General features: G+C 46.5%; 9 protein-coding genes, 1 long non-coding RNA gene, 1 other non-coding gene and 2 pseudogenes across 32 annotated transcripts; 8 read left to right on the top strand and 5 right to left on the bottom strand.

Moving 5' to 3' along the window:
• Positions 1–83,157: 83,157 nt before the first annotated feature.
• On the top strand, positions 83,158–101,856 carry ADAMTS10 (ADAM metallopeptidase with thrombospondin type 1 motif 10). 3 transcript variants are annotated; one of them, XM_036240174.1, is made up of 26 exons: positions 83,158–83,203; positions 85,250–85,328; positions 86,549–86,735; positions 86,989–87,335; positions 87,684–87,840; positions 89,078–89,295; positions 90,731–90,814; positions 90,908–91,053; positions 91,451–91,494; positions 91,643–91,748; positions 91,836–91,982; positions 92,180–92,321; positions 95,617–95,724; positions 96,104–96,249; positions 96,335–96,398; positions 97,260–97,362; positions 97,620–97,753; positions 97,839–97,962; positions 98,752–98,832; positions 98,906–99,069; positions 99,162–99,288; positions 99,379–99,508; positions 99,881–100,085; positions 100,359–100,535; positions 100,611–100,770; positions 101,416–101,856. In XM_036240174.1, the coding sequence occupies exons 3-26, from the start codon at positions 86,648–86,650 to the stop codon at positions 101,523–101,525; spliced, it is 3,312 nt and encodes a 1,103-aa protein (XP_036096067.1). In that variant the 5' UTR covers positions 83,158–83,203; positions 85,250–85,328; positions 86,549–86,647; the 3' UTR covers positions 101,526–101,856. The 3 variants fall into 3 exon arrangements, with proteins under 3 accessions (XP_036096067.1, XP_036096066.1, XP_036096068.1); XM_036240173.1 differs by lacking the exons at positions 83,158–83,203; positions 85,250–85,328 and having other exon boundaries at positions 86,533–86,735; XM_036240175.1 differs by lacking the exons at positions 83,158–83,203; positions 85,250–85,328; positions 86,549–86,735; ... (5 more) ...; positions 91,451–91,494; positions 91,643–91,748 and having other exon boundaries at positions 91,876–91,982; positions 97,631–97,753.
• Positions 101,857–103,209: 1,353 nt separating this feature from the next.
• On the top strand, positions 103,210–140,313 carry MYO1F (myosin IF). Of its 3 annotated transcripts, XM_036281761.1 has the most exons (28): positions 103,210–103,316; positions 113,136–113,273; positions 113,739–113,828; positions 113,912–114,006; positions 114,414–114,501; positions 114,613–114,702; positions 118,502–118,633; positions 118,751–118,885; positions 119,123–119,255; positions 119,439–119,635; positions 120,486–120,566; positions 120,664–120,750; positions 122,724–122,810; positions 123,300–123,467; positions 124,680–124,765; positions 127,972–128,053; positions 129,266–129,372; positions 129,823–129,921; positions 130,019–130,139; positions 135,341–135,455; positions 135,549–135,718; positions 136,321–136,466; positions 136,842–136,988; positions 137,165–137,313; positions 137,726–137,809; positions 138,647–138,842; positions 138,928–139,097; positions 139,751–140,313. In XM_036281761.1, exons 1-28 carry the CDS (start codon positions 103,314–103,316, stop codon positions 139,825–139,827), a joined length of 3,273 nt encoding a protein of 1,090 aa, XP_036137654.1. In that variant the 5' UTR covers positions 103,210–103,313; the 3' UTR covers positions 139,828–140,313. The 3 variants fall into 3 exon arrangements, with proteins under 3 accessions (XP_036137654.1, XP_036137655.1, XP_036137656.1); XM_036281762.1 differs by lacking the exon at positions 120,664–120,750 and having other exon boundaries at positions 130,019–130,163; XM_036281763.1 differs by lacking the exon at positions 103,210–103,316 and having other exon boundaries at positions 113,256–113,273; positions 113,739–114,006; positions 130,019–130,163; positions 139,751–140,311.
• Positions 122,206–122,609, bottom strand: LOC118643604 (annotated as a pseudogene).
• A 4,192-nt stretch (positions 140,314–144,505) lies between the features above and the next one.
• ZNF414 (zinc finger protein 414) lies at positions 144,506–148,098 on the top strand. The gene is made up of 8 exons (XM_036240332.1): positions 144,506–144,624; positions 145,349–145,661; positions 145,960–146,067; positions 146,165–146,270; positions 146,769–147,112; positions 147,193–147,243; positions 147,648–147,813; positions 147,914–148,098. The coding sequence occupies exons 1-8, from the start codon at positions 144,622–144,624 to the stop codon at positions 147,984–147,986; spliced, it is 1,164 nt and encodes a 387-aa protein (XP_036096225.1). The 5' UTR covers positions 144,506–144,621; the 3' UTR covers positions 147,987–148,098.
• A 4,350-nt stretch (positions 148,099–152,448) lies between these two features.
• On the top strand, positions 152,449–159,592 carry PRAM1 (PML-RARA regulated adaptor molecule 1). The gene is given in 10 exon segments (XM_036241462.1): positions 152,449–152,996; positions 152,998–153,048; positions 154,445–155,717; positions 155,804–155,870; positions 155,947–156,017; positions 158,442–158,499; positions 158,608–158,716; positions 158,829–158,991; positions 159,078–159,111; positions 159,197–159,592. Coding segments are annotated over 10 exon segments (2,037 nt in total). The 5' UTR covers positions 152,449–152,828; the 3' UTR covers positions 159,240–159,592.
• Positions 159,593–160,847: 1,255 nt separating this feature from the next.
• Positions 160,848–209,476, bottom strand: HNRNPM (heterogeneous nuclear ribonucleoprotein M). Of its 10 annotated transcripts, XM_036240205.1 has the most exons (18): positions 209,196–209,312; positions 197,839–198,008; positions 190,211–190,263; positions 189,276–189,283; positions 189,098–189,191; positions 186,573–186,611; positions 186,420–186,455; positions 185,600–185,753; positions 184,709–184,758; positions 182,763–182,823; positions 178,176–178,277; positions 176,873–176,917; positions 176,094–176,171; positions 171,323–171,421; positions 167,679–167,732; positions 164,892–165,694; positions 164,192–164,243; positions 160,848–161,269 (listed from the first exon to the last, which is right to left on the bottom strand). In XM_036240205.1, exons 1-18 carry the CDS (start codon positions 209,306–209,308, stop codon positions 161,106–161,108), a joined length of 2,175 nt encoding a protein of 724 aa, XP_036096098.1. In that variant the 5' UTR covers positions 209,309–209,312; the 3' UTR covers positions 160,848–161,105. The 10 variants fall into 10 exon arrangements, with proteins under 10 accessions (XP_036096098.1, XP_036096102.1, XP_036096095.1 ...); XM_036240209.1 differs by lacking the exon at positions 171,323–171,421 and having other exon boundaries at positions 209,196–209,476; XM_036240202.1 differs by having other exon boundaries at positions 186,420–186,611.
• Positions 208,306–211,168, top strand: LOC118615338. Its single transcript, XR_004956422.1, has 3 exons — positions 208,306–208,392; positions 208,493–208,566; positions 210,822–211,168. It is a non-coding gene; the product is annotated as an uncharacterized LOC118615338 (long non-coding RNA).
• Positions 210,895–235,734, bottom strand: MARCHF2 (membrane associated ring-CH-type finger 2). 8 transcript variants are annotated; one of them, XM_036240217.1, is made up of 6 exons: positions 234,979–235,306; positions 234,812–234,845; positions 231,170–231,397; positions 221,571–221,766; positions 219,957–220,166; positions 215,822–216,435 (listed from the first exon to the last, which is right to left on the bottom strand). In XM_036240217.1, exons 3-6 carry the CDS (start codon positions 231,343–231,345, stop codon positions 216,277–216,279), a joined length of 741 nt encoding a protein of 246 aa, XP_036096110.1. In that variant the 5' UTR covers positions 231,346–231,397; positions 234,812–234,845; positions 234,979–235,306; the 3' UTR covers positions 215,822–216,276. The 8 variants fall into 8 exon arrangements, with proteins under 8 accessions (XP_036096112.1, XP_036096110.1, XP_036096108.1 ...); XM_036240215.1 differs by lacking the exons at positions 234,812–234,845; positions 234,979–235,306 and adding an exon at positions 235,601–235,734; XM_036240214.1 differs by lacking the exons at positions 234,812–234,845; positions 234,979–235,306 and adding an exon at positions 235,336–235,521.
• Positions 235,735–241,510: 5,776 nt separating this feature from the next.
• On the top strand, positions 241,511–242,770 carry LOC118615838 (annotated as a pseudogene).
• A 6,019-nt stretch (positions 242,771–248,789) lies between these two features.
• Positions 248,790–261,812, bottom strand: RAB11B (RAB11B, member RAS oncogene family). 2 transcript variants are annotated; one of them, XM_036240115.1, is made up of 5 exons: positions 261,686–261,812; positions 253,397–253,589; positions 252,069–252,262; positions 251,673–251,753; positions 248,790–251,106 (listed from the first exon to the last, which is right to left on the bottom strand). In XM_036240115.1, the coding sequence occupies exons 1-5, from the start codon at positions 261,723–261,725 to the stop codon at positions 250,961–250,963; spliced, it is 654 nt and encodes a 217-aa protein (XP_036096008.1). In that variant the 5' UTR covers positions 261,726–261,812; the 3' UTR covers positions 248,790–250,960. The 2 variants fall into 2 exon arrangements, with proteins under 2 accessions (XP_036096008.1, XP_036096007.1); XM_036240114.1 differs by having other exon boundaries at positions 248,792–251,106; positions 253,397–253,592.
• On the top strand, positions 259,772–260,655 carry LOC118616398 (uridine-cytidine kinase 2-like). The gene is given in 2 exon segments (XM_036241979.1): positions 259,772–260,467; positions 260,470–260,655. Coding segments are annotated over 2 exon segments (882 nt in total).
• On the top strand, positions 260,863–260,968 carry LOC118616573. Its single transcript, XR_004956570.1, has one exon. It is a non-coding gene; the product is annotated as a U6 spliceosomal RNA (small nuclear RNA).
• Positions 261,813–269,766: 7,954 nt separating the features above from the next.
• On the bottom strand, positions 269,767–277,127 carry ANGPTL4 (angiopoietin like 4). Its single transcript, XM_036240784.1, has 7 exons — positions 276,638–277,127; positions 276,336–276,446; positions 276,116–276,233; positions 273,507–273,620; positions 273,108–273,203; positions 272,740–273,021; positions 269,767–270,407 (listed from the first exon to the last, which is right to left on the bottom strand). Exons 1-7 carry the CDS (start codon positions 276,971–276,973, stop codon positions 270,226–270,228), a joined length of 1,239 nt encoding a protein of 412 aa, XP_036096677.1. The 5' UTR covers positions 276,974–277,127; the 3' UTR covers positions 269,767–270,225.
• Between the last annotated feature and the right edge of the window lie 8,499 nt (positions 277,128–285,626).

Raw genomic sequence — 285,626 nt, 5'->3', positions numbered from 1 at the left:
CGTATGATGTCCGAAATTTTGTTGCCTACATTTTCTTCTAGAATTTTTATGGATTCACGGGTCACATTTAAGTCTTTTATCCATTTTGAGTTTATTTTTGTGTATGGTGTAAGTTGATGGTCTAGTTTCATTTTTTTGCATGTAGCTGTCCAATTTTCCCAACACCATTTATTAAAGAGGCTGTTCTTACTCCACTGTATGCTCTTGCCACCTTTGTCAAATATTAATTGAGCGTATTGCCTTGGGTCCATTTCTGGGTTTTCAGTTCTGTTCCACTGGTCTATATGCCTGTTCTTGTGCCAGTACCAGGCTGTTTTGGTTACAGTCGCTTTGTAGTATAACCTGATATCTGGTATTGTGATCCCACCTACTTTGTTCTTCTTTTTCAAGATTGCTGTGGCTATTCGGGGTCTTTTTTGGTTCCATATGAACTTTTGAAGTATTTGTTCTAGTTCTATGAAATATGTCGTTGGTATTTTGATGGGGATTGCATTGAATCTATAGATTGCTTTGGGTAGTATGGACATTTTAATGATGTTAATTCTTCCAATCCATGAACAGGGTATGTGCTTCCACTTTTTTATATCTTCCTCTATTTCTTTTTTCAATGACCTGTAGTTTTCTGCAAATAGGTCTTTTACTTCTTTGGTTAAGTTTATTCCTAGGTATCATAATTTTTTTGGCACGATGGTGAATGGGATTGTTTTTTCAGTTTCTCTTTCTGTGAGTTCATCATTGGTGTACAAGAATGCCGTCGATTTCTTGATGTTAATTTTGTATCCTGCTACTTTGCCAAATTCATTTATTAAGTCTAGTAGATTTTTGATGGAGTCTTCAGGGTTTTCTATGTATAATATCATGTCATCTGCAAATAATGACAGTTTCACTTCCTCCTTTCCAATTTGGATCCCTTTTATTTTTTCTTCATGTCTGATTGCTGTGGCTAAGACTTCCAGTACAATGTTAAATAAGAGTGGCGAAAGTGGACATCCCTGTCTTGTTTCTGTTCTTAATGGAAATGTTTTTAGTTTCTGTCCATTGAGTATGATGTTGGCTGTAGGTCTTTCATATATGGCTTTTATTATGTCGAGATATGATCCCTCTATTTCTACATTGCTGAGCGTTTTTATCAGAAATGGATGCTGGATTTTGTCGAATGCTTTTTCAGCATCTATTGATATGATCATGTGGTTTTTATTCTTCATTTTGTTTATGTGGTGTATCACGTTTATTGATTTGCGAATATTGTACCAGCCTTGCATCCCTGGAATGAATCCCACTTGGTCATGGTGAATAATTTTTTTGATGTATTTCTGGATCCGATTTGCTAATATTTTGTTCAGGATTTTGGCGTCTATGTTCATCAGGGATATTGGCCTGTAGTTTTCTTTCTTCGTATTGTCTTTTTCTGGTTTTGGAATTAGAATTATGCTGGCCTCATAGAACATGTTTGGAAGTCTTCCTTCTTGAACTTTTTGAAATAGTTTGAGGAGAATGGGTGTTAGTTCTTTTTTGAATGTTCGGTAAAACTCCCCCGTGAAGCCATCTGGGCCTGGGCTTTTGTTTGCTGGGAGAGTCTTGATTACCTCTTCAATTTCCTTAGTTGTTATTGGTCTGTTCAAGTTTTCTATCTCTTCCGGGAATAGTTTTGGGAGACTGTGTTTCTAGAAATTTGTCCATTTCACTTAGATTCTTGAATTTGTTGCCATATAGTTGTTCGTAGTAGTTGTTAACGATCTGTTGTATTTCCGTGGTGTTGGTTGTTACTTCTCCTCTTTCATTTCTGATTTTGTGTATTTGGGTTCTCTCTCTTTGTTTCTTGGTGAGTCTAGCTAAGGGTCCATCAATCTTGTTTATCTTTTCGAAAAACCAGCTCTTTGTTTCATTGATCCTTTGAATTGTTTTTTTGGTCTCTATGTCATTTATTTCTGCTCTGATCTTTACTATTTCCTTCCTTCTACTTGCTCTGGGGTTTTCTTTTTGTTTGCTTTCTAATTCTTTAAGTTGTGAGGTTAGACAGTCAATTAGAAATTTTTCTTGTTTTTTGAGGTAGGCCTGTAGTGCTATGAACTTCCCTCTCAGAACTGCTTTCGCTGCATCCCATAGATTTTGTGTTGTTGTGTGTTCATTTTCATTGGTTTCCAGGAAGTTTTTAATTTCTTCCTTGATCTCCTCAGTGACCCATTCATTGTTTAATAACATGCTATTTAGGCTCCATGTGTTGAAATGTCTTTGCATGTTCTTGTTGCAATTGATTTCTAGTTTCATGCCATTGTGATCTGAGAAGATGCTTGATATGATTTCAATCTTCTTGAACTTGTAGAGATTTAGTTTGTGTCCTATCATGTGGTCTATCTTTGAGAATGTCCCATGTGCACTTGAGAAGAATGTGTATTCTGTAGTTTTCGGGTGTAATTCTCTGTAGATATCTATTAAATCTATTTGGTCTAGTGTTTCATTTAGAGTCTCTGTTTCCTTGCTAATTTTTTGCCTAGAGGATCTATCCAGTGCTGTCAACGGGGTGTTGAAGTCCCCTGCTATGATTGTATTGTTGTCGATTTCTCCTTGGAAGTCCTCCAGAAGATTTTTAATATATTTTGGTGCTCCTATATTGGGTGCATATATGTTTATCAAGGTTATATCTTCCTGTTGGATAGATCCTTTCAATATTATGTAGTGGCCGTCTTTGTCTCTAGTTATGGTCTTCATTTTGAAATCTATTTTATCAGATATGAGAATTGCTACCCCAGCTTTTTTTGCTTTCCATTTGCTTGGAAAATTTTTTTCCATCCCTTCACTTTCAACCTATGTGAGTCTTTTGTTGAGAGGTGGGTCTCTTGTAAACAACATATAGATGAGTCATGCTTTCTTATCCAATCAGCTACTCTGTGTCTCTTTATGGGAGCATTCAATCCATTTATGTTTAAGGTGATTATTGATATGTACTTATTTATTGCCATTTTTGTTTAGTGTGGTTCTATTTTTCTTCCCATTTCTCCTGGTAATTACAGCAGTCCTTTTAACATTTCTTGCAGTGCTGGATTGGTGCTAATGTATTCCCTTAGCCTTTTTTTGTCTGGGAAGCTCTTTATTTGATCTTTTATTTTGAATGATAGCCTTGCTGGGTAGAGTAGTCTTGGATTCAGATTCTTGTTTTTCATGACTTTGATTACTTCATGCCATTCTCTTCTGGCCTGTAGTGTTTCTTGTGAGAAGTCAGCTGAGAGCCTTATGGGGTTCCCTTTGTAGGTAACCTGTTGCTTATCTCTTGCTGCTTTTAGGATTCTCTCTTTGTCTTTAACTTGTGGCATTTTAATTACTATGTGTCTTGGTGTGGGCCTGTTTGGGTTCTTCTTACTTGGGACTCTCTGTGCTTCTTGAACTTGAATGCCTTCTTCCTTCACCAAATTAGGGAAGTTTTCTCTCACTATTTTTTTGAATATATTCTCTATCCCTTGCTCATTTTCTTCTTCTTCGGGGACTCCTATGATGCGAATATTATTACGTTTCCAGTTGTCCCATAGTTCTCTTAAGCTGTCTTCCTGTTTTTTAATCGTTTTTTCCTTTTGTTTTTCTGATTGGTTGATTTTTTCTACCCTGTCTTCTAATTCACTGATCCGGTCCTCAGCTTCCCCTACTCTGCTTTTTAAACCTTCCAATGTGTTTTTCATTTCTGATATGTCATTTTTTATCTCTTCTTGTTGGTTTTTAATTTCCAATTGGCTTATTTTCAGTGCCTCTATGTCCTTACTCATGCTGTTCAGCTTCCTTAAGATCATGGCTCTGAATTCTAGCTCTGTTAACATGCCTAATTGCTCCACATTGATCTCATCTTCGGTGGAGGTGTCTTGCTCTTTCATTTGGCTTCTCTTTCTGTGTTTCACCATTTTGGCTATCACTGTGGGCTTTGGAGCCTGTCAAGTTCTCCCTGTGGGTGTTGGTGTTCTGCTGTTTGTGGCTCCCTCTCCTGTGTTTAGATGAGCGAGGGAGGACCCACGTTGAACACCACTGTCAAGTCTTACTTTCCTGGTTAAAGTTGCCAGCCCAGGAAAGGTACTGTTATCCTCTAGCTTTTTGCCTGGAGGCTAGCAGTCTAGGTTACTTGATGAGTTTTGGGTTGTCAGTTGATTGAAAAACTCCCTCTGGTGCTCAGCCAAGGGGCTTTCACGAGGGTGGGGCAGATTCTGGTTGTTAGTGAGCCTCAATTAGCACTTCAATGGCCCACAGGGTGGGGTTGGATCTCCGAGGGAGGGGCTGCTGCCTCTCCTCAGAGCCCTGGGAAGGAGCAATGTGGCCACCGTCCTGAGTGGCTGCACTCAGCCAAAGCTCTGAGCACCCTCCAAACCCCGAGTGTCCCGACACAGTTCCAGTCCAGTCCGCCCTCCCTCCGCTGGAGCCCAAGGTGAGTGGCTGTGGCTGTTTCAGCCTCTGTCCGGGCTCTGCGCTGTGGAGCCGCCTGGGAGTGTAACCAGAGGGCGCCGCTTACAGCTTAGGTCGCTGCCGAGCTGCCGACCGTGGGCTCCCAGCCCCGTCTCGCGCCTTCGCAAGAGGCTTCCCAATTTAAAACAGTAACCCCCTTTCCACATGCACACACATAAAACTTACCACCATCTGACATACTGTATACCTTATTTCCTCATCTTTACTGTCAGCCTACCCCACCAGAGCAGGGATTTGTGTCTGGTTGGTTCATTGTGGTGACCTGCAGTGTCTAGGACAGCGCCTAGCACACAGTAGGTGTTCAGTAAATGTTTGCAGAATGAATTAATCCACAATGAAAGAAGAGCCAGGAAAAAGTTGGGCAAAAGGCCAAGCTCTGCAGTCCTTAAGTGGCAGAAGCCAGATTCTAACATAGACTGTCCAACTTCACAGGCTTCCTAACCACTATACTCCTATCCCTTAACACATCTTTTTGCACACTCACAAAGGCACACAACAGCTAACACAAACATACTCATAAACTCACAGAACTCTTTGCACTCAGGAGCATCCATGAGGACTGACCCACTGGTACACCCCCTTACTCAGGCCCATCCTTAGCACCCAGGCTCCTGGTTTCAAGCCCTCACCTCATCAAGGGCCCAGGCCCAACACCTCAGGCAGCAGCTAACCCTTGGTCTGCATCCTGTGATAATTTACATTCCATTTCCTGGGGCAGCCAGGCTGTTGTGGCACTAAGACATCTGCTAGTAGGCCACTACAAATACTGGCCATCCACCTTGGGTCCAGGCTAGTAATGGCCAGGTCCAGTGCTTTGCACTGGAAAGACAAGGTTGGGGAGAGTTGCTGACATAGCCAAGGGTGCAGCCACCCAAACCCTCTTGCCCCTCCTGGGCCCTCTCAATGAGCGGCATCTCCATAGCACCCCAAACCTGGTGCACCTGGGGAGTGTGGTGCAGGACTGTTGAGAACACTCCCCACTGTCTAGGTGACCCTTCCCCACACCCAGGTCCTGACCCCAGCCTGACCCCGGAGTTCTCCAGCTTCTAAGTCTGATACAGGTCTGATACAGGTAGTCACGCACATTGGCAGAGGACAGGCTGTAGAAGAAAAGATTCCTCCCACTATCTTCCCCCTTCTTTACCTCACATGCCCTCCTTGGAACCCCAGATCCTCTCAGACTCTTCTCACAGCTCCACTTCCAGGCCCGCTCCTGACCCCGACTGCAACAAGGTGGGTGCACAGTTAGGGTCAAGGCACAGCTCAGGATGTGGGATAAGAGCTCTACCTTGAAGAACATACCCCCTAGGCCTCCTCCCAGGCCCCACCCCAACCAGGGACCCCCCACTCTCCAAAAAGGACAAGCCACACCCCTATGCCCCCACCCTAGTCTCCTGCGTTCTGTCCTTGCCCCTGTACCTCCAACTTCCAAGTGCAAAGCTGGCCAAGACACCCAAGTTACCTAGCCATCATTGTCCCTTCAGCCCCCATGAGTCTCTTCTGCTCCTCAGCTGCTTCCGGACTCTCCCAAACCCAGCCCCAGCCAAGCTCCCGCATTCTCCCTGGCAGCTTCCACCTAAGGAGCACACATCATGTGCACAGCACCTACCATTTGCACAATGACCTGTGTCCCACCACCTCTTCAAAGGACCCTGCAGGGTAAGAGGAACAAGAAAGCCAATAGGATTTGGAGTAGAACACCAGCCTGCTGGACTCAGATCCAGGACCTCTAACCCCACCTCTGGCTTTCTGAGTGTTGAGCTCACAGACACCTTCTGTGGTCACCATGCCTCAGCACCTAAACCATGCATTCCTTGCACAGAGATAAGAAGGGAGTGTGATGAACAAGGAAGAGCCAAAACTAACAATAACAGATTGAGGTAAGTGCTACAAAGGAAACAAGCAAAGAATAGTGAGAGAAAGGCCTTTTTAACTGGGATGGTCACCTTCTCTGAGGACGGTGCAGATGGCCATTCAAAAAGCCAGGGGATAGAACACCAGGCAGGTGCAAGAGCACACCACTGCAAGTGCTAAGGCCATGAGGCTGAAACAAGCTTTGCCTATCAGAGGACTTGCTCCACAGTCTTGTTTCCTTCCTCTCCACTGTCTTTTTCCCTTCAGCCTTTAATTCTCCTCTATAAATTCTCCTCTATTATCCTGAAAATCTCTTCCTTGCCCTGCCTGGCCCCCACCATGGACAAGTTTCTAAAAAGCATAAGCTAACTTGAATGTTTATCAATAAGGGGTGGGAATGAGATATGTGACTGAGGGTTGGAATGGAAACAAGTACACATGTACTTGTAGAGGAAAAATAGGACATTTGTATGATCCTATTTGAAGGTGGGTGATTAAAGGTACTTGTATATCTAAATAGATATCTAGCAAGGCACATAACTTAAAACTATCTACCCTCCACTTCCTAGGTTAATGGTAATGTTCTATATATTGATCTAGGTTGTTACACAGGTGTCTGTATTTCTCAAAATTTAGGTAATGTATACATGTCAGTTTCTTGTATGTAAATTTTACCCCCTCCTTAATAAGCATGAAACATAAAATATTGAACTTTAGGTTATAATGTGCATGCTTAAGTGTTTGGGGTAATGGCTTCTAGTTATGCATCCAGAAAATAACATAGATTGGGGGAGGGGTGGAAAGTTAGGTGATAAAGTGAATATAGCAACATGTTAATTGTAGAATCTAAGTGTGGGCAGGCCAGTGTATAATTCTTTCCATTTTTCTGTATATTTGAAAGGTTTTATAATGTTGATAAAATTTGTCTTCCCACAGCAGTTACCAGTCAATCTTCTATTAAAGTGGGACCAGCATGACCTGTGTTGGGGAAGGGTCCTTCTTAGTTCTGCAAGTGTTAGGAGAGTGTGAGGATTTGCAGATTGAGATGCACTGCTGGTCTCCTGGGTGATGAGGAACATTCAGGGATGGAGCTGGGGCTGAGGGGAAGCTACAAGAGTGAGAATTAGGTGAGAATCGGAGTCAGGGTGGCTAAAGGGGAAGCCAGAATCTTCATTCTAACTAAATACACCAATTGAAAAATGGGCAAAGGATCTGAATAGACATTTCTCCAAAGAAGATATACAAACAGCCAACGTGAAAAGATGGTCAACATCACTAACCATTAGGGAAATGAAAACCAAAACCACAATGAGACATCATTTCACACACACTAGGATGGCTAGGATCAAAATGTCAAATAATAATAAGGGTTGGAGAGGATATGGAGAAATCAGAACCCTCACACACTGCTGATGGGAATGTAAAATGATACAGTCACCATGGAAAACAGTTTGGCAGTTCTTCAAAATGTTAAAGATGGAGTTTCTATATGACTTGGAAATTCTACTCCTAGGTCTATAGTAGAACCACTGTCTCAATCAATATACAGAATAGTCTCCCTTCCCCAGCCTCTGGCAACCACTGATCTTCTCTCTCAAAAAATAAAGAAAAAAAATGTTTAAATAAAAATAAAATAGATGAACTTTACTACATGTAAATTATGCCTTTTTAGTTTTATGTTTACCATGGCTGAACATAAAGAAAGGGCTGCCTATTCTCTCCTATCCTCTCATCCGGTCTCAAAGTCTGTTTAGGCTGAGACCCTACTCTATTGACTGGCTGAGTACCAGACAGATGTTTAGGAACCCTTCACCCCATTCATTTCCTTTGTGCTCCTTGTCACTAAGACCAATGAGCCGTGGACACTGGTGAGCCCTTTCTCCCACTTGAGACTCACAGTTCTCTCTGTCAGGTCCTTATGTCACATCTGTAGCTTGCCTTCTCTGTCTCTCATAACTCCTGCTCTGTCTCCTTCCCCAAATCCTGAACTCTCTACCTGGATCATCCTGTCAGTGACTTCATGGGCTGCCAAAATTTCCACCCATCTGCCCAGGTCTCCTTCTAGAGGCCAATTAGTGATGATATCACCTCCTTGAATCTCCACAAGCTATTTCTTTTTTTTTTTTTTTTTAATCCTCACCTGAGGATATTTTTTCCATTGATTTTTAGAGAGAGTGGAAGGGGGGGTGGGGAGAGAGAGAGAAACATCAATGCGAAAGAGACACAAACATCAATGCGAAAGAGACACATTGATTGATTGCCTCTCGCATGCACCCTATCCAGAGCCAGGGATAGAACCTGCGACCCTTTGGTGTGAGATACAACACTCTAATCACTAAACCACACTGGCCAGGGCTCCACAAGCTATTTCTATTAACACAGCCTGGAATCAAGATCTTACTCACAATGTGCCTGTGATTGGCTAAACCTCCAATTTGTTTCCCACATGAGCTCTGCTATGGGGTCTCAAGATACTGCTTGGCAAGTCTTCCCTGATCTTTCCTTGTTCAAGAACCTACCATGGTTTTAAAGACCTTAACTTAAGAGCTAAAATTATAAAGCTCTTAGAAGTAAACATTGGGGAAAATCTTCATGACACTGAATTTGGCAATGATTCCATGTATATGACATTAGAAGCACAAGCAACAAAAAACAAAATACAGTGATACCTCGGTTCTCGAACATAATTCGTTCCAGGAGGACGGTCGAGAACCAAATTGTTCGAGAACCGAAGCAATGAAACCCAATAGGAAATAATGGAAACTGGATTAATTCGTTCCAAGCCCCAGAAAATGCCTATTTACTGGCCTAATTTGTATATAATATGTAGAAAAACATAAGTCTCAACAAGAAATAAAAGTGTACAGTATGTCTAAGGGTTAAATTCAGTGTAAAGCGTGACTCTCTCCACAAAGCGTGACTCTCTCTCTGCACTCACACTGATGACGCAAGCAAGGCGCGCTGGGCCGAATGAACGCCATTCGGCTCAACTCGGCTCATCTCGGAAGTTCGAGTTCCAAATATTTGTTCGGATTCCAAGACAAAAGTTTCTCGAATCTCCTGGTCGAATACCGATTTGGTCGAAATCCGAGGCGTTCGAGAACCGAGGTATCACTGTAGATAAATTGAACTTCATCCAAATTAAGAACTTTTCTGCATCAAAATACATTTATTAAGAAAGCAAAAAGTCCTGGCTGATGTGGCTCAGTAGGTTGAAGCATCATCCCATATACCAAAAGGGGAAGGGTTCAATTTCCAGTCGGGGCACATACTCAGGTTGTGTGTTTTAACTCCTATCAGAGAGCATGCAGGAAGCAACTAATAGACGTTTCTCTCTCTCTCTCTCTCTCTCTCTCTCTCTCTCTCTCCACCCCTTTCTTCTCTCTAAAAATCAATATAAATTGTTTAAAAATTAAAAAACACATAATATGAGTAACATCATTAGTCATTAGGGAAATCAAAAGCACAATGAGCCCTGGCCGGTTTGGCTCAGTGGTTAGAGCGTCAGCCTGCGGTCCAGAGAGACCTGGGTTTGGTTCCTGCTAAGGGCATGTACCTTGGTTGCAGTTTGACCCTAGCCCTGGTTGGGTCGTACGGGTGGCAACCACTTCATGTGTCCCTTTCATGTCGATGTTTCTCTCTCTCTCACCCCCTCCCACTCTATATAAACAAAATATGGAAAAATGTCCTCGAGTGAGGATTAAAAAAAAAAAAAAAAGCACAATGTGAAATTTCCAATCAAGATGGCGGCATAAGTTAACATGATACTCGCCTCCTCCCACAACCACATCAAAATTACAACTAAACTACAGAACAAACATCCTTCAGAACCGCCTGAAATCAAACTAAATGGAAGTTCTACAACTACGAAATTAAAGAAAAAGCCACATCAAGACTGGTTGGAGGTGCGGTAGAGCTGATCCCACACCCATGTGTGGCGGATAACAATCAAGAGGGATACCTCAGCTGTGAAGGTCCACCCTGAGGAGCAAGGGGTCCCTGTCCCACATCAGGCACCCAGCTCTAGGTTCAAGTGCCAGAAAGAGAAGTCCCCATAACTTCTGGCTGTAAAAACCAGTGGGAACTGAGGTTGAGGGTGGCTGAAGTTCCTGTAGCCCCAGGCAGCCCCTCTTAAAGGGCCTGCACATGGACTTACTCAGACCCACTCCCTCTGAGCCCCAGCACAGAAGAGAGGCAGCTTGAAAGGCACCAGAGACATACAGAAAAGAACTGAGTTTGTTTGGCATCAGGGCGAGGACTGGGGAGGCAGCTTTCTCCTGGACAGACATGCTGGTGGAGGCTGTTGTTTCTTTGGTGAGCCCTTCCCCCACAAGGTAGGCAGACAGCTGCCATATCTGAGACTTTAGCAACCTGGCTCATACTGTTTACCCTGCACTGATGATTTCCTGAGGCCCTGCCCCACCCAACTTTCAGGCCCACCCAAGCTGTTTCCAGTGGCTTTACCATAGGATTGGCCTGTTTTGGCTCCTGCTTTCAAGTTTCCTCAATTGTCTCAAATAAATAGCATCTGGACACAGTGAGCCCTATACCTCTCACAAAGTGGCCAAAGCCCCAGCACTAGAAGCAGTCACCCTTGGTTCACAGCTGGGCTTTGCCTGGGCACCTCCAAGCCCGGAACAAGAAGTCCTTGGCAGATTACTTTGTAGCTTATGCCTGGTGGCTCTGAGTAGAACACAGGCAGTGGCTGACCTTGCCCCAGAGCCAGCACACCCAGTGGACTGCTTCAGACCACATCAAAGCACCACCACTCAACCACCTCCACAAGTGACACACTCAAGGAATGGACTCAGGGGGCACCAGAGCAATGCTGAAGTAAGTCTTGCTCTGTATGGTGGGCCCCTGCACAGCTGATCATCCAAGGTAGTCAGAGGTTGGTGGTTAGAGGGCAGAGCCAGTCCTTGCAGATGATCAGCCTGAGTAAATCCCTCCCACTGACATGCCAACAGACTCAATTACAACTGAAGAGTGTAAAGTCTACACTAGGGGTGCACCTCAAGGGCCCAGCTGAGTGATCACGAAGGCTGTGCCACTGAACCACCCTACAGGATACCTACTACAACAGGCCACCCTAGAAAGCCTAGGAGACATAGCAACTCTACCTAATACATAGAAACAAACACAGGGAGGCAGCCAAATGAGGGACAAAGAAACATGTCCCAAATGAAAAAACAGAACAGAACTCCAGGAAAAAAAAACTAAATGAAATGGAGATAGGCAATCTAACAGATGCAGAGTTCAAAACACTGCTTATAAGGATGCTCAATGAACACCATGAGGGCCTCGAGAGCATAATAAAGGACCAGTCTTAAATGAAGGATGCATTAACTGAAATAAAGAGTAATTTACAGGAAGAGGAAAAAAGATGGCGGTGGGTAGAACCAGAGCGAGGGTGTGTGTGAGAGGGTGAATGAGTGTGAGAGAGAGTGTGAGTGGATGTGAATGTGGACAAGCAACCTTGAGCAGTTCTGAAACGTGGGGCAGAGGGTTCCTGTGCTGTGGACAGGGAGCAGCTGGTACCATGGTAAGCTGTTGTCAGTGCGCTTCTCGCTGTGCAGCCAGTAGGCCCTGCCATTTTGAAAGATCCCTGGTTTTCTCTGGAAGGAGGCGGTAGGGAGTGGCTAAGGCCCAGCAACCTGAGTCCGCCAGGGTGCCTTGCACCATCAAACCAGTGGATCTCGTTGTGTCAAAGTGGACCAGTGCTCAGTAGTGACACTATCAAGGTGCCTGTTGTGGTAGCTGTAACCAGCCGGGAGCTGAGCACCATCCACCACCGCAGCAGCCTGATCAAAGCTGAGCACCATCCCCAGCTTGGGAGCCCAGCACCTTCCCCTACAGCAGCAGTGACTGGGCAGGAGTGCAGCCCCACCCCCGACAGATGCTGAGGCTCAAGAGCCAATCACACCCCCAGCAGCAGTAGCACCAGTGTAAGAGCCCATCACCTTCACCCACAGCAGCAGTGACTGGGCAGGAGTGTAGCCCCACACCCAAGAGCATCTGAGCCTCCAGAAACCAGACACACCCCCAGCAGCAGAGGCTCCGGAGTGGACATCCATCCCCAGGCAGCAGCAGCACAGATTCAAAGCTGAGACCCATCCCCAGCAGCATCAGCAAAGGCTAATAAAAAGTGGTGCCCCAGCCCAAGCAGCAGCAAGGCTCCATCAGCAAAGACACACCCCTGACAACTGCAGCAGAGGATTTTGAGTGGAGCCCCTTCCCCAGCAGCAGCAAAGTCCTTGGAGGTGAGAATCCACAGCCCCCAACAGCAGCAGAGGATTAGGAGCTGAGATCACCCCCTGGCAACAGCAGCAGCAGTAGCAGCACAGACTGGGAGATGACACTTGCCCCTAGCAGTGTTAGCAGTGATTGATCAGGAGCTGAGCCCCACCAGGCAGCACACCCCAGAAGTGAACCAGCAGGACCCACAAACCCCAGCAGCACACCAATTGGACCCACGCATCCCAGCAGGGCACCAGCTGGACACAAGCACCCCAGGAGCACCTACCACAACAGACCAATACCAGCTGCCAGTTGTCAGTCCTCCAGGACCCACAGCAGGCAAGAGGCACCACACACCAAAACAGTCTGAAAAACACAGCAGCCTTATTTGATACACACCGACCTGCCTACACATTCTAACTTCCCTCACCGGGCCTAGAAACACCAGACTGCTAAAATGGTGAGTCAGAGGATGGCGGAAAGGGAGAAGGGAAAGCAGGGAGGGCGAAGGTGGTACCGTTGAGCCTGCGGAGGAGGGCGCGCTAGAGTCTGAGGGTTAGGGCGGCTCGAGGCTGCCCAGACCTGGAACAGTTCTCCCGCGGAGGTCCGCCCGTGGTTCGGCCCGCCTGGCCGGCACGACCCGCGGAGCTCCGTCCGCCGAGGCCCCGCTGCGCTCCGGGCGCCGCCTCCTTCCGCGGCCGTGCGGCGCGGCGCGGCGCTCCTGGGGGTGGGGGCAGGCGGGCCTGACGCCGAGTGAGTGCGGGACGGGGCCGCGGCTCCTGCGGGGAGCCCGGGGAATGGGGCGGCTGCGCTGGGCCGGGCAGGGGCACGTTGCTAGGAGACGCGCCTGTGTGACCCCAGCCCTGGGAGGGCGGCCCGGGCTCGCGCCTCTGGCCTGGGGGACCGGCCCGAGGAAGCGGCCCGAGGCGCGGGAAGGGGGCCTGGTTTCGGGCCGCGGGGAGGCTGGTGTGCAGCCCGTCGGAGACCGTCCTGACTCCTTCGTATCTCCGAGTGCAGATGGGAAGCTGGTGGGGGCAGTTCCGGGGGGCACGTTGACCCAAACGGAGCCGCGACAGGGGACGAGACTTTCTGGGAGAGTGGGAGCCGGCGTCGTCGTCCCCTGGTCCCGCAGAGGAGGCGTGGCCCCGCCACTGTGTGTTCGAGTCCGGGGAAAGATAAAAAGTAATCGGTAAGCAGAGGGTCAGCAAGTGAGACATGCCCCCAAGGACAAGGACATCTGGGGAACTGTAGACGACGGGGCAGCGCCACTCTGCCCCGAGGAGGCCAGGGTTTGCGGAGATGGAGGAGAGGGAACTGGCCAAAGCACTTTCTAGGTGGAGACGAGCCGACTGGAAGGGTCCCGCAAGGCGGCCGGTGGCTGGGACAGAATGCCCCGGGGCCTTCCGTTGGAAAGGGGCCAGAGTGGGCTGCGGTGGCTCGGTGGCGCAGTGGCGGGGCCTGGTCAAACAGCCTTTAGCCCAAGGTAAGGGTTTGTCTGTTACGTAACCAGATGGTTTTAAGGAGGAAAGTGACATGATCTGGTTTACATTTTTTTTAAAACGTCATTCGTGGCTGCTGGATAGAGAAGGGTGGTGAAGGCAGTGTTGCGGTTGCAGTGGAAATGAGAGAATTAAAATCACAGTGTATTTTTAAAAAAAATAAAAATAAAAAAAATAAATAAAATGGTGAGTCAAAAAAAAACACCCAAATGAAAGAAAAAGTAATAACCAGAAAAGGAACTACATGAAATGGAAGCAAGCAATTTGTCATATAAATAATTCAAAGAAATGATTATAAGGGTGCTCAAACAATTTAGTGAGAACTACAAGGAACTTAATGAGAATTATGAAGAGCTCAGTGGGAACTACATCAGCATAAAAAAAGAGGTTGATGCTATGAATAAAAATCAAGTAGAAATAAAGAATGACATAGCTGATATGAAAAATGCCTTAGAAGATCTCCATAGTAGATTAGAAGAAGCCAAAGAATGAATCAGTGAGTTAGAAGACAAGGTAGGAAAAAACACCCAAATAAAGCAGCAAATGGGGGAAAAAAACTAAAAAGAGGGGGGAGAGTTTAAGGGAGCTTTGGAACAGTACAAAATGTAACAACATTCGGATCATAGAGGTACAAGAACAAGAAGAATAAGGGAAAGGAAAAGAAAATCCCTGTGAAGAAATAATGACAGAAAACTTCCCTAATTTGGTGGGGGGAAAAAAAAGTCACACAAGTCCAGGAAACACAGAGTCTCAAGCAAGATAACCCACAGCTAGATACATTATAATTAAAATGACAAACATTAAAGACAGAGAAAGAATCTTTTTTTTTTTTTCTCCTCACCCGAGGACATCCTTCCATTTTTTTTTTTTGTTCAGGTAGAGTGGGAGGGAGAGAGAGGAACAGAGAGAGAGAGAGAAAGATCGACGTGAAGGGATACATCGAGTGGTCGCCACCCGCACAACTGACCAGGGCCGGGGACAAACTGCAACCGAGGTACATGCCCTTAGCGGGAACCGAACCCGGGTCTCTCAGGACCGCAGGCCGACGCTCTAACCGCTGAGCCAAACCAGCCAGGGCCAGAGAAAGAATCTTAAAGGAAGCAAAAGAGAAACAGAAAGTTACCTACAAGGGAGCTCTCATTAGACTGTGAGCTGATTTGTCAACAGAAACACTGCAGGCCAGAAGAAAGTGGCATGAAGTATACAAAGTAATGAAAAGCAAGGGTCTGAATCCAGCAAGGCTATCATTCAAAATTAAAGGTGAAATAAAGAGCTTCACGGACCAAATAAGTTAAAGGAATTTACCACCACCAAACCAGCACTGCAAGAAGAGCTAAAGGGATTGTTGTAAGAAGAATAAGAAATAAAGAAAGAGAGAGAGAGAGAGAGAGAGGAACATAGGCATAAAGTAAAAATGGCAACTAATAAGTGTCTATCAATAATAACCTTAGCCCTGGCCAGTTTGGCTCAGTGGTTAGAGCATCAGCCTGTGGTCCAGAGAGACCCGGGTTTGGTTCCCACTAAGGGCACATACCTCAGTTGCAGTTTGTCCCTGGCCCCGGTTGGGGTCATGTGGGTGGCAGTCAGTCAATGTGTCTCTCTCGTGTCAATGTTTCACTCTCTTCTTCCCTCTTTACCTCCTTCTCTATCTGAAGATGAATGCAAAAAAAAAAAAAATGTCCTTGGGTGAGGATAAAAAAAAATTATAACCTTAAATGTAAATGGCTTCAATGCTCCAATAAAAAGACATAAAGTAGATGATTGAATAAGAAAACACAACCCATATTTATGCTGTCTACAAGAAACTCACCTCACCACAAAAGACACACAGGATGAAAGTGAAGGGATGGAAAAAATTTTTTCCAAGCAAATGGAAATTTTAAAAAAGCTGGTGTAGCACTACTCATATCTGATAAAATAGACTTCAAAATAAAGGCCATAAAAAGAGACAAAGAAGGTCACTACATAATATTAAAAATATCAATCCAACAAGAGGATATAACCCTGGTAAACATATACAGACCAAATACAGGAGCACCAAAATATATTTTAAAACTTTTGGACAACTTTAAGGGAGAAATCAATAGCAATACAATCATACTGGGTTACTGTAATATCCCACTGACACCACAGGATAGATCTTCTAGACAAAAAAATTAACATGGACACAGAGTCCTTAAATGGCAAACTAGATCAGTTGGACTTAATTGATATTTACTAAACATTTTACTCCAAAGCTGCAGAATATACATTCTTTTTGAATGCACATGGGACATTCTCAAAAATAGACCACATGTTAGGACATCAAGTAAGTCTCTACAAATTCAAAATAATTGAAATTATATCAAGCATCTACTCAGGTCACAGTGGCATGAAACTAGGAATCAATTACAACAAAAACACTCAAAAATATTCAAACACATGGAGGATAAATAACATGTTATTAAACAGTGAATGGGTTACCAATAAGATTATGTAAGAAATCAAAAACTTCCTAGAAAGTAATGAAAATGAACACACAACAATACAAAATTTATGGAACACAGCAAAAGCAGTCTTGAGAAGGAAATTAATAGCAATACAGGATTGCCTCAAGAAAGAAAAAAAATTCTAATAAATTATCTAACCCTACAAATTAAAGATTTACAAAGAGAACAAAGATGAAAAACCCAGAGTTAGTAGAAAAAAGGAAATAATAAAATCCAGAGAAGAAATAAAAGATATAGAGACTAAAAAAAATAACACAGAGGATTCCAAAATGGCAGTGGAGTGAATGGAAGCTACACAGACCATGTCCCAGGACCAAACTGAAATTACAAAGAAAATAAAGACAAAACGTCAGGAAAAAGCAACAGAAAAGAAGCTTGGAGGACGATATAACCAGAGACACTGACTCAATCCTGGTAAACTTGCAGAGACGCAAGAGGGGGGCTGGGAGCCAATGGTCGGCAGCAGCCTTAGCTGTGAGCAGTGGCCTTAGCTGTGAGCAGCGGTCTTAGCTGTGAGCAGTGCCTTCAGGTTAAACTTCCAAGCGGCTCCACAGTGCAGAGCCTGGACAGAGGCTAAAATAGCCATAGTAACTTATCTTGACTGGACTGGAACTGTGTGGTGACACTCGGGATTTGGAGGCTGCTCAGAGCTGTTGCTGAGTTGTGGCTATGCAAGACGGTGGTCATCTTACTCCCTCCCAAAGCTCTGGGGAGAGGTGGTGGCCCCTCCCTCAGAGATTCAACCCCACCCAGGTGGGCCATTGAAATGCAAATTGAGGCCCATTAACAACAAGCATCTACCTTACCCTTGGGAAATTCCCTTACCCTGAGCACTTGAGGGAGTTTTTCATTCAACTGAGAAGCCAAAGCTCTTCAGGTAACCGCAACTCATAGCCTCCAGGCAAAAAACTAAAGGATAACTGTACCATCCCTGGGCTAGCATCTCTAACCAGGAAAGTAAGACTTGATGGTGATGTTTAATGTGGGTCCTCCCTGGCTCAATCAAACCCAGGAGAGGGAGCCACAAGCACCAGAACACCGGCACTGACAAAATAATTTGACAGGCTCCAAAGCCTACTGAGATAGCCAAAATAGTGAAACACAGAAACAAAAGCCAAATGAAAGAACAAGAGGCCTCTACCAAAGATGAGATAAACGAGGTGCAGTTAAGCAAGTTGACAGAACTAGAATTCGGAGCCATGATCTTGAGGAAGCTCAACAACATGTGTAAGTACATGAGCACCATGAGTAAAGACATAAAAATGTTGAAAATCAACTAGTTGGGAAGTAAAAACCATCTAAAAGAAATGAAGAATGATAGAGCAGAAATAAAGAACACATTGGAAAGTCTAAATAGCAGAGTAGAGGAAGCTGAGGACTGGATCAGTGAATTAGAAGATAGAATAGAAAAAATCAACCAATCAGAAAACCAAACTCTTAAGATGTCTTCCTGTTTTTTAATTATTATTATTATTATTTTTTTTTTTTTGGTTTTCTGATTGGTTGATTTTTTCTATTCTATCTTAATAATTAAAAAACAGGAAGACATCTTAAGAGAACTGTGGGACAACTGTAAACATGATAACATTAGCATCATAGGAGTCCCCGAAAAAAATGAAAATGAGCAATGATTAGAAAATATATTTGAAGAAGTAGAGACAGAAAAATTCCCTAATTTGGTGAAGGAAGAAGGCATTCAACTTCAAGCACAGGGAGCCTCAAGTAAGAAGAACCCAAACAGGCCCACACCAAGACACATAGTAATCAAAATGCCAAAAATTAAAGACAAAGAGAGAATCCTAAAAGCAGCAAGAGATAAGCAACAGGTTACCTATGCAGGAAACCCCATAAGGCTCTCAGCAGTCTTCTCACAAAAAACACTACAGGCCAGAAGGGAATGGCATGACATAATCAAGGTCATGAAAAACAAAAATCGGAATCCAAGACTACTCATCCAAGCAAGATTATCATTCAAAATAGAAGGTCAAATAAAGAGCTTACCAGACCAAAAAAAAAAAAAAAAAAAAAGGCTAAGGGAATGCATTAACAACAAACCAGCATTGCAAGAAATGTTAAAAGGAATGCTGTAATTAGCAGGAAGAAAAATGTAACCATACTAAACAAAAATGGCAATGAATAAGTACATATCAATAATCATCTTGGATGCAAATGGATTGCATGCTTTGATAAAAAGACACAGAGTAGCTGATGGGATAAGAAACTAAGACTCATCTACATGTTGTTTACAAGAGACCCACCTCACAACAAAAGACTCACATGGGTTGAAAGTAAAGGGATGGAAAAAAATCTTCCAAGCAAACACAAAGCAAAAAAAGCTGGGGTAGCAAAACTCTTATCTCATACAATAAAGTTCAAAACCAGTATATAACATTGAAAGCCAGTATATAATATTGAAAGGATCTATCCAACAAAAAAAATATAACCTTGATAAACATATATGCACCCAATAGAGGAGCACCGAAATATATAAAAAATCTTCTGGAAGACTTCAAAGGAGAAATTGATAGCAATACAATCATAGCAGGGGACTTCCACACCCCACTGACATCACTGAATAGATCCTCTAGATGAAATATTAGCAAGGAAACAGAGACTCTAAATGAAGCACTAGATTGAAAGGATTTAATAGATATCTACAGAGAATTAAACCACAAAACTACAAAATTCACATTCTTCTCCATTACACATGGGACATTCTCAAAGATAAACCACATGTTAGGACACAAACTAAGTCTCTACAAGTTCAAGAAGATTGAAATCATAACAAGCATCTTCTCAGATTACAATGGCATACAACTAGAAATCAATTGCAACAACACATGCAAAGACATTTGAACACATAGAAGCTAAATAGCATGTTATTAAACAACAAATGAGTTACCAATGAGATCAAGGAAGACATTAAAAACTGTCTGGAAACCAATGAAAATGAACACAAAGAAACACAAAATCTATGGGATGCAGCAAAAGCACTTCTGAGAGGGAAGTTCATAGCACTATAGGCCTACCTCAAGACACAAGAAAAATCTCTAACAGACTATCTAACCTCACAACTTAAAGAACTAGAGAGCAAACAAAAAGAAAACCCCAGAGCAAATAGAAGGAAGGAAATAGTAAGGATCAGAGCAGAAATAAATGATATAGACACCAAAAAAACAATTCAAAGGGTCAATAAAACAAAGAGCTAGTTTTTGGAAAAGATAAACAAGATCGATGGACCCTTAGCTAGACTCACCAAGAAACAAAGAGAGAGAACCCAAATACACAAAATCAGAAATGAAAGAGGAGAGATAACAACTGATACCACAGAAATACAAAAGATCGTTAGCAACTACTATGAACATTTATATGGCAACAAATTCGACAATCTAAGCAAAATGCACAAATTTCTAGAAACACATAGTCTCCCAAAACTAGATCAGGAAGAGATAGAAAACTTGAACAGACCAATAACAACATAAGAAATTGAAGATGTAATCAAGACTCTCCCAGCAATCAAAAGCCCAGGCCTGGATGGCTTCACGGGGGAGTTTTACCGAACATTCAAACAACAAATAATACCCATTCTTCTCAAACTATTTCAAAAAATTCAAGAAGAAGGAAGACTTCCAAACTCGTTTTATGAAGCCAGCATAATTCTAATTCCAAAACCAGAAGAAAAAAAAAAAACACAACAAAGAAAGAAAACTACAGGCCAATATCCCTAATGAACATAGATGCCAAAATCCTGAACAAAATACTAGCAAATCAGATCCAGCAATACACCATAAAAATTATCCACCATGACAAAGTGGGATTCATCCCAGGGATGCAAGGCTGGTACAATATTCGCAAATCCATAAATGTGATACAGCACATAAATAAAATGAAGAATAAAAACCACATGATCATATCAATAGATGCCGAAAAAGGCTTCGACAAAATCCAGCATCCATTTCTGATAAAAACGCTCAACAGTATGGGAATAGAGGGATCATATCTAGACATAATAAAGGCCATATATGAAAGACCTACAGCCAACATCATACTCAATGGGCAACAACTAAAAGCATTTCCCTTAAGAACAGGAACAAGGCAAGGATGCCCACTTTTGCCACTCCTATTTAACATAGTACTGGAAGTCTTAGCCACAGCAATCAGACTGGAAGAAAAAATAAAATAGATCCAAATTGGAAAGGAGGAAGTGAAATTGTAATTATTTGCAAATGACATGATACAATACATAGAAAATCCCAAAGACTCCATCAAAAGATTACTAGACTTAATAAATGAATTTAGGAAAGTAGTAAGATACAAAATTAACGTCAAGAAATTGATGGCATTCTTATTCACCAATGATGAACTCACAGAAAGAGAAACTTCTAGCAAACAATCCCATTTACCATTTACCATTGCGGCAAAAAAATTAAGATACCTAGGAATAAACTTAACCAAAGAAATAAAGGACCTATTCGCAGAAAACTACAGATCATTGAAAAAAGAAATAGAGGAAGATATAAAAAAGTGGAAGCACATACCCTGTTCATTGGGAGAATTAACATCATTAAAATGTCCATATTACCCAAAGCAATCTATAGATTCAACGCAATCCCCATCAAAATACCAACGGAATACTTCACAGAATTAGAACAATTACTTCAAAAGTTCATATGGAACCAAAAAAGGCCTCGAATAGCCACAGCAATCTTGAAAAGGAAGAACAAATTTGGAGGGATCACATTACCAGATTTCAGGTTATACTACAAAGCCACTGTAATCAAAACAGCCTGGTACTGGCACAAGAACAGGCAGATAGACCAGTGGAAGAGAACAGAGAACCCATAAATGGACCCAAGACAATATGCTCAATTAATATTTGACAAAGGTGGCAAGAGCATACAGTGGAGTAAGGACAGCCTCTTTAATAAATGGTGCTGGAAAAATTGGACAGCTACATGCAGAAAAATGAAACTAGACCATCAACTTACACCCTACGTGGAATAAACTCAAAATAGATAAAAGACTTAAATGTAACTCATGAATCCATAAAAATACTAGAAGAGACTGTAGGCAACAAAATTTCAGACATCATACGCAGCAGAATTTTTATTGACACATCACCTAAGGCAATAGAAACAAAGGAGAAAATGAACACATGGGACTACATCAAACTCAAAAGCTTCTGCACAGCAAAAGATACAATCATAAAAACGGAAAGGCTACCCACTGTATGGGAGAGCATAATTGCCAATTATATATCAGATAAGGGGTTAATTTCCAATACATATAGAGTGCTCATACAACTCCACAAAAGGAAGACAAAGAATCCAATTAAAAAATGGGCAGAGGAACTAAATAGACATCTCTCCAAACAGGACATACAAATGGCTAAGAAACATATGAAGAAATGCTCATCATCACTAATCATCAGAGAGATGCAAATTAAAACAACAATGAGGTATCACCTCACACCTGTCAGAATGGCAGCCATCAACTAATCATCAAACAACAAGTATTGGCGTGGGTGTGGAGAAAAGAGGACTCTAGTGCACTGCTGGTGGGAATGCAGACTGGTGCAGCCACTATGGAAAACAATATGGTGTTACCTCAAAAAATTAGAAATTGGACTTCCATTTGACCCAGTGATCCCACTTCTAGGAATATACCCTAAGAAGCCTGAAACACCAATCAGAAAGAATATATGTACCCCCATGTTTGTAGCAGCACTATTTACAATAGCTAAGATCTGGAAACAGCTCAAGTGTCCATCAGTAGACGAATGGATAAAAAAGCTGTGGTACATATACACAATGGAGTACTACGCAGCTGTAAGAAAGAAAGATCTCTTATCCTTTGAGACTACATGGAGGGACCTGGAAAGTATCATCCTAAGTGAAACAAGCCAAACAGGGAAAGTCAAGATTCATATGATCTCACTTATTTGTGGAATGTAATGAACATAACAGTCTGAGGAATGGGGTAGTACCAGAGACACGGAAGTGGGGTACAGACTGACAATCCCTAAAGAGGGGGGTGGTGGGGGAGAGATAAACCACAGAACTTATATGCATGTATACATGAACAGTGGACATGGACAACAAACTGGGGAAAGGGCAGGGAGGGAGGGGGAAAAGGGAATCAGTGTGGGGAAAAGAAGAAACATCTGTAACAAAAATTAATTAATGAAAAATAAATAAATTTAAAAATTTTAAAAAAGAAAGGCAAAAAAAAAAACTGTGATACAAAATTACGGCTTACTCAGCTAATTCTCATTACTAGGTTCAATCGTCACTGTGGCTTTCTCTGTTCTACCCAGAAATAGAAGGCCAAGAGCCATCCCTCAGCCTGGTCCTGGGCAGATCGGATGGATTTCTGAAACGGCAAAGCTAGCGCTGCCTTTGGATTTGATATCGCCTCCTCAGGGGCCCGGAGTCATGTTCTTCCTGAACGTATCTGACAGAAATTATATAACTTTTATGTATTTACTTATGTGACTGTTGACTTCTCAAATCCCCCCAAATTAAAGATCTTTGAGGACTGCAAAAAAACAAAAAACAAAAAACAATGAGGTATCATCTCACACCTGTCAGAATGGCCGCCATCAACAAATCATCAAACAACAAGTGTTGGCAAGGGTGTGGAGAGAAGGGGACTCTAGTACACTGCTGGTGGGAATGCAGACTGGTGCAGCCACTATAGAAAACAATATGGTGTTACCTCAAAAAATTAAAAATTGAACTGCCATTTGACCCAGTGATCCCACTTCCAGGAATATATCCTAAGAAGCCTGAAACACCAATCAGAAAGAATATATGTACCCCTTGTTTGTAGCAGCACTATTTAAAATAGCTAAGATCTGGAAACAGCTCAAGTGTCCATCAGTTGAAGAATGGATAAAAAAAAAAGCTGTGGTACATATACAGAATGCAATATTACGCAGCTGTATGAAAGAAAGATCTCTTATCCTTTGAGACTACATGGAGGGACCTGGAAAGTATCATCCTAAGTGAAACAAGCCAAACAGAAAAAGATAAGTATCATATGATCTCACTTATTTGTGGAATATAATGAACATAACAGTCTGAGGAATGGGGTAGTCCCAGAGATGTAGAAGTGGGGTACAAACTGACAATCCCCAGAAGAGGGGTGTTGGGGGAGAGATAAACCACAGAATTTATATGCATGTATGCATGAACAGTAGACATGGACAACAAAGCTGGGGACAGGGCAGGGAGGGAGGGGGAGGAGGGAATCAGTGGGAGGAAAAAAAGAAACATCTGTAACAAAAATTAATTAATAATAAAAAAAAGAAAAAAAAAAACAGGAACAAGACTTTCATCACTCCTATTTCACATACTACTGGAAGTTTTAGACACAGCAATCAGACATGAAGAAAAAATAAAATAAATCCAAATTGGAAAGGAGGAAGTGAAACTTTCATTATTTGCAGATGACATAATATTATATGTAGAAAACCTTAACGACTCCATCAAAAATCTACTAGACTTAATAAATGCATTTGGCAAAGTAGCAGGATGTAAAATAAACATCAAGAAATCAATGGCATTCATATACACCAATGATGAACTCACAGAAAGAGAAACTAAGAAAACAATTCCATTTACCACGGTGGCAAAAAAAATTTAGATACCCAGGAATAAAATTAACCAAAGAAGTAAAGGGCCTATTTGCAGAAACTACAGGACATTGAAAAAGAAATAGAGGAAGATATAAAAAAGTGGAAGCACATACCTTGTTCAAGGATTGGAAGAATTAACATCATTAAAATATCCATGCTACCCAAAGCAATCTATAGATTCAATGCGATCCCCATCAAAATACCAACGACATATTTCACAGAACTAGAACGAACACTTCAAAAGTTCATATGGAACAAAAAAAGTCCCCAAATAGCCACAGGAATTTTGAAAAAGAAGGACACAGTAGGTGGGATCAGATATCAGGTTGTACTACAAAACAGCCTGGTACTGGCACAAGAACAGGCATATAGAGCAGTGGAACAGAACAGAAAACCCAGAAATGGACCCAAGGCAATACGCTCAATCAATATTTGACAAAAGTGACAAGAGCATACAGTGAAGTAAAGACAGCCTCGTTAATAAATGGTGTTGGGAAAATTGGACAGCTACATGCAAACAAATGAAATTAGACCATCAACATACACCATACACAAAAATAAACTCAAAATGGATAAAATACTTAAATGTAACTTGTGAATCCATAAAAATTCTAGAAGAAACTGTAGACATCAAAATTTCAGACATTATACGCAGCAGAATTTTCACTGATACATCACCTAAGGCAACAGAAACAAAGGAAAAAATGAACACATGGGACTACATCAAACTCAAAAGCTTATTCACAGCAAAAGAAACAACCATCAAAATGGAAAGGCAACTTACTGTACGAGAGAACATCATTGCCAATGATACATCAGATAAGGGGTTAATTTCCAATATATATAGAGTACTCATAAAACTCAACAAAAGAAAGACAAAGAACCAATAAAAATGGGCAGAGGAGCCCTGGCCGGTTTGGTTCAGCGGTTAGAGCGTCCGCCTGCGGTCCGGAGAGGCCCGGGTTCGGTTCCCGCTAAGGGCATGTACCTCGGTTGCAGTTTGTCCCCGGCCCTGGTTGGTCGTGCGGGTGGCAGCCACTCGATGTGTCCCTTTCACATCGATGTTTCCCTCTCTCTCTCTTCCTCTCTCTCCCTCCCACTCTGTCTGTACACAAAAATGGAAAAATGTCCTCGGATGAGGATTAAAAAAATAATAATAAAACTAACCTTTAAAAAAAAAAAAAAAATGGGCAGAGGCACTGAATAGACACCTCTCCAAACAGGACATACAAATGGTCAAGAGACATATGAAGAAATGCTCAACATCACTAATCATCAGAGAGATGCAAATTAAAACAACTATGAGGTATCACCTCACATCTGTCAGAATGGCCACCATCAACAAATTATCAAACAATAAATGATGGCAAGGGTGTGGAGAAAAGGGGACTCTAATACACTGCTGGTGGGAATGCAGATTGGTGCAGCCACTATGGAAAACAATATGGTGTTACCTCAAAAAATTAAAAATTGAATTTCCATTTGACCCATTGATCCCACTTCTAGGAATATACCCTAAGAAGCCTGAAACACCAATCAGGAAAAATATATGTACCCCCATGATTATAGTAGCACTATTTACAATAGCTAATATCTGGAAACAGCTCAAGTGTCCATCAGTAGACGAATGGATAAAAAAGCAGTGGTATATATACACAATGGAGTACTATACAGCTGTAAGAAAGAAAGATATCTTATTCTTTGACATGACATGGAGGGACCTGGAAAGTATTATCCTAAGTGAAACAAGCCAAACAGAAAAAGACAAATACCACATGATCTCACTTATTTGTGGAATATAATGAACATAACAGTCTGAGGAATACGGTTGACCCAGAAACATAGAAGTAGGGTACAGACTGACAACCCTCAGAAGACAGGGTGGTGGGGATGGGAAGAGATAAACCACAAAACTTATATGCATGTATGCATAACCAATGGACATGGACAAGAAAGCTGGGGACAGGGCAGGGGCGATGGGGAGAAGGGTGCCAATGGCATAAAAAACGAGAAACTTCTGTAACAAAAATAAAATAAATAAATAAATAAAATTGCAAAAAAAAAAAAATCGAGAAGAAGGAAAACTTCCAAACTCGTTCTATGAGGGCAGCAAAATTCTAATTCCAAAACCAGAAAAAGACATTACAAAGAAAGAAAACTACAGGCCAATATCCCTGATGAACATAGATGCCAAAATCCTGAACAAAATACTAGCAAATCTAATCCAGCAATACATCAATAAAATTATTCACAATGACCAAGTGGGATTCATCCCAGGGATGCAAGGCTGGTACAACATTCACAAATCAATAAATATGATACACCACATAAATAAAATGATTAATAAAAAACATATGATTATATCAATAGATGCCGAAAAAACCTTTGACAAAATCCAGCATCCATTTCTGATAAAAATGCTCAACAATGTGTGAATAGAGGCATCATATCTCAACATAATAAAGGCCATATATGAAAGACCTACAGCCAACATCATACTCAATGGGCAAAAACTAAAAGCATTTCCCTTAAGAACAGGAACAAGATAAGGATGCCCACTTTTGAGACTCTTATTTAACATAGTACTGGAAAACTTAGCCACAGCAATCAGAGATGAAGAAAAAATAAATGGGATCGAAATTGGAAAGGAGGAAGTGAAACTGCCATTATTTGCAGATAACATGATACTATACGTAGGAAAACCCCAAAGACTCCATCAAAAATTTACAAGACCTAATAAATGAATTTGGCAAAATAGCAGGATGCAAGATTAATGTTAAGAAATTGATGGTATTCTTATACACCAATGATGAACTCACAGAAAGAGAAACTAAGAAAACAATTCCATTTACCACTGTGGCAAAAAAAAAATTAAGATACCTAGGAATAAACTTAACCAAAGAAACAAAGGACCTATTCGCAGAAAACTACAGGTCACTGAAAAAAGAAATAGAGGAAGATATAAGAAAGGGGAAGCACATACCCTGTTCATGGATTGAGAGAATTAACATCATTAAAATGTCCATACTACCCAAAGCAATCTATAGATTCAATGCAATCCCCATCAAAATACCAACGACATATTTCACAGAACTAGAACGAACACTTCAAAAGTTCATATGGGACCAAAAATGGCGTCGATTAGCCACAGCAATCTTGAAAAAGAAGAACAAAGTTGGAGGGATCACATTACCAGATTTCAGGTTATACTACAAAGCCACTGTAATCAAAACAGCCTGGTACTGGCACAAGAACAGGCAGATAGACCAGTGGAACAGAACAGAAAACCCAGAAATGGACCCAAGGCAATACGCTCAATTAATATTTGACAAAGGTGGCAAGAACATACAGTGGAGTAAAGACAGCCTCGTTAATAAATGGTGTTGGGAAAATTGGACAGCTACAAGCAAAAAAATGAAACTAGATTGTCAACTTACACCATACACAAAAATAAACTCAAAATGGATAAAAGACTTTAAATGTGACATGAATCCATAAAAATTCTAGAATAAACTGTAGGCAACAAAATTTCAGACATCATACACAGCAGAATTTTCACTGATACATACCATAAGGCAACAGAAACAAAGAAGAAAATTAACACATGGGACTACATCAAACTCAAAAGCTTCTGCACAGCAAAAGATACAATCATTAAAATGGATATAGAGAGAAGCAATGCAGCGGCAGCATCTTCAGCAGTTCAGTGACCTAACCAAAGAAGTAAAGGACCTGTTTTCAGAAAACTACAAGACATAGTAAAAGAAATAGAGAAAGCTATTAAAAAGTGGAAGCATATACCTTGTTCATGGATTGGAAGAATTAACATCATTAAAATGTCCATACTACCCAAGGCAATTTATGGATTCAATGCAATCCCCATGAAAATACCAATGAGATATTTCAAAAAATCTAGAACTAATACTCCAAAAGTTTATATGGAACCAAAAATGACCCCAAATAGTTATATCAATCTTGAAAAAGAAGAACAAAGTAGGAGAGATCACAATACTGGATATCAGGTTGTACTGCAAAGCCACTGAAATCAAAACAGCCTGGTACTAACACAAGAACAGGCATATAGATCAATGGAACAAAAGAGAGACCCCAGAAATGGACCCAAACATTATGCTCAATTAATATTTGACAAAGGTGGCAAGAGCATACAGTGGAGTAAGGACAGCCTCTTTAATAAATGGTGTTGAGAAAATTGGACAGCTAAAAGCAAAAAAATAAAACTAGACCATCAACTTACACCATACACAAGAATAAGCTCAAAATGGATAAAAGACTTAAATGTGACTTGTGAATTCATACAAATCCTAAAAGAAAATGTAGGCAACAACATTTCAGACATCAGATGCAGCAGAATTTTCACTGATACAATGCCTAAGGCAAGAGAAACAAAGGAAAAGATTAATACATGGGACTACATCAAACTAAAAAGCTTCTGCACAGCAAAAGAAACAAGCATCAAAATGGATAGAGAGAAGCGATGCAGCGGCAGCATCTCCAGCAGTTCAGTGACTTGTTGTCTGACTGGAGGAGAAAAAAGTAGTTCACGTGACAACTCTGCCCAACGAGATGTGAGTCAAAGTGATGGTAGACTGAGAGATACCAAATAGGCCACAGAGTGAATGGATGCTACACAGACTACCTCCCAGGACCAAACAGGAATTACAACAAAAATAAAGATAAATTATCAGAAAAAAATCCAACAGAAATGCAGCTGGAGAGGACCTGTATAACCACGGTCAGAAAGAGGAAACTAAATTGAACCTGCTAGAAACTCCAAAGGCAGGCGAAGATGGGCTGGGAACCTACAAACAATAGCTGTTTTATTTTTATTTTTTATTTTATTCTATTAATTTATTTATTTTTGTTACAGATGTTTCTCCTTTTTGCCCCACTGATATCTTCTTCCCAGCCCTCCCTGCCCTGTCCCCAGCTTTGTTGTCCATGTCCATTGTTCATGCATAAACCATAAGTTCTATGGTTTATCTCTTCTCTCCACCTTCTCTTTTGGAGATTGTCAGTCTATACCCCAATTCCACGTCTCTGGGACTACCCCATTCCTCAGACTGTTATGTTCATTATATTCCACAGATAAGTGAAATCATGTAATATTTGTCTTTCTCTGCTTGCCTTGTTTTTCCTAGGATGATATCCTCCGGGTCCCTCCATGTCGTCTCAAAGGATAAGAGATCTTACTCTCTTACAGCTGCACAGTATTCCATTGTGTATTTTTACCACAGTTTTTTTTTATCCATTTGTCTACTGATGGACATTTGGGCTGTTTCCAGATTTTAGCTATTGTAAGTAGTGCTGCTATGAACATGGGGGGACATATATTCTTTCTGATTGGTGTTTCAGGATTCTTAGGGTATATTCCTAGAAGTGGGATCACTGGGTCAAATGGCAGTTCAATTTTTAATTTTTTGAGGTAACACCATATTGTTTTCCATAGTGGCTGCACCAGTCTGCATTCCCATCAGCAATATACTAGAGTCCCGTTTTCTCCACAACCTCGCCAACACTTGTTTTTTGATTTGTTGACGGCGGCTATTCTGACAAGTGTGAAGTGATACCTCATAGTTGTTTAAATTTGCATCTCTCTGATGATTAGTGATGTTGAGCATTTCTTCATATGTCTCTTAGCCATTTGTATGTCGTGTTTGGAGAGGTGTCTACTCAGCTCCTCTGCCCATTTTTTAGTTGGGTTCTTTGTCTTTCTTTTGTTGAGCTGTATGAGCACTCTATATATATTGGAAATTAACCCCTTATCTGATGTATCATTGACAATTATGCTCTCCCATAGAGTGGGTTGCCTTTCCATTTTGGTCGTTGTTTCTTTTGCTGTGCAGAAGCCTTTGAGTTTGGTGTAGTCCCATGTGTTCAATTTTTTCTTTGTTTCTGTTGCCTTAGGTGATGTATCAGTGAAAATTCTGCTGCGTATGATGTCTGAAATTTTGTTGCCTACAGTTTCTTCTAGTATTTTTATGATTTCATGAGTCACATTTAAGTCTTTTATCCTTTTTGAGTTTATTCTTCTGTAGGGTGTAAGTTGATGGTCTAGTTTCATTTTTCTGCAAGTAGCTGTCCAATTTTTCCAGCACCATTTATTAAAGAGTCTGTCCTTACTCCACTATATGCTCTTGCCACCATTGTCAAATATTAATTGAGCATATTGCTTTAGGTCCATTTCTGGGTTTTCTGTTCTGTTCCACTGGTCTATCTGCCTGTTCTTGTGCCAGTACCAGGCGGTTTTGATTACAGTGACTTTGTAGTAACCAGAAATCCGGTAATGTGATCCCTCCAAATTTGTTCTTCCTTTTCAAGATTGCTGTGGCTATTCGAGGCCTTTTTTGGTTCCATATGAACTTTTGAAGTAATTGTTCTAATTCTGTGAAGTATGCCATTGGTATTTTGATGGGGATTGCGTTGAATCTATAGATTGCTTTGGGTAATATGGACATTTTAATGATGTTAATTCTCCCAATCCATGAACAGGGTATGTGCTTCCACTTTTTTATATCTTCCTCTATTTCTTTTTCAATGACCTGTAGTTTTCTGTGAATAGGTCCTTTATTTCTTTGGTTAAGTTTATTCCTAGGTATCTTAAATTTTTTTGCCACAATGGTAAATGGAATTTTTTTTAGTTTCTCTTTTTGTATCCTGCTACTTTGCCAAATTTATTTATTAAGTCTAGTAAAATTTTGATGGAGTCTTTGGGGTTTTCTATGTATAGTATCATGTCATCTGCAAATAACGACAATTCACTTCCTCCTTTCCAATTTGGATCCCTTTTATTTTTTCTTCCTGTCTGATTGCTGTAGCTAAGACTTCCAGTACTTTGTTAAATAAGAGTGGCAAAAGTGGGCATCCTTGCCTTCTTCCTGTTCTTATGGGAAATGCTTATAGTTTTTGCCCATTGAGTATGACGTTGGCTGTAGGTCTTTCGTATATGGCCTTTATTATGTCTAGATATGATCCCTCTATTCCCACACGGCTGAGCGTTTTTATCAGAAATGGATGCTGGATTTTGTCGAAGGCTTTTTCAGCATCTATTGATATGATCATGTGGTTTTTATTCTTCATTTTATTTATGTGCTGTATCACATTTATGGATTTGCAAATATTGTACCAGCCTTGCATCCCTGGGATGAATCCCACTTGGTCATGGTGGATAATTTTTTTGTATTGCTGGATCTGATTTGCTAGTATTTTGTTCAGGATTTTGGCATCTATGTTCATTAGGGATATTGGCCTGTAGTTTTCTTTCTTTGTTGTGTTTTTTTTTCTTCTGGTTTTGGAATTAGAATTATGCTGGCTTCATAAAACGAGTTTGGAAGTCTTCCTTCTTCTTGAATTTTTTGAAATAGTTTGAGGAGAATGGGTATTAGTTCTTCTTTGACTGTTCGGTAAATCACCCCCGTGAAGCCATCTGGGCCTGGGCTTTTGTTTGCTGGGAGAGTCTTGATTACATCTTTAATTTCTTTTGTTTTTATTGGTCTGTTAAAGTTTTCTATCTCTTCCTGATTCAGTTTTAGGAGACTATGTGTTTCTAGAAATTTGTCCATTTCGCTTAGATTGTTGAGTTTATTACCATATAATTGTTCATAGTAGTTGTTAACGATCTTTTGTATTTCTGTGGTGTCAGTTGTTACCTCTCTTCTTTCATTTCTGATTTTGTGTATTTGGGTTCTCTCTCTGTTTCTTGGTGAATCTAGCTAAGCGTCCATTAATCTTGTTCATCTTTTCGAAAAACCAGCTCATTGTTTCATTGATCCATTGAATTGTTTTTTGGTCTCTATGTCATTTATTTCTGCTGTGATCTTTACTATTTCCTTCCTTCTACTTGCCCTGGGGTTTTCTTTTTTTTTGCTCTCTAGTTCTTTAAGTTGTGAGGTTAGATCATTTATTAGAGATTTTTCTTGTTTTTTGAGGTAGGCCTGTAGTGCTATGAACTTCCCTCTCAGAACTGCTTTCGCTGCATCCCATAGATTTTGTGGTGTTGTGTCTTCATTTTCATTGGTTTCCATGAAGTTTTTTATTTCTTCCTTGATCTCCTCACTGACCTATTCATTGTTTAATAACATGCTATTTAGCTTCCATGTGTTCAAATATCTTTGTATGTTCTTCTTGTAAATGATTTCTACTTTCATGCCATTGTGATCTGAGAAGATGCTTGATATGATTTCAGTCTTCTTGAACTTGTAGAGACTTAGTTTGTGCCCTAACATGTGGTCTCTCTTTGAGAATGTTCCATGTGCACTGAGAAGAATGTGAATTCTGTAGTTTTGGGGTGTAGTTCTCTGTAGATATCTATTATAACCATTTGGTCTAGTGCTTCATTTAGAGTCTCTGTTTCCTTGCTAATTTTTTGTCTAGAGGATCTATCCAGTGATATCAGCGGGGTGTTGAAGTCCCCTGCTATGATGTATTGCTATTGATTTCTCCTTTGAAGTCCTCCAGAAGATTTTTAATATATTTTGGTGCTCCTATATAGGGTGCATATATGTTTATCAAGGTTATATCTTCCTGTTGGATAGATCCTTTCAATATAATGTAGTGGCCTTCTTTGTCTCTAGTTATGGCTTTCATTTTAAATTTTATTTTATCAGATATGAGTATTGCTACCCCAGCTTTTTTTTTCCTTTCCGTTTGCTTGGGAGATATTTTTCCATCCCTTCACTTTCAATCTATTTGAGCCTTTTTGTGAGGTGGGTCTCTTGTAAAAAACATATAGATGAGTCATGCTTTCTTTTTTTTTTTATCCTCACCCAAGGACATTTTTCCATTTTTTGTTCAGATAGAGCAGGAGGGAGAGAGAGGAAGAGACAGAGAGAGAAACATCGATGTGAAGGGACGCATCGAGGGGCTGCCAAATGCACAACCAACCAGGGCCGGGGACAAACTGCAACCGAGGTACATGCCCTTAGCGGGAACCGAACCCGGGTCTCTCTGTACCGCAGGCCGATGCTCCAACCGCTGAGCCAAACCGGCCAGGGCGAGTCATGCTTTCTTATCCAATCAGCTACTCTCTTTTTATGGGAGTGTTCAGTTCATTTACATTTAAGGTGATTAATTATATGTACTTATTTATTACCATTTTTGTTTAGTGTGGTTCTATTTTTCTTCCCATTTCTCCTACTAATTACAGCAGTCCTTTTAACATTTCTTGCAGTGCTGGTTTGGTGCTAATGTATTCCCTTAGCCTTTTTTTTGCCTGGGAACCTCTTTATTTGACCCTCTATTTTGAATGATAGCCTTGCTGGGTAGAATACTCTTGGACTCAGATCCTTGTTTTTCATGACCTTGATTACTTTATGCCATTCCCTTCTGGCCTGTAGTGTTTCTTGTGGGAAGTCAGCTGAGAGCCTTAGGTGTTTTCTTTGTAGGTAACCTGTTGCTTCTCTCTTGCTGCTTTTAGGATTCTCTCTTTGTCTTTAATTTTTGGCATTTTAATTACTATGTGTCTTGGTGTGGGCCTGTTTGGGTTCTTCTTACTTGGGGATCTTTGTGCTTCTTGAACTTGAATGCCTTCTTTCTTCACCAAATTAGGAAAGTTTTCTGTCACTATTTCTTTGAATATATTCTCTAACCCTTGCTTATTTTCTTCTTCTTCAGGGACTCCTATGATGTGAATATTATTCCGTTTCCAGTTGTCCCACAGTTGTCTTAAGCTGTCTTCCTGTTTTTTAATCGTTTTTTCCTTTTTGTTTTATGATTGGTTGATTTTTTTCTACCCTGTCTTTTAATTCACTGATCCTGTCCTCAGCTTTCCCTACTCTGCTTTTTAGACCTTCCAATGTGTTTTTCATTTCTGATATGTCATTCTTCATTTCTTCTTGGTGGTTTTTAATTTCCAACTGGTTGATTTTCAACAATTCTATGTCTTTACTCATGATGCTCATGTCCTTACACATGCTGTTGAGCTTCCTCAACATCATGGCTCTAAATTCTAGTTCTGTTAACTTGCTTAACTGCACCTCGTTTATCTCATCTTCTGTAGAGGTCTCTTGTTCTTTCATTTGGCTTTTGTTTCTGTTTTTCACCATTATGGCTATCACAGTGGGCTTTGGCGTCTGCCAAATTTTCTCTGTGGATGTTGGTGTTCTGCTGCTTGTGGCTCCCTCTCCTGGGTTTGGATGAGCCAGGGAGGACCCACTTTAAACACCACTGTCAAGTCTTAGCTTTTCTGGTTAGTGTTGCTAGCCCAGGGAATGGTAATTATCCTCTAGCTTTTTTTGCCTGGAGGCTATTAGTAGAGGTCACCTGAAGCCCCTTGGTTTCTGAGTTGCCTGAAAAACTCCCTCAGGTGCTCAGTGTAAGAGGATTTCCTGACAGTGGAGCTGCTGCTGGTTGTTAATTGGCCTCAATTAGCATTTCAATGGCCACCAAGTGGGGTTGAATCTCCGAGGGAGGGGCCGCCACCTCTCCCCAGGGCCCTGGGAAGGAGTAAGATGACCGCAGTCCTGCATGGCTGCACTCAGCAAACACTATGAGCACCCTCCAAAACCTGAGTGTCCCCACACAGTTCCAGTCCAGTCTGCCTTCCCTCTGCTGGAGCCCAAGGTGAGTGGCTGCTGCCAATTTAGCCTCTATCCGGGCTCTCCACCATGGAGCCACCTGAGACTTTTAACCCTAGGGTGCTGCTTCCAGCCAAGGGTGGCCACAGCTGTGGCACCAGCCGAGGGCATCGCACTCAGCAGAAGCCACAGGACTTAGCCACAGTGAACACTGCCGAGGTGGCAGCAGCTTCCAGCAGAGTCCCCTGGTCCCAGTGTTCCTGCAGCACCAGCCGATGGCTTAGCATGCAGCAGAGTTCGCAGGACTCAGGCGGGGCGCAGTCGAGGCAGCAGGAGCAGCCTCCCGCCAAGTCTGCTGGTCCCAGCCCAGGCCACTGCAGACCATTGGCTCCCAGCCCCCTCTCACGTCCTCGCAAGCCTACCAGGATTGAGTCAGTGTCCCTGGTTATGTGGTCCTCCAAGGTGTCTTTCGGTTGCTCCTTCCTGATGATTTGTCTTTATTTTTGTCGTAAATCCAGTTTGGTCCTGGGAGATGGTCTGTGTAGCTCCATTCACTCCGCCGCCATTTTTCGAGTCCAAGTAATTTCTGTTTCTCTTGTTTCTTGAGGTAGGGCTGTAGTGCTAAGAACTTCCCTCTCAGAACTGCTATCGCTGCATCTCATAGATTTTGTGTTGTTGTGTGTTCATTTTCATTGGTTTCCAGGAAGTTATTAATTTCTTCCTTGATCTCCATGGTAACCCATTCATTGTTCAATAACATGCTATTTAGCCTCCATGTTTTCAAATGTCTTTGCATGTTTTTGTTGCAATTGATTTCTAGTTTCATGCCATCGTGATCTGAGAAGATGCTTGATATGATTTCAGTCTTCTTGAACTTATAGAGACTTAGTGCCATAACTTGTGGTCTATCTTTGAGAATGTCCCATGTGCACTTGAGAAGAATGTGAATTCTGCAGTTTGGGGGTGTATTTCTCTGTAGATATCTATTAAATCTATTTGATCTAGTGCTTCATTTAGAGTCTGTGTTTCTTTCTCTAATTATGTGTCTAGATGATCTATCCAGTGATGTCAGCGGGTTGTTGAGGTCCCCTGCTATGATTGCATTGTTGTTGATTTCTCTTTTGAAGTCCTCCAGAAGATTTTTAATATATTTTGGTGCTTCTCTATTGTGTGCATATATGTTTACCAAGGTTATATCTTCCTGTTGGATAGATCCTTTCAATATTATATAGTGGCCTTCTTTGTCTCTAGTTATGGTCTTTATTTTGAAATATACTTTATCAGATATGAGTATTGCTACCCCAGCTTTTTTGTCCTTTCCGCTTCCTTGAAAGATTTTTTTCCATCCCTTCACTTTCAACCTATGTGAGTGTTTTGTTTTAAGGTGGGTCTCTTGCAAACAACATATATGTGAGTCATGCTTTCTTATCCCGTTAGCTACTCTGTGTCTTTTTATGAGAGCAGTCTAACAATTCACATTTAAGGTGATAATTTATATGTACTTATTTATTGCCTTTTTGTTTAGTTCTATTTTTTTTTCCTATTTCTTCTACTAATGCTGCAGTCCTTTATCTACTAATATCTTGCAGTGCTGGTTTGATGTTCATATATTTCCTTAGCCTTTTTTGTCTGGTAAGCTATTTACTTGACCTTCTATTTTGAATTATATCCTTGCTTAATAGAGTAGTCTTGGATTCAGATTCTTGTTTTTCAGACCTTCATTATTTCATGCCACTTCCTTCTGGCCTGTAGTGTTTCTGTTGAGAGGTCAGCTGAGAACCTTATGGGTTTCCTTTGTAGGTAACCTGTTGCTTATCTCTTGCTGCTTTTAGGGTTCTCTCTTTGTCTTAAATTTCTGGCATTTTGATTACTATTTGTCTTGGTGTGGGCCTGTTTGGGTTCTTCTTACTTGGGGCTTTCTGTGCTTCTTGAACTTGAATGCCTTTCTTCCTTCACCAAGTAGGAAAGTTTTCTGTCACTATTTCTTCAAATATATTCTCTAACCCTTGCCCATTTTCTTCCTCTTTGGGGACTCCTGTGATGCGAATGTTATTACATTTCTTGTTGTCCCACAGTCCTCTTAAGCTATCTTCCTGCTTTTTAATTGATTTTTTTTCTGGTTTTCTGATTGGATGATTTTATCTACCCTGCCTTCTAATTCACTGATCTGGTCCTCAGCTTCCTCTACTCTGCTGGTTAGTCCTTCCAATGTGTTTTTTATTTCTGCTATGTCATTCTTCATTTCCACTTGGTTGGTTTTCAATGTTCCTATATCTTTACTCATGGTGCTGATTTTCTTACTCATGCTGTTGAGCTTCCCCAAGATCATGGCTCTGATAATTTGCTTAACTGCATTTTATTTATCTCACCTTCGATAGTGTTCTCTTGTTCTTTCATTTGGGATTTGTTTCTTTGTTTCACCATTTTAGCTATCTCAGTGGGTTTTGGAGCCTGCCAAATTTTCCCTGTGGGTGATGATGTTCTGCTGTTTGTGGCTCCCTCTACTGTGTTTGGATGAGCCTGGGCACACCCACATTAAACACCACTGTCAAGTCTTTCTTTTCTGGGTAGATTTGCCAGCCCAGGAAAGGTTCACTTATCCTCTAGCTTTTTCCTAGAGGCTAGTAATCGCAGTTACTCAGTGCCTTGGAATGTAGCCCTGGTGTTCTGCATAAGAGGATTTCCAGAGGGTGGAATAGATGCTGGTTGTTAATGAGCCTCAATTTGCATTTCTTTGCTTCACCTGGAAAAGGCTGAATCTCTGAGGGGGGTGGGGCTGCTGCTTTTTTCCGCATCTCTGGGAAGGAGCATACTGGCCATTGTCCTTTGTGGACGCAACTCAGCAAAAACTTTGAGTGCCCTCCAAATCCCGGTTTTCCTCACAGAGTTCAAGCCCAGTCTGCCCTCCCTCTATGGTAGCCCCCAGGTGAGTGGCTGTGGCTATTTTAGCGCTCTGTCCCAGCTCTCTGCGCTGTGCAGCAGGCTTGGTTTTTATTCCCCAAGGGCACTGCTCACAGCTAAGACTGCTGCTGTCCGTGGGCTTCCAGCCCACCACCCTCTCACGCCTCTACAGATTCTACCAGTGTCCCTGGTTGTATAGTTCTGTATTGCTGATTTTCTGTTGCTTTTTTCTGAGGATATGTCTTTATTCTAGTTGTAATTCCCCTTTGGTCCTGGGAGATCTTCTGTGTAGCTTCTATTTACTCCACCTCCATTTTCACATCCTCTACACCTATCTTGTGTGCAGCTGGGTCACACAGGTCTCTCTGGTGCCCCTGCACCCTGCAGGTTCTGTGGGTAACTGGATCGCACAGTCCCTTTGGAAACCTGGCTGTATGTCTCTGTTATGGGCTGCTGGGTCGCACAGGCCTCTCTGGAGCTTCAGCACCCTGCAGGTGTTATGGGTAACTAGAATGCACAGCCCCTGCTGGGCCACACAGGCTTCTCTGGTGTTTCAGCACCCCACCGGTCCCATGAGTAACTAGATTGCACAGTCCCTGCTTGGTCACACAGACCTCTCTGGTGTCCCTGCACCCTGCAGGTCCCACATGTGGGCAGCTAGATCCTATCAATCTCTCTCAGGCTCCAGCTTCCCACTGTTTTTGTGGTCTACTGGACCTCACAGGCCTCTGTGAAGCCCCAGGTCCCACTGCTGGTGGCTGGGGAGTGCTGCTGCCTCATGGGGCTCAACTCCTGCTCAGCTTTTGCTATAGTTTTTGGAGATGGGTCTTAGCTGCTGGTCTGTGCTTCTGTTGCCTGGGATCAATGTCTGCTCCCCAGCCTCTGTTGCTGGGGGTATATCTCGGCTCTGATTGGGCTGATACTGTGGGGAATGGTGCTGGGCTCCTGGCTGTTGGTGGCTTCTGTGACCAACACCTTGGGATCTCCACTACTGTGCACCAGGCTGTGTTGACACAGAGACAACACTGGTCCTATGGTGCCAGGTGCACTGGTGGGCTCAGGTTTCTGGGCCCTATCTGCTCCCACTGCCTCCTCCCAGGGAAGACCCGGAATCTTCCAAAATGGTGAGACCTCCTTGTGGTGCAATGAGAATGTCCCTGAAGAACCACCTACCATGGTAGCCAGCTACTCCAGTTCACAGTACAGAAACCTTCTGCTCCATGTCTCTACACTGCAGGAGTTTGGTCATCCACCTTCACCTCCATTCACACTCTCTCACACACTCACCCTCCCTCTAGTCATGCCTGCCACCATCTTCTCCAACAATAGCTTTGTGCAGTTCCCTCAGGGTTAAAATTTTAAACACTAAATTAGCTACAGCCACTCACTGTGGGCTCTGACAGAAGGAGGGCAGACTGGACTGGAACTATATGGAGACTCAGGAGCTTGGAGAGCTGAAACAGCAATGGAAGGTTTTTGCTGAATCACTCCCTCACAGGACAGTAGCCATCTTACTCAAAGAGCCCCTTTCCAGAGCCCCAGGGAGAAGCAACAGCCCCTCCCTCAGGAATTTAACACCACCTTGTCAGGCCAGAGAAATGTAAATTGAAGCTCATTAACAGCCAGAAAGCATCTGCCCCACCTTCTGAAAATTCTCTTATCCTGAACACCTGAGGAGTTGTTTTTTTTTAATTCAGTTCAGGGCTACAACCCAAGGTTCATCAAATAACTGACACTAATAGCCTCCAGGCATAAAGCTAGAGGATAACTGAACCTTTCCTGGGCTTGCAAATCTACCCAGGAAATTAAGACTTGACAGTGGTGTTTAACATGGGTCCTCCCACACTTATCCAAACCCAGTAGAGAGAACCACAACCAGCCAAATACCAACACCCACAGGGAAAGTCTGGCAGGCTCCAAAATCCACTGAGACAGCCAAAATCGTGAAACTAAGAAACAAGTCTCAAATGAAAGAACAAGATAATTTGACGGAAGATGAAATAAATAAAAGGGAACTGAGCAAGATACCAGAGGAAGAGTTCAGAATAATAATCATTAGGAAGTTCAACAGTGTGAGTAAAGATATAAAAGCACTGAAAACCAACCACTTGGAAATAAAAAATGACATAGCAGAAATGAAGAACATATTGAAGGCATAACAAGCAGAGTAGAAGAGGCTAAGGATTGGATCAGTGAATTAGAAAACAGTAGAAAAAATCAACCAATCAGAAAACCAAAAAGAAAAAAACAATTCAAAAACAGAAAGACAGCCTAAAAGAACTTTGGGACGATATAAAATGTAACAACATCTGCATCATAGGAGTTCCAGAAGAAGAAAATGAGCAAAGGTAACAGAATATATTTGAAGAAATCATGACAGAAAACTTCCCTAATTTGATGAAATAAAAAGACATACAAGTATAAGAAGCACAAAGAGCCTCATGTAAGAAGAATCCAAACAGGCCCACACCAAGATACAATAATTAAAATGCCAAAAGTTAAAGGCAAAGAGAGAATTCTAAAGGCAGCAAGAGATAAGCAACAGGTTACATATAAAGGAACTTTCATAAGGCTATCAGCTGACTTCTCAACAGAAACACTACAGGCCAGAAGGGAATGGCATGAAGTAATCAAGGTCATAAAAAATAAGGATCTGAATCCAAGACTACTCTATCCAGCAAAGCAGCAAGGCTATCATTCAAAATAGAAGATGAAATAAAGAGCTTCCCATACCGAAAAAAAAAAGTAAGGAGAAATATTAACACCAAACCTGCACTGCAAAAAAAAATGTTAAAAGGACTGCTGTAATTAGTAGAAGAAATAGGAAGAAAAATATAACTACAATAAACAAAAATTGCAATAAATAAGTTCATATCAATAATAACTTTAAATAGATTAAACTCTCCTATCAAAAGACACAGAGTAGCTGATTGGATATGAAAACAAGACTCATATGTTATTTACAAGAGATGCATCTCACAACAAAAGACTCACATACTTGAAAGTAAAGGGGTGGAAAAAATCTCCCAAGTGTTGTGGCACAACAAAGTCAAAGAAAGACCAGTAGAGAATTGAAGTCTGAATAAGAGCCATTTATTAGCCAGCCAGCATCTGATTCTGAACACCCCTTTGACAGAGTCTTCAGAATCAGCCCTGATATGCTTTATTACATGTCTTTTACACCTTACAGCAAAAGTTTAATGAGAGTGGGAAGGAGGGAGGGAGGGGGAGAGAGAGAGAGAGAGAGAGAGAGAGAGAGAGAGAGACATAGATGTGAAAGGGACACATCGAGTGGCTGCCACCTGCACAACCAACCAGGGCCAGAGACAAACTGCAACCAAGGTACACACCCTTAGCGGGAACCAAACCCAGGTCTCTCAGGACTGCAGGCCAATGCTCTAACTGCTGAGCCAAACCAGCCAGGGCAAAACAATAGTATCTTTTTGATACAATGCCCAGGGCTACAACAATGCTGTATAGAATTAGTTTGCCTTTCAGATAACAGGAACACCCAGGAGCACCCAGGTATTTCAGGTATTTCAAGGTCACACTTAGCCTTGAGCTGCACAAACACAATGCAAGCCCAATTCCTTGAGATTGTGGGGAAAGTCGAGTCTCTGACTCAAGACCTCCAGGCTCTGTGGACTCTGTCAGACATGTGGCCAGCTCCCAACAATTTCTTGGTTCAAGGAGTATTCCAATTTACTGAGGTTATTTTGACTAAACAGGTTCAGCTAGAGAGCATACAGTGACTTTCCCAATCAATTATGGAGCAGCGCAATAATTTACCAATCATCAATTATGGGGTTATAAACATGCCAGCACACAAGCAAATTGGGGGGGAAAAGGAGCTGGGGTAATAATACTCATATCTGATATAATAGACTTCAAAATGAAGGGCATAACTAGAGACAAAGAAGGCAACTACATAATATTGAAAGGGTCTATCCAAAAGGAAGATATAATCTTGTTAAACATATATGCACTCAACATAGCTGTCATCAACAAATCAAACAACAAGTGCTGGTGAGGGTGTGGAGAAAAGGGGTCTCTAGCATACTGCTGGTGGGAATGCAGACTGGTGCAGCCACTATGGAAAACAATATTGTGTTTCCTCAAAAATTTAAAAATTGATCTGCCATTTGACCCAGTGAACCCACTTCTAGGAATATATCCTAAGAAGCCTGAAACACCAATCAGAAAGAATATATGTACCCCTATGTTCATAGCAGCACTATTTACAATTGCTAAGATGTGGAAACAGCCCAATGCCCATCAATAGATGAGTGGATAAAAAAGTGGTGGTACAAATACACAATGGAATACTATGCAACTGTAAGAAAGAACAGTCTCTTATCCTTTGAGATGACATGGAGGGACCTGGAAAGTATTATCCTAAGCAAAACAAGCCAAGCAGAGAAAGACAAATATCATATGACCTCACTTATTTGTGTAATATAATAAACATAACAGTCTGAGGAACAGGGTAGACCCAGAGACGTGGAAGTAGAGTACAGACTGACAATCCTCAGTAGAGGTGGGGGGGAGAGGAAAGAGATAAACCACAGAACTTATATGCATGTATGCATGACCAATGTACATGGACAACAGAGCTGGGGACAGGGAGGGGAGAGAGGGGGAGGAGGGTGTCAATGGGGGGAAAAGGAAAAACATCTGTAACAAAGAAAAAATAAAATATAAACAATAAATAAATAAATAAGCCAATCAAATTTTATAACTTCTAGTGTCACCTTAAATGAAGGAATCATTTATAAACAATGTAGTCATCAAATTGGTGAAACATTTCATCAGCAAAAAACTTGGATTTGGAAATCTACTTGAAAAGTTTTAAGTAGAATTGTAACTGAATGCAGGTTCAGCTCCTGCTGCAACAAAAGCCACTCGTGAGACAGGTGCTGGTGAGAAGGAAAGTAGTTTATTCAAGTGCCAGCCACCTGAAAAGATAGGAACTCTCATCCCAAAGTCCATCTTAACATCTCAGTGCAGGCAAGGATTGTATCAGAAGGGAGAGGGAAAGCAGAACAAAAAAATCTGGGGGAGGGGTGTTGAAAGTTCTCTACATGTAGACATAGAAAGAAGTATAATTCAGACTGATAAACCTCAGTGGAGGAGGGTGTGAGGGAGGAGTGAGATAAACCAAAGAAATTATATGCATGTATGTGTAACCCATGGACATAGACAACAATGCTTGGGGGTGAGGGTGGGATAGAGATGAGGGTGTCTGCAAAGGAAAAAGGAGAAACATCTGTGACAAAAATTAAATAATTAATTTAAAAAATGGATAGAGAACCCACTATATGGGACAGCATAACTGCCAATGATACATCAGATAAGGGGTTAATTTCCAAAATATATAGAGTACTCATACAACTCAACAAAAAGAAGACAAAGAATCCAATTAAAAAATGGGCAGAGGACTTAAGTAGACACCTCTCCAAAAAGGAACATATGGTCAAGAGACAGCCCTGGCCAGTTTCGCTCAGTGGTTAGAGCATCAGCCCTTGGACCAAAGAGTCCCGGGTTCGATTCTGGCCAAGGGTATGTACCTTGGCTGCAGTTCATCCTCAGCCCCAGTTGGGGTCATGCGGGAGGCAACCAATGTGTCTCTCTCACATCGATGTTTCTCTCTCTCTCTCTCTCTCTCTCTCTCTCTCTCTCTCTCTCCCTCTCCCCCCCCTTCCTGCCTCCCTCCCTCCCTCTCTCCCTTCTGCTCTATCTGAAGATAAGCAGAAAAATATCCTCAGGTGAGGGTTAAAAAACAAATGGTCAAGAGACATATGAAAAAATGCTCAATGTCACTAATCATCAGACAGATGAAATCAAAGATATCATTCTTCTGTACTCAGTACATTATTCAAGACATCAATACCCTCATTAAGAAAGTGCTTCCTAATGGTTTGTGTGTTAAGTTTCACATTTTATAAGGTACTTGGGAATTCAGATTTTTAAAAATAAATATTGAGCCACTTTGATAGGGGAAAAAATTTGAAGTTCTGCTACATGCTACAACATGGATAAACCTTGAAAACATGTAAAGTGAAATAAGTGACACAAAAAGCAAATACTGTGTTGTTCCAGTCATAAGAGGTTCCTAGAGGCATCAGGTTTATACAGACAGGAAGTAGATGATGGTCACCAGGGGCTGGGGGAGGGGAATGGGGACTTGGTATTTAATAGGGATAGAGTGTCAATTTGAGAAGATAGAGTTCTGGAGACAGATGGTGAAGATGATTGCACAACATTGTGAGTGCACCTAATGCCACTGAACTGGACACTTAAAAATGGTTTGAATGTAAATTTTATGTTATGCAACTTATCACAATAAGAAAGAAACAAGAACCAGCCATGGTTCCTTCTTGCCTGGTTCACTGAATCTAAACTCCTCAGCCCTCTGCTCCAGCTGACCTGGGCTCTTGCCTTCCTTCTAACACACCTCCAGACTTTCATTCATGCTGGGCCCTCCACTGGGTACACTGTCTCCACTCTACTCTGTCCTCCTAAATCCACCAGCCCTGTCTTGCAGACTCATAGAGCTGCTCCACACCTCACCCCCATCCCATCCCACCCCCAGCAGAGAAGCAGGGCCAAGGCAGTGAGGTGGGGTCTTGTCCTGGGATAAGAGAGGTTTGCAACCTCACTGGGCCACCCTAAGAGAGCTGTGAAATGTATTCTTGCTAATGTTAACTTTAACTTTCATATTACTACTCCCAGCCTCTTATTGTTTAACCTTGCCCCAAGCCCCTTATTCCAGGAAACCAAAGCTTATCACTCCGGCCAGGCAGAACAGTATCCTGAAACCCCCACCCAAACCTAAACAGCTGCTCAACGAGAACAACTCTTGGAAAGACCCCAGCCTCGACCAATCAAGGACGACCTTGACTCCTTGGAGGGGCAACCACTCACCACAGCCCTAAGTTTAAAAACCCTTAGTCTGTACGAACCGGCTGCTGCACTGTACTTGGAGGCAACCTGGCAGGTATTTCTCTCAAGAAACCTGCACTTCCTGGTTACTCAGCACCACCCGGTTCTTATAGCTAACATTATTCCACAGGTTTATTTCTTCTCTGTTTAGCCTTAGGAGAAACCTGTTGCTTTTATGCTAACCACTCTGGTGTTATTAGGGAAAGCTTAAGCCTGGTCAGAAAGCAGCTGAACAAATGAGAAAAAGCTCAGTCAGCCTCCAAGAATTGGTAGGAGAACTTATTCGGTTGGTCCCCATGGCTCACTACCCTTATCACTGGCCTTGCGGGCCCCTTAATCCTCCTCCTATTAATATTAGTTTGTGGCCCAATCCTGATTAATTGCTTGATGCAATTTTTTAGAGAAAGAATACAAGCTATTAAGCTCATGGTCCTTAGCACTCCCTATCAAAGGCTAACCACAATAGAAGGAATTGAAGACACTTTAGAATCAAGGATTTGATTTAACCCTAAGACCAGTGGGGAATGTAAAGGACAAACACATGCTATGTGAACATACAGTACATATTTTTCCCATTAGGCGACCTTATCCCCTAGACTTTAAGAGAATAGCAAGAACTAGCAGCCAGAGTTAATAGATAACCATTATATTGTATAGATAACCATTGTGCAAACCGAAACTGCTTGCTCCCTCAGGCATAACAGCTAACTGTAGATATCTGCTTCTGTACATGCTTGCTTGCTTGCAAACCTTTAGCCCAAATTCTTTAACAGGGGCTAAGACAACTATATTAGCAAACCCACTCCCTGAGCTCGGGTCTGCTCTCTCCTCTGCATAGGATGGGACAGCCGCCGCACAGCTAATAGAGCTCTTTTAATTTGAACCCAGTTTGGAGTCTGAGTCTGTCTGTCACATTGGTCTACAACAACACTTGCTGTTCCTTCTGCCTAAAATGCTCTTTCCCCAATAACCCTCATTTCAATCAAGTCTCTGTTCCAATGTTACTTTTTCCAAGAGGCCTTCCATGACCTTCCTTTTTTTCCTTTCTCTTTTTTTTTTTTTTTTTTTTTTTAGTGAGAGGGAGAGAGAAAGAAAGAGAGAGAAACATCAATGTGAGAGAGACATCACACAACCCCAACCAGGGCTGGGGACAAACACAACTGAGCTGTGTGCCCTCAGCAGAAACCAAACCCAGGACTCTTTGGTCCACAGGCTGATGCTCTAACCACTGAGTAAAACCAGCCAGGGCTATTTTTTTTTTTTTTTTATGTTTTCATTGAGATTTTAGTCAAGATACCTCCTTAGGCAAACATGGTACTCGCCTCCTCCCACAACCACATCAAAATTACAACTAAACTACAGAACAACCATCATTCAGAACCACCTGAAATCGAGCTGAATGGAAGCCCTACAACTATAAAATTAAAGAAAAAACCACACCAAAACTGGTAGGAGGGGTGGAGGCACAGACGCGTTGGTCCCACACCCATGTGTGGCAGATAAAAATCAGGAGGGATACCTCTGTTGTGAAGGTCCTCCCTGAGGAAGGAAGGGTTTCCATCCCACATCAGGCTCCACAGTTAAGGATTCCAGTTCCAGGAAGAGAAGTCTCCCTAACTTCTGGCTGTTAAAACCCAGTGGGAATTGAGGCTGAGGGAGACTGAGGCTTCTGGAGCTCACGGCAGTTCCTCTTAAAGAGCTCAGGGCAGTGACTTACTTGGGGCCCACCCCCTCCAGGCTCCAGTGTGGGGGAGGCAGCTTGAAAAACACCAGAGACATATGGGAAGGAACAGAGTTGTTTGGCATTGGGACAAAAGCCTGAGAGTCAGCTTTCTCCCAGACAGAGATGCTGGTGAAGGCCATTGTTCTTTTGGTGAGCCCTTCCCTCATGGGGAAGGATGATGGGAGCAATATCTGGGACTCCAGAAAACCTGGCTCATACTTTCTGCTCCACCCTCATGATTCCCTGAGGTACTGCCCCACCCAACTTTCAGGCTCATCCAAGCTGTTTCCATTGGCTTTACTATAGGATTAGCCTGTCTTGGCTTCTTCAGATTTTTCTAAATTTTCTTATACAAACAGCATCTGACCTCAGCAAGCCACATACCTCTCATTAAGTAGCCCCAGGCCTGGCACTAAAAGCAGCCAGCCTTGGTTCACAACTTGGCTCTGCCTGAACACCCCCAAGCTCAGCACAAGAAGCAGCCATCTGTAAGTCCCTTTGTAGCTTATGCCTGGTGGCCCCAGGTAGAACACAGGAAGAGACTGACTTGCTCCAGAGACAGCACACCCAGTGGACTGCTTCAGACCATGGAAAAGCAACACCACTCCACCACCTCTACAAGTGATACACTCAAAGAGTGGATTCAGTGAGTACCAGACCCCTGCTGATGTAAGTCTTGCTCTGTGTGGTGAGCCCCCATATAGCTGGTCCTCCAAGGTAGTCAGAGGTCAGTGTTGGTGGGCACAGCCAGTCCTTGCAGCTGATCAGTCTGAGTAAATTCCTCCCATTAATGGGCCAACAGTAATCAAGACTCAAATATGACAGAAAGGTGTACAGTCCATAAGAGGGGTGCACCTCAAAATGGGGTGATTAGAGAGGCTGTGCCACTGGACCCTACAGAACACCTATTACAAATACTACAATAGGCCACCCTAGGAAGCCTAGGAGACATAACAACTCTACCTAATACATAAAAACAAACACAGGGAGGTAACCAACATGAGAGACAAAGAAACATGTCCCAAATAAAAGAACTAAATAAAACTCCAGGAAAACAACTAAACAAAATGGAAATAAGCAATCTCACAGATGCAGAGTTCAAAACACTGGTTTCAAGGATGTTCGATGTGTTTAGTGAGGGCCTCAAGAGCATAAAAAAGAACCAGTCAGAAATGCAGGATGCACAGTCAGAAATGAAGGAGGCACTAACTAAAATTTTTTTAAAAATTTACAGCCCTGGCCAGTTTGGCTCAGCGGTTAGAGCATTGGCCTGCAGTCTGGAAAAACCCGGGTTCAGTTCCCGCTAAGGGCACGTGCCTCGGTTGCAGTTTGTCCCCAGCCCTGGTTGGGTCATGTGGGTCACAACCACTTGATGTGTCCCTTTCACATCGATGCTTCTCTCTCTCTCTCTCTCTCCCCCTCCCACTCTATCTGAACAAAATGTCAAAAAATGTCCTCGGGTGAGGATAAAAAAAAAAGAACAATTTACAGAGAATCAATAGTAGAGTAGGTGAAGCCAAGAAGCAAAGAATCAATTTGGAATATAAGGAAGCAAAAAACACCCAATCAGAACACCAAAAACTAAAAATAAATAAAAAATAAATGAGAATAGCATAAGGAGCCTCTGGGACAACTTCTAGTGTACCAACATTCATATCATGGGGGTGCCAGCAGGGGAAGAGAGAGAGCAAAAAATTGAAAACCTATTTGAAAAAATAATGACAGAAAACTTTCCTAACTTGGTGAAGGAAATAGACATACAAGTCCGGGAAGTATAGAGAGTCCCAAACAAGATGAATCCTAAGAGGCCCACACCAAGACACATTGTCATCAAAATGCAAAAAGTTAAAGACAAGAAGTTAAAGACAAAGAGAGAATCTCAAAAGCCGCAAGAGAAAAGCAGTTAATTACCTACAAAGGAGCTCCCATAAGATTGTCAGTAGATTTCTCAAAAGGAGCTTTGCAGGCCAGAAGGGAGTGGCAAGACATATTCAAAGTGATGAAAAGCAAGAACCTACAACCAAGGTTACTCTATCTTGCAAAGCTGTCAATTAGAATCAATAGACATATAAAGAGTTTCCCAGACAATAAAAAGCTAAAAGAGTTCATCACCACCAAACCAGTGTTATATTAAATGTTGACGAGTCTTCTTAAAGAAGAGGAAGAAGAACAAAAATATTAACAATGAAATGGCAATAAATACATATCTATCAACAATTGAATCTACAAACAAAATGGACAAGCAGAACAGAAAGAGACTTGACTCATAGATACATAGAAATTGTTGTTGGCTGCCAGATGGGAGGGGGTTGGAGGAAGGGGTATAAAAGGTGAATGGATTAAGTAAAAATTGGTTGTTAGATTGACTAACCTCAAAGGGAAGGGTTGGGGGAGAGAAACCAAAGAACTTTTATGCATATCTGCATAACCAATGAACACAGACAATAGAGTGAGAAAGGCTGAAGGAGGGCAGGAGCTGGAAGGAGGGGGTCAATGGGGGGAAAACTAGGGATATCTGTATTACCTTCAACAATAAATGTAAGTTTAAATTAAATAAAAAATAAATAAATGTGTTTATTGACTTTTTTTTCTTTTTATTCATTTATTTATTTATTTTTGCATTTATCTTCAGATAGAGCAGGAGGGAGAGAGAGAAACATCAATGTGAGAAAGACACATTGAGTGATAGCCACCCACACGACCCCAACTGGTGCCAGGGACAAACTGCAACTGAGGTACGTGCCCCTAGCAGGAACCAAACCCAGGTCTCTTTAGTTCACAGGCTGGCACTCTAATCACTGAGCCCAACCGGCCAGGGCTATTTTTTTATTTTTAAACTTATCTTTATTGTTGAATGTTTTACAAATATCTCCTTTTTTCCCCCCCATTAACCTTCTTCTCTCCACCCCTGCCCCCCTCCTGCTTTCCCCACACTATTGTCTATTTCCATTGCTTATCCATATATACATATAAGTTCTTTGGTTTATCTCTTCCCATCCTCCCTTCCCCCTTCCCTTTGATGTTCATCAGTCTAACAACTAATTTGTACTTCTGAATTCCTTCACCTTTTTTACCCATTCCCCCAACCCCCTTCCATCGGCAACCAACAAAAAGTTCTATGTATCTATGAATCTGTTTCTGTTCTTGTTTTTCATTTTGTTTGTAGACTCAATTGTTTATAGATATGTATTTATTGCCATTTTACTGTTCATATTTTGTTCTTCCTCTTCTTCCAAGAAGACCCATCAACATTTAATATAATACTTGTTTGGTGGTGATGAACTCCTTTAGCTTTTTCTTGTCTGGGAAACTCTTTATATGGTCATCTATTCTAAATGACAGCTTTGCAGGATAGAGTAATCTTGATTATAGGTCTTTGCTTTTCATCATTTTAAATATGTCTTGCCACTCTCTCATGGCCTGCAAAGTTTCTTTTTTTTTTTTTTTTTTTTTTTTAGGTATGTGCCCCTAGTGGGAACCGAACCTGGGACTCCTGGTCTGCAGTTCAACGCTCCATCCGCTGAGCCAAACCCACCAGGGCCAAAGTTTCTTTTGAGAAATCAATTGACGGTCTTATGAGAGCTCTTTTGTAGGAAACTAACTACTTTTCTCTTGCTGCTTTTGAGATTCTCTCTTTGTCTTTAACCTTTTGCATTTTGATGATGATGTGTCTTGGTGCAGGCTTCTTGGGATTCATCTTGCTTGGGACTCTCTGTGCTTCCTGGACTTGTATGGCTGTATCCTTCACCAAGTTAGGAAAGTTTTCTGTCATTATTTTTTCAAATAGGTTTTCAATTTCTTGCTCTCTCTCTTCTCCTTCTGGCACCCCCCATAATGCAAATGTTGGCACACTTGAAGTTGTCCCAGAGGTTCCTTACACTATCTTCATTTGGGGGTGGTGTTCTTTGTTCTGATCGGGTGTTTTGTTTTTTGTGGGGTTTTTTTGCTTCCTTATATTCAAAATCAATAGTTTGCTTCTTACTACTCTACTATTGATTTCCTATAATTTTTTTTTATTTCAGTTAGTGCATCCTTCAATTCTGATTTGTCCTTTTTTATGCTCTTGAGGTTCTTACAAAGTCTCTTGACATTCTCGCTAAGTTCTTTGAAATTTTCACTAAGTTCCTTGAGAATCCCTATAACCAGTGTTTTGAACTCTGCATCTGTTAGATTGCTTATCTCCATTTCATTTAGTTTTTTTCCTGGAGTTTTGTTTTGTTCTTTTATTTGGGACATGTTTCTTTGTCTGTCATTTGACTGCCTCCCTGTGTTTGTTTCTATGTATCAGGTAGAGTTACTATGTCTCCTAGGCTTCCTAGGGTGGCCTATTATAGTAGGTGTCCTGTAGGGTCCAGTGGCACAGCCTCCCTGATTACCCCAGCTGGGACTTCAAGGTGCACTTTCATGTGGACTGTCCAACCTTCTGTTGTAATTGAGTCTTGATTGCTGTTGGCACATCAATGGAAGGGAATTACTCAGGCTGATCAGCTGCAAGAACTGGCTATGCCCACTGACCACTTACCTCTGACTACCTTGGAGGGCCAGAGCAAGACTTACTTTAGCAGGACTCTAGTACCCACTGAATCCACTCCTTGAGTGTGTCGCTTGTGAAGGTGGTGCTTTGCCATGGTCTGAAGCAGTCCACTGGGTGTGCTGGATCTGAGGCAAGTTTAGCCTCTGACTGTGTTCTACCTGGGACCATCAAGCATAAGCTACAATGCAATCTACAGATGTATGCTTTTTGTGCTGGTCTTGGAGGTGCCAAGGCAAAGCCAAGCTAAGCCAACACTGGTTGCTTCTAGTGCCAGGCCTTGGGGCCAGTTAGCTAGCGGTATGGGGTTTGTTGAGGCCAGGTGCTATTTGTTTGAGAAAATTTAGTAAAATCTGAAGCAAAAGCCAAGACAGGACAATTCTATAATAAAGCCACTAAAAACAGCTTAGGGGGGCCTGAAAGTTGGGTGGGGCAGGGCCTCAGGGAATCACCAGGGTGGGCCAAACAGTGTGGGCCAGATTGCTGGAGTCCTAGATATGGCGCATGCCTGCCTGCTCTGTGGAAGAAGGGCTTACCAAAGGAACAACGACCTTCACCAGCACATCTGTGTAAGAGAAAGCTGTCTCTCTAGCTCTCGCCCCAATGCCAAACAACTCAGTTCTTTACTGTATGTCTCTGGTTCTTTTCAAGCTGCTTCCCCAACTCTAAAGCTCAGAGGGAGTGAATCCAAGTTTTAAGGTATCTCATTAAGGAAGAAAGAGAAACAAAGCCACAAAAGCAGGCAAGAAAGTTTTATTGAAGTGTTCCCAGGCTAGGTTCACTGGTCCACGTGGTGGGGGCCAGGGAAGTTGCACTGCTACTTTCACCCGGGGAAGATTTATGGGGACATTAGGGGCCTGGGTGGGGTGATTAGGTGTGGAGTCAGGTGACTGGCTAGCTGCTGGGGAGATTCAGATGTGGTGTATGTTGATTGTCTGGGAAGGGTGGTGGGACATGACGAGAAGTGTCATGTCAGGCGCATGCGGGTAAGGTGGAGCATCCCAAGTTAGGTTTTGATTTCTCCTCTGGCCACCCATTTCCTCGGTCATGTGACTCCCAGGAGCCCACTGACCTTACACAAGTAAGTCTGTGTGTAGTCCCTGTAGGAGGAGCTGCCTGGGCCTCTAGAGCTTCAGCCCCCCACAGCCTCCACTCCCACTGTTTTTTACAGCCAAAAGTTATGCGGACTTCTCTTCCTGGCACTGGAACCCTGATCTGGGAGCCTGATGTGGGATGAGGACCCCTTGCTTCTCAGGGAGGACCTTCACAGCTGAGGTATGCCTTCTGATTTTTATCTACCACACATGGGTGTGAAACCAGCCGGTACTTGCCTCTGCCCCTCCTACCAGTCTTGATGTGGCTTCTTATTTAATTTCAGAGTTGTAGGATTTCCATTCATCTCAATATCAGGCAGTTCTGAATGATGGTTATTCTATAGTTTAGTTGTAATTTTGATGTGGTTGTGAGAGGAGGTGAGTACCATGTTTACCTATGCTGCCATCTTGACTGGAAGTCTGTTTTTATTGATTTTAGAGAGAGAAGAAGGTATAGGGGGAAGACAGAGAGAGACAGAATCAACTGTCTCCCTGACCAGGGACTGAACCCACTACCTGGGCATTTGGCCTGACCAGGAATCAATCCAGCAACCTTTTGGTGTGCAGGACAATGCTCAACCAATGGAGCCATGCCAGCCAGAACAATGAGCTTCCTCTTTAAAATAACCACTTGGACTGGGTTGAGTAGGGTCTCCCCAAAAATTCATGTTCACTTTGAACCTTACATGAGACCTAAAAGGTCTGAGCCAGTGGGAGATCACATCCACAACACAAGGCCAATGTAAAGCAAAACAATTTTGTTTCATATGCCTGGGTGCAGGCAGGCTGAGCCTAAAAGGGGTCAGCCTCAAATAACAGTTGAAGTGTAGGTTATATACTCTACTTCTAGCTTTTGGCAGTTCCTGCTGATGTACTCTGCATGGCTCATTGTCCACTTTGCCATTGGACTGGTCTAGATGATTCCTTGTCTTGTAGATAATCCAGATAATCCATACTCAACAGAAGGCTGAGTAAAGGTCACGCAAGCAACACCTTTTTCACAGTTTCTGCCTTTTGCAAGTTTTTACCTTTACCCTTTAAAATGTTACTAACCCTTTTTTTCCCATCTTATAATGATGATAAAAAGGAAAAAGGGGCGAAGTTTCTCTTTGTCTAATTTCTGCAAGTGTGAGGTCCTCGTGGACTCCTAAAAAGAATTTGTTAGATAACTTCTTGGGAAATGGGGCAATAGGGTCTTTTACCTGTGCTAGAATAAATTGTCCAACTGTCTGGTTGACTAAAAGTTGCCATCAATTTGTACAAACCTAGTAATTAGGAGCAAAAGGCAGGGTCCAAAAAGCAATAATAAGAAGACTAATACTAGGGGCCCTATAAAGGGGAGTAGCCAGGTTAGTTTAGGCAAGGCTGTTTCTATACTTGTCCTGATAGATTGGGCTAGGTGATTCTCACTGAATTCTTTTAGGCACTGCACATTATCTAGAATTGGTTTTGTCCTTTCCTCGACCTGGCTGGTTGAATTAACATAGAAGTTACAAGATGTATTTGCTATCGTGCATGCACCTCCTTCTTTGGCTAGTAAATAGTCTAGTGCAGTGGTTCTCAACCTTTCTAATGCTGCAACCCTTTAATACAGTTCCTCATGTTGTATGTGGGTGTATCTGCATGTGGGTGGACCTGCCTGGAGATGGATAGAGGAGCAGTGTCTCGGTTCCTAAGACCATCAGAAATATGTGTTTTCTGATGGTCTTAGGCGACCCCTGTGAAAGGGTCATTCGACCCCCAAAGGGGTCATAACCCACAGGTTGAGAACCACTGGTCTAGTGCAATGTGGTTATCTATTACCATGCAGCAAGAGAGTCAAGAAATTTTTTTTAAAGTTTGAAATTTTCACCTGTATCTCTACCTATATTTTCCATGGTTGCAGTTATGTCTTTTGCTGTTATGGCATTATAAGTAATTCCTCCCATGAGGGTCGCAGTGGTAATTGCAGCTATGACTCCTGCTACAAGGAGTCTGATTCCCCTTTTTGCCCTTTGATGGCTTCTGGGCTCAGGGCTTGATGAGGTTGAATTAGGTATGAAGATTAAGGTATTGGCTGAGGTGACATATTCTACTGCCAATAAGAACTCTGTTTTTCTGGGTTTAGGCATTGAATAGCAGTTCCTCCCCTGAGGGCAGAAATTTTTAGTGAACCTAAAAACATCATCCCGCTGGTAAGCAAAGTAGTCCAGTCATATTTGGGCCTATGGAGATATTTTTTTATTCTCACCCAAAAACATTTTTGCATTTATTTTCAGATAGAGCAGAAGGGAGAGAGGAAGGAAGAGAAAGAGAGAAACATCAATGTGAGAGAGACACATTGAGTGACTGCCACCTGCACGATCCCACCGGGGCCAGTGACAAACTGCAACCAAGGTATGTGCCCTTAGCAGGAAATAAACCTGGGTCTCCCTGGACCACAGGCCAATGCTCTAACTGCTGGGCAAAGCTAGACAGGGCTATGGAGATGTTTGACAGACCCACAGTAAGGCCTGAATAATTAAACCATGATAGAGGGAGGACAGGGCTAACACCACTGGAAGAACTGCATCCTGGATAGCGACTAATTTCCCTGGTATGATTTTCTTGGTATTGCATAAAGTCCCTCTGATCTTGCACATATAAACTCACATTTCAGAGGTTAGACACATCAAGAATAGTTAGCCCTCATAAGGTTATAGTGAGAGATATTATAGATGGTGCCCACTTTCATGGTCTTTAGGTCTGTAATAATATTGAGAATCAAAATCAAGGGAGCTTTTGCCCTTGTGCTCCATGGGAAGTTTCTTTCTTCCTGCATTACTGATTGACAGGTATACCATCCCAGTCAAATCCACCACCACCCCTGCCCCCGGCATTGTTCCCAGAGCAGGTCACACCTGGCTGGCACAACTGAGCACTTGGCACCAGAAGAAAGAGCCTCTTAGGGCTCACCCTCCCTCCTTGTCAGTTAAAAAATAAATAAAAGTAGTGGTGTTTCACCATAGGCCAGCAAGGCCAGGAGACCCTGCCTCACCCCCTCAAAGGGACTGAGGGGTGCCAGGGGTTTATGTTAAGAGAAAAAGCAAAAATTCCAAAATGGCGGCAAAGTAAATGGAAGCTACAAATACCATCTCCCAGACCAAACTGGAATTACAACTAAAATAAAGACAAGCCCTGGCTGGTTTGGCTCAGCGGTTAGAGCGTCAGCCCACAGGCCAGAGTCCCGGGTTTGATTCCGACCAGTTGTGCTTCATTCCCAGCCCTGGTTGAAATCATGCAGGTGGCAACCAATCAATGTGTCTCTCTCACATAGATCTTTCTCTCTCCACCCCCCGACTCTGTCTGAAGATAAATGTAAAAATATCCTCAGGCGAGGATATATATATATATATATATATATATATATATATATGTATGATAAAGGCAATCAGGAAACAGAAAAGCAGCTGGAGAGGACCCATATAACCAGGGACAGAAAAAAAGGACAATGAATCGAGCCTGGTAGGTCTGTGGAGGTACAAGAGGGCAAGCTGGGAGTTTATTGACAGAAGCTGTTTTAGCCATGAAAAGCTCCCTTGGGGTTAAAATCCCAAGTGCAGAGGGCCAGAACAGAGCACTAAATTAGCTACAGCCACTCACCTTGGGCTCTAGCCGAGGGAGAGCAGACTGGACTGAAACTGTGTGGGGAGACTCAGAATTTTCAGGGCACTGAGAGTTTTTTCTGAGTCACACCCTCACAGGACAGAAGCCATATAGCTCAGGAAGCCCCTTCCCAGAGCCCTGGGAAGAAGCAGCAGTCCCTCCCTCAGAGATTTAACCACACCCAGCTGGGCCAGAGAAATACAAATTGAGGCTTATTAACAACTAGCATCTGCCCCACCCTCTGAAAGTCTTCTTACCCTGAACACCTTAGGGAGTTTTTCATTCAGTTGAGGGCTACAACCTAAGGCTCACCAAGTAACAGAGATTAATAGCCTCCAGGCAAAAAGCTAAAGGATAACTGAATCTCTTCTGGGCTTGCAAATCTACCCAGGAAAATAAGACTTGACAGTGGTGTTTAATGTGGGTCCTCTCACACTCATCCAAACCCAATAGAGGGAGCCACAAACAGCAGAACATCAATACCCACAGAAAAATTTGGCAGGCTCCAAGACCCACTGAGATAGCCAGAATGATGAAACAAAAAAACAAATCCCAAATGAAAGAACAAGAGAACTCTACTGAAGATGAAATAAATAAAATGCACTTAAGCAAATTATCAAAGGTAGAGTTCAGAACGATCATCTTCAGGAAGCTCAACAGCATAAGTAAGGAGCTCAACACCATGATTAAAGATATAGAAAAATTGTAAACCAAGTGGAAATGAAGAATGACACAGCAGAAATAAAGAACACATTGGAAAAAATAACCAGCAGAGTAGACAAAGCTGAGGACTGGATCAGTGAATTAGAAGACAGGGTAGAAAAAAAAAATCAATCAATCAGAAAACCAAAGAGAAAAACAATTTAAAACAGGAAGACAGCTTAACAGAACTGTGTGACAACTGGAAATGTAACAACATTTACATCATAGGAGTTCCAGAAGAAGAAGAAAATGAGCAAGGGTTAGAGAATATAGTTGAAGAAATAGTGACAGAAAACTTCCCTAACTTGGTGAAGAAGAAGGCTTTCAAGTTCAAGAAGCACAAAGAGCCCTGGCCGGTTTGGTTCAGCGGTTAGAGCGTCAGCCTGTGGTCCTGAGAGACCTGGGTTCGGTTCCCACTAAGGGCACGTACCTCGGTTGCAGTTTGTCCCCGGCCCTGGTTGGTTGTGTGGGTGGCAGCCACTCGATGTGTTCCTTTCACATCGATGTTTCTCTCTCTCTCTCTCTCTGTTCCTCTCTCTCCCTCCCACTCTACCTGAACAAAAAATGGAAAAATGTCCTCGGGTGAGGATAAAAAAAAAAAAAAAAGAAGCACAAAGAGCCCCAAGTAAGAAGAACCCAAACAGGCCCACACCAAGACACACAATAATTAAAATGCCAAAAAATAAGACAAAGAAAGAATCCTAAAGGCAGGAAGAGATAAGCAACAGGTTATCTGTAAAGGAACCCCCATAAGGCTATAAGCTGACTTCTCAACAGAAACTCTACAAGCCAGAAGGGAATGGCATGAAGTAATCAAGGTCATGAAAAACAAGGATCTGAATCCAAGAATACTCTATCCAGCAAGGCTATCTTTCAAAGAAGAAGGTTAAATAAAGAGCTTCACACACACACACACACACACACACACACACACAGGTTAAGGGAATATATTAGCACCAAACCAGCACTGCAAAAAAATGTTAAAAGGACTCCTGTAATTGCCAGAAAAAAGAAAAAGAAAAATATTACAATAAACAAAAATGGCAATAAATAATACATATCAATAATAACCCTAAACGTAAATGGACTGAACACTCCAATCAAAAGACACAAAGTAGCTGATTGGATGAGAAAGCATTACTCATACATATGTAGTTTACAAGAGACCCACCTCATAACAAAATACTCACATAGGTTGAAAGTGAAGAGATGGAAAAAAATCTTCCAAGCAAACAGAAAGGAAAAAAAGGCTGGGGTAGCAATTCTCATATCTGATAAAATAGATTTCAAAATGAAGGTCATAACTAGAGACAAAGAAGGCCACTACATAATATTGAAAGGACCTATCGAACAGGAAGATATAACCTTGGTAAACATATATTCACACAATATAGAAGCACCAAAATATATTAAAAATCTTCTGGAAGACTTCAAAAAAGAAATCAACAGCAACACAATCATAGCAGAGGACCTCAACACCCCACTGACATCACTGGATAAATCCTCTACACAAAAAATTAACAAGGAATTAGAGACTCTAAATGAAGCACTAGATCAAATGGATTTAATAGATATCCACAGAGAATTACACTCCAAAACTGCAGAATTCACATTCTTCTCAAGTGCACATGGGACATTCTCAAAGACACACACATGTTAGGACACAAACTAAGTCTCTACAAGTTCAAGAAGATTGAAATCATATCAAGCATCTTCTCAGATCACAATGTCATGAAACTAGAAATCAATTACAACAAAAACATCTAAAGATATTTGAACACATAGAGGCTAAATAGCATGTTATCAAACAATACATGGGTTACCAAGAAGATCAAGGAAGAAATTAAAAACTTCCTGGAAACCAATGAAAATGAACACACAACAACATAAAATCTATGGGATGCAGCGAAAGCAGTCCTGAGAGGGAAGTTTATAGCACTACAGGCCTATCTCAAGAAAAAAAAAAATTCTAATTGACTATTTAATCTCACAACTTAAAGAACAAGAAAGCAAACAAAAAGAAAACCCCAGAGCAAGTAAAACAAAATAAATAGTAAAAATGAGAGCAGAAATAAAAGACATAGAGACAAAAAAAAAAAAATTCAAAAGATCAATAAAACAAAGAGCTGGTTCTTTGAAAGGATAAAAAAGATTGATAAACCCTTGGCTAGACTCTCCAAGAAACAAAGAGAGAAGACCCAAATAAACAAAATCAGAAACAAAAGAGAAGTAACTACTGACACCACAGAAATATAAAAAATCATTAACAAATACTATGAACAATTATACAGCAACAAATTGGACAATCTAAGTGAAATGGACAAATATCTAGAAACACATAGTCTTCCAAAACTGAACTGGGAAGAGATAGAAAACTAGAACAGATCAATAACAGCTAAGCAAATTGAAGATGTAATAAAGCCTTTCCCAGCAAACAAAAGCCCAGGTCTGGACGTCTTCACAAGGGAGTTTAATCAAACATTTAAAAAAGAACTAACATCCATTCTCCTCAAACTAGTAAAAAAAATTTCAAGAAGGAAGACTTCCAAACTTGTTTTATAAAGCCAGCATAATTCTAATTTCAAAACCAGATAAAGACACTACAAAGAGAAAATTACAGGCCAATATCCCTGATGAACATAGATGCCAAAATCCTTAACAAAATATTAACAAATTGGATCCAGCAATATATTAAAAAAATTATTCACTGTGACCAAGTGGGATTCATCCCAGGGATGCAAGGCTGGTACAGTATTTGCAAATCAATACATGTGATACAACACAGAAACAAAATGACATATAAAAACCATATGATCTTATCAATAGATGCTTAAAAAGCATTTGACAAAATCTAGCACCCATTTCTGATAAAAATGCTCAGCAATATGGGAATAGAGGGATCATATCTCAATATAATAGAGGCCATATATAAAAAATTTACAGCCAACATTATACTCAATGGGCAAAAACTACAAGCATTTCCCTTAAGAACAGGAACAAGACAGGAATGCCCATATTCACCACTCTTATTTACCATAGTTACTTAGTGGGCTACATTCTACTGGCCTCAGACATGAAGAAAAAAATAAAATGATCCAAATTGGAAAGGAGGAAGTGGAACTGTCATTATTCACAGATGACATGATATTGTACATAGAAAACCCTAAAGACTTCATCAAAAATCTACTAGACTTAAAGAAATTTGGCAAGATAGCAGGACACAAAATTAACATCAAGAAATGAATGACATTCTTATACACCAATAATGAACTTACAGAAAGAGAAACTAAAAAAAAAAAATCCCATTTACCATCACGGCAAAAAAAAATTTAGATACCTAGGGATAAACTTAACCAAAGAAGTAAAGGACCTATTTGCATAAAACTATAGGACATTGAAAAACAAATAAAGGAAGATATAAAAAAGTGGAAGCACATACCTTGTTCGTGAACTGGAAGAATTAACATCATTAAAATGTCCATACTACCCAAAGCAATCTATAGATTCAATGCAATCCCCATCAATATACCAATGACAGTCCGGCTGGTGTGGCTCAGTGGTTGAGTAATGACCCATGCACCAAGAGGTCACCGGTTTGATTCCTGGTTGGGACATGCCCAAGTTGTGGGCCTGATCCCCAGTGGGGGGCATGTAGGAGGCGGCCAATCAATGTTCTCTCTCATCAATGTTTTTATTTCTCTGTCTTTCTCCCTTTCTCTTTGTTTAAAAATCAATTTTTAAAAAAGGGAAAAAAATACCAACAACATATTTCACAGAACTAGAACAAATACTTCAAAAGTTCATATGGAACCAAAAAAGACCCCGAATAGCCTCCGCAATCTTGAAGAACAAGAAGGACAAAGTAGGTGGGATCACAATATCAAATATCAGGTTATACTACAAAGCCACTGTAATCAAAACAGCCTGGTACTGGCACAAGAACAGGCATATAGATCAATGGAATAGAAGAGAGAACCTAGAAATTGACCCAAGTCATTATACTCAAGTAATATTTGACAAAGATGGCAAGAGCATACAATGGAGTAAAGACAGCCTCTTTAATAAGTGGTTTTGGGAAAATTGGACAGCTACATGCAGACAAATGAAACTAGACCATCAACTTACACCATACACAAGAATAAACTAAAAATAAATAAGACTTAAATGTCACTCATGAATCCATAAAAATCCTAGAAGAAAATGTAGGCAACAACAAAATTTTGGACATCATATGCAGCAGAATTTTCATTGATATATCACCTAAGGCAACAAAAACAAAGGAAAAAATAAACACATGTGACTACATCAAACTAAGAAGCTTCTGCCAGCAAAAGAAATAACCATCAATATGGAAAGGGAATCCACTATATGGGAGAGCATAATCGCCAATGATACATCAGATAAGGGGTTAATTTCCAAAATATATAGAGTGCTCATACAACTCAACAAAAGGAAGAACCCAATTAAAAAATGGGCAGAGCCCTGGCCGGTTTGGCTCAGCGGTTAGAGCATCAGCCTGCAGTCCAGAGAGGCCCAGGTTTGGTTCCTGATAAGGGCATGTACCTCAGTTATAGTTTGTCCCTGGCCCTGATTGGGTTGTGCAAGTGGCAACCACTCGATGTATCCCTTTCACATCGATGTTTCTCTCTCTCTTCCTCTCTCTCCCTCCCACTCTATCTGAACAAAAAATTTAAAAAAGTCCTTGGATGAGAATAAAAAATAATAATAATAAATAAAATAAATACAAAATAAAAAATGGGCAGAGGACCTAAATAGACACCTCTCCAAACAGGACATACAAATGGCCAAGAGGCATATGAAGAAATACTCAAGATCACTAATCATCAGAGAGATGCAAATTAAAACATCTATGAGGTATCACCTCACACCTGTCAGAATGGTTGCCATCAACAAATCATCAAACAACAAGTGTTGGGGAGGGTGCGGAGAAAAGGGGACTCTAGCACACTGCTGGTGGGAATGCAGATTGGTGCAGCCACTATGGAAAACAATATGGTGTTACCTCAAAAAGTTATAAATTGAACTGCTATTTGACCCAGTGATCTCACTTCTAGGAATATGCCCTAAGAAGCCTGAAATACCAATCAGAAAGAATATATGTACACCTATGTCATAGCAGCACTATTTATAATCACTAAGATCTGGAAACAGCCCAAGTGTCCATCAATAAATGAGTGGATAAAAAGCTGTGATACATATACACCATGGAATATTATGCAGTGTAAAAAAGAGAGATCTCTTATCCTTTGAGACAACACGGAGGGATCTCGAGAGTATTATGCTAAGTGAAATAAGCCAATTAGAGAAAGACAAATACCACATGATCTCACTTATTTGTGGAATATAATGAACAAGGTGAGCTGATGAACAAAATAGACCCAGAGACATAGAAAGGAGTATGGTTCAGACTGACAAACCTCAGAGGAAGGGGGTGAGGGATGGATCATATGAACCAAAAAACATATGCATGTATGCATAACCAATGGACATAAACAACAATACTGGGGAGGGGGTGTCTAGAGAGGAAAAAGGAGAAACATCTGTAACAAAAATAAATTAATAAAAATAAAAAAGAGGCCCTGGCCAGTTTGGCTCAGCAGTTAGAGCATCGACCCAGGGACCAGAGTCCCGGTTCAGTTCCCGCTAAGGGCACGTACCTTGGTTGCACTTTGTCCCTGGCCCTAGGTCATGTGGGTGGCAACCAGTTGATGTGTCTCTCTCACATTGATGTTTCTGTCTCTTTTCCTCCCTCTCTTTCTCCCACTCTATCTGAAGATAAATGCAAAAATGTCCTCGGGTGAGGGGAAAAAAAGAGAGAGAGAGGAAGCAAATTCTTTGAAGAGACAAAGTAAAGAATAAGAGGGGTTGATGGGGAGGGTAGACGTAAAGGTTAAAGTAGCATGGAGTTTAGATAGAATGCCCCACCCTAACAAGGGAGTAGGTCAGGCTGGTAACACTAAAAATGAGTGGGGAAAGATATAAGGGCCTAAAGAACAAGTGAGTGTCTGGGTTGCCCTGGGTTGCAATATTTGGTCATCAATTTTCACAACTGAAACCCTAGAGTGTTGAAGAGGTCTCTCGAACTTGGGGAAGGCAAAGTAGGTTGTCCCAGTATCAGTTAAAAATGAAATTGGCCTACCTGCTACCATGAGAGTTACCCAAGGTTCAGAGTTCAAGATGACAGTTGGGGCATCCATTTCTGGGCACCTTCAGTCTTCAGCCACCAGGCCAATCAGATCAAGGCCTGGATTGCCCATTATGCTAGCCCAAGGAAGGGATGAGGACTGATTCTGTCCAGTCTGTCTACAGTCTGACTTCCAGTGGGATCTTCCACATTGAGGACATGGCTTAGGTGGTGGTCGAGGATTGGGGCATTGCCTCAATGGTCAGTTTGATTGCATTTAAAGCAGGGACCTGAGGGTCCACTCTGCTGATTCTGGTGGGTGCCCTTCTTCTGTCCCCTGAAGGGGGTTTGCTGACCCTTTGATTAGTGGGACCTCTGATGGCAGAGGCAAGCATTTGGAATTCTGCTATTTTTTGCTGTTTGGCCTCTTCATCATGATTATTAAAAACTTTAAAGGTGTCCTGGCCGGTTTGGCTCAGCAGTTGGAGCATCAGCATGCAGACCAGAGAGTCCTGGGTTCAGTTCCCCCTGGGGGCATGTACAAAAAAAAAAAAAAAAAACCCTTAAAGGCTAGATTTAGAAGTTCCCATTGAGGGGTTTGAGTTGCCAACTTCAAGTTTTTATAACTTTCTCCTAATGTCTGGGGCCAACTTAGAGATAAATCTCAGGGTTAAAATGACAGTCCCTTCTAGGCTAGTGGGATCTACATTAGTACATCTTCTCATAGCCTGTGTAAGGCAGGATCGAAATGTTTCAGGGTTTTTATTCCCTTCCTGGATTATTTCAGACAGTTTTTCATAGTTAACTGCCTTGTGTGAGGCTTTTTTAAGTCCCTCAAATGAGATATATTGCCATATGGTCCCTGGCTTTTGTACCTGCCCCATTGCCCTGATCATTCCACCTGGGGTCCTGGCTAGGGACAGCTTCATCCCCTACCAGGTTTGTGGGGGCCTGTCATCTCCAGTTATCGGCATGGTGTGGGCGTAAACTCAGACTCGATTTTTACCTTCTAGATTAAGGGTGCAAGAGAGAATAACATGAATATCATTCCAAGTTAGATCATAGAACTGGGTAAAGTACTCGAATTCCTGAGTATAATTGGTGGGATCCTCAGTAAAGGATCCTAATCTTTTATTTATTTGGCACAAATCTGAAAGAGAAAAGGGAACATGAACTCTAACAATCCCTTCAGCTCCTGCTGCTTTCCTCAGGGGGCAATTTAAAATGGGGGCTGAGGTAGGGAATGGATGGAGACCAAAGATGGTTCCAGATCATGTGTGGGAGGGAGTCATTTACTGTGGTAGAAGAGTCAGAGCCAAAGTAAGAGGTTCAGGACAGGGTGGGGGCCTATAGAAGGGGCTGGAGGAGGAGGCTCTGACAGAGGGGCTGAGGGAGGAGTTGGTGGAGCAAGATCAGCTGGGTCAAAGGAGGAAACAGAAGTTAGTGCATCATCTTCAGAGGGAGGTTTGGGAGGATTAGAGTGGAAGAAGATTTGAGAGGGAGAGCAAAAATCACATAAAGATGGGGGTGATCTGAGTGAAAAGAGGCCTAGATGTACGGAATCTCAGACCATATTCCTTGCCTTTGACAGAAATTGTCTAGGTTGGTGAGAATGTTGAAAATGCCATTCTCAGGCTATTGTGACCCATCGTCTAATTTGAATTGAGGCCACACAGTGTTGCAGTAAAAAAAAATGAGTCACTTGGGACGTAAGTCCTGAGCAAGCCCTAGGGTCTGTAGATTTTTTAGGGTGTTGTCCCATGTTGCAGTGTGAGATGTCATGGCCTAGCAGTCTAACAAATACACTAGTGGAAGAAGGCATCCCCTCTTCTCCCCTAGAGTAGAGACATGCAAATCACCTATATCAGGTGTCCCTAGATATATGGTGAGATGAGGGAACCTGGTTCCCGAGGAGCATGTCCCAACCAGCTCTGGATTTCAGAAGGGACAATCACACAGATGTGAGACAGTGAGACCTGGCTCTCTTATGTCTCAAATGGGGCATAACAGGATAATCCAGAGAATCAGACCGGTAGAAAAAAACACTTACCAGCAAATTAGTGTCTGGTGTTGATGCTCAATCAGCAGGAAAGGTTGGAAGTCCAGTATCAGGCTGAGGATATGATCGATCCTGGTTCTAAAGGAGGCCTGGAGGATTCCAGGGGCCTGCAGTTGCTCCCTATGTGGGATCCTTACAGATCTCCCAGGTTTTTGCACCAAATAAAAGGTATGAGCCAAACGAGAGATCACATCCACAACATAAAGCCAATGTACAGCAAAACAATTTTATTGCGTGTGTCTGGGTACAGGCAGGCTGAGCCAAAAAGGGGTCAGCCTCGAATAACAGTTGGGGTGTAGGTTATATACTCTACTTTTAGCTTCCAGCAGTTCCTGTGGACGTACTCTGCATGGCCGGCCCATTGTCCATTTTGCAGGTGGACTGGTCTGGTATCTTGTCCTGCATCTGCTGGGTGATTCATTGTCTTGCAGATAATCCAGATAATTCTTACTTAACAGAAGGCTAAGCAAAGGTCATGGAAGCAACACATTTTTCACAGTTTCCACCTTTTGCAAGTTTTTACCTTTACCCTTTAAAACATTACTAACCCATTTGGAAATAGGGTCTTTGCAGATGTAATCATGTTAAGATGAGGTTATACTGGATTAATGTGAGCCCTAAATCCAATATGACTTGTGTCCTTATAAGAAGAGAGAAATTGGGTACAAGGATGCAGACACACAGAAAGAAGGCCATGTGACAACAGAGGCAGAGATTGGAGTGGTGCATCTATAAACCAAGGAACACTATTGATTGGTGGCCACTACCAGAAGCTAGAAAGAAGCCAGGGAGGATTCTTCCCTGGAGACTTCAGAGGGAACACAGCCCTGCCAACACCTTAATTTTGGACTTCTGGCCTCCTGAAATGTGAGAAAATGCATTTCTTTTGCTTTAAGTCACCCAGTTTGTGGTATTCTGTTATGATACCCCCTATCTTGTCTCTATCTCCAGTTCAGCTTTTTCATTTCACCTCAGCACTCATTACCACTTAAAAGATACAAGTGATCCTCATTATTTGTGGATCCAAAATTGTAAATTTGCTTACTCATAAAATGTATCTGCAACCCCAAAATCAATACTGGTGGGACTTCCACAATCACTCACAGACATGCACAGAGTACACTGAGGCACACATTTCCAGCTGAGGTCAACATGGCAACACTCTGCCTTCTTCAGCTCTTGTACTGTAAACCTGTGTCCCTTTCACAGTCTATAATGCCACACTTTGTACATTATTGTGTTTTGTGTGTGTGTGATTTTATTGTTGTAAATGGTCCCGAACATAGTGCTAAAGCTCTGTCTAGCATTCCTGAGCACAAGAAGGCTGGGGGGCACCTGACAGAGAAAACTCGTGTGTTAGACGAGCTTTGTTCAGGCCTCAGTTGACCATCAGTTCAGTGTTAATGAATAAACAATGTATATTAAATGAGGCATCTTTCTATCAAAACACACATAACACAAGGTGATGTACTGACCAGTTGATAAAAGTGTTGTGACCAGAGGCTCATGGGAACCTAACCCTGGATTCCTTCTAGGAGCAGTGACTTGGTATTCACTAATTCAGTGTTCACAGTGATTTTATAGAAGGTAAGAACCTTATATAACAAGAATCAACTGTGTGTGTATTTAAAAAGCAAGGGAATCCCTGACTAGTGTGGCTCAGTTGGTTGTAGTGTCATCCCATACCCTGAAAGGTCATCGTTTCCACATGCCCAGAGTGTATACAGGAGGCAACTGATCCATATTTCTCTCTCACATTGATATTTCTCTCTGTCTCTGTCTCTGTCTCTGTCTCTCTCTCTCCCTCTCTCACTCCCTCCTTCCCTCCCTCCCTCCTTCCTCTTTCTCTAAAATCAATAAAAACGTATCTTCCAGTGAGGATTAAAAAATAAAGGGACAGATTGACAGAAGATGGTGGCCATATAGGCAGACCCTTCTTACACCTCCCAGGGCCAGACTGGAAATAAAACTAAATTAGGAAACATTCACTCGGTGTTACCAACTGATATCCAGCTAAAGAAGAGACATAGCAAGAAAGGACAGAAACCACCTGGACTCTAGTAGAAAGGGTGAGATCACATGAGAGGGTCTGGCCTGCTTTCACAGACAGCAGCCCAAAAGGGATGAGGAATCTTTTGGCTGCAAGCTGAGGGTGGGGGAAGTTGTTCCCTTAGAGGACGGAGGCCCAGTCCCCAGGCTGGACTTCCTAGTCCGGAGCACCAGAGCCAAAAACAACCACCCATGTAACATCCAGCCATGAAGGACAACAGGGCTTCATGCTGCTGAGAAGTGTGGGAGACTGTTTGCATGGCATCCATTTTGCTAAAATCTGCTCTACCATCTCCTGCCCCAAGGCAGGATATCTCTGTATACAATGTTTCTGCATTCCTTTAAGTAACCATTTACTCAGCCAGTTATGCTCTGTTTATCTTTTGTTCCACCCCTGATATTTATGTGATATTTACCTGAAATTGCTTCAGGGTGGTTACTACAAACTTATCGCTTGGCAACAAATGTTCTTATTTTTCTGCTTCTTGTCCTATATATAGTGTGGATCTCCCCAGAATAAAGGAGACTTGATCAGAGCCCAGTCTTGTCTCCATTCCTGTGTCTCTTGTCCCTCCTCATCCTCACTCCCCCTCTAGAGTCCTCGTTGCTCCACCTGCGGGACGGGTCAGAGAAGACCACAGCCAGGCAAAGATAAAACCACAGGGTTTCTCTCTCTCTCTCTCTCTCTCTCTCTCTCTCTCTCTCTCTCTTGTGTGTGTGTGTGTGTGTGTGACATCTACTCACCTAAGGCTACAGTGGAGAGAGGGCAGTGCATTCTGGAGGTGCCTGAGGAGACGCTGGGATGGGAAGTATTGAGGAAGGATGAGGTAAGTTGGCCACCAGGTCCAGTCATGCCTCCTCCTAACTAAAACAGCCCTTTCTCCTGAGATGTGCTGGCCCCTTCCAGAAGCCATAGTTCAGGTAAAGGGGGGAAAAAACACCCTAGGGTATACAGCTCGCCCCATCCTCAGGAATACTGCCTGACACCCTGCATCTCGACCCTTGCAGAGGAGACAGCACTAGGGGGACAAGCCTATGGATTTGAACAGGGTCATGGCATGTCAGTGATTGGCTTGGGGGTAGGACCACCTGCCCCACTGCCCCAGGAACCTGATTGGTACTTTCCCTTCATAGGAGAGCTGATAGAGACTCATTTTCCAGTTGATCCCACTGGATATATACAAGGATCTCTGCCCAGCCCAGAGAGGGAAAATATTCTGGATCATTCTCAGAGGAGCTCTAGCTCTGGGGCAAAAAAACACACACACCACATACCTTGAAAACTAAACAGCACCTCTTCCTCATGGGAGACCAAGAGGTTTTATATCCTCTATTCTGCCTAAAGCCCTTTCAGAAACAGACTTTTCAGTAAGATTGACAGCTGGCCGGCAGGTGAAGGTAGACAGAGGCACAGCCCAGGGAATCCAGGGAAGTTTGCTGACCCACTCCTGGGCCTCAAACTGCAGACAAACTGGCTTTAGAATGCAGCTTGGTCCCTCCCTCATGCAGCCAAATTCTGTGGAGACAGACACAAACTGTGAATCGCTTGAAACTCCAAGCAGGTTGCTAAGAGCCAAAGGAGAACACTTTCTGACTGTAGCTGGCACCTAAGTAGAGCAGGATCCAAAGGGAGTTCCCAGGAGGCACTAAAACTCTGCTGAGACCAACCCCTCTTATTTATTTATTTATTTATTTATTTATTTATTTATCTTCCATCATCTTCTTTATCTTTTTTGTTGATTTGATATTATTTAGTCACTGTTTTCTTTCTCTTTTCTTATTCAAAATTTCCTTCTTTCTCCTGCTTAAGCTTTTTTCCTTTTCTACTTTTCTGCCTTTTTGCTTTCTCCTCTATTTTCCTTTCATAATTTGTTTTTTTCTTTTCTTTTATACTATTTTCATTCCCCTATTCTCTGTTATTATTTTATTTCTATCACCTCTGCTCTTTTATAATACTTTTCCCTTTTTCTCTCTTAGCATATTTTTTCTTTTCTTCTATTATTCTTGTCTCTTCTCTCTTTCCTAAATCTCTCTTCTTTTCTGGTCACCTTTGTTGTGGTTGTAGGGGTCATTTGTATGTTTTTGTTATGTTGTGTTGTGTTGTGTTCTGTCAGCACCTGCACATCTAGCACAATACGGTGAGGGGTGGGCCCTCACAATCAGCTAACCTGAGATAAGATCCCATCCATGAATGGGACAACACCCAATTATAACAGGTGAGCCCAAATAAATCACATAGGGGTCATTCCAAGAGCACCCAGCTCAGAAGATCTAAGACACTGTATCACTGTGTCCCACAAAACACTTATTACATAAGCCCACTGCATGAAAACAGGGAGGCATAGCAGTTTGATCTAAGACATAGAAATAAATACAAAGAGTCAGCAAAAATGGTGAGACAAAGAAACAAGCCCCAAGTGAAAAGGAGAAACAAAATAAGCTAAACAAAATGGAGGCAAACAATTTAGCAGATATAGAGTTCAAAGTAATGGTTATAAAGATGCTCACGGAATTTAGTGAGGATTTCAAGAAACTCAGTGGAAACTACAACAGCATAAAACAAGAAATAGAAAATATAAATAAGAATCAGGCAGAAATTAAGAATAACATATCTGACATCAAAAACACACTGAAAGGCCCAGCCGGTGTGGCTCAGATAGAGTGGGAGGGAAAGAGGAAAGAAGAGAGAGAGAGAAACATCAATGTGAGAGAGACATATCGAGTGCCCGCCACCTGCACGATGCCAACTGGGACCAGGGACAAACTGCAACAGAGGTATATGCCCTTAGCGGGAACCAAACCCAAGACTCTCTGGTCCGCAGGCTGATGCTCTAACCACTGAGAAAAACTGGCCAGGGCAAAACAAGAAAAATTTCTAATAAACCATCTAACTCTACAACTCAAAGTAGTTAGAAAGAGAACAAAAAGGAAAAACCCAGACTAAATAGAAGGAAGGAAATAAAGATCCAAACAATAAATGACACAGAGGCTAAAAAGACAAAAGATCAAAGAAATCAGGAGCTGGTTCTTTGAAAAGATAAACCAGATTGATCAACCTTTAACCAGACTCACCAAGAAACAAAGACAGAGGACCCAGATAATTAATATCAGAAACAGAGGACATCCGGTCAAGATGGAGGCATAGGTAAACGCTGTATCACGTCCTCCCACAACCACATCAAAGTTACAACTAAACTACAGAACAACCATCATTCAAAACCGCCTGAAATCAAACTGAATGGAAGTCCTACAACTACGAAATTAAAGCAGCAGCCACATCAAGACTGGTAGAGGGGCGGAGGCGGACGGGCTGGTCCCACACCCACATGTGGTGGATAAAAATCAGGAGGACACCTCGGCTGGGAAGGTCCTCCCTGAGGACTGAGGGGTCCCCGTCCCACACCAGGCACCCTGCTCAGGGTTCCAGTGCCAGGAAGAGAATCCTCATAACTTCTGGCTGGAAAAACCAGCAGGAACTGAGCCCCAGGCAGCTCCTTAAAGGGCCCACGCACGGATTTATCGGACTCACTCCCTCTAAGCTTGGAGGGGAGGCAGCTTGAGGGGCACCAGAGACATACAGGGAAGAACTGAGCTGTTTGGCACTGGAGCAAGGGCAGGAGAGGGGGCTTTCTCCGGGACCAATGTGCTGTCAGAGGCCTTTGTTCCTTTGGTGAGCCCTTCCCTGGGGCGGCAGACAGTCACCATATCTGGGACTACAGCAACCTGGCTCACACTGGTAGCCCCGCCCTGGTGACTCCCTGAGGCCCCGCCCCACCCAACTTTAAGGCCCACCCAAGATGTTGCCAGTTGCTTAACCATATGATTGGCCTGTCTTGGATCCTGCTTCAGGTTTTCCTAAATTCTTTCAAACAAGCAGCATCTGGTCTCAGATAGCCCCATACCGCTCGTTAAGTAATACACAGAAACAAACACAGGGAGGCAGCCACAATGAGGAGACAAAGAAACAGGTCCCAAATGAAAGAACAGAACAAAACCCCAAGAAAAGAACTAAGCGAAATGGAGATAAGCAACCTAACAGATGCTGAGTTCAAAATACTGCTTATAAGGATGCTCAATGAACTTAGTGAAAACCTCAGTGAACTTAGGGAGGGCCTCAAGAGCATACAAAAGGACCAGTCAGAAATGATGGATGCACAATCAGAAATGAAGGAAGCATTAACTGAAATAAAGAATAATTTACACAGCCCTGGCCGGTTTGGCTCAGCGGTTAGAGTGTCGGCCTGCGGTCCAGAGAGACCCGGGTTCGGTTCCCGCTAAGGGCACGTACTTCGGTTGCAGTTTGTCCCCGGCCCTGGTTGGTCGTGCGGTGGCAGCCACTCGATGTGTCCCTTTCACATCAATGTTTCTCTCTCTCTGTCTCTTCCTCTCTCTCTCTCCCACTCTATCTGTACAAAAAATGGAAAAATGCCCTCGGGTGAGGATAAAAAAAAAAAGAATAATTTACACAGATTCAATAGTAGAGTAGGGGAAGCCAAGAAGCAAACCATCGATTTGGAATATAAGGAAGCAAAAAACACCCAATCAGAACGGCAAAAAGAAAAAAGAATCCAAAAAATGAGGATAGTGTAAGGAGCCTCTGGACAACTTCAAGCGTGCCAACATTCGCATCTTGGGGGTGCCAGAAGGAGAAGAGAGAGAACAAGAAATTGAAAACCTATTTTAAACAATAATGGCAGAAAACTTTCCTAACTTGGTGAAGGAAACAGACATACAAGTTCAGGAAGCACAGAGAGTCCCAAATAAGATGAACCCCAAGACACATCATCATCAAAATGCAAAAGGTTCAAGACAAAGAGAGAATCTTAAAAGCAGCAAGAGAAAGGCAGTTAGTTACCTACAAGGGAGTTCCCATAAGGCTGTCAGCTGATTTCTCAAAAGAAACTTTGCAGGCCAGAAGGGAGTGGCAAGAAATATTCAGAGTGATGAAAAGTAAGAACCTACAACCAAGATTACTCTATCCTGCAAGGCTGTCATTTAGAATCAATGGCCATATAAAGACTTTCCCAGACAAGAAAAAGTTAAAGGAGTTCATCACCACCAAACCATTATTATATGAAATGATGAGGGTCTTTTTGAAGAAAAAGATAAAATATATGAACAAACAAAATGGCAATGAATACATATCTATCAACAATGGAATCTACAAACAAAATGAACAGGTAGAACAGAAACATTCTCATAGATACAGAGAACATTTTGTTGGTTGCCAGATGGGAGGGGGTTTGGAGGGAAGGGTGAAAAAGGTGAAGGGATTAAGAAGTACAAATTCATTGCTAGACTGACAAATCTCAGAGGGAAGGGGGTTGGGGCGTGGGAGGAAATAAACCAGAGAACTTATATGCATAACCAATGGACACAGACAATAGTGTGTGAAAAGGCGGGAGGGAGGCGGGAGTGGAGAGGAGGGGGTTAATGGAGGGGAAATGAGGAACATCTGTAATACATTCTACATTCAACAATAAAGATTTTTTTTAAATATCAGAAACAAAAGAGGTGAAAGTAACAACTGACACCACAGAAATACAAAGGATTGTAAGAAAATGCTATGAACAGTTATATGCCAACAAATTGGACAACCTGGGTGAAACAAATTCCAAGATGCATACAGTCTTCCAAAACTGAGCCAGGAAGAGTCAGAAAACCTGAACAGACCACTAACAACTAAAGAAATGGAAGCAGTAATCAATAAACTCCAAGCAAGCAAAAGCCCTGGTCCTGACAGCTTTACAGGGAAGTTTTACCAAACATTCAAAGAAGAACTAACATCTATTCTCCTCAAACTATTCCAAAAACTTCAAGAGGAGGGAAGAATTCCAAGCTCTTTTTATGAAGCCAGCATAATCGTAATTCCAAAACCAGATAAAGACACTACAAAGAAAGAAAATTACTGGCCAATATCCATGAGGAACATAGATGCCAAAATCCTCAACAAAATATTAGAAAATCAGATGCAGCAATATATTTAAAAAATTATTCACCCAACTAAGTGGAATTTATTCCAGGGATGCAAGGCTGGTATAATATTTGCAAATTAGATCTCACTTATTTGTGGTATATAATGAATAAAACAAACTGATGAACAAAATAGACTCAGAGACATAGTAGTAGGGTGTAGACTGACAAACCTCAGAAGGGGGATCGGGGAGTGGGGGTAGAGAGGAGATAAAACACAGAACTTATATGCAGGTATGCATAACCATGAACATGGACAACAATGCTGGGGATGGTGTGGGGGCAAGATCGGGAGGAGAGGGGAAAAAGGAGAAACATTTGTAACAAAAATAAATTAATAAAATAAAATAAAGTAATAAAAATTGAAAAATAAATAAAAATTTTCAAATCAATAAATGTGATAAACCTCATAAACAAAATGAAAGATAAAAATCATCTGATCATATCAATAAATGCTGAAAAAGCATTTGACAAAACCCAGAACCCATTCTAGATAAAAACTCTCAGCAAAATGGGAATAGCAGGATCATACATTAACATAATAAAGTCCATATTTGACAAATCTACAGCCAACATCATATTCAATGGGCAAAATATAAAAGCATTTCCCTTAAGAACAGGAACAAGAAAGGGATGTCCACTTTCACCACTCTTATTCAACATAATACTGGAAGTCTTAAGCACAGTGATCTGACAAAAAGAAATAATAAAAGGCATCCAAATTGCAAAGGAAGAAGTTAAACTGTCATTATTTTCAGATGACATGATATTGTACATAGAAAACCCTAAAGACTCCACCAAAAAAACAATAGATTTAATAAATGAATTCGGCAACGTAGCAGGTTACAAAATCAACATCCAGAAATCGATGGCAATTTTTTTTTTATCCTCACCCAAGGACAGTTTTCCATTTTTTTGTTCAGATAAAGTAGGAGGGAGAAAGAGAAAGAGAGAGAGAAACATCGACGTGAAAGGGACACATCAAGTGGCTGTCACCCACACAACCCAACCAGGGCCGGGGGAAAAACTGCAACTGAGGTACGTGCCCTTAGCAGGAACCAAACCTGGGTCTCTCGGAACCACAGGCCAATGCTCTAACCGCTGAGCCAAACTGGCCAGGGCTCGATGGCATTTTTTAAAATATGTTTTCATTGATTTTTTAGAGACAAGAAGGGAAAGAGAGATAGAAACACTGATGTGAGAAACATTGATTAGCTGCCTCCTGCATGCCCCCTACTGGAGATTGAGCCCGCAACCCAGGCATTGGGTTGCCCTGACCAGGAATTGAACCAGGACCTCTCAGTCCATGGGACGATGCTCAATTCACTGAGCCACACTGGCCAAGCTCGATGGCATTTTTATACACCAATAACGAACACTTAGAGAAACTTTTTTAAAAATCCCATTTACCATTACAATAAAATTAAGATACCTGGGAATAAACTTAACCAGGGAGATAAAAGACCTGTACTCAGAAAACTGCAGGACATTGTAGTAAGAAATAGTCCTGCCCTGGCCACTTTGGCTGAGTGGTTAGAGCATCAGCCCACAGACCAGAGAGTCCAGGGTTTGGTTCCCACTAGAGGCACATATCTCGGTTGCAGTTTTTCCCTGGCCCCTGTTGGGGTCGTGTGGGTGGCAACCAGTTGATGTGTCTCTCACCTCGATATTTCTCTCTCTCTCTTCCCCCATCTCTCCCTCCTGCTCTATCTGAAGATAAATGCAAAATAAAATGTCAAAAAGAAAAGAAAAAAAATAGCCCTGGTCAGTGTGGCTCAGTGCTTAGAGGGTCCAGCCCATGGACTAGAGTCGCGGGTTTGATTCCCAGTCAAGAGTATGTACCTGGGTTGCAACCAGAGCCAGGGTCTTACAGGAAGCAACCAATTAATGAGTCTCTCTTACATCCATGTGTGTATGTTTCTCTCTCTCCTTTCCCTCCCTTCTACTCTATCTAAAAATCAATGGAAAAAAAAATATCCTCAGATGAGAATTAACAAAAGAAAAAAATAAAGAAATAGAAGAGATATAAAAAAGTAAAAGCATATACCATATTCATGAATTGGAAGGATCAAAATCATTAAAATGGCCCTGGCCGGTTTGGCTCAGCAGTTAGAGAGGCGGCGTGCAGTCCCTAGAGACCTGGGTTCAGTTTCCGCTAAGGGCATGTACTTCAGTTGCAGTTTGTCCCTGGCCCTGGTTGGGTCATACGGGTGGCAGCCACTCAATGTGTCCCTTTCATGTCAATGTTTCTCTCTCTCTCTCTCTCTCTCTCTCTCTCTCTCTCTCTCTCTCTCTCTCTCTCTCTCTTCCTCTCTCTCCCTCCCACTCTAGCTAAACAAAAAATGAAAAAATATCCTCAGGTGAGAATAAAAATTAAAAGAAAGACTGTACTTTCAGGGATCATTTCTATAGTTTGTTTCTCTCTCTCTTTCTCTCTTTCCTTCCCACTCTATCTGAACAAAAAAATGGAAAAATGTCCTCGGGTGAGAATAAAAAAAACAAAAAACAAAATCATTAAAATGTCCATATTACCTAAAGCAATCTACAGATTTAATGCAATCCCTATTAAAATACCAACAGCAGTCCGGCTGGTGTAGCTCAGTGGCTGAGCATCGACCCATGCACCAAGAGGTCGCTGGTTCAATTCCCAGTCAGGACACATGCCCAGGTTGTGGGCCCAGGTTGCGGGGCATCCAGGAGGTGGCCAATCAATGTTCTCTCTCATCAATGTTTCTATCTCTCCCTTTCCTTTCCTCTCACTATAGAATCAATAAAGAAAAAATATTTAAAATAAATAAAATAAAACATTCACTGAGCCCTGGCCGGTTTGGCTTAGTGGTTAGAGCATCAGCCTACAGACCAAAGAGTCACAGGTTCGATTCCAGCCAAGGGCACATACCTCGGTTGTGGTTCATCCCCAGCCCTGGGTGGGGTAGTGCGGGAGGCAACCAATCAATATGTCTCTCTCACATCAATGTTTCTGTCTCTCAATCCCCCTCCCTTCCACTTTATGTAAAGATAAATGTAAATAAATAAATAAATAAAACATTCACTGATACTGATCTTTCCCAGAGTTTTCCAGTTATGAAGCCCCTTCCTTCATTTGAGCAAGAGCTCCCACTATCTTAAAGAAAGGCTATCTCAGAAAAAAAAAAAGTCCAGATACTGAAAGAATTAACAACCCAGGCTGAAAGAGACAAAACTCATTCCAGTAGACACCAGTGTGAACAGAAGATTACCTGGGATAGATCAGTGGTTTCCACCCAGCCAGTTCTGCCTCCACCCCATGAGACACTGGGCAGTGTCAGCAGACAATTTTGGTTGACAGAATTGGGGGGAGCTACTGGCATTTGGTGGGTAGAGGCTAAAGATGATGCTCAACACCCTAGAATGAACAGGACAGCCCCCCACAACCGAGAACTATCTGACCCAAAATGTCAGTGGTGCTCAGGGTAAGAAACCCTGGACCAGTCACCCACCATGCTGGAAATCAAGGGGTCAACCACAGGCACCACCACGACCACCATCACCATCAATTAGATTTATTGTACATTTACTGGGTACCAGATCCTGTTCTAAGTGATTGATACACATTGACCATTTTATCCTCACAACTATCCCTTTGTAAAGAGGTTGCTATTATTGTCCCCATTTTCAGAGGTTAAGTCATGGCCCAAAATCACACAGCTGGTAAATGGTAAAGCCAGATTCCAACCCTGGGCTGCATGGGTGCTGATCTTTCTCTCTTCTGTTAACATACCTCCAAGGATGCCTGGGATTCTGGTCCCCACCCCCCACCCTGCAGCTGAATATGGGCTCGGAATAGAGTTTAAGATGGATTATATCAAATTCTGTTTCTCACACAATCACAAGCCTCTCTGAGGGAGTGTCCAGCCCCAGCGTAGGTGCTTACAGGCCATTCTCCAGCCCTGGATAAGTTGAGCACTGCCTGATCTGGTGTCAGAAGTGATCCTACTTGGCTATAGGGTGGCTGGTGCCTGGGTGGAACATCAAACATGGGCTGGTTATTCCAGGAGAGTTCTCAAATCAGGGGACAGTTTAGCAGGAGACACACACTGCCACCATCATCCTTGTCACTAATAACAATAGCAGCAGTCCATACTAATTGAGCATTTACTGTAAACCAGATCCTACCCTAAATCTCTTACATTCTTAACTCATTTAATCCTCCCAAGAGCCCTTTATCATTGATACTACCTGTTATCCCCACTTTGCAGAGGGAACTGAGGCTCAGCAAGGTCAAGTCACCTGCCCTAGGCCAAGTAGGGAGTGCGCCTCTGAGCCCCTACTCTTACTTACCCTAGGGTTTGTCCACCTTCATATAGTTTGCATTTGGGGCCAGGACATTCTCAAAAATGGGAAAGGTCCTGGGCCTTGTAAGATATTGAGCAGCATCCTTGGCCTCTGTCACTAGATGCCAGTAGCACCCTTCTCAAGTTGTGACAACCCAAAATGTCTCCAGACTTTGCCAGATGTCCCATGGGGGGGGGGGGGGAACTGCCCTGGTTGAGGACTACTGCCTTAATCCTACACTTTGGGATGAAACAAGAAGTAATCGGCATGAAGAGGTCTGCCCCCTATGGCCCCCAAAAGAGTCTGGCAAAACGCGAGCCAGTAATAATAATCAGTGGTGTGCAATATGGCTTTATAGCACCTACTATGTGCCAGGCACCCCAGGTCTATTCCTTCATTTTATCCTTACAAGGACCTCTTGATGAAAGGTGTGTGATTAAACCCATTTACAAATGCAGACCCAGGAGCAGAGAGGTAGAGTGACTTGCCTGAGGTCAAGCATCTGGTAAGTGGCAAAGTCAGGATTCAAACCCAGGCTGCCTGACTCCAGAGTCTACACTTAGACACCATGTATGCCTGCCTGACCAGTGGGACAGGTGAGAAATTAAGAAAGAAGCTCAAGATTTGCAGAAGAGCCTTCATAGGTAACACCTAAAGACCCTCCATCCCAGGAGTCTCAGACCCTAATGGCTAAGCCAGGTTTTATTAAGAACCTACTGTCTGCTCGGTGTCCTGGCTGAGATGAGAATAACAAAGCTGGTCTGGAGCCGTCTGCTTCTTGCCATGACTGCCTGAGACACCATTCCCAGCCTCTCATCCAAAAGCACCCATTGAGTGTCAATATTGGCATCTGCATTGCACAGACGCACAAATTGAGGCTCAGAGGCCAAGCAGCAGTTAAGCAAGAGTCAAGAGGTTCCCCCTTCACTTCTGCAGGTTCCCCTTTAACCTCTGGAGCTCCACACCCAGGGCCCCTCCTGGGGACCATCTGCATTTTGTTTTCCAAGTTCATAGTCCCACTGAACCATCCCTGTATGTAGAAAGTCCAAGGATCAGAGCACACATTTGCTTCTCTAGAGGTTTCTCTGCTCCCTGGGGCCATGGACACAACCCTGATGGGGTAAAGCAGAAGGCCAGGGACTGGGTATCCACTGGGGTGTTGGTTTGCCCTGAACACTGCCCCTCAGCTGATCTTCTGGAGTAGAAACTGTTCCCCTCATAGTGTGCCCCACATCTACTTCCTTCTCAGGCTGGACATCCCTATCCCAGGCCCCCTTGTCCCTCCTGTTCTTCCCCAGCAGCACCCTGGCTCCCACTTATTGCTCTGGCCCCCTCAGCAAGACCAGCACCACCTTGAAGAAGGGAGCGCATCTGGATCAGTGCTCCATCTGGGCGCGACTTCTTTTGGGGTGGTGAAATGGCTGTCCAGCTGGTTAAGGATGAAGAATCAGAACCCGAGAAGCCAACTTGGCCTTGCTGAATCCAAGCTCCCAGCCTCAGAGCCCTCGCTCACTCACCCCCACCACACATACATACGGGCAAGATGTAAGGAGGTCACACCACATTGGGGTCTCTTATTCAGGCATGAGGGGGTATTTTATTCATAGTCTGCCAAGTGCCCAGACACTTCTGGGGTGGCCATGGGGCAGGGCAGGAGTAGAAAGCCCAAGAACCTCCACTCATCTGGGTATGCTGGGTGCAGCACAGAGGGTCCAGGTGAGGCAGGCAAGAAAGACTTTGCAATTTATATCAAGGTCACAGCTTGTTGAGCTCCCCAAATAATGACCGCCATGTACACTGGGGGAGACAGGGAGCCAGCTGAGCTATGTCTGCCCCAGCATCGGAGGGGAAACTGAAGCCAGCCTCAGATCATCACTCTAAGATCAAGAGTGATGCTCCCAACAGCAGGCTCCAAAGTTGGGGAGGGTGAGAGGGGGCATCTGTGGGTGCCAGGATAGGGGGTGGAGATGGGGGTAGGAGGGGAAATTTAGGGCTCACTGGAAATTGAGGAGGCAGGTGGAAGGGTTGTGTTGCATTTGCCTGGCAAAGTTTGTTTTTTTTGTTGTGTTTTTTTGTTTGTTCTTTTTGCCCCAGCTTTACTGGGACATGATTGGCATTTAACATTGTGTAAATTTAAGGCATACAACATAGTGATCTGATATATGTATATACTGTATTGTGAAATGATCACCACTGTAGCATCAGCTAACACCTCCATCATCTCACATAATTACCATTTCTTTTTTGTGGTGAGAACATTTGAGATCTATTCTCTTAGCAACTTTCAAGTGCACAATACAGTAACATTAACTATAATCATCGTGCTGTACATTAGGTCCCCAGGACTTAAACATCTCATAACTGGAAGTATGTACCATTTGACCAATGTCTCCCCATTTCCCCCTCCTCCAGCCCCTGGCAACCACCAATCTACTTAGATTCCACATATAAGTGAGATCATACAGTATTTATCTTTCTCTGTCTGACTTGCTGGCAGGGCAGAGTCTGAGCAAATATTCACTCCAGACACAGGAGGAATCCCAAAGGAAACTGACCATGTGCCCTTCACTCTCCCACCTCCTAGGCTCTGCCTACGCTGTGCCCTCAGCCTGAAATTCCCTTCCTCACCTCCTCAACTGCCCAACTCCTTTTCATCCTTCAGATCTCCTACTAAATGTGACTTCCTCTAGGAAGCCTTCCCTGACTCCCAAACTGGGAGAGGTGGGGCTTTTTGTCAGTTTCACTTGACCTTAAGAAGATGTGATTCATCTCAATATTTAAAAAGGTACTAATTCCACACCTAGGGAAAGGATCCAACAGGTGGGCTAGAGATGGGGGCTCCAGCTTCTGAGAAAGCTTCTACCCTCAGTGCAATGATCCCAAAGCCCCTACAGGATTCCCTCCCACCCTGAGGAGTCTTCAGCCTCCAAGCTCACCTGCCTTTCCCTAGTAGTAAAATAAACTGTGTCTTTAATCTAGATTGTTCTTTTCTGATTCTGCCACTCTTAACTGAGCAACCTTGAGCAAGTGACTCAGCCTGTGCCTCAGTTTTCTCATTAGAAAAATGGGTATGGTGCCTACTTCACAGAGCTTATGTAAATTTAAAACAGGACTCAATGCAAGTGCTCCATCATAATCATCATGGTTATATTCTCTCTTATTTTTCCAGTTTCTACAGCCCAAGGGCAACAATGGGATTCCATTGCGCCTTCCTGTAGCAGCACTAAAGTACTACATCCCTCCAGGTACAACTCTTGACATCACTCTGGATCAAAAGGTTGGGAATCAAACACGTACGTGACCCTTTGGTCCTCAGGCTGACGCTCTAACCACTGAGACAAACTGGCCAGGGCTTAGACAACCTCTTGTAAAGATGAAGCTACAAAAAAAAAAATGTGTTTTAAGTCAGTCCAAATGGGTTTAAGTCAAGAGAACCTACTGGCCACAGTAGCCTTTGAATTTTCTGTGCCCTTACTCCCCACTGTCTCCTTCTTGACATTCAAACCCCAGTGTCAAGGCCACACAGGGAGCCTTTCTGGGTTCTCTATTTATTCAATACTGAACACCAACTGTGTGCCAGATCCTGTCTCAAGCACTAAGGATACCATTGTGAACCACAGGTGAAGACCTCTTCCCTGAGAACTGACATTACAGTGAGGGAGAACCTACAAACATAAATATTCCATAAAGTATGTCAGATGGTGATTCATGCTAAGATTAAATTAAACCAGGGAGTGAAAGAGAAGGCCTGTGGTGCATAATCTAGAAGTGTGGTGTGAGTGAGAAGGACTCATTGAGAGGCTGATATTTTAGTATAGACTTGAAGAAGGAGATGGAGTTAGCCTTGGGGATATCAGAGGGAAGAGCATTCTGGACAGTGGGAACAAGTACAAAGGCCCTGAGGCACAGCCTCAACCTTTTCATGGGGGGTGGGGTGGGAGTGAAGTATGTTATTTTTCTTGGCTGTATCCCCAGGACCTAAACCAGCACGTGACACCAAAGTGTTCAATAAAGATTGCATGGATGAAAGCCCAGCTATGGGCTTCAGGAACAGTTTGCTCAGGACTGAAATGATGACCGTGGGACCATTAGCCTCTTCTACCTGGTGGCTTCATCTTTACAAGAGGTTGTCTAAGCCCTGGCCAGTTTGTCTCAGTGGTTAGAGCGTCAGCCTGAGGACCAAAGGGTCACGTACGTGTTTGATTCCCAAGTTTGATCCCCAGCCCTGGTTGGGCTCGAGCAAGAAGCAACCAATTGATGTGTCTCTCTCACATCAATGTTTCTCTCTCTCTCTCTCTCTCTCTCTCTCTCTCTCTCTCCTCTCTTTCCCTTCCCACTCTAAGAATCAATCGAAAAATATCCTCTGGTGAGGATTTTTTTTTTAAAAAAAAGAGGTTGTCTAAGATGAGGACTCAGCTTCTCAAGATTCAAGTCTGTTTCCCAGGATTCCCTGCAAAAGTCTTAACATGCCCACCCCTCAATCAGTGGTGAGCCCAAGACATGGAAGGTAGAAGTGGCTTAGGGCCAAGTCTCATGCCCCACCCAGACCACATCCAGACCGGAGAGGGAGAGCCCAAGGGATCTCTGCAGCTGTGGTATGGTGGGGAGGGCCGGTTAGAAGAGGTTTACAACTAGTAAGTGGAAGAAACTAGAACTCCCAGCTCAAAACTCCCTGAAATTCCCAGGGCTGCTGTGGCCCTCCACCACCAGACTAAGGACTAGTAGCCAGAGCAACCACTGGGCTGAAGGTGGGAGCTTCTAGCATTAGGGCAAACGGAAAGCAAAGGCAGCCACCTCTTGGATGGAGAGAAGTCCATGGAAGACAGCTCAGGGCAGGCTCCCAGTAGGCCCGTGGGTAATGAAGGGCCCTCTGGCGGAGGCCAGGGCTGGCTTATTGAGCCTGTTCCTCTTGGGGGTTCAAGAGGCCCTGGAGCAGTGGGTAGAGCACCCTGCCACTCCCTTCTGGCCTGGGATGAGGATAGAGTGGAGGTGGAGCTACAAACTACCAGGAGGTCCAGGAGACTGGTATTTGTAAATTGCACCTACTGTATGCTTGAGCCCTGACCTGTCATTTCAAGTTCAAGACAAACAAAACAAATGTCTGTTGTTGATTGTACCCCACCACCACCATGGATGAAGCAATGAAGACTCAGAGAAGTCCAGGGGCAAGGCCAGGCTCTGCCTAACTCCCTGGGAGCCAGGCCTGGAAAATGCCTGAAATTGTAAAGTCTGGAAGTCACCCCTTTCCCCCTCCTACAGAACCAGCCCCTGGCCAGGCACCTGGAAGCCTGTGGGACACCTGGTGATGTGGGGTTCCAATCTCACCCCCCATTCACGCATTAGCTCTGTCCATATCTTTGTAGCACTGACCCAGGGTTTCCCCCACAATCCCGGTCCTCCCCCTCAGCTTTCACCCAACGCCGTCCCCGCCCCCAGGTTTCACTCTCCCCCCTCTCTGTCCTCAGTTTCCTCTTCTGCAAAATGGGACTAGCCAGGCCCAGAGCAGGTCCAACGCCAGAGGGGAGCTCAGGAACGACAGGGAAAATTGAGATGAATTCAGCCGTCCCGGGCACAGTGCCTGGCACATGAGAGGTGCCCAATAAAGTGCTTGTTTGAGGGAGGACTAGCCCTCAATAAATAACAGCTGTTGTCGATGCTGTTGATGTTGGCCAGGCAGCGGACTCTCCCCTCCCCCACCCCTTATCCCATTTCTTTCGCTCCCTATTCCTTCCCCTGACTCCTGACCTGGTTTGCCTCCTCCTCCAAGCCCCCACCTCCTCCCCCCTTTCCATTCACTCTTCCCCCTCCTCCAACCACCCGGCTCCCCTTTTCCTCCTGGTCCCCTTACCCCCAACCAATTCTTCCTCCCTTCCCATTCCGCCTCTAGTCAGTCTTTCTCCCCTCCCAACCCTCCCACCTCCTTCCCCCTCCCACCCCGGCCCATCACGCCCGCCTTTTCCATCCCTCCCCGCCCTTCCTTTCCCTCCCCCATCCTCACCCTCCCCATCCCCACCAAGGGGCGCCAGGCCAGGCGGGGGGCCGGAGATCCTGGGTCCCTGGCTCGGGTCCAGCCTGCGGCCCAGGTCGGGCGGCAGCGGCGGCGGCGGCGGGCGGGGTTCTGGCGGCGCGCGGTTCAGGGATTTTTTATAACTCTGGCCGGCGGCTCAGGAAGTGCCGTTCCCGCGCCCCCTCCCCCGGCCACGCCACCGCGCTTGCTCCTTCCCTCCCTCCTCCCTGCGCCGGGCCGGCGAGACTACTGCGGAGACGCGACTGAGGCCCCGGCGGGCGGGCGGGCGGCCGCTGGTAAAGGCGCAGGGGCTCCTGGGGTGGGCGGGGGTACATGGCTTCAGGGGACTTTGTGTGTCTGCGTCGGATGAGAACCGCCATGGCCATCGTCCCGCTGTGGGGTTGTGTTGGTGTGCGATGTCCCTAAGCGTGTGCGACACTTGAGTTCAAGTGAGTGCCGGTTGTGGGTGTGTGGGGTGTGTGTGTGTGTGTGTGTGTGTACATCCACGTATTTGTAAAGGAGAGTGTTTCTGCATGTGTAAGTCTGCATGAAAATGTGTGTTTGATTATGTGGGGGTGTTGTTTGTCTGCCTAAGTGTGAGTCAGCATGTGTGCATAAAGTGTGTACTATGTGTGTCAGTGTCTAGATGAGTGTATGTCTCCAAACATGTTTGTCTCCACGTGCATCTGAGTATAACAGTATGTAAATACCTGTGTGTAAGTGCATGTGATGTGTGTCAAGGTTGTGGGATTTGGTTACTTTGTCCCTAGTCTGGTTGTGTGAATGATTGCATACATGTCTGTCTGTATGTGTAAGCCCGGGTATGTGTGTGTGTCTCTCTCTAGGTTGTCTATGTATGTGTGTGTGCACATAGGGCTGGGGAGTGTGTAGTTGTGTCTCTGGGTGTGTAAGTGTGTACTGAGTAGGGGGGGCGTCTTCATGGGTCTATGGTGTCCATTTGTTGGTCCCCAGCTGTGCAGGTAGGGTTGCCCACAAGTGTATGTTTCACTGCCACTGTGCATTTGTGTGTCGCTGATAGTGTGCATTTGTGTGTGTGAGAGTGGCACTGCCCACTTCCCTGGAGTTGGTCAGCAGGCCACAGCCTTCTGTCTCAGGGTGTCTCCAGCCCATCCAGCTCCAGGCCTTTAATTAGTGGCTGCTTCGGGGGGACCCAGTGGGCTGTGGGTAGGGTGGGGTGGATGGCCAGCCTTTGTCTGCTGGCCTCACAGGGTCTGCCCAGCCAGATGTGCAGCATTAGAGGCAGCTGGCAGCCTGGATTGGCAAGGCCTCTGCCTGTGCAGCTGAGGTCTTAGCCTCCACAGGGAGGCCCAGAAGCCCTGTCCTCCTAGCTGGCCCAGGAGGTCTGGGTGGGGAGCCACGGATCCCTCCAGGATCCTGGGGAGGGGATGGAGCCTGTTTCTGGGCCTTTTCCTCCGGCATTTCCTCCTCCAGCTGCTGGTACCCTCCCCCAGGCTGGCTGCCTCCCTCATGCCTTCTGGGAGGAGGGACTGGGGATTTGGCCTGGCCTAGGTACACACACACACATACAGCCACACACAGGCACACACAGCCTCACACAGAGTCACATGGGCACACACACCCATACATAGTCATGCTCTTGCAGCCACACACACACACACACACACCACAGTAAATCCCCTGCTGACATCTGTTGTCCCAGACCTGCTGGGGCCCTGGAATCCCCTATCCTGGTACAGCCTCATTTTCCCTCTTCAGACCCATGGACCCTCTAGTGGCCCCACCAATGCCTGGGGCAGGTCTCACTTCCCAGCCACCATAGGGGTTGGGCCACTGCCCCAGGTTATCTCCCCTGCCTTGCCCAACTAACACCTGTATGCCCTCCCCCTCGCAGGCCGGAGAGAGACTGCTACGGAGTCTCCTATCCTCCCATCCCTACTCCTACCTCCAGCCACTTATGCTGGGTCCTTCAGCGCTGCCCTCCACATTCCACCTAAACTGGAAGCACAAAGAGGGTGTGAAGTTGTTGGAAGGAGGGGCCCAGCCTCAGCACAGGGATGAGAATTTGAAGCAGGAGCAAGAGAAGCAAAAAGACAGGGCAGCCACAGACCACTTAGGAAGATTCTGCACCACTGGGGGAAGGAAGAGAGGGACAGGAGTGGGGGAGGGGTTCCAGCCTCACTTGCAATAAGAATGCTGCCACCTTGGCTTGGGGGAAGGACCTTTAAGGCAGGAGGGGGCCTAGGGGAGCCCACCTGGAAGGGCTTTGATCCCAGAGCTATCCAGGCCTCTAAGGATGAAATAGGGGAGAGGGGGAAATAGGAAATGGGTACGGAGCGGGGAGGAGGGGGCAAAAAGTGGAGAGGAGGGAGCTTTGAGGGGTGGTGTGCTAGGAAAAAGGAAGGATGAAATCCAAGAGGAGGTTCACCAGGGCCAGAGAGAAGGACTGAGTTTTCTCATGACCCCTGAACTCCACACCCAGCCTAGCTCCTCTTCACTGCCTTCTCCCTATCCAGGCTGTGAAGAAGAAACAGAGGCCCAGAGAGGCTCACACACGGGGATCCAACAGCGTGGCACTAACTGAAGTCCCCAGAGGTAAAAACAAAAAAACGAGGGGTAAACATCAGCCCAGCTGAAGGGAACAGCTGGGTTACAGAGTGCCAGAGTGAGCTCCCCATCACTGGAGGAGTCCAAGCAGAAGCGGGAAATGTTGGCTTCTAAGTCAGTATCTTACAGAAAACTTGGCTCTATCCCTCTGGAGCTAAACTGTTCTGTTTGGGGATCAGCTCCCAGACTTGGCCAGGCTGCAAAGAAAACAAGACAGTGTGTGATTAAGGGGGAGGAGGGTGGAGACAAGGAGGGACAGGAGGGTTTGGCACAGAGTGGTGGCCCAAAGTGGTGTCTGTGTCAGGCTGGCCTGGGGCAGATACCAGAGTAATCCTGGAGCTTCCAGGAAGAATCTGGAGAGGAAGCAGGACTAGGCCTAGCTGGAAATGCAGGGTAGAAGAGAGGTCACAGGGACTGAAACCATGATGTAGGGGATTCCAGCTCTGTTGGTGTGGTAAATAATAGTTACCCACAGCAGAGCATCCAAAGGCAGAGCCTCCAAAATGGTGGGGTGGGGAGGGAGGAGCCAAGCATTGGCCTCAGGTTTAATCTGGGCTGAAACTTTACACTGAACTGCCTTCAAGTGTATCCTTTGGCAGCCTCCTCTTGCTGGCCTCCTGCCCCCTATATATGAGCCTTGTCATCCAGGATCCATAGCAACCTTCTCCCTGCCTCCAGGCTTTTGATCCTGCTATTCTCTGTCTGGTGCACTATCTCCTGTCCTTTCATATGATTGGTGTCTTCTCATCATTTGCACCTCTGCTTTTCAGTCTCCCCGTTATTTCTTCTAGAGAACATGTCACATCTGAACTCTTGTTTGTTCATCTCTTTATTTACTTATCTGTCATCTGTCACTCTCAGAAGACTGAACCCAAAAAGGGAGGGCAGTTATTACCCAGTGAATGAGTCATCCCAGGGTTATTGCAGAAATGAAATGGTGTGAAATTGCTCAGACCTGTAGCAGGCACATAGTAGATGCTTATAGAGCCAAGGTCCCTGCGTGTCCTAAGAGTATAGGACGAGTAGGGGACTGTCCTACTAGATAGGAAATGCATTTGGAATCTTTCAACCAGGAGAAATGCCTTGGGCATCCTCCAGGCTAGGAGTAAAAAGCTGCAGGTCCCCCTGTCAGCCTGGTAAAGGGCATTGGCAGCGTCTGTGCTGAGCAGCAGGATCAGGTCCCCCCTGACACAGCTCCTCCCTCCCAGGAGCCCAGTGATGCTGCGCAGGCTGTGAACAGGGAAGGCAGCGCTGTGGGGGCTGCCGGCAGCCAGGGCTGGGGAGAGACATGTGGACACGTGGCCTCTATGGCTCCCGCCTGCCAGATCCTCCGCTGGGCCCTCGCCCTGGGGCTGGGCCTCACATTCGAAGTCACGCACGCCTTCCAGTCTCAAGGTAGGGGTGGTCCAGGGGTGTTGGTGGGGAGGGAACAAGGAGCTAAAGAGGGATCAGTGAGACTGGGACTGCAGTTGTTGGGGAAGGGGTGGGGGTGGTCAGTAAGTCCAGAGTCTTGCAGCTGGTAACCTAGATTCAGGAGCCAGTAAGGCTAGCATCATCTGCCCTGAAGCCAAGCAGCCAGGACATGGGTCCTTCCCAGGGCCCAGGTCCTTCCCAGGGCCCACCCCAGGCCTCTGATCCTCACCTACAGATGAATTCTTGTCCAGTCTGGAGAACTATGAGATTGCCTTCCCCACCCGAGTGGATGACAATGGGGCACTGCTGGCCTTCTCTCCCCCTGCCCCCCGGAGGCAGCGTCGTGGTACAGGGCCTGCAGCAGAGTCCCGCCTCTTCTACAAGGTGGCCGCACCCAGCACCCACTTCCTGTTGAACCTGACCCGCAGCTCACGCCTTCTGGCAGGGCACGTCTCTGTGGAGTACTGGACACGGGAGGGCCTGGCTTGGCAGAGGGCTGCCCGGCCCCACTGCCTCTATGCCGGCCACCTGCAGGGCCAGGCTGGCAGCTCTCATGTGGCCATCAGCACCTGTGGGGGCCTGGTGAGCAGAGGATTCTGGGAGGCAGGGAGGAAATGCCCATGAGTTTGGGAGTTCAGAAAAACACTTCTAAATATAAATCAGAGAGGTAATCATAGTGGAAATATTTAAAGCATTTTGAGCTACTCAAAGGATTAGCTAATTTATGATGCAGTTAAAGCAGTACTTAAAGGAAAATGAATAGCCTTAGGTCGGGCTGAAATGTAACTAGCTAAACATCATTCTCAAGAGATTATAAAAAGAATAGCAACCTAAACCCAGGAAGGTAGAAGAAATAAAGAGATAGGGTCCCAGAGGTCCTGGGGACTGGGACCTGACCCAAGCCCTCTGTCCCACTACCCCAACTCCCAGCATGGCTTGATTGTGGCAGATGAGGAAGAATACTTGATTGAGCCCCTGCAAAGTGGACCCAAGAGGGGCCGGGGCCCAGAGGAAAGTGGCCCCCATGTGGTGTACAAGCGTTCCTCCCTGCGTCACCCCCATCTGGACACAGCCTGTGGAGTGAGAGGTACATCTATCTCTCTGGGGATGGGCAAAGGGGCTGCACAACATTTTTAGCTTGAGGCAGAGGGGTAGGCAGCAATGTTTCTTATCCAGAAGGTCAGCAGGCAGCTGCATGAGGGGAGGAGGAATCAGACAGCAGGGCAGTGGGGCAGGGGAACAGCCCATCCATTACTGCCATAATCCAATGATCTAGCAGTGAGAGAGGCAGCTAGACAGCCATACAGGTACTTGGATATAAAACCATCTGTCTCCAGGATTACTGTCTGATCAGACAGTTGAGCAACAGCATGATTGTAGCAGATACCCAAGCAGTTGCACAATTAAAACAGGAAAAAGAGCCCAGCTGGTGTGTCTCAGTGGATTGAGCATCTTCCCATGGACTAAGAAGTCCCGGTTCAATTCCCAGTCGAGGCACATGCCTGGGTTGCGGGATTGTTCCCCAGTAGGAGGTGTGCAGGAGGCAGCTGATGTATGTTTCTATCTCCCCCTTCCTCTCTAAAAAATCAGAGACATATTTAAAAAAAAAAAAAGGCAAAAGAAGGGCTCAGCCACCATTCAGAAGGTAAGGTTCACAACCAGACCTGCAGGAGGATAGCTGTACAATTAGACATTTAGGAAGTGGGAGAGTAAGAAAGCTAAACAATAACAAAATATTTACCAGGACAACCATACAGCTAGAAAACTGGCTGTCTGGTGGAAATGCAGAGCCCTGGAACATCCAATAAGATGTGTAATTGGAGAGGCTGGGAGTAAGATACTATGGCAGACAGACAAACAGAAAGCTGAATGGTGTCTCAGTCCAGTAGGTGGTTAGTGGATAGTCAGATTAGAGTACAGTTGGACAATAAGGCCATCAAAGGCAGTTGGTTTGTTCTATAGCCATACAGTGTGCAGTATGTTGATTAGAAACTTTGATATTTGGAAGGCTGTGAAGATACTAAATCACACAGTTCCAGCACTGAGTCCAGCTGCTACACAGACATGCAGGTAGTGGGTTTGTCAGGAAGTTGTACAGTCATACTGGTTGTAGTGGTATACTGGACAGCTGTTCGACCAACCAGTTTGGCATTAGGGCAGCCATATCGTAGTTAATGGAGCATTTCTAGAACCAGACATTGTACAACTCAAATACCCAGGAGCAAAAGAACAAGATATTTGACAGCTGTTGGGCAGGTGGACCAGCAGACAGGGAATTGGACCAAAAGAGCAAGCAGCATAATGACCAGAAATTCTCCATCCAGATGAGAAACCATGGAAGGGGCGGCCATGGTGGCTACACACCCTGAAACCACCGCCTGCCAGGCCCCTGGGCAATGAAACAGAACGCAGCCAACTGGGTCTGAAGCGCTCTGTCAGCCAAGAGCGCTATGTGGAGACCCTGGTAGTGGCTGACAAGATGATGGTGGCCTACCACGGACGGCGAGATGTGGAACAGTACGTGCTGGCCATTATGAATATTGTAAGTGCCTCCCCCTCCCTGGGAATGAAGCCCTGAGAACCTAGAGCCAACCTCCAGAGGTCAGGAAAAGGGGTGTCACCATCCCACCCCCAATTTGAGGCTAGAGAAACAATGGAGGGGGGGACAGGGTGAGAAAGGAGGACTGCATATCACAGTGCTTAGGAGTATAGACTCTGACACCAGCCAGCCTGGGCTGAAATCTCAGCTCTGCCACTTTTAGTTGTATGCCCTTGGACAAATGACTTCACCTCTGCCTTGGTTTAGTCATATGTAAAATGAGAATAATAATAGCACTCACTTCATAAGACAAAGGTGGATACAGTGAATTGATAAAGCATTTAGAACAGCACTTGGTACACAGTAAAAGTTGCGTAATTGTTTGCTATATAAAAATCAGCATACAGCTTGCAGGTACTTGTTGAGGTTACTAGTACACGCACGGGCACACATCTGTATTCATGCAGAGTTCTTGATAGTGCACCTACCTATGAATTCATACAGCTGACCCTACTGACTCACACTCAGACATACTCAATACCCATATTAGATCTCAAAACTGGACTCCTCTGAGCCTCAGTTTCCTCTGTAAAATGAGCTTATAATAGTATCTACAGCAGAGCATGAAAGTTGGTGGGAGGGAAGCCAGATAGAGCACTTAGCAAATAAGGGCTTGATGATTGGTGGTCTTGTTTCACTGAAGCAAAAAGGGAAAGAAAAAATTTAGCGGACAGATGGCCCAATATGTTGACATTGCATCTGATTCTACTACTTTCTTCCCCAGCCCTGCCTCCCTCCCTTGGGTTTTCAAAGTTTCCTAAAACCTGCCAAGGTTACTGTGGGTTTCCACCTTGGAAAAGTGATGTCCTAGGGCTCCAAGATCATTTCATGGAGTGGCCTGCATCATTTGTGCCCACTCACCCCTGGGCCATGTCCTTCTTCCTTCTGACCAATTCTCTAAAAGTTTCCTGCCCCCAACTCCCACCTTCTGTAGTGATGCTCAAATTGGTACTATGGTATAAATTCAGGTGACTATGGAATGAGGTACATCCCTCAGGCTACCACTGGGCAGACACTTGAGGTAGCCAGGGAGTTGGCAGAGGAGGAATGAAGAACAAAAAATCTGTCTAGCTGAGCAAGGATGAGTCAGAAAGAAATGTACTGGTAAGCAAACAATGCTTTGCCGGCAAGCTTACCAGGCTTGAATCCCACTTATGACACCTACCAGCTGTGTTTTCTAACCTTTCTGTATGTCAGTTTGCTCATCTGAAAAATGGGAATGATAATAATACCTACTCATGCAAAGATATATCACAGACTTAGCCTGAGGCCACGCATATGGTAGGAATTTGATTAAAATGAGCCATTGTCATTGTTTTTCTGTTTGCTGCTCTGGGCCCCTCTTAAGACTCCGTTTCTCTTGTTTCTTGGAGGTCAGGTTGCCAAACTTTTCCAAGACTCGAGTCTGGGAAACATCGTTAATATCCTGGTAACACGGCTCATCCTGCTCACAGAGGACCAGGTGCGGGGACCCTACCCCTTCCCCGGCACACCAGTGCCGCCTGCCCTCTCCAGTGTGGCTGGCGCCCATGCACATCACTCTGTCCATCCTCAGCCCACTTTGGAGATCACCCACCACGCCGGGAAGTCACTGGACAGCTTCTGTAAGTGGCAGAAATCCATCGTGAACCGCAGCGGCCATGGCAACGCCATTCCAGAGAACGGTGTGGCCAACCATGACACAGCGGTGCTCATCACGCGGTGAGGGGTGGGGAGGGCTCCAAGATGTGGTCCAGGGGAACAGGTAGTCCTGGGGACCATCCAGGTTCAAGCAGGGGTTCACCTGTTCGATGAAGGGATTAGGACTATTCAGCTGTCCCTTTGAGGAGCCAGAGATGGGAGGGGCAGCTGGGAACCTAAGAATTTTGGAAGGCGGGAATTGGACCATTTGAGTGCTAATGCACTCCTTCACTCATTCTCTTAGTCACTCATGCACCCCATTATCCCCAAGGCCAGCTGGAGGCAGAGCGTGAGGCTTCAGGTGAGAGGCAGGTAGCACCTCCCAAGCAGAACTTAACCCCCAGAAACAAGCATGGTGGCATCATCAGGGTTAGCGAGGCAGCCCAGCTTCCTCATTGCCCCCCCTCTCCTTCCACAGCTATGACATCTGCATCTACAAGAACAAACCCTGCGGCACACTAGGTACACACACCCCCTAGGTTTCAGGCACCTACAAAGGCAGTGGGCTGGGTGGCCTTGGCCTTGGTGGGGGTGGGGACCTTGCAGGGTGGATAGGGCCAGCCAACACGGCCCTGAGCCCCCAGCCCTACTCCGTGTGCCCATTTCCCAGGTCTGGCCCCTGTGGGAGGGATGTGTGAGCGAGAGAGAAGTTGCAGCATCAATGAGGACATTGGCCTGGCCACAGCATTCACCATTGCCCATGAGATTGGACACACGTGAGGCGAGGGGACACAGGAAGGGGAGGACAGGAGGGTCCAGGCAGGTTCATCAGCACCGAGCAGAGCCAAGACTCCTTTCCCCAGGTTTGGCATGAACCACGATGGCGTAGGGAACAGCTGCGGGGCCCGGGGCCAGGACCCAGCAAAGCTCATGGCTGCCCACATTACCATGAAGACCAACCCATTTGTGTGGTCATCCTGCAGCCGGGACTACATTACCAGCTTTCTGGAGTGAGGATCGACCCACCTTTTCTGCCTAGAGGCTCCCATTCATGTTGCAGGGCAGGGGCCCTCTGGATATCAGGCTTGCCTCTGAGAAGGGTTGTGTCACCTGCAGGGGCTGCTCCTCGGGACCCCCACCCAGCCAGACCCCCTGAATTCTTGGCCTGCAACCCCCCAGCTTGACAGCTGCTTTCCTCTTGCCACAGCTCAGGCCTGGGGCTCTGCCTGAACAACCGGCCCCCCAGACAGGACTTCGTGTACCCAACTGTGGCGCCGGGCCAGGCCTATGATGCAGATGAGCAGTGCCGCTTCCAGCATGGAGTCAAATCGCGTCAGTGTAAATACGGGGTAGAGAGAGCCTTCCTGCTTTCCTTCCTGGGAGGGGAGGGGGCTAAAGGGGTGGGTGACTACGTGGATACCCCCATCCTGGGCAGTGGGATTGGGAGAGCCAGGAAGGAGAGTGAGCCCCGTGGGTCCTGGGGGTGCAGAGGGGCCTAGGTTTATACAAATGTCACAATCAGACAAGATTGGGGACAAGAATGAGATCTCCTGGCTCTCTGGACCCCTGATTTGGAAACTGGGCTGGGGAGAGACTGGGAGGCCACCTTTGGTGCAGCACATCAGGCTGCAGGAGGACTCAGGTTCCAAGAGCCCTAACTGGGCCATTTTTATCCAAACATTTAGACATGGTGGAAATTTTCCACACTTAGCAAAGAACTGGACAGAGTCTTTCAGGGACATCCTGACTGCATTCCCTACATCCCTTACCAACTGGTACACAGATCTGCTGGCCCCTATCCTTGGCTGGATGAGCTCTGAGTCTCGTGACCACTCCCCAACTCTTTCCTGAGGATTAGACTCAGCTCCTAAAGCACCAACTGTGCATACAAAGTGAGCAGCTAGGGGTCCTGGCTGGCATTCTCGGTGGTTAGAGCATCAGCCTGCTCACTGAAGGGTCGCAGGTTAGATTCCCAGTCAAAGGCATGTACCTAGGTTGTAGGTTCAATTCCTTGGCCCATTTGGAGCACATGTGCAAGGCAACCAATGTGTCTCACATCAATGTTTCTCTCCCCCTCTCAACTCTTTCTCCCCCCTCCCCCCCTTCCACTCTCTAAACTCTAAAACTCAATGGAAAAAATATCCTGGAATGAGGATTGACCCCCCCCTCCCAAAAAAAAAGAAGTGAGCTAGGGATCCTGCTCCCAGCTTTCCCCGGGAGGTGGAGACCTGCTAGCTCCTTGCTTCATCCACCAGGGCCACCATGTCTGCCCCTCCGCTGCCCACCTCTCCCAATTTCCCACATCTCCCCCCTTCCTCACAGCCTCAGCCCTAGTGGCCTGACCCAGTCCCAATATTTCCTACCCTCCAGACTCAAAAGATCAGAATTTGCAAGGCCATGTTAACTCAAAACGGGGAGCAGGCAACTGTTAAAATGCCCTTACTTCATTTCAGTGCAAGACAAGGAGATAAACCCTAGATCAACTTATATGTAGTTGACATTCCTTTCTCAACCCCACACCCTAACTTGACTGGTAACTACAGCACCCTCTAATGAATTCCAAAAGAATTCTGAAACTACTTTGAGCATCTGCTGTGCCCAGGTACCCTAACAATGATGACAGTGGTTGGCATTTACTGAGCAGTCACTATATGCTAAGCATGTGATAGTATCATCTTATTTAAGCTCTTGACCATCTTATCCCCACATTATAGATGAAGAGGCATGGAGGGGTATCTTTCCCAGAGTTGGTATTTGAATCCAGGTCTCTCTATGACTCCAAATTTTATAAAGGGGTGAGGAAGGGGAGAAAGTGCCATAATATCAGGCATGGACCAGTGCTAACTGTGGGTTGAATTAATTCTCCCTTTTATTTTTCCAAGGAACATGTTCCTGGCCCTCCTGCTAAAGGAGGAATTGTTGAGTACATGTAAATTGGTTAATATATTTAAGGAGCTGGACTTACCTAGTGTCCAGTCCAGAGTTAGCTGTGGTCATTGTTACTCAATAACAGGGCATTTGTGCAAGCCCTTTCATATTTACTCTCACATGCCTCTCAACCTTTTATGTAGGCAAGACCCATCCTGTAGATGGGAAACTGTAGCACAGAGAGGGCAAATGTGTTGCAAGTGAATGACAGGGTTGAAGCATCCATATATTCCACAGAGCATCCTTGTTTGGAGGAGGGAGAGCAGGGCTGGAATGGGCATTCTCTTTAAGAGGTATCACAAGTGGGATTGGAGCACGTGATATTTTTATAAATTGCTAGGAGGATACAAGCCAAGTGAAACCAAAAGACCAGGCTGAGTTTTTAGCTAAGAAGTATCCTCTGGAGGGACAGAAAGCAGTGACTCTGGAGGATGTTTGAAGGAATGGGTCTCAGGACAACCCTCCATACTTTCCATGTGTGTACAGGTGTCTCTCAGAAAAGGTCCCTTCCTACAGCCATTGAGTGGTCCAATCCCAAATCTTTAAAACTTGGAAAGATTACGTCCAAAGAGTAGATTACATGTGATTATAAAAAGGAGACTGAAGCCCTGGCTGGTTTGACTCAGTGGTTAGAACATCGGCCCGCGGATAAGAGAGACCCGGGTTCGGTTCCCATTAAGGGCACGTACCTTGGTTGCAGTTTGACCCTGGCCCTGGTTGGGGTTGTGTGGGTGGCAGCCAGTCAATATGTCTCTCTCTTCCTCCCTCTCTCCCTCCCGCTATATCTGAAGATAAATGCAAAAATGTCCTCTGGTGAGGATTTAAAGGGGGGGTGGGGAGACTGAAGGATCTCCACTAAACAGGAGGAAGGCCCTGGGGGCTGGAGCAGGATGTAAGCTAGAGAGTCTAAGATTTGGCCACATAGGAACCCAATGGGACTTGTTCAGTGACATTAACCTGGACCTAAAGGGTCAGAGTGACTTCCTGGGACTTGCTGGTAGGTCCTGGACCAGCCCAAGCATGATTCAGACAGTAGAAAGGTAGACTGCTTTTTCACAGGTAGAAGCAGAAGAACATCCCACACAGATCTAACCTGGCCATATCCTCTCCCAACCCTCCATAGATTAAAACCTTTGGGAACTTCCCCCGTTTAAGTGAAGGGAACAAGGAGAACCACCCACTGGAGAGAAGTCAGAGATGGGACCCCTGACTTGAGCCATCTTCCAGGCCTGATGTTTCAGAACCAGTCCTCTTCTGTGGGCTGCTTCACCCATCCCAAAAACAAATCCAGAATCCTTCCTCTTCATTCCTCAGCAAGCCCACATTTCCTTCTAGAAATTCAGGATGTGTCAGGGGCTGAACTGACACATCTATGTTACACCATAGACCCTTCAGTCAAAGGTCTGAGTTAGTGACCTTTAGTGTGTCATCTTCAGCAAGTGACCTTACCTGTCTGAACCTTGGTTTTCCCACAGTAAAATTGGGATAATGATGCCTAAGGGAATTTATGGCACACAGGTGTTCAGTAAGTACAGTGCATATGTAGGCAGAGGGGAGGTCCCAGGCCATGCCCTGCCCCAGTAACCAAGAAGATTCCTTGAGACCCAGGAGAGGAGTGTTGGGGCCCCACTGCCCAGCGGGCAGTGAGCAGGCTGCCTGGGTCCACCTGAGGGAGGAGGAAGGGAGGCGAGCTTGAGCGGGCATCTTGGCCCGCAGGAGGTCTGCAGCGAGCTGTGGTGTCTTAGCAAGAGCAACCGGTGCATCACCAACAGCATCCCGGCCGCGGAGGGCACCCTGTGCCAGACACATACCATCGACAAGGGGGTGAGCGCAGACCAAGGACTGCCATTGTCCTTGGGCTACACACCTATGCCTCACCTCTAGATCCACCTCCGCTCTGGCCACACCTGCTTCCTGCAGGCCCCACCCCTAACCTGAGTCCACACCCCAACACAGTCTCAAACCCTACCTGCACCCTGTCTCAATACTAGCTTCACGTCCCTTCCTTGAACATTGCCTGGCTCCCTGGCCACACCCCACACCACCTGTCTGTACCCTAGTCCTTGGACCCCATTTCTGTCCTACTTCCGCCCCATCCCGGGGGACTGAGATCTCCGGCTGGGTGGGAGGAGGGATACAGAATGAGCACCAAGCCCCTGAGGGTCTGCTGAGCTGGGCTCACCCTTCCCCATCCCACCCACAGTGGTGCTACAAGCGGGTGTGTGTCCCCTTTGGGTCACGACCTGAGGGCGTGGATGGGGCCTGGGGCCCGTGGACCCCATGGGGTGACTGCAGCCGGACGTGTGGCAGTGGTGTGTCCTCCTCCAGCCGTCACTGTGACAGTCCCAGGTCAGTCCTCAGGACCCCCTGCAAGGAGATGGAGGGGGCCTTACCCTACTTCCCCTGCCCCATCTCTACCCTGCCCCCCATGCAGGCCAACCATTGGGGGCAAGTACTGCCTGGGTGAGAGAAGGCGGCATCGCTCTTGCAACACTGACGTGAGTCCCCCAAGCCCAGTCCCGGGGGGGGGGGGGGGCGGTGGGGAGTCCATAAATCAACTTCCAAGGAGCCACTACATGCCAAGGGCCTTCACCTTTCCCTGCACCTCTACACATGCCTCCCACCTCTCCCCTGGTCCCAGTTACCCCACCACCACCACCCTCCCTTCATAGCTCAATTTCCCCAAAAAGCCCTGCCCCAAAGCTGTCACCAAACCCAGTAGCCACGTTTTTCAGTCTCTGCTTACCCCCTCTTCTGACCAGGGACTATGCCTCCTGTCTAAAATTGCCACGTCACCAAAGTCCTGCACTCCCAGCTCCTCCTAGGCTACACTTTCTTGTCTCCTTAGCTTCTCTGCTGCCCCTTTTTTAATGCTAGGGTTCCCCATGGCTGCATCCTGGGTGTAAACACATCTATGTGTACATACCCAATATGCACAAGGCTTACTGCATCATGGGGTGCTAAGAAGGTAAAGAGCTATTGAGTAAGGGGTGGGCTCATATCTCTGAGGAGTCCACATGCCCCTCACACTCACAAAGAACTGGGCACCTTCCCCAATTTGCCTTGCTCCTTTCTAGGTCTGCTCTCTCAAGAAAGGCCCCAGGGTCTGAAACTAGACCCTGCACTATCCCCAGTTTGCATCTGATATCTAATGAGTCACCTAGTCCTATCTCAAATGTACCTGGACCTAGCCCAGGCTACCATCCAGTCTTTCACAGCCTCCTCCCTAGCCTCCCTGCCACCAGTCTCACTCCTCCAATCCATCTCTGCTCTGAGCATTAGTTCTCCACCCTGAGCCTGTGCCCTAACTCCATCCCTGGACACCTGGCCTCCCTCCTTCTCCCATCTCATGCCCCTAGGACTGTCCCCCTGGCTCCCAGGACTTTAGGGAAATGCAGTGCTCCGAATTTGACAGCGTCCCCTTCCGCGGAAAATTCTACACGTGGAAAACGTACCGAGGAGGTCAGTCGGGGGGCTCAGGAAGCCGTGGGAGCATCTGACAGCAGGTGGATACAGCATCATGGGGTCTGCCCTGAGCCTTCCCCTTACCCAAGGATCCAGAGTGCCAGGCTGGATGCTAGGAACCCCCATTCCTTCTACCCAGCCTGCCCAGTCTTCATGATCTGGGGTCTGTCCCTCTTGACCTCACCTCCCCCAGAGAACAAGCAGGGAGCCCCAGGGCTTCCTGGCCCTTGGTCTAATGGGACCATGCCCCCCAGGGGGCGTGAAGGCCTGCTCACTTACCTGCCTAGCAGAAGGTTTCAACTTCTACACGGAGAGGGCAGCAGCCGTTGTGGACGGGACACCCTGCCGCCCAGACACGGTGGACATTTGTGTCAGCGGCGAGTGCAAGGTGGAAGGGACTCCCAGAGAGGGAGTGGAAAGGGATGGAGGGATGGGCATCTCACTGACACCCCCATCACTACTGCCCTCCCCAGCACGTGGGCTGCGACCGGGTCCTGGGCTCCGACCTGCGGGAGGACAAGTGCCGAGTGTGTGGGGGTGACGGCAGTGCCTGTGAAACCATTGAGGGGGTCTTCAGCCCAGCCTTGCCTGGGGCTGGTAAGATATTCCCACTTCTCTTTCACACTCCCCACTGGGCTGGGGATAAAGCTGGCCCCCCACAGTAGTCAAGATCAGCAAATTCTCAGACCCAGACACCCAGTGTAGTGTTGAGACCCAAAAAAGTTTTAGGACCCAGCAATGCCCCAGATCAGGGTCGGGACAGTGGGCTCTGAATTCTAAATCTTGGCAGTTAAAATGTCTGAGGGGGTGGGAACCCAAATTTCTCTCCTCCGCCATCCAGATGGACACCTGCCCAAGTGTGGTTCAGGAGACACTGTGGAGGTCCAGGCAGTTAAACCAAGACTTGGGACACAGGTAGACAGGGACAGAGGATTCCCAGGTGCCCATAAGTGGTGAAGCCCACTGCAAACCCTTCCCTGACTACCAAAATGACCATGTCACCCTATGTGGGTCAGGGCCTCCACAGTGCCCATCCTCTCTGCCTAGGCCTAGACCTTCTGCTTATTGGGGTAGAGGACAGAGGACAGGGCAGATCAGGCCATTTTGGTGGTCAGAGAGGCAGGAATGTTTGGTTCAAATCCCAGCCCAACTACTTCCTAGCTCTCAAACCTGGGCAAGTAGCTTTGCTTCTCTGAGCCTCAGTTTTATCATCTACAAAATGGCCATGATGACACATCTACTTCCTAGGGCTGGAGCTGGGAACGCAGTGTGATATCCCTGTAAGCGCTTAGTATAGTAATGGTTAGTTGCTATCATTTGGGGCTGAAGGAGGCAGGCAGGTATAGGGGATGGGCCAACTGGGTGACACCTGGCTTCACTGTCCAGGGTATGAGGAAGTCGTCTGGATCCCCAAAGGCTCCATCCACATTTTCATCCAGGACCTGAACCTCTCCCTCAGTCACCTGGGTGAGATGGAGGTGAGGGTATGAGGATTGGGGATAAACTTGGCTGGATTTCTGACTCCTATGCTATCTCCCAGCCCTGAGGGGGGACCAGGAGTCCCTGCTGCTGGAGGGTATGCCTGGGACCCCTCAGCCCCACCGCCTGTCCCTGGCTGGAACCATCTTTCAGCTGCGACCAGGGCCGAATCAGACGCAGAGCCTAGAAGCCCTGGGACCTATTAATGCATCTCTCATCATCATGGTAATGGTGGGAGCAAGGTGCAGGAGGACATTAGCACCCTTGTGGGGATTCCAAATTTGACTTTCTTTTGATATACCCCTTCCTCACCCCAGGTGCTGGCCAGGACAGAGCTGCCTGCCCTCCGCTACCGATTCAATGCGCCCATCATCCGTGACACACTGCCCCCCTACTCCTGGCACTATGCACCTTGGACCAAATGCTCTGCCCAGTGTGCTGGTGGTGAGGCTGGGGTGGAGCTAGAGGGGTGAGCATTAGTCACCTGACTTTCTGGATGGGGCAGGGCTGAATGGGTCTCTCACTTGCCACCAGGCAGCCAAGTGCAGGCTGTGGAATGCCGAAATCAGCTGGACAGCTCAGCTGTGGCCCCCCACCATTGCAGCGCCCACAGCAAGCTTCCCAAGAGGCAACGGGCTTGCAACACCGAGCCCTGTCCCCCTGAGTGAGTACCTATCAGGGTGCAGGGTCGGGGTAATAAGTACTGCAGTAACAGTGTTGCTGAGATCAGAGGGGCACTTAGTCCCAGGATTGGGGTGACTGTCAGGGCTCTCCTGGAATCAGAGTCGGTGCTCCCTAGTCAAGTGTAGGTAGTCATTTTCCCTTGGGGTGATGTACTCCCTGCCCCCACTGTGGATACAGGGAAATGACAGTTCTAAGTGTTAAGCTTAGGGCTGTTTACAGGAGCAACAGTCATCCCGGTGCCAGTTTACATAATAATGCTGGTTGCTAGGGAGGAGGAGGATATGCTAGTGCCCCAGGGTCAGGGTGCCCTGCCTGCATACTCTCAGACATCCATGTCCCCTCTCCCCCACAGCTGGGTTGTGGGGAACTGGTCGCGCTGCAGCCGCAGCTGTGACACGGGCTTGCGCAGCCGCTCGGTTATATGCCTGCGCCGCATGTCAGCCGCCGAGGAAAAGACGTTGGATGACAACTCCTGCCCGCAGCCGCGCCCACCCATCGTGGAGGCCTGCCATGGCCCCGCCTGCCCACCGGAGTGGGCCGCCCTCGACTGGTCGGAGGTCAGCCACCCCTTCCCACCTTCGCCCAACCCACTCTCTGTGCGGCGCAGGGCAGAACCTGGGAACTGAGTGCCCACTAATGTACACCTCTGTAGTCACAATCCCCTCCCACTAGCCCTAGTGGACCACCCTCCACTGGTCCAAGGTTAGCTGGCCCCTCCTCACCACCCACGAGACCAGCAACATCCTCTCCACTCCCTGTGTGCTGTGTGCGTGGAGAAGTGGAGGGGAGGTGATGGCCCACTGAGCGTAAAACGCCATCTCCAACTGCAGTGCACCCCCAGCTGCGGGCCTGGTCTCCGCCACCGGGTAGTCCTTTGCAAGAGCGCAGACCACCGCGCCACGCTGCCCCCCACCCACTGCCCACCCGCAGCCAAGCCGCCAGCTACCATGCGCTGCAACTTGCGCCGCTGCCCCCCTGCCCGCTGGGTGGCAGGCGAGTGGGGCGAGGTAAGTGGGCATCCCTGGGGGATGGAGGTCAGGCCAGGGGCGGCTGGGTGGTACCTCATCTGAGATGCCCCACAGTGCTCCGTGCAGTGCGGCCTTGGACAGCAACAGCGCACGGTGCGCTGCTCCAGCCACACTGGCCAGCCTTCGAGCGAGTGCGCTGAGACCCTGAGGCCACCCACTACACAGCAGTGTGAGGCCAAGTGCGACAGCATGCCCCCCGGGGACAGCCCCGAAGGTATGTGAAGTGGGAGACCAAGGGGCACCAGAAGGGCCCTGTCAAAAGGAAGCCACAGGAGAGCGTTGGGGTCCTGACCATTGGCCAGAGACCTTCCCCAACCACTGAAATGCCTTGGTGTCTCCTCCAAGCCAGCCTCGCTATCCCCTCACTACAGACATTTATTAAGTACCACTCCGTACCAAGCGTTTTAGGCATCTGATCCTTTGGGGGGCCCAAACTTGGGTCACTCCCCCAGGCCACCTCCATGACCTTCAACTTACTCATCTCCACTGATATCATTATTTGCCTAATATTCTTTCTTTAAATCAGAGTTTCTTAACCTCAGGTACTATTGACGTGTTGGGTCACATGATTCTTTGTCGTGGGGCTGCCTTGTGCACTGTAGGATATTTAGCAGCATCCCTGACCTCTACCCGCCTAATGCCAATAGGACCCCTCCCCTCAGTGTGACAACCAAAAATGTCTCCAGACATAGCCACATGCAAGTTCACCTTCCACCTCTTGCCTTCCTTCTCTCATCTGTCAGAGGGTAAAAAATATATTCACTTGAGAGGATGCCGTATTAGAGGGGTGGAATGAAATAATCCATGTGAAACCCAGGGTCTCCGAGACTGATTCCCAACCCCTTCCCGCCCTCTGCAGAGTGCAAGGATGTGAACAAGGTCGCCTACTGCCCCCTAGTGCTCAAATTTCAGTTTTGCAGCCGAGCCTACTTCCGCCAGATGTGCTGCAAAACCTGCCATGGCCGCTAGGGGGGGCAAGCAGCCCCTGAGCCACAGCTGAGCGCCAGCTTAGGGGTGGAGGGGGCTGGCTGCAGCTGGCCAGCCTGAAGGAACCCGAAGGGGCAGGAGCTGGGAGTGAAGGGTGAGATGGAGCCTGGAGCCGCAAGTTATTTATTGGGAACCCCTACAGGGCCCCTGACTGGGAGATGGAGAGGGGCTGGCCATCCCTAGGGCCCTTCCTCAGCTCCTCTCCCAGTTCACAGTGAGACGGGAGACCCAGGGTGGGTCGGAGAAGGGAACAACTTTGACTTAGTACCCTTTTTTGCCCACCCCTAGGGAGCCTTCTAAACTCCCCCACCTTTGATCGGAATACATACTGTGAAGAGTGGGGGTGGGGAAGGGGGTCAGCCAGTGCCCTGACCCCCAGCACTGCCCTATCCCTCCTCTCTGGGCTGGAGGGGGTCTATATCTGGGAGGGTGCGGGGGGGTTAGCACCACCTCCCTGAAATCCTCCCCTTGACAACACCAGCTACAGGGGTGGGTTAGAGGTGGAAAGATCCACCCCAACCCCTGCCCAGCCTGCTCCAGGGGGACCCTAACATCCAGACCACCCCCATTATGGTACTACAGGCCCTGCCCTGGGGCCCACACACCCCTTGCCAGGAAGTACTACATCAATAAAGTTCTGTCTTGTGTAGATTTCCGCACATGGTTTGTGTGTGTGTCCCTACCCCAGACTAGAAGCAGCCCCAGCAGCCTGGGATGGGGCTTTTACCAACACAGACTAGGGCCCAGTGATCTTAAGACAAATGTATAGCTTCTCGCAGAGGCTCTCGAAGTCTCAGGGTCTGGCACCTGCCATCCTGGCCACCATACTCCTGGTCACTCCGCAAGCTCCAGCCACACCTGACTTTACTTGAGCTGTTTCCTCAGCCAAATGTACCCTCTCCTTCCCTCTTCACCTGGGTAACTCCAATTTACCTGCAGTCTCAGCACAAGGTTGCCTCTCCCAGAAGCCTTCCCTTACGCCCCAACAAGGGGCCAGGGGATCCTCCTGCCTGCATATTCACTCTTAGTGCCTGGAGGCATTTGCCAAGGTTTACAGGTGCCATGAGCAAACATGCACAAGAAACTGAGAAAAGGGTGCCTTCTCATATGTGGCCACAAGGGGATGACCAGTTTTGCAACTTCTAGGTAGGATACTATGCAGACCTTCCAGGTACACCTGGCTCCTGGTACCCTCCGCTCCTGTTGCCCTTCCCCTGACACACACACAAGCACGCGTGTATGTGAAGACTGTTCTAAAGGAAGGACCATCTGAGGCTGCTCTGGAAGCAGGTGTTCATTCAAAGATGCCAAAAAAAGACATGTCTGAAGTGGTAACTCAAATGCTTCCTGGGAGCCACCCTGAACACAGCAGTCAGTCCTGCAACCAACTGAACTGTGTGCTCCTTCCTGTAGCCCCTGTCCCCAAGGAGTTGGAAAAGGGGCCTTCTGGGGTCTGGCAGCAGCTTCCATCAATCCTTGACCTCTCCTCTCAGGCTCAGAGCCCCAAACAGCCAACTCCCTTAGTCCTACCAGCTGCTAGAGCTTTCTCCCCGCCCCCTGGGCCTAGCTTCCCTCCAATGTAGCTGCAGGCCCCTCCCACCAAAGGAAGTGAAAGGGGGGACTGTTGTAAGAGGAACTAGGGCTGGGAGTCTGTTGAAGGAGAAGAAGCAGGGCCATGCCCAAACCACCCCCCAGAGCCCCTTGAGCTTGCACCCCTGCCAGGACCCATTCAAGCGCCCCCTCAAGAAATTCAGACGCCATCCTCCCACAATGGTAAGTCTTTCAGGGCAGTGGGCCCTGAAGTGCAGGGGTGGGGGTACCAGCCAGGTGGAGGTGCCCTGGAGGCCACCATCAGAAAGTGGAGCAATGGGAAGGGGCACAGCAGGCCCTTTAGGGGTTCCTCCATGCTGCTCAGGTGCCCCCAGCATTCCTCACCAGGATCAAACTCCCATCTAACAGTGGACAGCATACCAGAATAATCATTAGTAGCCAAGAAATAGACACCAGAAGGTGGCCCTGATGACTCGCACAGTGTCTGCAAGGACAGGGACATGTCACTTTCTTGGGGCTTAGGAAACCTGGTTTCCAGCTCAGTGTGGTCCCTTATCTCCCAATATGGCCCTGGGCTAGTCACTTCCCCTCTCTGGACCTCAGTTCCCACATAGATGGAAGGTGTTTGGGAACCCCTAAGTTGGAACTTCAGAGGGTCTGTGGGTTCAACAACTCTGAGTCCACATCAGGCAGGGGAAGCTGTGTCAAATGGGTGGGGTGCAGTGATAGTTTAGTGGCAGCATGCCTGTGTAGGTGAAAAGTGGTCTGGTTGTAGCAATCACAGAAGCAGATAGTGAGATGCAGCATGTCTACACCACCACTGGTACCCTTCCATGTGGGGATGGCAAGGAAGACTGTAGCCAAAGGCGTCACTGCCTAGTGAGGTTGAGGTCCAATAATGACTGTGATGGCAGGGTGGGGAGCCTGTCGCAGTCATGGAGTTAGATCCAATGGCATCATCACATACATACTAAGAGCCCGAGCTGGTGGTAAAAGTCACCCCCACAGCTCCATGCATCTGCAACCACTTCAACTTTCATTTTTTGTCATTCTGTCAATAAGGACGTGGTTGGAACAGTCACCGAGCTAGTGGTGACAACTGCAGGGCTTCTGGCAGTTGCAGCAAGCAGCTGACCAAAGTAGAGGCAGGAAGGTAGTCCAAGAGGCAGGGTTTGTGTTAGTGTGAGAGAGAACATTTTTCTCTAGAAAACTGATGACAAATTGGGCATCACTGGCCAAGGATCCATCTGGGTAATTCACAACTAAGCCATCAGCTAGAGCTCTGAGCTTGGGACAGAAACTCTTCCAAGAAGGAGCCAAGCTAGGAAGACTCAGGAGCATAGATGGACAGGCTTTGATAAAAAGAACACAGGAGCCCTGGCTGGTTTGGCTCAGCGGTTGGAGCGTAGGCCTGCGGACCAATGAGTTGCAGGTTCAATTCCGGTCAAGGGCACGCACCTCGGTTTTTGTTCATTCCTGGCCCTGGTCAGGGTCATGCAGGAGGCAACCAGTCGATGTGTCACTCTCACATCGATGTTTCTCTCTCTCTCTCCCTCCTTCCCACTCTATCTGAAGATAAATGGAAAAATATCCTCAGGTGAGGATTAAAAAAAAAAAAGAACATAGGAAATGATTTGCCACTTCACAGAAAAGCAACCCCTCCCAAGGAAGCTGTGTGAAAAATGCTTGGTCAAGGTTTGCTTGGCTAATGGGGTCAGGGAAGGGAGCAACTCCCCCCAGAGGACCACAGCAGAAAAAAAGAGTGGAACCCATCCATGAGGCCAATACCTCTCACATCTGCTCAAGGAGTGATATGCGCCAGGAAGACTGTTGAAAGATTCAGTGAAACAATATTCATAAAGTACTATACAGAACATGCATTCAATACACAGTAACCGCCACTGAGGGTGATGCTTATTCATGGCTGGAGTTAGTGATCTCAGTGAGTGGAGGTGACTCATTCTTAGTTGTTGAAGAGGAGTTGCTGTTGAAAGGATAGCAGTTGGGTTGTTGGTGCCATTGGTGGTGATGATGTTGCTGTTGGTTTTTGCATGTTGGTGGTCACAATGATTCTTGTGGGTGGGTTAACAGTGGTGATAGTTGTTTTTGGTGCCACTAGTGGTGAACATTGGTGGATGGTAGTTGGTTGCTTTTATCTGGAGGGTGGATCCATGGAATAATGGTAGTTGGTGGTCACCGTTCGTCTGAGTTGGATGACTAACGTTGGTAGTGTTTGTTTGCTGTTGGTCGTTCATTTTTTATTTTTGGTGACAATCTCAGGAGTAGTGGTGATACATTACTGGTTTCTGAAAGGGGTATTGTTGATTGCTTCTTCTGTGATAGTTGGCTATGTGTGGTTGCTAATGGCTAGTATTGTGACCATGATAGTGGCTGTTGATGGTGGTTAGTTATTATGGGTTGTTGGTGCGAGTGAGGACAGCTGGATGGTGTGGTAGGTGATGGTAGGGACATTGGTGGCGGAATCAATCATTGTTTCTGTTTAATGTTGGCTGATTATGCTGCCATTGGGGTAATCAGCAGTTTGTTTGACTTTGGTGGTGGTGGGGTGGGGTGGGATTATGCTGCCATTGGGGTAATCAGCAGTTTGTTTGACTTTGGTGGTGGTGGGGTGGGGTGGGGTGAAGGATGAAATTTATTGTCCTTGGATGGTGATAGTGGAGACATGAGGGTAATGATGGTTGTTTTTAAAGTACAGACATGTGCCTGGCCAATGTGGCTCAGTGGTTGAGCATTGACTCATGCACTAGGAGGTCATCAGTTCGATTCCAGTCAGAGCACATGCCCAAGTTGTGGTCCAGGTCCCCAGTAAGGGGCATGCGGAAGGCAGCCAGTTGATGTTCTCTTTCATTGATGTTTCTATCTTTCTCTCCCTCTCCTTTCCTGTCTGTCTAAAATCAGTACAGAAAAAAAAAAAAAGTTATTTTAATGATAAAGTATAGATATGGCCCTGGCTGGTTTGCCTCAGTGGTTAGAGTGTCAACCTGCTGACCAAAGAGTCTCAGGTTCTATTCCAATCAAGGGCATGTACCTCAGTTGCAGGTTTAATTCCCTGCCCTGGTTGGGGTGATGCAGGAGGCAACCAGTCGATGTATCTTTCTCACATCGATGTTTCTCTCCCTCTCCCTCCCTCCCTCCCTCCCACTCTATCTGAAAATCAATGGAAAAATATCCTCAGGTCAAGATTTAAAAAATAATAATAAAGTACAGACATGAGCCCTGGCTGATTTGGCTCAGTGGCTAAAACATCAACCCACTGATCAAAGAGTCACGGGTTCAATTCCAGTCAAGGGCATGTACCTTGGTTGCGATTTGGTCCTGGCCCTCATTGGGGTCATGCAAAAGGCAACCAATCATTGTGTCTCTCTTACATCAATGTTTCTCTCCCCCCCTCCCCCTGCCATCTGAAGATAAATGGAAAAGAATCCCGGGTGAGGATATTAAAATAAATAAATAAATGTATACATGAAATGGAGAGACGAGTGATGTGGCTGCTTCATCCCGGGGTAGTGGTCACAGAAAGGTTTAGGGTCCAAAGAGAATTAGGAAGAAGTACTCTGAAAGGACAAGGGTCCTCACATGTCAAAGAATGGCATCTGGCTAGGATAAAAGAAAACTGAGGTCTCCCAAAGGGAAGTGAAGACCTTTGAAGCCTTTGGCCTAAGGACCAATGAGTCTCGGGTTTGATTCCAGCCAAGGGCATGTACCTCAGTTGTAGTTCGTCCTCAGCCCTGGTTGGAGTCATGCAAGAAGCAACCAATCGATGTGTTCCTCTCACATCGATTTTTCTCTCTCCCTTTCTCTCCCCCTCTCAGTCTATCTGAAGATAAATGGAAAAGTATCCTCGGATGAGGATTAAAAAAAATTTTTAAAGCCTTTGGAGGTGAGAATATTGCTTGCACAATGTAGGTAGATAGGGTGTGGCTCCAGAGCCCCACTGAGTTGGGGGAGAGCACAACACCAAGGCACCAGGGACACACTAGGGGGCCTAGGCAGGGCCAGGGGCTGGGGGTTGTCTTCAGCAGCCACAGCAGCTTCACACCTCCTCCTGGTTGGCAACCACAGCTTGCAGGACCCCAGCAAGGAAGGAAGTGGCTGTTTTGTTGTTCTCTTCAGTCTGGGGCTCTGCTCATCACCACCCAGGGAAGCTGGAGCAGTTGGGGCAAATTGCAAAAGCTCCCTCTCCAGTCCTTCCTCCTAGCCCCACGCCCTGTGCCTGTGGGGCTGGCCAACTTAAGGTGGCTCATGCTGTTGCTGGTGATGATGAGGAAAGCTAACATTTCCTCTTCACATGCTTTGCCTCATTGAATCTGCACTACTTCCCTGGGAGGTCGGTGGCTCTCAATGGTCGCATTTTCCAAGTGAGGAAACTGAGGCAGGGAGGTTAGGCAAGCTGTTGTATAACCCAAAAGTACAGAGGATTTCAACTCAGTGACTCCCAAGGTCACATTTTTTTTAATCCTCACCCGAGGATATTTTTTCCATTTATTTTCAGACAGAATAGGAGGGAGAGAGAGAAAGAGAAATATCAATGTGAGAGAGACTCATTGATTGGTTGCCTCCCACACAACCCTGGCCTGAACCGCAACAGAGGTATGTGCCCTTGACCGAAATCAAACCCATGACTCTTTGGTCCGTGGGCCAATGCTCTAACCACTGAGAAAACTGGCCAGGGCCCAACGTCACATTTTTAACAGCCACCTTGACCTACAACTTCCTTCTACAGATGAGAGGCCACCCAGGAGCATGTGCAGACCCCACATGCCCCTGCCTCATTGGACCTGGACTCTGTTTCAATGAAACTAAGATCCTGGTGTCCCACACATACCCAAGGCCCTTCTGACCCTTGACTCCTGCTGCCACCACCAATTCAGCCTGGGAAGTTCATGTTGCAAGAACTACCTCCTACAGGAAACCCTTACTGATCGCCCCATCTCTCCATAGTACCAACTGATGTGGACCCACAGTATCCCTTAGGCAACTCATTCCACCCACTTGGCATACACTGAGTTCCCCTAGGCATGGTGCTACCTACATCCATGCACACAGTAGGGGCTCAGGAAGTATGTTCACTACAGGGCTTTAATGCCCCAGCTCTACAGGAGTCATCACCTTGGTCACAAACAGCCCCACCCTCCTCTGACACCAGGGAAGACCCATCCCTCAGGCCCTCTGCCTTTGGTTGGGGGACCTCTCTGAAGAGCTGAAGTAAGAAGCTACCTTCCTCTTCCCACCCCAGCCACCTCTAGCCCTGACGATCTTTCACAAGAACCCCAGTAGGTTGAGTCATACTTGGCTTGTGGTCAACTGTGACCACAACCTCTTCATTGCACCCCCACATTCCAAGGAAGGGACTTAGGATCAAACAGTTTCAATTTGACCCATGGAGACTTGAGGGCCACAGAGGGCAGAATACCCATGACACAGGGCAGGGAGCAGTCTCATTCCTATGGTGCTTCATTCATTCATTCATTCATGCATGTATGCATTCATTCAACAAGTATATATGTTGACCAGCTCCTATATCTGTTGTCAAAGACTGATCATTTCTACTCAATGCTCTTGAGGCCACAAGCTGCCCTTCCGGAGGTACCCCAGTACATCTGTTCTCTATGTAAGCTCATTTACTCCTCTCAGAAAACCTGTGCAGAAAGTTGACTATGGAATTCATTTAACATATGGGGAAACTGAGACTTGGAGAAGTAAAGTGACCTCCTGAGGTCCACAGTCAACTGTTAAGCCAGGCCTCACACCCAATTGGTCCCATGCCAAAAGTCTTGAGTGAAATCCCACACACTGTATCCACTTGAGCAAAACCCTCTCTCCCTCTACTGCTAACAACCCCATGGATTTTGTGATTAAATGAAGCTAGGAGTGGGTCTGGGGGTCCAAGTTCCTGGGGCAGGACATAGGGAGAGATGGCAGGGGCTGAAAGAGTCAAAGGGCCATTCAGCCAGGCAGGGGAAGTAGGGAAGGACAGGAAGAAGAACCAAGTCCTCAGAGCCAAGAAAGCCAGCCAAACATAGCCAGCCTTGTGGACTCTGACCTCAGAGAAAGGAAGTGGCTTTGAGTGTCAGCTCTGTGTGAGGGGCCTAGGAGCATGGAGACCAGGCTGACCCCAAAGGGCAAACCCTGGACAGGACAATTCTTGTCCCTGCCCAATTCTCATCTGACCGAAAGCACCAACCCCAGCCACCTCTGACCCAGACCAGGCTAGGGGACAAAGAACCTTGCTAATCCTCATCCAGGTCCTCTCTTCCTGCTGTATAACCTTGGGGAGGACACCTAACCTCTCTGTGCCATAGTTTTCTCTTCCACAAAGTGGACCTAATCATAGTACTGACCTCAGCATATGTTGAGAGAATTAAATGAGATAATTCATGGAAAAAGCTTAGACCAGAGTCTGGCACAGAATAAGTGTTACATAGGGTGTTGACTATTATTGCTATTGTTGTAGTCAGTTACTACCCAAGGCCCCACCTCTTGACGTCTTCAGAGAGGTAGTGCACTTCCTGTCCCACCCCACCAATAGCCACCACCCATGTCCCCACCCACTGTCACTCCTGCCCCACCAGGACCAACACATCTGGTCTCCCCATCTTGCAAACAGAAAACATGTTTCCCTGACCTCATCTCTCCCTACAACCTCTTTCCTTCTTTCCCTTCTCAGCCAGACTGTCCCAATACATTCTTGATCCCTATCTACATCTCCTGACCTCTCAATCTGAGTTCTGACCCTGAGGTCGCCAATACTCTTCATGGGGTCCCTCTCAGTCTCCAGTGAGCAAAAATGCTCTTCAGTAGCTTGGGGTGCAATCAATGGCTCCCAGCTTCTCTCAACCAGCCCTTGTCACCTTCAGGCCATTCCCAGTCCTGACAGGCCCCCTTGAAGCCCTAAAATAAAATTCACAGTAAAACATACCAACTACCATTGTTTCAAAAAGTAATGTGACCCCCTGGAATATGGAGGATAAATTCATTTATAATGAAATGGGTGCATAAATATGGAAGTGCTCAGGCCAGTGGACCAACAATGCTCACTGGAGCTGCCAGGTGCTCACACCTGGACACAGGCGTGTCTCGATATGCTGACAGCCCCACCATGAGCAGCATGAGTTTCAAATGCTGAACAATTCTTAGTAAAATCTGAACAAATTCTGAAAAAAAAAATTCATCTGAACAAAACAATTATGAGAAAAGAATCTGAGCAAAACCTGAAAAAAGCATTTCTGAAAAATTCAATGGGGATCAACCATATAAAAAATATATATATTCTATTTATAAATAAAATCAAATTTGGTCCTAAGTTTCAATGATTGATTATGAACAGATTTGACACTTATATGAACACCTGCCAGGTGGGGTGGGGAGCTGCAAGCAGGATGATTATTTGAATGTAAGTCTGGTACTTGTGGCCCCCTTAAAATGCCAGGCATGTTTCCATCCCTGTGACAAATGAAAATGCTCCCATCACTCCTAAAGTGTCTCCAGAGGCAATATAGTCCTGCTGAGAACCCTCCAAGCCACAGACATTCAAGTCCAAATTCCTCTGCTTGGCATTAAAGGCTCTTCAGGATTTTGCTCCCCTCCATTCATTCATGCACTCCCTCATTCCCTCATTCCTTCAGTTATTCATTTAAATAAGCCCTGGTGCCTTGTTGAGCCAGGCATGGCATAAGCCCCTTAGTTCAGGAGCTTGCACACCAGAAGATCAGGCTAAAGTGTGGGATGTCCAAAACGTGTATGAGGCTATGGTGAAGGAAACCCAGTGGGCTGGAGGGGTTCCAGAGGGAGCAACTGACCTGACCTGGGTTCAGGAAGGTCTTGGAGGAGAAGGCCCTGAGCCAAGTCTTAAAGGATGAATTGACATTCACCAGGCAGAAAGGGTGTTCTGAGCAGAGGGCTCAGCATCTGCAAAGACTTAAAGGCAACTCAGTAAAGAACTGAAAGAGTTCTTCCCAAAGGCCTCAATTACTAGCACATAGTTGGTGTTCAAGAATGCTTTGTAGAGTAGATGAATGGGATGATGATAGGAAGCCACAGACAGGAGAAAAACCACAGAAAGAAGAGATCATATGTGCCATATGATACACCTACTTTGACTACTCAGCCTGAAAGCAGTTTGAGGAGTTCGAGCCTTGATTCCCCCACACTCCCTCCTCTGTGGTCTGTCCCAGCCTCACATTATCTGCACCTTTGCCTGGGTGGTTCACTCTGCCTGGTGCACCCTCTTCCTAACTTTCAAGTCCCAACCCAAACACCCTGTGTGTCCCAGCCACTTGCAGGTATAGATGTAAGAGCCTGGCCTTTGCTGTCTGATGGACCCAGACTCAAACCCCACATCCTTAGAAACAATTTGGTTCTGTCATGAGCCAAGTGTCAAGCCACTCACTTCCAAAGCCTCAGTTCCCTCCTCACCTACACCCTACTGAGTTGCTATGAAAATTGCTGATAATATTGGTGATACCTCCTGCCTAGAGTCAGGCACATCATAGTTGCTTAGTGAATGTTAATTCTGTCATGTGCCCCTCTACCCAGACCCATCCTCTCCACCATTCAGGCTGGGAAAAAGCATCAACTGCCTGTCCCCCTTTGCTCCCCAGAGCAGTTCATCTTCACATCAAACCCTGGGAAGTGAGCCATTTCTCCCATTTTATAGATGAGATCGGGGGGCTCACAGCAGTGTTAGGTCACATGGCCCAGATCAGAACCTAGATCTGCCCACACCAAAAATTGGACATGTTTAGTGTCTGAGGGCATTACTTGACAAACTCCCCTCTGGCTGTCATTGTGTCCAGATTCTGACCATGCACCTCCCCTGCTCAGGAACTTTCTGTGGCTCCCCAGTGCCCCCAGGAGAGACTGGCTTCTCATTTACCTTCTGTCCTACAATTGTCCACACTGACCCTCCTTGCTTGACCCGCTAGTCCCCTCTGCCCAGTATGTCTGTTTCCATTCCCTGGAATATTTCCAGCAAATGCTGGTCATCTTTGAAGACTTGACTTTGGTTCTCAGTATCCTTTGCCCTTGGGGTCTTTCTCTGAAATTGGGTTTCTTTCTTCACCCTGTCTCTTGTACATTCAATAGGTCCTCCTTGCTGGGGCTGAGAAAGGACTCAGTCCCAGTTTCAGCCCTCTAGGATCCCTTGTCTGGGGGTAAGGGGCTTCCTGGAGGAGGAACATGTTGTCGGAGCATGAGTGCACCAGACAGGGGAGCTCCAGGCCATCATCGCTCTTCTGTCCCAGACTTTTCTATGGCAGGGGTGCACTGAACAGAGGCAGTGTGGGCCTGAGAGCGCCAGTGTGTTTAAGTGTTTAAGGCACTGAATGAGTTCAGTTGGGCTAAAAGTAGAAAATATTCCAGGAAGGCTTCCTGGGGGACAAGTTTTTGAGGGAAGTCTGTATCTGAGTCTCCTCCTTGGGCCCTAAGGAAGGTGTCAACTGTTAAAAACCTGAGGGAGGAAATGAAAAGGGAAAGTGAGAGCCTGTGAAGGTGCTGAAACTGGCACAGAACAGGGCACAGGCTCACTGAGGATGGAGAAGATGGAGGGCAGGGGCAGCAGGAAGGCTTTGGGAACAGAGTCACAGCTTAGAACAGAGAGTGGAGGTAACAGCTTAGCACGTGGCTCGGAGAGGATCTCAAAGGAACAGGCTGGTGCACATGACCATGAGAGGAGGAGGAGGGGAGTAAAAGGAAGGAGGTCATCTCGAGGCAGAAGAAATGGGAGCAAGTCAAATGCTATGGAGAAGGCAAGGACTTGGCCGAGGCTTGAGCAGGGAGAAGGTGGTTGAGGAATGAGGAGCAGTGAGGCTGAAAGGGAAGTGGGAAGGAGTAGTTGTCATTCTGTCTGGCCTCCTCCTGAGGGGCAGGGAGCCTGGACTGGACCTTGCCTACCTCTCTCTTCTGGTGTGAGATAGGGAAGGAGGTGAGGCACAATCAGAAGCTAAGGGTGAGGCACCAGCCCCACCTTCCCACATGCCCCCTTGCCAGGACTCACACCCACACCACTGCTTCTACCCCCAGGGCAGCAAGGAGCGCTTCCACTGGCAGAGCCACAATGTGAAACAGAGCGGCGTGGATGACATGGTGTTGCTGCCTCAGATCACCGAGGACGCCATTGTGGGCAACCTCCGAAAGCGCTTCATGGATGACTACATCTTTGTACCTTGGGCCGTGGATAGGGCAGGCAAATAAAGGAGAGAGGAACAGAAGGATGACTGGGCAAGGGTTGGTGGGATGGTGGGTGGATAGATGCAGGGAAGGACGGCAGAGGGACTTCAGCACAGAAGGACATACAGATGCCTGAGCAAATAAGTGGAGGGAAGGTTGGGCAGTGAGAGCATCGGGTGATAGGACATAAGACAGCAGGGCTCTGCTTAGGGGTGGCTGTGTCTCCCACTTCTCCCTCTGCCCTGGGGTAGCTCAGCCACCACATACCCCATTTCTCCCATTCTGGACCCAGCCCTGTTTTTTCCTAAGAGACCAAGGACATATCTGAGTATTTCTATCTCTTCCTCTGAGCAGTGGGGCTCTAGGAGGCAGGATGGGGGGAGAAGGATGAGGGGACAAGGACTCATGAGAGACAAAGCATGCCAGGACACTGCATGGCCCTTAACCACCCCACAGACCTACATTGGCTCCGTGCTCATCTCTGTAAATCCCTTCAAGCAGATGCCCTACTTCACTGACCGTGAGATCGACCTCTACCAGGGCGCGGTGAGACCAAGGCTGGGTGGGAGGCACAGTCCCCAGGACCCCTAGCTCCTAGCCCTGGGCTGAGACCTGCCCTCCCCTGGCAGGCCCAGTACGAGAATCCCCCACACATCTATGCCCTCACCGACAACATGTACCGGAACATGCTCATCGACTGTGAGAACCAGTGTGTCATCATCAGGTACAGAGAGGGATCCCCAAACCCTCCTGCCCAGGCCCCACCCAAACAGCATCCCTACCTAAGAGAGATTTACTTGGAGCCCTGGTCCAAACAGAGCCCTGCTGTCCATCTCTGTCCCCAGCCCTGCTTTACTTTCCTTGTCACCCTCTGACTCATGATATATTTTATTTATTCATTCTGTTATTGTGCATCTGTTCTCTCTAAATGTCAGCTCCAGCAGGGCAGGGATTTGTATCTGTCTTGTTCATTATTGTATCCCTAGTGCCTGGAATAGTCCCTTGTACACCATAGGGAATGAATGAATGAATGAATGAACGAACGAATCATCAGGCACTGAAAAGGGCATTATCCCCACCCCTTCCTCCTACCCCTGGCCACTTATTATTCCTTGCCTCACCTGTACCCAGTGGAGAAAGTGGAGCTGGGAAGACAGTAGCAGCCAAATACATCATGGGCTACATCTCCAAAGTGTCTGGAGGGGGCGAAAAGGTCCAGGTGAGGCAAAAACAGAAAGAAGGGGCAGGTTTCCTCCCACTCCATGGTATTTTATCTCTCCACACCTGCCTCAGCCTGACCTCTTCCCACCCCACCTGCCTCTGCCCCCAGCATGTGAAGGATATCATTCTGCAATCAAACCCACTGCTCGAGGCTTTCGGCAACGCCAAGACTGTGCGCAACAACAATTCCAGTCGTTTTGTGAGTCCACAGCTCTGCTTTTGGAATAACCATGCCACACACACACACACACACCCTCTCTACCTGTATTCCCAAGATCACAGGAAATACCTGCTCCTGGATGGGACACTGACTACCTGCATATTGTCCATTGGAAAAGAGTCCCCTTTAGGCAGAATATGACATGTCTGTGTCACATTCCTAAATACTCCCCTAGCTACAACCAAGTTCCTAGTCATATTTCAGGCCTAATTTATTCCTTCCTTTATTCCTTCTTTCAAGAAATAATTCTTATACTCCTTTGTGTCAGGTGCTATGCTGGGCCTACTGGAAGACAGAATAGGTAAACAGATCTAGATTTATGATTCAGGTTCTGTCACTCTTTAGATATGTGGTTTGGACAAAAAACCACGTAAACTCCTGAGTGTCCTCTGTTTTCTCATCTATAATGTAGAAATGATATTAAAATCCATCTCATAGCCCTAGCCAGTTTGGCTCAGCTGTTAAAGTGTCGGCCATTGGACCAAAGAGTAGTAGGGTCAATTCCAGTCAAGGGCACGTACCTTGGTTGCATTTGGTCCCCAGCCTTGGTTGCTTGGTCGGGGTCATGTGGGAGGCAGCCAATGTGTCTCTCTAACACTGATGTCTCTCTCTCTCTCTCTCTCTCTCTCTCTCTCTCTCTCTCTCTCCCCCCCCCCCACTCTACCTGAAGATAAATAGAAAAATATCTTTGGGTGAGGATTAAAAAAAAAATTAAAATCCATCTCATAGACCTTGACAATTTTATTTCAATGCCTGTATGTGGAAATAACTTAATAAATTCCATACACTAATAAGATTTTTGTTTCCCAAAATATTATTAGTTATATATATTTTTCTTTATTGATATCAGAGAGAGAGAGAAAGGGAGAGGGAAAGAGAGATAGAAACATGGATGAGAGAGAGCATCGATAGGCCGCCTCCTGAATACCCCCCACTGGGGATCGGGCCCACAACTTGGGCATGTGCCCTGACCTGGAATCAAACCAGCGACCTCCTGGTGTATGAGTCAATGCTCAACCACTGAGCCACACTGGCCAGGCTATTAGTTATATTTTTTTATCTTTTTAACTTTTTTTTAGATTTAATTTATCTTTATTTTTGAAAGTATTACCGACGTCCCTCCTTTTACCCTCCATTGACTCCCTCCTCCCCTCTCCTATCCCACCCCCCTGCCTTCACCTCACTATTGTCTGTGTATGCATATATGCATATAAGTTCTTTGGTTTATCTCTTCCTGCCACCCCACTCCCTTCCCTCTGAGGTTTGTCAGTTTGTTCCCTATTCCATGTCTTTGCATTTATTTTGTTCGTCAGCTTATTTTGTTCATTATATTCCACAAATAAGTGAGATAATGTGGTATTTGTCTTTCTCTGACTGGCTTATTTCACTTAGCATAGTACTCTCCAGGTCCCTCTACGTTGTTATATTTTTATTTTCTAATATATATTTATAATATAATTCTATTTTAAGTGTTTTCTCAATATTTATTGTTAAAAATTCAAATACACAGAAAAAAAAATTTTTTTTTTTTGGTATGTGTCCCTAGTGGGAACCGAACCCGGAACTCTCTCTGGTCCTCAGGCCTACCACTGAGCCAAACCAGCCAGGGCTAGACAGAAAAATGTAAAGAATAATAAAGTTAATACCTGTATGCCCATCTCCTGTATCATTAACATTTTACTACATTTGTTTTATTGTATGTTCATCCATCTTTTTTTTTTTTTTTTATCCTCACCCAAGTTCATTTTTGCATTCATCTTCAGATCGGGAGGGAGAGAGGGAGGAAGAGAGAGAGGAAGAGAGAGACAGAAACATCAATCTGAGAGAGACACATCGCATGGTTGCCACCCCCATGACCCCAACCAGGGCAGGGACAAACTGCAACTGAGGTACACACCCTTAGCGGGAACCGAAGCCGGGACTCTCCAGTCCACGAACCAACGCTCTAACCGCTGAGCCAAACCGGCCAGGGCCATTTTATGGTTTTTTTTTAATATGGTTTTTTTTGTTTGTTTTTGTGTTGTTGTTTTTTTATCCTCACCCGAGGACATTTTTTGATATTTTGTTCAGATAGAGTGGGAGGGAGAGAGAGAGAGAAACATGGACGTGAAAGGGACACATCGAGTGGTCGCCACCCACACGACCCAATCAGGGCCAGGGACAAACTGCAACCAAGGTACGTACCCTTAGCGGGAACCGAACCTGGGTCTCTCCAGACCACAGGCTGAGCCAAACTGGCCAGGACCATTTTATGTTTTTTTGTGTTTTGTTTTGTTTTAATCCTCACCCGAGGACATTTTTCCATTTTTTTGTTCAGATAGAGTGGGAGGGAGAGAGAGGAAGAGAGAGAGAGAGAAACATCGATGTGAAAGGGACACATTGAGTGGCTGCCACCCTCACGACCCAACCAGGGCCAGGGACAAACTGCAACTGAGGTACATGCCCTTAGCGGGAACCGAACTCAGGTCTCTCTGGACCGCAGGCCAACGCTCTAACCGCTGAGCCAAACTGGCCAGGGCTTTTTTGTATGTTTTTTTTTAATATGTTTTTGTTGGTTTTTTAGAAAGAGAGGAAGAGAGAGAGAGATAGAAACACTGATGTGAGAAACATTGATTGGCTGCCTCCTGCATGCCCCCTACATGTGCTCTGACAGGGAATCAAACCAGGACCTCTCATTTCATGGGATGATGCTCAATCCACTGAGCCACACCAGCTGGGCCCATCTTATTTTTTGATGCGTTACAAAGCAAGCTGCTGACACCATACCTTTCCCCCTCCCCAAACACTTCAGCATGCATATCATTAATTATAGTCCATTATAAATTTGCAGTTCTCTTTTATTTCTAAGTAAAATTTGCATACAGCAAAACATAAATCTAAAGTGGACCATTCACTGAGTTTGGAAAAATACATGCAATGTTCAATCCAAACCCCTACCAGTACACAGAACATCACCATCACTCCAGAAAGTTCCTTCTTGTCCCTTTCTAGTCAATTTCTACTCCTACCCTACTCCAGAAGCAACCACTCTTCTGAATTGTTTTCACCATAGATTGATCTTAGCTGTTCTAGAACTTCATATAAATGGAATCACACAGTACGTGTTTTCAAACTACTGATATACCCCAAAACATGGATAAATCTCAAAATGTATAATTACATTTTATTTTATATAGTTGTTGTACAATAGAATAAGTGTATGTCATATACTACAGGTGTTTGTGTAGTATGATAATGTGATTTGTATTGCCATCAGACAGAAGTGGCAGAAAGGAGAAGTAATGGAGCTTTGTCTGCCCTCCAATCTCTGGTCAGAGAAGAACCCAGATGGTATCAGAGACTAAAGAAAGGGATTGTGGGGTCCTTGCTCTGGGCTCAGGGACAACATGTAGGAGATACTCAGGATCACTTGAACCAGCTGTATCCCACCAAGACATGGAGGCCTCTGTGTTGTGGTAGAGGGACTGGGAAGCTGGTCAATAAAATGTGATACTTCTGTGTGCCAGGCACAAAGCAGATGTCCTGGGTGGTGGCTTGAATTATCAGAGAGAAAGTAAAGGGCATTCCTGGCCCAGGAAAGAGCTTAAGCAAAGGCTGGAGAGAAGGATCTGATGGAAAAGACAAGCAGTGCAGAAGTGGGAAGTGGGGAGAGGAAAGCAAGTTGAAGTCACGTGGATAAGAGAAAGAAAGAGGCCAGGCTCATAATACCCATCCCCAATCCTTCCCCCACCTGAAATCCTGGCCCCTGGTGGGGCTGACGTTGTTCTCTCGAATTCAGGGCAAGTACTTTGAGATCCAGTTCAGCCGTGGCGGAGAGCCGGATGGCGGCAAGATCTCCAACTTCCTGCTGGAGAAATCTCGCGTGGTCACCCAGAATGAAAATGAGAGGAACTTTCACATCTACTACCAGGTGCAAGAAAGGGGGAGCTCCACTTGGAGCCTGGGGATGACATTGGGAGGGTCAGTGAGGACTAGGGGACCACAAGGCCTGTGCTGGTCCAGTGCATGAGCATTGCTCACCCTCCAGCTCCTGGAAGGGGCCTCCCAAGAGCAGCGGCAGAACCTGGGGCTCATGACCCCCGACTACTATTACTACCTCAACCAATCAGACACCTACAAGGTGGACGGCACCAATGACAGGAGCGACTTCAGTGAGACTCTGGTGAGTACCAACTGCCACTCCAGCCCTGGCAACCTCTTGTGTTACATGTCAGAAAACTGAGACCCAAAGTTGAGTAGGGAGTTGCCCAAGGTAATACAGTGAGCGGGTGAAAGAAGTAAACCAGGGACGCAGGTGTCCTGACTGTAAGTCTGTGCTGTGACCCCAGAAGCCTGACCCCAGGGGACAGGGTGGAGATCGAGATTGGTGGCACAAGCTCTGTGTTTGTGGTGCCCACAGAGCGCCATGCAGGTCATCGGGATCCCACCCAACGTCCAGCAGCTGGTCCTGCAGCTCGTAGCGGGGATCTTGCACTTGGGAAACATCAGCTTCTGTGAAGATGGGAATTACGCCCAGGTGGAGAGTGTGGACCGTGAGTTTGGCTGTTGGGGAGGGTGGGAAGCAGGTGTGTGTGTGAATGATTCCTCCTAGTTCATCCCTCAGAGGGTGAGGACCCATGAGGACAATTTCATTGTCACTGGGCAAAATAGGGAGAGATAGAAGTTGAAATAGATAAGAACCTGACCAGCTGCCCCTTTCTCCCACCACCTGGCAGTCCTGGCCTTTCCCGCCTACCTGCTGGGCATCCATAGTGGGCGTCTACAGGAGAAGTTGACCAGCCGCAAGATGGACAGTCGCTGGGGTGGGCGCAGCGAGTCCATCGATGTGACCCTGAACGTGGAGCAGGCAACTTACACCCGCGATGCCCTAGCCAAGGGGCTTTACTCCCGTCTCTTTGACTTCCTCGTGGAGGCAAGTGTGGCAGGGTCCAAGGGTGGGAGAGGTGCTCTGGGACCAGCCAAGTGAGAGAGGCAGGCTTGACTACCACAACCTCACCAGTCCCCTGCTGTGGGACACATCAAGCAGGAACAGGTGGTGGTCATGTGAAAGACTGAGGGGCTCAACCCAGTTGGTGTGGCTCAGTGGATTGAGCATCCTCCCTGGTGATCCCTGTTTGATGCCCAGTCAGGGCACATGCCCGGTTACAGGCTCAATCCTCCGTAAGGAAAGTGCAGGAGGCAACAGATGGATGTTTCTCTCTCCCATCGATATTTCTCCCTCTCTCCCTTCTTCTCTCTCTAAAGATCAATAAAAACATATTTAAAAAAAAAAAAACTGAGGGGCTCCTGCTGGCTGAGGCATGGAGCTCAGCCTGGGCTGGGATAGGGGCTGTGGTAACAGAGATGGGTGGGTACATTTGAGAGCCAAGAGGAGAATTGTCTAGAAGACAAAGTGGACTGGATAGGGGTCAACAGGGACAGAATGTATCAAGGTGACAAATGATGATATAGTAGCTGACATTACGTAACACCTAGTGTGTGCCCTTTACTGTTGTAACTGTTCTACATACATCTATTATTCACCCATTTTAAAGATGAGAAAATAGAAAGGCAGAGTTGTTAAGGGGCAGAGCCATCTCCCAAGGCAGGAACCTGATGCTCTAAAACTTGGGTTCCTTATATGGGTGACTGATGGGGGTATGCACAAAGCTGAGGAAGGCAGGAAAAAACTGGCATGAGGGGACATAGCCTGCAATGTGACTTAGAGTATAACAAGAGAGTGGCAGGCTGGTACTCACCTCCTATTCCTACCCACATCATAGGCTATCAACCGTGCTATGCAGAAGCCCCAGGAAGAGTATAGTATTGGCGTGCTTGACATCTATGGCTTCGAGATCTTTCAGGTATGGTCTCTGCTCCCAGGCCCCTACCCTGTCCCAGTGGCCCTGGAACCTCCAATGTCAGCCCACTGAAAGATGCACTCTTTTCCTCCCTGGGCAGAAAAATGGCTTTGAGCAATTTTGCATCAACTTTGTCAATGAGAAGCTACAGCAGATCTTTATCGAACTCACTCTGAAGGCTGAGCAGGTGAGCAGGAAAAGCCAAGTAGCCAGGGACATAAGATACTGAGTTGTGGGCAGGACCATGAAGGTCACTGACCAACCAGGAGATACCCCAGCTCCCTATTTCCATCTCTCTCTGCTGACTCATCCAGTTTCCACGGAGATTTCCTTTGGCGGAAGTTTTCCATCTCTAAAGCTTTGACAAGGGCTGGGAATAAGCTCTTTGTTCATTCTGTCAACAGTTATTTATTGAGCACCTATTGTGTGACTGGCACTGTCTACAGTGCCAGGGAGACAACAGTGAACAGAATGAACAAAAATCACAGATGTTGCCCTGGACAGTTTTGCTCAGTGGTTAGAGCGTGGCCCCACAAACCACAGGGTCATGGGTTCGATTCCTGGTCAAGGACACGTACTTGAGTTGCAGGTCTGATCCCTGGCCCCAATGAGGGTCGTGAGGGAGGCAACCAATCGATGCATCTCTCTCACATTGATGCTCGCTCTCTCTCTCCCTCCCTCTCTTCCATTCTATCTAAAAATCAATGGAAAAATATCCTTGGGTGAGGATTAACAACAACAAAAAATCCTGATGTTTTCATTCTACCATCCCACAGAAGCAGAATCTCAGACAAGCATTCAGGGCAAAGACCAGGAGAGGAGTGAGGTAGTGAGAGAGATTTTTTTAAATTGATTTTAGAGAGGGAGGAATGGAGAGAGAGAGAGAGAGAGAGAGAGAGAGAGATACATACATCAATCAGTTGCCTCCCACCCACCTGGGCCAGGGAGCAAATCCAAACCTAGGTATGTGCCCTGACCCAAATCAAACCCATGACCTTCCAATGCACAGGACAACATTCCAACCAACTGAGCCACATTGGCCAGGGCAAGAGAGGGATTTTTTTTAAAAGCCCCAGTGGAGCCCTGGCCAGTTTGGCTCAGCGGTTAGAGCGTTGGCCTTCGGTCTGGAGAGACCGGGGTTCGGTTCCCGCTAAGAGCATGTACCTCGGTTGCAGTTTGTCCCCGGCCCTGGTTGGGTCGTGTGGGTGGCAACCACTCGATGTGTCCCTTCACATCGATGTTTCTCTCTCTCTCTCTCTCTTCCTCCCACCCTATCTGAACAAAATATCGAAAAATGTCCTTGGGTGAGGATTTAAAAAAAAGCCCCAGTGGAGTGTGTTAATGAGCAGGTTATGTTAGGGCTACTGGGGTTCAGTTCTGCTGGACCCTAGGGCAACTGTACAAAGCAGACCTCAGGCTTGGCCCACTAAGGAGCAAGGAATCTGGGATATATCTCTGCTAGCTCCAATGTCTGTCTGTCTGTGATTGAGGGCTGCCACGGGTGACACTTCCAGCCTGCCCCATGCCAGGTTAATGGGCTCTGTTACAGGAGATAGTCCTAACTGATGAGACTGTGGGGGAAACTTAAGGAGAGCACCTTCCCCTTTTTTCAACAAAAGGGAAACTTTATTGAGGCCCCAGGGTTCAGGCAGAGGTCACCCTGCAGGCAAGAAAGTGGTGGAGTGGCCTTATTTGACCTTCTTGGGACACAGGTTGTTTGTATGGCCCCACTTCTTGCAGCAGTTGACAGTGTGGGGGTACAGGTGGGCATAACACTTGAGGCAGATCATCTTGTCACAGTTGTGGTTCTGGGCAAGCTGGTAGAAGGAGGACTCAGTGATGCCACCCTGCAGAGAAAGCAGGGTGGACTATTTCTGGACGTTGTCATTTGAGAGAGTGTAGCCATTCTCCAGCTGTTGGTGCACAAAAATAAGACACTGCTGGTCAGGTGGGATGCCCTTGTCTTGGATTATAGCTTTGAAATTCTAAATGATGTCACTGGACTCGAAGTCAAAGGTTATTCAGAGTCTTCACAAAGATCTGCATTTCTGCATCTCCTGGAGAGACTGCTCAGCCACCCATCCTTGAGCATACATTCTAGAAATACACACAGCTTTACCCAGACACCCATCCCATCCCTGCCCTCTTTGCCACCCCCAGGAGGAGTATGTCCAGGAGGGCATCCGCTGGACCCCCATTCAGTACTTCAACAACAAAATCGTCTGCGACCTCATTGAAAACAAGCTGGTGAGAGCCAGGCCAACTTTAGGGGGTCTCAATGAGCCCCAGAGCTGAGCCTAGGAGAGCTGGGAGGGGGCAATGGTCCCAATAGGCCCTTCTCTACCCAGAAGCACAACTGACATATCCCTTTAGCCACCTCACCCATTCATTCTGCCCACCTGCTTACCTTTCACTTATTCACTCAACAAACATTCCCCCAGGCAGTTTGCTCAGGGACAGAGGGGTCAGTGCTGCTCAGGGGCAGGTCCCCCACCAGACACCCCAGTCTGGGAAAAGTGAAGAGGCATGGATCTCTTATGAGGTCCCTCACCCCATCTTGTGCCCCAGGGAGCTTCCACAGCAGCCCACACACACAGATTGGGCTCCATCACCACCTTTTACTCTTATATTTGGGAGATCTCCCCACACACACTTTCATCCCAGTGAAGGTCTCTGTAATGGGATTCAGGCAGAGTAGGGCCAGGCTAACCAACTGCCACCTCCCCATGACTGCAGAGCCCCCCAGGAATCATGAGTGTCCTGGACGACGTGTGTGCCACCATGCATGCCACAGGTGGTGGCGCTGACCAGACGCTGCTGCAGAAGCTGCAGGTGGCTGTGGGTACCCATGAGCACTTCAACAGCTGGAGTGCTGGCTTCGTCATCCACCACTACGCTGGCAAGGTGTGATGCAACCACCTCCCCCTGCCTCCCCCAACCCCACCGCCCAAGGGCCCCCAGCAGTGCCTCCCCACAGACCCTGGGGTCTCCAGGCTGCAGCCTCCCAAACTCCTAATGGAAGGACCCCCTGGGGACCCCCAGCCAGGGCTGCAAAACTGTATCCACCCCTTCTCTGTCCCTATCAAACTGACCAGAAACACAGACCCCTATTTACTAACCCACAGAAACTGGCCTAAGCTCCACACCATGCCTTCAGTCAGAGCTGCAGAAACTCTTTGGCCCCTGATCAAAGCCACAGCTCCCCCTACTAACCAGACAGCTCCCCCTCACAGGACAGAAACTCCCTCCAAATGACCTCAAATTGGGCAGCAGACCCCTAACCTCCCATCTGAGCTGTAAGCCACACTAACTCACTGATCTAGGGCACAGCCCACAAACTTCTGACCCCAGGCCCATGCTGCAAGCCACCACCCTCCAAAATGGGCTTGAGCCCCCTGCAGAACCCTCCCCAAGGCTATAGAAATCTACTGGCCTCCCACCCTGGCCACAGTCTCTCTGCAACTGACAGGACTGCAGACTCTCCCATTGACCTTAACATGGAGAGCAGACAGCCTCCGCGTACCCCTGGCTTGCTACAGCCCACCATTCCCTAAAATGGGCTGGAGCTCCTATGTCCCCTGAGCCAGGACATACCCACAACCAGCACTACAGAGAGCCCCCACCTTGGATGGCAGACCTAGCCCACAAACCTGACTGAAGTCTCCCAGGATCTCCAGCCACTGCTAGAACTTTCCCTGACACAGCCTCCCATGCCCTCAGTTGGCCATGACACACATGCTCTGACCTTTTAACTCCAAATTAAGTAGCAGAACCCCACCCCAGGGACCTTCTGCCTAGGCTGCAGCCCACCCCACCCCAAATCTGGGCTATAACTATCACCTCCCCCTGCCTCTAAATCTAGGCTGCCTGGACTGTAATACCAGTTCCCCTCACCTCTGACCCAGATTGCAGCTCCCACCCTCCAATTTCAATGTGAACATTAGACCCCCCAGGGACCTGAGGCCCATGCTGCCGCCCCCCCCCCCATTTTCTGAACCATAACTACTCTCCCCCATTCTCTCACCCCAGAACAGGACCCCCCTGATCACCTAGGCCATAAGCCCCTTATCTTCCCTGGCCTCAGCCCCTCACTCCCCCCATGTCATCTCCCTCCAGGTCTCCTATGATGTCAGCGGCTTTTGCGAGAGGAACCGAGATGTTCTCTTCTCTGACCTCATAGAGCTGATGCAGACCAGTGAGCAGTGAGTGGTCCTGAGCATGGGGACATCTGGGCAGAATCACCCCCCCTGGGGATAGGGGAGGCCTGGGACCACCCCATCTTCCCCAGGGCTCCCATCACGCCACGGACATTGTCAGGGTGGCTGTGTGACCAGGACAGCCACATAGTGGCTGGTTCTGATTCACCAGTAATCCTTCCAGCACTCCCTCTACAAACCCAAGCATTCGGTGCAGACAGCTTCCCTTTCTATACAGTGAGAACACATCACACCCTGTATTTCCGTACTAACACATATGGATCTATTGCCCTAACCACAGCTGCATGCTGGGTACCATCTTTTGGCTTTTTATACCTCAAAATTTTGTTCAAGCTCCGCTGTGGACGAGGCATCATTTGAATGTGTGGGGATGGATGACACAAGTCAGAGAACACAGCTGCTCTCACTGAGCCGACAGCTCAGTGGAGAGACAGACATTGAATTAGAGAAAAAAGCAAATAGAATCTAACATTGATAGTGGTTCTGAAAAGGCTGAATGAAAGTGGTTCCTGGACCAGCAACATGGGCATCATCTGAGCTTGTTACAAATGCAGAATCCCAGGCTCCACCCCAGGGGGATGGAATCAAAATCTGGATTTTATTAACAAGACTCCCCGCCCCCCACCCACCCAGGACCCATGTATAAGTCAGAGTTAGAGATTCATTGATCTGAAGCAGCCATTTTCAACCTTTTTAATCTCATGGCACACATAAACTAATTACTAAAATTCTGTAGCATACCAAAAAATATATTTTTTGCCGATCTGACAAAAAAATAGGTATAATTTTGATTCATTCACACCAGACAGCTATTGTTCTGTTGGCTGTTGTCATATGTTTTTCTTTATTGATTTTTAGATAGAGAGGAAAGGGGAGAGAGAGAAAGAAACATCAATGAAAGAGAATATCAACTGGCTGCCTCCTGTATGCCCCCCACTGGGGATCAGGCCCACAACCTGGGCATGTGCCCTGACCAGGAATCGAACTGGCAACCTCTTGGTGCATGGGTCAACCCTCAACCACTGAGCCACACCAGCCAGGCCTTATGTTGACATTTTTTTATTTGACAATCTAAGGGAAAAGAGGTCAGTGCCCCTGACTAGTCAGATATTGCATGTTTTAAAAATTCTGTGGCACACTGGTGGAAAATTGCTGCTCTAGAGCTTCCCTGTCCAATACATTCCATATCTAACAGAATTCAAACTACATAGGCAATATTTTTTAAACAACCTTATTCAGGTATAATTGACATACCATGAAGTGTACCCAATTTAAGAAGTGATATATATATATATATATATATATATATATATATATATATTTTTTTTTTGGTACATGCCCCTAGCGTGAACTGAACCTGGGACTCTCTGGTCCACAGGCCAACGCTCCAAACTGGCCAGGGCTTAAGAGGTGATTTTTATTACAGACTTGGACAACCATCACCACAATCCAATTTGGAACATTTGCATCACCCCAAAAATATCCCTTGTGACGAATTGCAGTCAATCCCCAATCCCCACCACCTGTGTAATTTTTAATTTTCTAGTAAGCACACTTAAAAAGTAAAAAGGCAGCCCTGGCCAGTTTGGCTCAGCGGTAGAGTGTTGGCCTGTGGACCAATGAATCTCAGGTTAGATTCCGGACAAGGGCACATACCTCGGTTGTAGTTTGTTCCCAACCCTGGTTGGGGTCATGTGAGGGGCAACCAGTCAATGTGTCCCTCTCACATCGATGTTTCTCTCTCTCCCTTCCTACTCTATCTGAAGATAAATAGAAAAATATCCTCGGGAGAGGATTAAAAAAAAAAAAAGGTAAAAATGCAAACAGGTATGCCCAGCTGGTGTGGCTCTGGATTGAGCACCATCCCATGGACTGAGAAGTCCCCGTTTGATTCCTGGTCAGGGCACAGACCCGGGTTGCGGGATCGATCTCCTGTAGGGGGCATGCAGGAGGCAGCTGATCAACGTTTCTCTCTCACATTAATGTTTACTTTTTTAAAAATATATTTTTATTGATTATTTAGAGAGAGAGATAGAAACATCAATTGGCTCTAGTTCTCAAAGTGGGGTCCCTGGACCAGTTGCATCAGCATCCCCTGGGAACACGTTAGAAATTATTGGGCCCTAGCCCAGGCCTGTGATTGAGAAACCCAAGGGGTGTGGCAAGGCAATCTGTGTTTAACAAACTCTCCTGGTGATTCTGGCTCCCACTGAAGTCTGAGAATTATTGGGTCTAGTGTTGTGAAAAAAAAAAAAAAAAACTAAGCTGAGAAAGGGATAGAGAGAAGGCACTATTTTTTTTTTACTTTAATCTTTTAATTGTGGTAAAATACACACAATATAAAATTTACCTTTTCACCATTTTAAAGTGTACAATTCAGTAGCATTAAAAACATTCACAGGGTTGTGCAACCATCACCATTATCTAGTTCCAGAACTTTTTCATCTCCCCAAATGGATACTCGGTATCTATTAAGCAGCCCACTTATTCTGTTTTTTGTTTGTTTGTTTTTTGTTCAGGTAGAGTGGGAGGGAGAGAGAGGAACAGAGAGAGAGAGAGAAACATCGACGCGAAAGGACACATCGAGTGGCTACCGCAACGGAGGCACACGCCCTTAGCGGGAACTGAACCCAGGTCCCTCAGGACCGCAGGCCGATGCTCTAACCGCTGAGCCAAACCGGCCAGGGCAGCCCACTTATTCTGTGGTCAGGGGAGATCTCCCTGAGAAGATGAGAGAGGGAGTCTGATATACCAAAGTGTATTTAACTGATCCCCTGTTGATGGACACAGGTTGTGTCCATCTCTGACAATTACAAACAGGGCTACAGCAGCAAGCATCCACGTCCCACATGCAAGCCTGTGCATGTAGGATGGTTCCTACAAGGGGTCCTGCCCCTGCTGCTCAAGATGCTGCATCAGTGGATATATTTTCCTACTTCATTTAATTTTTTTCTACTTTACTTGCTACACCAAGTCATGTGTGGTCACGGAAGTAGTAACAGAGCAAATAATCAAGGAACCAAAAGAATAAAACCAACCCTCTGGTTCTCAACATCTCACCCTGCACATTCAGAAAGAACTATACTTTTCAGCATGCCCTCTGGGTCTCAGTCACCTAGACAGCTCCACTTCTGGGAGAGGGCAACCCGAGATCCAGCTGCAAACTCTAACCCCTCCTCTCTCCTTGCCAGAGCCTTCCTCCGGATGCTCTTCCCCGAGAAGCTGGATGTAGACAAGAAGGGCCGCCCCAGCACTGCTGGCTCCAAGATCAAGGTGAGCCTTAGGGCAGACAAGGAGGTCTGTGTCTGTCTCTTCTGTATTCCGGGCCCTCTACTCCCGTCTCTGGCACCCTCTGTCCAGCAGGGTGTTCTTCCAGCTCTAGGGTTAGGGAACTTGGACCAGCTTCCTCAATGGCCCCCTAACTCCCTAAATCCAGAAGTGGACCATCATCTTAAATTCTTGGGGGGTCTTTTGGTCATTTGCCACTTTTTAAAATTGTGATAAAATTTACATAATGTAAAATATACCATCTTAACCATTAAGTGTACATACAGTTCCGTGACATTAAGTACATTTACACTGTTACACAACCATCCCCACCATCCATCTGTAGAACTCTTTTCATCTTATTAAATTGAAACTGTCCCCATTAAACACTAACTCCCCATTCCTCTCCCCCAGCCCGTGGCACCCACCATCTATTTTATGTCTCTGTGAATCTGACTCTTTTAGGGACCTCCTATGAGTGGAATCACAAAGTATTTATCCTTTTATGCCTGGCTTATTTTACTTAGCATAATATCCTTAAGGTTCATCCATATTGTAGCATGTGTCAGAATTTCCTTCCTTTTTAAATCAGAATAATATTCCATTATATGGATATACTGCTTTTTCTTATCCATTCCTCTGTTGATGAACACTTGTGTTGTTTCTACTTTTTAGCTGTTATGAACAGTGGTGCTGTGGACATGGATGTGCCATCCTAGTAATATTTAATAACCATGTATTGAGCAGTTGTCAATGCTAGTAGCAAATACAGGACACTTTACACATATGGGACTAGCCCCACTTGGCAGATGGGGGAGACCAAGGCACAGGGAGGTGTAGTCACTGGCCCAGATCACACAGCAGAGCCAAGATCAATACCAGGATCTCCTACTGCTCCCCACAACCCCCTACCTGGAACAATTTTCTTTCTAGTCTCCACACAGGAACTAAAATGCAGAATCCAAGGCTGCTCTCTCAGGCACACATACATTCCCTACCTTTAAACTACTGGTCTCCGAAGGATAGGCAGGAATATTCTGAGGGACATTTTCCCCAAGGGCTTAGTTACTCCATCAATACACATTTGCCCCCCCACACACACACACACACACACACAGTGTGTGTCTCTGTCTCCTGGGTCTATATCCAGAGTGGGAGGAGAAAGGGGCCAGAAGGTCTCATCTGTGAAACTCCCCCCTGCCTTCTCCTCTGCTTCAGAAACAAGCCAACGATCTGGTGACCACACTGAAGAAGTGCACACCCCACTATATCCGCTGCATCAAACCCAATGAGACCAAGAGGCCCTGTGACTGGGAGGAAAGCAGGTGACCCCCAACCTGGTCTGGCTACAGGCTTAACCAATCTATACTGCCTGTACCCCAGACTCACCCTCCCTCTAGAACCCTCCTGGGGTTGCATGATGGAAGAACTACCCAGGTTGACCCCTAGGACCAGTGCAAAGCCTCTCAGGACCTTGGGGTTACATCTAGAACTGACCAAGACCCCAGAGATTGCCCCACACTGACTGGAGGATGACCCAGAGACTGGCACAGTCCCCAGGTCCCAGGACCCACTCTAGAAGCGACTGGCCACAGAACAAACACAGGCCCTTCATCCCAGAACCCAGGCCCCCACTCCACAGAACTGATTTGCTGGGGCCAGCACTGAATACCCCTCCCAAGACCTTGACCCCCACACTGCCTCTAGCAGACACCCCTCCTGCTCCTAGGACTGGTAAGGCCCCTACCATGGGACTCAGGCTGCCTTTCCTCCAGGGTCAAGCACCAGGTCGAGTACCTGGGCTTGAAGGAGAACATCCGGGTACGCCGGGCAGGTTTTGCCTACCGCCGCCAATTCGCAAAGTTCCTGCAGAGGTGAGGTGCTCTGCCACTCCCAACCTTAACCGCCACCTGCCCGAATAAGCACCAGCTAAGCCATCTGCTCAAACCCTCCCAAACCTTCTACCACCAGGTATGCCATTCTGACCCCCCAGACATGGCCACAGTGGCGTGGAGACGAGCGCCAGGGGGTCCAGCACCTGCTGCATGCAGTCAACATGGAACAGGACCAGTACCAGATGGGGTGCACCAAGGTCTTTGTCAAAAACCCCGAGTCAGTAAGTGTGTGTGTGAGAGAGACAGACAGACACCTGGATCATTTGCACAGGCTCTGGTCCTGCTCTTCAGGCCACTGTGTGACCTTGAATATATTTCCTCACCCCTCCAAGCCTCAGTTTCTCCATTTGGTAAGTGGAGAGAGTAAAAGCTGCCCTGCAGGACTGGGGTGAGAATTAGAAAGAACAAGAAGTCCACTGCACAGTGCCTGGCATGCAGTAGGTGTTTAGAAAAACCTCAATTAGCCGGACACTCCTTGGTGGCCAGGAAGCAGGTAGAGAAACACATGGCTACCTATGATGACAAGCCCTTTGGAAAGAGTAAGGATGCATGGCTTACCCAGAATGTCCTTTGTTTTCTTTCTTTTTTCCTTCCTTCTCTTTCTCCTATCATGTCCTCTTTCCTCTTTATCTCCCTTCACTCCTTCATTCATGAACACATCAAATCCCTGAGGCCTGAGATTCATGTCAAAGTGGCTATTTTCTTATCCAACAGCAGGCTCGGGTCCTGATATATCAAAGACAAACCTCATTGCACATTTTCCAACGTAGGAATAATTTTCCAACACAGGCAGCTAACTGTCATCAGCTGTTAACCTTCTATCAAAAGGCTGGAAGCGCCACCCACTTTATGCTACCTCTGCTTTCAGGGAAAAAGCAAACACAGCAATGATGAGGAATATGTCCTGGGGACCTCATGTACAGCACAATAACAATAGAGAGCAATGCTGTATTATTGTGCTGTGTTAAGAGAGTAGATCTTCAATGTTCTCACCACACAAAAGAAATGGTAACTATGTGAGGTGATGGAAGTGTTAGCTGACCTACCTATAGTGGTCATCATTTTGCAATATATAAGTGTATCAAATCACCTCGCATACACTTTAAACTTCCACAGTGTTGTATATCAATAATATCTCAATAAAGCTGGGGGAAGTTTTTTAAAAAACAACGACATCAACAAAAAACAATGCAAGAAATCCCCTCAGAGTTTGCCTGACCCCTGCTTCTATGTGAGGTTAGAAAGCCAACAGGGAGAAGACCATCTCAATGAGCTTAACTAGTTCGCCAGTCTCTCAGGTGAATCAGGTTCCCCAGTCCAGGACAAGCTAGAACAGCAGGCAAAGGTGTGCTGGGGACAGGGCCAGGGCAGGGCCAGCCAGATGCCTCAGCACCTGCATGATCATGGCACCTGCTCTGGCAGCACCTTGGAGACTTGAGGAAGATAACCAGCAGACTGTTGAAATGATTCCCTTGACATTACTTACAAGTAACTGTTCTCTCACCAAACCAAAAGCAACACAGAGGGGTGGACACTCAAGATTTCACAGCTATAAAAATAGTCTGTCTTGGGAGATTGGGAATCTTTGTCCCCAGATTTGTCCATATCTACTTCCTAGAGCTGTTCCTACAGATGCACTTTGCTCCAAAAAATAAAAAGTCTGGAACCACATTCAAAGTGGATATTGTTACTAATAGACACTTATTACAAACCAAAATTGTCCATGGCTAAAACTACACCTGAAACAATTCAATTTGTAACAGATAAGAAAAAAAATGAAAGAGGGTCCCTGGCTGGTTAGGCTCAGCGGTTAGAGCATCTGCCCAGGGACCAATGAGTCTCAGGTTCGATTTCGGTCAAGGGCATGTACCTTGGTTGCAGTTGGTCCCTGGCCCTGGTCGGGGTCATGCGGGAAGCAATGTTTCTCCCTCTCTTTCTCTCTCCCTCTCCCCCTCCCACTCTGTCTGATGATAAATAGAAAAATGTCCTTAGGTGAGGATTAAAAACTAATAATAATAATAAATGGAAGAGGGGAAGAAAAATAGGAGAATGGATAGGAGAGAGAGAGAGAATCTATCTTGCTGGTTACTGGCAGACTATAAAATCTGACTCTGAAAGAAACAGATAATATTGACACTGAAATATATAGACAAAATAAAGCTAGCAATGACTAAGACACAGCGGTTCTCAACCTGTGGGTCGCCACCCCTTTGGGGGTCGAATGACCCTTTCACAGAGGTCACCTAAGACATAACAATAGCAAAATTACAGTTATGAAGTAGCAACAAAAATAATTTTATGGTTGGGGGTCACCACAACATGAGGAACTGCATTAAAGGGTCGCAGCATTAGGAAGATTGAGAACCACTGCATAGAAGGTAAAATCAAAATTTGACAAAAATTGAGACTGCAATTTGAATAATAAAATTCATAAAGGTAAATGTTTGGTGGAAAGATTTTATAACCAAAAAAAAGGAAAGGCTGAAAATTTGTACAGGAAATAAAAATGATCCTGATGAGAATAATTTTGGTGAAATGAAAACAAAGAAAAAAAAAAAAAGTTTAACTGTGCTATAACAAAAACTGACCAAGGAATTAAGTAAACCTAATGGAGTCGGAGCCTCTCTCAACCACAAATGTACTTACATGAGGTGATTCTAATTGGATTGTTTCTTGCAAATATGGACACAAAATAATCCTTGGACATGTCATACACCTATCAGCCTTCACTGCTCATCATCACAGGTGTATTAGTTTCCCTTGGCTGCTGTAACCAAGTACCACAAACTGGAAGGCTAAACCCAACATAAACTATTTTCTCACATTTCTAGAGGCTAGAAATCAAGGTGTCACAGGGCCATGTTTCCTCTGAGGACTCTAGGGAAAAATCCTTCCTTGCCTCTCCCTAACTTTTGGTGGTTGACAGAAATCCTTAGTGTTCCTAGGTTTATAGATACATCACTGTAATCTCTGCCTGTCATCACATGGCCTTCTCATTTGTGTGTCTGAGTCCAAATTTCCCTCCTTATAAGGACAACAGTCATATTGGATTTAGGGCCCACCCTACTCCAGTATGATCTCATTTTAATGTGATTACATCTGCAGAGATCCTCTTTCCAGCTGAGTTCACATTCATTGGTTCTGGGTGAACATGGATTTTGGGAGAGACCCTATTCAACCCAAATAAGCTCCAATTTAGGTCCTGTCTCAGCCCCCTTAAGCGCACCTACCCTTGCCCTCCGCAGCATAAAGGAGATGCATTTTGAATTCTGTGAACAGGAAGGTCCATTTCTCAAACTGAAAACAAATCCTCTTTACTGGGCAGAAATCACAAGGTTAGGGATACTTGTTCCATCTTCCTGAAAAGCTAAAGGGAAGAAGGTTCCCGTTTGACTGGTCCATTCCCAGTTTTGCAGGCTGGTCTCCCCTTATTCATACCTGTAGCCCTCAGCAAACCACAAAATGCACTTATGTGCCCTCCAGACAACCTATACAAGGCATTACTCAAACACACTTTGCACAAAGACCCACCAACCATAGAATATTAGAGAAACAAAAGAATACATATATATAAAACTGCAATGTTGGTTTTCTCTTCCTGGTGAGAAGACTCTCAACCTTTTATGAACAGTTATAAACATACACAGATATAAAAATCCTCCAAGATATATTTTTTAAAGTGCATTTGAACCTGTGTCTGTAGAATTCTTTTTTTTTTTTTTTTATCCTCACTGGAGGACATTTTTCCATTTTTTTTGTTTCAATAGAGTGGGAAGGAGAGGAAGAGAGAGAGAGAGAGAGAGAGAGAGAAACATCAATGTTAAAGGGACACATCGAGTGGCTGCCACCCACATGACCCAACCAGGGCTGGGGACAAACTGCAATGGAGATACATGCCCTTATCGTGAACCAAACCCAGGTCTCTCGGGACCCCAGGCCAACGCTCTAACCACTGAGCAAAACCAGCCAAGGCTAGAATTCTTTTTTTTTCATCTTCACCCAAGGATATTCCTCCATTGATCTTCAGATAGAGTGGGAGGGAGGGAGGCAGAGAGAGAGAGAAACATTGATGTGAGAGAGACACATTGATTGGTTGCCTCCCACACGACCCCAACCAGGGCCAGGGATCGAACCACAACTGAGGCTCGTGCCCTTGACTGAAGTCAAACCCACAACCCTTCAGTTCTCAGGCCAACCCTCCAACCACTGAGCCAAACTGGCCAGGGCTGTAGAATTCTTTTAGTCCTTGCAGGAAATCCTGGGGTTTCTGGGAGACATCAACCACCTTGATCAGCAAAGTGGGCAGCCAGGCTTCGAGCAGTGATGGATATTTGTGTATTTAAGAAATCCCTCTGAGTGAAAGGTTATTTTTTCTAAATAAAGCCCAATTTCATTTTCAATATTTCCTATCTTTAGTGATTGACAATGGTGTCCCTTTTATCACTAAATGTGTTTGAATTAGGATGTTTCTCAGCCATCTGTCCTATTCCAATTGATTGTTCTAATCCTTGACCAGCACCCCAGTTTTTATTACTATAGAATTATAACTTTTCATATCCAGCGATTCCTCTCCTTGATATGTTTCACCTGTTATTATTCCAAATAAACAGATATCTTTCATGACATATCCACTCTGATTTGGTTAAATATAGTTTATTCTCTAAATCCCCTCAGGACCAAGACCCTTAAAACAAAAGCCTAGCCCCTTCAGGTGGTTCACTTGCTTGGAGTATTGTCCTATACACCAAAAATGTTGCAGTTTTGATTCCCAGTCAGGGTGTATACAGGAGGCAACCAATCAATCTCTCTCTCTCTCTCTCTCTCTCTCTCTCTCAATAAACATATCTTCAGATGGGGATTTTTTTTTTTTAATTAAAAGTCTGCTTTCTGCAAAATATTCCTTTCCCAGACCATCATATATGGCTGTGCAAGTTGTATACTGCACAGCCACATAGTAACTGGTCATATCACAGGCCTATACATCATATGTTCATGTTTATAGTATCTTGTTGTTTTTCTAAAATGCACATTGATTCACATTTCTAACATCTCTGAATTTGGGGTGCACCTCACATGAAAGGCATGATATAGCTTAATTAGCAGTCTGAGAAACTATGATGTTATACCGTTCTGGCAAGACCACACAGCTATCATAGGCAGAGCTGGCATTTGAACCCAACCAGACAAGCCAGTTATAATTTAATTTAGGGGCTTGTGCCACATATTGGGAGGGAATTCTGAGTCACATCATGTGGAGAAAGAAAATGTTGACCATAGTGTGATAGCATGTGTGCAGGTGCCCCAGAGCAAGAGTATGTGGATGGGGTGGGCTTGAGAGAAATTGGAGACTGTGGCCCTGGGGAGACACCAGGACCCACCACCCCTCCCTCTCGCCCAGCTCTTCCTTCTAGAGGAGATGCGAGAGCGCAAGTTTGATGGCTTTGCCCGAACCATCCAGAAGGCCTGGCGGCGCCATGTGGCAATCCGGAAGTATGAGGAGATGCGGGAGGAAGGTGAGAGGCTGCAGGTGGGAGGTTCAGGGTGCAGACAGATGGAACTGGAAGAGCCAAGCCACAACCTCTGCTCCCCACCCTGTGTTCCCACAGCTTCCAACATCCTGCTGAACAAGAAGGAGCGGAGACGAAATAGCATTAATCGGAACTTTGTTGGGGACTACCTGGGGCTGGAGGAGCGGCCAGAGCTCCGTCAGTTCCTGGGCAAGAGGGAGCGCGTGGACTTTGCTGACTCGGTCACCAAGTATGACCGCCGCTTCAAGGTGAGGCACTAGCAAGTAGATATGTCCAGAACCCTGGCTCCAGCCTGGCACCCCCTCCAGAGGTACATCCTCACCTAGCCAGGACACACCTGCCCATAGGTATATGCTCAACAAACAGATACATCTGTCTATCAAATATGCCCTTATGTAGCCCAAACACACCTGTCCATCAGATGCATCTTCACCCGGCCAGATATCTGTCCACAATAACACACTTGCCTCACTCAGAAGTCCCAACCACAGGGCCACCCTCACTTATCCTGAACATGTCTATCCATTAGGTATACACACCCTCACCCAGTCCAAATAGACCTGTCAATTAGACACACCTTCACCTGGCCCAGATAGATATAAATGTGCACAGATACTTTCTTCTGACCTGGATACCCATGTCCAGCAGGTATACCTTCACCTATCCTGTACCTGTTCAGACAACCCCTTCTAGCCAATATACCCTTACTTGACATCCTATTTATAACCACTCATATACTTTCACATGGAGGGACACCTCACCTGACCTGCCAGCACCACCCCTCTGCCTGGAAATGATCCTCATGCCCAGGATCCCTGCCATCAGCCTCTCTGATACTGCATCCTCACAGCCCATCAAGAGGGACTTGATCCTGACGCCTAGGTGTGTGTATGTGATCGGGCGAGAGAAGGTGAAGAAGGGACCTGAGAAGGGCCAGGTGCATGAGGTCCTGAAAAAGAAGCTGGAAATCCAGGCCCTGAGGGGTGTTTCTCTCAGGTAAGGCCAGGTGCCCACCTGTCCCAGTCACCCTCGCCTGCCCCCTTGTCATTCTCAGCTGTCCTTATACTTGTTACCCCATCTGTAACCCTGATCATCTTACTTCTGCTATACATATAATCCTTTCTTGGCCCTACCTGTCACCTTCACCTGCCCCCACACTCATGATCTTGATTTGCCAACAGTATCTGTCTCCTCACCTGACTCCTTACTTAGCCCTTCTCTATTACCACTTTCTCCTGCTCCTAGCCACTTCTCCCGTTTCCCCCCACCTGAGTTACCCCTCACTTGCTCCTTACTTGACCCTCCACGTTGCATCTCACATGCCAGACTTTCTACTACTATCACCTGCCTTTCCTCCTTCCCCTCCCTCAGCACGCGGCAGGACGACTTCTTCATTCTCCAAGAAGAAGCGGCCGACAGCTTCCTGGAAAGCATCTTCAAGACCGAGTTTGTCAGCCTCCTGTGCAAACGCTTCGAGGAGGCAACCCGGAGACCCTTGCCCCTCACCTTCGGTGACACGTACGCCTCCCCCGCCAGCATCCTCAAGCTAGTCTAGCACGGCATCCCCTCTCCCTCCCCACGGAACAGCCGAACTGCTCCGCCATCCACCGGTGCCCCGTGAGGCAAGGATGGGATGGGGAGGTGACCTCCCACTTGGGAGGCGGTGCCCACACAGCTTCCTCCTCTCCCTACAGACTACAGTTCCGGGTGAAGAAGGAGGGCTGGGGTGGAGGTGGCACCCGCACCGTCACTTTCTCGCGTGGCTCCGGCGACATGGCGGCGCTCAAGGCGAGCGGCCGGGCCCTCACAGTCAGCGTGGGCGACGGGTTGCCCAAAAGCTCCAGTGAGTCTGTGGCAGAAGTGGGGGCGGAGCCAGAGTGGTGGGGCCAGCAAGAGACCAATTAAGGCTGAAAGGGCGGAGCCAGTGAGGCTGGCCAAGAGTAGGTGAGGGCCCTGGAGGGAACGGTCTAGAAAGATTTAAAGGAAGCTATCAATGACTGGGCGAGAAATGAGGAGGGGGCATGGCCAAAGAAGCAGCCGGTGAGCGGGGCTAAAGGATGCGGGCGAGGCCTGGAGTGGGAGATCCCAGAGAGCCAGCAGGAAGTGGGCCCTGGAGAAGAAGGGCCAATCCCTGGGCGGAGCCAGTGAGCCTGAGGGGCAGAGCAAGAATAGACTGGACTTGTGGGCGGGGCCAAGAGCCTGGTCTGATCTGGCCACTACTCAAATCCCTGTATCCTTTCCCCATTCCTTTTCAGAGCCTACACGTAAAGGAATGGCCCAGGGAAAACCTCGAAGATCGGCCCAGGGTCCTTCCCGAGCAGCCCCCAGACCCCCAAGAGGTGATGTGATGCCTCCACTAAGTGTCTTTCCTTGCCTCTTGTAGGCTCCATGACCTAAGCCAGACTTCCTGTCAGCAGGATCTAACTAGCAGAGATAACCACTTTCTTCTTCTCTGTCCGAAAATCTCCATAGCTGCCCATCTCTCACATAATAAAGATTAAGCTTAGTTTGGTATTCGAAGCCCTTAAGAACCCAACCCCTGCCCTGGCCAGTTTGGCTCAGCGGTTAGAGCGTCCGCCTGCGGTCGGGAGAGACAGGGGTTCGGTTCCCCCTAAGGGCATGTACCTCGGTTGCAGTTTGTCCCCGGCCCTGGTTGGTCGTGCGGGTGGCAGCCACTCGATGTGTCCCTTCACGTCGATGTTTCTCTCTCTCTCTCTTCCTCTCTCTCCCTCCCACTCTGTCTGTACAAAAAAAAAAAAAAAAGAACCCAGCCCCTACTATAACCACTGACCTCTTCTCACCTCTCCTCTTATACTCTTGTCATGCAAGCTACATCTTATTTTGCCCACTTACCAAATTTGTTCTTGCCTCCAGGCCTTTGCTGGGGCTGTTTGTTCTGCCTGCCTCCCAGATTCCCACTACACTTGAGTTCCTATACATCCTCCAAGACCCACCCCAAAAAGCCTTCCTACAGAAGGGGGTGGGAGTAAATTTTACTCCTGCAGAAGCTCTCTCTGGTCCTTCTTTGCCCCTGGGTCCCTACTTCTGGCCCAGTCACCATATTAGATTGAGAGTGTGGCTGTCTCCTCCCTCATACTGGGAATTTGGAGTCAAATCCTCCCCAAATACTCCGAGTAGCACCCTAATAAATGCCTCCATCCTTGCTCCCACCACAGGTCTGGACCACAATGGGGTGCCGCCCTCTGCCAGAGGTGGCCCCTTGCCCCTGGAGATCACTTCTGGAGGGGTATTTCAGCGACCTCCCCAAGGCCCTCCACCCTCAGCCCTGAGGGCCAGCAGATGTCCCCGGGCACGGCCCCCCTCTAAGCACAACACAGAATTCCTCAATGTGCCTGATCAGGGCATGGCCGGGTAGGTGGAGTGGGAGGGCAGCCCCAGGAGGTGAGCAGGCAGTGGAGGTCTCTAAGGCTATGATGAATGCCCCTTGTGCCCACAGCATGCAGAGAAAGCGCAGCGTGGGGCAACGGCCGGTGCCTGGTATAGGCCGACCCAAGCCCCAGCCACGGACACATGGCCCGCGGTGCCGGGCACTGTACCAGTACGTGGGCCAAGACGTGGATGAGCTGAGCTTCAACGTGAATGAGGTCATCGAGATCCTCATGGAAGGTGTGTATGCTGGGACAGAGGTGAAAGGTGTCAGAACCCTGACACAGCCAGGCAGCCACCTTTACTCCATACCCCTCTGGTGGGAGAACAGAGGTGGCCAGCTAGCTCCCAGGCCCAGCTAGGAATACCCTCTTCTGAGCCAATGGCTGCATAAGCTAGAGGCCTTGGGTGGAGGTCACCTCCTAAGCCACCTGGGAGCCTCATTTTTGTTACCTATCAAACATAGGGATAACAGTAGAATCTCAGGGACTCCTTGTGAGTAGGAAATAGGCCATGTCTGGGTGGCCCAGGCCACCTCCTAATTTAGTCCCCTGGGCTGCCCCCAGAAGGGCCTGGGACTTAACAGCACCCTCTGCAAGTGGGTGGGGAAGATCCATTGAGGTCATTCCTGGGTTCACCATAGGGATTGAGGGGAGGAGCCTGTTGGAGGAGATGAGGGAAGAGTGCAAGCAAATGGTCTAGAAAATGGAGTGTGAACCAGTGACAAGGAAAGACCATGTGTGCATCTCTCCCTTCTTTCCTTTTCATCTGTCGCTCTCTTTTCAGCCTCTGCCTTATGCCAGGCCAGTGGAAGTAAGACAGATGCTGAGCCAGTATGAAGGTTTCCTCTGGGATGGGATGGGTGGTGCCTCACACTCTCTTCTCTCCCACAGATTCCTCAGGCTGGTGGAAAGGCCGGTTGCATGGCCAGGAGGGCCTGTTCCCTGGAAACTATGTGGAGAAGATCTGAGGGGGATGGCCAGGATTCTGCCATTTCCCTTGGCTGCATTAGCCAGAAGGTCCAGTCCTGTGGCTACCAGCCCTGCCCAGACTCTGGGTGGGTTTGAAGGTCACCACTGCAGCCAATCCTGGGCCCTGGCCTCCCCTGTGTCATACCTGTTTCCTTCTGTGTCACACAGGGCTTAAGCAAAGCCTACCTCCCAGCTGCCTTGTGAGTATGAAATGAGCTATGTCCTATCAGCAAAGCATGGGGCAAAGTGGGGAGGCCTTGACAAACATGACCTCCCTTCTTCTCCACTGAGGCAATAAATGTTTGCCAGGTAGAAGGGTGAACTTGCCCAAGATTCCACAGAGCCAAGCCTTAAAAAGCTTGAGTTTGTCCACTCGCCAGCTTCCGGAAGCTACATCCCAGCTTTTCTTCAGAAAATGGTCTAGTTGATCTTGTCAGATCTGAATCTGCAGTCCCCAAACCCATCTTGGACCTGACTGGACCCTGAGGAGAGAGGGAGATCCCACCTGCCCCTCCCCCCTCCATGGCCACCCCTTGTCCCAACCCCCCACCCCATGTCTATGCCTTCTTAGCCCTCATTCACATGGGATCAAGACAGGTTCTGACATTCCAGGCCCTGGCTTTCTGCACTTAGGGTCACAGGTGAAAGGTCCTCTGGCAACTTGTCTCCCCAGCTGTCTCCAAACCCATGCTGAAGTCTGAGCCTTTGAGAACTCATTACAGGTACAGCTGGAACCAGCTGGAAATCCTGCCATCGTCTTAGCCTAAGGATTCTGGCTTTCCAGGTGGACACCTCCTCTATGGGTGGGGTCAGGATCCGCACCCTCTCCCTTCTGCACCTACCTGAGGAATCTGAATATGGCTAGAAAAAATATCCCAAGGTTGCAACTGGATTTCAACAGCCTTTTCATTAGTCAGTTGTTATACAAAGGCTTTTAGGCAGTCCCTTGAATGTCCCTGTTTCCTTCCATCTCTGATTTTCTCACTCTGCCCAACCATTATTGTGTATGTCTCTTGCTGCAAGACGTAGATGTGAGAAAAGACTGAGGGGAGGACAACCCTCATGAGCCAACGACTTTATCAGCTGGGCATTTCCTGGTGCTGAAGAGGAAATCAGGGCTTCATTTCCCTTCTCTGATCTGCCCTCAAACTCGCCCTGCAGCCTGCCTCCATTCCCAGCACTTTGTTTGGTATACAGCCCTGTGGCCCCACTACCACTGTGGCAGGCACCACACATTCAAGAAGTAGGACCTTCTGGATAGGATGGATGAATGAGGTTTGGGTGGGGAGCTGAGTACCAAGAAGGGAATGGGTTTTAAATATTCTAATAGAAGCTTCTCACATCTAGGTTACAGACTCTGCAAACCTGTCAGCTTGGCCCCGCCCACACAACCCACATCCTGTTGACTCCTTTACAAAATTTCTTAGGTCCAGCCCCTCCTTTCCCTTCCTTGGGTCCCTGTCCTTTCTGAGGCCTCACCCCACCCTTCCCCAGATGGCACGAATCACCCCTGCACACACAAACACACCTCCACCCTACATCAAAATGATCTGTTTTTTAAGTTTTTAACTGTATCAAAGATAATCAAAAGTTTTAAAATTCAAACTGCGCAAATGTGTGAAAAATCTGTCTCTCTCCCTAAAAAATCTGTTCTCCTCCCCAGTTTTTAATGTCTCCTTCTAATGGTGTTCTCTGCATATAAAAGCACACAGGTGCCTGGGCCGGCATGTCTCAATTGATTGGAAAGTTGTACAATACACTAAAAAGTCACAGGTTTGATTCCCGGTCTGGGCGCATACCCAGGTTGCAGGTTCAATCCCTGGCCCTGGTCAGTAAGAATGCATGCAGGAGGCAACTAATCCATGTTTCTCAAATTGATGTTCCTCTCTCTCTCTCCTTCTCCCTCTCTCTAAAAAAACAATGTACATGTCCTCGGGTGAGGATTTTTTTTTTTAATTTTTTTCCTTTCTTGATTTTAGAGAGACAGAAAGGGAGAGGGAGAGCTACAAACATCAATGAGAGAGAACATCAATTGGCTGCCTCCTGCATGCCCCCACTGGGGATCAAGCCCACAACCTGGGCAAGTGCCCTCTGACCAGGAATCGAACCAGCGACCTCTTGGTGCATGGGTGGATACTCAACCAGTGAGCCACACTGGCTGGCAGGGTGACGATTTTTAAAAGTACACAGGTACATCTTATGTACACAGATGGCATTACATTGAACATAGTCTACACATGCCTAGAACTCAGACACCTCTTAAATGGTTAAATAATATAGTATAGAGCTGACATCAAAAACCCACTTCATGCCCTGGCCCGTTTGGCTCAGCAGTTAGAGTGTTGGCCTGCAGACCAGAGAGACCTAGGTTCAGTTCCTGCTCAGGGTATGTACCTCAGTTGCAGTTTGTCCCCGGCCCCAGTTGGGGTTGTGTGAGTGGCAACCAGTCGATGTGTCTCTCTCACATCGATGTTTCGCTCTCTCTCTTCCTCCCTCTCTCCCTCAAGCTCTATATAAAGATAAATGCAAAAATGTCCTTGTATGAGGATTAAAACAAAAAAATACCCACTTAACTGTCCCCCAATAGCCCATCTTCCAAAGGACACCAGGGATCAGATGGTGTACCTCCCCCTGCTGAAAATTCATCAGTGTCTAGAACAGAAACCACATCCGGCTGGTGTGGTTCAGTGGTTGAGCATCGACCCATGCACCAAGAAGTTGCTGGTTCGATTCCTGGTCAGGACACATGCCCAGGTTGTGGGCCCGATCCCCAGTGTGGGGCATGTAGGAGGCAGCCAACCAATGTTCTCTCTCATCGATGTTTCTATCTCTCTCCCTCTCATTTCCTCTCTCTCTAAAAAAAAATCAATAAAGGAAAAAAAAAAATAGACTAGAAACCACACTGCACTCTCCAGTTCACAAGGCCCTGCATGACCTCTTCACCAGGTTCGCTTTCTGACCTCCACATCCGACCTCCACTCTGCTCCAGCTGCGCACTGATGTCACTGTTTCCTGAAAAAGACAAGTTTGGCCCTGGCTGGTTTGGCTCAGCGGTTAGAGCGTTGGCCTGCGGTCCAGAGGGACCCGGGTTCGATTTCCTCTAAGGGCATGTACCTGGGTTGCACTTTGTCCCCGGCCCTGGTTGTGCGGGTGGCAGCCACTCGACATGTCCCTTTCACATCAATGTTTCTCTCTCTCCTCCTCTCTCTCCCTACCGCTCTATCTGAACAAAAAATGGAAAAATGTCCTCAGGTGAGGATAAAAAAAAAAAGAGTAAGACAAGTTTGTCCCTCCCCAACTCAGGACATTTGCACCAGCTACCTACCCACTCTTTCCAGAGTGCTCTGGCCCCATGACCTTCCATTGGCTCACGCCTTCCTATCAGGCAACAGCTCAGAAATCCCCTCACGGAGAAGCTTCCCTGACCCATCACTGTCACATTCTTCTATTTTTTTTTTTTTTTTTTTGCTTTGTAGTATAACCTAAGATCATTTTCTGCATTTGTTGTTGTCTATTTCCCCATTTTAAAATATGAATGGCCTGGCCCAGCTGGTGTGACTCAGTGGATTGAGCTGTTGTCCCATGGACGGAGAGATCCCCAGTTTGATTGTGGGTCAGGGCCCATGCCCAAGTTGTGGACTCAATCCCCAACAGGGGGCGTGCAGGAGGCAGCCAACAGAGGTTTCTCTCTCACACATGGATGTTTCTATCTCCTCCATCTCTCTCCAAAATATCAATAAAAACATATTTTAAAACAAACAAAATGAAATGTGAACAGCCTCTGAGGACAGGGATGTTTGTCTGTACTGTTCATCTCTGAGTTCCCAGAACCTAGCATACAGTAGGTTAAATAGGTGACTCCTTCCACGCTGGTACACACCTATTCTGACAGTTTGCTTACTTCCCCTCCTTTTCCATCACAACAGACCCAGTCCAACTTCAGAACTAAGTGCATTGAAAATTTTGACTACCACCCTGGCCAGGTAGCTCAGTTGGTTGGAGCATGGACCCTATACTCCAAGGTTGAGGTTTCCATCTCTTTAGGGGCATGTACAAGGGTCAATCAATGAATGCATGGATGGGTTTAACAACGATCTCTCTCCTTCCCTCTCTCTAAAATCAATCAATAAAATTTTTAAATGTGTGCTTATTTATTTTAGAGAGGAAAGGAGAGGGAGAGACATCAATGTGGGAGAGAAACACTGATTGGTTGCCTTCTGTAGGCACCCCCACCAGGGATCATACCTGAAACCTGCGCCATGTGCCCTGACGGAGAATCAAACCAGTGATCTTACCGTGCATGGGACAATACTCAACCAACTGACCCACATCAGCCAGGGCAATAAATAAAACTTTTTAAGTTTACGACCACTGCCAATTTCCTTCCAGAAAGGGTGTCCACTCAACCCGACCTCTTCACAAAAGAGAATTGCTGTTTATCGTCTTTCCAGGGCTGGTGACGGGACGGAATGGGATGAAGATGTCCATTTCACAGACGAATACACAGGCCAGGAAAGATTTTAATCCCAGATCTCAGCACACAGACTTGTTAATAATTACTCTCACTTGCAAGTACGTCCCAGAATCTGTTCTGTGATTTAAACAGGAACCCAGATCGCAGGCCCCACCCCCTCACGGAGCGCCCGGCGCAGGTCCCGCCCGCGCTCTCGCGAGAGCCGAGAGGCGGAAAATGGCGCGGACGTGATCGCGACCCGGCAGCCGCCCAGGGAGTCGCCGCAGTCTCAGCCGGAGCTGCAGGAGCTGCGGGAACAAGAGGTGTAGTCGGGCCGAAGATGGTGAGCGCGGCGCCGGGGGCGCGGGCGCGGCGAGCCAGCGGGGACTGGCGGGGAGCGGTCCTGTCGCGCACACATCCTCCGGCCGACCCCGCCCCCACATCCGGGCCCTTGCCCAGCCACTAGTCATTTGGCGAGCGCCCTACCCCCTACTTCCGGGCCTGGCTTTGACTGAACCACCCCCACTGGGCTCGAGCTCCGCCCCTGTTCTTTATACAACCGGGTCCCCCAGCATCTCCAAGGTCTCCTGCACAGCTCCAGCCCGGAGGAGATATCTCCGTCCTCAAACAATCCACTTGCCCACTTCCGGCCCCACCATCATCTGCCTATCCCCGCCCTGTTCAGAGTCCCGCCCTCATAGTCTGTCCCGCCCACTCCCTCTAGGCCACGCCCCTGCCGTGTAACGGGTCTCCCACCTTCCCAAGTGCGGGAGGGATGCTGCTTTTCTATAAGCACTTAATTCCTGACAGATGTCCACTTATGCTTTTGGAACACTTCCCAACTAGCTCCCTGTCTGGGGATGAAGACAAGACTTAGGAGCTCAGTTCACCCTCATACCCTGCCCTCCCTTGATGGTAACTCCCTAGGATGGGGGCTGACTGGGTACTGTTAGGAGGCATTTGCAGCTTCAGGAATGCACAAAGGGTCTTTGTGGGGGAGGATACCCTGGCTGGCCCCAGCAGGCCCTGGGCCCAGAGGGGTTCTTCCCATTTCTTTTTTCCACCAGGAGGAGGAACCCTCTGGGCCCATCCCAGACATGCTGGCCACTGCAGAGCCCAGCTCCAGTGAGACCAACAAGGAAGTATTGTACCCAGTCGTGGGTGCTGCAGCCACCTCCTTCTCCATGAGGGAGGAGTCAGGTCCTGAGCAGTCAGTCACACACCCAGTGTGGGAACGTGGAGGGCCTGGAGGGGCCCAGCAGGGTGCCTCCTCAGTCCCAGACAGTGGCCCACCTGGCCCTGGACCCAGCCTTGGCCCAACCAGCACAGTCTCCGGGACCAGTGAGGACCTGCGACCTCCCAGGCGACGCCCACCACCAGGTGACCTGTGATGGGGCCTTCTGTGGGATCACAGGCCCTGGAACAATAGCAGTGGGGAGTGCAGAGTATCTCTGTACTTGGGGGTTATCTAGGGAGAATCACCATTTACTGAGCACCAAGTGTGTGCCAGGCCAACTCAGCCCCTGCTCTCTGGCAGCTCAGTCTGATGGATGAGGCAGATGGTAAAGGCCCCAGAAGGAAATCATAGGGTAATTCCAGCCTCTCTGGGGCAGACCCTGGGCAGCATGGTGGGATGGGGGGTGTGGGGATGGGTGACCCCTATGTATCCATCCTACAGGAAAGCAGATACCCTGCTCCAGTCCTGGCTGCTGCCTCAGTTTCCCAAGCGTTCGTGACTTGGCACAGCATCTTCGTACCCACTGCCCACCCACACAGTCCCTGGAAGGTAGGGCCAGGGTAGGTGGTGGGAGGCAGGCAGAGTTCCCAGGCTGACCCTTGGCCACCCGACTCCACTCCTCTGTTCTCCATCCCTGCCCTGCCAGGCAAGCTCTTCCGCTGTTCTGCCTTGAGCTGCACCGAGACCTTTCCCAGCATGCAGGAATTGGTGGCACACGGCAAGCTGCACTACAAACCCAATCGCTACTTCAAGTGAGACCCTGATCACCCCAACCTCCTTTGGTCCTCGGTGACCAGGCCCCAGGCAGCTCCTCCCTTTCCTGTTGTGGTAGCCAGTACCTGGGAGTTCAGGCCTTTCCACTTCCTAGTCGGGGGAGGTTTGGGGTGGGGTTTGGGTCTGGAAGTGGGTGTGGCCTCGGGCAATCCCTGCTCTTACCTGCCCTAGAGAGACTAGAGCAAGACCCAGGGACCCGGAAGGGGTGGGGCTCATGTGAGTGTGGTTCCTTCTAGTTTCTCCTTACCTCCCAAGAGGAAAGCTGATCACCTAAATCAAGATTGAGACATCTTTCTCGTTTTCCCAGGGCTCCGACCCAGAGGGGTTCTGAAGGCCCACCGTAGGGGGCACTTAGGGCAAATTCCGCCTCCACTGATGGGAGATCTGTGATTTGGGTCCCAGCTCCCTTATTACGTTATCGATAGGCCCCTCCCCGTTCCCCGGGAGACCCAGCCCAGCCCTGTGCCCGCCCCCAGGTGTGAGAACTGCCTCCTGCGCTTCCGCACGCACCGCTCACTCTTCAAACATCTGCATGTTTGCGTTGAGCATGCGCAGAGCCCAGTCCCGCCGCCACCCCCTGCGTTGGACAAGAGGCCATCCGCGTCCGAGCGCCCCAGGGAGTTCGACTCTGCGTCGGCGCCGGGTTTGCAGTTCCCGCTGCTTGAGCCCTTCACAACCCCCGCCCCTGCCCCCACCGGGCCCTTCCTGCCCTACATGAACCCTGCGTCCTTTGGCCTAAGTCCCCCGCGCCTGCGCCCCTTCCTGGCCGCCGCACCTGGGCTGCCGGCCTCCAGCGCCGCCATCTGGAGAAAGAGCCAAGGTGAGTGTAGTGGAGGGGCCACCAGAAGGGTGGGCTGGGTTCCCTATGATTTCTGACCTTGACCCGCCCATTTACCGCAGGTGCCGGTGGCAGTCCTCGAAGACCCCAGGGCGGCTCCGACGCGCCCTCAGGTGCGTGCAGGTGACCACCAGGGTGGGATGGAGGGGGTTTCTTTCCTGCGCCCTGCCAGGCCCAGGAGATGCTAGGAGGCAACAGTGCCAGCCCCGAAATACAGGATTTTGCCTTAAAAATTACCGGCCCCTGGCGCCTTCATCTGCACCGGCGTTTCCGTGTAAAACTCGCACTCTGCGGGGGTTCCGGGGATGGTAATGGGGGACACAGAGAAGTCAGGTTCAATGCCCCTAGTTTCAGGGCGGAACACACCCGGGGGAAATGGATCAGCCAGGCCAGACCCTCGGCGCCCACGAGCTGATGGGGAGTGGAGAAAGGTCCGACATTCCCTCGCCCATGACCACCGTCCTCGGGGGGTGGACAGGACTGGGGCCGGGACTGACAGGGTCCTGCCTGCCCGCAGGGCACGCGGCCCCAAGCCGCATCTTGTGGGAGCACACGCGTGGCCGCTATTCATGCATGCAGTGCGCCTTCTCCACGGCCTCGCGGCCCGCCATGACCCTACACCTGGAGGACCACCGTCCCATCGCCCTGGGCGCCAGGGCAGCCACGCCCCGATGTCCCAGCGGGTAAGGCCTGGGTGCGGGAGGGTGGGGAGGACGCCCCCCCCAGCCCCTGAGGCGAGGGGTGGGGCCGAGGCTTAGCCACCTCCTCCTCTGCCCCACCCAGACCCAGCCCGCTTGCATCCAAGGTGTCGCTGCTGCTGTCAGAGGGGGAGTGTCCAGTTTTCTTGCCGCTCTAAACCCTGCCGAATAGAGGGTGGGTCATGAGGTGTGGGTAGTTTTGTAATGTTAGGGGGGGGCCTGAAATGAATGGGGTGTGGGGACAATAAAAGAGGCGCAATGAACTGGCCTTTGCTGTGTCTGGGTTCCCTGCCCTCTGATGCACAGCGGCCTAATGATCTTGGGCACCTCCTACTTTGGGAGACACAGGCCTCCCCTCACCGCCCACTTGTACCCCACACCTCCCCCCTCACTTCAATCCCTTGACCCAGTCTCCAGCTCAGTACTGTCACTGCCCACTGGCCTGTCCTACCACTCCCAGAAAACAAATGGGATGAAAGTTTCTGGTTTCTTTTTGTTTTGTTTTTTTAATTGAGAGTCTTGGGAGTCAGTGGGGAGGACAAGCAGGGAGGCTGATCCTGAGAAAGTGCTGAGACTGGCCTTGCTGGAGCCCTCCAGGTCCTTAGGCCATTGATAAATCCCAGGGAGATGACAGGATGGAGGGCAATGCCAAGGCCCTCAGAGTTGGGGGCACTGTAGCAGGTTGGGACTCAGGCCTCATCCTTGTTCTCCTTGATTCTCCCCCTGCCCTAGCTCTGAGGAGGAGAGTGAGTCAAGGTCAGCCCTGGAGCCCTGGCCAGTTTGGCTCAGCGGTGAGAGCATCAACCCGCTGACCAGAGAGTCACTGGTTCTATTCCGGTCAAGGGTATATACCTCAGTTGTTTGGTCCCCGGCCCTGGTCAGGGTTGTGCGGGAGGCAACTAATCCATGTGTCTCTCACATAGATGTTTCTCTTTCGCTCTCCTGCTCTCCCCCTCCCACTCTCTCTGAAGATAAATGGAAAAATAGCCTCAGGTGAGGATTTAAGAAAAAAAAGGTCAGCCCTGGAGAGCCTGGGCTCCCTTCCCTCCTTATCCCTCCTCCATTCTGGTCCTCATCTTCCATTCCTTCATGGGAAGTCAGGCCTGGGCTAGGGTTCTAACTTTGGTGCCACACTGCTTCTGAGCCCTGCTGTCACCAAAATCTTGTGGGCCAAACCTCCTGGTGTGGAAGTTATTGGCAGCCACCCCTGAGGCTGGTTTTACCTCCTGCATCTTGCTCCCTTCCGGCTCCTTGGTACTCCTAGCCCAGTCTTCATCCCTCTACCCTCCCTGGGGGAACCCGAAGCAATTCCTCCCACCCTTTCCCCCAGTTTGAACATCCTGAAAATGGGTCTCTTCTGATTGTGCCCCTTCCCTTCCTATACCCTTCAGTGGCTCCCCACAGCCCTCTAGATGAAGATCCTGTTCTCCTAGTAGCCCACAAGGCCCCATCTTGAACCTCCTCATTCCCTCCCAAGGTGACACAAACCATCTTCTCCCTCCTATTCCTCTTCCTCCTCCTCCTCCTTGGGAACACAGATATCCTGTGAACAAGCACCTGAGTGAGCACTTCCAGGCTCCTGCTGAGGTGGTTGTTACTCAACATCAGCTGTGGAATTAGATGGGCCATCAAGGGATAGGGCTCCAGGGTCCCCTGAGCTTCCCCTTTCTCGGCTAGAAGCCTTGTAGCTGTAACTGTGGCCCTGGGGGAGATTCAGCTTCCTTACATCTCACTTGTGTAGTTCTTACAATGAGTGTCTTGATGTTCATCCCTGGAGTCCTCATGAAGATTCAGAGGGACTGAGGAGACAGGGAGGGGGCTTGGGAAGTGTTTGCAAGTGATTCACATCCCTCCAACCACCAAGCCCATGGCTACCTGGACCTTTTCAAGAACCTAGGGAGGAGGTGGGGCAGGGTCAAAAGGCCCATTTTACAGATAGAGAAGGTGAGGCCAGGGAGGATAAGCTGACTGAGCCCTGACATTCTAGCCAGGCCCAGTACTAAGTCACTCACTGATTCTGCACCACCCTGGGAGCTAGGCATTTACTACCAATAAGAAAACCCAGGCAGCAGGGCCCCAAAGGCATCCTCCCCTTTTTCCACATTCCCAAGGCCCCCAGACACCCTGGCCCTAGTCCCAGGTTTTCCTCCATCTCCAGGGTATGCCAGCTCCCAGTAGTTTTCCTTCCCCATCAAGTCCCTCATTCAGCCAACCCCAAATCCAGGTGATGCCACTTCCCAGTCTGCCTGGAATTTTCCAGAGACCCAGACCCAATATCTTGGTCCAGATACACACCACACCCACCCCATCACTCACATATAGCTACCCCTCCCATGAGTGCAAAGAGCTCACAGCTCCTGCTGCCCTCTGGAGTCAGTGGGATCTCTGTCCTGAGGCCTAGGGAGCTGGGTCACGACCTGGCCTGGGCACCCTGACCACTCCAAAAACTACTTCCTCCCTTTCCCCCCCCAACTCTCTTGCAACCTTTTGTCTGCTTGCCTGAGAAGCATTACTGCTTCCAATGTTCCTTCTAGGTTCCCTTAGCCCCTGCCCTCCCTCTGGCTAACTTATGACCCCACAGAGGGTCCACCTACCCTACCTTAACTCCAGGATGCCTGAAAGCTGAGTCCTCTTAGTGCCCTAGAATGCCCAGCAGAGGGCGCCCAGGAGTGTCTTAGGGAGAATGAGTATGCGCAGGCAGGTTGGCAGGCAGGTGGGCGAGAGACTAAAGGTTCAGGTTAAGCAGGCTGAGCCATTCCAGGTGGCTTAAGTCCCCGTAATGCCAGCCAGGTGCCCGTCCACCACCTGGCAGTTGTGCAGTGCCTGCTCAGTTACCTTCACCTGACTGGGAAGGGGGAGGTGAAGGCTCCTAACCCCGGTCCCAGCACCCTAATCCAGGGCTCCCTACAACTCCACGCAGCCCCAGGATCCACCACCATGTGCTCAGTCCTCACCGAGGACTGAGCTGCCCCGGCTGCACCGGCTGCCCCCCCCCCATTAGGGAAGCCAGGTGCACTGCCCCTATCTTTTGCAAAAGGGCTAAGTACACCAGCTTGGTTCCCCACACGCGCTCAGAAAACCCACAGCTCCCTAGCTCACAGAGTTCCACACACTTGCCCCAACGAACCCCTACCAGCACCTTTAACTCCCCAAGGCAGACACTGTACCATGCTAACTTCTCCTGGCTTCCGGTTCCAGAGCTCCAAATGCAGTCACAGGTCCACGTTCATCGCTTCGTGCCTCCAGAAAGGTGCCAAACACACAAAGAGGACTGGGGGTCATATGCCCCCTAGGGACTGTGCCAGGAGCCTGCCAGCTCTCCCCACAGGGCTCAACCAGGGAGGGGCTCTCCAAACTCCAGAGTTCTAGCTATGAAATTGTCTACACCCAGCAGCCTTTCCAGAGCGTGGGGAGTCATTGGCTGTCATTCATTCAGTTTTTTGTTTGTTTTTTCTTTGATTTTAGAGAGGAAATAAGAGGGGAGAGAGAGAGACGCATCAATGAGAGAGAACATCAATTGGCCGCCTCCTGTATGCTCCCACTGGGGATTTGGCCCACAACCTGGGCATGTGCCCTGACCAGGAATTGAACCGGCGACTTCTTGGTGCATGGGTCCAGGCTCAACCACTGAGCCACACCAGCCGGGCTCATTCAGTCCTTTAACTTACCTTGTATGCTCTCAGCCAATCATTCTCTTGTTCTTTCATTCATTCTTTCCGTCACTTACCAAACACTGTGAGGATCGGTCAGTCAGTGACCAGCTATGGTGGCTGCTCCTAGAGACCCAGAAAGGACCCCAAAACTTCATTATCCCTGGCCTCCTGGGACCCCCATTCAGAGTGAGACCCACATCTGGAAATGTGATTAAGGATGCATGACTGTGTGCAGGGATAGGGATGCACAGGCCTAGAGGTTCCAGAATCCTCAGGCTGTGCTCTTAAAGCAGACATACAAACAGGCAGTCATTTCCAGCTGTACTGCCTGTGGCCTTTATGACAGGGCTGGCAAAAGAAGGACTCCTGCTGGGAATGCAAGTCCTCAAGACAGAAAGAGCCTCTTTCTCCGTCTCAACGGGATCTTTCTGGATCCTTTTGGAAACAATTTATGTCCCTGCTACTCCAGGTGTGATCCTAAACCATCAGCATGGGCATTACCTGGGATGTGGAATCTGAGGCCCTACCACTAACAGGCAGACCCTGCATTTTAACAATGGGGAGTGTATGTGACTGATGGGCACTGGTGCTTCTCAATTAGTTGCACCTTAGAGTCACCCAGCAATGTCTAGGAATGGCTACACTCAGACTGACTAAGTCAGAATCTCTGGGGAGCTTCTCTGTAAATTCCTCAAGCAATCCCAATGCATGGTCAAACTGAGAACCAGGGCTCTGCACTCTCCCAATGGATTGACCCCCTGAGGACCTTATCTGGCTGGGCCTCACAGCCTAACTGCGCTGGTCTTGCCTACTACCTTTACCCCCTCTTCGTTGGCCTCTCGGCTGTTTTGATTTTCCTCCCACCCTCTGTCCACTGGGAACCTGGGATGTCTTCAGACTCTCCCCTCCCCAGGGCCAAGGCCTTGGGTACTACCCACCTACTCACTCCCAAATCTGCCATCCCAGTGGGCCATTCACAGCCCTCTGTGACATCTGCCCTGCTACAGGGCAGTCCTGCTCAGAACTGGAAAGTGGACAACAGGGAAGTGTTAAAATGAAGGCAGATGAGGAGCAAAAGGGCCTCACCCATCACACTCACTGCACTCCTGGGTCTCCTGCCCAGAGCAGACTATGCCTCCTCTCCACTGAGAACTCCCCTTCCTGTGAAGGCCCTGGTTGAAATTGGCCTTCCCCTGCCTCTATTAGCAGGAGGTCCTCAGGGTCTGGCACCAAACCCTCTCTGGAGCCCAGAGGTTAGCAGGGCATGTGGTAGGACTGAAGGGGTTGGTGGATAGCAGAAAGCCAAGAAATTAGTGACTGTGTTGTGAATATGCTGACCTCCAATGCATGAAGTGCAGAGACAGTAGCAGGCAGGTCAGGAACTCAAGAAAGTGCTGGATAGGATCTGGGGACAAGCCCAGGCTGTCCCCGCCTCCTTTCCTTCCTCCTCTGCCCTCTCCACCCATGGGGCCTGTGGAGCAGAAGCCACAGTCACTTCCTGAAAGCAACAAACAGCCCCAGCTCAGGTCCCACTCTCACCGTGATCGATCACCTGCCTGCTACCATGGTGAGTCCCCAAGTCCTGGGAGAGCCCCTGCTGGCTGGAGGCAAGGGGTGCCATGGGTGGAAATTGGGGGGCATATTCCAAGAATACAGCAGCAGAGGAAAGCCCTCTGAGAAATGGGAATGACCAACACAAAGGCCCAGAGATGGAAAGCAGCCAGGACATTTCTGGGACAGTCCAAGCTCCAAGGGGACTGTGGCCCAGGCTGTGACTGGGACTATAAGCAGGACTGGTGGGGCTGTTCAAACAACTCCCTTCCCCCGAGATCAGCATGAACAGCAACCTGGTAACGGACAGCCAGGGTTAGTACAGGGGATTCCTGTGGTTGACAGAATGGGTCAGGCACCCACTGCCTGCCCCCACCCCAGCCCATTACCCCAGGCATGACCACCTGGCCCTGTGGGTCATCTGGGAGCCCTTGCTCCAACCCACTGGGTAAGGGGCCTTTCACAGAGGCATTTGAAGCTGGAGTTGCAGTCTCTTCTCATTATCTGGATAGGAAAGTGAAGCATAACCAAGGGGAGAGGTCATGTGTTTCTGGCCTTCCCTTCCCTCCCAATCTCCTTGACCCCAGTTGAAGCCAGGCTTGGGGGGGTCTGTGGCAGGGCCACCTCTGGAGAACTTGTCATTAGAGCAGGCCTGGCCTCATTTGTGCATCTACCGATATATAACTAATGGGATGGGATGGTCAGCACTGTACCTGGAACAGACTTCATGTGCCATAAATGGCACAGTGCCTGACCATGACTGTGCTTGGTTGACAGTCTGCCTACCATTTCTCATGGGTATTGTTAACTGACTGTCCCCAACCATCAGCATGGGCATCTGGGACTGTGAGAAATCCTGTACCCACATTTGCCTCTAGGTCCCCAAGTGTCTGCATCCATCTATGTGAAACTGGATGTGGCTGAGTAAATGCCTGACTTTGTGCCCTCTATGTTCTTTATTTCAATGAATATTTACTGAGTACCTACTGTGTGCCAGGTACTGGAGGACAGCAATGAATGAGACAAGTCCCTGCGCACACATTTAAAAAACAATATAAAAATAATACATGGTGGCAGGTACCAAAAGAAAAATCATGCAGGTTGGGGACTCAGAGTTAACAGGCTTCCTTTGGCTGCTGTGGGGGAACTAATCAGAGATGGAAGGTGGGCCGGAGTCCAGGGAGGAGGCAACGGGAAGGTGCATCAGGTGGCTGCCAGTGCTGCAGACAGTGAGAAGTGGTTGGATTCTGGATGTATTTTGCAATTAAAACAGAAGGGACTAGAGACATGGGGGTGAAAGAATAAGAGGGAAGGGGTGGTATGTGTCTGTGGCCATGTCCCTGTGTCTCCATGTTGGTCTCTCTACAATTCCTGTGTATATCAGTCTCTGACTGACTGACTGTGTCCCCTAGGGGAGTCATCAGGACTTCCGGAGCCTTCAAGCAAAGTTCCAGGCCTCTCAGCCTGAGACCAGTGAACTCCCCCCAAAATCCCCGAAGCCTGAGTTCAAGAAACTCCTGAAGAAGTTTCCACAGCCTGAGCCCAGTGAGCACTCTAAGAAGTTTCCGCAGCTCGAGTTCAGTGCAGTGCCCAGAAAGCCGCTACAGCTTGAGTTTGCTGATCTCCCAAGGAAGTCCCCACAGACCGAGTTCAGTGCAGTGTCCAGGAAGCCCCCGCAAACCGAGTTCACTGATCTGCCCAAGAAGCCCTTTAAATCTGAGTTCAGTGAACTCAAGAAGTTCCCACAGCTCGAGGCCACTGTGTTCTCCAGGAAGCCCTTGCAGCCTGAGGTCAGTGAGGCCACTCAGAATGCCTTACAGCTGGAGCCCAGTGCACTTGCCCAGAAGCCCCAGCAGCCTGACCTCAGCAACCCTACCAGGCCCCCCACAGAACCCAAATTCAGTACATTCCCTAGAAAGTTCTGGCAGCCCGAGCCCAATGAGGTCACCACAAAGCCCTCAAAGGCCGAGTTCAGTAACTTTCCAAAGAAGCCCCCAAACCCTGAGTTCAGAGAGCCCCAGCAGCCTCAGATGCCCCACCCCAACTTTCCACAACCTGACTTCAGTGCCTTTCCAAAAAAGACCCCATCACCTCAGCTGAGTAACCTCCCCAAAAAGTCCCTGCAGCCTGAGACTGGTGATCTCACCAGGACGTCCTCAGAACCCGATGTCTGTGTGTTCCCCAAGAGGCCACGGCAATCTGAATTTAAAGCACTTTCTAAGCCTCTGCAGCCCAAGCTGGGTAGCCTCCCCAGGACATCCTCAGAGCCTGAGGTCAGCCTACACCCCAGGAAGTTTCTACAACCTGAGAGCCAGGGGACCCCCCACAAGTTCTCACAACCCGAGCCCAGTGCCCTGCCCAAGAAGCCCCTGCAGGTGGAATTCTTTAGGGATCCTTCTAGAAAGCCCCTACTGCCTGGCTTCGTTTCAGAGAGTTCACTGCCCACTGCTGTTGAGGGCTCCAGCACCAGATTCCCACTTAGCCCGGGGTTTAGAGCCAGGCAACAGAGGTCAGGAGTTCTCACTCACAGTGGAGTGACAAGGCCGGGCCTCAAACCCGGCCACCCACCCCGGCAGAGGCCTCTGCCTCCAGTCAGCAGCCTGGGACCCCCTCCAGCCAAACCCCCACTGCCACCTGGCCTCAAGGATATCCAGAAGTTTCAGATACCTTCAGCAGCAGCCACAGGTGGGTCAGGGTACCCCAGGTAGAAAAGAGGGAGGCAAAGTCTCCCTGGATGTGCCTGCCTCCCTTCCGCTCTCATCTTTCCACAGCTTTGTGGAAGACCCGCTCTTCTGCTGGAACTCACTTCCAGGCCCGACAGCCTAAGGCTATTCCGAAGTGAGTGTGGGGAATAAGGAGACACAGGTGCAGGTCATGGGCCTGAAAGAGACCCTCATCTCAGGTATCCCTGCAGGGACCCGGAGATCTACGAGCTGTATGATGATGTGGAGCTGATAAACTCCAGCCTCAGCCCCGAAGGCAAAGGTTTGTTGGCAGTGGGGCTGGACCCAGCCAGCCTGGGCACCTGGGACATATCTGCTGCAAAGGCATTTTCTGCCACACTGCTCCCTGACAGTGCGGGGGAGAAAGCAGAGAAGTGGAGGAGCCTTTCAGAAAGGTCACACTAGTTCTTGATGGGCAGAACAGTGTAGTGAAGGGCAGCATAAAGACCAAGAGCCAGTGAACATGATGTAGCCAGGGCAGAAGGGTGACCCAGGATAGTGAAAGTGGACAAGTCAGGTAAAAAACAGCAAGAGGACTTGGTATATTATGCAGAGGCTAGAAGGAGCGAGCAAGCTTGCCTTGCGCCTTGGTGCAGAATGAAACCATCCCGGCATCTGGGACAAGAAAGGTGTCAGGTTCCCTCATAGACCTGTTGTGTTGGAGGTGCCTGAGAACTTGGGCCTGGACACAGGGTTTGAACCTGGCACCTCTTTCTCTTCATGCTCTGGGGTTCCAAAGAACCCATCTTCTCTCCCTTCCTCCATGTCTCTGGTCCTAGAGAGCAGTATGCTAGTCTACTAGGCCCACACCTCCAGCCCAGCCTTTGCCAACCTTGAATGGAAACAAAAATGGCTTCCACACAAGCACTTTACACATGTCACCAAATCTGCATAACCCCCTACCCAAGGTAATGTCACGGCCACTTTACAGATGTGGAAGCTTGAGGACCCCGGGGGGTAACTTGTATCAGCTCACACAGCCAGTACACAGAAGCCCCCTTCTGCTTCCAGACTGCTTCCCTGCCCTGGCTTTGGAAGGCCTCCTGTGGGGGAACCTATCAGGGGTATTTTTAGGAAGCTACCTCTCCCTCCCCATTTGTACCCCCCACCCAGGTCTGCTGCCTCTGTGGTTGCTTCTCCTGAGCTTTCCCCAGGGGCTGCTGCAACAGCCCTCCGTTAGCAGTTAGTACAGAGCTTCCTGACAAGGCCCTTCCTGTTTCCGTTCCAATGAGGCTCTGTGGCTAGGCTCTGGGGGATCACTGTCGGGGACATGGACATGGGAAGGGAATGCCTGTGGCCCTCCACTTCCAGCAGCCTTGCAGGCATGCACCATACCTCCCCCATTTCCCCAACCCCAACCAGACATCTCCCCCCCTGCTCACTGTCCCTGCACTGAATCAATCATTCTTCAACATTCTGATCAAATACCACAATTCCCTGGATCTTTCCCTTCTTGAGATGGTGTGAGGCTTCACTGTTAGTATGGATTGTCCCAAAGGCTGGTTTGTCCTTTTCAAATCTATCCTTCCACTCTCTGCCTTACCCAGAGCAATAGCGGCTCCACTTGAGGTTCCCCACATAGCTTGAGGCCAGGCCCAGCTCTTTCCCAGGATCCAAGCAGGCCACCCATGGGGCCTGCTCAGGGTCACATTGCCAGGAAGCTTGGGCTACAGGTACATCCACCACCCATGCCCAGTGGTATGCTCTGTGTTGCAATTGGTTTGTAGACTGCACCCAGCTCTGGGTGACCATCCCCGGTCTGGGAAGCCTCTGGAAGAGGTAGGAGTAGCTGGAGGGAATGTTCTGGGTGGGGCCGTGGATGGCACCATCATCTGAGTATCAGGTTGTGGCTGGAGGCAAGCTCAGTGCCTGAAGGGGCAAAAGCACCACACAAATGCCCCCAGTGGGCTACTTGACGAGAGGGACTGCTGGCCTGAAATGTCAAGATGCTTGGAGTCATTCAGAGAGAACAGCAAAAAGATGGGGCTTTGGGTTCTGGAGCCTTCACTCACTTGTTCATGAGCCTCTCACTATAAGCCAACCTCTTGACCAGCGGCCTCCTACCTGGAAGACTGGTCACTGGCCAGGAAATCTGCCTTACCCTGGGACACCCCTCACAGTCCAGTATCATCATCAGCAAGGACAGTCCAAGAAACCCACCTTGTCAGCTCCTTATTAGAGGCTGACTCCAGGAAATGCTTTTGCCTCATTTTTGACCCAACTCTCATAATTCCCACAATCCAACCTGTTCTTGGTACCAGACATAAAATGGCCTCAAATGCATACAAATAAATCCTGCCTCTCTACCACTTACCACCTGGGTGACCTTGGGCAAACCTCTCAGAGCCTTTATTTCCTCATCAGCAAATTGGGAATGAGAGTACTGCCTAATATCACAAATAAGGTTGAGTGTTGAAATGAATTAAAGTAGTGAACCGTTTCTGCTATGCCTTGTGTGTAGCAGGAGTTAAGAAAATGGAAGGCAATCCACTAGAACTCACAATCCAGGACAAAGGCCTGGGGAAAGGATGGGCAAGTGGGTAGGGCAGAGATTAGAAGGGGTCATGGCCTAAATGGGGGGATGTCTTGAGAACTGACAGAAGGCTCACTCAAGATCAAGCCACCAGGGTCAAGAGATGCCATGCTGATGGTCCCTGCCCTAATTTGGTGTTCTGACTGCCCCCAGATGAAGTACCATCTATCCAGCAACCTCCCAGAAAGGCAGCACAAGACACTGAACTCAGGTACCACAGGGCAAAGCAGGTTGGGACTGAGCTCTGGGACGGCTGTGGAAGGGGAACCCCTGAGAAGTACATCTTGCTTATAAGCACCCAATTCCTTGGGGTACTCAGGAAGGAGAAGGCCCCTCAGCCACAGCAGTTGCTGCCTATGGACCCTAAGGCCCGGAAGCAAATCCGGAAGGTGGAGAAAGCTGAGAGGGAGTTCCGGAAGAAGTTCAAGGTGTGGACACCAAATTAAGCAAGAGCCCTGGAAGGGTTGGGCTCAGTTCAGTTCACCAAGGCCCCTGGGGTGGGGATCAGCACAGCCAAAGCTTTAACATGTCCCTCCCCAGTTTGAGGGGGAGATCGTGATTCAGACAAGGATGATGATCGACCCCAATGCCAAGACGCGTCGAGGTGGGGGAAAGCACCTGGGGATCAGACGCGGAGAGATCCTGGAGGTGATCGAGTTCACCAACAAGGAGGAGATGCTGTGCAGGGACACCAAGGGCAAGTGTGAGTGAGCTGGGCTGGCAGCCCTAGGGAGACAGGCCCTGTACTACCAGGCCAAGAACTCACCCATCCCCTCTCTCTCTCTACAGATGGCTACGTGCCCAGAACAGCATTGCTGCCCTTGTGAGTGTCGCTGTGATTAGGGATGGGGGTGGGAATTGATGGGCCCAGGAGTTACTTTTGCTGACACAACTGTGTTCTTCACCAGAGAAACGGAGGTGTATGATGACGTTGGCTTCTTGAGTATGTAGATGTTCTGGGCAGGCTGGAGAGGACCACAGTGCCTTGGGACGGGGTAAGCCCCCACCCTTCTCCCCAGGAGCTGCTTATGAGGGGGTCACTGGAAGTCACCCTTCCTCCTCTGCAGACCCTCTAGAAAGCCACCCATTCCCCCAAGGACAATATGGCCCACAGGTGTGGGGACTAGGACAACTCACCACCAGCTCAACCATCCACTAACCCAGGAATCCTGGATCCCAGCTTGGAGGTCACAGAACTGCCAAGGTTCACACCTGACCACGTCGTGGACCACATAAAGCCCTTCTTTAAAGTGATCACCGCTTCTTGTCTTTCCTGACTGGCACACACACTGTAGAGCCATGATCCAACACTCGAGGGTCTGTGGGACTGACCCCCTCCTTCCCATTCTCACCCCTCAGGGATAAAGGCCAGGAGTAAAATGTGGCAGGGAGAAGGTGACAAAGGAACTACTACTCTGCTAGAATTCAAGGTTTGAGTCCCTGTGATTGGATCCGTCAGCTGCCAGCCATGATGGAAAGGGAGACAGGCAGAACACATCACTGACCCCCCACATGCAGACAGAACAAGCAGCAACTGCTGCTCCTTACAGGCTGCAAACAGCTGTCTAGCCCAAGTGGACATATGTACAAGGTGACACTTTGATGGTGATGGTGGTGGGGACCCAGTTGTGACAGAGCCCAGGTAAGTTCAGCCTGAACCTCTACAGGACTAAACATGCTCAGAAACTCACACCCTGCTTGGTTTTAGCAAAGAAAAACTGCTATGGGTTGAATATTTGCCCTCTCCCCCCACCAAAATTCCTAATGCCCAATTTGAGAGGCAATTAGGTTTATTGGGGCCCTTATGAAAGGGGCCCAAGTAAGCTCTTTTGTCCTCTCCACCATGTGAGGTAACAAGCTAGAAGGCACTATGAACCAGGATCTGGCCCTCACCAGACACTGAATCAGCTGGCATCTTTATCATGGACTTCCCAGCCTCCAGACTGTGAGAAATCAATTTCTGTTGTTTATAAACCACCAGCTTATGGTATTTTTGTTATAGCATCCAGAGCAGACTAAGACAAGTGCTGAAATGGAATAAACCTGATGCGGTCTCTGTGCCTCTCCCAGAAACTGCACAGAAGGGAGACAGGACAGCTAACAGCTAAGTGCTACATTACTAATACAAGGGAATTCACTTTTTTTTTTTTTTTGTACAGATAGAGTGGGAGGGAGAGAGAGGAAGGGAGAGAGAGTGAGAAACATCGACATGAAGGGACACATCGAGTGGCTGCCACCCGCACAACCAACCAGGGCCGGGGACAAACCTCAATCGAAGTACGTGCCCTTAGCGGGAACCAAACCCGGGTCTCTCCGGACCGCAGGCTGACGCTCTAACCGCTGAGCCAAACTGGCCAGGGCAATACAAGGGAATTCAAAGACCACTTAGGATCAAGTTTCCATAGAGTTAATTCCTCAAGTGGCAGGGTCCACAGACAAGCAAGAATGGGGATGAGACTACTGGTGTTTACAGTTCCAAGGGTAGGAAGAAGACTGAGTGGCTCCTCTCCCCAAATGTTGGGTGGTGGCCCCACAACACACACAAAAAAAGGAAGCAGCTTTCAGGAACTGGCATTTATTATCAAAGTCATATTTGATGTCAACAAGATGCCACAACTACAAAAAAAATTGTGCACATTGCAATCTCAATGCAAACAGTCAAATGGAACCCCAGTCATTAAAAAAGTAATTCAAATTACCCCAAAAGCAACTGAATTTTTAAAACACCTTTATACATCCAGCCAACAAATTAAAATGGTTAACAAGAAAAAATACAAATTCAGAGGTCTGGTATCGATGTTTAAAAAAGGCAACTGCTTAAGCATTTCTATCGATTCGAACATCAATCTCTCGGCCACTCAGCTTCATCCCATTCATCATCCGGCAGGCTCTCTCAGCCACCTCTGGAGACTCAAACTTAACCACACCGCACCCCTTGGACTTCCCATTCTCCATCTTGATGTCGGCATACAGCACGTGGCCTGGGCACAGAGAGGGAAGAAGAGACCACAACTCATCAGGCAAACCAGAGCTCAGCCTCACACTGGGCTCCACTCAGTCCAGATCACCTATAAATAGCAGTCATCTGAGTCAAAAGGGAGAATGACCCCTGCACCTGGTGCATGAATGCCCAGAACACAGCAGCTGGGACCCAACTACTACAGCTCTCAGCCTGACTCCCATTCTTCTGCCAACAGGACAACAATCTGACCAGCCCTGTGCTAATCCTTCACTGCAGCTTCAAATGCAGGCCTTTACACTCTGAAGAGTTAACCATTGAAAAGGGGGAGGGCGGGGGCCAACTTTACAAACAAATTTTACAGAGACTTCATTTTTCAATACACTACACCATCACATTTACAAGGCCATCGCCAATATGGTGGACACTTTTGAACTGTCCAAATCTAAGCTGTGTAATAATTAGCAAGCAGTTTTTACCTATTTATTCAAGCACCGATTAAGCATAAAGGTATGTGTCAAGCATTATGGAAACAAGTGAAAAGGAGAAAAGCCATAGAAACACAGGGCTCTATTTTAGTAACCGCCAAAGACATGACAGTGTAGCCAGTGGTAAGAGACCACAACTCTAGAGCCATTAACTCTGAGAAAGGGTCAACATTCAGAAGAGCTTCTCATGGGAGTTTTGAAAGAGTTAAGTTCACCAGAGAAGACTTGCTGATAATAGCTCTCAACAGAGCACTTCTGGAGAACAGCGCTTACAACACAGGGTTCAGAGACAGAAGAAAAATAAAAAAGGAAGGGACAAGGCTGTACAGGGGCTTGTGAGTTTGGACTTTTCTCTTATTGGCCAAGGGTCACCTCCAGGTATCTGAGTTCAGGGGGAGTTGCATGATCAAATCGGACCTTTCAGAATGTCTACTACAATGTGCAAACTAAGGAGTGGGGACAAAGGGCAAGAAAGCAGGTTATGGCTCAATAGCTGACCAGTGAGAAGAACCAGAAGCAATAATCGTGGCCACTACTGAAACAGGAAATGAGAACACTGAGGAAACTTCAATCTAGCAAGTCACCCAGACTGGCTGAGGGCTAGGCCTCATTATTTGATATGGTTAAAAGAACAGAAGTGGCTGAACAGCTCAGTTGGTTGAAGCACCATCCTCTACACCAAAAAGGTGGTGTGCTCAATTCCCAGTAAGGACACATACCTAAACTGCGGGTTTAGCCCTAGCTGGTGTGGCTCAGTTGATTGGGCGTCGTCCCATGCACCAGGATGTTGCCAGTTAGAGATTCCCAGTCAGGGCACATGCCCGGATTCCAGACTCGATCCCCAGTAGGGAACGTGCAAGAGGCAGTCAATCAGTGTTCCACTCTCACATCAGTTTTTCTCTCTTTCCCTCTCTCGAAAAATCAATGAACTATTTTTACAAACAATAAATTATGGGTTCAATCCCCAATTGGGGTGCATACGGGAGGCAACCAATTGATGTTTCTCTCAACATACCCTCAGGTGAGGATTGAAAAAAAAAAGAAAAATGCCCATCCAGTGTGGCTCAGTGGTTGAGCATCGACCCATGCATCAAGAGGTCAAAAGTTCGATTCCTGGTCAGGGCACATGCCCAGGTGGTAGGCCAAATCCCCAGTGGGGGACATGCAGGAGGCAGCTAATCAATGTTCTCTCTCATCAATGTTTCTATCTCTCCCTCTCCCTTCCTCTCTCTCTAAAATCAATGAAAAGAGGAAGAAAAAAAAAACAGAATAGAAGTGGTGGGGATGAGAGTTGGGGTTTCACCCAGAGACAACTTAACTTACTTTTGGCCAAAAAGTGAGCCTTCCAGAGTGGTTGCCTGGTGTGCCAGAAAACCACACAGACCCTCAGCCTCGTCCACACATAAGCTACCATGTACCCAGAGCCTGGCAAAGCCTCACTGATAGGACCTGCTGGGCCAGTGCTCTTTGAGGCACAACCCAAGTTGGTGCTGTGGTAGAAAGAGACCTATCTCAGATGTATACATTTTATTTAGGTCTGCTACTTAGAAGCCATGCAACCTTGGGAACGTGATTTTGCCTAACTTATCTGTAAAATGGTGACAAGGCCATCTCCTTTCAAAAATTGTAAAAGGAGAAAAGGGATTAAAAATGAAATGAAAACATAGGTGAAAAGTACTGACACATAACAAGAAACACAACAACCTGCTTGAATATTTGAGTAAGGCAGAAAAATGTCAAGTCCCATCAGCACTCTAGAGTAAAGACAGAGTAGCTTTTGTTCTTTATTCATTTTAGAGAGAGAGGGAGGGAGAGAGAGATGGAAACATTGATTGGCCGCCTCCTACATGTTCCCACTGGGGACTGGGCCCACAACATGGGAATGTGCCATGACCAGGAATCAAACTGGTGACCTCTTGGTGCATGGGTCGACGCTCAACCACTGAGCGACACCAACCGGGCAAAAGTGGCTTTTAAGAATAGGGTAAGAAGGGGCCCTGGCCAGTTTGGCTCAGCGGTTGGAGCATCGGCCTGTGGACCAGAGAGTCCCAGGTTCGGTTCCCGCTAGGGGCACATACCAAATTAAAAAAATAATAATAGGCCCTGGCCGGTTTGGCTCAGCGGTTAGAGCGTCGGCCTGCGGTCCTGAGAGACCCGGGTTCGGTTCCCGCTAAGGGCACGTACCTTGGTTGCAGTTTGTCCCCGGCCCTGGTCGGTTGTGCGGGTGGCAACCACTCGATGTGTCCCTTCACATCGATGTTTCTCTCTCTCTGTTCCTCTCTCTCCCTCCCACTCTACCTGAACAACAAAAAAAAACAAACAAACAAACAAAAAAAAATAATAGTAAAAAAAGAATAGGATAGAAGGTTCACTGCATGACTCAAATGCATCACCAACAAGCTAAGATTTCTGAAGACATAACAAAAGGAAGCACCTAGAAAGCCTTTCTCACTTACCACATTCATTGAATTTGTCCTTTAGCATCTTCCATGTAAAATCAAATGGGAGCTGAGAGAGAGAAAAAAAAAAAAACAGACCGATGAGTGATTCAACCATATCCTAAAGTATAAATATCCCCATTATTTCTGAAGGTGATTTAAAGGACTTCCTATTACAAGAGAGACTGGCTGACCTTCAAACTGGGACGATCACAGAGAACAAAAAAAAGTTGGTCTGGAATGAGGTTCTAAACTAGCACATCAAGTTCACTCCCCTGTGGTTTTCCTTGTCTGTGGAAGCATCATACAGAGAGAGCACAATTCCTGTGATTCAAGCCACAGAACCACCGAATAGTAGCTAAGGGTGGTCTATTTGATACAGATGCCAAGGTTTAGTGGCTCAAGAGAAGGGATCAGGAAACTTGAGTTCTTCATCTCACTGTTCTACTACACAGAGCAGCAGCTCAGTGGGTTCACAGAACCCACTATTCTTGCTGCATAGAGGAGTGTAAGCTGTCACATTCCCTCCTAATCCTACCAGCAATAAACTCTGGGGATAGTGACAAGGTGGCCTTGCATGCTACTCAGCTCCTCCCTTTCTGAGGAGGACATGACCTCTAACTTCAACCTGTGTGACACCATTCAGTCCTGGTGACTTTCTGTATCCCTCCCTTCCCTTTGTACGTTACCACTGTGAGGTTCCTGAGGATCCACTTACATTTCTCACAAATATCTGGCAGGCCTTCCTGGCCACCCCAGGAGCATGGCCTCCAGCTCCACCAAAGGAACCTGCAAAACTTCCTCCAAAGTTGCCACGCTCCATCTCGATGGCACGGTCAAAGCTGGCACTGCCACCGCCACCCATGGCCAGGCCCATGCGCTCAATGCCAGCACCCAGGGCTGGGCCCATAGCAGGACCCATACGCTCCAGGCTGTTGGCACCCATGCGCTCCAGGCCCATGCGCTCGAGACTGTTGGCGCCCATTCGCTCCAGGCCCATGCGCTCCAGGTTGTTGGCACCCATGCGCTCCAGGCCGGTGGCCATGCGATCCATCACAGGACCCATTCGCTCCAGGCCAGCCCCCATGCCTGCGGGCACCATGCGCTCCATGCTCAGGCCCATGCGCTCAATGGCAGGGCCCATACGCTCCACACCAGAGCCCATGCGCTCAATGGTCTGGCCCACACGATCAATGGGTGTGGCCATGCGCTCGAGGCCAAAGCCCATGCCGGCACCCATGCGCTCCACGCCAGACCCGATGCGCTCCATGGTCTGGCCCATGCGTTCGATGCTGGAGGCCATGTGGTCTAGGCCTAGTGGGCCCATGCGCTCGATGCCGGAGCCCATGCGCTCGACGGAGCCCATGCGGTCCATGACCAGGCCCATGCGCTCGATCTCAGAGCCCACACGATCCATGCCATGGCCCAGGCCTGCGCCCATGCGCTCTATGCCAGCACCCCCAATGCGGTCAATGCTGGGGCCCATCCTCTCGATCCCAGGGACACTGCCTCCACCTCCACCTGAAAGAGGGACACAAAACACAGGCAAATGTCAATGACTTGTACCAGGAGGGTAACCTGGGAGCAGAGGTGTGGGCACTTCATAAGCTCACCTACAATTCAGAAACTCAGTACCACAATAATGTATCATTTAGATATCCCTCAAATGTTGACAACTATTACAGCTGCGTAGTAAGTACACCATTCTTCCTACTTCTGTGCCATAGTTGAAATTTCCATAATAAAATTTTAAAAAGGAAAAACCCACCCTACACGACTTGTGTTGACAATGTTGTCCATGTTACTTTAGAAGTTGCTAGCACTCGTGACAAGTTTTGTGAGACATGGCTGTCAATATCTAGGAACTCTACAGTTTTCCCACCACCAGAGACTGAGAAATGCTCTCAAGGGAGAAGCTGAGAAATCCCACCCGCATATGGTTACCAGGTGTAATGGATTACATGGTGATGATTCAAAATCACTCACCACCTTTATCCTCTCCCAACCTGTCCCTCTAAGATGCCCTGTTGGTGGCCAATCTGGCTGCATTTCCTAAGCATCTCCGAGGCATAGAAAAGCTATTATATAGCCATATAAAAGCAAGAGATAAAGAAAAACACCAATACCAACATAGATCTGTATATAAGTAAACACAGACAACTACTTCCAGGGAACCTTAACTCTGTCAGGGAAACCACCAACTGATTTGTGTGTAACTTCGCTAGCTTTGGAGGAAAAGTCATCAATGGCACCAGAGTGGACTCTGGAAGAGGCCTAGGATACCTCCCCTCCCCACAGTCACAGTTCAGCTGGACACATGCCGGCAGGTCAGCAGTGCAGTGACCCTGTGATGCTTAAAACTCTGGATAAGGAGGGTCTGGCTCTGCCACTAAGGCCACTGCCCCCCCCCCCCCCACACACACACACACTTTTCTACAAGCAAAGCACATGGGGCCTCTCACTCAAGCTTCACCACCACCACCTGCCTCTGGAAACAGGCAGCTGAACCTGCAGCCCAGTCAAAGATGCAAATTAAGAGAAAACTTTTAACAGTTTCTGTAACTGACTCCCTTACTGACCAATATCATGACCTAGCATGAGTCATTCCCCTTCTCTGTATCTATTTTCTTGGGTGAAAGAAAAGTGGCAAAATATATGCACAATTTTAAGAATATTAAACCTTCAGAGTAGAAATTTTTCATAAACTATAAAAAGGGGAGTAAGAGACTGAGAGGGGAGGTTGTGTGCCCAAGACCATCAGAAATGAGGCTGATCCCCACCACCCCCACCCCAGACACCAAAAGCGGCAGAGAACTAGGAAGAAGCGGTGCCCACATGGAGTTCTAGATCAGCCCACAACAGAAAGTGCCAGCAAGTGGAGTCACCAAGGAAATGCCAAGACACTAAGAGCCATAGGACAAATCAGGCTGGGAAAAAAAAAAAAAAACTTTTAGTTTTAAAAAGTGTAATAATGGAAGGGTACATTACAAAATGTTTCCAGCATTCATCACTGGGCAGTAAGATTTCAGATATTTACTTTCTTCATATTTCTGAGTTTTTATGAGTACATGCTTATATTTTATTAAGCAATTTTATGTATTAGGCGACATATTTTTAGTCAGGTAAAATATTTACTTTTAGGAATTTATAATTTCATAGAATTGAAAACAAAAAAAGCCCCCAAAGTATATGAACACATTATAATAATGACAATGGCTAACATAACTCACATAGCACTTAAGTAATAAATATTCTCTTACATATATTAACTAATTTACTCTTCACAACAATCCTATGAGGTAGTAGGTACTATTATATCCACATTTTACAGTGTAAAAATCAGAGAGGTTCGTTAACTTGCCAAATGTCACACAGCTACGTAGATGCTGGTTCCCACCCCAGGAAGTCTATTTTAGAGCCCATGCTTTTCATCACCACACTTTACTATCCCTGGTAATAACAGCCTATTCTAAAAATCAAAACAGCAAAACTCAACGTTTCCTACCTCCTCCCTGCTTTGCAATGATCTCTCCTCTCTTCAGTGCATTACTTAGGATTTCTAAGGAAATCAGGAAGAAAAAAAAATTAGCCAAATTTCTCTATGGTAATAAAAATTTGTTTATTACAGATTTCTGAGGAATACTACTAATTAAGAAATTTAAAAAGGAGAGTGGGGGTGGGGGAATTGGGAAATACACACACAGACAAGATCATTTCACTGGAAAACTGCAGAATCCTCGATGATGGGTCATGATGTAAGGAACCCACGTATCTCCAGAGTGAGGCCCAGTTGGTAGGGCCATCTGGGAACACACAGCAGCACAGCTAGTGTACACCCGTGAACTGAATTTGGAAAGTTCGAGCAAGAATGGGGCTGGTGGCAATTTTTCTAAAAGCTGGTTCAGACCCTTAGCACTCACAGACTAAAGTTTGCACTCACCCACACAGATTCAATCAATACTTGACCATTATCCCTTAGCAAAACTAAACTGTAGCTACATTTACAGCCCCAAACCCTGCAAACCAGCAGCAAGTGCATACAGTGCTGAAAATGTGACCTAATTAACAAGCTATGAATGGAAAGACTTCAGCAAGCTAAGCCCACCAGCCCTGCCTGGAAGGAGCCAGGTGTGATGGTGACTAAGTGACAGACAAAGCCTCAGGAATTAAAAACCCCAACATACTCAGCTGTCCAAGATGGAAAACACTGCTGCTTGTTTGCCAAAGGTTCATCCAAACCTCTTTAAAGTTTGGTGAGTACTATAATTAGTGATAACTCTTAAAAGATTCTTCTCAGTCTTTCATTATATACAAGAAACTTGGACCATGCCATCTCCAACCTGGTCTTGAAGTGTGCTCAGTAACACAGGCAACAGCCACAAGTCACATCACGCATTATGGCCATGACCACAAAGAAATTAACCCTACCCCACAACTGTTTCTAGTACTGCAACTACCTGCTAAAGGAGATAAGAAAGTACACTAAGACATAATAGACCTCCACGGTGCCTACAAGCCCAGTACAGAGCTGCTTCTTCCGTAGTTACGATCCTGCTCAGTAAGCCCAGGCCTAGTCTCACTTTCCTGAAACAGCACTTAGATCAAACCATTCCTGGTAAAAGCCTTCACAATGGTTCCACCACTGCTTTAAAGAGAAAGGCTAAATTTTTTCCATGGGCATTCATTCACAGGCCTCCCTGCTCTGATTCCCAACTTGAATCTATTCTTCCCATCTCAGGCAGACCCTCACCCCCAAGTCTGCCTCTGCACTGTCCAGCACTTGTCTGTCTGCCAGCACACCCTCTAACCTATGCTGAACCCTCTTGGACACCAACCCCTTAGCTTAAACCACATCTCCTGCTCAGATCCAGGATTCTCTCAGCAGTATGCTTCTATTAGCCATCTAGGGCAGTGCTTCTGAAAATCTCAACACAGAGAAAACCACCACCTTTCTGTGGTGTTTATATGGCTGCCTAGGGCCTGGGAATCAACAACTCCATCAGCTCCCTTACTAGGCCACTTTGATGTACTGACGTCCAGTGCTAACCTGAGCCGCTCTCAGCACTGTCTCCTCAGCTAAACCATGTCCTCCTTCAAGGTCAAGGACCACATAACTATCCATATCCCTGTAGCACCAAGTACAGTGCACAAAGAAGTGCAAGGATCTACTGCACTGGCACAGGAGAGAAAGGACACTGAGTAGTGAGGCACTACATAAAGTAGTACCAAAATGATTCAACTGTCAAATAAAAAACACAAAATAAAATCAAGAACTGAATCTGGAAAACCAATTCAAGTAACTACTTCAAAAACCTGACAAATATTTTATTTGTTACAAAGACCTTTTTACTAACTTAGGTCTGGTGACAAGTAGTAGGCAGGACATTCCAGAACAAAGCCCCTTGTACTCTTGCCCATGATCACTTTGGGAAGCTTCAGGACAGACGACAAACACAATCAGAAAGAAGGTGCCAAAACAGCAGGAGAGAACAATGTCTGCCTGCAGATGGTATTTTTATCCAGGTCAGGAGAGGATGAGTTTTCTATTGCCACATGAGGTACCCTCACCAGAACCATTGTGCCAGTGCAGGAACTGGGAGGAGGCCAAAAGCATCATCACAGAGAGGCACCACAGAGCAGCAAAGGATTAAGGGCTCAAAGTAGAAAAAAGTGCCCATGGGAGCAGTCATGTGTTTCTTGTTCTTCTTACAATAAAAAGCTACAAATCAGTATTTGCAGACAAATGACAATAATTTTTTAAACATTTTTAAAAACACACTACCACTCCAAACACAAAAACAAAGCCAGTCATGGCAATAAGAAACTTTTAACTGACCTTGTCACATACATATTATAAACTCACTCCCAAATTCTAAAGCTTTGGAACTACCAGCCTATTAAATTACAAGAAAATCATTCCAATTACCTAACCATAGTCAGGAAAAAAGTGAAACAAAAGTCTTCACCAACAGTGTCTACTCTGAGAAAGTTTCTAGTAGTTCTTAATTGTCTTTTAAAAAAAAAAAAAAAGGGAAGAAAAGGAGTCCTAAAGATAATGTGTAGAATTAAGAATTCTGTCTAATCAATGAGCTGAATGAGGACTCTTTCAAAGAGCCACCATAAATTCAAATACAGCTCTGCTCATACAAATTAGACCCAAAAAGCTTAAAAGCCTCACACCTGGCCCACGGTGTCCCGTAAAGACAGAGGCTGAGCGCTCTAAGTTGTACCTTGCAGCCTCTTATCTGCACAGGGTGAAAAACAGGTGAAGATGAGGGACAGGGCATGGGATGGGGGGAAATCCATACTCTAAATCACCTTTGAGAGAAACAAACTTCTGAGCCCAGGAATAGACAATCTCCTTGCAACACACTAATAATGGAGAATTAAGCAGTCACAAAAAAACTTAAACTCAAAACAAGGGAAGATGTCCATGTAAAAATAAAGAAAAAATTGCTTTGCAATCTAACTAGAACTAAAACGAGTCTCTCTGCATTTATTTATTTACTTAAATATGTTTTAATTGATTTTTTTTAAAAAGAAAAACATTAATTGGCCGACTTCTGCACACCCCCCTCCAGGGATTGAGCTCTCAACCTGGGCATGTGTCCTGCCCAGGAAATCAACCAGGACCTCTGTCTATGGGACGACGCTCAATCCAATGAGCCACACCAGCCAGGCAAGTTTCTCTGCATTTAGATAGGCCTTCCAATGTTAGAAAACTTTTCTAGTTCACCAAGCTCTGTCTTCTAAAAGGCATCAGTGAACACACCATGCCATCCTTGTTGACTGGAATAGCATCCTGGACTAAGGAGATCAACACCCCACTTGGCAGGGCTATGACAATCTCTACCAGAAAAAAAGAGCCAGAGTTATGTAAGTATAGAAGTTTCAACTCCCACAGCCAACAAACACCTGATACCAATGTGGACAAAGAAGCTACTAGAAAAGACTAAAAGTAGTGCTGTAGATAACAATAAAAAATTCAAAGACCAAAAGCTTTTATCTAGGTCTGGAAAACATACAATTTTTTTTTAAAAAAGACTAAGGAAAACCAGCAGACTGCCTATAAAAGAACCTCCAACATCAGAGTGCTCCTGCACCCCTGGGGCGGACCCTGCCACCATGGGGCATATGGGGCCTTCTTACCCATTCCTCTGCCAAGGGGCTCTCCAAAGCTTCGAGACATTCCCATCTCGTTTCTGGCAAAGTCTCTCTCAAATCCTCCACCCATGCCATGCTCCATCTCTGTGGAAAAAAATATTACCCTAGGCCTTTCCAAGAATACCGTCATAGTTTAGACATTAACAGAACAAAAAACTCTTAAGACACGACGACAGCAGCCATCACCAAGTCAGCATGTTCAGTTTTTCTATATGAAACCAACATTCATCCTTTATTCCAAAAAAAATTAAAGTCACCTCAAGTGAATCCCTGAAAACAACCTACCTTACTCCATGAAGGAGGACTAATTTACAACTTCCATTATAGCCACACAATGGGCACGCCAAGCACCTGCTACAAGTAACTGACGTAGGGGACAACAGAGCATGTTGAGTCAAGGTAGGCTGTAAGAAAGCCTGCTTATATATACAGCAGCATCAGGTACCATCTCTGGGACACTTGCCACATGTCCTGCTCTGCCAAGGGCTTTATGTGTGCTATTCCATGGAATCCTCACAACCAGCCCACACACCACACCTACATTACCCTCCACCATCACTGCCCCTTTACAAAGAAACTGACACTCAAATGGCTTCGTAACTTGACCAAGGTCACATTCCTGGCAAGGGGTGAGGCGAAGGTTGAAACATAAATCTAATATAAAAGCCTATGCTTTAATACACAAGCATAGATAAATAGACAGACAGGTATAGAGAGAGAAATATGCCTGCGTGCAACAGAACTTCTCTACCGACAACTGAAGTGGTTCCGTCTACATAATACAGTTTGGGCAATTTCATCATTTTTTTCTATGCCGACAGCAGGAGTACGTTATATTTTACAATGTCTTTTAAAAACAAAGGCCTGCCCAGCCAGTGTGGCTCTGGTTGAGTGTCGACCCATACACCAACCAAGAGGTCACTTGTTTGATTCCAGGTCAGGACACATGGCCAGCCTGTGAGCCAGGTCCCCGGTGGGGGTCATGCAGAAGGCAGCCAATCGATGTTCTCTCTGAGATGTTTCTATCTCTCTCTAAAATCAATTTAAAAAAAATTAAAATAAATAAATAAAAACAAAGGCTTTCCTCCCTTAAACTCTACCTCTGGGAATGGAAACTAATGTCCCTGGTAACTGCCGTCAATGTGGACACACTGAGCTAGTTGCATATTCTAAAGGAGTAGAAGAAGAGTTCTCTGAGACAGCGTTGTTGTTGCTGCAGGAAGTGGCCTTGCCTCTAGAAAGTCTTCATTGTGTTTTAAAACACGAACAATAGTTGAGCGTTGACCCATGCACCAAGGTCACCGGTTTGATTCCCAATCAGGACACATGCCCAGGTTGTTGGGGGGGGCCTGCAGGAGGCGGCCAATCGGTGTTCTTCTCTCTCATCGATGTTTCTTTCCCTCCCTCCCTCTCCCTTCCTCTAAAATCAATAAAGGAAGAAAAATAATTTTTAAATACAAAACTCTTTTGACTTGTAACTTAAAGATCGTAAACTTCAGGCAAAAATATAATAATAAAAACTGAAACAAAAATACAAAAATAAAAACAAAGGTCTTAGTTTCTATGGGAAAAAGCCCTGCCACACATGTTGCCTGCTTTAGAAAGTCTTTCATGACTCCCATCACTGGCTACTTCTCTTCTCATACATTCAGCTAAAACAAGACTTAAAATGCGTATCATATTTTCTCCTTCCCATATTGAGAGGTCTAGTTTATTTGAAAAATCTAGTTTATTAATCTTGCTCCTTAGAAATATTAACTAAACAGGTGATACATAATGGACACCTTTTATTGCACAACTACAAAAAAGTGGTTATATCCCTATTTCAGCTGAAAGGAGGCTAGCATTAATAAGGAGAAAGGCTAGAATAAACAAGAAAATGCAGCAATTTTTGGTAATGGTGGACTTTATATTCATAGTTTGAATCAACTCAAATGAATCCCACAGACTGGTGGCATTCTATCTGCTGGAAATGTAGGTAACTTGTGCAAGCCTGTGTCTGGTGAGCAGAAAAGAAATCCTAGAGTGACAGTGTAACATAACAGATGGAGCTCTGCTACACTCCTTTAATCCTTACTATAAACCTGTGAAGAAGGCAGTACCCACTCCACTTCAGATAAGAAAGTCACATGCAGGCATTAATGCATTGGCAAAGGCCTCAGAACTAATCTTCCCAACTTTCACAGGCTGCGGAGTTCGGGAAACCCTGTGTAAACTCCAATGTACTAAAAAAAAAAGGTTTTTTTCACTGCCAAACATTGCATCAAATTAGCCATTATTTGATTTATGATAATCTTTTAATTAATTTTTTTACATTTATTTTATCAAGATTTAACATTTAGCCCAGCTGGTGTGGTTCAGTGGTTGAGTGTCGATCCATGCACAAGAAATCGCCGGTTTGATTCCCAGTCAGGGCCTGTGTTCAGGTTGCAGGCTTAATCCCCAAAAGGAGGTGTGTAGGAAGCAAGTAATCGATGTTTCTCTCTCTTGGATGTTTCTCTCTCTCTCCCCATTCCTCTCGCTAACAAAAAAACCAAAACAAACAAAAAAGAAACCAATAAAAACCTATTAAAACTTTTTTTTATTTGACATTTACTGGTTAACTGGCTCCAAGAATCTGATTAATTTCTGGTCAGTCTAATGTTGTCAACAACTGTGACCATAATATATGCATTATGGTCATCAACTAAACATCAAATTAAATCTGAAACATCTTCAATTTTTTTCAGTGATTAAAACTTTCCTTGGGTACAGCAACCAAGGGTACTGGAGGTGATCCCACACAATTAGAACACAGTTCAAGTGTAAGAAAGTCCCTGCTCTCTACTGTAGAGCATGGAGGATGACTAAAGTATCTCTATCTCAGAACATCTAAGAACACATACTCCACTGTGACTACAAGAATCAGCACTTTAAACCTTAAATGACCAGGCTCAAAACTGTAACTGCTGCATTCTAGTTGCCAGGTCACTAAGGACTTTGTCCACCTGGCTCAACACAGCCCCCAACTTATTCCCATCTACTTCTAAATCACATCAATGCACTCAGAGTAACAAACCAAATCTCCTAACAACTCATCTGTTCTGAGTAAACATTTTATCAAGCCAAAGTTCTCCAACTTTCATTTTTATTAAAAATCCCATGCACAGCCCTGGCCGGTTTGGCTCAGCGGTTGGAGCATCCGCCTGCGGTCCGGAGAGACCCGGGTTCGGTTCCCGCTAAGGGCATATACCTCGGTTGCAGTTTGTCCCCGGCCCTGGTTGGTCGTGCGGGTGGCAGCCACTCGATGTGTCCCTTTCACATCGATGCTTCCCTCTCTCTTCCTCTCTCTCCCTCCTCTATCTGTACAAAAAATGGAAAAATGTCCTCGGATGAGGATTTAAAAAAAAAAAAAAAATCCCATGCACACACAAGCCACAGGCAAGCCTGAGGGCAACACATACCTTTGTCCCTTCTTTCCTAACTCATGGTGAGAACCTCCCTATATCTTTTCTCCATCATTTAGATTCTAGAAAGCACCCTATGAACAACAGTTTATTCATCAGGAACATCTTTTTCCAGGTGACAGCTGACATCTATCCTAGTAAGGTATCCTTGATCTATACTATCTCCACATATCCATTAATACGGATCAGCAAGAAAAATCTAACCACAAATCCTTAATGACTTCCCATTCCAAGGAAGTTGATGTGTATAAAGGAAGCAGTCTTCCCACAGGTTGAGGTCAGAGGGTCCACCAACACCCAGAGGATTTCAGAAAGACAGACTGCAGGGTTCTCACAGGACACTCAACAGCCCTGCTGGTCAGAGGGTGCCAACTGAAACCAGTGCTAGGGGCAAGTCTAAAAGGCAGATTGCAGCATATTAAGAGCAAGAGAGCCTCCTAGGTCCATATCCCACCATTACCAGCCATGTGACCTTAGGCAAGTCACTCTCTGGACCTCCGTTTCTGATGAAATGCGAGATAACAGTACCTACACATCATGAGGTTCTTGCAAGGACTAAATAACACACTGTCACTATAATTACTATTATCATTATATTTCTATTAAAGAGGTTTCTTAGAAGGGCTGTAAGAGTTGAATGATAGTACACAAGAATCATCAGAGCAGATGATCAAGAACTCATCAGCCCAGCACTACAGGAGAGACATGAACTTCATCAAAACACTGAAGAAACTAATCCTTTACACTTGCAGACCACTTTAAAATGTGCAAAACATAAGCACAGGTGTCTATATGATGCTTGCTAGTGTTGCAGGCAATAAGATAACATTAAAAATTTAGCCCTGCCGGTGTGGCTCAGTGGTTGATCATCAACCCATGCACCAAGAGGTTGCTGGTTGATTCCCAGTCAGGGCACATGCCCAGGTTGTCAGCTCCATCCCCAGCAGGGGGCATGCAAGAGGCAGCGGATAGAAGTTTCTCTCCCCCTCTCCCTTCCTCTCTAAAAACCAATTTAAAAAATTTTTTTAAATAAATAAAACTTATTGGACTATTACTGGGGAAGCTTCAGAACACAGGATATCTCAAGAGTTTAGTGACTAAGAGAATAATCACTTACCTATCATTAAGTCTAGCTTCTAAATTACAAACTTAAGATTTTACTGATATTTAAGGATATTTGAAGACATCTGATTCAGTAGAAAAGGAAGGGGAGAATCATTTATTAAAAATGGGTCTGCTGCCTAAAGGTCACCCAATACCCAATAGCCAGCAAAGGGCAAGAGCAAGTAGGAAGGCAACACTTATCTTACCGTTTATTCTGCCCATGTTCATCCCAGATCCAAATCGACCCATGTTTTCCATACCACCACCAAAGGGTCCCTCCATGCCTGAAAGAGAATTCACATTTCAGCACCGTCCCTATGAGACTGCTTAGACTGGATCAGGAAAATAAAATTGTTCTCACAAGTTTCATCTTGGGCACATTATATTTTCTGCCAGAAATTAACAAGTTGTGGATTTTTAGAAAAAAACAAATGCAAGTGCCCTTGCTTAAATAAATTTTTAAAAAAGGTGATCTCATCCACCCCTCTCCATGAATAGACAAGCAAAGAGAGGCCCAGAGAGATGAGGTGATTTGAATTGCCCAAGGTCACAGAACCAGTAAGTGAGAAAGCCAAAACCAAAAGCTAAGACACCCACTGGAAGGACTGACAGGTGAAAGTTAATTTCAAGACTCAAACTTTTTTTTTATCCTTACCCAAGGACATTTTTTCGTTTTTGTTGTTCAGATAGAGTGGGAAGGGGGGGGGGGGGAGAGAAACATCGATGTGAAAGGGACACATCGAGTGGTCGCCACCCACACGACCCAAACTGCAATCAAGGTACATGCCCTTAGTGGGAACCGAACCCAGGTCTCTCTGGACCACGGGCTGACGCTCTAACAGCTGAGCCAAACTGGCCAGGGCAAGACTCAAACTTTTTGAAGATCAAAGTGAAAATTTCATGCAGGGCTGAAGAGAAAGAAAGGAAAAAAGAGAAAACCATACCTAAAAGCGATTACATGTGTACTTCGTTTTAAATTTCTTACCTCCCATTTTATTTATTCCAAATCCTATGCCTTCCATTCCCATTCCTTAAAAAGAAAAAGTCAATGCAAACTAAAATTATGTCAAAGCAGTAACATTTGAACTTAAAAAAAAAAAAAGCATACAAGAAACTCTAAACCAGCAAATGTATAAATATCCCTGATTATGAATATATTTACCTATCAAGGGGGGGGACACTCTTCCATTTTAACTGTCAAACCATCACATTCCAAAAAAACTATTTAAGCCTTTAATAAAATAATTGACATGTGACTCAAAATTCTGTGGGGTTCCCAGTTTAATCAAATGACCACAGTTTTAAATATGAAATCTAATTCTCAGGCACAAACTAGGGAACATTCACTAGAAGCTTATTTTAGGAAGCAGTGTATTTAAAAATCCCTTGAAAGGTAAAATTCTCTAAATAAAAAGAAGTTCCCCACCCCAGCCTTTCCTCTTAGGTGTCAGACAGAAGGGTGTGGTGGTCAGATTAGTAGAGCCATTTGGACCAGGCTTTTGAGGTAGGTCTCAACATTTAAGCTGAGAAGACGACAAGGGATACACAAAACTGTTAATAGAGGGTAGAGGAGCACCCATCTTGAAATGCAAAGGATTTCAAGAAAGAAAGACTTAAGTGTGAAGTCATAAAAATAAAATATTTCTTAATATATAAATGTCTCACTGCACAGAAATAAAGATGCTCAACAGCAAAGAAAGTTTAATCTACACATCGAAGCTTTCGTTCATTAGCTATTTCTTATCTTCTTGAACAAAAACAACACTGTGCATCACATGTCCTGTGGCCTGCAACGGCTATGCTGTCATGTAATGAGGCCCCCTCGCATTTTGGAATCCCATCAATGCTGATACCTCTAGAAGCTGTGTCAGCACCAAGGTCCAAGCCCAAGGGGGTCTGGGTAATAGATTGCATGGGCAGTGCTGTGGTCCCATGGTCAGGAGACCTACAGTCTCTGTCACTAACTGATAGTGTGACCTTGAGCAAGACCAACTCTCTGGCTTGCCTCCTTTTATTGAATGGCTTAACTATCTCCTCTCAGAAGGTCATGCAAGGATAAACATGCTAAGGTATAATGGCTTTAGGGAAAAAAAAGGATTCAATTCAGGAAAAATACAAAATACTGCCTTTACCAAAATAAATAAAAGGAGATAATTTTTGTCCCAATTAATTCTTAATTCCTTTTAAATTACTCAATGTCAAATTATCCCCAAAATTAATAACTTTAATTATATAATAACTTTTAACTTCCCCATAGGCTCCCAATCAAAGTACACTGTAATTCTCACCTGCGGGTCCTAGGTTTCCCATGCCAATACCTTTATTCAGGTGATTGGCATCAATAGGCTGTCCTCCTGGTCCTAATCCCATGCCAATACCACCAAGTCCATCTGAAAGGAAAAGAGAAAGTCAGAAGAGAGCACTCCACTAACTCAGAATAAACTGTGACAAAAAGAGTCATAACTGTCAAGATCCATTCCCACCCACCCACCTCTACCAACAAATCCAGGATCTAATTTGTAACTCCACAGAGGTACATTTGGGAGCTCTCCTTTTTAAGGCAAAACCTTTTATATGCAATTACAGAGTAAGAGTTTGTGATATGTATAATATAAAAGGGCAACTAAAAATTAGTTCACTATAAAGTTCCTATGAGCAACTCACACAATAAAAATCGTGAGCACCTATTTGTTTCCCTAAATGATGAACTGAAAAATGCTTGATAAAAAAAGGCAAGTTAAGACATTAGGTGGCAAGCATGACAAATATGCCCATCCCCACCTCCCAATCTGGTAGCCCAAAGGACTTTTCTCATGAAAAAAACAATGTTATGAACCAGCCAAGTAACCAATGAGCATACACTAGTCTCTGACTCTGCTTCAGGCAGTTTTAATAACAATTAAGTTAGTGGGTTCACAGAATTCACCCTCTACCCGCAAAGCTTCCTAACCCATGGATAGCTAACCCAAAGAAGGACCCAAGAATACACACTGGTCTCTCAAAATAGCCAAGAAGGCTTGTACTGGCCAGAAAGCTTAGTAGGTTGGAGCCTTGTCACACACACACCAAAAGGTTGTGGGTTTGATTCCAGGTCAGGGCACATACATAGGTTTCGGGTTCAATCCTCAATCGGGGCACATATGGGAGGGAACTAGACCAGCTGGTGTGGCTCAGTTGGCGGAGCATTTTTGTCCCATGCACCAAGAAGTCATGGTTTGATTCCCTAGTCAGGGCACATATCTGGGGTGCAAGCTTGACCAAGTAGTAGGGGGCATGCAGGAGGCAGCTGATCCATGTTTCTCTATCTCTTTATGTCCCTCCTCTCCCTTCCTTTCTTGCTCAAAAAACAAACAAACAAAATACACACACACACATATATGTGTGTATAAAGCCCCGGCAGTTGTGGTTCAGTGATTACAGCATGGGCCTGTGCACCAAAGGGTTGTAGTTTCAATTCCTGGTCAAGGACACGTACCTGGGTTGCAGGTTTGATCCCTGGCCCCAGTCAGGTAAGAGCAGGAGACAACCAACTGATGTCTCTCTTTCTCACATGGATGTTTCTCTCTCTCTCCCTCCCTCCGCCATTTCCCTTTCACTCTCTCTCTAAAAAAATTTTAAAAAATAAAAAAAAAGGAAAAAACACCCTCAGGCAAGTATTTAAAAATGATAACAAAGAGCCAACAACACCTGAGATAGTGTAAGACACTTGCAATGCTCTAGTTAACCAAGGTCTGAGGCTTAAACCATGACCAGGCAACTGTTTTTTAAATGGGGAAAAAAAAATTCATTAGAAAGGGGAACAGGGCAGACAAAAGAGGGTATGGGGGTATAAATGGTGATAGAAGGAGACTTGACTGGGGTGATGAAAATACAATACAATATACAGATGATGTATCATGGAATTGTACACCTGAAACCTATATAATTTTATTAACCAATGTCAACCGCCCCCCCCCCCCGCAAAAAACCTGACAGAGTTCCTAAGTATTTAATCTAATTTACATCCTTCTGTTTTTGAATTGCATAGATACAGCAGCAAGAAATAGCCAAGATTACTTATTTCCTAAGCAGTGAAGACTTTCAAGTCAACCCTCTAAAATGTGCTCAGAGACCAAAAGCTATGGACAATGGGCTCCCTGGGGGCCCAGTGTGTGCCTGCTAAAGTTGCCAAGCAGCCCCCCACCCCAACCCACAGAAAATCAACAAGATCCATCACACTGAACCTGGATGATCACTGCAAGTGCTCATATTGAAATGTGGTCTTTCAATAAATGTTAACTTTCACCTGGCCAGTGTGGCTCAGTTGGTTGAGCGATGATGTCCCATGCAACAAGAGGTCACTGGTTCGATACCCAGTCAGGACACATGCCTGGGGCCTGGGTTGTGGGCTCAATCCTTGCTAGAGGGCATGCAGGAGGCAGCTGGTCAGTGTCTCTCTCTCATAGATGTTTCTCTCTTTCTCCCTCTCCCTCTAAAAAATCATTAAAAACAACTTTTTTATGTTAACTTGCAATAGATAAGCCATCTCCTATTCTTTTAATTTTTTTATTTATTTATTTTTTATCCTCACCTGAGCACATTTTTCCATTTTTTTGTTCAGAGTGGGAGGGAGAGAGAGGAAGAGAGAGAGAGAGAGAGAGAGAAACATCAACATGAAAGGGACACACTGAGTGGCTGCCACCTGCATGACCCAACCAGTGCCGGCGACAAACTGCAACCAAGGTACATGCCCTTAGCGGGAAATGAACCTGGGTCTCTCAGGACAGCAGGCTGACGCTCTAACTGCTGAGCCAAACCAGCCAGGGCCATCTCCTATTCTTTTCAATAAAATTTTTTTTTCCTTTTATCTCCTCACCCGAGGACATTTTTTCATTTTTTGTTCAGAGGGGAGAGGGGAGAGAGGAGAGGGGGAGGGGGAGGGGGAGGGAGAGGGAGAGGAAGAGGAAGAGACATCCACACGAAAGGGACAGATCGAGTGGCTGCCACCCACAGACCCCAACCAGGGCCAGGGACAAACCGCAACCAAGGTACATGCCCTTAGCAGGAACCAAACCCAGGTCTCTCTGGATCACAGGCCGACGTTCTAACCACTGAGCAAGACCAGTCAGGGCAATAATTATTTTTCTTTATTGAATTTAGAGAAAGAGGAAGGGAGAGGGAGAGAAAGATAGAAATAGCAATGAGAGAACATCAATTGGCCGCCTCCTGCATGCCCCCACAGGGCACCTGGCTCAAAACCTAGGCATGTGCCCTGACCGGAAATCGAACTCGTGACCTCTTGGTGCATGGGTTGATGCTCAACCACTGAGCCACACCAGCCTGGCAGCCATCTCCTGTTCCTGAAGTCATCAACCTCCCTTCGATATCTATTACCAAGAGTTAGTGTTGTAGTCTCTGACGGCTGGGCCCCAAACATAAGTCACTGCTCCAGACTAGAAGCACTGAATGGCTCTCCAAATAGTCTCACCCCAACAACCTACTTGGTGGGAATTCCTCCCTAGCACAGCATAGTCAGTTTCCACCCCTGATCCCTCCCAATCCTGCCCATAGTCTGCCTCTTACACGTTAGACTGGCCTGCATTGATTTCCCCAACCATCATGATACAATAGGCCCTCATTCTCAACTGCTGTCTGTGCTCAGGCTCAGCTTACCCTATGGGCTTGCCAGATGAAGTGCCTAGTCTTCATTAATGTTCGCCATTTCCATTTATTGATGACCTATCAACTAGCCTTCTCCACTGCAGCTTGGATTTTCACCTGGGTATTGCAAATAATCCTATATGAAAATTTTGACTGCTGCACTTCACATACCATAATATTCACCCATTTAAAGTGTATGGCTCAGCCCTGGCCGGTTTGGCTCAATGGTAGAGTGTCAACCCGTGGACCAATGAGTCGCAGGTTCAATTCCAGCCAAGGGCATGTACCTCAGTTGCAGTTCATCCCTGGCCTTGGTCAGGGTCGTGCGGGAGGGGGCAACCAGTCAATGTGTCCCTTTCATGCTGATGTTTCCCTCCCTCCCTCCCTCTCTACCTGAACAAAAAAAAAAATGGAAAAATGTCCTCGGGTGAGGATAAAAATAAATAAATAAAATAAAATAAAATAAAGCGTACAGCTCAGTTATTTTTAGTATATTCACAGTTACACAATCATCACCACTATCTAAATCTGGAACACTTTCATCACCCCAAAAAATAACTGTCCCCATTTGCAGTCACTTTCCACTTATCCCTCTCCCTAAGCCCCTGAACATTACTAATCTATTTTCTGCCTCCCAATTTACCTGTTCTGAATATTTCCTATAGATGGAATCAAGTCTTAGCCATGCTGTAACATGTACTGGTACTTTGTTGCTTTTTATGGCTCAGTAATGTTCCACTGTATGGACTTGCCATGCTACTTATCCACTCATCAGCTGAAATCATGCTGCTATGAAGATTCCTGTATGAATTTTTGTGTAGATGTAAGTTTTTAGTTCTCTCAGAGTGTACCTAGAAGTGGAACTGCTAGGCCATATGGTGATAACCAATCTCTCCTGGACCCAAGTGCAGTATAGTTCTAATTCCCTTTGCAGTTTCAAGTTCCTCCTCCCACCCCCAAGATACTCTTTAAAATGCCCAAATACATTCTCTATATCCTGGGTGTCCAGCCTGTATCACCACAAAATAATCCTAACAATACTTGTTAAATTGTGAAATCTATGCTTATTTTTCACCCTGAAAAATTCTATAGGAAAAAAAACTACCTTTTACTTTTCCCTCAAGAATGGTCAAGAACACTGCAGAGTAACATGGCACAAGTTCAAAGGTAATTGTAGTTTTCTGGTTAGTATAAATCAAATTCAAAATCTCAGTCATAATAAGTGAGACACTTACGGGGAAGTTGTTGTGGGCGCTCAGGAGGGAAAAAATCTCCCTTTGGTAAGGCCCTCTCATCCTGAAAGAGAAAATAAATAAATCTCAGTATTCTTAGAAGACTGCTGGCAGCAGCAAAAGACAAAAACAATCTCCATCAATAGAGGACTAGTTTGATAAATTATGATACACCCTTGCCATAGAATACCAAGCAAGTATCCAAAGGAGTACAGAGCCCTGGCCAGGTAGCTCAGTTGGTTAGAGCATCGTCTCAATATGCCATTGTTGGGGGATTTGATCCCCAGACAGAGCATATACAAGAATCAACTAATGAATGCATAAATAGGTAAAACAACAAACAGATGTCTCTCTCTCCCTTTCCTCTCTTGCGCTTAAAAAAAAACAAAACACAAAAACTTTATTTCCAAATAATCTTTAAAAAATAAAGATAAAAGAAAGGAGTATTTCTTGCTACCTTTTAAAAATATACACTTATGGCCCTGGCCAGTTTGGCTCAGTGGTTAGAGCGTCGGCCTGCGGTCCGGAGAGACCCGGGTTCGATTCCCGCTAAGGGCACGTACTTCGGTTGCAGTTTGTCCCCGGCCCTGGTTGGTCGTGCAGGTGGCAGCCACTCGATGTGTCCCTTCACATCGATGTTTCTCTCTCTCTCTCCCTTCCTCTCTCTCCCTCCCACTCTATCTGTACAAAAAATAGAAAAATATCCTCGGGTGAGGATAAAAAAAAATAAAAATATACACTTATGTATATATTACGGGGGATGCACAGGACCTGGGTATGAAGCGAGAGAAAAATTCACATTATCTTTTTCATGCTTTCAGACTTGTATCACATGAAGCAATTACCTATTTTTTTAAAAAGTAAATTGAATGTTTCAAGTAATTAAAAAAACTCCTTTACAGTTCCTTTTATTTTTTTCCCTAAATGTGAATGCTCACCATGTTCCAATCATGCTTGTATTTACTGGCACAGCCATAGCAAGACTAATGTTTATATTGAAGCACTTCAGCCCAGCCAGTGTGGCTCAGTGAACTGTGCGTTGTCCCATGGACTGTGAGGTCCAGGTTTGATTCCTGGTCAGGGCACACACCCGGGTTGTGGGTTTGATCCCCAGTGGGAAGGGGGGGGGGTGCAGGAGGCAACTGATTGATGTCTCTCTCTCACACTGATGTTTATATCCCTCTCTCTCCCCCCCCTTCTATAATAAACAAACAAAAACATATTTATATTGAAGCACTTCAACAGAACTTTAAAAGCTGTCTGAACCAAAGATTTAATGCTACAACAAACATAATGCTAACCAAACATACTGATAACTGGAAATCCAGGGTAATCATTCTTTGAAATTCATCACTTGCTCAAGCAGGATACTCAACTGACCTCCTAACCATGCCAATCGGCCAAATGTGCAAGAAAAATATTATCTGAAGTGAGAAGTGCATAAGCAAAGGTTATTTCTGTCATAAATGTGTTCACCATACCACACCCTATTTACACCAGAGATTTTCAACCTCCTTCATTTCATGGAACACATCAAACTAATTACTAAAATTCTGTAGCACACCAAAAAATATAATCTTTTGCCAATATGACAAAAAAAATTGGTGTAATTTTTACTCATTCACACCGGTGACGACTACTATTGTGTTTGGGTGTTCTCATTTTTTGATTTGACAATCTAAGGGAAAAGGTCAGGTATTAGATAACCATTATAGAATTGTATACCTGAAACCCATATAATTTTATTAACCAATGTCACCCCAATAAAGTCATTAAAAATAAACAAATAGTCATATATTATTGCATGCTTGAACAATTCTTGTGGCACACCACTTGAAAATCAAACTTAGATTGATCCATAAATAATGTCTATGTGTGCACTCTTAATAATCCCATGTCTTTGCTAGACTTATTTGAGTGTTATGGAGAAATAGATCTTATTAACTTACCATTTTCACATGCATTGGTCTATCAAATAGCAGTTGGCCATTAAACATAGCTGATATTAAAATTAAGGCAATTTCTTACAAGTCTATTAACATGCACAGCATGAGAGAAACAGCTGACAAAAAATAATTCAAATGCTACCAGTCCCTCTAAGTGATGAATTTATGAGCAATTTTGATTCCTCATTACACTTTCCACCAATTGTATTTGGTTTGCATAAAAGGAACAATAAATAAAGCTCAAGGGGGAAATAACTAAAAAAATCTCAGCTTACACCTTAGGTGCAGAGCTTCATTCATACAACCTTACACTCCTCGCCAAACCATCCTTTTAAGCAATGGCATCAGTTTTCTGTACATACCCAATGGGCCAGGCATCCTACCATTTTTTAAGTACCATGTTTTCTGGGAAAAATACTCAATGACAGTTTTACCTGAATTTAGTGACTGTGTTCCCATGTTGGTAGTCTACATTGTGGCTACAAAAATGTAACTATAGGGTAAGCAGCCCAGGGTAGGAGAGAAGTGCTTCTTCCAGAATGATGTCAATCCACTGGAGAGATAGGGCCCTGCAAGGGCTTATTTATGAAATAACCAATTTTTGCTCCAGTGGCACATTCATTGGACTCCCCATTTCAAACCAAACTCCTCTAAAAAGAAATCATAGGAAAAAACCACTTACAAGATGTACCTACTTTCTAACCAGTCCTTCTATGTACACAAGACTAAATCTATTCCATCACAAAGAACTTTTCAAATTCCACAGTAATGTATTCCCTCTAGCCACTCAGGAAATAGACACACCAAGTTACCACTTCCCCACACAAACCTGTATTACCAACACAACATTTAGACAAATTGTTCCCCAAGAGCTAAACTCTAGTAAAAGGATACATATAGCTTGCACAGCTTCAATGGACTGTTCAAAAGTAACAGTGCCTATTCCACGACTTTTTCCATCTTTATCCTCAAGAATGTCTGCACGGACCACCACACCAGCCATACTAAAAACTTCCTTCAGTTTCTTCCAGCCAACTTTATAATCCAGCTAATCAAGAGAAGGTGGAAGAAAATTTCAATGTAAGTATCTTAAGAAAAACATTTTTATTACATCCATGCTACATGCTTTGGTTGGAAACAAGCATTAGAAAAATATGTCACAAAAACATATGGACTACAGTGGAATTTTCCAAATAGGTTTATAAAGCCTGTCCTTAACTGCCATTTACTGTCTCTTTTCTCTGAAAGAACAGCTTAAGTAACCCCATACATTCCAAAGTAATGTTTATACTTGAACATTTAAAAAAAGTATTCCCCAAAGTTTATTATCCTCCTCCCCTACCCACTTTCTTTTTAAAAATATATTCCTTTGCAAATGACAAGGGCATTACCATTTATCCCAGACACAAAGAGAGAAGTATCAGCACATAATCTCTACTCAGAACTTTTTTCCCCCAAGCACCTAAATAAACCCACCAAGAATGCAGACTCAGCCACCACTTTTGTAAACACCTGCAAACCACAGTAAACACAACCCCCACAGGACCACAGACAAACACCAAGGCTGATTTTTAAAAAATAGATCAAGAAGATAACATAACCCTCTCTTAAGTTTTTCTTCTCAAACATCAAACCTACTTTTATAACACATTGATAAGATTATGTCATAAAGTTTCTGATTTATTTTCTACTTCAGACTGTTTTGTCTACTTACATTTGCTACAAATACTGTGCTTCCAAGTCTTCCAGCCTGTAATGCATGGATAATCTCATTTGGGATGTTAGGATTATTTAGGATACTGGGTGGGATATTAATCATTCCTGGGCCACCTGGTCCCATACCCATCCCACCAGTCGTAGCCATCACCTTTTGCATTGCTCTCCTGGCATGTTCACCATCAGGATCCTAAAACGAGCACAAAAGTGTTACATTTAACTGACCCAGTGACAACCAAACCCTGTTCATATGCTCACACAGCAAGGGACATCCCCAAAATTTCAGAAATTGAGAGGCTGTTTGGAGAGCATTTCTCAAAATCTGTAACAAGAAATTCAATGAACTAAACAACCAGGCCAGGAAGAATCCCAGCCAAAGGAGTAAGAAAGGAAGGGTATAAAATTTAGCTCTCAACTGAACTATGTAAATAATACAATAAAAAGGGGGTGGGGGTTTGACATAATATAGAAATTCCAGACTGAAATAAGATCCTACTAATTCAACAGAGTTCTGTAATGCCTACAAACCTCATCAGTGATATTCCCAAAGGTTTGAAAAAACAGTTCTAGATCACCAAGATATTTCCATCCCTCACATTATTCAGGCATCTGACTCCTGTGTCAAGTCTGGACAGGTCTGTGAAGCTCTGCTATTGACACTGTTCTTGAACTCTATGCCCTTTTGTGTATCATCTTCAACACACAAGAGAACTTAAACCCTACCACACTTTCCTTCCTGGACTCTGAATATAATAATAATATTCCAAAAAGAGATTTAAAAAGTCAAGGAGGCCCAAATGATGTGGCTCAATGGATTGAGCGTCATCCCACGGACTAAAAGGTCCCGGTTGGATTCTCGGTCAGGGCACATGCCCAGATTGTGGATTCAATTCCCAGTGGGGGCATGCAGGAGGCAGCTGACTGATGTTTCTCACAATGATGTTTCTAACTCATTCTCCCTCCTTCTCTCTCTAAAAAACCAATAAAAACATTAAAAGAAAAAAAAAGTAGCCCTGGCCAGTTTGGCTCAGCGGTTAGAGCGTTGGCCCGCGGACTGGAGAGTCCCGGGTTCGGTTCCCGCTAAGGGCACATACCTTGGTTGCAGTTTGTCCCCAGCCCTGGTTGGGGTCGTGTGGGTGGCAGCCACTCGATGTGTCTCTCACATCGATGTTTCTCTCTCTCTTTCTCTTTCTCCCTCCCTCTCTATCTGAATAAATGCAAAAATGTCCTCAGGTGAGGATAAAAAAAAAAAAAAGTAAAAGAGGACCAGTGTGGCTCAGTGGGCTGAAGCATAATCCCACACACCAAAAGATCCTGGGTTTGATTCCCAGTCAGGGCACATATCTAGGTTGCGGGTTTGTTCATGGTTAGGGTGCATGCAAGAGGCAACCAATCAATGTTTCCCTCTCATATCCATGTCTCTGTGTGTCTCTCCCTCCCTCCCTCTCTCTAAAGTCAATGAACAATATATCCTCCAGTGAGGATTTTAAAAAGTCAAGGAAGGATTGAATCAATAAAAAACCTCCCTCTTCCTCAAGGGAGAGAAGGTATTTGATTTGGATTAGATATGAAAGAGGATATGAATCATGACAAACTCAATTTAAAAAAAAAAGGTTCTGGCCAGTTTGGCTTAGCAGTTAGGACATTGGCCAACAGACCAAAGAGCCAAGAGTTCAATTCTCAGTCAACGGCATGTACCTGGGTTGCAAGTTTGACCCCTGGCCTCAGTCGGAGTCCTGCAAAAAGGCAGGCAACCAATTGATGTGTCTCTCTCTCATCAATGTTTCTCCACCCCCCACCCCCCCACCATGCCAAGGACCAACGAAAAATATCCTTGGGTGAGGATTAGCAACACACACACGCACACACACACACGGGGTGGGGGAAGGAAGGCCTGGTCAGTGTAGCTGTGGTTGATCCAAGCACCAAGAGGTTGCCAGTTCAATTCCCGGTCAGGGTACATGCCCTGGTTGTGGGCGCAATCCCCAGTAGGGGGCGTGCAGGAGGCAGCTGATGTTTCTATCGCTCCCTTTCTCTCTAAAAATCAATTAAAAAATATATATATAATAAAAAAAAAGCCCTGGCCAGTTTGACTCAGCAGTTAGAGCGTCGGCCTGCGGTCCGGAGAGACCCGGGTTCGGTTCCCGCTAAGGGCACGTACCTCGGTTGCAGTTTGTCCCCGGCCCTGGTTGGTCGTGCGGGTGGCAGCCACTCGATGTGTCCCTTCACGTCGATGTTTCTCTCTCTCTCTCCCACTCTATCTGTACAAAAAATGGAAAAATATCCTCGGGTGAGGATAAAAAAAATAAAATAAAAAAAAAAAAGAAAGAAAGAAAAAAGGCCAATAATAGGGGTAAAATTATAGGTTTAGAATTTCCTTAAAAACAACCGAGAACCAAAGGCTCAGTTTGAATGCCTGAGAAAATGCCTGAGGCAGGCTGGTCAAAGATCAGACATTAGGAAGGCAGGCAGTAAGTAGTGGCTCAAAATGTACTCAGCCACTAATTCAAAGTTCGTACAGTAAGCCTTAGTGAAGCCTGTGACTGACCCTCTTCAGTAAAAACAACAGGTTGGTCCACTCCAGAAAACACAGTCCAGGACTATTTATATCTTTTCCTAACTCCAAATAGGACAACTTGACAATTACAAACAATATTCAATGTTTCAAGAGCTTACTTCTTTGACTTTCAGTGGTCTTCCACTCAGACTATGCTTGTTTAGAACTTCGGCAGCTTTTTTCATGCTCTCTTCCATCTTGAATTCGACAACACTATGAAGAGTCAAAAGGAAACGAGTGAAACCAATCCTGCAACTTGAAGGCTCAATTGCCAATAAGTAACTAGACAATACTTACGCACATCCCTTTGGAAGAAGCCACAGACCAATCCGAAGAGCAAGGAAAGGGGAATAAAAAAGAAAAGAAAAAAAAAAAAACAGTAAATATCAATGACAGTTATAAAAACGGTTTATGTAATTAAGTTAGGTGGTGGTGGTTGTTTTTTTTAAATTAACCCTTCTAAGAGGAAGCTGACAGAAGTATCTTACCTAGCCTTCCTTATTAAAATCTGGGCTCCTTATTATCTCCTTTCCCTGCACATTACCAGCATTGCACTAGTTGCTGAAGTTTTAATAAGCAGACCTAAATTCAGGTTCTCCAAGAAATCACACAAACTTTAGATCTGCTTCCCTCTGTACTCAGTCAATTCCTTATCATACTCCTCCTAAATCCATCCCTTCAATGAATTGAGCTCATCCTTTTGATTATTCTAAGCCATTCTATTGCACGACAGAAAATAGTTTATTTTCTCTTTAAACTAGGCCAATTTTAAATGTTCAGATTTTAAATATTTGTTTTACAATTTACTGGCACAAAGGCAACTTTTCGGAATCTTTGGTTCACACAACTTTCAAATTCAGCAAACAACCAAGAGTAACATTTTCTAGACAAGAACACACGTTTTACATTAATATACCACCACTAAAATTCCATGCATAATTCACACACAGCCAATTCCTCTGTTAACAAAGAGACAATGCTACGATTGGTCTCCAGTTATCAAAATTGGGCATCCAAACAGAATACCAAAAAGCTCTTTGGCCAGCCATTTGGAAAAGCAGGACTCCCCTTTGCAAATCCCTTCCCACCCCACTCAAATGTTTGGCAAAATCAAACATGGCTACTATAACATGAGCACTCACTGCCTTCCTGATTTCATTCGATTCCACGCCACCATACAGTTACATTTTTCATGTAGTAAATCCACAGAAGAAATTCTCTCAGACACTTACCCTTGACTTTCCTTCAGCGTCCATTAAGAGCTCCACGTATGTTACCTCACCAACTACAAATCAGTTTCCAGACGACACATAAACCAAGGGAGAAAAGCCAAGAAAACAATGGGAATTTAGAACAATCATCAGCAACCTTGTATGGAGCCTCTGCCTTATAGAAAGCTCAGAAACACTCCATATTCTCTAAACCACAGAACTAGGCATTACAGGTGTGCAGTAAAGGTAGGTGAAACTCATTAACAATGTCCTTGATGTTCCTCCCACCACAAACAAGCTATTTCCACAGGTTTCCATACCAATTTCCATCTGGACTCTTATTCATGACTAGAGGCAATCCAAATATATAAGGGAAGTCTGCATGATTCACTTCTTTGGGTAAGGAAGGAAATATTTTACACATACACTCTTACTGGTGAAAGCACGTTAATAGCACACAAATTGTAAAGCCTACACTGAGCTCAAATGCTACATCAAGGATGTGTATATGCTCAAAAGACATACACACGGTGTTGCAGACCACATGGGTGGGAAACCTGCATAATCGCACAGGGACCTGAGCTCAGGATGGCCACATGTTTGGTTTAATGCTGTTGTGGTCTTGAAATTCCTCATTTTTAAACAAGTAGTCCTGGTATTTTCATTTTACACTACGCCCCACAAATTCTGTAGCTGGTCCTGCACAAAGTACTGGGCCCCACAACTCAGAAGTAGGATGTTTGAACATCCAATCACAAAACCAGAGCAGCATCTGGATTCTCATCAGTGAATTAAGCCAGGCTTTATTCTTGCTGCTTTCTCAATCTCCCCATTAATGGACACAGATAAATGCAAATTTAGAACTCAGTTTGCATCTAAGCAATTAAACAGACTCACTTGATTCTAATCTACACAAAGGGGGAAACCAAAGCATTTCAAAAGATTCTGCAGATTTCCCTCAAGGTTTGGATTGCCAATTCATGACCACCATAACCAGATGTTAAAACCCATCAAGTCAACCACTAAAATGGCTGCTGAACTTGAAGATGGCACATAGAAAACACATTTACGGCGTTAATTTGCTGAAAACACTCTCTAAACAGGCTTTTTTAAAGCTATTTTTTTATGGTAAAGCCTTCTCCAACTCAGTTTTCAAGTATGGTTTAGCACTACAGGGGTGAAAATAGCCCTCCTCAATGGCCTCAACAAGTCCTGCCTATTTTAACTCCTTTGTTAAAGGATATTAATATTATAGGATTTAAAAATTAATATTGCAAGGAGATACTTAAATGTAAATAAAATTATCAATTTGAAAGGCATATTTATTAGTAATATATTTGCATGGCAGCTGAAAGCAAGAAGGACACAAGTGTTCAAAGTTTAGTAAGTTTATAGCCTTGCCTTTCTTGTCATGTTAACCAGGACTTTTCACAAAACAGGAAGGAGAATCAGTGCAGAAATGAAGAAAGGAAAATAGGACCAACTGCTAAGTTTAACGTGTGGGGTATGTAATCCTGAGGGGCAAACTGAAAAATGATCACAGACAAGGACAGTTCTACAAACAGGCTTTATTTTACCAGTACAAAAGTAAAGCAACTCCAAAAAAGCTGTGGCCATTCCTGAAGCCATGTTAAGAGCCATTTATTTCAACAGCGGCAGCCATTTGAGGACCTACAGCCCTTGTCTCCACTTAAATGAAAATGCCAAGTAGTGTCAAGACAGTGAAGAGAGACCAAGTTTATTTCCTATGAGCTGTGACTGTGACTATTGCCTAATAACCTTAAAAATAAATAAAAGAACCACAATATCTAACTCAAGGTCAGCTATAACTATGATGTCAAAATTCAAATATTGTTGCATTTGGACATTTTCTAGTCTGTGCTCATAAAGACACTTGATCAAAAAGATGTCATTGCAACCTAGAAACCAAGCAAGTCCCAACCAAACAGTTTTCCATGGTCATAACCATTTTAACATAAACCAGGTTTAGAAATTAGGACTTTTCTCACTTAACATTCTAGTGATGGAACACACCACCCAACCTTCAATCCTTTGCACGCGCGTGCGCGCACCCACACACAAATCTGCTTAAAATGTTCCCTCTCCCCGCCCCCAAATTAAATAGTTTAGTAAAAACAAAAAATTACATCAAACTAATCCTCCTCCTCTCAGTTTAGTCCTAAGTGAGGCAGTCACTGTGGCTCTAGCATTGGTAGTGCTGTTCCCAAGGATCAATAGTAACATGCTCCTCATTAAATCCTGATCTCCACCTGGAAAGACCTCATCAATTAAGAGATGTAAGCCAATTTGTGTCACAGGCTCTGCAGCAGTTGCTAATTTATACTTCCCTATAGGAAGATAATAATAAAGCCTGTAAAAGACTAATTATCTTTTAGCTCTAAATAGTACATAAAGCAAGACCTATTTGGTAGAGTCAGTACAATTATCAACAAAACTTTGAAGGCAAAATTTGTCAACTATCAATCTGGTCATATTCAATGAAATAAAGTTTAAGAGTCAATCAACTAGAGCAGATCACAGTTAGAACTGAGAGGCAGAGTTTACAAATTGGCAGTTACAACAGTGTCACAGAAGTGTAATTTGCAGGTATTAATGAAAATTACTGCTGCTCCTCTCTCCCCATTAAACACGGATAAAATCTCAAGAGGAGGCTGCTGAGACAAATTCTCTTGCAGCTTAAATATCAAAACATCTATAGGAAAAAACTAAGACTCTGAAAAGCCTAATGCCAAATGTTATAACCTACCTTTATTTTAAAATGCTCCAAAAATCATATTTAATCAACATATTTAGGTGAATTATTAAAAATACTGCCTCAAGAAAAGAGAAAAAAGTTTACTTTTTTAAAAAAATCCTCACCTGAGTATATTTTTCTATTTTTCTTTAGATAGAGTGGAAGGGAGAGAGAGGGAGAGAAAGAGAGAAACATCGACATGAGAGGGTCACACTGACTGGTTGCCTCCCACACGACTCCAACCAGGGCCAGGAATGAATCGCAAACGAGGTACGTGCCCTTGACCAGAATGGAACCTGTGCCTCACTGGTCTGAGGTCCAATGCTCTATCGCTGAGCCAAACTGGTTAGGGCAAAAAAAAATTTTAGTGACAAAAACCATATATATTGCCTCAAGAATAAAAGGCACCAAGAGGTCCAGTAGATGAACAACGCAAAAAGAATTCAGACAGTTCTTGGAGCTACTCTGATTTAACATTTCTGCGTGTATCTTTATCACAAAGAGTTTGTTTCTGTATTCTCATTTACTGCTCAAGTCTAAAACATACCAAAAAAAAAAGAGTACAGAGGTCCAAGTCATTGAAGAGAATTCATATATGAAAAGGCCTATGCCCAGGCTGGTGTGGCTCAGGGATTGAGCACTGACCCATGCACCAGTTCAATTCCCAGTCAGGGCAAATGCCCAGGTTGTGGGCCAGATCCCCAGGGGAGGGGGGGCATGTAGGAGGAGGCAGCCAATCGATGTTCTCTCATCGATGTTTCTATCCGTCTCTCCGCCTCCCTTCCTCTCCCTCTAAAATCAATAAAGAAAAAAATAATAATTTGAAAAAAAGAAAAGGCCTATAACTTGATGCAGCGGGGGGGGGGGGGGGGGGGGAGTAGGCAGGACATGTTATCAAACATTTTCACCTAATAATAAAGTAGCCACTATACTGGAGGGGTGCATACAATAAATGCGTATTTGAACTCGAAAAACTTTTTAATATATTTAAGCTGTTTATATATGGCTTTTATTTTTATTTTATTTTTCTTTATTAATTTTAAAGAGAGAAACATCAATGAGGGAGAACACTGACTGGCTGCCTCCTGCATGCCCCACACTGGGGACGTGGCCCACAACCTAGGTTAATGTGCCCTGACCGGGGATCAAACCAGTGACCTCTTTGTGCACGGATCGATGCTCAACCAGTGAGCCATACCGGCCAGGCTATGTAGCTTTTAAAATATACATCTTCGCCTAGCAAGTGTGGCTCAATGGACTGAGTGTCATCCTATGAACTGAGAGCTCTCAGTTTGATTCCCAGTCAGGGCACATGCCTGGGTTGTGGGCCAAATCCCCAGTGGGGAACATGTGGGAGATGGCCAATCGATGTTCTCCCGCATTAATGTTTCTCTCACATTGCTTTCTGAAACTGAAAATAAGTTCTACTCCACAGACCCACCATGAAGATTATTTCCAAGAGCACTGGAGACCTTCCATGCCCTCTGGGCCTTGGTTTTCTGTTAGCTGGGATTTCAAATTTACTTGAAGTGATGCATTAAATAAAAACAGAAGGATTAAGCGCTTAAAGAAATTTTTGCTTACACAGTTAAACAGACTGCTGCTAAACGTAGGATTGATTGAAAGTAAACTGTATCACTGACCTTCCTTTCTTCCTCACACTTCACTCTGTTGCTTACTAACTGCTGCTGCATCTCAGTACTGCCGGCTCCCATGTTAAGCCAGGAGAACAAGTAGCCCCACGTCAAGCTTTCTTCATCCACAAAGGACTTCCCAATAATGTAGCACAAAACTATTTAAGTTTAAAATACCCAAGATCACCTTTTGCTCACAGAAATCTTACTTTTTAGCCCAATCCTTATGGACAAACACCTTAAGATATATACCCCAATAGCTGTTAAGTGATGAAAACTAGGTAGCTGGGAGACCATTAAAAGTCACTCTCAAACTTGGTTTGACAATCTCCAAATTTCACATTACACTGGCTCTCAATGTTGTTGTTGTTATTGTTGTTTTTAATCCAGCAACAATTTGGTCCTCAGAGCTGCCATTTTTTTCCATGCAATAGGAAGGACAATAGAAACTTTTCCCTTGTCCCATCCGGACACATAGAGCAGGAAGGAGAAAGCTCAGGGAAGGACAGCATTCAATTCAATTCTAAGGGCCGTGAAACTCTTGAATTCATGTCCCTAACTGATATTATGGGGGTGAGCAAAAAAGCAGGCTGGTTCAGAACACAACAAAGCTCTGAATACGTATTTTCTCTTTAAAAACCAGCAATGTTAATTTCATGATAGTGCCACTAAAAACAGCTGGGTACCAAACAAGCTTTGTGATCCCATTCAGGGTTTTGAAAAAGCCAGGGGAAAAGTAACCAGTTCACATAATACATGAATTTTTAGTAGGATCTCCCAGAGTGCTGTTAAATGCTAAAATCCAAGATGAAGACTAGAAAATACACTTGGTGTTCAAGGAAGGGGAAAGATGGGGAATTAGGGAGTGGTGCATGAGGCGATCTTAAGTATGATTAATGATTAGCCTTAGAAAAGCTCCTGTCCTGCCATCTCAAAGCTACTATCTTAATTGAGAGGTGGCAATTAGATGGTGCTGCAATGATATAACATTATTCAGATCTTTAAGTTGAGGACGAATTATTCCACCAGTTTTCTGAAACACGACTATTTCATCAGGCATAAGTCTTAAAATGCAAACTGTGGTTAGATTATGACAGTCCAAATCTCTGCTTTGCCCACTAGAGATATTATCTTGAGACCAACACTTTGAGGATATAAGTGCCTCTATCTGCGATATTTTTCCCTGTGCAATAACAAGTCTTCAAAAACCTTAAAACTTATTTGCAACAGATTTTAAGTAAATAGTTCAGATTTCAAATAACTATTTACTTTTGGTATACCAAGACATGAATAAAAGCATATTTTGAAAACCTCATAATAAAAAGAGTAAGAACATTTTGTAAGGAGTCATATGTATGTAAACAGGAAATTTTTTTAGAGTCCACACACTAAATATAAGCATTACCATAAAAAAAGATTATCTTTCTCTTATGAATACCTTTACCCACATTCCAACGTGGCTAATAATTTAATTAAGCAAAAAAGTAATTCAACCTATACAGGGGAGCTCTAAGCAAGAACATTTTAAGGTTTGTTAAAAATAACTGATTTACTGCACACCTGTAATTCTAAATTACACCACCAAAAATACACTGAAAGGGCTGAGCCAGGGCATTCATAAGAGTATGCCAGGGGAATATGAGATCCAGTTTGGAAGTATCCAAATAAACCACAAGGCTGGCTCCACACTTAATACAGTTCAATAGGAAATTGAGGTGAACTGCTTCTACATCCAGAAACGTCATGGCTGCTGCTGCTGCTGCTGCTGCTGCTGCTACCAGCTTTAAGGCTTCCAAAACAGAATTACTGAATGGTTAAAGCAGTAAAAATGTCACCTACTTTATCCATCATGTCCCAAAACTGGTTCACACACTCCTAAAAATAAAAATATTATTTGGCCTGCAATCTCTTACAAAATTCTGCGTTTTCAAAGCCACATTCCTGGTTCTTGGAACTACTATACCTTATTATCAATGGAAGTATCGATTCAGTGGTTCAACCAAATCACAAGAAGACAAATTTGGGGATTATTCCAAAAACTAATTCGAATGAGACCCAACTTTACTGTACAGAAATTCTAAGCTTGAATTGAAGCAGCAGTCCCAAAAACCAAGAACACTGCATCTGGGATGCCACATGACACGCCCTTCAGACAAAAAGAAGAAACTTCACTCTTGCCCTAGGAGCATTGGCAGGAATGATTTGGCTGATCAAGGCAGGAAAACAAATCTCACAACAAAACATTTTCCATCTATGTTATCTGGAGAAATACTACATGGGAGCAGCATACATAACTGTCCAGAGAAGTTCACTGTGCCTAGTGCTTCAGCATGTCATGGTCGAATCAAGAGATGGGACAATGATGGAAGTGGGCCATTTATATTTTCAAAACCCAATGCTGGGAGCACCAGTACACATACCAAAATAGCCTATCCAAGTGGCATCTCTGTCTGTCACTGAAATGTTAATCATTTGACAAATCAAGCTCAAATCTCTTTTCATTATGAATGCTCCAAAAACCAATACCTTTCAGTCCTTCAAAAAGACTCCATTTAAAAGTAATTTGAGTATTAAGTTTCCCTTGGGGGTGAGGATAAGGGGAAACCTCAAGGCATTACACAAATTTTTCTCTATCAACAGTTTTGTCTAAACTAAGGCTGAGCAATCTCTTTAGCCCTGAGTGCCACCAGCAGAGCCAAGAATCAGGAAAGAAAGACAGAAGAAACAGAACAAGAGTATGGGAAAGAGCAGACACACCTGGTGTGCGCAAGAGGTAAGGCAGAGGACCATGGAGGCAACCGACCTCCTCAGACCTCCTGGTGGCAGCAGAGCTTTGGTGGCTTCCCCTGCCCTAGGCCAGAATTTGAACACCTGGGCTGTGACTGATATATGCCTGAAGGCACGAGAGAAAAGGTAAAACATCTCCCACCTATTATGAAAAATTCAAAAAATTTCCTTAATACAAAGAGGTTCCCCTCAAGCTTAATTGAACCCTATTGCCATATTAAGCCAGTAAAATGATTTACAGGCCAAGGGACAAACCACCCTTTTTGACACAGGTGCACAACCACACACACACACACACACACACACACATACACACACAAAAAGGAGGGTGGGTAGGAGGGTTTAACTCTCAAGCCTAGACAGAACACATGCTCTACCCAGAACAGCTTCCACTGAAAAAATAACCAAGGAATTAGCCACAGAAAAGGTGACACACCAACCTTCTTACCCTACTCAACCACCAGTACCATTACCTTTTTCTTTAACCAGGTCTTTAAGTGACTGCCATTTCACATCAAAGGGTATGTTTGTAATGAAGGCTCTGTATCTTTTGGTTGGATTGGCATATGGCTCAAAGCGATTGCCTCCTCTTTTTATGTTTTTCTCCTTTCTCTTCTCATTCTGAGTAGGCCGTTCTCCTTCACTGAATTCAAGAGAAGGGGGAAAAATGGATCCATATGTTAGCACAATATAAAAGACAATATTTCATTTGCCAGGTTTACAATTCCACACAAAATTACATATAACATAAGACAAATAATGATTTTGATGAGTGTTCCATAGAGCAGAATGCTGCAGTGGTGTACTCTTTAAACCTAGTTATCAAGAAACCAGTCCCAAGAAAGGTGTGCTCTCCTAGGCCTTCACACACTCCTATGGGGGGGTGTGCTTTAATTTCAAGACAGAAACAGAAGAGAAGCAAAGATTTACAAGGCCCCGGCTGGTGTGACTCAGTTTGTTGGGCACCATCCCATGCACCAAAAGGTTGCTGGTTCGATTTCTGGTCAGGGCACATGCCTGGGTTGTGAGTTCCAACCCTGGTAGCGGGCATGTAGGATGCAGTCAGCTGATGTTCCACTCTCACATCAATGTTTCTCTCCCTCTCCCTCTAAAAATCAATTTAAAAAATCTTTAAAAATAAAAACAAAACAAAATATGCCTGTCTAGTGTGGCTCAGTAGTTGAGCATCAACCCATGTACCAAGAGGTTGCCAGTTCAATTCCCGGTCAGGGCACATGCCCAGGTTGTGGGCCGAATCCCCAGCAGGGAGTATGCAGGAGGCAGCCAATATTCTCTCTCATCCATATTTCTATCTCTCTCTCCCACTCCCTTCCTCTCTAACAAGAAAAAAAAAAAAATCAATAAAGAAAAAAAATATTTACAAAATTTCATGGAAAAGAAATGAGGTAGTGCACATAGGCCCAACCAATTTTAGCTTCACAAAACAAGTGCCGTTTGTTGTGTGTGTGTTTTTTTAATTGTTTTAAGTGGGGGTATAAAATGGTGCAGCTGCTACATAAATCTGGCAGTTACTCAAAAAGTGAAAACACTGCCTTGGCCGGTTGCTCAATGGTTAGAGTATCAGCCCACACAATGAAGAGTTGCAGGTTCGATTCCCTGTCAAGGGCATGTGCCTGGGTTGCAGGTGTTGCAGATTCCATCCTCCCATTGGGGTGTGTGCCGGAGAGAACAAATCCATGTGTCTCAAACAGATAGGTTCATTCTCTCTCTCCCTTCTTCCCTCTAAAAATCAACAGAAAAAAAACATACTCGGGTGAGGATTAACAAGAACAAAAAAGTTAAAACATAACACTATATGACCCAGCAATTCCACTCCTAAGTATACACCCTAAAAAATGCCTCAGAGGGTGAGCATCAACTCATGCACCAAGAGGTCACCGGTTCAATTCCCGGTTAGGGTACATGCCCAGCACCCAGTCAGGAGCATGCAGGAAGAGGCCAGTTGATATTCTCTCTCATCAATGTTTCTATCTCTCTCTCCCTCTCCCTAAAAATCAATAAAAAAGAAAAAAAATTTATAAAAAAAAAAAGAATGGAAAGCAAAGACTCAAATACATATACACCAATAGCAGCATTATTCATAATAGCCTAAGGGTGGAAGCAACCTATGAATGGCATGAACAAAATGTAGTATATAAATACAATAAAGTATTACTCAACCATAAAAAGGAGTGCTATACACATTGTAACACAGATGAACTTTGAAAACATGCTAAGTGAAACAAACCAGTTTCTGTTTGGGATGATAAAAGCTCTGGTAATGGAAAGTGGATCATGGTATAATGTACAACATTGTACTTGATGCCACTAAATTATACACTTAAAATGGTGCCCAGTGGTTAGAGCATCGGCCCCCAGACCAGAATCACAGATTTTATTCTGGTCAAGAGCACGTACCTTGGTTGCGGTTCGTCCCAGCCCTCATCAGGGTCATGCGGGAGGCAGCCAATCAATGTGTCCCTCTCACATAGATGTTTCTCTCTTTCCCTCCCTCCCACTGTCTGAAGATAAATAGAAAATTTAAAAAGCCTCAGGTGAGGATTAAAAACAAAACAAAAGTTAAAATGGTAACGCTTACATATATTGTATCACAATAAAAAAAATTTAAGGGAAAGAAACCACTCTCTATCCAACCCTACTTTGACACTAGGAAAACCAAACTTTGAGCAACCCTGGTACATATAAGACAGTACACAATCCCAACGTTTGCAAAGAAGGGTGAATGCTTTTCTGGTATGGCCTTCCCTGAAATACTTTTCTCCTTGGTGTGTTAGGTGCCTCTATGCAGTAACATTTCATGTCTAAGTTCCATACATACTAATTCAGCTTAGACTGGGATATGAAAAAGACTTCTGAAGAAATGCAGACTTCCAAAGCACAGAACCAGACATTATTAGCCTAGAGAGGCCTAGGGCCCTGGCCAGTGTGTGCACAGCCAGGGTAGTGCCCATGCCATGGCCAAGTGAGGCTGTTCCCTGAGCTGCCAGCTCAGTTCAGCCCCCTTTGACCTCAGGCAGAACACCTGTTAAGCACTGACCAGGAAAAACTGGGGAGCTGGCAGTCATAGAAAGTTCTTCTCAAGGCACTGAGTCCTGCACTTTCTGCTTCACTAGCCCTATTCTTTCTACCAGTGAGAATCCTGAGACTCCCAAAACACAGAGTCCAGCAGAGGTTTTATGATCCATGGCACAAATGGGAAAAAAAACAAAAAGCCAAGACTATGGTATTGATGATTTACAAAACTACCTCCATTTTATAAAAGGGCTAATCTTTTTTCTTTAATCTTCACCCGAGGAAATTTTTGCATTCATCTTGAGATAAAGAGGGAGGGAGGGAAAGAGAGAGAGAGAAACATCGATGTGAGAGAAACACACTGAGTGGTTGCCACCCACACAACCCCAACTGGGGCCGGGCACAAACCGAAACAGAGGCACATGCCCTTAGTGGGAACCAAACCTAGGCCTCTCTGGTCCACGAGCCGACACTCTAACCGCTGAGCCAAACCGGCCAGGGCAGGGCTGATCTTTATTCTAGGATTCTTCCTTGTGTGGGGGAGGTGTAGTGTTCAAACACTGAATGTTAACTGAAGAACTTTCTTCTAACATACTTATTTGGAAAAATAAGACAAATAGCAACTTTTTGTCCCCAAAGTTTTTTTAACTGGTCCCTCACATCCTAACACAAGGGTTACAAGTGGTAACCCCATGAAAGTATCATCCTAGGCAAAACTAAGGAAAGCAGTTTCCCACATGATATGAAATATATCAACATGCAATAGACTTCCAGCTGGTAGATGTGGGAAGTACTGCCACTGGATTTCTCAGATTCCTAGAACTCTTCACTCTGTCCACCCAGGTTCACAACAGACCTTCCTCAGGTTGGCTGCACACCACAAACAGATCTCAGAAGGAACCTGTCTACTCCACATGAAAGTCCTGCACCAAAATCTGCCAACTGCTTACTCTTGGCAGAGGAGGAGGAAAAATGGTAGTATAAATTCATAAAATGTACATCTAATCTATATTCCAGAGGGTCTGTGGGTAGAAATGTATTCAATATAACTTGTTTCTTTTGAAACCCAAATATTCTTTTTTTTTAATCCTCACCCGAGGACATTTTTGCATTTATTTTCAGATAGAGTGGAAGGGAGAGAGAGGAAGAGAGAGAGAGAGAGAGAAACATCGACGTGAAAGGGACATATCGAGTGGCTGCCTCCCGCACAACCCAATCAGGGCTAGGGACAAACTGCAACCGTGGTAGTAGGTGCCCTTAGTGGGAACTGAACCCGGGTCTCTCTGGACTGCAGGCTGATGCTCTAACTGCTGAGCCAAACCGGCCACGGCTGAAACCCAAATATTCTACATAATTCTAACACAGGGTCCATGACAGTAATAGTTCCAGTCTGTTTTCAGACTGCTCAGCTCACCTATTAATTACAAAATGTATAAATAACTAATCAGAGCCAAAGCAGGTAACAAAGTACATAGGCTGTCTTCTACCCATGCATTATTAGGGCTAAGAATAAACTACCCTATCTAACCACAGAAACTGGATATTTGGTTTGGGGTTAATCCACATTACATGGCTCACCACTGAGAAAGCAGTTCATATGGATTATGCCCAAGGTATGAACACAGTACCACTGTACTCAAACCCTTCGCTGTCCAATCATTTCCTCTCTCTATAAGTTTTCTCAGAGAAAAAGTCACTTCCAGCTTCTTAAAAAAATTGACCTTTTCTTAAATCCAATGATCATGATGAATTCTATTCTTGACAGAATTAGAGACAACCACCCTCAAAGAAATCTCACTCAAAACACATATTCAGCCCTGGCCTGTTTGGCTCAGTGGGCTAGAGCATCAGCCTGCGGTCTGGAGAGACCCGGGTTCGGTTACCGCTAAGGGCACGTACTTCGGTTGCAGTTTGTCCCCGGCTCTGGTTGGTAGTGCGGGTGGCAACCACTCGGCGTGTCCCTTTCACATCGATGTTTCTCTCTCTCTCCCCCTCCCATTCTATCTGAACAAAAAATGGAAAAATGTCCTCGGGTGAGGGTAAAAAAAAAAACACACATATTCAGCCCTGGCCAGTCTGGCTCAGCGGTTAGAGCGTTGGCCTGTGGTCCGGAGAGACCCAGGTTCGATTCCCGCTAAGGGTGTGTACCTCGGATGCAGTTTGTCCCCAGTCCTGGTTGGGTCGTACCGGTGGCAGCCACTCGATGTGTCCCTTTCACGTCGCTGTTTCTCTCTCTCTCCCCCTCCCACTCCCACTCTATCTGAACAAAAAAATGGAAAAATGTCCTTGGGTGAGGATTAAAAAAAAAAAAAAAAAGACACAGCCCTGGCCGGTCTGGCTCAGCGGTTAGAGCGTCGGCCTGCGGTCTGGAGAGACCCAGGTTCGGTTCCCGCTAAGGGCACGTACCTTGGTTGCAGTTTGTCCCCAGCCCTGATTGGGTCGTGCGGGTGGCGACCACTCAATGTGTCCCTTTCACGTGGATGTTTCTCTCCCTCTCTCTCCTTCCCACTCTATCTGAACAAAATATCAAAAACTGTCCTCGGGTGAGGATAAAAAAATAAAAAAAAAGACACATATTCAAGTGTAGATAATGTGATAGTTTAAGAGCGGTGTCCTGAAAAGTCCATTTTTAAAATACCCAATCCAATTTTTTCCCATCTTCAGAATAAAATTAGGCAAATAGTCTTTTCTAGCCTTAAAATATATGCAACACTCAACTCCAAGTACATTTTAAAATTTTTTTTCTTTATTGATTTTAGAGAGAGAAGAAGGGAGAGGGAGAGAAAGACAGAAACATCGATGAGAGAGAACACTGACTGGCCGCCTCCTAGATGCTCCTCTCTGGGGATTGGGCCCACAATCTGGGCATGTGCCCTGACTGGAAATCGAACCTGTGACCTCTTGGTGCATGGGTCTACACTCAAGCACTGAGCCACACCGGCCGGGCAGAAGTACATTTTTTATAGGCAGAATTGACAACATTGATAAACACCCCAAATTTAGTATATTACAGACATTAAACATGTTAAGTTAAACACACACCTACCATATGATCCAATCATCCGCAGTTAGATACTCACCCAAGAGAAAATAAAGCACATTTCCATACAAAAACTTGTCCCTGAATGTTCACAGCAACATTACTTATAAAACCCCAAAACTGGAAATCTAAATGTCTACTAACAGGTAAATGAATAAACAAATTGTAGTACATTAATACACTGCAAACAATATAAATGAATCTCAACATATTTATACTTAAAAAAAAAAAGACAAGAAAGGAGTACATACAGTATGATTCCATCATATAAAACTCTGTATTTCAGAAGATCTACTCTGACAAACTAATCTACAGCGGAGTTTCTCAACCTCAAAACTACTGACATTTTAGGCCAGATAATCCTATGTTGGGGGTGGGGGGAGGTGCCCTGTACACTACAGGGTGTTTAACAGCATTCCCTGATCTCTACTCAAGGATGCCAGTAGCGACCCCATCCCTCAGTCTTGAAGGTGAAGATTAAAAATGTCTCCAAACACTTCCAAATGTCCCCTGGAGGAAAGAAATCACCCAGTTGAGAACCCATGATGCATAACTGATGGGAAGCAGACCCTCAGTAGCCTGGGTGGGGGTGGGGGGAGGCCCAGAGGATTACAAAAGGGTGAAAAAAAGCTTCTGGTAGTCATTGATATATTTATTATCTTGACTCAGTGAGGGTTTTATATACTGACACTTACCAAACTGTACATTTCTTATATGTTTATTGTGGCTATTATACAACACTGTTTTTTAAAGTTTCTTCTGATATTAAATTACAAACCTAACCCCAATAACTTGACTTGTAACTCCAACATAAAGTAACAAACGTGTAATCTTTCAAAAAAACTTACTGTGTGTGAAGCCACAGTAAGTGGTCTACCTAGGCCAGCTAAATGTTTACCAGTCAATATTCTCCTGGCTAATTGGCACTCAATTCCCAATTGCCAACGATTCTGATTCCATCTAAGTTCTAAAAAGAATCAATATAACCAAAGCTTTCTGAAATTCTATAAACCTATTTCATAATAAAGACAAATCTAAAATATCTGAAATTACCTCCCAAGTCATTAAAATGAGACTAATTATGTTTAATATGGCTTTGGAATTGTTTCACTGACTGCATTCTTTAAAAATTGATAATTTACCATGTCACTGCTCCACAACACTAGAATTATACTACACATAAAGATCACAACCAAAAAAAAATTAAAGTGCCTACCTACTCCACAAAGGAGTGCTACATTTACTATTTAAAATGGTGAATCCCTAACCTCTCATGCCTGCCTCCACAGCATTCCCATGCATAATACTTGCAAAGTTCTTCAATTAAGAGTATAATCTGAAATGGCAACTCCAATACCCTGAAATCCTGAACACATCTTCCTGAGAGAAAAAGAATCCGCATTCCCCCTAACCCCTTGAGAACCATCTCTTATGTAAAATGATTCTTCACAGAAATCCTTTCAATCCTGAGCTCCTCTAATGCATTTAAGATGTGGAGAGTACAGTTCATAACAGCACTATTCCAGCTCCAGGTCCATCACTTAACCACCCACATGATTCAAGCTCTTTTCCTCTCTGGTTCTTTACCAGCAAAACCAGCATAACCTGTAGCCACCGTAGCTCACAGGGATGCTGCGAGAATCAACAAACAGCCTAACAAAATACAACTTGATAAATGTTAAGTGCAACATTAGTAATACGGGTGACTAAGAAGTAGGGTCCCAACCATCAACGCCTTAACTTCAATGTCACTTTTGCTAAGCCTCAGTGCCTTCATCTATAAAGGTTTAGAGACTTGGCATACAGTGACTTCGGCAGTGATAATATTTTCCTACCAATAATTTTATTGAGGGCAGTAGGGAGGGGGAATGATTAACTCCTAGCCTTCTACCGTTGCGTATACGGATTAGGCTTTATTTCTTTATTTTTTTTATCCTCACCCGAGGACATTTTCCCATTTTTTGTTCAGGTAGAGTGGGAGGGAGAGAGAGGAACAGAGAGAGAGAGAGAGAAACATCGATGTGAAAGGAACACATCGAGTGGCTGCCACCCACACAACCGACCAGGGCTGGGGACAAACTGCAACCGAGGTCCGCGCCCTTAGCGGGAACCGAACCCGGGTCTCTCAGGACCGCAGGCCGACGCTCTAACCACTGAGCAAAACCTGCCAGGGCCGGATTAGGCTTTAAAACAAGCTCACCAGGGCAATGACTGAGGTAACCTAGGCATTATTGTACTTGCAGACTACCGAAGGAGCAATTCAGTTTTCAACTTTATGACTGCAAAATACTGTAATGAGAGAACCCTGAAAAGAAACAAGCAGCCCTGGCCGGTTTGGCTCAGCAGTTAGAGTGTCGGACTGCGGTGGAGAGAGAGCCGGGTTCAGTTCCCGCTAAGGGCACCTACCTCGTTGCAGTTTGTCCCCAGCCCTCGTTGGTCGTGGGGGAGGCAGCCACTGGATCTGTCCCTTTCACGCCGATGTTTCGCCCTCTCTCTCTCCCTCCCACTCTATCTGAACAAAAAATGGAAAAATGTCCTCGGGTGAGGATAAAAAAGTAAGAAAAAGAAACAAGCAACCTAATGCTTACATTCATGTAAACACCGCTTGCATAACCATGAATAAAAAAAATCATACAGCAGCCCGGCCGGTGTGGCTCAGTGCTTGGGCATAGATCCATGCACTAAGAGGACATCGCAATTCCCAGTCAGGGCACACGCCCAGGTTGTGGACCCAATCCCCAGTGGGGGGCATGCAGGAGGCAGTCAATTGTTCTCTCATCAATGTTTCTATTTCTGTCTTTCTCCTTCTCCCTTCCTCTCTCTCTAAAATCAATAAAGAAAAAATCATAGAGCAAAGTGAAAGCAAAGACCTGGCTGCAGGGATTCAAATAGAGCCCCCTATTCTAATCCTGAGCTCAGAATATCATGTCTCAAAAATTCTTATCAAGTATTAAAACACTTTTTAAAGTATAGTGCAAAAACAACAAACCCACTCAAATCATTATTATTTAAATAATAAACTTCAAATGACTGTATTTAGTGAGAGGTTACCAGAGTAGTGTTGTGGAAGCTGCAAGGACCTTAAAGTCAAGATGGCCTCCCCTAGACTCTTTGGGTCAATTACCTTAACCTGAGTTTTCTCAAAGGTTAAAAAAAATTTTTTCTTGGTTGCAAAACAAATTTAACACAAACATTACCCTCCCAGTAACCTAAACTAAACATAATTTATTTTAAAAGAGAGCAGCTTTGTTTTTGCCCACCTCTGTTCCAAAATGGTACATGAGCCAGAGGCCAGGTGCAGGATTCAATGTAAATTTTTTTTTTCTTTATTGATTTTGGAGAGGGAGAGAGACATCAATGAAAGAGAACATCAACTGGCCACCTGCTGCATGTCCCCCACAAGGGATCAGGCCCACAACCTGGGCATGTGCCCTGACCCAGAATCGAACCAGCCACCTCTTGGTGCATGGGTCAACACTCAACCACTGAGCCACACCACCTGGCTAAACTTTTATTTTTAATAGTCTATGTTATGTTTGCCAAATGACCAGTCACAAAATGACTATTTGTAAATTAACAGTACAAAATGGGAAATTTTAAAAAGTACTCCAGACGCTATATAACCTGTAACTAATTCAACTTCTCACCTAGCCCCGATTCTGGCAGTGCTCCAACCAATGATTAGGTGCTTTGAAAGAAAAAATACAAGATATAGCCCTGGCCAGTTTGGCTCAGCGGTTAGAGCGTTGGCCTGCAGTCCGGAGAGACCCGGGTTCGGTTCCCGCTAAGGGCACGTACTTTGGTTGCAGTTTGTCCCCGGCCCTGGTGGTCGTGCGGGTGGCAGCCACTCGATGTGTCCCTTCACATCGATGTTTCTCTCTCTCTCTCCTTCCTCTCTTTCCCTCCCACTCTATCTGTATAAAAAATGGAAAAATATCCTCGGGTGAGGATAAAAAAAAAAAAGAAAAAGAAAAAATACAAGATATAAATGTTATAGTCAAAGCCTCCAAATGTGGCCCTCAGAAAACCAATCAGGCCCCCCTAGACAGATGTTGAAAAAAAATCTAAAATGAACACATCCCTTTCCAGAATTTTTCATAATAAAGTGTTGAGAGTATTTCCAAAATGCTTTTCTCTTGAGTTCTATGGACCAGTAACCATACTATTCTCCTTCTCACCTAAATAAGTTTAACATTGCTAGTATTTAGTGAATGCTCATTATCATAAAGTGTTTTAACTACATTCACTTTTTTAATCCCCACAAATTGTAGTTATGCACATTAAAAATTTTGGGGGAAGGAAAATTCATAATAGAATGTATAAATGAGGTAATAAGGAGCTGGAGAGCTAGGGAGAATGGGAAATTATCAGTTAGTGGCTACAGTTCCGGATGTTGAATAGTTCTGGACACGGGTGATGGTGATGATTGCACAACAATGAATGCACTTAATGACAATGTATCTGACACTTTAAATCGTTAAAATTGTAAATCATATACTATGTACGTTACCAGTCTTTATTTTTTTTATTATTATGTTTTTTTAATCCTCACCCGAGGACATTTTTTCATTTTTTGTTCAGATGGGGGGGGCATCGATGTTAAAGGGACACATCGAGTGGCTGGCACTGGCTCAACCCAACCAGGGCCGAGGACAAACCAACCAAGACACATGCCCCCAGCGGGAACCGAACCCGGGTCTCTCCGGACCGCAGGCCAACCGCTGAGCCAAACCGGCCAAGACCGTTACCAGTTTTTAAAAACTCGTGGGAAATCAAATGTGTGCCCAACCTTCCCCTCTCCTCCCCCCAGAGGTGCTGATCGGAACCAAACGTTTTTCTTTCAGGTGACTGGAATCAGAATGAGTGGGTTTGATGGGGACACAAGATCATGCCTTAAGGAAATATTTAAAACCAAGGACCGGAGAGAGACAGTGCCCCAAGTAGGAATCAAAAGGTATCGGAATTTGGAAGTGGACAGCCAGCCGAATGATGGAAAACCTTCCTCTAGAACACGGAAGAGGATGTTTTCTCTCATTTTTCCGTTTGTTTCCAAGGGTAAACACGGAGCAGCAGACCCGATTGCTCTATGAATACCTATTGCACACCTGGGAAGGAAACGAAGGACGCGGTAAGGGACTTTTAAGCTAGAGCGAGGGGCGAGGGGCGGTTCCGACCAAGGCACTCTGCTGGGGGGGGGGGCCGCGCGCGCCGGAGGGGGGAGGGGAAGAGGCGGCCGGAGCGGTCCTCGCGGTTCCTGCCTATACCTACCCGCCTCCGCTACCGTTTACCCGGGCCCACCGCATGTCAAATCCTGCGCGCTAACTTCTTCCCCTCCCCCCACTTGACTGATCGGGAAACTGAGACCCCAGGCATGGGGCGCGACATTTGGGGGAAAGAGTGAAACCCCACGCCCAAGGTCACCCGACAGGCGAGCGGGCCGCGAACTCAGCGACTCGCCAGCTCTGGGATCCGCGCCATCATCCCCGTGCCCAGAGGCCTGGCCTGAGGCCTTGGGCTCGGACCGGCCTGGATGGACCAGGAGAGTGGAGGCTCGAAGCCTGGGACATAGGAGCAATCTTTGAGGCACTTCCGGGGCCATCTGGCGGCCCTCCTGACGGCCTTAGCCCCCCGCACCCTCGGCAGGCCCCGCGGGGAAGGCCTGGGCCGAGGCCGCGCCGGGCTGAGGCGACTAAGAGACCTAACGGAGCCAGCGCCGCGAAAGGCCTGGCCCGGGACAAGGAACCGTGTAATACTCACCCTTTCGGGCCCGGAATCCCGTTGCCGCTCGGTGCCCCAGGCGCGCCGCTCTCCCCCTCCATTTTGGGCTCCGTCGCCGCCACCTCGGCCGCCGCTTCGACCCCTGCCGCCATTTTCTTCGCGTCTGGGCTTTGTGTGAAGGACCGGGCTGCACGGCACTGCGCCTGCGCGCTCACGTGACCCAGCGCGACCAGTAAGGCCTGCGCGCACCGCTGCCGGCTCCCGCCTGGTTTCCTCCCTTTCCGCGCCACGCCCCCGCCGCACGCAGGCGCAGACCTGCAGCTGTTATTTATTCCCGCAGCAAACGCGAGTTGGGCGCCTTCACTGAGTTATCCACCGGCTCTTGAGGTCCACAGTCTTCCCTCGCCACTTTGCGCTTGGACTTTCGCGGCTTCACTCTGTCGCGGTTTTTTCCAATAGAGTGTAGTATTTGAAAAACCCGCGATAGAGTGAAGCCGCGAACGTAGAAGCGCGAAGTGGTGAGGGAGGACTGTATATAAATAATCCTACTTTGGGGAAATTCGTTTATCGCGGTAGAGTCTGGAACTGATTAACCGCAATAAACGAGGGCTGGCTGTATTAGGAAGTGGCATCACCCCCCCCTCCCCGGACCTAGTCACTTCCAGCTTTCTGTAATCAGCTGGAGCAGACAGTGAAAATTTTGTTTACCAGAATATAAAGGAGTAAGCCAGGCAAAGGCAGAACAAGGACAAGCCAGGCTGTAGAACTGGTGCGCAAAATGCTATACCTCTAAGCAAGTATCATCTTGCACCAAGAATATCTAGGTTCTGTCCCGGAGCTGGGAGCTCCTGGGTGCGGAGCTCATAGCCTAAGTCTTTCATACTGTAACCATTAACCAACAGCAAAAACACATAGGTGGGGACTTTGTACGTGCTCATGGATGTTTCTTCAGTGAATGAACAGGCAAGAAGCCAAATGTGATGGGAGAAATGAGCTGCAGGCCAAAAGATCCCATTAACCTTAACTGGGGCTTCTTCCTGCCTGACTGTGGGTCCCTCTGCCCTGAAGGTTCGTACCAGTTCCCATTTGGGTTTTCAGGGCTGTTACAGACTGTCTTGGGGAAGAGCCCAAGGAAAAAGCCAGAGTCTAGGGGAGCATTTGGAGGCTCAGGCCTCCTTCCCCAGAAGCTCCCCATCTCTTGGTGTGTCTGGAACTTTGAAATGCTTCACTGAATCTTGAAGAAGTTCCCATCTAACCACCAAATTCTCTAGGCTCACCAAGGGGAAGAGGTTTTGGGGTTTTCTTTCCCGCCTTTCTCACTGAATGATTGCATTCCATTAGGCTCTGGTGGAATATCTCACCTGCCAAACCCTCTCATCTGCTTAATTCCACCCAGTGATTCTGACCCAGACTGAGAACTCTGAGTACAGAGAATAAATTCTTCTGGTAGCCCAGCCTGACAGGAGGCCATGCCCCATCCTCCCTTTCCAGTTCCATTCCTACATACTTCCCAAACTCACCTATCTCACAAAATTCCTTTCTCCCACCCATAAGGTACCTCCTCCCACTACCCCCCGCCCCTGAAATCTCTACCAGAATCCACTGTGCACCCTTCTCCCATGGCCCTGCTGGAATCTATCTCAATTTTACCTTCCTCCCCCTTAGACTTCTACACTGAAATGGGGACCAGGAGCAGAAGAAGCCTCACAAACCTCTGAATTTTCTTGTACAGCAGTGTTCAGAGATGGCAGAAGAGACCACAACAGTCTGTAAGAATCAGGGAGAAGAATTTAAATGCAAACCATCAGGGACAAGAAGCCACTTCTCTGATCCTTTCTCCTGCTGTGGTTGTGACTGGAGATCAGCAATGAGCCAGGCCCAGGGTGAGAGGACAAATTCTCTTCCAAGCTGGTGGTTCCTGTAGGCTGGTGGCTTGATCCAACACTGCCCAGATTCCTGGGTTTTGCCGTCTTCTGGACTATTATTTCCTTCACATTTTCTTATTATTATTTTAATTCCTCACCTGAGGATATTTTTCTACTTATTATCAGAGTGGGAGGGAGAGAGAGAGACAGAGAGAAACATCAACATGATACAGCCACATTGACTGGCTGCCTCCCGCTTGACCCGACCAGGGCCAGGGCCAAACTGCAACTGAGATACATGCCCTTGACTGAAATCAAACCCGAGACTCATTGGTCCACTGGCTGATGCTCTAACCACTGAGCAACCGGCTAGGGCCACATTTTCCTTTCATTGACACCCTTTCTTTTCTTTTAAAAGCATATGCTTTAAAATTGTGCTTTACAAAAAAATAAATAAAAATAAAATTGTGCTTTATAGTGGCTGGGTGAAAAAGGTGAAGATTAAGCAAAAAAACTCAGGCACACTCTCTCTCTCTCAGGAGCTCCCCTGAGCCTTTCCCTTCCCCTCTTTCTACCCCTCCCCCCCAGGTGCATTACCTTTGCCTTTTTCTCTCCTAAGCTCCAAGGTCCCTTCTTCTGCCTTTGTAACTTGTTTCCTGAGCCTGTGCAGCCCAGCTGGCTCACTTCTACTACCTCTGTAACTTACTAAATAAACTTCTTATAATTTGAATTTTAAAAATTAAAACAAGGGCATCATGCAGGAGGCGGCCAATGTTCTCTCTCATTGATGTTTCTCTCTCTCCCTCTCCTTTCCTCTCTCTCTAAAATCAATAAAGAAAAAAAATTAAAACAAAAACTCATAGACACAGACAACAGTATAGTAATTACCAGAAGGAAAGGGGGTGGGGGAGGTAGAAGAGGGTATAGGGAAGATAAATGGTGATGGAAGGAGACTTGACTTCAGGTAGTAACACACAATATAATATACAGATGATATATTATAGAATTGTACACTTGAAACCTATATAATTTTATGAACTAATGTCATCCCAATAAATTCAGTAAAAAAAACACCCTGGCCCTGGCCGGTTGCTCGGTGGTTAGAGCAAACCTGCAGACTGAAGAGTCTGGGGTTCAATCCCTGGCCCCAGTTGGGTCGTGTGGGAGGTAACCAATTGATGTCTCTCTCACATCAATGATTCTCTTTCTCCCATCCTCCCTCCCACTCTATCTAAAATAAATAAATAAGTAAATAAATGGAAAATTAGCCTCATGTGAGAATTAAAAATAAAAAACACCCTGGCTGGATAGCTCAGATGATTATAGCATCATGCGGATACACCAAGATTACAGGTTCGATCCCCAGTCAGGGCACATACAAGAATCAACCAATGAATGCACAGATAAGTGGAAAAACAAATTGATGGCTCTCTCTCAAACAAATAATTTTTTTTAAATCCTCACCTGAAGATATTTTTGCATTTATTTTCAGATAGAGAGGGAAGAAGAGAGAGAGAAACATCAACATGAGAGGGACACATCAACTGGTTGCCACCCGAATGAGCCCAACCAGGGCCAGAGACAAACCGCAACCGAGGTACGTGCCCTTAGCGGGAACCAAACCCGGGACTCTCTGGTCCACGGGCTGATGCTCTAACTGCTGAGCCAAACTGGCCAGGGGCAATAAATAAATTTTTAATTCAATTTTTAAAATTGTGCTTTTCTATCACAGCCTATATTGTAAACTTACTATAAAGAGCTTATTGTAAAAAAAGAGGGCGGGTTCCATCTAGAACATGCCTATGCCTTTCCTCCCCATTTCTTTCTCAAGTGTGTTTTTTCCTAAGTTCTAAGGTTCTCCAGAAGACTTGCAACCAGTGGAGCAATGGACAGTCACAGCTCCTCCTGGGCTTACCCCCTGAACCTGTCTCCATGATCCCCTTTTCTCTGACTTTTCAGTGAGCCAGCAGCAGACCTGCCTTGGTTTACCCCAGTCACTGTGACTTTTACTTCCCAGTAAGCCAAAGCAGCCCCACCTAACTCCTTCCATGTTTCATTGTCCCCATCTTTAATAAACATTTTATATTGGCCCTGGCCAATTCTGCTCAGTGGTTAGAGCATTGGCCCAAGGACTGAAGGGTCGAGGATTTGATTCCTGGTCAAGGCCACGTACCTGGGTTGCAGTTTTGATGTCAAGCCCTAGTTAGGGTCATTCAGGAGGCAACCTATATTTTTTTTTTTTTTTTTTTTTATCCTCACCCGAGGATATTTTTCCATTTTTTGTATAGACAGAGTGGGAGGGAGAGAGAGGAAGGGAGAGAGAGAGAGAGAGACATCGACGTGAAGGGACACATCGAGTGGCTGCCACCCGCACGACCAACCAGGGCCGGGGACAAACTGCAACCGAAGTACGTGCCCCTAGCGGGAACCGAACCCGGGTCTCTCCGGACCGCAGGCCGACGCTCTAACCGCTGAGCCAAACCGGCCAGGGCGAGGCAACCTATATTGATGTGTCTCTCTCACGTCGGTGTTTCTCTCTTTCTCTCTCCCTTTCTCCCTCCCTTCCAGTCTATCTAAAAATCTATGAAAAAATATCCTTGGGTGAGGATTGACATCAACCATATATATATGAAGTTGATGTTATTCAAGTATAAATTCAGTCATGCATGTAGGCTCTGAACCTAACACTTGCTCTCTCTTTGCTAGGGTTAAGGGTCATTAAAGACAACCTAGCACCAACCAACAACTTTCTCTAGGATGTAATTGAAAGTATTAGAAGAGATTTGCAAAGGAACCAGCTTTCTCATTTCATAATGGCATATCCTGGGGCCTCTTTGCATCATCCCCAGTGGTACCACACTCCAAAAATGGCCTGGAAAGGTAGGTGCTAGGCCTGGGCAGAGAGTGAGCAGCTGCAGAAGCAAGATGGGTATAATTCTTGTTTCTGCAGACCACCAGATGCCTACAAAGCCCTGTTTTTCTTTCTAACTGCCTCTCTCTTACCCCTCTGCCCCTTAATCACACTGCCGCAGCACCATCATCTACCATGCTGCTCCTTCCACAGACCATGCAAGATACAGTCCCCATGCCTTTGCTCTTTGCTGTTTCTTCCTCCACAGCCAGGTTGGCCTCCCCTTTACCTTCTAGTCTGGGGTAGAAAGGATTTTTCTTCCTCTGTGGGAGAACCACAGACCAAACAGGGATTCATGCAGAAAACAACAGAACTGTTCTAGGCCCATCAAGAATGAATGACCTGCCCTGGCCGGTTTGGCTCAGCGGTTAGAGCGTCTGCCTGCGGTCCCGAGAGACCCGGGTTCAGTTCCCGCTAAGGGCACGTACCTCGGTTGCAGTTTGTCCCCGGCCTGGTTGGTCGTGTGGGTGGCAGCCACTCGATGTGTCCCTTTCACATCGATGTTTCCCTCTCTCTCTCTCTCTCCCTCTCTCTCCCTCCCACTCTGTCTGTACAAAAAATGGAAAAATGTCCTCGGATGAGGATAAAAAAAAATTAAAAAGAATGAATGACCTTGGGCAAGTGACCCACTGCTCTCAGGACCCATTTTGCTCACCTGCAAATGAGATTAATAAGAGAACCCCAGAACCTACCTTTCAGGCTGCTCTGAGAATTAAGTGTGGCCTAATGCAGAGATTCCCTGAAACATAAAAGGCGTAGAAAGTGCCCTGGCCGTTTTGGCTCAGTGTTCAGAGCGTTGGCCAATGGACCAAAGAGTCGCGGGTTCGATTCCAGTTAAGATAACGTACCTCAGTTGCAGCTCGTCCCCAGCCCTGGTTGGGGTTGTGCTGGGGGCAGCCAGTCGATCAATCGATGTGTCTCTCTCACATCGATGTTTCTCTCTCTCTCTCTCTCTCTCTCTCTCTCTCTCTCTCTCCTTCCCTCTCCCCCCTCCCCTCACTCCCCCCCTTCTCTCCCTCCTTCTTTCTCTATCTGAAAATAAATGGAAAAATGTCCTCAGGTGAGGATAAAAAACAAAAAAGGCTTAGAAAGTGCTTAAGAAGTGTTATTGCCGGGTTGGAGTGGATCAGTTATTTGAGTGTCATCCTGTGCACTGAAAGGTTGCCATTTCAATTCCAGGTCAGGGCACATACCTGGGTGGCAGGTTTGACCCCTGGTCGGGGCACGTACAAAAGGCAACCAGTTGATATTTCTCTCTTTCTCCTTTCCTCTCTTTAAAGTATGTCCTCAAGTGAGGATTAAAAAAACAGAAGAAGAAGAAGAAGTGGGTGCTATTATTAGCATGACCATTTTCTACTTCTTTCCTGAGTCCTCCTAGAAGGGGAAACACAAAGCTCACCATTGGAGCCATGCAGACCCACGGTCAATCCCAACTGTACATCCTAGAATTGTGGGACTTTAGACAGAGGCTTCCCTGCTCTGGACCTCAGTCTTCTCATCTGTAAAGTGGAGATAACAACCATTCCTCCTGCCAAGAATGGTAGTGAGAGTTGGAGAAAGCCTGTAAAGGTTCTGAACTAAGCCTCATTCAGGTGACCCTCGGTAAGTGTGGACATTAGTTATTAATGAGTGTAAAGGGCTCAGCGTGGCATCTGGCCCACAGTAGATGCAAAGTAAGTAGAAACTGTTCTTACGTATATTTATTTTAAATCATTTATTATATAACTATGCTACCTGCTCTTCACCTGAACACTCAAAGTTGGCTTCTTCTGCTGTGTTTCACAACAGATCTCTCAAACCAGCCTAGTGCATGTTTTTTTTAACCTCTGTATGGTCCCTGACTCCCCTTGGTCCCACATCCTTCACTTTGAGGCCTCTGTTCTGAAATATACTTGACAAGTCAATTTTATCCAGCAAAGGCTCCTTTTATTTATTCAGGGTGGGTTTTTGAAACTCAGTGCAACTTTGTAAAGTTGAAGGTGCCAGGAATGTGAGCCTGCCAGGTGCAGAGAAGCACAAGAAACTTGCAGAACTCCCAGCCCCATGGGCGTCCTCAACTAGCCTATGGCCACAGCTGCTGGCCCACGAGGGGCTGAGTGGACCTCAAAATGAGATCAGGGTGCCCGCTCCATGTGAAACTCAGGACCACTTCCATCTGTTGTCTTCATGTACAACAGTGTGCAAAAACAATATAAAAATATCTTCACACAGGATCACAGAATCAGCTCCACTTGGTGTCTCTTGGCTTAAGAAGCATTCTGGCCATGCAGGAAGGGTCAGGCAGTTTCCATTCTTCCAAAAGCCAGGGCATCATCAGTTGCCTCTGGCCCTGCCAGCCCAGCCTTCACACAGGTGTCTCCTCTGCCACCTTCTTCAAGAATCCTGCTGCCAGCAGCGAGTGTTGGGTAGCCTCGGAGCCATCTGTGTCCCGGATCTTTAGATGTACTTTCTGGTTGGTCCTTCTCCACTCAGTGTATAACTGGCAATGATAGCGGAAGGAGACCTGTGGGGCAGTGCAGGGATGGGTGGGAAGGCCAGCAGCCAGCAGGCCTCCTCCCCATGGGAGGAAGACTGGGGTGCTGAGGAACTGGCCTTGGCCCACACCAGGCCCAGGATCATGGTTCCAGAAGCAGAGACTGCCACCAGGTATTTTTCATACAGACTGTACACACAAACCCATTCACTATCCTGGGAAAGCCCAGTGTTCAGAGCCCTGTAAAGGTGAGGCGGTCTCTCAGAGGGTAGAAGTGAAGTGCTATAGCCTCTTGGAAGAAATTATATGTCATTGGATCATATATTGCCAAAACTTGGAAACCACCAAGATGTCCTTCAGTAGGTGAATAGATAAACTGTGGGACATCAGATGATGAAATATTATTCAGCACTAAAAAGAAATGCGCTATGGCCCTGGCCAGTTTGGCTTAGTGGTTAGAGTGTTGGCCTGCGGACCAGAGAGTCCTGGGTTTAGTTCCCGCTAAGGCTATGTACCTCAGTTGCGGTTTATCCCCGGCCCACGGTTGGGGTCGTGGGTGGCAACCAGTCAATGTGTCTCTCTCACATCAATGTTTCTCTCTCTCTCTTCCCCTCTTTCTATCTGAAGATAAAGGCAAGAAAAATGTCCTTGCATGAAGATGAAAAAAGAAGAAAGAAAGAAATGAACTATCTAACTGTGAAAAGACATGGAGGAAACTTAAATGTATGTTGCTAAGTGAAAGAAGCCAGTCTGAAAAGGCTACAGACTGCATAATTCCACCTCTATGATATTCTGGAAAAGGCAAAACTATGAAGTTGTCAGGAGTTGAGGGTGGGGCCGAAGGGATGACTAGGTGGGACACAGAAGATTGTTAGGGCTCTAAAACTGCTCTTTATGATACTGTAATGGTGGACACATGTCATGACACATTAGTCCAAACCCATAGAATGTACAAAACCAGGATGAACCCTAATGTAATCCCATGGACTTGGGGTGATAATGATGTATCAATGGAGATTAATTAATTCTAAGAAATGTACTTTCTGGTGCCATGACAGTGGTGGGGGAGCTGTGTGTATGGGGGAGAATATATGAGAATTCTCTGTACTTTCTGATCAATTTTGCTGTGAACCTTAAAATGGCCTAATAAATAAAGTTTATAAAAATTATTTTAGCCCTGGCCAGTTTAGCTCAGCAGTTAAAGCATCAGCCCGCGGACCAGAGAGTCCCGGTTTGGTTCCCGCCAAGGGCGTGTACCTCGGTTGCAGTTCGTCCCCAGCCCTGGTTGGGGTCATGTGGGTGGTGACCACTCAATGTGTCTTTCTCACATGGATGTTTTTCTCTCTCTCTTCCTCCCTCTCTCCCTCCCGCTCTATCTGAAGATAAAAAAAAAAAATTATTTTATGCCCTGGCCGGTTTGGCTCAGCGGTTAGAGTGTCGGCCTGCGGTCCAGAGAGACTTAGGTTCGGTTCCCGCTAAGGGCACGTACCTCGGTTGCAGTTTGTCCCCGGCCCTGGTTGGGTTGTGCGGGTGGCAACCACTCGATGTGTCCCTTTCACGTTGATGTTTCTCTCTCTCTCCCCCCCTCCCACTCTATCTGAACAAAAAAAAAAAAAAAAAAAGGAAAAATGTCCTTGGGTGAGGAAAAAATAAATAAATAAATTTAAAAAAATAAAATTATTTTAGCCCAGCCAGTGTGGCTCAGTGGTTGAGCATCGACCCATGCACCAGGAGGTCGCCAGTTTGATTCCCGTTCAGGGCACATGCCCAGGTTGTGGGTCAGATCCCTGGTGGGGGGGCGTGTGGGAGGCAGCCAGTCGATGTTCTCTCTCATCCATGTTTCCGTCTCTCTCTCCCTCTCCCTCCTCTCTCTCTGAAATCAATAAAGAAACAGAAAAATGTAATACAATGCAAACCATCAAAATAAGGTTTAAAAAAAGAAAAAAATTTATTTTAAAATAAATGTCAATGGCCCTGGCCGGTTTGGCTCAGTGGTTAGAGTGTCAGATCGCAGACCAATGAGTCACAGGTTTGAGTCTGGTCAAGGGCATGTACCTTGGTTGCGGTTCGTCCCTGGCCCTGGTTGGGGTCATGTGGGAGGCAACCAGTCAATGTGTCCCTCTCACATCGATGTTTTTCTCTCCCTCCCTCCCTCCCACTCTATCTGAGGATAAACAGAAAAATATCCTCTGGTGAGGATTTAAAAAAATAAATAAACGTCAATGGTTCATACTCTTTGACCAAGCAAGTTACAAGAAACATTCACATAGGTGTTGCCCAAAGTGCTGTTCATACAGCATAAAATAAACAAACAAACAAAAGCCCAGCTTTTGTGGCTCCATGGTTGAGCGTTGACCCATGCACTGAGAGGTCACTGACTCAATTCCTGGTCAGGGCACATGCCCAGGTTGTGGGCTCAATCTCCAGTAGAGGGCGTGTAGGAGGCAGCCGATAAATGTTCCTCTTTCACATCTGTCTCTCTCTCTCTTTCCCACCCTCCCTCCCTTCCTCTCTCTAAAAATCAAGAAAAAAATATCCTTGAATGAGGATTAACCAAAAAAAAAAAGGAAGAAAAACCAACATTGGAATGTATCCCAGAACTTATCAAAAGAGATTTTTTAAATCAATATTATACACCCATACAATGAATAACTGCTGGGTGACTGCCTTTTTATTTTATTTTGTTTTTATTTTTTTTCCTTTATTGATTTTAGAGAGAGAGGAAGTGAGAGGGAGAGAGAGAGAGAAACATCGATGAGAGAGAACATCGATTGGCCACCTCCTGCATGCACAGAACTGGGGATTGGGCCCACAACCTGGGCATGTGTCCTGACCAGGAATCGAACCAGCAACCTCTCGGTGCATGGGTCGATGCTCAACCACTGAGCCATACCAGCCAGACTGCCTTTTTTTTAAAGGACACTAACAAAGTGAAAACAAGCAGACTGCAAAGCAGTACCTGTGTCATCCTATTTGTATTTTTTTAATATGCTGGTGAATGCAATGAAAAATAATTTTTGAGGAGGGAATGCCCCCACAGACCAATTATATCTCGGGCCCTTTTCTCTCTGAGCAAGGGTTCTTATGCCTGCCAGAGGTCTGGAACAACTCCTCCACCCCAGTCTCCCTCTCTCTTTCAGTAGTTTTTTTCTGTTTCTTATCTATCCCTCTCTTGGTCTCTCATTCTCCTGCTCTTTCTGTCTTTTGGTCTTAGTCAGTCTGTTTGTCTGTCTCTCTCTCCATCTCTCCCTCTTCTCTCTTCCCCTGACCCCCCACCCCCAGCCCAGTCCAGTCTTGGTGTGCTCGTGGATGACAGGGCTTGCACTCAGCACTGGTGATCAGATGCCCTGGTCTCCTTGGAACAGCAGGCTCACACCCAGCTCAAGCTTCCCTAAACCTTGGTTGAGTGCAGAATCTTAATTCCACCCAGGGCCATGTGGAGAGACAGGCAGGTAGGTATCCCTCACCCCAAGCCACTGACTAAACCCCTGGCTGGACTGCTCTAAGCCAGAGACCCCTAGACACCTGCTCTCTGGCTTATAGCCACTTACCAGCGTCCAGAGGACATAGATGGTGAAGAGGGCGATGGTGAGAGCAATGAGCCCCACAGCCTCAAGCTGGCTGTGGAGCCGGAGGTGGTCCTGGGCCCCGCGCAGGCACAGCCAGCCTGAGATGGCAGCCAGCGGCGTGATGAACAGGAAACACACCATGTCACAGCAAAGCGTCCGCTTCTCTGTCCGAGGCCCTGGGTCCTTCAGCCACTGCCAGGGGTAAAGAAAGTGGGGGAGTTGCTGAGAGAGGCTACACACCTCCCTTCAGCTATCTCCAACCTAGGGATAGGGTGTAAGACCTCCAAACCCTGTACCTCCCTCTGCTGACACTCCTCATGACCACTGGGCCCTGCAGAACTAACCTCCTGCCTTTCGCCTCCCTCCTTCTGTTCCTTCTTACAAATACTTAAAGAGCCTATGATGAGCCAGGTCCTGCTGGACATCTTTGCCCCATTTTACAGATGGGGAAACTGAGAGGCACAGAGGGGCTGATTCATTTGTGCAAACTCGCACAGTTAATCAATCACAAAGCCAGGACTGGAAGCCAGGAAGTCTTGTCCCAGGGGCTGTGTACCCTTGACCTCTGTGCTACACTGCCTGCCACAGATGACTAGGCAAGAGAAATGGGCTTCACTCATGAAATTCTGGTGAACAGGATAGAAAGAGTCCCTGCCCTCCCATGCTAGTGGGGTTAGGTACAAAATGGAGCAGGTGATCAAGGAGGGGAAGGTCTTGCTAAGGAAATGACATTGAGGATCAGATGAGCAGAAGGAGCCATGTGAAGAATGGGGGAGATGGCACTCTAGGTGGCAGGAACAGCAGATGCAAAGGCCCTGAGTTGAAAGTGTGTGACCTGGACAAAGTACAGCGGGGAGGAGGCCCATGTGGCTGGAGCATGAGGGAGAAGGGGACTATAGGCAGGGCAAGTTCTCTCTCCCACTGTTCTCCTAAGAGCCCAGCTCCAGGTGCACCAGGAACCTTTCCAGAAGCCTATACCTCAGCTCAGTGTCATCACCCTGTAGCTCTCAGTCATGGGCAGGGAAGAGCCAGAAGAGCACCCAGGTGGCCAGCAAGCCTCTAGGGAGCAAGGAGACCACCACACCTGGGAAAACCCTGTCTTAGCACTGACGCAACCCACTCAGGCTAAAGTGTAACCTCCCAGTCAAGGACCACAAAGCCCAGTGTGGCTGCTACCATCTCCTTCTGGGCTACCCTTCTCCTGCTTTAAACTTGCTCTACTCTAGCCACTTGGGCTTTGTCAAACACACTTCCTGGTTTCAGGGCCTTTGCACTTGCTGTGCCCTCTGCCAGGACTGCCCTCCCCCAGGTTCTTGGCATTGCTGGCTCCTTTTCATTCCTCAGGTCTCAGGTTCAGAGTTCACCTGAAGTGACCAAATGAGGGAAGGGGGCACAAGGTTTGTCAGATCTGGACCCTTAGGCTTAGTCCCCCACCTCTATCAGTGGAATCTACCCAGTAGCAGAGGAAGGAAAGAGGTACATCCTATAAAGAAGCTGCTTCCTTAGCCAACCAGGATCCTCCAAGGCAGTTCCCTCCTCTGGATCCATGCTTGCATTCCTCCCTTGCCCACTCCAAACTCAGGCTCCTAAGCGTACCTCTGTGAGGGGCCGGGGCCGCTTCTCCACTGCAAACTCCTTGTGGCACAGCTCACAGTAGCTGGTGTTGGATGAGGAAAGCCACCTCTCCAGACAGCTCTTGTGCACAGCACCCAGTGTGCCAGTGCAGCCACAGGGAGACAGCAAGCTCTCTCCATTTGCTCCCTCATGGCAGATCCGGCAGAAGGGACCATCGCTGGACACAAAAATGGGACATGTGAGCAATGATCAGGCTTTCTGTCTGTATGCTTGCTTCACTATCCACTGGATCGCAAGCCACTTGCCAAACTTCTACTCATCCTTCAACATCTCCAAATGTCCTTTCCTTTGGGAAGCCTTCCCAGACTCCCACAGGTGGAGTGATGTACTCTCTCCCCAAGGTTCCTGCAGCACCTTTTTAGGCCCAGGGTGAGCATCTATTATACCTGTCTTCCCAGTATCCATTCCTTTTCCTGCAATACAACCCTGATTGTCCTGGGCAACCATCCCACTCTTAATTCTTGGCCTTCAAGGACTAGGATAGAGTTGAGGATACCCCTGATAACCTCAGGCCTGACCAATCAAACACCACACACCACTGGGCACAGCACCAACTTAGATCATATGTGATGCAATCAGGGGAATTAATTCCTGAAAAATTTCCCTCCCCCCACATAAACTCCAGAACTATAGGCAGCATGGTTGATATAAGTCCAGAGCTTCTTCTGGTGGCAGCCTGGTCTCCACATAGAGTTTGTAAATGATGCCAAACACAGAAAAACAGAGGAAAGCAGAGCCAAAAGACAGGGAAGGGCAGATTCTTTAAGAGCTCAATCAGAGGCCCTGGATCTAGCGATACCTGAAGACCATGCTACCTGAAAAACCTGTGTGTCCAGGGAGAAGAGTTCCTTTGCTCCTCTGCCCTGTGAGGCTCAGAAAACAGACATATAGGCATCACAGAGAGCCCCTTCAGGGAAGTCTCAATCCTAGCCTGGTCTCTGGGGATGCTTGTCCGTCCTGGGCCAGCTCAGGAGGCTGGGGGTGTGGCCTTGGTGGGCCCAGAGGCTGTTTAGCACCTGAGTCATTGTTTTCTAGACATTTCTGCCCAGAGAGGACTGTGGAACATTTATTTGAAGACAGCAGAACAAGAGAGCAGTTTTATGTTTTTTTTACATTTTTATTTATTGATTTTATTTATTTTTTAATGTTTTTGGTGCGTGCCCCTCGTGGGAACCAAACCCGGGACTCTCTGGTCCACAAGCCAATGCTCCAACCACTGAGCCAAACCAGCTAGGGCTATTTATTGATTTTATAGAGGGAAAAGAAGGGAGAGAAAGAGAGAGGAACATCAATGTGAGAGAGACATATCTATTGGTTGCTTCTGCATGTGCCCCAGCTGAGGCAGGGAATCAAACCTGCAACCCAGGTATGTACCCTTGACTGGAAATCGAACTAGTGACCAACCATTCTGTGTGTGGGCTGATGCTCTCACCACTGAGCGAGCAACACTGGCCAGGACATGTTTTCCATTCTTTTTTTTTAAACATCTTTTTATTTTATTTATTTAATCCTCACTCAAGAATATTTTTGCATTTATCTTCAGATAGAGCAGGAGGGAGAGAGGGAGGAAGAGAGAGAGAGAAACATAGATATGAGAGAGACACATCGACTGGCTGCCACCTACACAACCCCAACCGGGGCTGGGGACAAACTGCAACCAAGGTACTTGCCCTTAGTGGGAACCGAACCCAAGATTGTCTGGTCTGCGGGCTGACACTCTAACCGTTGAGCCAGACCGGCCAGGCCATGTTTTCCATTCTTTACTCAGCAGCTCCTGCTGGGGGACAGAACCCTGGCTGCTTTGAAACCAAAGAGCTGAGCTGACCCCTTATGTCTGTTCTCTGTTGCCAGTCCTGCACAGGGTGCTGCTTTCTCACATAAGGTCAAAAGGGCACGCCTGGCTACACCCTCACCCCATACCTTGATTCCACCCCTCCTACACACAAACACACAAACACAAAGTTCACAGGAAAGGAACCCCAGCTCCAGAACTCAACCTCAGGAAGTGGAAGTGATGAGAACCTTGAGGAAGAGCCACGTCAGTTTGGGGTTTGACCTGGGAAATCTTACTTTGGAGGAGCAAGTTCAGAGAGAAAAACAAAAAAAAACAAAAATGGACTTAAGATAGAGTTTGAGCACTATTTGAAGTTCAACATCTTGGATTCACCTAGGAAACCTAGGAGGAAGATGCCCCCATTTTACTTATTTATTTTTCTTTTTTATCCTCACCTGAGGACATTTTTTTCCATTTTTTGTTCAGAGAGAGTGGGAGGGAGGGAGAGGAAGAGAGAGAGAGAGAGAGAAACATCGATGTGAAAGGGGCACATTGAGTGGCTGCCACCCACACGACCCAACCAGGGTTGGGGACACATTGCAACCGAGGTACGTGCCCTTAGCGAGAACCGAACCCAGGTCTCTCTGGGCCACAGGTCGACACTCTAACTGCTGAGCCAAACCGGCCAGGGCAGAAGATGCCCCCATTTTAGATAAAGATGAGGAAACTGGAGTTTTGAGGAGTAAACTCAATTATGCAAACTCTCACTGCTAGTTAGCTGCAAAGCTGGAATTTGAACCCAGGAAATTTTGCTCCAGGGCCTGTGTACCCTTAGCCACTATGCTACATATTCTGCCTGCCACAGATGGTGGGACAAAATAAATGGGCTTCACTCAGGAAAATAATGCACATAATACAGATGGGAAGGAAATGGAGTGGGGAAGTGGGTGATACATGTACAGATCCCAGTGGGCTGCCCAGAGAATGCTCCAAGACGGAAAGAAGGGAGAGTGTGACCAAGGAATAAAATGAAGAGGTAGTGGTGGAAGACCAGGTGGAAGGCCTAGGGTTGCAGAAATGCTCTGGGAAGGTTCCAGAAGGGCCTAGGCCTACTCACAGCCCAGTGAGCAGAGCTCCAAAGGCTCAGGGGCTAGAGGGGCCCCAGATGCTGTTCCCAAGCCTGAGACTTTATGGATTGTACTAGGTCCTGAAAATACCACCTGGCCTCTTTGTCCTCTGCAGGTTTAAAGGTCCAGAACTCTCTACCCCACCTAGTCTCTGCCATAGGCCCCCAGTAATCAGGGTCTCCTTTGAAGCAAAATAAAAGGATTATTATGAAGGTGCTAGGTATTATATCTTTGAGCCCCACCCTGCTGCTTTTAGATGATAGAGGGTGGCTAAGAGGAGGAATTACAGGAGGAAGGGGATGGCAGGTGAACGGTAACCTGCTTGGATGGCCTCTACCAATCCCCAGAACCTGCTGGCAGTGGTGGGAGGATCCTCATTTACTCCGGGGCAGACTGGCCAGGAAGCTGGAGGGAAGGCCACATCTCTGGATAATAATAGCTCTTTGGAAAAACAGTAGCTTTCCCTCTGGGAAGGGACAATCTTCCCTGCCTTTCAGCCTGGACAGGTTGGGATTGAGTTGCATCAAGAGTCAGAGAAGAGAAGCTGTCAGCAAAGAGGTGGAGGGGCAGATCAGGAGAGCTTAGTGGTCTTAGAGGGCATGACTGTCCTGGCCACCAGCCTGAAAGCACAGGAGCTACTCGGCTCGCCACCACTTACTTGCCTGAGTATCTGAGGACTGTAAGGGAGCTGGTGGGACCTATGCGCTTCTCTCCCTCACACTAGTAGGAGCCCTGGGTTCAAACCTCAGTTCTGTTCAGTGATACTGGCAGGTGTCTGCTTCCCTCTGGCCTCAGTTTCCCTATGTATCAAGAGGGAGGGTGCGGCAAGGTGGGGTCAACTCAGTTAGTGCTCCTCATGAACTCATGTAGGGAGACCCCAGCTTCAGTCAGCCTTTTCCCCATCCCCCTGCCCAGGTAGCTCTGGCTAGGAGACCCCTAGGCTTGCCAAGTATCTCCTCACTCCCAGCCTCACTTGACCAGAACACGGTCTTTGCCTTGAAGGGATCTGATGGAGATAATGACTTAAAAACCAACACCCTGCCCTGGCCGATTTGGCTCAGTGGTTGGAGCGTCTGCCTGCGGTCCAGAGAGACCTGGGTTCGGTTTAGGGCGTGTACCTCGGTTGCAGTTTGTCCCCGGCCCTGGTTGGTCGTGTGGGTGGCAGCCACTCAATGTGTCCCTTTCACGTCGATGTTTCTCTCTCTCTCTTCCTCCCACTCTATCTGAACAAAAAGTGGAAAAATGTCCTCGGGTGAGGATTAAAAAAAAAAACCAACACCCTGCCCTGGTCAGTTTGGCTCGGCGGTTAGAGCGTCGGCCTGCGGACCAGAGAGTTCTGGGTTTGGTTCCCACTAAGGGCACATACCTCGGTTGCAGTTTGTCCCCGGCCCAGGTTGGGGTCGTGTGTGTGGCAACCACTCGATGTGTCTCTTTCACATCGATGTTTCTCTCTCTTCCTCCCTCCCTCCCTCTCTCCCTCCTGCTCTATCTGCAGATAAATGCAAAAATGTCCTCAAGTGAGGATAAAAAACTAAAATAAACACACAAATATTTGAAAAAAAATCCAACACCCTGACCGGTCGGTGTGGCTCAGTGAATTGAGTGTTGTCCCATGGACTGAGGTCCCAGTTCGATTCCCAGTTGAGGCACGTGCCCAGGTTGCAAGCTCGAACCCCAGTGAAGGACATGCACAAGGCAGCCAATTGATGTTTCTCTCTCACATCAATGTTTCTATCTTCTCTCCATTCCTCTCTCTCTTTCTAAAAAATTAATAAAAACATATTAAAAAAAACAAAAACAAAAGAAAAACTCCAACATCCTGTAGCCCTGGCTGGTTTGGCTCAGCAGTTAGAGTGTTGGCCTGAGGATTGAGGGGTTGCAGGTTTGATCTCCGGCCCCAGTCAAAGTTGTGGGGGAGGCAACCAATCGATGTGTCTCTCTTACATAGATTTTTCTCTCTTTCTCTCTCTCTCCTTCCCTTCCACTCTATCTAGAAGTCATTGGGAAAATATCAAGTGAGAATTAACAAAAAAAGTAAAATAAAATAAAAACCAACACCCTGTAAACTGGTATAGCCACTATGAAAACAATATGGAAATCCCTCAAAAAATTAAAAACAGAGCTGCCCATATGACCCAGCAATTCCACTTCTGGGCATTTATTTGATGGAAACAAAAACACTAATTAAAAAAGACATATACGCCCTGGCTAGTTTGGCTCAGCGGTTGGAGCGTCGGCCTGTGGACCAGAGAGTCCCAGGTTCAGTTCCCGCTAGGGGCACGTACCAAAATATATATATAAATAAATAAATAAATAAATAAATATATATATATATATATATATATCCCTATGTTCATTGCAGCATTATTTACAATAGCCAAGACATAGAAGCAATCTAGGTGTCCATCTATAGACAAATGGATAAGGAAGATGTGGTGCATATAAACAAAGGAATATTACTTAGCCATAAAAAAAATGAAATCTTACCATTTGAGACAACATGGATGGACCTAGAGGGTATTATGCTAAGTGAAGTAAGTCAAAGACCAATGCCATATGATTTCACTTATATGTGGAATCTAAAGAACAAAAAAATGAACAACTAAAACAACACAAAAACAAACTCATAGATACAGAGAACAAAGTTATGATTGTCTGAGGGGGTGGGTAGAAAAGGGGATGGGTAGGAAGTACAAATGTCCAATTATAAAATAAGTCATGAGGAGGTAGTGTACAGCATAGGGAATAATACTCAACAATACTGTAATGACTATGTTACTAGACTTATTGTGGTGATCACCTTATGTAAGGCATATAAATGTTGACCACAATGTTGTACACTTAAAACTAATATAACACTGTATGTCAACTATAATTAAAATAAGATTAATGCCTGGCCAATGTGATCAGTGGTTGAGCATCAACCCATGCACCAAGAGGTTGCCGGTTTAATTCCCAGTCAGGGTTCAGGTTGTGGGCCTAATCCCCAGTGGAGTCATGCAGGAAGCAGCCAATTGATGTTCTCTCTCATCGATGTTTCTATCTCTCCCTCTCCCTTCCTCCCTCTCTCTAAAAATCAATAAAGAAAAAAATATTAATAATAAGATTTAAAAATATGGGGCAGGGGGCGGGACTGGGAAGAGTGTGTCAACTGGGGAAAAAGGAGAAACGTCTGTAACAAAAATAAATTAATAAATAAAAAACAAAAACCACAACACCATGCTCTCCCTCCTGGGAACACACCTATGCCTTTCTTCCCTCTCAGGCATGCCTTTCCTAAAGGATCCCTGTGAGACTTGCAAGCAGGGGAGTAATGAACAGTGGCAGCTCCTCCCAGGCCAATGCCCTAAATCTGTCTCCAAGGCCCCCTTTCCTCTGACTTTCTAGTGTGCCAACACAGCCCACCTAGGCTAATTTCTTTCCTATAACATTACTTAAGAGCCAAAGCAGCTCCGCCTAGGCTCTCTCCTGTTGCTTCTTCTATCCTATGTCCTTCCTTGTTTCACTGTCCCCAGATTTTTTTTTTCATAGGTTTATTTTTTAATCCTCACCCGAGGACATTTTTTGATATTTTGTTCAGATAGAGTAGGAGGGAGAGAGAGAGAGAGAGAGAGAGGAGAGAGAGAAACATCGACGTGAAAGGGACACATCGAGTGGTTGCCACCCACACGACCCAACCAGGGCTGGGGACAAACTGCAACCGAGGTACATGCCCTTAGCGGGAATCGAACCTGGGACTCTCTGGTCCACAGACCGACGCTCTAACCGCTAAGCCAAACCAGTCAGGGCTCACTGTCCCCAGTTTTAATAAAAGTACTCTCTGCTCTGGCCGGTTTGGCTCAGCGGTTGGAGCGTCGGCCTGCAGTCCAGGGAGACCTGGGTTCAGTTCCCACTAAAGGCACAAACCTCAGTTGTAGTTTGTCCCCGGCCCTGGTTGGGTCGTGTGGGTAGCAACCACTCGATGTGTCCCTTTCACGACGATGTTTCTCTCTCTCTCTCTCTTTCTCTCTCTCTCTCCCTCTTTCTCCCTCCCACTCTATCTGAACAAAAAATGGAAAAAAATGTCCTCGAGTGAGGATTAAAAAAAAAAAAAAAGTACTCTCGTACCCCGCCGGTGTGGCTCACTAGTTAAGTATTGATCCATGCACCAAAAGGTCACCGGTTTAATTCCTTGGTCAGGGCACATGCCCAGGTTGTGGGTCTGATCCCCAGTGGGAGCATGCAAGAGGCAGCCAGTTTATGTTCTCTCTCATCAATGTTTCTATTTCTATCTACCTCTCCCTTCCTCTCTCTCTAAAATCAATAAAGGAAAGAAAAAATTTTCAAAAAGTACTCTTGCCCTGGCCGGATTGGCTCAGTGGTTAGAGCATCATCCTGTGGACCAATGAGTTGTGGTTTCAATTCCAGTCAAGGGCATGTACCTCGGTTGTGGTTTGTCCCCAGCCCTGGTCAGGGTCATGCAGGAGGCAGGTGTGTCTCTCTCACATCGATGTTTCTCCCCCCCGCAACTCTATCTGAAGATAACTGGAAAAATATCCTTGGGTGAGGATTAAAAAGAAGTACTCGCCCTGGCCGGTTTGGCTCAGCGGTTAGATCGTCAGCCTGCGGTCTGGAGAGACCCGGGTTCAGTCCCCACTAAGGGCATGTACCTCGGTTGCAGTTTCTCCCCAGCCCTGGTTGGGCCCTGCAGGAGGCAGCCACTTGATGTGTCCCTTTCACATCGATATTTCTCTCTCTCTCTCCCCCTCCCTCCCTCTCTCCCCTTCCCACTCTATCTGAACAAAAATGAAAAAATGTCCTCAGGTGAGGATAAAAAAATTAAAAAAATTTTAAAAGTACTCAAAATCAAACAAACAAACACATAAATAATTTAAAAGATAAATAAAAGTATGGGAACAACGACAAAAAAACTGCCTTGGCAAAGGCCAGAAGGAAAACTCCCAATCTTGCCCTGGCTGGTGTGGCTCAGTTGGCTGAGTATCACTCATGCCAAAAGGTCCCCAGTTCAATTCCTGGTCAGAGCACATACCGAGGTTGTAGGTTTGGTCCATGGTCAGGGTGCAAGAAGCAGCCAATCTATGTTTCTTTCTCACATCGATGTTTCCTTCTCTCTCTCTTTCTCTCCCCCTCTCCATTCCTCTCTTTCTCTAAAATCAATAAAAACATGTTTGAAAAAAAGAAAGAAAGAAAGAAAACTCCCAATCTCATCTGGGTTCAGGCAAGGCTTCCTGAAGGAAGTGACACCAGGCAAACTTAGTTGAGTGGCAGTGAGCTCCTTCCAAAGCCCAGTAAAGCTTCCTTCTGCTTCTTTTTATGTTTGAATAAAAAACTTATGAATTAATTCTGATGCCTGCTACAACATGGATGAACCTTGGGGACATTAAGCCAGACAGAAAAGGACAAATACTATGTGATTCCCCTTACATGACATTGTACAGGAATCACATTCATAGAGACAGAAAGTAGATGGTGGGTGCTAGGGGCTGGGGGAAGGGATGGGAGAGTTGTTTAATGGGGACAGAGATTCAGATTTACAAGATAAAAAGAGTTATAGGACTAGATGATGGTGATTGCACAACAGTGTGAATGTACTTAGTACTACTGGACTATGCACTTAAGATGGTTATGATAGATGCCCTGGCCAGTTTGGCTCAGCAGCTGGAGCATTGACCCATGAACCAAAGAGTCACAGGTTCGATTCCGGTCAAGGGCACGTACCTTAGTTTGTCCCTAGCCCTGGTCAGGGTTGTGCGGAAGGTGGGAGGCAACCAATCGATATGTCTCTCTCACATCGATGTCTCTCTCTCTCGCTCTCTCCTTCCCACTCTCCCTCCCACTCTAACTGAAGATAAATGAAAAAATATCCTGGGTGAGGATTTAAAAAAATGGTTATGATAGAGAAAAAAGCTTATGAATTAAATCATATCAAATAAACGATACGTTAAATTTGAAAAACCGGTGGCTATTTCAACTTTTAATTAGTTAAGATGGATTTAAATTTGTGTGGGGTTTTCTTAAAACTCTTTTCCTGCCTGGCCAGTTTGGCTCAGTGGTTGGATCATCGGCCGGCGGACCAGAGAGTCCTGGGTTCAGTTCCCGCTAGGGGCACAAAACAAACAAACAAACAAACAAACTCTTTTCCTTGGAACTGATGACAAATTAGCATGCCAGGCAGATTAGCTCACAGATGGATGTGGAAGGCCAGCACTGAAGTTTAAACACATTTATCGAATAGCAACAAGGTGGTAAACCCACCTGAGGGCACTTTATGTGGACCATGGCAACATACTCTCAGCACAACCCAATGAGGAAGGTGTCTCTAATCTAGAGATGTTAGGGTAAAGCAATCTGTCCCAGGTCACACAAGGAGGGAAGGCTCCCCTCAGAATTTCAGCCCAGATGCTGTGAGTTACCCTCTGCACTTCTAATCACTTCCTCACACTGCCTCTCAAAAATATGAGCTACTCACCATGTTTCATCCAATTTCACATAATAATCTGGAGTTTTGGCTTTTCCTGAAGAATCAAACCTTTCCAGCCTGGGCTCCTTTCTCTGACCCATCCAAATGGTTGGGTTTCTGACCCCAGACTGGTAGGAAATCACTGGGCCCAGAGAATAAAGTGAGTGGCGGTAAATACACCTGCTTGGTCACCACTCACCTCGGCGTGTCCAAGGCCCGGATGACAGTTGAGAGGAGGCGGCCCTCCCTTGAAGTCACCTGAGCCACATACTGGGGTGGCCCTAGGCCTGTGGCCTCCACAATCTTGGAGAAGGCAGGGCTGCTGGAGCAGTCACACAGAGAACCAGGGAGGTGGCAGCAATCGCCCATCGTCATGGCCACAGGGAGCACCAGGTCCTCAGGACTAGAGGCCCATTGTCCCAGGAGGCTAAGGAGAGGCCAGCAGAGAGGTGAAGGGCAAGGTTAGTGAGTTGAACACAGACCAGAGTTTGAATCCAGCTCTCTCAGTCTCAGTTGCCCAGTCTGTAAGATGGGGCTTTGTAGGAGCTGTGAAGATTCGAAGAGATCACACATATAACTCAGCCGAGGTCTAGCACACAAGGTCTTGGTTATATTACCTCTAACACTTCTAAGAAAGGCCCAGTCCAGGCTTCAAAGCTTATAGGCTACACCCATATTCACCTTTCCAGATATGATATCAGCATCTAACAATTATTGAGCATTTGCTGTGTGGCATGCCCTCTGCTTGGAGCTTTCCAATAACAGAACCATGCCCACCAACCATGTGGAGATGGTCCTCCATGGACTGAATTCCCAGGACTGAGCTCAAAACAGATAAGCCTAAGAAGAATGCAAAAACCTCCAAAAAAAAACACAGATAAGCCTGCTTCTAAGTGGGGCAGAATAGACCTAGCAATTTGGCCCCACAGACAAGGATGGTGAGTCACCTTGACCCATCTGGTTCATGGCCTCTTGAACAGCTGTGAACTCCTTGACACTTCAGACCATCAGGGAGTGGCCCAGGCTAGGGAGGACCTTGGCAGCCTCTGTCCCCACCAGAACAGCTGCCCTAAACCATGCCTCTGTTCCAGAGGTGAGGCCACAGGAGACAGCTTCAGCCTCAGGCACCAATCTGAAGTCAGCTCTGGTTATGTAACTTGAGCAGGATTTGGCCCCCCACTCTGGGGTCTGACCTGCCAGGAAGAACCCTTGGCAACTCCCTTGTCCCTCCCAGAACCAGCCAGAAGATGTGCATATTTCCCTGAGAATTTCGTGAAAGTACCAGATGCCCCTCTCGATGCCTGTAAAGGTCAGTCAGTACGTGCCCTGAAACTAAGGGTCTGTTCCCAAGTTGTCTCACCCTTTATCTCAGGAGCTTTGAGCCAGAGACCCCAGAAATACTCACTGATGTGCCCTACAGTCAGCTTTAACCAACTCCTTCCAGTTAAAATCTGAGACCCAAAGGAACAGAGTCAGGAGAAAGCAGCTTAAGTTATTGACTAACTTTTTGTACCAGGATAGTCTGCCAACAGATCAGTGCCCTCTGAAAAGCTCAGCCAGCAAGGCCCTAGCCCAACTTGCCCTTCTGAGCCTCCACAGCAAGGTCAGATAAACAAGTATCAGCCAGAGGCAGGAGGAGCCAGGAGGAAGGCTGCCTGACGGAGATAACACCTGAGGGGCCCCGAGCAGCCTGCCATGTTGTGTATGCTGCTGTCCCTTCCATGTGCCTACAACCAGAATTTCTGGTCCAGAGGCCAGCAGGAAAACCAATGACCTATCCAAGGGAATGCTCCTGCCCCTCTAAGGATTATCCTTAACATTCCTGCAAGGAATTGGCCATTATAAGAATCATCACAGCCCTGGCCGGTTTGGCTCAGCGGTTAGAGCGTCAGCCTGCGGTCTGGAGAGACCCGGGTTCGGTTCCCGCTAAGGGCGCGTGCCTCGGTTGCAGTTTGTCCCCGGCCCTGGTCGGTCGTGTGGGTGGCAGCCACTCGATGTGTTCCTTTCGCATCGATGTTCCTCTCTCTCCCTCTGTTCCTCTCTCTCCCTCCCACTCTACCTGAACAAAAAATGAAAAAATGTCCTCTGGTGAGGATTAAAAAAAAAAAAAAAAAGAATCATCACAGCTCCTATATACTAGTTCTACCATTTCTTTTACTATTGGGGAAAAAATTCACTGGTAGATCTGCTAATGGCAGGCCTTCAAATGGCCAAAATAATAACTGTAGTTACTCTTATCGAGGATTTACTACATACCAGTACTGTGCTAAGCTCACTGAACTCTAACCAATTAAGTGTCCTTTCAAAGGTCACCTCCCCAGAAAGGCCTTCCCTTACCATCCCAGCTAAAGTGGTATTAATGTCCACGTTATTGCCCTCACAGAATGTGCCCTGCTCTGAAATGCTCTTATTTCTTCATCTACTTGTGTACCTACGTCTGTCTTCCACACTTCAGTGAGCTCTGTGAAGAAGAGAATGAATTGGACTTGGTCTCTGCTGTCCCCAGCACTTGACCCTGTGTCTGGCACAAAGTGGCTGCATTAATTTCTCAGCCCTTACTCTGTGTAAGAGCAGACTTGTGTTATTAAAAACAAGGTTCCTTGGTCTGCCAGCGCCCATGGAGGGAATCAGATATTTAGAGGCTAGAGGTCCTTTCAAACCATAGAAGCCTGGGCTCAGAAAAGACCAAACTTGAGGCTGGACATAAGGATAGAATGGCTGCAGGCTGGACTCAGCTCTGGGGTTGCTGGGATGGGAAAGGGAGCCAGTGTCTAGGGCAAACTTGATCCAGTGACCTGGAGATAGATTTCATTGAGTCCTCACAACAAACCTATGAAGTAAATTCAATAATCATTCCATTTGTGACTAAGGCTCAGAGAGGCGCAGTTACTTGCCCAGGGTCACACAGCTAAGAAGGAACAGTGCCAGAATCGAAAAGTTAGTCCAGCCCTAGCCGGTTTGACTCAGTGGTCAGAGCATTGGTCTGCAGACTGAAGTGTTGTGGGTTCAATTCTGGTCAAGGGCATGTGCCTGGGTTGCAGGTTTCCCCAGCCCCAACCCCGACCAGGGCAGTGCAGGAGGCAACCAATCAATATGTCTCTCTCAACATCAATGTTTTTTTTTTCTCTCTCTCTCTCTCTCTACCTCCTTCCCTCCATTCCACTCTTTCTAAAAAATAAAAAACCTTTGGAATAAATAAATAAAAGTTAGTCCAGTGAGTGGGTCTGGGACTCAGAAGACATGGTTCTTTAAAAGTTCTGACTCTGTCATTGATGCTGTGGGTCCTAGGACAACTCACTTTGCTTTTCTGGGCCTCATCTTTCTCTGTCAAATAAGTTGCTATATTTGGTGGACTGTGTCTGCTAAGGGGCTTCCTGAGAAGAAGGCCCCAGGCTGAATTCCTCCAGTGAAGCTCGCCCCTGGATAGGCCTGTCTGGGTGGCACTATGGCACTACAATCTTTCCACATCTGCCCCAGTCTCCTTTACTGAAGGCAGGAAACTGAGAGAAGAGAAGTCAGAGGGTCCTAACTCCCCACAGTGTGACTTTAGGCCAGCAGCTTCAGTCTCTGGCCTTGGTTTTCTCATCTTCAAAATGGTAGCAAAAATGATACCCAGTTCAAAATTCCATAAATGTTAGGAAGTCAATAAATAGGCCCTGGGCCAGGTAGCCCTGTTGGTGAGAGAGTCATCCCAATATACCTGTTGCTGGTTTGATCCTTGGTCAGGGCACACACCAGCATCAACCAATGAATGCATAATTAAGTGGAATAACAAATCTATGTCTCTCTTTCTCTCAAATCAATACATTTTTAAAAAGTTAAAGAAGTCAATAAATATTACCTTTTATTATAATTGTGGTCTTCAGCTTACAGAGCTATTAGAAAGGTTTGAAGAGACAAGGCACAGTCAGTGCCTGGCACACAGTAAGTGCTCAATAAATGCTCACCATTTTGTTTTTGTTTTACAAATGTAGAGCCTGTGAAATGCATTCATTCCTCTTCACTCACCATAGAGGTGTGCCCTTCAGCAATTCCTTGGCCCTGTATTAGAGGTCAGGTTCAAATCCCAGCTCTGCTCTTCTGTGCTGTGTAGCCCTGGGCAAAAACTTGACCTCTCTGAACCTCAATTTCCTTTTGTTTATAACAGGAGACATTTTTAATACTTGCACCTATTATGGTCCCTATAGAGGACTAAATGAGCCAATCACATATGCATTCTGTTTTGAGCACCCACTAACAGCCAGGCACTCTGCTAAGCACGTCCTTTCCATACAGTGCCTGGTTCACCATATTTACTATTTTTCAGGCAGAACCCGTTTGAGAAGGAGGATGAGGAAGGACACTGGCCACTTACTGACCACCTACTGTGTGCCTGAAACTCTCATCAGCCACCTCCTGAATCAGCCCCATTAGACTGGCGCTGGAATGATCCAATTTCACAGATAGGGAAACCGAAGCTCAGAGACCTCCCGCTGCCCTAGAAACGGGAACTGCGATGCCCTCGTCCCGGGAAAGGCTGAGGCCGAGGGTCGGAACCCGGCCGCCCCGTGGAGGTCCAGGATCGGGCCTCGAACCCGGGGCCAGCCAGCAGACCAGCGTCCTCCGGCCCCACCTGGCCACCCATGCGCACCTGATCCAGGGCCGGGCCGGGAGACCGCGCAGGTCCCTCCGTTCGCCCCAGCCCCGGTACCGGTACCCGCCGGGTCAGCGCTGCTAGCTCCGCTTGGGCCGCCACCTGCGTCGGGACACCGCCAGCCTAGCTGATGGAGCCGCGGGCCAATGGTGACCTCCTCTCGACCACACTGCCCAATAGCGGTGCGCGTCCCACCCTGGAAGGCGTGGCCGGAGGCGACAGGGCATCCTGGGCTGCACAGGTCCCACAGCGCCGCAACTGCTGGCCCCGCCCCTGTCACGCCCTCGCTCCGCCCTCTGCCCCAGCCCTGCCCCCAATCTTGGCCCCGCCCTAACCTGGCATGGGGATAGAGAGGGGCTGCTCGCGCCACCTACCGGCAACCAGTGCTTCTTAATAAATAAAACCGTTATGAACAGAATTGGACACCCAGCGGAGTAATTTGTTTGTCACCTCCCTTACGCTTCCCATTTAATCCTTGGGGAGGGAAATCCTGTATGGTCACATTTTACAGAGGGAAAGCAAAAGCTTAGAGAGGTTAGAAGACCGTGGAAGAGCCAAAAGGAACATCATTTATTCATTCAATCATTCACACAATGGATTCATTCAGTAGATGTAATATAACATCAATAAGAGAACCTGGCCCTGGCTGGTTGAGTGTGGTTCTGTATACCAAAGGGTCGCCGGTTCAAACGATGTTTTTCTCCCTTTCACCACTTCTCTCTCTCAAAACAATAATTTTTTTTTTTTTTTTTTTAAAGAGAGCCTGGCCAGTGTGGCTCAGTGGTTGAGTGTCCACCCATGCACCAAGAGGTCACTGGTTTAATTCCCAGTCAGAGCACATGCCCAGGTTGTGGGTCCAATGGGGGGGGGGCATGCAGGAGGTGGTCAATCGATGTTCTCTCTCATTGATGTTTCTATCTCTCTCTTCCTCTCCTTCTCTAAAATCAATAAATTATAAAGGAGAAGAAAAAAAAGAGCTTATTATGAGTAGGCGCTGTGCTAGGCTCTGGGGACACAATGTTAAATAAGAGAAACATTGCTGCCCCTATGGCCCTCAATCTAGGGAGTGAGACAGACATAAAACAACTAATAATGTGATTATTAATTACAAAGGTGATAAATTGCAGAAGTGATGGGGGCTTATCATGGAATAATTTGGAAAATCCAAAATTATGTCCTTAAAGAAGAAGAAATTGAACTGACATGTAAGGTGTGAGTGGAGGTTAACTAGAAGAAAAGAAGGGGGATCCTAGGCAAAGAGTTTAAGCACATGCAAAAAAAACCTCAATACTCCTTTTTCTTCCTGCCCCTCCTTTATTTAATATGTAGATCATCTCAATTGCCTCAGTTAAATTATGTTGTGTTCTACTAGCTTATATACTTCTTAAATGAATAAATAAATAATAACATTCTTAAAAAGATTACCTATAAAAAAAGATTACTGCTCAGCTGGTGTGGCTCAGTGGTTGACCACCGACCCATGCACCAAGAGGTCACGAGTTCAATTCCTGCTCAGGGCACATGCCCAGGTTGTGGGCCTGATCCCTAGTGGGGGTGTGCAGGAAGCAGCCAGTTGATGTTCTATCTTATCGATGTTTCTGTCTCTGTCTCCCTCTCCTTTACCCTCTCTCTCTAATATCAATAAAGAAAAAATAAAAAAAGATTTCCTATAAAGGGAAGGAGTGGGATGAAGGAAACAGAGATAGAAGGTAGACTTGTTCTGTTTTGTCTTGCTTTTTCTTTTTTGAAAGTATTACAGATGTCCCTCCTTTTTTCCCCCATTGATACTCTGCTCCATGCTCCCCCCCCCCCTTTTACCACACTGTGTCTATGTCCGTTAGTTATGAATATATGCATATAAGGTCTTTGGTTTTTATCTTCCTGCCCCCCTCCACACCCTTTCCCTCTGAGGTATGTCAGTCTGTTCCCTACTTCCATGTCTCTGGATCTGTTTTGTGTGTCAGTTTATTTTGTTCATTATATTCTACAAATAAGTGAGATCATGTGATACTTGTCTTTCTCTGGCTTATTTCTTTCTTTTTGTTTTCTTTTCCTTTCCTTTATTGATTTTAGAGAGGAAGTGAGAGGGAGAGAAAGGTAGAAACATCGATGAGAGCCTTGGCCAGTTTGGCTAAGCGGTTAGAGCATCAGCCTGCAGTCCAGAGAGACCTGGGTTCAATTCCTGTAAGGGCACATATCTCGGTTGCAGTTTCTCCCCAGCCCTGGTTGGTTGTGTGGGTGGCAGCCACTCGATGTGTACCTTTCACGTCGATGTTTCTCTCTCTCTCTCTCTCTCTCTCTCTCTCTCTCTCTCTCTCTCTCTCTCTCCCTCCCTCCCTCCCTCCTACTCTATCTGAACAAAAAATGGAAAAATGTCCTCAGGTGAGGATAAAAAAAAATTGCAATGGCTTTAGAAACAATCTTTCTAAAAAAAAAGAAACATCGTTGAGAGAGAATATTGATTGGCTGCCTTCTTCTGCATGCCCCCCACTGGGGATTTGGCCCACAACCTGGGCATGTGTCCTGACCAGGAATTGAACCCATGGGTCGATGCTCAACCACTGAGCCACACCGGTCGGACTCTCTGGCTTATTTCACGTAGCATAATACTCTCCATGTTGTCTCAAAGGATAGATCTTTCTTTCTTACAGTGGCATAGTATTCCATTGTGTATATGTACCACAGCTTTTTATCCACTCATCTACACTTCAGCTGTTTCCAGATCTTAGCTATTGTAAATAGTGCTGCTATGAACATAGGGGTACATGTTTCTATCTCTTTCTCCTTCTCACTTTCTCTCTCTCTAAAAATCAATAAAGGAAAAAATAAATAAATAAAAATCAATGGAAAAATATCCTCAGGTGAGAATTAACAAAAAACAAAACAAAGATACCCCTAAAAACAAAAACTAATGAACCTATATATCTAATTGGTGACAAAACAACCCAAAAATGAACTCATAGTGACTTTATTTTTATAATTTTTTATAGTATTTTTTTCCTTTATTGATTTTAGAGAGAGAGAAAGGGAGAGAAAGAGAGAAACATTGATGAGAACATCAATTGGCTTCCTCCTGCATGCCCCCCACTGGGGATTTGGCCCACAACCTGGGCACGTGTCCTTACTAGGAAACAAACTTGTGACCTCTTGGTGCATGGGTCGATGCTCAACCACTGAGTCACACTGGCTGGGCACACCTAGTGACTTTATTTATTTATATCCTCACCCAAGGACATTTGTGCATTTATCTTCAGACAGAGCATGAGGGAGAGAGGGAGGAAGAGAGAGAGAAACATCGATGTGAGAGAGACACATCGACTGGCTGCCACCCACACGACCCCAACCAGGGCCGGGGACAAACTGCAACCGAGGTGTGTGCCCTTAGTGGGAACCAAACCCGGGACTCTCTGGTCCATGGGCCAACGCTCTAACCGCTGAGCCAAACTGACCAGGGCATACACCTAGTGACTTTAAAGCACAACAATTTGACTGTACATACCACTACTATATTGGTGGTGGTGGTGTTAAAATTGTTGTTCTAAGTATGTTGCATGTGTAGTATGGAATAAAGCAAAAGAATAATTAATTATGTTGGTGTCAAAAAATGGGATTTTCAGCCCTGACCAGTTTGGCTCAACGGTTAAAGTATCAGCCTGCGGCCCAGAGAGACCGGGGTTCAGTTCCTGCTAAGGGCGCGTACCTCGGTTGCAGTTTGTCCCTGGCCCTGGTGGTCATGCAAGTGGCAACCACTCGATGTGTCCCTTTCACGTCAATGTCTCTCTCTCTCTCTCTGTTCCTCTCTCTCCCTTCCAGTCTACCTGAACAAAAAATGGAAAAATGTCTTCGGGTAAGAATAAAAAACCAAAACAAAACTGGGATTTTCAGAGGTAGTAAAGTAGATACAGATGTAAGATTGATCACATTAGATAAAACCCCTGTATTCTTGAATTTGAATTGGGAGTATCATGATACATTTTATCTTTATGAAAAACAAATATTTGCCCTAGCTGGTTTGGCTCATCAGTTAGAGCGTTGGCCCGCAGAGAGTCCTGGGGCCGGTTCCCCCTAAGGGCATGTATCTTGGTTGCCGTTTGTCCCCAGCCCCAGTTGGGGTTGTGTAGGTGGCAACTAGTCGATGTGTCTTTCTCATGTCGATGTTTCTCTCTCTCTCTCTCTTACCCCATCTCTCCCTCCCGCTCTATCTGAAGATGAGTGCAAAATATATCCTCAGGTGAGAATAAAAACAAACAAACAAACAAACAAATATTTCTTAGTTTTCTCCACTAAAAAAATCAGAAACAAAGACCAACTTCATTGCAATGAGCATTCCTTAAGCTTGTTGTCTTTAAATACTATTTCCAATTGAAAGAACCAGGGAACCTTGGAGAAATGTCTGATTCTGAGTTTGGTGCAGAAAATGTACAAGATAAGCCCTGGCTGGTTTGGCTCAGCGGTTAGAGTGTCAGCCTGTGGTCCAGAGAGACCTGGGTTTGGTTCCCACTAAGGGCACGTACCTCGGTTGCAGTTTGTTCCTGGCCCTGGTTGGGTTGTACAGGTGGCAGCCACTCAATGTGCCCCTTTCACATTGATGTTTCTCTCTCTCTCCCTCCCACTCTATCTGAACAAAATATCAAAAAATGTCCTCGGGTGAGGATAAAAATAAAATAAAATAAAAAGAAATGTACAAGATAAACTTGGCACATCATGATATACCAGAAATCATGAGAGTTATCAAAGACATTACCTACTACAGCCCTGACCGGTTTGGCTCAGCAGTTGGAGCGTCGGCCTGCGGTACAGAGAGACCCGGGTTCGGTTCCCGCTAAGGGCATGTACCTTGGTTGCAGTTTGTCCCCGGCCCTGGTTGGTCATGTGGGTGGCAGCCACTCGATGTGTCCCTTCACATCGATGTTTCTCTCTCTCTCTCTTCCTCTCTCTCCCTCCCGCTCTATCTGAACAAAAAATGGAAAAATGTCCTCGGGTGAGGATAAAAAAAAAAAAACATTACCTACTACCAATGCACACAGACATTATGTTGAGGAAAGCAGTGGGGAGCAGGGAGAGGAGGAGGAGGTCAATGGGGGAAAAAGGGAGACATCTGTAATACTTTAAAAACAATAAAAAAGACTTTACTTACTAATGTAGTGTCAGTGAGGGCTAACTAGAAGAAGCTTCCACTGGCCACAAAGTGGACAATTTGGCCTCCAATAAGGATAATGATTGCAGGTCAAAACACATAAAATGTTTAAATCTATGCACTCAGGTTTTTAAATTTTGTTTATCTTAAAATAATGTTAAATTTGCATAAAAGTTACAGAAATAATGCACAGAGCTCCCAAAACCTTTTGCCCAACTGTTAACATTTCAGAATCCTTTGAGTATCAGGTACACACATCTCATTAACCCTTAATACTTCAGTGTATTTTTCTTAAGTATAAGTATACTTTCCTACATAATCTCAGTATAACCTTAAAAAACAGGAAATTAATATTGATCCAAAATTACCATGAAATTCCCAAATATTATCCATAGTTTCAATAAAGTCCTTTAAAGCTCCAGATCTAACATTGAAGGAAAGGAAGCAGCCTTCAAGAATCAAAAAAGGGCGATCAAGAAAAATTCATATGAATTTTGTAGTCTTTTATGGTTGAAAGATCACAGTGCCTAGAGAGCTAGAGTGGTCTAGAAAAGCTTCTTCTACAGAATGAAGGAAACATTGCCTCAGCAAAAGATCTGAGTAATCTGACATCCTTTCTCAATACATTTGTAATAACATCATTCTTCAAACACCAGAAATATAGAATCATGCGTCCAAAAATAATTCACTAGATGAGTATTGAGAGTGAGGAAAGTTGAGATCCTGCTGAAGTGTCTAAACTGCTAGGACCATATAAGTGGCACAAAGACCTAGATATGGCATTGCCTAATAGCCAAGACAACTGGTGTAAAGAAGACACTGAACAGCTACTGGAAAGCATGGAGAATAACCTTCCACACAAAGACAACCACACATTCAAAACAACCCAGTCACAGATGGATTGGGGAAAAGTAGTTTTTAAAGATTTTTATGGAGAAATGTGCAAACTCAAATGGTTAGAAATTTCGTATAAATTGAGAAAGGTTCACACTTTGAAAGAATTAGTCCTGGAAGCTAAAGAACGTGTTAAAAATGTCTACAAAAACAAAAAGTGCAAGGTACATCCTGACTTACCCAAGAAGCCCCTGCCTCCTTACCTCTGCTTCTTCAAGGAGAAGCGGCTCCTGTACCCCCAAATGCACCCCAAACTCAGGAACCAGGAGCTTACTAAGGTCTTGTCCAAGAAATACAAGGGGCTCCCAGAGCAGATGAAGCTGAAATATATTCAATATTTCCAGAAGAAGAAACAGGAATTTAAGCAGAAGCTGGCTCAATTTAGGAAGTACCACCCTGATGTAGTCCAGAATTCCAAGACATCTGTTGTCCCCAAAAGGAGCCCAACCAAAGACCAAAAGAAGTTTCAGGGAAATGTGAAAGAAGTGAAGTCTCTCCTAGAAAACTATTTTTCTGAGTTGAAATTCTATGGAGAGCCCAAGAAGACCCCAATGAACACATACCACAAGTTCTACGAGGATTTGTGGTCCAGTAGGGAGCTGCAAGACCTGCCCCCTTGAGGGAACGAATGGTGGAGATTGGCAGACGCTGGTAGTGCATCCCACAGTCAAAAGCAGTGTAAGCTCTGGCCGATTTGGCTCAGCGGTTGGAGCGTCAGCCTGTGGACCAGAGAGTCCCAGGTTCAGTTCCTGCTACGGACACGTACAAAAAAAAAAAAAAAGCAGTGTAAGCAGCAGGCTGAGGGGCTGCAGAAACAGTACAAGGTGGACCTGGATCACTGGTTCAAGAGTCTGTCTCCTGAAGAACACACTGCTTACAGAGACAGAACCTATCCTAAGCATAAGAACATGAACACGAATGGAGACCCGGACCCCAAGATCATCAGAACAGATGTGCAGTCTCCATCAGCAAGGACTCTGCAAGAAGGGCTTGCACAGAAGCAGGCATTACAGGCTCCAGAGACAGAATCATCAGAGACTATTGGGGACCATTCTCATATCTCATGCAGATCAGAAGAAAATAAGGAAGATGGGAAAAAGGAAGAAGGCAGTAGCTCCTCAGACTCCAATAGTTGAGATGAAGATGAAGAATGTGAGGACAGCCCTGGCCGGTTTGTTTCAGCTGTTAGAGCGTCAGCCTGCGGTCTAGAGAGACCTGGGTTCGGTTCCCGCTAAGGGCATGTACCTCAGTTGCAGTTTGTCTCTGGCCCTGGTTGGGTTATGCGGGTGGCAACTACTCGATGTGTCCCTTTCACATCGATGTTTCTCTCTCTCTCTCTCCCTCCCACTCTATCTGAACAAAATATCAAAAAATGTCCTCGGGTGAGGATAAAAATAAATAAAATAATGTGAGGACAGCAACTCCAGCTCATCTTCCTCAGGGGACACCTCTGACTCAGATTCCAACTGAGCTTTGTTCATTTCTAAGTGGTGGGACAGAGATCTTGTGTAGGACCTTCTGGCTTTCCTTTATACACCAAATCTACCTCTCAGAGAAACTCCACGCAATTATGGCTCTTGGAATAAACAATTAGATGATTGGGCTCTGGAGGGCACAATGGATTGAACCGAGTTCTCTGAGGTGAGAAATTTTACTCTCATCTTCCAACTGCCCAAAGTAGTAGGTTCACCCCTGAGCCAATGACCTATACTTTCTCTGGGGAACTGTTTCTCAGGACTCTTGCACTGGAACTTGGGAGGGGAAGATTTGATTGATTGGAGGTAGGATAGTTGCCTTTAAGAAAAATGTTGGTTTATAAGTTCTGTAGTTTATCTCTCAGAACTTATATGCATGTATGTATGAACAACGGACATGGACAACAAAGGTGGGCACAGGAAGGGGAAGGAATGGGAGGGGGAAATCAGTGGGGGAAAAAGGAGAAACATCTGTAACAAAAATTAATTAAAAAATAAATAAATAAGCAGAAAATAATATATAAATCTCCTATAAAAAAAAGTGTTGGTGTTTTTACTGCAGTTGCTATTGTGGACAAATTTGTTATATTAATAAAAAAAAAAAAAGAGTCTGCAGAACTACAAAAACAAAAGCTCCAGATCCATCCCAGGATCACATGTAGTATTTTGTTATCTAATCCAATCTCCTTCAGTCTAGAACAGTTTCTCAATATTTCTTTGTCTTTCATGACCTTGATACTTTGGAAGATTACAGGGTAGTTATTTTATAGAAAGCCTCTCAACTGGTATTTGTCTAATATTTCCTCATGATTTTTGCATTTAGGATAGGAACCATAGAAGTGATGATGTTCTCAGTGCATACATGTATCAAGAGGCATAAAATTTTGATTTCTTCCATCACTGATTATGCTAACCTGATTAAAATTGTCTGCCAGATTTCTCTAGTGTCATTTAGTATGTTGTACTTGTTAATAAGTAATTTATGGAAAAATACTTTGAAACTAATTATCCTGGTTTCTTAACAAACATTCACCCCCAGTTTAATGTCCACTGATGAGCCAATTTTTGTTGTTGTTAACTTCAACAACAAGGGTTTCAATATTTACTTACAAGAATTCTGGCCCTGGCTGGCTTGGCTCAGCAATTAGAGTGTTGGTCAGCGGACCAGGGGGTCTTGGATGTGATTTCCAGTTAACGGCACATACCTGGGTTGCAGGTTTGATCCCCAGCCCTGGTCTGGGTCTTGCAGGAGGCAACCAAGGGATGGACATCAATATTTGTTTATCTTGCTCTCTCTCCCTCCCTTCCATCCTATCTAAAAATCAATGGAGCCCTGGCCAGTTTGGCTCAGTGGTTAAAGCATCGCCCGTGGACCACAGAGTAGTGGGTTCGATTCCAGCCAAGGACACATACCTCAGTTGCAGTTCGTCCCCGGCCCTGGTCGGGGTCATGCGGGAAGCAACCAGTTGATGTGTCCCTCTCATATCGATATTTCTCTCTCTCTCCCTCCCTCCCACTCTATCTGAAGATAAATGGAAAAATATCCTCCAGTGAGAACTAAAAAAATAATAAAAAAATAAAAATCAATGAAAAAATATCCTCAGTAGAGGATTAACAACAACAACAAAAGAATTCTGGAGGAGGATGGCTGCTGGCATTGGTTTGGTGGAATGATGACTCCGATTCTTTTGGCCCTTTTCTCATGGTAGCAAGATAGCTGCTATAGGGTGAAACCAGACTGGCTGAAGTTGGGGGGTGGCATATAGGGGTTCATTTGACATAAGTTAAAACCCGTAGAGAATTTTTATGAGTTTATTTGAGCCAAAACTGATGACATATGCCAGCAAGCAAGATCTCAAATGCTCCATAAAATAACAGTTTGCAGTTTCTTTTATACATTCATAATTAAGGAGAGAACACAAGGATGATTACATGAAGGTGGGAGAAAGCAAGGTGGGGATTAGATTACAGGATAGTTAAGCTTAAGCTCTCTAGAGGATGGTTACTTCTTTTTTTTTATCCTCACCCAACAACATTTTTCCATTTTTTGTTCAGACAGAGTGGGAAGGAGAGAGAGAGAAACATCGACGTGAAAGGGACACATTGAGTGGTTGCCACCCGCACAAGCCAACCAGGGCCGGGGACAAACTGCAACTGAGGTATGTGCCCTTAGTGGGAACCGAACCTGGGTCTCTCTGGACTGCAGGCTGATGCTCTAACTGCTGAGCCAAACTGGCCAGGGCGAGGATGGTTACTTCTTAAAGGAGAGGGTCTGAAAGGGTGGTTCACATTAGAAAAAAGGGTCTAAAAAGAGGCGTTTCAAAGTTATGTTAATCTAGATGCACAGAAACATTGGACAAGGCTTAAAGATTAACCCTTTCCTATAAAGTTATATACCTGGGATGTGACTACCCAACATAAACTGCCCAGTCAGAAATTTATGGTTAGATCACTCTGTGAGGTTATTTTTCAAAGATCCCTTTCTTCATCTAAAGATTCATTAGACTATTCTCTCCACTTTATGTGTCTAAATTTTTCCGTAACAACAAATATTAAATGAAAAAATTTATTTCTAAATGTTGGTATACATCTTCCCAGTCTTTTATCTGGGCATTTTCTTCAATTGTTAGGGATTTCTGGCACATAGTAAGCACTCAATATAACACTGGAAGTAGCCTTATTGCTTAGTGGTTACAAATACAGCTCTGGGATGAAAACCTGCTTGCTCCTTATTAACTGTGGGACTCTGGGAGAATCACTGACTTAAAAAAAAACAAAAACCTATTTAGCCCTGGTCAGTCTGGCTCAGCAGATCAGAGTCCCAGGTTCAGTTCCCGCTAAGGGCACGTACCTCGGTTGCAGTTTGTCCCCCGCCCTGGTTGGGGTTGTGTGGGTGGCAACCACTCAATGTGTCTCTCTCGCATCGATGTTTCTCTCTTCCTCCCACTCTATCTGAAGAAAAATGCAAAAATGTCCTTGGGTAAGCATAAAAAAAATAGCTATTTTATTTTTTTCCATCAATGACATCTGTTCCCTGACTGTAAATTGGGGCTGGTAAATTACGCCCACCTTCTGGATCACATGGTAATTATGTGTTTAATATTTTGAGGAACTGTTAACCTAAATTATGACATATAAAACATATAAACTATGTTCTTTTATGTCATTAATTTATTTAGATTAACAGTTCCTCAAAAATATTAAACAGAATTGCCATGTGATCCAGCAATTCCACCCAGAAGAATTGAAAGCAGGGACTTGAACAGATATTCACACACCATTCATAGCAGCATGATTCACAGTTGCAAAAAGTGGAAGCAACCTAAGTGTCCATAGACAGGTGATGGATAAATACAATGTGGTCCATCCATACAATGGAATACTATTCATCCTTAAAAAGGAAGGCCATCCTGACACCAGCTACAACATGGATAAACTCTGAGGACATTATGCTCGATGAAATAAGCCAGATACAAAAGGACAAATACTTTATGAGTCCACTCAATATGAGGTCCCTACAGGAGTCAAATTTGTGGGCAAAAAAAAGGTGGGGGTTCTATGGAAAATAACCTCGCAGGGTGGTCTGATCATACATTGCTGACTGGGCAGGTCATTGTGGGTATTCACGCCTCAGCATATGACTTCATTAAAACGTTTATCTTTGACTTAAGCAAGCCCTGTCCATTGATTCTGTGCATCTAGGTCAACACCTTTGAAATGCCCTCTTTCAGACACCTTCTTCTAAAGTGCATAATCTTTTTTTCCCCTTTATTGATTTTTTTTTAGAGAGAGAGGAAGGGAAAAGGGGAGAGAGATAGAAACGTTGATGAGAGAGAACATCGACTGGATGCCTCCTATATGCCCTCCACTGGAGATTTGGCCCACAACCTGGGCAAGTGCCTTGACCAGGAATTGAACCAGCGACCTCTTGGTATATGGGCTGATGCTCAACCAGTAAGCCACACCAGCTGGGCAAGGAGAGCACATCACCTTAACTATGCTGTAATTCGATCACCATCTTGTTTTCTCCCACTTTCATGTAATTTTCCTCCTCAATCTCAAATACATAAAAGAAATTGCAAACTGTCATTCTCCAAAGCATTTTTTTTCTGTGTTGAGATCTTGCTTCCAGGTGTATCCTCTGATAATTTATCCTAAAATAAAAATTTTAATACATCTTCTTTGTTGTTACTTTTAATCCTCACACAAAGGTATTTTTCCATTGATTTTTAGATAGAGTAGAAGGGAGGGAGAGAAAAACATCGATGTGAGAGACACATTGATTAGATGCCTCCCACACAACCCCAACTAGGGTCAGAGATTGAACCTGCAACTCAGGTACATCCTTTTAACCAGGAATCGAACCCACTATCCTTTGGTCCACAGGCCAACGTTCTAACTGCTGAGCCAAACCGGCCAGGGCCTAAAATATTTTTTTAAAATATCTTTATTGAGATTTAGAGAGAGAGGAAGGGAAACATTAATGTAAGAGAAAAACATAGAGGGATCAGTGCCCCCTACCAGGGATTGAGCCCACAACTCAGGAATGTGCCCTGTCGGGGAATTGAACCTGGCAACCCTTCAGGGCATGGGACACAGCTCAACCAAGCTACACTGGCCAGGGCCTAAAATAAATTTTTAAAAACTGATTTGAGAGAAAGGGAAAAAGAAAGAGACATCAATGTGAGAAACAGATCAGTTGCCTCCCACACACATGCCAACTGGGAGAGAACCCGAAACCTAGTTATATGCCCTGACCAGGAATTGAATCTGCCACCTTTTGGTATATGGGACAATGCTCCAACCAACTGAGCCACACCAGTCAGGGCTATCCTCAAATGTTTATAAAAAGCATCTATAGGTCTGGACATTCTTATGTTGACAAATTCAGAGACACAAGGTACATGGTGGGTGCCAGGGCCTGGGGAAGGAGATGGGGAATTAATGTTTAATGGGGACAGAGTTTCATTTTGGAAAGTTGAGAAAGTTCTGAAGATGGTTGTACAACAATGTGATTATAGTTAATGCCACTGAATTGTTAAAAATGGTTGAGATGGGCCCTGGCCGGTTTGGCTCAGCGGTTAGAGCGTCGGCCTGTGGTCCGGAGAGACCCGGGTTCGGTTCCCGCTAAGGGCACGTACCTTGGTTGCAGTTTGTCCCCAGACCTGGTTGGGTCGTGTGGGTGGCAACCACTCGATGTGTCGCTTTCACGTCGATGTTTCTCTCTCTCTCTCTCCCACTCACTCTATCTGAACAAAATATCGAAAAATGTCCTCGGGTGAGGATTAAAAAAAAAAAAAAAATGGTTGAGATGGTCCCAGCCAGGTAGCTCAGTTGGTTACAGCGTCATTGTCCCAAAAAGCCAAGGTTGTGAGTTTGATTCCTGGTCATGGCACATAAAAGAATCAACCAATGAATGCATAAATAAATGGCACAACAAACATCTCTCCCTTCCTCTCTCTCTAAAAATAAAAAAAAACTTTTGTAATGTATATTTTATCATAAAAACAAAACAAAAACCCTGCCCCTGGCCTGTTTGGTTCAGTGGTTAGAGCGTCTCGGGTTTGATTCTGTTCAGGATCATGTACTTCAGTTGCGGTTCGTCCCTGGCACTGGTTGGGGTCTTGTGGGAGGCAACCAGTCAATGTTTCTCTCTCTCTCTGTCTCCCTCCTTCCCACTCTATCTGAAGATAAAAAGAAAAATATCCTCGGGTGAGGAATAAAGAAAAAAACAAAAAACCCTGAAGAACAGTGCCTGGCACAAGGCCAGCATGCTGTGCTTATTAAATTACTGAAATTAGAGTAACTAAAATAGCATCACTGGACTATCACCCCAAAGGGGACAGAGTCACATCAGTCTTTCTCCCTGGTATGTGCTCAGGACCTGGCCAATCTGAGGCTCCAGAAAGACTTGACCTTTGATTACCTGAAACCCTTCCAGGTGCCTCAGTGCTCCACCTGGCCCCCCTGAAGCTCCCATTCACCCTCTGCCCTCTCCACAGCCCGTCCTACCCAAACCCAGGAGACCTGGGGTCCGTGTAAATAGCCCCTGGATTGTACCCTCTCAGATTCCCAGCCAGGGTGCTCCTAGCATGGGTCTTGGCTCACCCAACTCCTATCAGAAGAGCCCCTATGACTCAGAACTCTTCTGGAGGGATGTCTTGGGCCTACCTATATTTCCGGGCAGGGCAGCCAGAGCCTGGAATCCTCCTCTGGTGGCTCTCCTCTAGGGGTCAAGGGCAATAAGGGATTTTAGATAGAGACTGGAGCTTCTAGAATAGCTGCTGGCTCTCAGGTGAGAGGGTACATACACTGGGTCATGTGGTCAGTGCAAGCACATGGCTGGCCACACCTCTTCCTCCTCCACTTTGGGAACTGGTCCTCAAGCCAGTCCTGCCCACGTGGACAAGCATCCCACTCAGCCCTCCTCTGTCACCAGCATCCCATTCAGCCCTCCTCAGAGGTCAGTCTGGGATGGAGAGAACTGGAGTGAGACTGGTACCACCACCATCTGAGCCAGCCCCTCTTGCTAGTCCTTGCTGGGACTCCAGGTGGCAGCCAGGTGGGGAGTTGATGAAAGCAATGAGCACTTCAACACCCAGGGCTGGGAGGTGAAAGTAGTCAGCAGAGCCCACCCCCTCCTGGAGGGCCACCCTCAAGTCCTAGAGGTGGTGGTCCTAGGACCAGGGAGTTTATAAAGTCAACCTCCTAACCCTTCCTTCCTCCCTGCCACACAGGTGCAGTTTGGAAAGGGGTCATCCCACCCTAACCCACGCTGGGACCCCTGTGGTCAGCTAAGGAGGCCTCTGCATGGTCCTAGGCAGGGACTCAGGCCTGGTGTTCTAGCTCCCTGTAAGGCTGAGCCCAGTGGTGCTACCCACTGCAGAATGTGTGCAGCAAGGTGCCTGGCTCAGGGGTGGCCACCTGGCAGAGAGAAAGAAGACAAAAGTGCAGCAGCAGGTTTCTGTCCAGGAAGTTGGGTTACACATTTTAGTAATGGGCCAGAGAAATGAGGCATTGGGGCAACAGTGCAGGGGCCACAGGGAGAATAAGAGATCTGAGATCTGGGGTTAGGCGTCAATCTTACAAAGTGTATAAAGAATCTGTGTTTCTCTACAATAACAAAAAACCAAAGGCTACAAGAGTGGTTATATATACAAAACACTGAGATATTGCTTCACTTGCAAACAGGTTCCTGACCAGACAGGGAGACAAGACAGAGAGAAGGGCACAGGAAAGGGTGGGCAATGCGCTGCGTGCAGAAAGGAAGTGGGGTGGTCTTCTCCCAGCATAAATTTACAGGCAAGAGCTGGATTCACGCACGCACAGGAGAAGCTGAGGTCAAAGGTGAGTGCCATGTTGGCTGTGCATGGGTAGTAGGATGCCAGGAGCCTATGTCTGCCTACTCCAGCCCCCTGGTCACTTGCTCTTCAGGCTTTAGTCCAGAGCAGGGTTCTGGTGACCAGGACCAGCTGGAACAACTAGCCAGAGAGGAAGGGATGTAATCACTCCCTGGAGTCTGCTGTGGAAAACTGAAGAAGCCTGCTTGGTGTACCCATCCTCTTGCCTCTGAATGTCCCTGTCCATCCTGCCACCCTCCCACCCTCCCCAGAGGCCCACTGGGACCCAAGAAGAACAGGTGCAGCAGCCAGGCTTCAAGCTTTCCTGGGGTGGGAGGCAATGGTGCTGCTTGACTTCTGTTCTTTCTAAGCCTCAGCTGACTATGCAGAGCTCAGTGGAAGGTGGGAGCCAGTCACAGAGGGACAGAGGGTCGGGTCCCGGAAAACATCATGGTGAGGGGCAGGTGAAGGACGAGGATGTGCACGCACACTTGGATGAGGAACGGGGCAGTCACAGGTTCTGGCAGCACTGCAGCTTGTTCGGTTTCTGTCCGTCGGTAGTGGGCGGCACACTGATGTCCACCACATTGTTGCCAGGGGACTCATCATGGGCTGCGCGGTCTGCAATCTGCTTCTGTGACACAATGCGGTAGATCTCTGCAATGGGAAGAAGCAAGGTGAGTGCCCTGCATGCCCCTGCCTTTGGTGACTACCCACTGCAGAACTCATTTGTATGTCACCTCCTCTAGGGAGTTTGTGCCCTCCCAAAGGCCCCCACTGTGGCCTACCCACATGCCATGAAATAAGGATTCCACCTTGTGCACTCAGCAAGGGTGGAACCCACATGTGGTCACAGACATATCCTCCCCATCCCAGGCCTCTTCTTCTTAAAAGGTCAGAAACCCCCTTCTCCTCAGAATAAACTCCTGGAAGACCAGGAGCTCTGGGTCCAAGGCCACCTCTCCCCTCTGGCTGTTCCCTGGTGGAGCCATGGCAGGGCTCATACATTGAGCTGGTTCCTGAGTGCCAGTGGCGGGGGATCTGGCCTGACTTCATGGAGCATGTCATGTCTGTCCTACTGTTCAGACTGACCAGCATGTTTAAGGAATGATGGTTCAGGGGCTGCATTCTGGAGCATGCAACCAGTGTGGCTGGTGCCTTTCCCAACCACCCCTGGTGGGCCTGATAAGGTTCCTGTGGCCCCCACCAGGCTATGAAATCACCTGTGAGAATGTTCTTAAAAGCTTCCTCTACGTTGGTGGAGTCCAAGGCTGAGGTCTCAATGAAGGACAAGTTGTTCTTCTCTGGAACAGAGAGAATATTGACCAGGTGAGTGGGGGGGGGGGGGCTCCCCTACAACCTCTAAGGGCCCTTGCATGCCTGCCCACTCACCTGGCCCAGGAAATGAAGGGCTGAGGCCAAGGGGGTAGGACCAAGATGCTCATTCCTCAGGGAGGGGAGGTTGGCACTGCAGCTACGCTCAGAAAGGACCTGAAGGGGGCTGCCTGCTTTCCAGAAGCTTCTCTGATGCCTTAGTCACAATCCTGCTGTCAGGAGCTGGCTCCTGCGGGAGGGCCCTGACACTAAGTGAAACCCTTCTCCAGCTGGTGCGCGCTCACCTGCGAAGGCACGGGCCTCATCAGTGGGTACGGCCCGCAAGTGGCGCAGGTCACTCTTGTTGCCCACCAGCATGATGACGATGTTACTGTCAGCATGGTCCCTCAGTTCCTTCAGCCAGCGTTCCACATTCTCATATGTCAGGTGCTTGGCGATATCGTACACCAACAGTGCGCCCACTGCACCACGGTAGTATCTATGGGGACAGACGGCAGGGCCCAGAAATGAGCTGTTTGCCAGCGCCCCATGGGGGCTCCCTAGATTCCATGGGCAGGGGCTCCTGGGCCCACACAGAGCCCAACCAAGAGGTGGCCATCATGGCCTTTAGGGAGGACTCTGTGCCCTCAGATTCAGCTCAGGACTGTGGGGACCTGAGGAGTTTAGGGCCTGAGGTCAGAAGGCACCCAGAAAAGGGGGCAAAGGAAACAATGTCTGTGCAAGAAAAGGGCTGCTGCTAGGCAAAAGCTCTGATGCCTGTCATGGCCTGGCCCACCAAGAAGACTAATGGACACATATCCACCCTGAGGAATTAAAGAGATGGAGAGATAACCAGGCTTCAATGGAGGGCATCCAGAGCACAGTGTGTGACTAATAGGGAAATGGCCAGGGGGTTGGGAGGGGTCTAGAAGGAGGCAGCTTGAGTAGGTCCTGATGGTTGGGTGGCCATGGAAAGCTGAGAGAAGAGGAAGACTGGGAACACAGCCAGGCAGGGCAGGCTAACCAGGCAGGACTGAGAGTGGAATGGCCCAACTCTGGGCCCAGATAATAGCCCTCACTGTACAGCCAGTACCAAGCAAAATGGCAGTGCCTCAGAGGGACTCCAGGGGTCAGAGGGTCCATGGGACATGCCCACATGAGGTTACAGTGTGGTTAAGAGTAGGCACTGGGCCCTGGCCGGTTTGGCTCAGCGGTTGGAGTGTCGGCCTGTGGTCCAGAGAGACCCGGGTTCGGTTACCGCTAAGGGCACGTACCTCAGTTGCAGTTTGTCCCCAACTCTGGTTGGGTCATGCGGGTGACAACCACTCGATATGTCCCTTTCATGTCGATGTTTCTCTCTCTCTCTCTCTCTCTCCCCTCCCCCCCCACTCTATCTGAACAAAAAGATGGAAAAAATGTCCTCGGGTGAGGATAAAAAAAAAAAGAGAGAGAGTGGGCACTGGTCTTCCTGAGGGTCTCATAGCTCCTACTGGTGTCTCATCCCTCCACCCTGGGCCAACTGCCCTCAGGGCTGTGCTCTCCCCTTCTCCTCCTGTATAACTCCTACCCGTCCTTCAGAGCCCACTAGCCCTATGTCCACAACCTCCTGCATTTCCCAATCCCCGCCACTCACGCGGAGGTGATGGCACGGTAGCGCTCCTGGCCAGCAGTGTCCCAGATCTGAGCCTTGATGGTCTTGCTGTCCACCTGGATGCTGCGGGTGGCAAACTCCACACCAATGGTGCTCTTGCTCTCCAGGTTGAACTCGTTGCGGGTGAAGCGGGACAGCAAGTTGCTCTTCCCCACACCTGAGTCCCCAATGAGCACTACTGTAGGGGTGGGAAGGGATATAGGTGAGGCTCCATGGGCCAGAGCAGGGTAGTCCCCAAGTCCCACACCAACCAGGTCCATCTGCAGAACCTTCAGAGTGGTGCCCCAGTTTCTTCAGAAATGTGACAGCCAACAACAGGGTGAAGTCAGCTGTCCTAGTGCCCCTAGCCTGAGGCACCATGTTTCTTGGTACAGAAGTGAACAGTGGCCCCAGGCTTCCAGAAATACAGCCACTGCAGATAGCACAATACTCTTGCCTATGTCTGGTTCTTCAGAGGAGGGCCTCCCCAGCTAAGGAACAGGGACCCAGGCATTCCAGCACACAGGTGGTTTGGGGATCCATCAATCCCCCAAACTTCCACTGTAGCCTCAAGGCCCAAATAAGCTTGGGCAAGTCACTTAACCTCTCTGGGCTGCCTTTTCTACAAGTGTGAAAGAAGGACAGGAACAAGAGCCAGGTCAGGGAAGGGAACACAAGAGCTTTCAAGATCAGAACTCAGCCAGCATCCAGCCCACTAACACAGGTGGGGAAACAGTTATTACTATTGTTCCACCAGGTTCTTACCAATAAAAATCTGGCTCTGGAGTTTTAAGTAACAAGAAATGAGAAGTCTCACGTCGCATGCCCATCATGCTGCTTCTTCATGGAAAGTGGCTGGAAACAAACCAACATGCAGCCCAACACAGCCAACTTACCCATTTAAAACAGAAATGTGCCCTCTGGATTTAACCAAAAGGGAACAGAGCCTGCTACCCTTCCCATCCCCCCATCCCCAGGGTTGAACCACCCTGCAGGGACATCCAGGACAACCAGCCCTTCAGAGCAGGGCAGAGCAGGCCCGTTGGGTCTGTTCCATTAGAAGTGGGGCCACTCAAGATGGTCCAAGAAGGTCCTGGACCCAGGAAGGCTATCCTCAGTCCCAGGGCATACTGGAGGAAAACTGTGTCCGTGTGTGTGTGCACACATGCATGGATGTATGTGCGTCACAGAAGGAACAACACAGCAGTCTGATCAGATGTCCCAGCTGGAAACCACATGAACCCCCAAGTATGGGCCTTGAGATCTGGCACTGGAGGGTAGATCTGCGCTGTGGAGGGTAGTGGAGAGCTGTGGGCACTGTGGGCCTGGTTACCATACACCACAATGAAAAATTCCTCAATAAAAAACGTTATGTGTACATGTCCAGATTCCCCCTCCCCCCACTTCTTACCAGGTCACGGTCCCAACCCTAGCTAGTCTAGGCAGCCTCCTACTCTCCCTAGGTTGCTGCACTAGCCTCCCCCTTGGTGTCTGAGTTCACTCTCATCTCCAACCAACAGGTTGTTCTCCCGATACAGCCACCAGGGGGTACCTGTGAGCACCTGAGTCAGGTCCTGCCCCTCCTCCGCCCACAGACTCCAAGAGCTCCCGCCTTTCTTGGGGTAATAGTCCATGTCCTCCCCAGGACTCATAAGGCCCTGCATGACCTGCCCATCTCCTCCCTGCCATCATCTCCTCTCTCTCTCCTGCCTGCTTACTTTGCTCCTGCCATAAGAACCTCCTTGCTCAGAGATGTGCAGGTGCACACTGCCCTTGCCTGGAATGTTCTTCCCCAGGTACCCACCTGGTTCCCACCCTCATTTCCTCCGTGTGGTGCCTCAGATGGCACTTGATCAAGGAGGCCCTTCCTACAGTCCTCTTAAAACCCACTCCCCTCAACACTCCCCATTCCCCTCCCCTGCCTTAGTTCTCACCACCCTCCCACACTCCCAGGTTTCACTTATTTGTTTTTTACCAGTCTGCCCCAAGGGTAGGCTCTCAGACGGTCTCATTCCCTGTTGTATCCCAAGACCTGGCACAGAACCCAGAACACAGGAAGGAGTGAACAAACAAACGATAAAGTGGCTGCAGAGCCCCCTCCAGGCATCATCCTCAGGCAAAAGGGGAAGAGAGGGCCAATGACCCAGCCCCGAGGACCCAGCACCCTTTCTGGGCTGGCTGCTTCAGAGCCAAGAATAATAATAAGAAAATTTAATGAGTCTGAGCCAAGAAAGCCTTTGATTCGCATCACCTCACAGAAGCCGCATGTAACCCATTTTACAGATGAGGAAACTGAGGTGCAAACAGGGAAATGATGAGCCCAAGACACACAGTGAGCAGAAGGCTAGAAGGCTAGATGGCTGCAGAGCAAGGACATGAGCAGGCTCACTTTCATTTCCCAACCATGCTCACCTGGGCTACCCGCTTAAAAGTGATCTGGCAAGATTTGAACCCAGGCTTTCTGGGTCCAAGGTTGAACTCAGGAGTTTGTGATGACAGGGCCACTATCCTATCCTGACACTGTGGGTACCCAACAGAAGACTGCCAAGTTGACTTCAGAAACAGGTGGAAAATAGGTGGAGATGGACATGTGCCTGAGGTCCAGGGCTGAGGGCTTCCAATCATGCTGGTGGGGCCCTGAATCGGCTCCAAAGCTATGCAGGGCCAGGCTGGACTGACTGTGGGGCCCAACATCCACAACCCCAATCCCTCACCTCCTTCCCATGGCAGCCAGAAAAACCTAGCCAAGTCTGAGGAGATTTGTTCACAGTTCTCATGTTGTCAGGAATGGAACAGGAAATGAGGAAGAGTCCCTTTTGAGCCCTGCCCTGTATTCCCCCAGCCCCTTACTCCCTAACCAGCCTTGTCCCAGTGTTGGGGACAATTGATTCTGCCCTGGCCTAGCCAACAATCTCCTCAATCCCACAGACCAAGACTGCCCTAAAGGCTTTATTATCAAGCTCCTGGAGCCACTCCAGAGACAAATGTCATGTAATCATTCCCCTTGTACAGCTGGGGACACTCAACCCAGAGTGACTGAGTCCTCCAATCCAAGGTGACCCAGTGAGAACAGTGGAGGCAAGAATAAGACAAGGGTCACCAGCCACTGCCCAGATAAATGGTGGAAAGGCCAGGATGCCTAGGCATTCCTTGGCACAGGTGCCCGATGCAGAGAGATGGCCAGCAGGGCAGTGGCCAGGTTGGCTCTGAGAACATTGTAGGCATGAGAATGGCACTGTCAAAGTCACAAGCTATCTATTATCTTGGGGAAATAAAGGGCCCTGAGGACATGACCCCCAGCATTTCCACAGAAATTGGTGGCAATGTTGGCCAGAAAATGGCCTCCCTAGACATGCCTCTAGACTGGCAGGGCAGGCAAGCCCAGTTGGCAAAAACAAAGAGCTAGAACCTCTTAGAGGTCTGGGTCCTCTGGCCTGCCCCATGACAGTATAGCAGACTGACTGGCCATTCAGGTGGGGGCACGTTCCCCTACTTCAGGCAGAGCAGAGCCCCATCTCTCCTCCAGGAAGCAGACCCTGATTATCCCAGGCTCCAGGGATCAGCACTTGGGGGCAATCTTGTCAGAGCTATTCCTCTGGAAATCAGAGAAAAAAGAAGAGGTAGGTATCCAAAACTGGGGCACAGGCAGGGCCACCATTTGCAATTGGAGAAGATAGTGTGCTCGGTTCCTGGACCTAGAAGGGTCCTATCCATGTTGCAGAGCCAGTAGGCTGCCTTCGGAACACTTGGCAGAAAGAGGCAAGCACTGGGGCTGGCAGTCACTCTCTCCTCACCCCTTTTCCCAACAGGACTCATAGATGGGGCAGGGATACACACAACCCAGAGGACATGGTTCTGGACTACTGGAGGCTGTGTGAAGCTCTCCACATCAACCACATCTTTATGGGCCAGGTGAGTGGCAGGGGCCAGGGGAAGGCTTCAGTGGCCCTAGGGGATACCACTGTTCCCACTGTAGACACCACAGCCTGTTCAATCAGAGGAGAAGTCAGGGGAGCCCTAGGGGACCAATCAGGCTGGGAAAATGGTCTACAGCTGACAGGATAAAATGTTAGCAGGATAAATGTGAGAATCTATAATTAGGTACAAATAAACAACCTCACTCCTGGGGAAGGGGGAAATGTGCAGCGAAGAAAATAAACACCACGTGGGGAAAACACCCAGTAGGATCTGCTGGCCTTGGTGGTGGTCAGGGGAGCCAAAATGTGATGGCTGCCAAAACAAACAAGACTGGTGAGAAGGCTGTGCAGGTGGCAACCAGTGTCCCAAAGTGAGAGGTGTGGCCCCTCCACACCCAGGACAGGACTAGGAGAAGGTGACCGAAGCCTGTAGGAGGTTTGGCACAGGGTGGGGAGTGGGAGGATGGCTGCCCCCTTTTCTGCTAAAGGGTGTCCTGTACCAGCGGCAGGGCCAGAGAGAAAGCTGGCCCTGGTCAACCCTTCTGGTGCAGTCAGTCATGTCCTGGATGCCTCTCTAATGCCCAGGCCTGACCCTCTGCAGGCCCTGGGCCTCAGGAGGGGCTGGCGGGGCGTGGAAGTGCAGCATATTCAGATTTCTGTCTACCAGCCATACTTATGGTAAGTTATTGTGAGGGTTGTGGCTTGCCTGCCAACTTCCTTCCTCCCTTCTTTATTTGCCAGAGCCAAATAGACTTTCTTTTTCCCATTTAAGGAAATGAAAACTGAGTGAATTTAAAGACAAACATTAAAGGATGATAGGGGGAGGCTGTGTCATTCAACAAGGTGTAAGTGTGAAGGAAAGGGCTCAGATTATCACAGTTTGGAGAACCCCGACCTTGCAGGTTAGATCTTCACTTCCAACCCAGCTTGAGAAGGTCAGCAAGGCACCTGCTGGACTCAGAAAAGGAGGGCAGCAGGGTAGGCAGGCATTCTCTCCTTTGTGCCAGGTGCCACAGAAGCCGGATCAGTGTTTCCAGGAAGTGGACTAGAGATGAATCCTGGGAAGTACACAGCTGTTCCACTGCCCCTGACCCACTAACTATACTTCTGGGAACATACTTCAAGGAAATAACCCAAAGGGCAAAAGATGACTTGTGCAAACACTTGGAGCTGAATTACTTATAACAGCAAACAGTTGAAAATAACAAGCAAGTGACCACAGAAACCTGCCCTGGCAGTGCTATGTCCAGATATGTGCCCTAACCTGATCCATGAGCAGCTCCTAAGAGCAGGCTGAGTAGAGACGAACACCAGCTGTAGCAGGATTGGAGTCCAGACCACCTGTCCCTGGTTCCCAAACCCTGAAAGAGCTTCCCCTGCCTCTAAGGTGAGACCAACCACAAGGCTCAGTCAGCACCAGGAACTTGGCCTCATGCCAGTGACATATCAGCCTGCAGGCAGCTTCCAGAGCCCATGGTGCTGTGTGAGGACTCTGGGCCTCTGTATGGGCACTCCTTCATCCAGGTAAGGAGTGTTCCACCCTAAGGAGTGTTCCTCCATATTCCCAAAGTCCCAGGCTCTCAGCCCCAGGATGCTGGATGGTCATCCAAGGCCAGCTCCAGACACAGACCACCCTCCCTGGGATGGCCAGGCTCCCCCAACAAGGGGAAGACTCCAACAGCTGACGTGGGAGGCAGACCCTCACACAACAGGCAGCCGAGAAAATGTGCCCCGTATGGGCCCAGGAGTTAGCTCTCAAGGGCAACCACTATCAGCCAGGGATCCCAACACGGACAGCAGAGGGCTTGGCCAAAGTCCAGCTTGGCAAAGAAGATGATGTGAAGCCAGTGACCCTAAACCAGCTGAGCTGAGAAACAAAGGACTCCAGTGACATGTAGCAAGTCTCCCCAGCTTGGGGCAGGGTGAAGGAGCTCCCCAATTGGCCCCAAGCCAGCTATGGAGGCCTACCTTCCTAGACCATACTTGGAGCTCATAGAGCCCTCTGACCCTCCAGCTGGGAAAATCCTCTAGCAGGTTGGCCCAGACCTGAGCCCTCATCCTGCATGTGCTGAAGGAGGCAGTCTGACACCTTAGTCCCAGATCCTGGCCACAGGTTCCCTAGATACACTTGCTAAAGGGTAAAACCAACAACTAGCCAGGGTTCAAATTCTGCTCTAACACTTACATCCTTGTCTCCCTGGGCCCCCGTTTCCAGGTCCATAAAAGAGGCTGGATAATATCGATGTCACAGGATTGTGGTGAGGATGTCAATGAATTCATGTGTGTAAAAAGCTTAGAGGCACATTCGCTCCTCCAGGACTGCGGCGCAGACCGGCTCTGAGCAGCTGGCAGTGGCCTCCTGGGCGCGGGGGATGGGGTGGGGGGGTGTCCGCGGAGGGCGGGAAGCAGGGAGCCAGGGCGCATGCATCTGCGCACAAGCTGCAGAGGGGTGGCGCGAGCCATGGCCGGGGAATGCGAGCAGACCCTACAGAACCACCAGCAGCCCAACGGCAGAGAGCCCTTCCTGATCGGCGTCAGCGGGGGCAAGGCCAGCGGCAGGTCCTCCGCCTGTGCCAAGATCGTGCAGCTCCTGGGGCAGAACAAAGTGGACTACCGCCAGAAGCAGGTGGTCATCCTGAGCCAGGACAGCTTCTACCGCGTCCTCACTGAGGAGCAGAAGGCCAAAGCCCTTAAGGGCTAGTTCAACTTCAGTCACCCAGATGCCTTTGACAACGAGCACATCTTCAAAACTCTGAAAGACATCACCGCAGGGAAAACCGTGCAGATCCCCGTGTATGACTTTGTCGTCCATTCCTGGAAGGAGGAGATGGTCACCATCTACCCCGCGGACGTGGTTCTCTTCGAAGGCATCTTGGCCTTCTACTCCCAGGAGGTGCAGAACCTGTTTCAGATGAAGCTGTTTGTAGACACGGATGTGGACACCCGGCTCTCCCGCAGAGTGCTACGGGACATCAGCGAGCGAGGGCGGGACCCGGAGCAGATCTTGTCCCAGTACATCACCTTCGTCAAGCCTGCCTTCGAGGAGTTCTGCTTGCCCACAAAGAAATACGCAGATGTGATCATACCTAGAGGTGTAGGCAACCTAGTGGCCATCAGCCTCATTGTGCAGCACATTCAGGATATTCTCAAAAGGGGGGGGGGGGGGGGCTGTCCAAGCGGCAGACCAACTGCTGTCTCAACGGCTGCACCCATCAGAGTCTAGCAGCCGGACGCACTGACCTGCCGCCCTGGTCCCGGCCCCGCTCCTGGGAAGTAGCAGCAGGACTCCAGCGTCTGTACAGTTTCCTGGGACTCTGCTTATTTAAGGAAACGGCGTGGAGATGAAATGCCTTTGACCTTGACATGTAACTCGACCCCAAGCTTACGTGATGAACTGTGCCAACTACTACTGGTGATGCCTAATTATGAAGCCAACGTGTAACCAGTTATAAATACATTACACATATATATAAAAAATAAAATAAAATAAATAAAATAAAAAGCTTAGAAAAGTGCAGGTACTTGGGTTATGCTACTAAGAGTTCTAAGCATGTGCTAGCTTGGCAGCACATATACTAAAATTGGAATGACACAGAGAAGATTAGCATGGCCCCTGCGCAAGAATGACACGCAAATTCGTGAAGCCATCCATATTTTTATGGTACCAGATAAAATTATAGATGGGAATGAAACTTGTTTTTCATCTATTATCATGTGTAATCATTAAACGATTTAATATCCTCTTGAAAAAATAAAAGTTCTGAAAGTTAAGAGAAAACTGTCCTTGTTAACCACCAGGCCTGGGTCCAACACACAGTCCCCACACCAGGCCCCACTCCTCCACGAAATCCCGTGTTCCTCAACACCCATCTCAACCGGCATAGTCTACCCCTCCCTTCCCGAGCCCCGCCTCCAAAAGTGCTGCCACCAAGTCTGACCACGCCCACCCTGTGAAGAGCACCGTCAGCACTCGTCTTGGACACGCCCATCATATCCTAGTCCCTCCTCCAAGGGGCCCGCCCCCATTCCCAAAGGAGCTTTCTACCCTGCCGGCTGGCAAATGGTGGGGCGGTCCCGTCCCCTCCGGAGTTTCCACCCCCAACGGCCTCTCCCACCGTTCTGGGCCCCACCCCCTCTGGGCCCCAGCTCTGCTTGGGCGCGTCCAGGAAGCTCAGGCGCCTCTGGGCTGCCGGGTCTGCATGGTAGCACACCCCAGCCCAACGCTGCCCGAAAGCAGCCGGCCTAAGCTTTCTCGACTGCATGCACCGCCGGGCCCCAAGCCTTGGGCTCTGACCTGGGACCAGCGGCCTGGACGCAACTTAGGCCAGCCTGTCGGCCGCCGTCCCCTCGTCCATTTGTACCCCACCGGCCGTACCTTTGAACAGGTAGTCGTACTCGTCGTCCCGGGTCCCCATTGTCCTGGAGTTTCCAGCAGGATCCGCGACTCCGCAGCCCCACCACAAACACTCGACGGGGGCAGGGCCGGCGTCGGCGTCGGCGCCGCACAGAGAGGCGGCAGGGTAGCCAACCAGCGCCGCGTGGCGTAGCGACGGGCACCCAGAGCAGCCAATCAGAGGTGGAAGCAGAGCCTCCGGGGTTGGTGCTGCTTGGGATCCACCTTCCTCGCTGTCGTCTGTTGAAGAAAGGCGGAAGGAATGCGGACCTTTCAGAAGTGACGGCTGCATCAGCCTCTCAGAGACGGGTTCAGGAAGGCGGGTGGCAAACTGGAATAACTAATTAGATTGACAGAGCGAGTAGCCAATGAGCGGCTTGATTCAGAACATGCCTAACAGAGGAACTGTCCAAAAAGGAAAATAGGGCTACGCCCAGGTGATGTTAGCTTGGTGATGTTACGCTTTCTAACGTCCCCATGACATCATAGGTCAATGCCTGCAGCTCTGGACCCACCTGCTCCGCCCCGTTAATGACTGTTTCCCGGCCCTCTGCCCAGCCAACTGAGCCATACTAGCCAGGTATTAATTGCCTTTTTATGTCCCTCCTTCCTCCTGTATTCTGACCACTCTTCCACTGCTCCTCCACTGCCATCACCCTGATTCTTGCTTTATCATCTCTCCTGGGACCACCCAGATTACCCTGTTGTACCCACATATGTACACACTGTTCTTCCCACAGCAGTCATAGGGAGTCTTTTATTTTATTTATTTATTTAATTTATTTTTATCCTCACCCGAGGACATTTTGCATTTATCTTCAGATAGAGCAGGAGGGAGAGAGGGAGGAAGAGAGAGAGAGAAACATCGATGTGAGAGAGGCACATCAATTGGCTGCCACATGAGCCCAACCAGGGACAGGGACAGGGACAGATTGCAACTGAGGTATGTGCCCTTAGCAGAAACCGAACCGGGGTCCCTCTGGTCTGCAGGCCAACGTTCTAACCGCTGAGCCTAACCGGCCAGGGCCATAGGGAGTCTTTTAAAATGTGAGTCAGCCCTGGCTGGTTTGGCTCAGTGGTTAGAGCATTGGCCTATGGTCCAGAGAGACCCAGGTTCAGTTCCTGCTAATGGCACTACCTCGGTTGCAGTTTTCCCCTGGCTGATGTGTCTCACTTACATCGATGTTTCTCTCTCTCTCTTCCTCCCTCTCTCCTTCCTGCTCTATCTGAAGATGAATGCAAAAACGTCCTTGGGTGAGGATAAAAAACAAAGGTGAGTCAAATCTTCTCACTCCCCTATTTAAAAATCTTTTAGTCCTTTCCTTAATAAGCACTTACTTAGCACCTACTAAGTGCCAGGCAGCACTCTAGGTACCAGGGACACACCATTGAATAAGACAAAGTCCCAACTGTCATAGAGCTGACAGTTTAGTGGGGACAGGCAGACAAGAAGCAAGTAAACAACACACACAAGATAGTTTCAGAATGGGAAGCATTCAATGAAGAAAATAGCCTGGGTTATGTGATGGTGGAGCTCCTTAGCTAGGGAGTTAGGGAAGACATCCTGAGGGAGGTGGCATTTGCACTGAGTCCTCAGGTGAGGGAGGAGATGGTGGATGCAACAGCAAGTAAGAGAGCTTGATGAGTCTGAACAGCCAGGAGAACATGGTGGCTGGAGAGTGAGTTCCAGAGGTGAGATTAGGTGAAGGCCAGGCTGGAAGCCAGACCAGTGCAGACCCTTTGGCCTTTATCAGCAAGCTCCTGGGCAGCTAGCTTGAAACCCTATACATTCTGGCCAAAGCCCCTCCCTATGGTACCCCAGTGCTCCACCAAGCTTCCTGCTCTATGCTGCAGCTAGATGGGGCTGTGCACTTCCTACCCAGGCCACTAGGCTTTTGCTCTCAAAGTGACCTATTCCTGGAATGCCACCTCCGCTCCCACTACCATTTTTGTAGAATTTTTATCCTTATTTGAAAACTGACTCAAAAACCATGTTTATTTCATGAAGCATTTTCTCCTGTCCTGATCATACTCCTCTCCGTGATCCACCCCCAGCATGACTTGTAGGAATAACAGTATTAGTAAGAATGGCTAATGTTTATATTGGGTGCTCACTGTGAGCCAGACACTCACTATTCCACGTGCTTTTCATGTAATGCTACATGAAAGTCTGAAATCTTCACATATTATTGTGAAAATTTTAAACATTTAGAAAAATGGGAAGAATTATACGGAGAATATCTCTGTACTTATATCCCCGCCACCTGGATTCCACCATTACTACAGCATTTTGCTTTATCACATGTCTCTCTCTCTCCACCCATCCATCATTGTACTTTTTGGTGCATTTCAAAGAGAGTTAAAGATTTGGGGAATCTAATGTATAGCACAGTGATTATAGTTAATAATATTGTATTGTATACTTGAAAACTGCTAAGAAAGTAGATGTTAAATATTCTCACCACAAAAAAGAAATGGCAATTATGTGATGTGATGTGATGTGATAGAAGAGTTAGCTAATGCTATGGTGGTCATAATTTTGGAAATATATAAATGCGTCAAATCAATACATTGTGCAATTTAAAGTTACACAATGTTATATGTCAATTATATCTCAATACAGCTGGAAAAATTAAAAGTAAAATAGAAAATTAAAGGCATCTTCACCTCTAAACTCTTCAGCATGCATATCATTAACTACACTTTAATATTTGTTGGGAGTATATATATATATTTTTAATCCTCACCCGAGGACATTTTTACATTCATTCATTTTTCAGATAGAGCAAGAAGGAGAGGGGGGAAGAGAGAGAGAGAAACATTGATGTGAGAGAGAGACACATCAACTGGCTGCCACCCACACGACCCCAACCGAGGATGGGGACAAGCTGCAACCAAGGTACGTGCCCTTAGGGGGAACCGAACCCGGGTCTCTCTGGACCACAGGCCGACACTCTAACCGCTGAACCAAACCGGCCAGGGCCGGTTTTTTTTTTTATATATATATATTTTTAATTGAATTTAGAGAGAGAGTAAGGGAGAGGGAGAGAGAGAGAGAAACAGCGATGAGAATCCTGGCCGATTTGGCTCAGCGGTTAGAGCGTCGGCCTGCGGTCCAGAGAGGCCCGGGTTCGGTTCCCGCTAAGGGCACGTACCTCAGTTGCAGTTTGTCCCTGGCCCTGGTTGGCAACCACTCGATGTGTCCCTGTCACATCGATGTTTCTCTCTCTCTCTCTCTCTCTCTCTCTCCTCCCCTCCCACTCTATCTGAACATCAACAACAACAAAAAAAACAAAAACAAAGAAACAGCGATGAGAGAGAACATCGATTGGCCGCCTCCTGCATGACCCCAACTGGGGATTGGGCCCACAACCTGGGTACGTGCCCTGACTGAGAATGGAATCAGCGATCTGTTGGTGCATGGGTCGACACTCAACCAGTGAGCCACACTGGCTGAGCTGGGAGTGTGCCGAGCTGGGAGTGTGTGTGTGTGTTTACTTTTCTTTAAATCCTCACCCAAGAATATTTTTCTTTATCTTCAGGTAGAGTGGGAGGGAGGAGAAGAGAGAGAGACAGAGAGAAACATCGATGTGATAGAGCCACATCGACTAGTTGCCTCCCGCACAACCCCAACCAGGACCGGACACCAAACCGCAACCGAGGTACGTGCCCTTGACTGGAATCAAACCTGGAACTCATTGGTCCACAGGTGACACTCTAACTGCTGAGCCGAACAGGCCAGGGCTGTGTGTGTGTTTTTAAATATGTTTTTTAAAATTGACTTTTAGAGCCCTGGCTGATTTGGCTCAGCGGTTGGAGCGTTGGCCTGCGGACCAGAGAGTCCCGGGTTTAGTTCCCGCTAGGGGCACGTACCAAAAAATGAATAAATAAAATTTAAAAAAAAAAAAAAAAAAATTTGACTTTTAGAGAGAGAGGAAGGGAAAGGGAGAGAGAAAAAAACATCGATGTGAGAGAAACATTGATTGGTTGCCTCCTGTACATACCCCGACCAGAGATTAAACTCGAAACCTGGGTATATGCCTTGCAGGGAATCAAACTGGTGACCTTTCAGAGCCACACTGTCCAGGGCTTCAGTATTTATTTATGACTCTAGTATTTTGGTGTTTTAGGTAAAATTTGCATACAATTAAATGCACAAATCTTTTTTTTTTATCCTCACCCAAGGACATTTTTTGATATTTTGTTCAGATAGAGTGGGAGGGAAAGAGAGGAAGAGAGAGAGAGAGAGAGAAAAACATGGACATGAAAAGGACACATCGAGTGGTTGCCACCCACACGACCCAACCAGGGCCGGGGCAAACTGCAACTGAGATACGTGCCCTTAGCGGGAACCGAACCCAGGTCTCTCTGGACTGCAAGTGGACGCTATTACCGCTGAGCAAAACCGGCCAGAGTTTTGAAATCTTAAGTGTGCTTTTGCTGAGACAAAGACATACCCTGGAGTAACCAACCCTCTATCAAGATTTAAGACATCACAAAAGTCTCATGCCCCTTCCCAGTCACCCAGTCAGTCCCCATTCTACCCTTGCAGAGGCGGCCACTGTGTGTGTGTGTGTGTGTGTGTGTGTGTGTGTGTGTGTGTTTTCCACCATACATCCATTTTCTAGCTGGAATTTTATTTTATTCTTTTGTTAATCCTCACCTGAGGATATTTTTCTTATTGATTTTTGGAGACAGTAGAAGGGAGGGAGTGGGAACGGGGAGAGAAACATTGATGTGAGAGAGACACATCGATTGGTTGCCTACCTCATGACCCTGACCAGGGCCAGGATTGAACCACAACACAGATATGTGCCCTTGACCGGAATTAAACCTGACACTCTTTGGTCCACCAGCCAACTCTTTAACCACTGAACCAAACTGACCAGGGCTAGCTGGAATTTTAAAGCATTGCCATTGTTTTATTTAAATTGGCTTTAGCCCCATTGGTGTTGCTCAGTGGACTGAGCCTTGTCCTGGTTCAATTCCCTGCTCAGGGCACATGCCCGGGTTTCAGGCTCCAACCCTAGAAGGGGGCATGCAGGAGGCAGCCGATCAATGTATCTGTCTCACATGGATATTTCTATCTCTCTCTAAAATCAATGAAAACATATTTTTAAAAAAGAGTCTTATCATTGGCTTTAGTTTTTTTTAATCCTCACCTGACGACATTTTTCCATTTTTGTTCAGAGTGGGAGGGAGAGAAAGGAAGAGAGAGAGAGAGAAACATCAATGTGAAAGGTACACTTCGAGGGGCTCCCTCCCACACTACCCCCACCAGGGCCGGGGATGAATTACAATCGAGGTACATGCCCTTGACCGGAATCAAACCCACGACTCATTGGTCTGTAGGCCGATGCTCTAACCCCTGAGCCAAACTGGCCAGGGCTCATTGGCTTTAGTTTTACTAATCTATTTGTGGCAGGTGATACTGATTTTCCATATGTAGTAGAGATATGAGTTTACATTTTTTCTTTGTTATTCATTTTGTTTACAGTTTTTAAAATATTTTTTCTTTATTGATTTTAGAGAGAGAGGAAGGGAGAGGGAGAGAGAGATAGAAACATCCAGGCCCACAACCTGGGCATGTGCCCTGACCAGGAATTGAACTGGCAACCTTTTGGTGCATAGGTGCAACCAATGCTCAACCAGTGAGCCACACCAGCCGGGCTGTTTACATTTTTAAAAACAGAGTAAGAGAAAACAAATAATGGAGTCAAGGCCCTGGCCGGGTAGCTTGGTTGGTTACAGCATCATCCCGATACACCAAGGTTATGGGTTTGATCCCTGGTAGGGCGCTTACAAGAATCAACCAATAGCCCTGGCCAGTGTAGCTCAGTTGGTTGGGTGACATCCTATGCACTGAAAGGTGGCCAGTTCAATCCGTAGTCAGGGCACATGCCTGGGTTGTGTGTTCGATCCCTGGTAGAGGGCATGTAGGAGATAACATGTTGACCAATGTTGCACTCTCACATCATGTTTCTTTCTCTCTCTTTAAACATCAATTTTAGCCAGGCCAGAGTGGTTCAGTGGATTGAGAGTCCTCCCATGGACTGAGAGGTCCTGGTTCTATTCCTGGTCAAGGTACATGCCAGGCTTGCAGGCTGGATCCCCATTAGAGGGCATGCAGGAGGCAGCCAATCGATGTTTCTTACATCTATGTTTCTATCTCTCTCTCCCTTCCTCTCTCTCTAAAAAATCAATAAAATATATATTTTTAAAAATCTTAAAATCAATCAATAAGTGCATAAGTGGAACAAGAAAGCGTTTTTCTCCCTTCTTTTATAAAATTCAATCAACCGATAAATAATTTTAAAAACAATATTATTTAAATATAATTAAATAAATAAATAAAAAACTGAGTCAATAAGTCCTGATATGCATGGGAGTGAGCTGCGTTACATTTGTCATCTGGCTTAATTATTAACAGCATGCCCCCTTTCACTCTCAAAAAGTGTCTCAGTTTGGACTATCAATTATAGGTCCCCCTATCGGTAATGGGAGGGACTTGGTGCCAGCGAGGACTCTTCTTTCCCTCCAGTACCCCAAGCACTTAGTACAGGGCTTTAGTATGTAGTGGCTGTTTGGTAAATATTTTAATTTATATATGTATTTTTTAAAGCTAATTTAAAAGGCTCAGCTGGTGTGACTCAGTGGTTGAGCGTCAACCCATGCACCAAGAGGCTGCTAGTTTGATTCCCGGTCAGGGCATATGAACAGGTTGTGGGTCTGGTCCCCTGTGGGGAACATGCAGGAGGTGGCCAATTGATGTTCTCTCTCGCCAATGTTTCTATCTCTTTCTCTCCCTTCCTCTCTCTAAAATCAATAAAGAAGCCCTGGCCAGTTTTGCTCAGCGGTTAGAGCGTTGGCCTGTGGTCCAGAAAGACCCGGGTTCAGTTCCCACTAAGGGCACGTACCTCAGTTGCAGTTTGTCCCTGGCCCTGGTTGGGTCGTGTGGGTGGCAACCACTCGATGTGTCCCTTTCACGTCGATGTTTCTCTCTTTCTCTCTCTTCCTTCCACTCTATCTGAACAAAAAATGGAAAAATGTCCTCGGGTGAGGATTAGAAAAATAAAGAAAGAAAGAAAAAATATTTACTAAAACAAAATAAAGCCAATTTAAAGGAGAACATCGAGATAGGTACCCCCACCAAAAAGTTAATTTACCTCAAACACTACATTAATGCACACATGAGAGAGAGCTGTGCTGTCCAAATATGGTGGCCACTGCCTCTGAAAATATGGTTTGTCCAAATTCAGATGTACCATAAATATAAAATACATACCAAATTCCAAAGATTTAGTTAAAAAAAAGCAATGTCAAATATCTCATTAAAAAGCTTTCATGTTGCTCACATGTTGAAATAGTGATACGTTTGATATACTGGATTCAATAAAATATATTTTAAAAATTCATTTCACATATTTCTTTTTAATTTATTTTTACTTTTTAAAAAATGTGACTGCTGTAAAAAATAAAATTAAACATGTGACTCACATATTTTTATCAGTTGGTGGGATACAGAGGTTAATGGTAATTCACCTGCATAAGTATGATCAAGAAGATGTTCTAATTTTCTCTGTTATCTGCTTCCAGAGGGAATAAATGAGGCTTTGTTTTCTATCCTCACCCGAGGACATTTTTTTTCATTTATCTTCAGATAGAGCAGGAGGGAGAGAGGGAGGAAGAGAGAGAGAGAACCACTGATGCGAGAGAGACACATCGAGTGGCTGCCACCCACACGACCCCAACTGAGGCTGGGGACAAATCACAACCAAGGTACGTGCCCTTAGCGGGAACCGAACTCGGGACTCTCTGGTCCACGGGCCGATGTTCTAACTGCTGAGCCAAACCAGCCAGGCCAAGGCTTTGTTTTCTAATTTTGAAAATAAAAATGACATGAAATAATAAATGAAAGAAATTAAAATCAGTTGTCAGAGGTGGTAGGAATAACCAGTGTTGTCCTTAATAGACCAGGGAAGTGTGTTCACCTCCACCCTGACAACATGTTTACATGGATTTTTGAAACTGTTCATTTTTTAAAACAAACCTGACAAAGAATGAAATGTTCTAAGGTTACTTTTATTCCAATAATTCTATGTGCTCTGCCCAGACACCATTGGCATGGGCTGGTCCCACAGCACCCACATACAACAGCACCGTGAGGGCACCCTGGTCCTCTGGACAGTCAACATGACTGAATCTACCTGAGGGCTGGCCTGGTTGCCCCTGAGTGGTCCCTCTGCATCCCCTACTCCTTGGGTAAGCAAGGAGCAGACCTCAATGCCCATTGGTCCCACACTTCTGTGGTCTGTGCCTTACAGTCCTGTCCTTCTCAGAGGGTTTTGCTTGCAGCCCCCAATAAGGAAGGAGGCCTCTCCAGTCAAAGGCTTCTTCTCTGCCCAAAAGGCTCCAGATGGTCCCTGCCTGGAGCTCCTGCACAGGCGGGGAGTGGCCACATGCTGGGCCAAAGTCACAGTCACTGTCCTCTAGGAACCTGGGACCAGGCCCCAGCAAGGAGGCTAGGAAGCTGCTTTAGCCTCTGTGGGTTGGATCAGCATGGTGGTGGCCTGCAGTGGGTAGTAGCGGCCTCGCCAGGTCTTCCAGAAGATGCCCTTCTTACGCTGCTGCCGCTGCTGAGGAACAGAGTGGAAGTACTGGCCATTAAGGTTTGAATGGCTGCAGGTACCAAACCACCAGCCACCTGTAGGGGTTAGAACAAAGGGAACAGAGTTAGGCATGGCCTAACCACTGGGGCTGGGATGGAGATGAGGGTAGCCATTGGACTTTATACACTTTAGATGGGAGGACTTTGGCAGTGGTCATCAAATTGTGTTCTGAGGAACTCCGGGTTGTGACAAAGGAGCCTCAAGGATACTGGGCCCCCCGATCCAATAACCATAGCTTTCACATCTGTGACCATGGCAAGTCACTTCTCTGTGCCTGACACATGACAAACATTCATTAAAGACTTTCTCCCCCACCAAAAGCTTTTATTTTTTTGCATTTATCTTCAGATGGAGTGAGAGGGAAAGAGGGGAGAAGAGAAACATCGATGCAAGAGAGACACTTCGAGTGGCTGCCACCCACAGGACCCCAACTGGGGCCGGGGACAAACTGCAACAGAGGTACATGCCCTTATCGGGAACAGAACCCGGGACTCTCTGGGCTGACACTGAGCTAAACTGGCAAGGGCTCATTGTCTTTCTATGATTGTCATCTGTTTCATCAATTTATATTAGATTGAACCACATGAAATTAACAGTATTCCATCATTTTTATTTACTTTTTATTATTATGATTATTTTTTTTTATCCTTACCCGAGGACATTTTCCATTTTTTTGTTCAGATAGAGTGAGAGGGAAAGAGAGGGAGAGAGAGAGAGAGAAACATCGACATGAAAGGGACATATTGAGTGGCTGCCTCACGCACGACCCAACCAGGGCCGGGGACAAACTGCAACCCAAACAACGTACGTGCCCTTAGCGGGAGCCAAACCCAGGTATCCCTGGACCGCAGGCCGATGCTCTAACCACCGAGCGAAACCAGCCAGGGAACTTTTTATTATTTTTTAATCCTCACCCAAGGATATAGTTTTATTGATGTGAGAGAGAGGGGGGGAGAGAGAGAGAGAGAGAGAGAGAGAGAGAGAGAGAGAGAGAGAGAGAGAGAAACATTGATTGGTTACCTCCCGTACATGCCCCAAGTGGGGGATGGAACCCGCAACCTGTGTATGCACCCTGAACAGGAATCAAACCCACAGTCCTTTGGTGCATGGGATGACACACCAACCAACTGAGCCACACCGGCCAGGGCTCTGTCTTTTTTTTTTTTTAAAGAATAGTTTATTGATTTTTAGATAGAGAGAAACAATGATGTTTGAGAGACACATTGATTGGTTGCCTCCCACACATGCCCCAACCAGGGCTAGGAATCGAACAGGAAACCCTCATATGTGCCCTTGACCAGGAATTGAACCCACAATCCTTTAGTCTAGGGACTGACACACTCTAACCACTGAACCACACTGGCCAGGGTAGTGCCAGCTCTTACTTTGGTTCTTTCTATAAGTGTTTTCTGCTGAATGCATATTGTTATAATACATAATGATCTCTAAGAAACCTTCTTTCTGACACTATGTGATCATTTGTAGGAGTGAGAGCAGGAAATTCTTCTGGGCCAAAGGCTAGCATTGTATCTGTCTTCCCTTGATCAAGCATATAAAATTTGCAATAAAATGTTGACTTTTTTTTTAAGATTTTAAAGTGAATTTTTCGAGAGAGAGGAAGAAAAAGGAAGAGAGAAGAGAGAGAAACACTGATGTGAAAGTGTATCAATCAGTTGCCTTCTGCATATCCCACACCAGGGATCAGGGATAGAGCCCGAAACCCAGGCATGTGCCCTGACCAGGGAATTGAACCAGCGACCTTAAGGTACAGGGGATGACGCCCAACTAACTGAGCCACACGGCCAGAGAGCCATCATTTTTTGACCCACCAGAAGGCATTTTGATATGTTTCACTTCACAAGTCCTGGGCTCTGCCTTCGATTTTACTAGAACAAGATGGAGTTTGTCTTGGAGGCTTTGCCACATGCCAGCCACCATCCAATAAATATCATTTTATTGAATTTTCATAATAATCCTATGGTGTTGGTACTGTTATTATACCCATTTTATTTTATTTTAAAAAATATTTTTCTTTATTGATTTGAGAGAGAGGGAGAGAGAGAGAGACAGAAACATTGATGAGAGAGAAATATCAATCAGCTGCCTCTGGCATGCCCCCCACTGGGGACTGGGCTGCAACTGGGACTGGGAATCAAACTGGTGACCTCTTGGTGCATGGGTCGATGCTCAACCACACCAACCAGGCTATACCCATTTTAAAGATGGGGAAACTGAAGGTGGGAGAGGTTAAGTAAGTAAGGAAAAGAGGGTAATGGGTGGAACTAGAGTTGAAAGCAGGGCAGGGAAGTAGAATGGCAGGGAGGGGAGGCCTCGCAGGGAAGATGAGGAAGGACAGAACTTACTCACCAGAGAGGCTCTTGGCACAGTTCTTGTCCCTGCGGAGGTCGTGGTCCCGGTCCCAAGTGGAGAAGGGCAGGGAGAGGCCACTGGGTGTCACAGTGGTGACACCCAGCTCGCTGGCCACAGGTGCCGTTAGCTGCAGGCTGTAGGCTGTGTCCTCTCCACCCAGGCGGACAGGGAACTGCAATGACTCGGCATTGCCCTCCCAGTCCTGTAGCTGCACAGCCAGGTGGCTGCTGCGGTCCCCCAAGATCAGGTGCACCTTCTCTAGGCCCAGCCAGAACTCCCCTACAATAGGAAAGGTCATCAGTGACAGTGGAACCCACATCTGTAGCCCCTTACTCCCCCTGTGCTTCTGGCTTCTGGAAACCCACCTTGGGGATCTCCAAAGCCAGTCTTGTAGGCTTCCCAGGGCCGATTGAAGTCCACAGAGCCATCCTGGCGCCTCTGAATTATGGTCCAGCCTCCATCTGCCCAGACAGGTACAAGGTCACCAGGAGGACCCTTCTCACAAGGGACTCATACTCCTCCATCTGGCTCCAAAACCCCAAGACACCTCCAAACCCAGGAAGAGCAATACTCCCCTCATTCATCCCAGCAAGACTGGAGGAAGGTGGTCAAAGGAAGAAATATTGTGTGGGCTGGCCAGAGGGCCAGAGGCTCAGCCTAGATCTTTGTCCCTAGGACCCAGCATGGAAGGAGGGAGTGGGAGTGAGGGAGGTGGGCTGCATTTGACAAAAAGACAACAGTTCCCTGGCGGGTTAACATCCTACCTGAGGTCATCTTACAGTTAACCAGGAAAGGCAGAGAACCCTGAGGCTGGATCTGAAACAGTCCACTTTGCCGTTCTCCCTCTTCAAACAGCTCTTGGCAGTCCTGGGGCAGCCCTGTAGGGCAAAGAGAGGGGTGGGACACTGAAGCAGAGAGCAGTCCTGCAGTTCTCAGGAAACAGGTATATCTAAAATTTGGGTAGTGGGCAACAGGGATATTAGGGGGCAATCCTGAGTTCATGACACCCTTTCTTTACACTTGCTTAAAGTCTTCCATGGCTCTCTCTGACCTTCCTTAACACTGACTACAAGATGTTCCAGGACTGCCCTGGCCGGTTTGGCTCAGCGGTTAGAGCGTCAGCCTGCGGTCCGGAGAGACCCGGGTTCGGTTCCCGCTAAGGGCACGTACCTTGGTTGCAGTTTGTCCCCAGCCCTGGTTGGGTCGTGTGGGTGGGAGCCCACTCGATGTGTCGCTTTCACGTCGATGTTTCTCTCTCTCTCTCCCTCTCACTCTATCTGAACAAAGTATCGAAAAATGTCCTCGAGTGAGGATAAAAAAAAAAAAGTTCCAGGACTGGCCCTTCACCCATCTCCCTCTTCCCACACAGCATGTCCACACTCAGGCCACACAGCCTTCCTTGTCCCATGCATCCTCCTGCCACAGAGTCTTTGTACATGCTGGTCCCTCTGCCTAGGACACTCTTCCTTCATGCCTTTTTCTGCTTTATTCTAAAGATCCCAGGTTCTGCAAGAAATCCCTGATTCCTAGACCAGGCCAGACCCCCAGAAAGGGGCATCAAGGTCTTCCCACTCCCAACACTAGGGTCATCAGTGGTCTCTCCCCAACTCCCTTTACTGAATGAGGCTTCTATGAGGCCAGGGACAGGAAATGTTCTTGGTCCACTCTGGCACCAGTGCCCAGGCTGATCCTAGTCCACAGCAGGTCTTTAATAAAGACACAATGAATGAATGATTAATAAATAAATGATTTCAGGAGCTGGATGGGGGTGCAGAGTGGGGAGGTAAGAGCTGAGCTGAAATGGACAAGCTCTGCTTTGTCTAGTGGAGGTTTAAGATCAGGTCTGGATGGGACTAGGGGGGACAGAGGCCCTGCCTGGGGTCCCAGGTATCAGAGGGGAGTTGAATGATTAAGTAGTAAAGGAGGACAGGTGGAAGACAGGGAGGGTGACAGGAAGGGAGGAGGTGAGGAAGCAGGAATGGCTACTGCTAATGCGAAGTCCCACCCCCAGCCCAGCAAAGAAAGTAGGGGAAAGGTCGCCTGTGGGAACTGGGGTGGGAAGGCCCAGGACAAGGGGTGAGTGTGTCCTAACCGTTGCAGGGGTGGGGGCCAGCCCAGAGTGACTGAAGACACTTTCTAGCCCCTAGGGCAGCTACCCTTTTGCCTACTTTCCTCTCTTCCAATCAGGACAGGCACCTGGCCAAACCACCAATGTGGCTTCCATTAGCACCAGCTGTTTCTCTCTCCAGCTATGAACTTTCCCCTACTTGGCAGAACTAAGCTGGAGTCTGGGAGTCCCCAAATCCACAAGTTTCCCCCTCCAATCTCCTCCACATCTCTCAGCCTGGACCTATACCTACTGACCCATCCCAGAAGCCCCTCATCCCAGGACAGCAGTTTGGGAGGGTGTACTGGACCCTTCCCAAAGGGAGTCATGGGGAGTGGTGGGGTGGAGGAAGCCCTCAAAACTAGAGGGCTGGAAGCCAGTAACCAGCCTGAGGGTGTGAAAGGGGGGGGACTGAACTTTTACCCAGTTGGCTGCAGACAGCCACAGATGCCGTGACGGGTGACAGGGTAGCAGGACCAGAGGGGAAGTCAGCTGGCTCTGAGACCATGAACTTAAAGTGGTACAAAGATATGGGAAGCTGGGAGCCTGTGTTGACATACACAGACATGTTGGAAATTTGGGGCAATTTCAGCCATACACCCAAATAGAACCCAGATGGTGGCAATGGCTAACTCTCTGTGGAAGTGGGAGAGATGGGAAAGGGGGGTGATTAGGCACTCTGGGGACAAGAGAGGGGTGAGGGACCAGGTTTTGGGTCAGCAGCCCTGGATTTATCAGGGATGTAAGAGTTAATATGTCTGGCCAGGGAGATAGGGATCCCCTGCCCTTGCTCCACCTCCTAGATCCACACTCCAAGCTTTAGAATCCCTCTCCCAGATAGGCATTTGCTGTTCACCCAGTGACTCCAGACTCCCTAGCTGGCACCCTCTTGTCCATCATCATGCCCTCCTAGAAAGTTCCAACCTATGTGGAGGTGTCCCTGAGCGGCACCACCCCATTCCCCACACTCCTGCAACTCAAGTCCCTCTTGAACCCTCTTTCCCAACCCCTGCTTTATTAGTGGCCAGCAAGGTTTTGGGGGAAACCCACAGTACCCCCCAGAAAGAAGGGTGCGGTGGTCAGGAACAGAGCTGAGGGACGTGCCCCCATAAGCCCTTCACCAGAGCCCAGAGGGACCCAGAACTAGGACCTCTCTCCTTCTCAAGTAAGGTGGACATGACAAGGAGGGGTACAGGAATGACAAGTGTATGTGTCTGTGTGTGGAGGAGGGAGCTGCCCGAGGACAGCAAAGGGCTGAACACTCACTGTGCAGGTGGCTTATATTGTGAGTGGGGCCAACAAACTGGGACATCTTGGGTAGCCTCTTCCTCCTGCCAGGCTTGGCCACCTCATGGGCCAAGTACATGGGGGCCAGGAGGCCCACCTGGGAAAGTATGGGAGGAGAGTGTCAGGTATAACTGGCTCACATCCAGACCCACAGGTCCAAGCTTCAACCTCCCTCCCCTCCTGGTGCAAGCACTCGTACCTGTCTCTGCAGATTCTGGATTCTCAGATGCTGCTTCTCCAGGTGCCGCTGCTGCTGGGCCACCTTCTGGAAGAGTTGCTCGATCCTGCTGTTCTGAGCCTTGAGCTGAGTCTGGAGAGAGTGTGAAAACCCTCGTGAAGACCAGGCCTTCTGCTGCAAATCTCTCTATTCATCCACTCCTCTATCCTTCCAACTCTCCATCCTTTAACACCTGGGCAGGAAGCACCTCAATTACGTCTACACCCTTCCAGAGTCTCTAGAGAGTAGTAGGAGTGCGGACAGCCACCCCAGGTCACACGTACCTGCAGGCTGCGGAGGGTCTCAGAGGCGGCCTTGCCGGGGGAGACCAGACTCTCCCGGACGTGCGGGGGTGCGGCGGATGCCCCCGGCTCCTTGCAGGCGGCTCCGCACACGCCCAGACGCCGCTCCAGTGCGCCTAGGTGTCCCTGGGTGCGCTCCACGTGTTCGCGCAGCCCGTGGCCGAGCTGCAGGAGCCCGTGAGCTAGTACATTCACCTCGTCCCAGGACGCGAAGCGCTGCGGCGGCTCCACCGGAACGGGGCGACCCTGAGCGCTAAGCAGTCCGGCGGTGGCAGCACACAGCACCAGGGCTGCTCCGGCCGTCGGCACACAATGCATCCTTCCGAGTGGCCTGTGTGTGGGTACGCGGTAACGCAGGGACTCAGACACAGGGTTGCGCGGGCGTAAGGCGAACGCAGGTTCTAAATACGCAGGAACCGTGGCAGAGTCTCTCGCGGATGCAGAAGAGCCGGAGAACAAAGGTCAGTTTCAAACTCCAGCCCTCGTTTGGCGTGTTCCGCCGACGCCCTTTTTATAAGGCGGGTGCGAAAGGGGCGGGGCAACTTTGAAGGCGGAACTCGGGGCGTGCCGGGGGTGGGCCTTGCAGTTCCCGGTGGGGTTCTCTGTGTTCTGGGCAGTGTAGTTAGAATGCGGGGTGCGGGGCGCCCCAGGGGTGCAAAACTCCTCCCTACCTGGTGCTGAGGTGGCTTCTCTGCCGACCAAGGGAGACGTGACTGCCCCTCTCACCGCAGTCCTCTTTCCAGCGTAGGATTTCCGAGCCTCCCACCCCGCTCCACTGCACTCAACTAGGGAAAGGGCGCTGGCAACGGAACGCCAAGGCTGAGAGTGGGGGCGACATTCCTTTTGCCCTCCTCAAGTGAAAAGCTAGGGAGAGGGCGGGAGACGTACGAGAAAGGGCCCTGGGGCGCTGAGTCCCGCAGGACCTGCGAGGAGCCCAGGATGTTTCCGGGAGAGCCTTCCAAGACCAGGCTGGCCCCCGGGGAGATGTCTCTGGGCTCCCATGATCCTTGCAGCTCAAGGATTCATCGTGGCACATGTGTCTGTGGATATTTAAAAAATAATTATTCTTTATTGATTTTAGAGAGAGAAGAAGGGAGAGGGAGAGAGAGAGCAACATCAATGAGAGAGAATATCCGTGGGCCGCCTCTCACCCATCCCCACACTGGGGATCAGGCCCACAACCCAAGCATGTGCCCTGACCAGGAATCCAACCAGCGACCTGCTGGTGCATAGAGTGAAGTTCAACCCCTGCGTCACACCAGCCGGGCTGTCTGTGGATTCTTCAGTGTACCTCCTCCCCCTTCCCGGCAACCTAGTGTCCTGTTGTCAGGGCCCACACCTCACTTTCTACTGACACGCTCTACCCACAGGGTCTGCAGTATCTGAGCCTTGCCAGCATCAAAACAGGAAGCTCTGAACAGAAAGAGGGAATACATGGAAAGAAGATCCATTCATTCATTCATTCATTCATTGGGCAGTTGTCTGCTCTGCTATATGGAGTACCCAAGTTAGTGGTGGAGAGACCTCAACCCTTTGAGACTGGGGTATGAGCGAGATTGGGACAAAGAAACAACTGAGTGCAGCTATAAGGCTGGACCATGTCCATTCCACAAAGGTATTTATTCAACAAACTTTCACTAAAGTCTTCCGCCTTCATCCTCACCAACTCCCCTATATCCTGTCAGGAAAGAGAGGCTGGCACAAAAAAATCCGTCTGTCAGGAAGAATCCAGGGCAGGTTGGTTCCAAGCTCTGGCAAGAACAAATTTGACTCAGCAGGGCTCAGAGCCAGCTCAGCCTCTGGAATCTGAAACTGCATGCCCCAGGCCTGATATACAGGTCACCACTCATACATTTGGCAGGATTGCAGATCCCAGCAGCAGTGAAAGGTAGATGGGAAGGGCAGGGAGGAATACCTCCACAAGGAGTAGACCTGGACAGTCAGCATCTGCCCTGGCAGCCAGCCTATCTACCCAGAAGCCCATCACTTCTGTCTAAGTGGGGGACATTGCTATTCCAGAGTGTGTTATTATTATTTTTTTTTCAATCCTCACCATAGGATATTTTCCCCTTGATTTTCAGATAAGAGTGGGAGGGAGAGAGGAAGAGACGGAGAAAAACATCGATGTGAGAAAGACACATCGATTGGCTGCCTTCCACATGACTCCAACCAAGGCCGAGATCAAATTGCAACCAAGGTATGTGCCCTTGACTGAAATTGAACCCATGACTCTTTGGTCCGTGGGATGACTCTCTAACCACTGAGCAAACCCAGCCAAGGCCCAGAGTGTATTCTTTTCTCGCTGGCTTCCTGCGCTGAGATGATCAGTTACTTTCCCAACCTGAATGATCCATTTCATGATCCATTTCTCAGGGGCTTCTTCCTTGGTGCCATGTTTCAGGGGGTACAAATCACCAAAGGCTCTCTCTTAGAGGCACATGCTGTGAACAAGCTACAAAATAATTTCTCCAGGGGCCTGACTCTTGATTGCATCCTAAAAAGTGCTCTGTGGAATGTGCCCTATGCCCCAGCAATGACATAGTCACCCCAACCAATTGTTTCTTGAATGCACCAGTTATTGTGCTGGGGCCATAATGGTGGGCGAGACACCCCAGGTCCCACATAGGCTACTCTGGTCAAGGTAAGTGGAATAGAAAGATGACATGTGGGCTAGAATCTCTCATCAAGAAAAGAAGCAGTGAAATTAGACTTTATTTCCTTGTCTGTGGGCAGTTGAATGAAGTCCTAGCCTTTGGGAGTTTTCAATCTGAGGCAGGACATGGTCTCATGAGCAGGGTCTTTCAATCTATATCTCTAAGACTTAGGCTACGAGGGGCCCCTCAGTCCCTCTTTACTAATCTCCAACCCTTGGGGCTTCTGGTGGGAGGGACAGGAAGAGCTGATCTGTCAGTGGAGGGGCTGCTTATAATAAAGATAGTGGCAAACGCCTACTGTGTACCAAATATACTCCAGGTATTGTTCTAAAGTGATTCTGTATTCACTTAATTCTAATAACTCCAACTTAGGTAGGTAGTTATTCTATTTTATAGATGACGACACAGTGAAAGAGAGGTTACATAGTTATCCAAGTTCTTTTTTAAAAAAATTTTTTTTCGCTCTGGCCGGTTTGGCTCAGCGGTTGGAGCATCGGCCTGCGAACCAGAGAGTCCTGGGTTCAGTTCCCACTAGGCCCTAACGGCTAGGGGCACATACCAAAAAATAATAATAATAATTTTTTTCTTTATTGATTTTAGAAAGAGAAGAAGGGAGAGGGAGAGAGAGATAGAAACATCGATGAGAGAACATTGATTGGCTGCCTCCTACACACTCCCCTCTGGGGATCGGGCCCACAACCTGGGCATGTGCCCTGACTGGGAATCGAACCAGCAACCTCCAGGTGCATGGGTCAACACTCAACCACTGAGACACACTGGCCGTGCGTTATCCAAGTTCTTACAGTTATCTGGACAGAGGTAGAATTTGAAACCAGGCTAACTAACTCAGAGCTGTGTTCTCAGCAGCCATGATGTACTACCTTTATTCAAAATAGCCCATTGAGCCTTGCCTCCTGATATGCACACTTTTATGTAGTTCTTCCCTATCATATAATCAAGAGCATATTGTTAAAATGATGGTGTGTGTGACTTCTGAGATTAGGTCATAAAAAACTTAATGTGGCTTCTGCCTTGTTCTTGATTAGATTACATGGTTTGGGAGAAGCCAGCCACTATGCTGTGAGGACACTCAGGCAACCCTTTGGACAGGTTCACATGTTGAAGAACTAAGGCCTCCACTCAACAACCAACTGTCAGCCATATAAGACAGCTCTCCCGAAAGCACATCCTCCAGGGGGATAAATGGTGATAGGCAGAGACCTGACTTAGGGTGATGAACACACAATAATGCAGTGTACAGATGATGTGTTATAGAATTGTACACCTGAAACCTATATAATTCCATTAACCAGTGTCACCCAAAAAAATTCAACAAAAAGGAAAAGAAAAAAGAAAGCATATTCTCCAATTCCAGTCAAACTTTCAGATGACATAGCCTCAGCTGACATGTTATTAGCCTCATGAGACCCACATATCAGAACCACCCAGCTAAGCCACTCCCAAACTCCTGACCCATTAAAACTATGAAATAATAAATGTGTATTATTGTTCGAAGTCATTTGTTATGCATCCAACACAATAGATAGCTAATATAATAGCCAGTACTTCAGTAATGCCCACTCTGTGCCTGGCACTATTCTGAGAATTTTATGTACATGTTGTTACTTAACATACCCTGTAATTTTGAGGTAGTACTGTTTTATTTTTTACATCCTCACCTGAGGTTATTTTTCCATTTATCCTCAGATAGAGTGGGAGGGAGGGAGAGAGAAGGAGAGAGAGAAACATCAAAGTGAGAGAGATATACCAGCTGGTTGCCTCCCACATCGCCCCAACCAGGGCCAGGAACCCAACCACAACCGAGGTATGTGCCCCTGACCGGAATCAAACCTGCGACTCATTGGTCTGTGGGCTGACACTCTAACTGCTGAGCCAAACTGGCCAGGGCTAAAAAATATATTTTTAAAAAACAGTACTACCTCACCCTGGCTGGTTTGGCACAGCAGTTAGAACATTAGCCTGCAGACCAAAGAGTCGCGGGTTTAATTCTGGTCAAGGGCACATACTTCGGTTTTGATTCATCTCTGGCCCTGGTTGGGGTCGTGCTGAAGGTAGCCACGCAATGTGTCCCTTTCATAGCAATGTTTCTCTCTTTCTCTCCCTCCCACTCTATCTGAACAAAAATAGAAAAAAATGTCCTTGGGTGAGGATAAAATATATATATATATATGTTTTTTTAAATTGATTTTTAGAGAGAGAGGAAAGGAGAGGGAGAGAGAGAGAGAGAGACATCGATGTGAGGTCAAAACATCACACCAATCAGCTGCCTCCTGCATGTCCCCTACCAGGAATCAAGCTAGCAACTTTTTGGGGTATGGGACAATGCCCAACCAACTGAGCCACACTGGTCAGGGCAGGGTGGTACTGTGTTTTTTAAATTTTTTTCCTTCATTGATTTTAGAGAGAGAAGGGAGAGGGAGAGATAGAAAGAAATATCGATGAGAGAGAACATTGATTGGCCGCCTCCTGCACAATCCCCACTGGGGATCGGGCCCACAACCTGGGCATGTGCACTGACCGGGAATCAAACTGGCAAACTCCTGGTGCATGGGCTGATGCTCAACCACTGAGCCATACTGACTGGCCACAGGGGTATTACTGTTTTAAGCTCTGTTTTGAAGAAGAGAGGAAACTGAGGCATAGAGAGTTCAGATGGTTTGAGAGAGGAAGTGTGAGGGCAATAGTTCCCCAGAAAGACTAGGACTACTGTTGGGCTTAAACCTGCACTGATCATGGTCTGGTTTGTTTGTTTGTTTGTTTGTTTTTCTTTATTGGTGTTAGAGAGAGATAGGAAGGGAGAGAGACACAGAAACATTGATTGGCTGCCTCCTGCATGCCCCCCACTGGGGATCAGGCTTAATACCTGGGCATGTGCCCTGACCCAGAATCAAACTGGCAACCTCTCGGTGCATGGGTCGACACTCACCCACCAAGACACACCGGCCAGGTGATCATTGTCTATTTTGAGTTCTGCCAGGGGCTGACAATGAATGCAACAAATGCTGCTCCTATGAGTCATAATCCTCTCGCCTGTTCAAACACTCTCCGCCATCTCTCCTCTCTCATCCACTCTATCACTTGCCCATGTTTTAGGCACAGATCCTTCATCATTCTATTCTGGACTCCTCTGGCCAAATTCTGCCTGAAGATATGCTTGGTTTGGTCTGCCCAAAATTTTGAACATTAGGATATTTCTAATGAAAATCTAGATTTTAGGTTTCCCTTGCACAATTGAACGGTCCAGCAAGGGTGGTCTGCAGGCCTGTTGGTTTGCAGGCTAGAACTGAGGGGAAACCCCTTGGCCAAGGCAAGTCTTCCCACCCTGTCACTTCTGTATGACACAGTCCCTTCCATGCTCTGTCTTTTGCAGATATTTTAAGCCTCTGTTCATTGCCTTTGAGTTGGTGTTCTTCTATTGCCAATGCCAGCCTCAGACTAGAGCAAGAGAGGCCTGTATTATGGTACTAAACTTTACAGGGTAGCCCTGGCTGGTTTGGCTCAGCGGTTAGAGCATCGGTTCGTGGACCAGAGAGTCCCAGGTTTGGTTCCCGCTAAAGGCACGTACTGTGGTTGCAGTTCGTCCCTGGCCCATTGAGGTCGTGTGGGCAACCAGTTGATGCGTGTCTCTCACATCGATGTTTCTCTCTCTCTCTTCCTCCCTCTCTCCTTCCCACTCTATCTGAAGATAAATGCAAAAAAATGTCCTCGAGTGAGAATAAAAAAAAACTTTACAGGGTAAACCACCCTCATACACAAACACCAGGCCAGGAGTTGAGGGAACTAGAAATGTGTTTACTGGAGCCCACAGACTCCCTTTTAGACCAGAGTACAGGGTTTTCATTTGGGGTGATGAAAATGTTCTGGAACTAGGTAGTGGTGATGGTTGTACAACATTGTGAGTACACTTACCACCATTGAATTGTATACTTCAAAATGGTCAATTTTCTGTTATGTGTATTTCACCACAATAAAAAAAAATCTAATCTAAAAAATCTTGGCAAAACAAAAAAGAATAAATTTAAACCTGGCCTTTCATATTGTTTTGAAGGTATATTGAATAAAGTCATAGGATAGAACATATTTTATTATTTAACAAGGGCTAGTTAGTATATCAGTTTTCTATTGCTGTATTCCGAGAACTTAGTGGCTCAAAACCACAGCCAGACCCTGGCCAGTTTGGCTCAGCGGTTGGAGCGTTGGCCTGTGGACCAGAGAGTTCCAGGTTTGGTTCCAGCTAGGGGCATGTACCAAAAACAAAACAAAACAAAACAAAACAAAAAACTACAGCCAGTGGACTGAACTCAGCTGGGTTGTTCTTTTCCCTGGGGTCACTGATGCAACTATGATCACCTGGAGTTCAACTGGGAATAGATAGTCCAAGGTGGACACTTAATGTCTGGTGGCTAGCCTCTCTAGCAGGATGGCCTGAGTTTCTCACGTGGTGAAGGCAGTGTTCCTAAAGGATGAAATTTAAGAACCAAGAGGATGCAGACCACCCTTGCTGGCCCTTCAGCCTCTGCTTGCATCATATTTGCTGATGTCCTAATAGCTGAAGCTACACGAGCTTGTGGATACCAGTTAGTATGAAGCATGAAGACCATTAGTGAGGAGCCTATCACAGTTAGCTTGATGTAGAACTCTTAAATATTTAGACATATATTTAGACATATTAAATACATAGATCTCCATATGTGCTCTTGACCCACGACCTGCAAACATTGGAGTGAATTTCTCTATTTCACCAGAAACTCAATGCAGATCAGGATCCTGTCATTACCCTCAAGAAGATCCCAGCCCTGGGGTCAGACCAGCACAAACTCACTTAGTGCATTCTGCAAATGTCACTTACACATCTACTGTGTGCTCAGCCTTGTGCCACACACTAGGGATACAACCATGAGCAGGTAGACACAGTCCTGTCCTCAAGAACTCACAGTTCACTGGGGAGACCAGGGCCCTAGGGTGAATTATCTACATGGAGTTCAGTTGAAGTTAAGTTGATGTCAAGTCATATTTTGTAGACATTTAATTAAACATTTATTAATTTTAGTAATGCAGAATTTTTGCTCTTTCCTAACTTGTAAGAAGATGTATATAGTTTTCAATTCTCAAACATTTTGTAGGGGCTTGAAAAGTCCTTACACTTTCTTTGCGAAAAAGTTTGCCTGGGGAGGAAGACAGACTATGTAGCCCTGTGATTTCTTTCCTTTTTGGGGGAGTAATTTTAAATTTTGAAATAATTTCAACTTATAGAAATGTTGCAGTAGTCCGGCTGCTGTGGCTCAGTGGTTGAGCGTCCACCCATGCACCAAGAGGTTGCTGGTTCGATTTCCGGTAAGGACATATGCCCAGGTTGTGGGCCAAATCCCCAATGGGGAGCGTGCAGGAGGCAGCCAGTAAATGTTCTCTCTCATCGATGTTTCTATCTCCCTCTTCTTCTCATTTCCTCCCTTTCTCAAATCAATAAAGGAAAGAAAAAAAAAAGGAATGTTGCAACAAAAGTATAAATACCTCCTCTATACTCTTCTTGGAGATTCACCAATTGTTAACTTGTTTTATTCACATTATTATTCTCTTTTAATCTCTCTCTCTCTCTTGAAAATGAGACATATATAGGCATTTATGTATTTATAACATACACACAAATATTTTGATGTATATCAAACATTTAAGAGACAAATGTAGCCGTGGCTGGTTTGGCTCAGTAGTTGGAGCGTTGGCCTGGGGACCAGCAAGTCCCGGATTTGGTTCCCACTAAGGGCACGCACCTCGGTTGCTGTTTGTCCCTGGTTGGGTCGTGGGTGGCAACCACTCGATAGGTCTCTCTCGAATTGATGTTTCTCCCTCTCTCTTCCTCCCTCTCTCTCCCCTGCTCTATCCGAAGATAAATGCAAAAATGTCGTCGGGTGAGGATTAAAAAAAAGAGACATATATATAACATATACATTAATACATAGACACATATATAATACTCAGAGAAATACATAATACATATATGTATACAAATATATAATATACATGTAGAGACATATTACTGTAAGAATGAGGCAGAACGAGGCGGTGCAGAGTCTCCAGAAGTGCAGGTTTATTGGGAATTAGCCTGCTGGACTACCTCTAAGGAGAGAGTAGCAACCAGCTTGTACAGAATAGGGATTTTTAAATTTAGGGCTGGGGGGGTGGTGGTGGTGGTCATTCAGCTGAGGAGACATGGTCGTCTTTGGTCGGGCCTGGGGTCTCCCGAGTTCTTGATTGGTCGGGGGCTGGGGTCTCCTGAAACTTGTTTTTCTTGTCCAGTG

The sequence above is a fragment of the Molossus molossus genome, unplaced genomic scaffold, assembly GCF_014108415.1.
Source record: "Molossus molossus isolate mMolMol1 unplaced genomic scaffold, mMolMol1.p scaffold_m16_p_4, whole genome shotgun sequence".
Classification (NCBI taxonomy): Eukaryota; Metazoa; Chordata; class Mammalia; order Chiroptera; family Molossidae; genus Molossus; species Molossus molossus.
This window is presented reverse-complemented; position numbering and strand designations above follow the sequence as displayed.

Excerpts from the sequence above, each read along its gene's own strand:
- ADAMTS10 (XM_036240174.1), top strand. The coding sequence starts at position 86,648 with ATGGCTCCCGCCTGCCAGATCCTCCGCTGGGCCCTCGCCCTGGGGCTG. Across the intron at positions 97,963-98,751 it reads CCCAGCCTTGCCTGGGGCTG|GGTATGAGGAAGTCGTCTGG; the intron begins GTAAGATATTCC and ends TTCACTGTCCAG. Across the intron at positions 99,509-99,880 it reads ACCGAGCCCTGTCCCCCTGA|CTGGGTTGTGGGGAACTGGT; the intron begins GTGAGTACCTAT and ends TCTCCCCCACAG.
- MYO1F (XM_036281761.1), top strand. Across the intron at positions 114,007-114,413 it reads AACCAGTGTGTCATCATCAG|TGGAGAAAGTGGAGCTGGGA; the intron begins GTACAGAGAGGG and ends ACCTGTACCCAG. Across the intron at positions 136,467-136,841 it reads CTGAGGGGTGTTTCTCTCAG|CACGCGGCAGGACGACTTCT; the intron begins GTAAGGCCAGGT and ends CCCCTCCCTCAG.
- ZNF414 (XM_036240332.1), top strand. Across the intron at positions 145,662-145,959 it reads CAGGCGACGCCCACCACCAG|GAAAGCAGATACCCTGCTCC; the intron begins GTGACCTGTGAT and ends TCCATCCTACAG. Across the intron at positions 147,814-147,913 it reads ACGCCCCGATGTCCCAGCGG|ACCCAGCCCGCTTGCATCCA; the intron begins GTAAGGCCTGGG and ends TGCCCCACCCAG.
- HNRNPM (XM_036240202.1), bottom strand. The coding sequence starts at position 209,308 with ATGGCGGCAGGGGTCGAAGCGGCGGCCGAGGTGGCGGCGACGGAGCCC. Across the intron at positions 186,612-189,097 it reads GACCACTGAAAGTCAAAGAA|GATCCTGATGGTGAACATGC; the intron begins GTAAGCTCTTGA and ends TGCTCGTTTTAG. Across the intron at positions 184,759-185,599 it reads TGAAGCTGTGCAAGCTATAT|CTATGTTTAATGGCCAACTG; the intron begins GTATCCTTTTAC and ends TTTTAATATCAG.
- MARCHF2 (XM_036240214.1), bottom strand. The coding sequence starts at position 235,355 with ATGAGAGTTTCAGGCACACA. Across the intron at positions 231,398-235,335 it reads ATGAGAGTTTCAGGCACACA|CCTCCTGGGACAATGGGCCT; the intron begins GTAGGTGGTCAG and ends GCCTCTCCTTAG. Across the intron at positions 220,167-221,570 it reads GGCCCCGGCCCCTCACAGAG|TGGCTGAAGGACCCAGGGCC; the intron begins GTACGCTTAGGA and ends TACCCCTGGCAG.
- RAB11B (XM_036240114.1), bottom strand. The coding sequence starts at position 261,725 with ATGGGGACCCGGGACGACGAGTACGACTACCTGTTCAAAG. Across the intron at positions 253,593-261,685 it reads GTACGACTACCTGTTCAAAG|TAGTGCTCATTGGGGACTCA; the intron begins GTACGGCCGGTG and ends CCACCCCTACAG. Across the intron at positions 251,107-251,672 it reads TTTTAAGAACATTCTCACAG|AGATCTACCGCATTGTGTCA; the intron begins GTGATTTCATAG and ends TTCCCATTGCAG.
- ANGPTL4 (XM_036240784.1), bottom strand. The coding sequence starts at position 276,973 with ATGCATTGTGTGCCGACGGCCGGAGCAGCCCTGGTGCTGTGTGCTGCC. Across the intron at positions 276,234-276,335 it reads TCCAGAATCTGCAGAGACAG|GTGGGCCTCCTGGCCCCCAT; the intron begins GTACGAGTGCTT and ends ATACTTTCCCAG. Across the intron at positions 270,408-272,739 it reads CTGTGCCAAGAGCCTCTCTG|GTGGCTGGTGGTTTGGTACC; the intron begins GTGAGTAAGTTC and ends TAACCCCTACAG.